At 43.8% G+C, this 258,266-nt stretch overlaps 25 protein-coding genes and 1 long non-coding RNA gene across 45 annotated transcripts; 16 read left to right on the forward strand and 10 right to left on the reverse strand.

The window, feature by feature from the left end:
- Positions 1-10,318: 10,318 nt before the first annotated feature.
- On the forward strand, positions 10,319-11,950 carry LOC131670518 (tetra-peptide repeat homeobox protein 1). The gene is made up of 3 exons (XM_058946179.1): positions 10,319-10,363; positions 10,709-11,434; positions 11,465-11,950. The coding sequence occupies exons 1-3, from the start codon at positions 10,352-10,354 to the stop codon at positions 11,681-11,683; spliced, it is 957 nt and encodes a 318-aa protein (XP_058802162.1). The 5' UTR covers positions 10,319-10,351; the 3' UTR covers positions 11,684-11,950.
- Positions 11,951-20,292: 8,342 nt separating this feature from the next.
- On the reverse strand, positions 20,293-22,349 carry LOC131670536 (proteasome subunit alpha type-5). The gene is made up of 4 exons (XM_058946209.1): positions 22,197-22,349; positions 21,276-21,836; positions 20,977-21,123; positions 20,293-20,567 (listed from the first exon to the last, which is right to left on the reverse strand). The coding sequence occupies exons 2-4, from the start codon at positions 21,834-21,836 to the stop codon at positions 20,472-20,474; spliced, it is 804 nt and encodes a 267-aa protein (XP_058802192.1). The 5' UTR covers positions 22,197-22,349; the 3' UTR covers positions 20,293-20,471.
- Positions 22,350-23,547: 1,198 nt separating this feature from the next.
- On the forward strand, positions 23,548-26,361 carry LOC131670546 (uncharacterized). Its single transcript, XM_058946223.1, has 7 exons — positions 23,548-23,731; positions 23,801-23,942; positions 24,004-24,459; positions 24,531-25,054; positions 25,129-25,364; positions 25,439-25,502; positions 25,592-26,361. Exons 2-7 carry the CDS (start codon positions 23,842-23,844, stop codon positions 25,780-25,782), a joined length of 1,572 nt encoding a protein of 523 aa, XP_058802206.1. The 5' UTR covers positions 23,548-23,731; positions 23,801-23,841; the 3' UTR covers positions 25,783-26,361.
- Positions 26,362-30,497: 4,136 nt separating this feature from the next.
- LOC131670537 (protein Wnt-7b) lies at positions 30,498-58,681 on the forward strand. 4 transcript variants are annotated; one of them, XM_058946213.1, is made up of 8 exons: positions 30,498-30,518; positions 46,381-46,601; positions 55,069-55,183; positions 55,582-55,653; positions 55,805-55,892; positions 57,356-57,535; positions 57,602-57,998; positions 58,294-58,681. In XM_058946213.1, exons 2-8 carry the CDS (start codon positions 46,382-46,384, stop codon positions 58,443-58,445), a joined length of 1,224 nt encoding a protein of 407 aa, XP_058802196.1. In that variant the 5' UTR covers positions 30,498-30,518; position 46,381; the 3' UTR covers positions 58,446-58,681. The 4 variants fall into 4 exon arrangements, with proteins under 4 accessions (XP_058802196.1, XP_058802194.1, XP_058802193.1 ...); XM_058946211.1 differs by lacking the exon at positions 30,498-30,518 and adding an exon at positions 35,386-35,663 and having other exon boundaries at positions 55,817-55,892; XM_058946210.1 differs by lacking the exon at positions 30,498-30,518 and adding an exon at positions 35,388-35,663.
- Positions 46,902-48,789, reverse strand: LOC131670538 (trypsin II-P29-like). 2 transcript variants are annotated; one of them, XM_058946214.1, is made up of 7 exons: positions 48,233-48,789; positions 48,077-48,153; positions 47,916-48,010; positions 47,655-47,805; positions 47,428-47,544; positions 47,185-47,340; positions 46,902-47,112 (listed from the first exon to the last, which is right to left on the reverse strand). In XM_058946214.1, exons 1-7 carry the CDS (start codon positions 48,282-48,284, stop codon positions 46,960-46,962), a joined length of 801 nt encoding a protein of 266 aa, XP_058802197.1. In that variant the 5' UTR covers positions 48,285-48,789; the 3' UTR covers positions 46,902-46,959. The 2 variants fall into 2 exon arrangements, with proteins under 2 accessions (XP_058802197.1, XP_058802198.1); XM_058946215.1 differs by lacking the exons at positions 47,916-48,010; positions 48,077-48,153; positions 48,233-48,789 and adding an exon at positions 48,011-48,026 and having other exon boundaries at positions 47,655-47,915.
- Positions 55,906-57,465, reverse strand: LOC131670539 (uncharacterized). Its single transcript, XR_009302461.1, has 3 exons — positions 56,523-57,465; positions 56,375-56,450; positions 55,906-56,292 (listed from the first exon to the last, which is right to left on the reverse strand). It is a non-coding gene; the product is annotated as an uncharacterized LOC131670539 (long non-coding RNA).
- A 283-nt stretch (positions 58,682-58,964) lies between the features above and the next one.
- Positions 58,965-60,884, reverse strand: LOC131670548 (regulator of microtubule dynamics protein 1-like). The gene is made up of 5 exons (XM_058946226.1): positions 60,544-60,884; positions 60,274-60,465; positions 59,916-60,167; positions 59,501-59,849; positions 58,965-59,432 (listed from the first exon to the last, which is right to left on the reverse strand). Exons 1-4 carry the CDS (start codon positions 60,625-60,627, stop codon positions 59,502-59,504), a joined length of 876 nt encoding a protein of 291 aa, XP_058802209.1. The 5' UTR covers positions 60,628-60,884; the 3' UTR covers positions 58,965-59,432; position 59,501.
- Positions 60,885-61,179: 295 nt separating this feature from the next.
- On the forward strand, positions 61,180-63,664 carry LOC131670520 (retinol dehydrogenase 12-like). Its single transcript, XM_058946180.1, has 6 exons — positions 61,180-61,354; positions 61,516-61,681; positions 61,741-61,849; positions 61,961-62,275; positions 62,355-62,562; positions 62,652-63,664. The coding sequence occupies exons 1-6, from the start codon at positions 61,281-61,283 to the stop codon at positions 62,755-62,757; spliced, it is 978 nt and encodes a 325-aa protein (XP_058802163.1). The 5' UTR covers positions 61,180-61,280; the 3' UTR covers positions 62,758-63,664.
- A 14,975-nt stretch (positions 63,665-78,639) lies between these two features.
- Positions 78,640-81,067, forward strand: LOC131670535 (poly [ADP-ribose] polymerase tankyrase-2-like). The gene is made up of 2 exons (XM_058946208.1): positions 78,640-79,742; positions 80,031-81,067. Exons 1-2 carry the CDS (start codon positions 78,763-78,765, stop codon positions 80,944-80,946), a joined length of 1,896 nt encoding a protein of 631 aa, XP_058802191.1. The 5' UTR covers positions 78,640-78,762; the 3' UTR covers positions 80,947-81,067.
- An 8,009-nt stretch (positions 81,068-89,076) lies between these two features.
- LOC131670514 (glutamine synthetase, mitochondrial-like) lies at positions 89,077-90,768 on the reverse strand. The gene is made up of 4 exons (XM_058946174.1): positions 90,536-90,768; positions 90,177-90,374; positions 89,725-90,104; positions 89,077-89,655 (listed from the first exon to the last, which is right to left on the reverse strand). The coding sequence occupies exons 2-4, from the start codon at positions 90,343-90,345 to the stop codon at positions 89,248-89,250; spliced, it is 957 nt and encodes a 318-aa protein (XP_058802157.1). The 5' UTR covers positions 90,346-90,374; positions 90,536-90,768; the 3' UTR covers positions 89,077-89,247.
- Positions 90,769-91,083: 315 nt separating this feature from the next.
- LOC131670513 (uncharacterized) lies at positions 91,084-92,851 on the forward strand. The gene is made up of 4 exons (XM_058946173.1): positions 91,084-91,329; positions 91,471-91,659; positions 91,756-92,135; positions 92,220-92,851. The coding sequence occupies exons 2-4, from the start codon at positions 91,494-91,496 to the stop codon at positions 92,634-92,636; spliced, it is 963 nt and encodes a 320-aa protein (XP_058802156.1). The 5' UTR covers positions 91,084-91,329; positions 91,471-91,493; the 3' UTR covers positions 92,637-92,851.
- A 6,526-nt stretch (positions 92,852-99,377) lies between these two features.
- Positions 99,378-165,124, forward strand: LOC131670549 (uncharacterized). Of its 4 annotated transcripts, none has more exons than XM_058946227.1 (6): positions 99,378-99,733; positions 155,689-155,985; positions 157,153-157,503; positions 159,051-159,592; positions 159,660-160,050; positions 160,191-165,124. In XM_058946227.1, the coding sequence occupies exons 2-6, from the start codon at positions 155,818-155,820 to the stop codon at positions 160,296-160,298; spliced, it is 1,560 nt and encodes a 519-aa protein (XP_058802210.1). In that variant the 5' UTR covers positions 99,378-99,733; positions 155,689-155,817; the 3' UTR covers positions 160,299-165,124. The 4 variants fall into 4 exon arrangements, with proteins under 4 accessions (XP_058802210.1, XP_058802212.1, XP_058802211.1 ...); XM_058946229.1 differs by having other exon boundaries at positions 157,153-157,461; XM_058946228.1 differs by having other exon boundaries at positions 157,192-157,503.
- LOC131670551 (outer dynein arm-docking complex subunit 4-like) lies at positions 147,314-151,726 on the reverse strand. Its single transcript, XM_058946232.1, has 7 exons — positions 151,527-151,726; positions 150,464-150,730; positions 149,573-150,005; positions 149,075-149,510; positions 148,469-148,816; positions 147,985-148,031; positions 147,314-147,457 (listed from the first exon to the last, which is right to left on the reverse strand). The coding sequence occupies exons 1-7, from the start codon at positions 151,724-151,726 to the stop codon at positions 147,314-147,316; spliced, it is 1,875 nt and encodes a 624-aa protein (XP_058802215.1).
- LOC131670552 (outer dynein arm-docking complex subunit 4) lies at positions 151,955-155,269 on the reverse strand. Its single transcript, XM_058946233.1, has 5 exons — positions 155,041-155,269; positions 153,672-153,944; positions 153,003-153,429; positions 152,569-152,931; positions 151,955-152,483 (listed from the first exon to the last, which is right to left on the reverse strand). The coding sequence occupies exons 1-5, from the start codon at positions 155,267-155,269 to the stop codon at positions 151,955-151,957; spliced, it is 1,821 nt and encodes a 606-aa protein (XP_058802216.1).
- Positions 165,125-169,105: 3,981 nt separating the features above from the next.
- On the forward strand, positions 169,106-171,065 carry LOC131670485 (solute carrier family 52, riboflavin transporter, member 3-like). 2 transcript variants are annotated; one of them, XM_058946114.1, is made up of 3 exons: positions 169,106-169,458; positions 169,551-169,858; positions 169,976-171,065. In XM_058946114.1, the coding sequence occupies exons 2-3, from the start codon at positions 169,638-169,640 to the stop codon at positions 171,054-171,056; spliced, it is 1,302 nt and encodes a 433-aa protein (XP_058802097.1). In that variant the 5' UTR covers positions 169,106-169,458; positions 169,551-169,637; the 3' UTR covers positions 171,057-171,065. The 2 variants fall into 2 exon arrangements, with proteins under 2 accessions (XP_058802097.1, XP_058802098.1); XM_058946115.1 differs by having other exon boundaries at positions 169,629-169,858.
- Positions 171,066-172,002: 937 nt separating this feature from the next.
- LOC131670484 (solute carrier family 52, riboflavin transporter, member 3-A-like) lies at positions 172,003-174,753 on the forward strand. The gene is made up of 2 exons (XM_058946113.1): positions 172,003-172,141; positions 172,312-174,753. Exons 1-2 carry the CDS (start codon positions 172,053-172,055, stop codon positions 173,768-173,770), a joined length of 1,548 nt encoding a protein of 515 aa, XP_058802096.1. The 5' UTR covers positions 172,003-172,052; the 3' UTR covers positions 173,771-174,753.
- A 2,057-nt stretch (positions 174,754-176,810) lies between these two features.
- On the forward strand, positions 176,811-180,025 carry LOC131670523 (F-box/WD repeat-containing protein 9-like). 3 transcript variants are annotated; one of them, XM_058946185.1, is made up of 8 exons: positions 176,811-177,411; positions 177,488-177,722; positions 178,138-178,297; positions 178,380-178,522; positions 178,599-178,828; positions 178,978-179,227; positions 179,296-179,571; positions 179,630-180,025. In XM_058946185.1, exons 2-8 carry the CDS (start codon positions 177,648-177,650, stop codon positions 179,711-179,713), a joined length of 1,218 nt encoding a protein of 405 aa, XP_058802168.1. In that variant the 5' UTR covers positions 176,811-177,411; positions 177,488-177,647; the 3' UTR covers positions 179,714-180,025. The 3 variants fall into 3 exon arrangements, with proteins under 3 accessions (XP_058802168.1, XP_058802170.1, XP_058802169.1); XM_058946187.1 differs by having other exon boundaries at positions 176,811-177,384; XM_058946186.1 differs by having other exon boundaries at positions 176,811-177,722.
- Positions 180,026-181,870: 1,845 nt separating this feature from the next.
- On the forward strand, positions 181,871-188,719 carry LOC131670562 (transportin-1). 3 transcript variants are annotated; one of them, XM_058946255.1, is made up of 14 exons: positions 181,873-182,177; positions 183,007-183,082; positions 183,176-183,355; positions 183,424-183,772; positions 183,855-184,447; positions 184,532-184,843; positions 184,924-185,161; positions 185,254-185,543; positions 185,634-185,732; positions 185,799-185,894; positions 187,025-187,100; positions 187,848-188,022; positions 188,094-188,220; positions 188,308-188,719. In XM_058946255.1, the coding sequence occupies exons 1-13, from the start codon at positions 181,911-181,913 to the stop codon at positions 188,199-188,201; spliced, it is 2,859 nt and encodes a 952-aa protein (XP_058802238.1). In that variant the 5' UTR covers positions 181,873-181,910; the 3' UTR covers positions 188,202-188,220; positions 188,308-188,719. The 3 variants fall into 3 exon arrangements, with proteins under 3 accessions (XP_058802239.1, XP_058802238.1, XP_058802237.1); XM_058946254.1 differs by having other exon boundaries at positions 181,874-182,177; positions 188,305-188,719; XM_058946256.1 differs by lacking the exons at positions 187,025-187,100; positions 188,094-188,220; positions 188,308-188,719 and having other exon boundaries at positions 181,871-182,177; positions 187,848-187,989.
- Positions 188,720-202,545: 13,826 nt separating this feature from the next.
- LOC131670517 (retinal homeobox protein Rx-like) lies at positions 202,546-208,672 on the reverse strand. Of its 2 annotated transcripts, none has more exons than XM_058946178.1 (5): positions 208,383-208,672; positions 207,922-208,317; positions 203,846-204,172; positions 203,433-203,772; positions 202,546-203,094 (listed from the first exon to the last, which is right to left on the reverse strand). In XM_058946178.1, exons 1-5 carry the CDS (start codon positions 208,657-208,659, stop codon positions 203,046-203,048), a joined length of 1,389 nt encoding a protein of 462 aa, XP_058802161.1. In that variant the 5' UTR covers positions 208,660-208,672; the 3' UTR covers positions 202,546-203,045. The 2 variants fall into 2 exon arrangements, with proteins under 2 accessions (XP_058802161.1, XP_058802160.1); XM_058946177.1 differs by having other exon boundaries at positions 203,846-204,178.
- A 4,245-nt stretch (positions 208,673-212,917) lies between these two features.
- Positions 212,918-214,725, forward strand: LOC131670553 (uncharacterized). Its single transcript, XM_058946234.1, has 6 exons — positions 212,918-212,923; positions 213,086-213,320; positions 213,385-213,583; positions 213,648-213,896; positions 213,959-214,363; positions 214,590-214,725. Exons 1-5 carry the CDS (start codon positions 212,918-212,920, stop codon positions 214,356-214,358), a joined length of 1,089 nt encoding a protein of 362 aa, XP_058802217.1. The 3' UTR covers positions 214,359-214,363; positions 214,590-214,725.
- On the forward strand, positions 214,628-219,202 carry LOC131670492 (zinc finger protein 845-like). The gene is made up of 3 exons (XM_058946136.1): positions 214,628-214,965; positions 215,465-216,604; positions 216,677-219,202. The coding sequence occupies exons 1-3, from the start codon at positions 214,783-214,785 to the stop codon at positions 217,907-217,909; spliced, it is 2,556 nt and encodes an 851-aa protein (XP_058802119.1). The 5' UTR covers positions 214,628-214,782; the 3' UTR covers positions 217,910-219,202.
- Positions 219,203-219,318: 116 nt separating this feature from the next.
- Positions 219,319-225,778, reverse strand: LOC131670493 (protein rolling stone-like). Its single transcript, XM_058946137.1, has 2 exons — positions 225,493-225,778; positions 219,319-220,787 (listed from the first exon to the last, which is right to left on the reverse strand). Exons 1-2 carry the CDS (start codon positions 225,626-225,628, stop codon positions 219,943-219,945), a joined length of 981 nt encoding a protein of 326 aa, XP_058802120.1. The 5' UTR covers positions 225,629-225,778; the 3' UTR covers positions 219,319-219,942.
- LOC131670491 (voltage-dependent calcium channel subunit alpha-2/delta-3) lies at positions 221,757-234,867 on the forward strand. 3 transcript variants are annotated; one of them, XM_058946135.1, is made up of 14 exons: positions 221,757-222,379; positions 228,081-228,162; positions 228,234-228,511; positions 228,772-229,160; positions 229,381-229,700; positions 229,799-230,056; positions 230,580-230,654; positions 231,717-232,072; positions 232,143-232,347; positions 232,422-232,667; positions 232,743-233,244; positions 233,303-233,670; positions 233,736-234,026; positions 234,103-234,867. In XM_058946135.1, coding segments are annotated over exons 1-14 (3,645 nt in total). In that variant the 5' UTR covers positions 221,757-222,377; the 3' UTR covers positions 234,376-234,867. The 3 variants fall into 3 exon arrangements, with proteins under 3 accessions (XP_058802118.1, XP_058802115.1, XP_058802117.1); XM_058946132.1 differs by lacking the exon at positions 221,757-222,379 and adding an exon at positions 227,583-227,779; XM_058946134.1 differs by lacking the exons at positions 221,757-222,379; positions 230,580-230,654 and adding an exon at positions 227,583-227,779.
- Positions 234,868-237,490: 2,623 nt separating this feature from the next.
- On the forward strand, positions 237,491-248,047 carry LOC131670511 (voltage-dependent calcium channel subunit alpha-2/delta-3). 3 transcript variants are annotated; one of them, XM_058946168.1, is made up of 19 exons: positions 237,491-237,739; positions 238,268-238,454; positions 238,561-239,133; positions 239,231-239,638; positions 239,704-240,018; positions 240,283-240,339; positions 241,632-241,712; positions 241,790-241,864; positions 241,930-242,034; positions 242,092-242,166; positions 242,242-242,392; positions 242,464-242,533; positions 242,797-242,877; positions 243,163-243,281; positions 243,356-243,488; positions 245,741-246,021; positions 246,096-246,442; positions 246,505-246,786; positions 246,857-248,047. In XM_058946168.1, the coding sequence occupies exons 1-19, from the start codon at positions 237,651-237,653 to the stop codon at positions 247,256-247,258; spliced, it is 3,831 nt and encodes a 1,276-aa protein (XP_058802151.1). In that variant the 5' UTR covers positions 237,491-237,650; the 3' UTR covers positions 247,259-248,047. The 3 variants fall into 3 exon arrangements, with proteins under 3 accessions (XP_058802151.1, XP_058802153.1, XP_058802152.1); XM_058946170.1 differs by lacking the exon at positions 242,797-242,877; XM_058946169.1 differs by lacking the exon at positions 240,283-240,339.
- Positions 248,048-248,173: 126 nt separating this feature from the next.
- On the reverse strand, positions 248,174-249,635 carry LOC131670512 (peptide chain release factor 1-like, mitochondrial). Its single transcript, XM_058946172.1, has 3 exons — positions 249,407-249,635; positions 249,145-249,332; positions 248,174-249,075 (listed from the first exon to the last, which is right to left on the reverse strand). The coding sequence occupies exons 1-3, from the start codon at positions 249,556-249,558 to the stop codon at positions 248,186-248,188; spliced, it is 1,230 nt and encodes a 409-aa protein (XP_058802155.1). The 5' UTR covers positions 249,559-249,635; the 3' UTR covers positions 248,174-248,185.
- An 86-nt stretch (positions 249,636-249,721) lies between these two features.
- On the forward strand, positions 249,722-256,178 carry LOC131670561 (scm-like with four MBT domains protein 1). 3 transcript variants are annotated; one of them, XM_058946251.1, is made up of 8 exons: positions 249,722-249,806; positions 251,819-251,920; positions 252,716-253,125; positions 253,203-253,292; positions 253,365-253,885; positions 253,959-254,809; positions 254,886-255,535; positions 255,625-256,178. In XM_058946251.1, exons 2-8 carry the CDS (start codon positions 251,878-251,880, stop codon positions 255,793-255,795), a joined length of 2,736 nt encoding a protein of 911 aa, XP_058802234.1. In that variant the 5' UTR covers positions 249,722-249,806; positions 251,819-251,877; the 3' UTR covers positions 255,796-256,178. The 3 variants fall into 3 exon arrangements, with proteins under 3 accessions (XP_058802234.1, XP_058802236.1, XP_058802235.1); XM_058946253.1 differs by lacking the exon at positions 249,722-249,806 and adding an exon at positions 250,428-250,588 and having other exon boundaries at positions 255,625-256,177; XM_058946252.1 differs by lacking the exon at positions 249,722-249,806 and adding an exon at positions 251,482-251,690 and having other exon boundaries at positions 255,625-256,177.
- Positions 256,179-258,266: the final 2,088 nt, after the last annotated feature.

The following is a 258,266-nucleotide window of genomic DNA, read 5'->3' on the forward strand; positions in this document are numbered from 1 at the left end:
AACTTGGCACTTGTCTACTTAACTCGCGCGAAACCAATATCGTCGCTTCGATTTATCCACAATTATCGAGCGCTGCCGCCTTGTCTGCGTGCGCTCGAAGTGAGAGGCACGTACGTGTAATACACGAGAATCTCTGACGACACTCGTAATGCACGTTTCGTGAGAAAAAGGCCGGGGCGCGCACGGCTTCTCGTTAGCCGTTCTCTCGATCGCGCGCGGCACGACAACGGCCCCCGTATGCAATTTCTCGCTTACAATGTTTATCGATGAGCTGTTATTGTCGCGCGCCGCGCGACGACATACGTCAATTTAACGGCGTCGTTAACTGGCTCGATCCTTCTCTCGGTCCTCTCCGCGCGTGGCCGCGGGCCGAACACGTGAACGCCTCGCCTCGCCTCGCCTCGCTTCGTCTCGCCTCGGCTCCGGACGTTTTTCGAGGACGCGCAGGCTCGAAAATGACAAGGGACAACGCGGCGCTGCCTGCAAATTAGTAGGTGAGTCGCCCGAGTAGCCGCTCGGCCAACTCACCTTTTTGCGTGCGTTCGCGGCACTTTTGCGCTTGACGCTTGCCTAGCGTCTCAATCGCCGACTGTGACTACTGTGAAATTTCCCAGTTGGCGTGTCATTTTTTTTTCCTTTTCCTCGTCGACAACTGCGCGAGTATTGGAAAAACATCAATAATACGCCAAATCATTTTCCACGAGGCAATTGGATAGCTGTTAGCGCTGACTTACATTAATGCATACTTACTTGTAGCGAACAAAACTGAATTTGTTCCATGACGTAAACAGCACGAAGGATATCTGGCGAGAGCACAGGCAAAGAAATGCTACTTCGGCCAATTGCATTTGATCCATTGCGGTAATAGGACATTTCAAATTGACACGTACGTACATTCGTTTTTTTCTTTCTTTCCAGCAAAATCAAGCTATGAGGACACGCGCGTCGCAGTCTAAGCAGCGCGACGAAGCAACAAAGGAAAGGAATGCGTCGGGACGATCTAATCTTCTTTTTCTGGGCGAAGATAATGGCGAAGCCGTCACGCACGCACCTGAAGCTTCTCGGCCTAGCCCGAATTTTTTTTCGCGTGCAGACTCGGGCCTAATTTACGAGCGATCGTTGCTAATCGCTTTTTCTGCGCCGAAACTAAATTGATTTTTTTATTTATCAAGCGCACGGCTCCGCGATTTCTATTTGATCCGTTGAAAATGCCGGACGGCGCCCCGTCTAGAATACAGACAAACGAAAAAGACGAGAGGGCGTAGCGCACCTGCTAAAACGGAAAACTCGCGAAATCGCGATATATCTCGGTTGACGTTGCGAGTCGCGGAAAACCTGCCGAGCGCCACTGTCGCCTCTCTCAATTTTTCACGGGCAGAGCGACGCCGTTACCTGCCCCAGCGGCTGCAGTCGGCTGGCCCTCGAGATAATCTGTCCTTTAGCGCGTCGCCCTTGCAAAAATCCATTAATAACGGTCGCGCACGGAAACGTCTAATTTTCGGGCGACGAACGCCCCGTGAGCCGCCGCCCGCCCTTCGCGCGCGCACGCGCGCGCGCGACCAAGAGCGCAGCCGCTGTGTGGTTAGGCAGATGCAGTGCCAAATGAGTGTCAATCCTCCTGCTTCTATCTCTCCGGCTGCATCCGTCGACGAAACCACACAGGCAGTGGCGGCGGCGGCTAATTCTCCGCTTTCTTTTGCCCAGTGGCTCAGTGGACCTTGCGTGGTTCACTCCAACTGTGGCAGCGTCTATCAACAACGTTCTTCGCAACTTTTATAATTTATCGACTACTTGTCAGTTTTCTCAGTAGCTGTAACCAAATGTATCCGAGTATAAATCACTGCTAAAAGAGAATTTACTTTTAGAATTTACTTTTTTTTAAATGTATGTTTTTTAAATGTGTAGAATCCTTTGATATTGATTAGTAGAGTCATGTTCTACATACACCGTATGCTATATTATGCTATGGAAGCAGATAATGGAGACTACCTATGAAATCGTAGAAAATAGGATTGCAATGGGTGCATATGGGTCCATATTAGAAAAATAAAATCAAACTCGGACACCCAAGGATCCTTGCCAATGTTTCGGGAATGTAATAAATTGGTCTTATCAAGGTTTAAATAATTGCCAATTGTAACTGAAGAAGAAGTGGCGGTTTATTTGAGTGTTTAATTGGTAATTGTTTAAGCCTTGATTAGAGGAATTTACCACAATCGCGAAACGTCGCTAATATAATTATTGCTAAATATTTTATGCTCAAAAAGTTTTTTGGACGTATGCGAGTCTGATTTCTACTCTATAAATCTATAGTTACAATGAAATAAGCTCGGAAGAGCAAGGAATTGTTAAATAAAATAGAGTAACATTTGTAAACAGTATAAGCTAATGACTTTTATGGCAACGGGTTGGAAAATGCGAGTGTTGATAATTTAGCAAAGGCACAAGTTTCAGCTGATCGTACACGATAAGTCTTATAAATGATCTTTTCAATTTTCAAGAAGCAAAAACGATATTACTCAGCTCGAGCAATAACTCTGTCAAATTAAAGTCCGTCTCCCCGAAAAATCCTCGCGTCCATATCGACCGAATGAATTCGCGTGCGCACTTAACGAAACAAGATGAATGCACTGGGCCGGTTATTACCGCCATACCCGTACGAACAAGACGTAATACCGCTCGTGAATAAATGCATGCAAATCGTCATGGGAAATTCGTCATTATGCGGTCTGCCGAAGAGCGCAAACGGCGTTCCCATCTCGTTAACTCGCAACTTCTTTTCCACTCTTTCGCTCCGCTACGGAATCCAATCGAATGGTAATCGCGAATTATTTCTCTATCGGCAACAAATCATCGTGCATTCTGGACGCTCTCCCTCGAAAGATTGATTAGCCCTTGTACGGCGACTCCGTCGACCAATTAGAATTTCATATTATACGCTTCTTTCTCGTCAAAGTTGCCCGCAATTCTTGTCCTTTGTCCGCTAAACTAATTGCTATATTTCTTTCACGGCTGCGCGCGCGTCAGCTATTCGCCGGGACGATTTTTGCCGGGATTAATGTTCCTTTTCTTATTTTTTCCCCCTCAATGCTCAAGCTGCACACGAGCGAAGCGATTCGAGTTTTAGAGCGAATGCTCGACTCGAGTGATCATGCAGTCGAGCGCAGGCGTCGTTAGGCAATGCGCCGAGATTTTATCTACTTTTCGCTTAATAAACGCCACATAACAATGCTCATAAAACTTAACGACCCGGGCTAATCAGAAATCTTACGCAACGGCGAACGATTATTAAATTTTTTCGACATCGCAAAAACGCACGGGCGCACGCGATTGACATTGTCGAAATAATTGTTTTCTCAAGGGGCGAGAGGGAGGCGAGGAGAGCACGATCTCACCGTACATTCGAGAATCGCGGTGCACATTTTCGGATTACGGAGCGGCACGGCGCTTACGTAAATCCGGCAGTTACGTTTGGAGAGCAGCCCGGCGCTCCGTCGACTCGATCGTCCGGTAAATGGAAGGTCACGCGTCGATCGATGGCGCACGCGCTAAATTTTCGGCCGACAGGTTGTCGTTACACGCGCAAACAAATAGCGCGCATCCTACGCGCCGCGTACGCCTTGGCTGGCTCTGTTTGCCGCTGCTCCGCGCGCGCGTGCGAGTGAAAGTCGAACTATTAAACGCGCCGGTCGATGCTTTTATTTCAGAGCTTATCGGGAGAGAGTTCGTTGGACTACTACTTTCCATCGGTGGACGCCGATGATCAATTTCATCGCTGCGTTTCTCATTATCGCGAGGGGACAATACGAACGAACACCTGCTCTTCGCCAATCATCTTTTGCGAATGACATCTTTTTCTTCGCACTTCCAAATTTCTCGGTTATCCAATAGACAAATTGCGATAGACTGATTTCCTTGTGGAGCTTCGAACTTGTCTGGATTTTCGAGAGGTTGACCAAATCGTTTGGAATTGCTTGTCGAGGTTTTGGAAACGAACAAAGGTTTGCTACAGAATCCAGTGCGTAAAATTGAAGGTCGGCCATGAGGCAACAGTCAATGTCGTTTTGTATTAATTTCCTGACAAAAGTTACACACTTAAGCCAATGGAATCGGAAAGTGTTTAGCTTGGTATTACTGACAAAAATCTACCAATTTACATAAGACACTTGGAATATTAAAAAAAGAAAAAAAGGTACAGATCCATTGATAAAAGTACATTATCCATTTAGGAATAGCTATCTCGCAGCTTTAAAGCGATAGTCATCGCGCGCGCAAACTTTGCCGAGCATTTCCCCGCTGTCGAAAAAGTCCCAAGTCATTCGTAAATTGCAATCGGTCAATGGATAAGAGTAAGACAACAAAAGTTTTGCATAATACGGAAATCGCGCCGTATTTATCTGAAAATTGCACGTTTGCGACGGAATGGCGTTGCTGGAAAAGTCTAAGTGCGGCGGGAGGCAGAGGAAAAATATAAAAGGCAAAGTAGACGGGAAAAAGGAGAGCAGCATTATACGATCTTGGATAACAGGAGCGACGACCTGTGCGGATGCAGCGCGAGCGCGCGAGATAGGCGAAAGAACCGTTGCATGAATGATGGCGCGGCACGTGCTATCATACGAAAGTGAACGCGATCGAGATTCACTTTCCTCCGACCATCATCTCTCTCTCTCTCTCTTTCTCTTTTATACGACGTGGAATTAAAGCCGCCTCTGCGCCGACTACTGCATCTACTTGTTTGGTGAAATCTCCTCGATTCACTCGTCGATACATATTTGATTATCTCTTCTCTTTTATTTCTCTCGCTCGTTCGAATCAATTGTTTGGCTCGCGATCTTATCGCGTTAGGTAAAGTGTCGGTTTCTAGGTAAATAGTTCTATCAAAAGCTTTGCTATACATAGCTTTATTTTCTTACAATGTCACGGCGTTTTGTCATTCATTTGCATACGAAAATTTTCGATAGTTGTAATTTATAATGCAACCGTTTTGCCAGAAAAATCGCACGTCAATCGTGCATACGAAGGAAGCGTTGCGATGTATAAGCTTGGAACGATTAGCATTCAATTTTGTAATATACAGGTTTTACTCGAAAAAGTCAAGTAAAGAGAGAAAAGAAAAAATTAAATTTGCTTCACGCTCAAACGTATTTTGCAAATGTCTCACTTGGCGCATAAAATTTTTCCACTCTAGAAAGTAAATAGTTGCGAGCGCGACGCAATTTTCCAAGTCCCCGCTGCGACGTGCAAAACGGCCAACGCGCCAACTACGGAACTATAAATTAACGTTGATTCGTCAAATCGGTACTTTGTACATTATTTTGAAAGGACGCTTTAATAATATATTTTAGTTAAAATGTAACTTCGATAATTAAAATGTTGCTATAACCAATAGAAGAAAAAAAAAGACAATCTTGAAAAGCAAAAGAAAATACAAACGCACGACATTCCATCATAGCTTTCCCTCGTGCGGCGGTGCAAAATTATGTCATCGAGCAATTTCCTGTGCGCACTCGATGTCCATTAAACACACGGCGCGCTCATTTAGACACTTGGTAATTACGGGGAAGCATTGCAAAGCGCGCACGCGCGGCCGAAATCGCGCGCCTCTGCGATAATAAGTAGCGACGTCAGCGACGAATCAACCTCGCGACGCGACAAACTTTTGTGCAACTTCTTTTTCCCCTCTTTAACGACTCGCAGTTAAAGTGCAATCAGCATTAGCCAGGTGCATCCCCGAAAATCCGCTTCCGCAGCTGCGTATTAGCCACGCCACTCCCACTCTCCGCCGTGCGACGCGCACACGAGCGCGCAGTAGCGACTCTTTTTCTTTTTTTTCTACGCGCGAAAAATGAACGGCGCCGCTGGAGATTGATCGACTTTGACGCCGAAGCGCAGCTCTCTAGCAATAAATTTTGCACAATTCGTGAAATCTCTTTCGCAGCACGACTTTTTTTATGTATGCACTTTGCGGCTAATTAAATCGAGACTGCGCGTTCAACGTAGAAAGTTCTGCGTGTGTGCATTTAATTCCACTTATCCACAATGTTTAAATTAATACATTAGAGGCTGCTTGAGCATTCATTAGATTCAATATTGTCAAAGATGCGCGCGCTCGTAAGCGTGGAAAATCTGGTGCAAACGTGAAATCCACATGGCTGCTAGAGACGATTGCGAGAAATTCTAATTACCGACCACTCTCATAACTCCATATCTGATCCAGACAATGCAACGTGCACGCTCACACACACACACAAACGCGAAGTCCGTTTCGCCACGTCCTCTCCCACATTGACGCAACGATTGTCCAGCCGAGCGATATTAATGGAAAACGCGATGGTGACGCGCGCCTGTCTTTCTGCTTTTTATCTCGCGTCGACACTCTGCACTTGGCTGAACTACAAACGCCTGATTGGCTGAGATAACGCGTTGCTTTTTCTCGCGGTTCGCAAGCGCTGCGGATGACATTTTTTTTTCTTCGACGAGCGATATGTTTGGACCGACTGTGTTTTATTTATTTTATTTTTTTTTTTTTCGAGGGAGAGAAAACTTGACTGCACTTGAATTCTACTCGTTACGAAACGGATTGCGTTCGAGAATTCACGAACAAACGGCCACAGTTGCACTTTCTCTACGCAGGAAAGCTGGTCTTTCGGTGATGCTGCGCTGGATTTCAGCGTATTCTTTTCATTTGCGCGAGGCAGCTTGGATCGTCGATAACGTTCCAATTTTCAATAACACGTTAACAGAGGAAAGATTATTGCGTGTAGTCGTGTCACAACTCATACTTTGCGTTAACGATAATTCTGCTTTCGTTCGCAGGGACCAAGAATGTACCATTCGGATAATTCGGGAGGATGAAAAAAGCAAGAGCCACGTAACTTTAAGAAGGAAAGTATATAATTCAGGTGTGCAGTCGAATACCTGGACTCGTGTTTGTACTGAACTGACTCGAAACTTTTTCACTGTGGAATCGATAAAGCTCTCGCGATAATCTAATTGAGATTTCATTTAATTAACCGCGCAAACGATAAACGAGCAATAGATCTCCTTAATTAGATCTGGACGCGGTATTTTTGCAACATTTACAAACGATTTCGGTTCCCAGCTCAGCGCACACGAGCGCGGCACTGTAAAACATGTAAGGAATACGATATAGCTAATTCCATTCGTAACTTTTACTTTCGGTGAATGTCTCTTTCGCGGAGGTTTCTTAGGTGAAGTTCACGTGGCTCAGGGAATTCCACGTAGTAATTTGACGATTTACATAACACGTTGACAGTCAGATCGTCGGATCAAGTTCAAGCTTTGTGAGATGAAATCTCGCGAATCATTTGCTACGTTTCACCGCGAAAGAGTTGAGAAACAAAGGGGTTCAATCGATGCGGTATGCGCTTATCGAGCACATAATAGCCGTAAATCAGGAAAGGGAGAGTCATGCATGAGAATCTCGTTGATCGATAAGCACACGTATACGTGGCAGTGCTGAAAATGGTTTCCCAGCATGCGACCTAAACAACTCGACACGCGTTCCTTCTTTTTTTTTTCCTCCTTCGCATGCAAACCATATAGCGCTCCCATTCGCATCGCCGCGGCTGAAAACGTAATGGCAAGCTTCGCGGAGTTCACGCGACAATTGAGTTCGCATTTCCGTTCGCCATATCGGCTGAAGAGAACAAAACGCCGACTGCGGAAGGCATTTCGAACTCGAAAGATGGATAAATTGTAGGTACGCCAAAGCGGCAAACAAGTGGGTTTTGCACGTCGCGTCGGCTCGATTTTTCCCGTTCACGTGGAGTTTGTCGATCGTCGCCGAGGACTCGCGCGAGACGGAGCGAAACCGCGAGAGCTGACCGTCCGAGGGCCGAAAGCGCGCCACCGCTGGCTTATTCAATGTGGTAGAGCGACTCGTTACGGGCACAGACGCGCCTGCATTACGGTATAAATTGAAAGTTAGAGAGCACGTACCTTGCGCGAATTGAATGGCTCGCGCGATCGGCGCATAAGGTTAGGGGCGATGATGTAATTCCGTCGGATTACAAGCCTTTCGATTCGTTTGTTGCAAGAAGCGAGGTGCATGTGCGCGCGTGCCTAGTTCATTTTTTTTTTTTTTTCGTTTCGAAAAGAAAAACCAATGTGACTTTATTTCTCGAACGACCCATTGTCGCATTCAGGAAGCATTATCTTGTACGGGGGAATTAGGCACTCTATTTTCGCATTTCTTTTTGCTTTTACGTACATTATTTTATTTTATTTTTTGTTCCTTTCGTCAAACTTTGGAAAGACTCGCGATTTCGTGAATTGCGAAATCAGCTGCGACGTAATTCGACAGAAGAAAGGAAGCACTCGATCGCTTACGTAATTTAATAAATCAATCTGGTCTCGCGATGTTCCGCTAAGAAAGAAAGAAGAGAAAGAAAAAAAAAAGGATAAATCCACGACGCCGAGCGGCGCGTCTTCGCATTTCATAACGCCACGCCGGCGCTGGTTTTCTAGATTATACACCGATTCCCGTCGGCGCGCGTTTTTCCTGGTTCACGCCTGGGCGCTCGCGGATTCGCCTGCGGCGCTGCACACACGCCTCCCCCATTTGTTTTCAGCCGTTCCTCGACAGCCACCGTGGCGGCGGAAGGCTCGCGGAGAGACGAAACGATACGCACTTTTACTTTCGCCCGTGAGCTCAACACCTTTCGTTGCAAACATCTCTCTTCTCTCTCTCCCTGTTCTTTTTTTTTTTTTTTCTTCTTTTGCCCCTTTTGTCTCGAGTTTCGTTTCGTCTTTGTATCGCTCTTTTTCGACTTTTCAAGCTCGATCCGGATGTGCGGATGACTTTGCCGCGTTCAAACTTCTCGCGCATTCACAAGCCACGAGGCGGATCTCGACGAGTCGGTCGTGTCAAATGAAAGGGTATATAAATAAATACGGCTACAAAATGAGTGGTCCAATGTTGACACGCGCGACGGACTGTCCGGTCGCTCGTACATGTATTTTATGAGTTGGGCGCCCTGGCATTACAAAATTACGCCAAACTATAGCAACTAATCATGCAGGCTTTTAATTATGTAAGCGAACGAATCGGGGTCAGATATCGACTGCGGGGTCCATCGCAGTGGCCGCTGCGTTACTCGAACGGTCGTTTATATCGACAAAGGATGACGACGCAAAGTTTCTGACCTGGATACCAAAATAAAGTAACCGGTCGCGAAAAAAATCATTCGCTGCTGCGCGCTTCTGATTAAAGTTGGATCTTGCGTAGACGTATTATGCACAACGTGGCTATCGAAATGAGAAACTTCGATGTTAATAAAACGGGTTTTCTTGACGTGCAGCGTTCAAATTTTTAAATGATCGCGATAAGCGCACGTCGCTTTCGAATTTTTGTTCGAGATGGAAAGGTATCTCCAAGAATTAATCGATTAGCTATTTTGCAGGCAATTCGATTGCTGTGTCAATAAATTGACGGTCAGTAGGCGAAGTCGAGTAAAAGAAAGACTATTATCAGCGACACGAGTCCTCCTCACCTGTCCTCTTCGCTGTTGAGTACTTTTCGAAAGCTCTCTCTCTCTCTCTCTCTCTCTCTCTCTCTTATTCGCGATGAACTTGCGGCTGAGTCGTCTGCATCTGAAGCCGACGCGACTGGCAGCCGCTGGAATCCCGTTGGGACTGTTTACGAAAGCCCACGCGCGAAAGCACCGATTGGCAAAGGAGAAGTAAGGATAAGAAAGAAGAAGGCAGGAACCGGTCTCGCGTACAGCTGTGCTCGGCGAACAAAGCTCTCGGACGTGCGAAAAGGTGTTCACCTTCGCCGAGGAAGGTTCGCGCGGAACGCCTCGATTAATTAGCCGGCACGTAACTGGCTCCTTTGTATCGCGGCAGGCCGCGAGCCGATGGCGCGTCTAACGTCGCGAGGGCACGGACGCTCGATCCGGCATTGTCGTTTCGCAACCGGCCGTTTCGCAAGGCGCGTCGCGCGCGCTCGCGTCTCGGACCGCTCTGAATTCGGATCGGCGCTCGCGGTTTGCGTCAGCCTCGGCGCCGGCCCTTTCCGACGGCGGCCGAGACGCGGGCCCGGACCGAGCAAGGCCGCGGCCGGGACGAGGAGCTCGAGGCGGCTCGGCAAAGGCTGCCAGCCGGAACGCGGGCGGCGGCTGCGGCGGCTGCGGCGGCTACGGCGGCGCGCGAGAGCGAGAGAGCAGCGTATCGCGCTCCGCCGAGGTGAGGGAAAGTGCCTTCGGTGCCTTATTATGTCGGCTGGCTCGCGGTGCTCCCGGTATATAAGCCGAGCCGCGGGAAAACTCGAGCCAGTCAAGTGGTCCCACAGCACCACACTTGCGAGCGCGCGCGCGAATCTCGAACGATGAAGTTTAAGGTAAGTGGCATCGGCCCTCGTCCTCGGCCCGTTCTCGAGTGTGACGGCGGAGTGAAACTGACTGCCGCCGCGCGCCGGCAGATGTGTCGATTTCACGTCGAGAGCACTCGCGACGCTGGGGCGCGCCAAGTCCGAACGGAACGGTATCGGATCGCGTGCGCGCGGACGTTAAGCGGCTCGCGATCGCTCGCGATTGCCCGCGGTTTTCTCGCCGGTAATTGACGCGAGCTCGGAGATAGCAGTGCTCCTCGGCGGCGGCAATCTCGCCAGCCGCTTCGCTCGTTTCGCCGCTCGCTCCTCGTCGGCCGACGTCGACTAACGAATTGCTCTCCATTCAAATTGCAGACTTGTCTGGCCCTGGTGGTGGTGGTGGCGCTGGCTGCGCTTGCGCGCGCCGACCAAGAGCCGGCGAAGAAGGTGAAGCGCGGCTACGGCCACGAGTACATCGGCGACGTGCACGAGCACCACGAGCACGTCAAGACCGTGGAAGTCATCAAGAAGGTGCCGGTGCCGGTGGAGCACGTGAAGCACGTCCCGTACACGGTGGAGAAGCACGTCCCGGTGGAGGTCAAAGTGCCGGTCCCGCAGCCCTACACCGTGGAGAAGCACGTGCCCTACCCAGTGAAGGTTTTCGTGAAGGTGCCAGTTCCCGTGCCGCAACCCTACACCGTGGAGAAGAAGATACCGTACGAAGTGAAGGTCCCGGTGGACAAGCCCTACGAAGTGAAGGTCCTCGTGCCGCAGCCCTACACCGTCGAGAAGCACGTCCCGTACGAAGTGAAGGTTCCCGTGCCGCAACCCTACACCGTCGAGAAGCATGTGCCCTACCCGGTGAAGGTGAAGGTGCCGGTGCCCCAGCCCTACACCGTCGAGAAGCACGTGCCCTACGAAGTGAAGGTCCCGGTCGACAAGCCGTACCCGGTCCCAGTGCCCAAACCCTACCCCGTGACGGTCGAGAAGCCTTACCCGGTGACCGTCGAGAAGCACGTGCCCTACGAGGTCAAGGTACCGGTCGACAGGCCCTACCCAGTTCCAGTGGAGAAACCGTACCCCGTGCCCGTCAAGGTCCCGGTGCCCAAGCCCTACTACGTCCACAAAGAGGTGCCCTACGCGGTTGAGAAGCCAGTGCCGTACCCAGTCAAGGTACCAGTCGACAGGCCATACATCGTCGAGAAGGCCGTGCACGTTCCAGTCGAGAAGGAAATCCCAGTGCCCGTCAAGGTGCCCTACCCAGTCCCGGTCCACGTCAAGGAGGAGCACCACCACCTCCACGAGCCCGTCAGCCACGGCTGGCAACCGTCCCACGGTGACTGGGAATAGATCGATCGACTTCGTTTCCGCTAGCCTCCAGTCTCTCGCTAGCTGGTAGGTCAATTATAAGCGAGACGCGAGAACGGTTGGGATCCACCACCACGCGACGCTTCACGGTTCGCGCGCCCGTTGCGACACAGTGCAGCCCCGAAGGATTGCCGGCTGCTTTTGCCCAACCCCGGCAACGATGCCCAAGACTCGTTGTACAGCTCTGCCCCGTCGGCGCTCCGTTGCTAAATCGTCTCTCGGGCTCGCAATTATCAAGCTAAAGTCTGGCGTGCGTTCCTTTACAATCCACAGCTTTTCTAGAGTAGCCGAACCGGTGCACCGTGCAAACGGCGATACGCGATGGTGTGGCGCCAATCGATACGCGAACCCTTCCGCGCGACGTGTAAATAAACAAAGAGGTATGCTCGCTGATGAGTCAACTTTTTTTCTATTATCTCTTTAGTATTGTATTCTTTTTTTTTATATATTTTGCGCGTATCCTTGAGACCTGGGCCTCCAAAGCGAAATAAGCGACGCAACAGCGACTCTCTACCTTGTGCTCTACCTATTGCTTCTCTTTTCCATTCTATTTTCTCTTTCTCGATACACATATACATGTACGGAAATTCGATTTCTTTTTTCTTTGGATACTTGTAAAACTCGCTTGCCACGAGGTCGACATCGCAAACTATAGCCTTCTATTTCGACGAATGTAATCGAGGCGTATAACGTGTAAGCGAACCGAAATTCGCATTCGACGTTATATCATTTTTTTGTACTGTGCAGATTGAATAAAAGAAACCTCACACGAAAACCAAAAGACGAGTGACCGAAAGGTATATGTCTGTGCGATTTCACCCTGCCACCATGCTCTTTAGCAAGTGAAAATTCACGATACATGAGATAGCGATCGAACGCCGCTGCCACAACCCAACCCAACCCAACCTTTCCAGATTCCCGGCAATTAAGAGGCACGCGCCGTGGTTACGCCTCATAAACGGGCCGATAACCTATGCAAGTTTCCAATTTCGTTTGTTTTATTGTTTTACGTCGATCGCGTCTATCGAAGCGGTAAATTGCGTTTGTTTTTCTCGCGCTCAAAGTCATGGCTTCGTCCGACGTCCTTGAGCTTTGGATAAAAAAATGAACGCGATACATCGCGGAAGTAGCGAGGGAAACGAGAAAGAAAAAGGACTGGAATTTCCGCGCCTTTCGCGAATCTTAATCGTTACGAGAGCGCAATTAAGGAGCAGCGCCCCTCCCCGGGCGCCTTTTATCTCGCAGTCGCGATATACGTACGCGCGCTCCCAAGAAAGTCGCGCGCTTTCTCTCGCGCCGCGGCGAGTTTCTAGACTCCGCGGCTTCCACGTTTTGTTCTCATTGGCACTTGTGTGCGTGCGTGTACGCGCGCAACGAACGATCTCGAAGCCGCTCGCCGGCGGGAGCTTTCGCGACGCATACACCACCCGCCGCGGTTACTTAAGCGCTCCGAGCTTTCTAAGGCGACGGAAATGCTACGCGCGCGCGCGTAACCGCGTCTTCCCGTGTTTATCGGGTCAAAATCATTTTCTCCCTTCGCCACGCGCAAATTGAACATTACGATGCCAGCCGGACTTTTGTCAATTTGCTCCGATGATACGTTATTACGCGTTTCTCCGCGACGCGTACGCGCCACGTAACGCGAAAGTGCCATTACTTTTATTTTCGTTTGCCAACCTTATCGTCATGCTGAATTTTTCGATAAAACTGCTTCTTCTCGTAATTAAGGCTCGTGATTTTCATTTGAATCCAGTATTTTTACATAACTCTGGCGATCAGTGCTCGATGTGGTTTTATTTTTTACTCGGCGCATTCCGCGCGTAAACCGAAAATATAAAGTTATAATTTACGAGCTTGTCGGGTCGTTGCCGCGAGTGCGATAAATTCATCTCTTCATATTTTTCCAACTTGTATTTTCTTTGCTCGTTTATTCATTTTCCTCGAATAATTAATCAGTTGCGAATATACGTTACTCTACGTTATTGATACCTTTTGTGAAAGGCTCCAAGACCAATTTCATTCTTTACTTCCTTACTCCTTTACGAATAAAGATAATTGCAGTATATACCACTAACGAGCTTTTATTTTGATAATTGAATAAAAAAAAGAGAAGGGTTTCCAGACTCAATTAATAAATTTGAAAACGCAATTGAAAGTTATTTTTAATGAGTACCGCTGTACAGCGTGCGCCTGTACTTTAATGGATTTTTAATTACGGATTAATTGATAGATTTCTATGGTTTTACAAAATTCAGCTACGATTTCCAACGGAAGGCAAACTACTCATTATGAATCTTTTGAAACTAAATGTAAGTTTTTTTCTGGTCCTTTATGAATTAGCTCCTACTAAGCTTGCTACATCCCAGATCGCCACTAAACAACAAGCACTTTCGAAACTTGGACATTCAACTGCGAAAACAAGTCGGACTTCAACTGTCCAATCGCCATTACGAATTTGTTGTCGGCTACGAGCGCGCGATTTTCGAACCCGCCGGCGAACAAGTCTCGCGTACGTTAATTACGTTAGAATTTCCTCGTAAAGGTGTATGCAATATAGCGGTTATCTAGCGTGAAAGCGAAGGGGGAGGGGGGGGGGGGCGACGAATCCGCCATGCGTGAATTACGACGAGCGCACGGTCTTCCTTCCGTTACCCATCGAGGATACTCCATAACTTCCGCTTTTCGCGCCCGTTGCTTTATGATTTATCGGCGCCCATTATCCACCGCAGCGATCCATTGATTTTCGTGCGGCGAAGCGGAGCTCGGTCCTGACCGAGGGAAGGCAGGAACAGCCAAGAAAAGAAGAAAACGAAATGAAAAGGAGGTGCGTTCGATCGAAAGCGGAACGACGTCGAGAACGGAAGCGCCGACAGGTACAGCGGCCGTGTATAACAAGTAAAAGCGCGTTTCGTCATCGCAATCATCATCGGCCGCGTCTAGCGCGTCATCCGCGCCCGAGCTGGCCGGCGCTGAAATGCGCGTACGTTCGCGCGATCGGCGCGCTTCCGCAAACAAAAGTGCTCTCGCAGCCGTTGCGCAAGCTCGTCAACGCCGTCGGCAGTCGGCCGGAGCGAACGCAAGAATGATTGACTGCCTTCTGCCGCTGCTCAGGAATTTTCTCATGAGCTGCGTATTATGCATTGTTGCTGTGAGCCGCGTGCGCGCACACATGCGCACACACCACTTGCGGAAATCGATCGGCTTGTTTGTTAAGGCTCCACTCTACGGTTCGCTTTGAATGCACTGTTGCTCGCAAGGGAATTATGATGCTTGAGAAGCGCGCTTACTTCGCGAGTATTGCACGTAAGCTCTGTATGCGTGATTTTTCGCAATTTCTTTTCTACTGCACTCTTTATTTCGGTCGGATGTTGGTAATTGTTTTACCGCCGGCAATTGTAGATTCGAAATTCTAACCAATTTCCAAGAGTTTTTTTCTTTGTTGGGCTAATTGCTGGTTCAACCGTGATAACCAGCTTCAATCAAACATCTAACGTTAATCTCTGACCGCGTAGGAAAGTTAAAAATGACAGACCTCAAAGTGTAACAAATCGAAAATACGTACGTACATGGGTACACTTGAATGATAGGTAAATAAGAAATGGCCAATTTGTACGCTGTACGTTTCAAACTAGTGACACTGTCGATAATATCAACGTCATGTCGGCGCAGACAATTTCGAAACTCACAAAGAGAACGGGGGTTGGGTTGGAATTCCGTGACTTTGGTACGCGTTCTGTACACGGTAATGTACGCATTGCGGCTTGGTAATAACTAACTACTATTCAATCTCAAAAATACACATGTCTTCGGCCAATGTCATGCCAATATTTTCCAGTTTGACTAGTAGTTATTACCATAGCGTGCTATATACAGTATAGTCATAGAATCCTAGCGGAGCTGTAAACAAATATTCCGCAAGTGCATTTATACTCGTTCTTCGTAATTGTCAACTAGTTCTGTCGCGATGAATATATATGGAGATCTGAGAAACCGCAAAAAGTTCGCATGGGACGTCCAAATGCACGACCTCGCATTCAAACAAGTCGGTGAGTTTCTAACCTTGTCGGCGTTTACAGCATTCGGTGCAAAGTGGCAGTTAAAAGTATACGCGAGAGGACTGGACCAGAAAGATCGCGATTCCGTGTCGTTGGTTTTACATATGTTGGATTGTGGAAAAACAATCGAAAGGGAATTGGAGACTACTATATTATTCGACTGTAATACGGGTTTGGCACTGGCACCGAGGAACTTCCAAACGAACGATCATCGTCCAGATAGCAACACGTGGGAGTTCAGAAATCTCTGTCGCACTGAAATTTTTATGTCGACTTTCATGCATTACCAGCAGAGCGAGATGTTGAGTATTGAGTGTAATTTCGTAGCGATTGCTCCCATGGCCATTTTAAATCCAATAAACCTCGAGGGCGACGTCGTCTTTTCTATCGGAAACAAGTATATATGCGCTCACAAAATGGTGCTGGCCAATAAGAGCCGGATTTTTGCCACGATATTTCAGTACCAGATGAGAGAAAACGTCAAGAATGTAATAAAGGTTTGCGACGTCGAATACGACATCATGTTGGCAATGATCCATTTTATTTACTCAGGAACTGTCCACAACATTCAAAAAACGATCGCACCTTTGTTGGCTGTCGCTAACAAGTATGAAATAAATGATCTGAAAACCCATTGTGGCGAGTATCTCGCACAAAATCTGTCCGTGGAGAACCTTGACTTGTATCTATCTATGGCGAAATATTACAATATTGAATCGCTCAAAATGAAGGCTGTGGAATTCATAATACGTAATGGAAGTAAAATCATATTTACTTCCAGAATACTATCAATTGTTCAGTCGAATTCCGATGTAATCCTTAACCTTATTCGGAATTTGTCAGAGAGGTATTTACCGTGAAAATCATCCTAATAATTTTCCGCAAAATGCTCTCCGGTTATCTTTTTAAACATATTATTTGACTTTGTTATTTACTTATTTAAATAACTCTTATATCCGTAACATTAAACATTACTCGAAAGAGTATGAATTATCTATTAATAACAAATTTCATTTTCAAAAACAATTGAATTATATTTTCAACGAGTTTTGGCGTTGTCGATGTAACCAGAACCCCGTAATATATCGAATTTAATGGTGATTATATTGTCCAAGTTCTATTTTTCGCAATATACATCTAATTAGTTGTTTGTATGAATATACATGTATTAAATTATATTGACAGATGAATTGTTTCGTTTTATTGTATTTTTCATTATTTGCAATTCCTGGGAAAATCAATACAAAACCAATAAAATTTGAGACGAGTCGTGCTTTCGTTATTGTTTATGTTTGTACGTCATGATCCAGTGTTGATTTCCTGAAATTATTTAAAACGAAGAGAAGCGTTCAAACCGAAATTACGTGTATTCTGACGGATGCAATAGCGGTAGATGCATAATAGCTCTCTCTACAGATATGTACGTTTCAAGTTTTTTCCGCTCTAGTTCGCGGCATGACGTTAATTATATGCAGATTTATCTATGATTCGGCGATTAGGAGAGTTCGCGAATAGTATTGTATTAACAATTACGCTCAAGTGACTCGACCGTCGTAAAATCGACGACCAAGGCAATATTAAAAATGTCAAATATAGAATTGAACATTATAGCTTGGCTTTGTGCGCGCTGGCAAACAATCATCGAGCGAATGAAAGCTCGCCGAAATCTATATATATTAAGCCGGGGGTCACAATAGCTAGACGCCTGCAGGCGAAGTTGCTCTCTGGGTATTAGCGCGACTGCGGATAGCGCGAGCGAGCGAGAGAGTGAGGCGAAGGCAATTATCGCGGAAGCGAAACTTGAACGCGGCGGTAGAGAGCGAGTGTCGGCTGTCTGATACGGGACGAGAGAGAGAGAGAGACGGGTCAGGTCCCTGGGGATTCTCAGCTATACTCGAACGGGATCCCCGAAGCTCTCTCTCTCTCTCCCAGTTAATTACAAAGTCCTTATACCCATTGGCTCCGCCGTAGACGGTCCCTCTCGCTCCCTGCCCTTTGTCACCACTCGCTCGCAATTCACGCTTCTTCGCGCCTTATGCACTTTCGTCCGCGATCCCTTATCGCTTCGATCGCGCGTCGACTCTTTTACGCTCGGACGGCTCGAGCGGGTCTCGGCTCCGAGGCGGACGGGTGTTGCGCGCCGAGGATTGCCAAAGCGCACGCCTGAAAAGCAAAACAAGTTATCAAGTGCTCGCGTTTGATCGCTTTTTCGACCGAGAGCGTGTTTATACCTTCGGCAGGACGATCTCCGCAGCTCTCGTTACGTAAAATCGCACAGTCCCTCTTTGCAAGCCACAACAGGTTCTCGACTTATTATTCAACGGAGGGCTCGCGTGCACTTCGGACTACATGTTGCGTCACGATATCTTGCGCACATAATGCATCGGAGGCTAAAGTGCTCCATGTGAGTAAAAGGACTTGGCGCGCGTTGCCTAATATTGTAAAACTTCCCTGTCTTTCGCTTTCACACCTTAATACGCCTCTCTCTCTCTCTCGCACGTTTGAATTTCAATATACCTACCGCTTTTTTTTGTTTTGTTCTTCTACGTATATATGTAACGCGCACCACGGGGAACGCGGTAGCTTTCTCTTTTTATTTTTTTTTTTTTTTTTTTTTTAAGAAGTCGCAATTATCGCAAAAGTTCGTTTTATTTGTCCTCCGAGAATCATTTAAATGCACAAAGTCTGTTGACCGTGCAATTACAGATACAAGTTTGTTCCTGTAATTGCTAGCGGAGCACCGAGCGCGAGCGCAGTGAGCTGTTTGCAAAACTAGCATTCGAAAGTTTTCTATAATTCACGCGCGTATGCATTTCGGTATCGAGGGAGCAATGGGCTATTAAACATTTAGTTTTCCTCTGTTGAAACGACTCGATCGTCGATTTTCGGCACATGGCTTTCTAATTGATGCGAGCAGAGCGAGAAGGGAGGGGAAGGGGCACAGAATGCAACTTGTCGATAAACTTCAAGGCCTTGGCATGTGTCCTTCGCGATGATATACGAGCCCATGCTTGTCCGTCATTAACGACTCGTAAGATCGTAAAGAAAAACAAGTTTTGGACTCTGGTGATGCGATCGATATTAATTAATGACAAACCGTTGAGGCGATGAAACAAGGAGTTGCACTGCGATAACAATAAGCAGCCGTAATATCCGTTATTAACCTATCAATCAAGCATCAGCCGCGCGCGAAATTTCCCATAATGTCTCTTCTGCGCAGCGAAGCCCTGCAGAAATCCTTTTCCGGGCGATAAAAGCGTCTCCTCCTTCTCTCGCGCGTTTTATCTATTTTAAGCGTCGTCTCCCAATCATCGGGTGTCAGTCCTCTCACTCCCTCGAGAGGGGGAGCTTGCGCGAGGCGACGCTCGTGAAAATGGAATAATCTCGGCAGAGCTGAAAGGCAAGCGGCGAAAATTAATTATTGATTTCGGATACGCCGCGGCTTTTAATCGAATGTGCGGCTGCAACGTCGCGCCCGCACCGAATATTGCCACTCCCCGCGTGAATGCTTTGCTCGGATTCTCGCTCTTATTTTTTTTTTCTTTTTTCTTTTTTCTTTTTTTTCTCTTTTTTTCCTTTTTGTTTTGTTTGGCGAGTCTGAGCCTTTTCATATTCGAGTTTACGGATATGCGGGCGGGAGAACGTACTCGTCTAAGCAATCGATGCGGCCAGATAAGTCTTCAAGTTTAATTTTTTTGAGCTTAGTTAAAAAAATCTTAGTTCAACTATTCATCTGAAATTTTGTTTTTAATTTAAGAACATGTATCTGACCTTAAAATAGCAAAATTCTTATTTTAAGCCCTTTTTATAATTATCTATAGATCTACAGAACAATGAGTAATTTTTGCTACAAGATGTAGTCTCAAATAAATATCACCAAAGAAAAAACGATTTCATTTTTTTAGTACTGTCCAAGTACTGCTGCATATACTCGATACTGTGTTGAATATTACTGTCTTTTTCTCGTTTATCAGTGTCCGATATTTTGTGTTATATATATACACATATAATTTTGTATATACTTTTTTTCGGTTTTCCGGACACCTTAGTCATCTATTCATTAAAGATTATTAAGTTCTAAATTAGATTAACTACGCAAAGGTGAAATTTCATTATCACGAATAAAATATTTTTTGTAACATTCCATCATACATTTCAAAATAATCAAAAATTGTTCGTCCGACGGTACTTGTTATACGTCTTTTCGAACATTTTTTGCGAGTACTGGCTAAATATTAGCTCAGACAGATTTGCCAATTAAATGGGACCGTATTATAAGTGTACTTTTTCGAATGAAACCGCCCTAAGTCGATAAAACCGTTCAGGAAATACGTTGATGCAAACAGTCTTATTTTAAGTTAACAAGAAAAATAAAGTTTCTTTTCTTGAAAGAAACGAACTTACATTGTAAATGCTTTATTTTACTCGTATTTTGTTCTTCTTTTAATTTAACAAACTCTGTCACGAACGAGCAGACATGTGGACACGAGGAAGTACTAAACTTTCATAGATTTTGGCATGAATGAGTAAACTATTGAGTATAGTTTATTAAAAGTATAAATATCAATTGAAACGCGCTTTTTCATGTACGGCTATTTTTGAATTTATTAAAACGTATGTATTTTTTGATAATGATAAAAAATGATAGTTGAAAATATAAGTCATGAATGAAATAACTTATGGTTCGTAAGGTGCTGAAGGAGACTAGGAGCTGTTCAACTTTCGGCGGATACTAATGTCTTGTTAGATGAGCCCGAAATGTTTGATCTAGACCTTAAAGAATCTTCAGAACTTGGTAGACTTTCGATCACCTAAATAAAGTAAATAAAAATGAAGTGTTAGTGAATATGCGAAAATGAAAGATGACAAAGTAGTGAGCTAAAAAAAAAGTAAATGAAAAACGTTAAAATTAATATTCTCAGGCCCAACATATATTAAATAGACATTGGAGAGGATAATATATAAATTCTATATAATATGTAAATGAATATCTATTAAAATTTTATGAAACTCTACAATGATTTTATTATAGTTTTTTCGCTTCCTCTTTCAAAAACTTAATGTAAGAAAATCCTGTATAATCGTGACATTCCCTGCCCAATGGTGAGAAGTAAAATTGATTTGCTGGGTAGAGGGTGACTTGCAGCTTAAGCACATTTAACTGAACTTTTGTTAGATGCACAAATTGATTTTCGATACTTATGCAATGTCCTTAATCACCTCCTGTAATTCTTCTTTTGTAAACATGTGGAATTTTGTCTCCGGAGTCATTGACATCACTTCAATATTTGTGTCATTGAGCTTCTCCTCCATTACTTGCTTTAGAATTTTCAATGCAGCCTTTGTTGCTTCTTTCAGTGTCATCGACTGCAAAGAGAATTGTTAATTAATAACATCATTGTGATTAACATGATCAGTAATTGTAAAAACATAAATATTCTAGACTGTATTATCAATCCACAAAAATGCGTGAAAAATTTCAATTTGTTAGTTCTTTGTCTGAATAAAAGAAAATTTACCTTGTGATAAACTTCTTGAAGTGACTGTTGCGCACCTTCACTTCCAGATCCAATAGCCTTAGCATCATACTGTACAAAAGTTCCTGAAGGATCCATGTGGAATAATTGAGGTCCTTTCTCATCAATGCCAGCAAACAAGAGAGCAACCCCAAATGGTCTGGACATCGCGCTGCCATCATCATCGCTGTCTCCAAACTGAATGGCCAAGTTTGATACAGCTTGAGTTGCAGATTCCACAGTCATTTTCTCATTATAAGTAAACCAATGATTCTGACACTCTACTCTTGCTCTATCAATCATTGTTCTTGAATCTGCCATCAGACCAGATGACACACAACCAATATGCTTATCAATTTCAACAATTTTTTCCACCATTGTCGGCTCCATCAGAAAAGATGTAGTACGTTTCTCTACTGCTAAAACTACACCTTCAGAAGTGCAGATTCCAATAGCAGTCCACCCAAGTTTAATTGCCTCAATGGCATACTCAACTTGGAACAATCTGCCTTCAGGTGAAAATGTATTCACACCACGATCGTATTCTGAGCGGGTTAGGAACATCTATAAATAAAACACCATTACTGTATTTATTAATTTAACTAGTTACATTTATAAATTAATTCAATTAATAAATCATGACTTTCAGGTTATCACAGTATCACTTTAAGATATATTGCTTTTCACAAAGTTAACCTACTTGAAATTTTAATCTACTGAGAAACTATTAAGAATAACATTTTACAAATTATAAATACAAAGATGAAGTAAAGTTTATTTACATTCGACAATGAAAAATCATGTCTCTCATAGGTTAATTTTGAATGACATTGCAGATTTACTGGCAGTTTTATGAGAAAATAGATTAAAAAATTTTGATTTAGAGACACAATTAAACGATAATGTTCAAGATTAAAATTATACCTTGACTAATCTTTGTAACAAAACAGCTACTTCGAAGAAATAAATAACAAGCCACTACTGTCTCTTTACAAACGTAGAATCACGGCTCGGCTATGACAACATGCATATAGTTTTTGTAGCGATGTCGTTCTTTCTATATTCTCTGCCGATATTCTCTTGCAGCGCCGCCGCAGAAATCCTTTCGGTTGAAGGTTGAACTGAACTGTTGAAGTTGAATCGTCGCTGACCGCTGTCATACAGTGGAGTGTTGATATAGTTTGGCAGCACTGTTGTTCATACACTATTAATTTACTGTTAATTTATTTAAATATTACATGTAATTAATTGTGCTATTAGAAACAAACTTAGTTTTTGATGTAACAATAATATACGCCTTATACATGTACAAAGAGCGTCACTTTGACAATGAAGTATATGTATAGATATGTACATTCAAAATTACTGTCACAAGTTTTGTTGGAAACATTAACAATATATAACAAAAAAAACTTTTAGACAGATCAGTTTTATCAGTTAAACTTAAATGGTTCATCATAAATATTAAATTAATAGTATAATCTCTGAAACATATTAAAATTACTATAAATTCATCTTTTCCTCTGTAATATCTATAGTTGTATTATTTTGCGAATAAAGTTTATATCTTTTTTAGAATCTACACAGAAAAAACATCTTGTAAAAAAATATGTTCATCTGAAATTTAGGAAATTTATAGTTTTATAGTTTTAGTACAAATGAAATGATCATAATATAGTATATAATTAATGAGGTGCACAGAATCAGAAAAATGTCCTTATAAAATAAAAATCTTATAAAATAATCATAATATTCGTGAAATCGCATTCTCTAATTAAGATAATCAATTGGCAGCTGCCTGCTCCTTAAACCAAACTGATTTTTTATGTCTTATTCAATTAGTTAAGATAAATAAATATCGTATTTATGCTGTATATTAAAAGTTATTTTTCGAATAGACATACGCCTGCACGAAAATTTTATACACATTCGAACAGCATAGTATATAGGAAATAGAGAATATTATCACTTATCATTTGTGTATTAATTTTTCATTTTTTATTATTTTTAATAATTATTCCAATACCACCGCCTATTATAAAATATTTTTTAAATACAGTGTTAAAATTAATTGTGTAAAACATTTTATCAGCGCAATTACTAAATCTAGCTATGCTAGACAATACATATTTCACATTAATAATCAGTTTCCAAGACGATTTCAAACTTTGGCGTTTGTCCTTGTAAATGGTTATGCGCGATCATCTATATAGATATAGTTTCCATGGTTATGCGCGAGTGTAGGTTGCGTTGCGCTTGCGTTTCGCGAATTCAGTGCCGTTCTTGTGCACCTATCAAATAAAGAAAAGAAGTATAATAACTACTCCTCGCCTTCTCTTGAATCCTCAGTTCTCACCCTTACAAAGAGCATTAAAGATCGAGTAGGCGAACGCATAATTTCCACTCACGTGAGATAAAGTAAGAAGATTTTCGACGTAGTGGAAGGTTTCTTTATTTATGTGAGTAGATGATTTTCTTTATTATAATTGAACCAACTCAAGGATCGGCATATTTTATTATTATTGCAGTGAAGACTGAAGAACACTGCTAAAAGTTAGATATTTTAAAAATGGAGTCAAATGAGAAATTAGTATTATGCATGGAAAAAAAAGACTGGGACACTTTGGTGACTATTTTGAAACCTAAAGACTTTTGTGGTGATATTCCAAGGTAAGATATTGTCTAAAAGTGGAAAAATTTACGTGCTAAACTTGAATTTTTGATTTTTCAGAACTTTTGACGATTTTTACAAACTTCTCAAAGTAGCTGAACTCTTGACTGAAACAAATATTGATCTCCCAGAAAAAATAAAAGCTATACTTCTCAAGTGTGTGGCTAATTCATGTGTCAATGGATTTACAGAAAAAGCATATACTCTGAGTGATGTTGCAGAACAAAGTAACTTTTACAGACAGATATTAAGTAAAGTTTCTGAATGGACTAGCGATGGACCATATCCATTCCACATAAATTTTCCGTATGAAGGTGTTGTAAGATGGGCAATACAAACTATTGTCGATTATTCAGAAGATAATAGAAAATTGAATGAAGAACAGATAGAAGTGTTGCGTTTGAGCTTGCAATTGCTGTGCAATTTTTTCACGTTTGCATTTAATATTGAAAAATCAGCTAATGCAGATCTCTTTATGACATACATTAAAGATAAAAAATTCAAAGATACAATCATGTAAGTACTAAAAAATTTATATTACTTTTTAATTTATGATAACAATTCTTAGAATTTCAACGTATTTTTAGAAAACTTGTTGGTCACGATCGAGCACCAATTGCTAGAGCAGCTTGTGCCTATGTTCACAACATGGTGAGACAAGTATTCAAAGAATTTTATGGATCCATTGACAAGAAGGAGCTGACCTCAGAATTAATAAAATCCATTATATCAGATATTCAAGCAGCATTAGATACAGTTACTTTGTTATTGAAAGAGCCTAGTTACTTAAAAGAAATTTATGAAGAATTGAGTATTGATGACAAGTTATACTTAATTGATATTATTCATCAAGAGGTTCGTGCAGTTGTTTATAATGAAGAGAAAACAAAGGATGTTTATGGATTGCCTATTGAAGCTATAGAATTTTTAGCTGATAAATTCAAAAAGAAAAGTGATTTAATTTTAAAGACAGTGGATACATACTTAAATGGTTTAGAGCCTACAGAAATAACTATTCTGATAGACATTTTGGGTGTATTAACTTCTAATCCAAAACTGGAAGAATCAAAAAAGCTTCAAGAGGATAAAAGTCTTCTTATAAATTGTCTTTGTAAGTTGATTTTTCAATATACTTTTATAATTGAATTTATAATTCTACAATTTACACAATTTATTTATTTACAGATCTCTTGAAAGCAGTTCATATAATTGGAAAAAATTCAAACAATTGTTTTACTCCTCTGCAAAAGCTGAGTGAGCTCACTGTTAGTAACGAAAAAAATTGCTATGATGATGCTGATAACAAAAGTAATCATGTGTGTACTAAAACCATTCAATCCCATCCTGCATTTGGATTTAAAGCAAGTCTTATTCGACTAATTGGCAATTTAGTACATAAGAATGAGAAAAATCAAAACTTTGTATGTATCTCAATCTTCTTTGACATAGAAGATACATTTTCATTAATTTGTAATATTACTTTTTGGTTTTTCAGGTTCGAGAAAACGATGGCATTCCATTGCTTCTTGATTGTTGCAACCTCGATGCGAGAAATCCACGTATCCTTTAAAAAATTCTGTAACAATTCAACTAGCATTTAAAAATTATTAACATCATATATTTTCTTTACATCAAACGTATTTTATAGTGATTATTCAGTGGACAACATTAGCCATCCGCAACTTACTCGAAAACAATCAAGAGAATCAAGACGTCGTTCGTGAGAGTACGAAGCTAGGAGTAGTGGACAGCTCGATTGCACGTGAATTCGGCCTAACCCTTCATGACGAAGGAGATGGGAAAGCAATCGGTATAATGCCTTTGCCTAAAAAGGATTGATGTGACGAAACAGTCAGTCCTCGAATCAATTATGATATCGACATAATTTTAATCCTTAATCAAAAATTGAATGTAAAAATTTGATTACAATACTCATAACGTAAACTGCCAAATTTTAACATCTCTATATTTAGTAATAAGTAGTCACGTACGAATCAATTTTTTAAGGTCTTTTATAAAAGAAGCGCTCTTTCAGTTAGTATGCACGATCACGTAGTCACCTGCCTTACCTTCCGTCTCAGCCTAGAAATCTTCCTCGTTCGGCCGCAGGTAGATGTCTTGTGAGCCGCGAAAAAACTGTCCAAGATATAATGTATTGCATTTTTGTACATTTTGTACGTGCGGTGAAAAAACGAAAATCGTCCAATCATTATGTATTACCGCTATGTTAATCCCGTAAATAAACGTGAAATAATAATGTATTCAAGCAAAAAAAAAAAAAAACAACAAAAAAATACTTTGATTGTAATCACAAAAGATCGACAATCGTCCTTTTATGAAGATCGATCAGCGTAAGATGTGTTTTGATCAGACGTACAGTAGTCGTCTTTTGTATAACAAAGGCGAAAATAAAGTAGCTTGTCTCAATCGCGATGCGGCACAATTTACTTGCAATCCGATATGCCATTAAGGCATCAACGAGATCTTTCTTCGACGCTGCCTTATTTTACAGAGCTGCTGCTGCTTGCTGTCCAAAGGGACGAGTTCGCGTATAGATCATCCGATCGAAGGCAATCGTGTTCTCAAGTTTCGCTCGATCGACAAACGTGTTTTACGCACTCTCTTTCTGTCTCTGTCCGCTGCACGAGACGAATCGTTTTTGCATTATCCTTTTGTTTTTCTTCCAAAAGCCAAATACAGAATTACGCGACAACCCTACTCGGTCGCTTATAATCACATTGGGTTTATTTCATTTTACTTATAGGTGTGTATGCGTGTGTCTGAGGAAAAAGTGTATTCAATTAAAACGTCGGCTTATAGCTGTTCTACAATGTTTGTTGCTCGATTTTCCATCTCTCTCTCTCTCTCCGCGTATATAATCCAAATCACTTTTTGTTTTTACGTCTGCGCGTCATTCGGCATTGCCAGCATTTATTTTTCTCCACGGCGATTGCTACCTGGTGCCCGTAATTTTTTATGATTTATTTTTAGACGAGCAATATATTATGTACCTCGTAATCGGCTGTACGGACACTCTCTACGGTTATTATTTCCTTTTTGTTAGCGCTTGTTTGCGTCAAGATACATCATTGGATACATAACTTATTCCAATTTAGCGGTACAGCGCGTATATCTTTCATTCCCGTTGCTTTTTTTCTCGAATAACTTTAAAATTCACGATTACTATACCGCGGAAAGCTTTTAAAAAACGTATCGCTCAAGTGCCGTGAAATCATTTTTCAGACACATTAACGGTCGAAAAGAAAATTAGGCATAATCATTCTGAATGGAGGCAGGTTTTTATTGAAATTACACGTGTATATCCGCTAGTAGGCCTCGGCTGTTTTTCCAGATCAATTCAAGAATTTGTCAATTCCAGTAGTAGAGCTGAACGTCAACTCAGCCGCGAAAAATGTCACGGCTGATCAAAGTCAACGTAGTGGAACACATGATTTATCGTGTCGCGTGCGTCGCGTGCACTTTTCCCGAAAAGGCGCTAGAGCCCATACGCCCCTTTTGTCATTACAGATCGGTGGCAGCGATCACGGCATAGAATACGATTTCAAAATTCAGCTGATAAGTAGTAATGTCTCGTCGGCGTCGATAAGCTTGCGCTGCGGTTATGATCGGTTAATGGCTTTCGGGCGATACTCTCGCGCGGCGCTTTAAATAAGGTCCAGGCGCGTGCATAAAGTGCTTGTCTACACGGCATCGCGCGATAATGCCTTAATCGAAAGTCTAATTTACTCCGCTACGTCGGTAAACCACATCGCGCCTTTTTTCGGCTTCCGCGCGAGCCGCGATCAATTAAATTCTTCCTCTTCCAATCGCTCGGAAATTTCCATCCGATTATCATAATCAAACACATTTAGTCACGGTATTCGTCGTTAAATGCATTTTAACGTGAAACGATAAAGCGCTCGGAGATGATTCTCCATCTTGGAAAGAATGCAAAATGAAAATCAGTTAATTCTATAAACTTCAATACTAGACAGGTAGGCAATGATGAGCAGTATAGGACAGACGATGGACAAAAGACTAAACTAAATATCGATATGAGCCGTGAAACTCAACTGACGAAGATGGAAGTCATCTGTCGAGTAAAAAATGAAGAAAAAAAAACGAGCGTTAGCGCCACGTGGTGAGCAAGTAAATGTGATGCGAGTCACTCGATGCCAACGCTTTGCCAACCAATTCGAACGAGACGATTGTGCGTACGAAGCGTAAAGCTAGTGCAGCGCTCGGCGGCGTCACGGGCATGTAACTCACGATCTCCAATCGAGCGTGTCCGAAGTAGTAGTCGCGCGGCCTATCTCGATAATGTACTCCGCCGAGCGGCGATTTTTGCGCGTGCTCCTTTTTCCTTTTCCTTCCACGACGGCCACTTATTTATTCATTGTGAACGGCTGTCTTGTAGACAGCGATAATTACGATTATTACACGGCTCTCCTTTCCCGACTGGAAAATCCAGCGGCTCTGAGTTACCGATATTAACACGTTCTGACTGAGTTACCAATTGGCCGATATCGGATGAGAGTGTAAAGTGTGATATTAACGCGTATTATTTGGCGCGCAGCGGAGGGGCAGGGACGACGGTGTGAACCGGCCGGTTGATTAACGCGAAATTTATCTGCTAATTACGATTGCTGATTAATCGCGACCCGCATGATGGGCGTGCACAAGATCGCGCAAGATCGCTAAATGCTCGCGGAGTATCATCATCGCGCTCTCTGGGAAATTTCGAGAGATGAATGATAATGCGCCTCCAAACCGGATTTTTCATTGGCTGCGCGCTCGATCATCGATATATGATTTCTCAGATTTTTCAGAAAATTCAAATCGGTCAATCTTTTCTTTTTTCAAACGAAATATTAGCACTTGAAAGAATATATGACAGGTATTTCGATTATATAAATCAAAAATTACATAGAAGATACCATGCCATCAATAACGATGTGAATGTAAAAAAACATTTCATTCGCACTTCGATGTCAATTGAAGATATCACTTCGATAGTTCTCAACACATGGAAAATGACAACATTTTTTTCAGCACAATCATTAAAAATAATGTAAATACTGGGATTGTATCGTCCAGTGCTATTTGTAGTACAAATTTTTTTAACGATTTTGTTGAATTCGGTTATTGCGGTTGCTTACCCATAATTGACAGGGGAAGTTATTTTCGTTGTATTATACGATTAGAATAGAGTTCAATGATATATTTTTCCCAATAACTCGTTGTCATGGTAATGTTTAATTATTATTTTAATTATTCGGATTTCACTGTTGCTAATTGTGAGAATCGATTTACCTTCTAAATAACATCTTAATTATGAATTAAATCTAGTTTGCTTATTTATCAATTAAGCGAAACCCTTGCGTTTTTACGATTGAATAATTATAGTTGCAATTTATTTCAATGTTTCAAGTTATTTTAATAGAAAACAATTTTACGTATGCATAAATCACAAAACTTATGCAGATATTTCACTACTTTACATAATTGTAGGTCTATCTCATGCGTGTAATATCGCGTTATTTCTCATAAATTTGAAATTCACTTATCACCGTCAAATTCCATTAGGCATACAGGCATTTAAATGTTTCTCTCTTTCTTCCTCGACAACGCGCAACGGATGATATTTTCATCGACTTGCTTATGCAACGGCACTGAAAAATAAGCAACATCGAAGGTGAATCCCAAATGTATACGTCTACACTCGATGGTGCACCGGTATGAAGTTATGAATGAAATTCCGAAAGTTTCGTTCAGCGCAGGGTCTCTTTCGTAAAAAAAATTGATTAAAAAGCCAATTAAGCTGTCACAAGGTTGTGACCCCCCGCCGACGAAGTTTCCACTGATAAATCCATAAATCCCGAACGTCGCTCGCTGGCGCTCGTTAAGAATGCCCACCAATAAGAAAAAAAAAATAAAGATACAGACTCGGAGCAACGTCGCTTTGGAAAAATCACTGTTTCGAGCGGCGCGTATCCACGATTAATAGCGCGGCTGCTCTCGCGCGCTCTCTCGCCGTTAAAATTTCGCTCTCGTAATTACATAGCCACGAATATATCGTCTCGCGGGCGGGAGGGAAACGCGGTGATTGCACCGATGGCATCGCGTGAACTTGGCCGCGCGAGTGCCAATTACATAATCGTTTAGCCGAAAAATCGGCCTCCGCCCGTAGTTGCGATCGCACGCAAAGCGCGCCGTATAAATATATCCACCTGCTTCAACCGCGCATTGTTAAAAAAAGAAACCTGCTCCCTCTCTCTCTCTCTCTCTCTCTCCGAAGATTAGATTGGCCGTGCGCGGCGACATTATGCACGCGCCACGCGGAAAGAATCTAGATTTACCTACGCGAGGAATGCCAGATAAGCGCGTTATACTACGAGACGAGATTTTTCGTTATCTCGTTATACCATCCGGTCTCTCTCTCTCTCTCTCTCTCTCTCTCTCTCCGCGCGCGTGTCTGTGTATTTTGCTACTACGCAAGCTACGTCGCGGACATGCTCCTGATGGCAGTTGGGCCGGCGACATGTCATGAAGAGCAACCGCCTCCTGCTTTACTGGTGAGTGTATCTCTTTCGCGTACTCGTGCTCGCTCCATTTAGTTTTTTTTTTTAAAGACCGCGTCTGCTCTCTTTTTTCGCGAGACGCGAGAGCCCTTCGTAGCGCTGTGTAATAACTTACTCGGTGCGTCCGTAATTGCAGGGCAATTAAAATCCGTCTCGCGCGCGCGCGCGCGCGCGCCCAGTGGATGTGGGCCAAAATCGTAATTAATGCCGCGCGTATCGGAGAGTAATAAAGCCCAGCTTTCGACGTTTATATCGCGCGGTTTTGTGATTTAAATTCTATAAGCCGCGCAGGCTCGACTTTTTCCTTTTCGGCAGGATCCCGGCCCAACCAATTTACAGCCTTAGGCCAATCAGACACTGCACTCGTTATACACACATGCACGCCGCGCGGCGCGTTGTTTAACAATCGCCTCTGCCTCGCGCTCGCCTATACGCTTTATTGTCCCCCATGATTTATGAAATATTAAGCGACGACACGCTCTAACGAGGATCTCTCGCGACGCCGAGAGAATAGACACTCGCATACAAAAGCTGCGCACTGCGCGCGCCCGTGATTGATGCTTCTCCACGCGAAATTGAAATTAATTCGACGCGTCCGACATCGCCCCGAAAAAGAAGTGCCTGCGCGCGCGGAGCCCTTTAATTATCCTCCGAGAGACCGCGACGCTCGCGAGAAAAAAAAAAAAAAAAAAAAAGAGAGATTCCAACGTGATGTTACGTGGGGAGGGCTTTTGCGAAAATTACAGCCGAAACTTCTCTGCGTGCCTTGAAAGCACGACCACCGATTGACTCTTTACTCGCGGCGACGGCCAAATTTTAACTTCGCGCGCTCGCCCCAGAACCAGAGAGGTTGCGTTTTAACGTGCGTGTGGTCCATTTATTTGCCAAATTCATCGCTCAACCTTTTCTTTTTCAGTTTCGAGTTAAAGCGATTTATATTAAATTACACGGGGGTAATACGATCGCTTTCCTCTTTCTTTTAGACGATTCACCTGTGCTGCGTAATAAGCTATCTTATCGTTGCGAAGATATCGTCTTATTTTTAGGATCTTGCTGCGTTATTTATTTTTTTTTCGGGTCACGAGCGTTGCGCGAAATTTCTTCTTTTTTTCTCTTTTTGTTTTCAACGGAATCGAGACGCGACAAAAATATTCCACGAAGCAGGCCCGAAATCCTTCCGCAAGGAACGATCGAACGCGAAGAAAATTGGAGTAAACGTCCGAGCAAAAAGGGAATTGTTCATTCGGCCGCTCCACATTCTCGCGTGCAGAAAGCGTGCACGTGCACTCGGAGCGAAAAGAAGTGATACACAAGTCACACGCGTGAGCTACGAGAGAGAGAGAGAGAGCAGTTAAAAAGTTTCTCCGTGATCGTGGCAGCAGCGTCGCGCACTCGCGAATTGCGCTCGCGCGGCGGGCGAAAACGGTTCCGCCCATTTCGCTCGCGTGTTTCTCTCGCGCGCTCGGTGTGCGCGTATCCCCCTACGGTCGAGAAAAACGTTTTTAAAGGCGGGTCTTTATTCTCTGTCTCTTTTGCATACCTTTGCTTTGCGAGCTCGAAAAAAAAAAAAAAAAAAAAAAAACAAATTCTTTTTCGGAAGGCTAATAAACCTGTGAGAGGGAAAAAATCGAATCCACGCAGGCTTCGTAGAAGATTCAATTCACCCTCCGCGCGCTCGAGTCTCATCCTCAACACGGCTATTAGAGCGAAACTTTCTTTCTCTCACTCTCACTGGCGACACATATGTTTTTATTAGCAGTTTGTATTTCGAGCAGATGTTATGCCACACAATACCCCGGCGACATCTCATTGTCGAGGACTTTTTCTCCTCGAGGGTAGCAACACGCGTGCGCGCGCGCGCGTCGCTCTCGATTTTCGTCCCAAAAGGGAAAAAAAGCAGCGGGACGAAGTATCCTGTTTTTCCTTGTGAATGGATATCAACGATGGCCTCGTGAATGAATGGATGCCTAACGTAGTGGGAGGATACATATGCGTATTCATTTATGTAGCCGCAGACGCGTTTACGCGCGGCGCGCGCGTGTCCATTATCGAGCAGCAGCCTCCCCGTCGATGCGCCTTTGATGGTTCTATTAGCTTTTGAAAAGGACGCGTAATTCATGTTTAGGTGGTTTGCAGTAGCTCGTATCCACCACCACCGGCTAATCTGCTATGCGTCCGAACAAGCAAATGTAATTTTGGAGCTGCGACGACGAGAAATATCCACTGGTTTGGTTTTTTTTTCATTCTGCGTGCGGGCAAATGACGTCGTCGGTCTCGTAAAAATTCAACGTTACGTTGTTTGTGGTTCACCGAATGGGCCATCGCATCATCCCCATTCAAAATAAATGTCATCATTTTATTTGTTCTGGTTTTACAAGGTGCCTGTACATTGTGAGGGAAAGGGGCACATAAAACTTACCCCCCTTGTTTTGCAGCCCTCGACAAGGGCATAAAAACAGGTCATAAAAAAGTGAAATATGCTTCCCTTACTATGTACTCGATCCACTCGTGACCTTGATCCTAATCGAAAAAACGTTAACCGCGCGGTTCATCAAGTCGTACGAGTTAACGTATTTATTTGGCAGTAAAAGTGGCACTCGACATGGAGAGAGTGACCATGCGCGTATTCGGAGGTCCTCGTGTTGAAGGGCTACTTTGTGACAATGGGCGCACAATAGATGGCGCGCGTCGAGGGCCTTTTTACGTCGTGTTACCTGCTGCCGCGACAACGAGGCATACACATGAAAGAGAGCGGTTACGCAACATCCTCCGATTTTCATTGTCCGGCGTCGTCACGAATTATACATTCGTTTCAATTTATGACGCCGTATGATTTACATTCCTCTCGCGCACTCTCCGGTTTCGAGATCCTATACGTCGACAAAAGGTCGACCTCTCTCTCTCTCTCTCTCTCCCTCTATTCTGTTTTATGAGAGAGTCTGCGCGTGTACACGCTACGTACGTGAGAGACTGCAAAAATTGCCGAATATAAATTTATACTGATGGATGGGCTATTTGATTATGGCAGCGGCTCGCGAACAAAGACGCCTCCTTTTATTTACGAGCTTTATTCAAAAATGCACAGTTAGGTCGCTGCTACCTGCAAGGAGATTTCCGTTTTTTCTTCACGGCGGCACAAGCAAGTGCCAACGTTTTATGGTAACGACGGTCACGTTACCGCAAAATATTTTCATTGTACGCGTTGATTATTCCAGATTAATTGATTCGATTTTCCTCGGCTGTCATTACAACGGAAGCGAGCACAATCCAATGACATTTGCTCTCATTTTGCAATTAACGGCGTTGTTTTGTAACGTTCAGTAGTAACATTCGTGCAGCCGTACGTCGCTCCGAAGTATTTATGTCCTAACAATGCCGAGTCTCGCTACATTCTTTTATCAGCATATACTCGTTATTTTCTCGCGCATATGCACGCTAACGGAAAGCTTTTAACAAACGCGTGCAGGCAGCGGTTCCCAACAATCTTATCTCCGGCACTTCGAAAAAGAAGGAAAAATTGAAAAGAAGCATGTACGCGCATAAAAAATCAGCGTATACAGGGGGAGGGGGCAGCAGCGTCGGCGGCGCGCGCCCGTCTCTCACTGCACTCGCGCGGTCAGCGAGACATGATTCCTGTCGTTTGTCTCCAGTTCGTTCCGACTCGTCGAAAGCGAAGCGCTGCCTATTGTCCTCCCCAATGTTCCTTTCTCTCTCGGTCCGGCTGCGCTCTCTTTTTTCCCTCCCTTCGTACGTATCGCACGTACGTGCATAACGAACCTCAAATCTATATAACGATACGCCAACGTTTCACGCGATTGCTCTACTCGCCGTCATTTTGCTTTGTTTCATTTTATTTTATTTTACATGTTTTCCGGATAATTGGGTCGCGAAAGTTGAACTTCCGGGATGCGTGGGAAAATTTCGTTGAGACGCGTCGCCTCGACGATAAACGATACACTCGTTGCGCTCCGAGGAGAAGAGAAAATCGCCGGCCAGTTCGCGTCGGCGAAACGAATCTCGAGGATGCGCCGATCAATCTGCGCGTGCAAACAATACGCCCCGAAAGCCTCTCTATCGCGCAAGCACAACAAATCGGCGCTGACATTTCGGTCGATAAGCAAAACGACGCGCAGGAAGTAGAGACGCGATGGATCGGTATCTACGGTGAGTGGCCAGGTTTTAGCGGCGCTCGTTTGACGGCGGACAAAAGCTCGGCTTTCATTCCGGCCACAATGGCGCGCACGGCGAATCGATTAATTAACCAGCGAGTAAAGTGGCCGTGACGCTTCGAAGGAAAACGAGGGAAAAAAAGCACGGACTGCCCTCTTCGATGTCAGCGCGCAACGAGTTGAGTCGCTGCAGGTGCTGACGAAAAGCCGCGAACGTGCATGCGTTTGGTTGCAGCTACGCGTATACGCGTTCGCAGTGAGAAGCAGCGGAAAAGAGAGAGAGAAAAAAAGTCGAGCGAAAGAATGAAAAGAGAGCGTGAGAGAGAGAGAGAGAGAGAGAGAGAGAGAGAGAGAGAGAGAGGAGTAGGGTAAAAAAAAAGAAAGGCAGGAGCAGAGAGCGCGAGAAGAGAAGGAGAGAGAGAGAGAGAGAGAGAGAGAGAGAGAGAGGATCGTAGAGGTAACATCGTAGAGAGGCTGTGGGACCCGATCCCAAAGCAAAAGGTATAGCCGCGGCGAGGCGAGCGAGCAGGAGAGCGCACGCAGCGGCAGCGGCGGTGGCGAGCTAGCAGTCCATCGCGGGCCTTCGTCTCGCGCGCACGCACGCACACACGCACGCACGCACGCACGCACGCACGCACGCAGGCGCGTATCGGGGTGCAGGCACGGCGAGCACTGGTGCGTGGTCCTGGCAGTGGCGATCAGGTGCGCGGGTGCAGAGTGCGCGACAGAGTGCTATGCGGACGTCGGGCGACAAGGCCGACGCGGGAGCACAGCGATAGAGCGAGACGAGGCCGCGGCGACGGCGGCGATGATCACCTAGGGACGCCGGCAGCCAGGCTCACCGACATGCGAAAGCAGGAGGAGGCCGCGGCGGGCGAGCGACTGTGATATGCAAAAGAGAGATGCGTCGCGGCGACATCGCGCTTGCCGCGATTGCTGCCCTCCTCGTACTCGGCCAGTTGCAACCAAGGTACGTCGCGCGACACGCGCAAGCCTCTCGACGCGCGCACGTGCCGTCCTAACGATGCCGGCTGTTAGCTGCTTGATTGACGCCTCGTGCGTGATCTCGCCGTGATCGCGGAAATTTGGCCGAACGACAGTCGGGGACCCTCGACTCGTGCCTGCCGTTCGCCAGGCGCCGCCGGCAGCGAGACGCACCTGTGCTGCGGGCGCGCGCCCCAAAGCCCAGCTCGTAAATCCTTTCTGTCTGTCTGTCTGTCTCTCTCTCTTTCTCTCTCTCTCTCTCTCTCTCTTTCTCTCTGATCGATCCTCGATCTCCTTTTTCCTCGGGCCGACAGTCTGTCGCATTACGAGCCGAGCGTCCATTAAAGTCGCGTAAATTAAAAGGATGCGCGCTCTGCAACAATCAATTGCGCAGATACGGGGGCATTACACGAAGCATCGGCGCGGTTAAATTGCCGGGACTGTGCGCGCGCGTGAGCGGCCTCCCGCAGTGGCTCGGCTGGCCAGGTAGCGTCTTCATCGCCAAGTAGGGGGTAATGACGATGATTACAATGATAATTTAAGAAAATCCTCCTCTCCTATATACCCGCGCCAGCGTACTTGCCTTTATAGTGATGCATTGTGGCGCGTATTTATGATTATTGAACGGAACGCGTATGCCTCTTTTTTTTTTTCTTTTCGTCGATGCTTGTTTTTAATTGAAGGCCTTTTCAGAGAGAAAGAGAGAGAGAGAGCGACAGACCTTCGATGCGTAAATCAGCAAGGATGGCTTTCTCAAAGCCGCGCGCAGTACGAGATTACTTTTTCCTAATTGAATGTCTCGCTCCTGGCCTTTCAAGCGCTAATCGAAATTTCAACCCGGTTTTTCCACGCGACGATCTTTCCCGCTCTCCAGTCAGATTGCGCAAGAGAACGCATCGGTTCGTTCGTCGGAGAAAAAAGGGGGTGGCGATGCCCTCTCGGAGTCTTTAAAATAAGGAATGTATCTTGTTCGACGATAGTCATCAGGCGCCTATGCAGAGAGAGAGAGAGAGAGAGAGAGAGAGAGAGAGGGAGAAAGCAAAATATCTGAAAGAGAAAAGAAGAAAAGAAGAATAATCGCGGCACGCACAGTGGGAATGCGCGCGGCTTCTACTCGCGTCGTTACATATGTAAAAGTGATCGCGGAATCGGCGACGTACAGATTCGACGAAAATCCAATTAAAATAACCCCGCGGAACTTTCTCCCCGCTTTTGTCTCTCACTCTCTCTCTCTCTCTCTCTCCCTCGGTTTTTACGCGAGCGAGCGCGCGAAAAAAAAGCGCGCGCGCACATTGGGGGAGTTGGCTCTCCCGGGCAACAAAGCGCCATTAAAGTATCCCTGGATTCCAACCAGTTTGACGCGCTGCTGACGAGCTGCAGCGGCGAAACTTATACGACAAAAGATTACATTTGCCGAGGAAGAGAGAGAGAGAGAGAGAGAAAGGGGGTAAGATCCGTGGAAATTTATCGCCTGTCCGAGTTGCTCGCAGTTTCCGAATCGTTATTTACTGCGCTGCCACTTGTTTTTTCGCCGAGAAACCATTGTCTCTTCTCCTCTGAGCATTTGCATATAGACTTATCTCTCGATTGAATATGAAGCGAAAAATTCCTCAGGAAGCGTCTTCATTAACGGTGCGTCGTAAAAAAAACGAAGGAAGAAAAAGGCCGCGGAAAGGTGGTAATTCGAGAGCTCGTATAGATGGTCTCTCGGGTTTCGGACGCTGCTGCCGCTTCGAATTTATGCCGTCTATTAAAGCCGCGCATTAGCTTTGACGAATCTATCGGGCGTAAATCTTTGAAAAGAAACTGACGGCGGCGGCTCGCGCACCTGATTTAACGTTGGCGTAACAACTTATTCGACCCGTTTTGCCGGCCGAACGGCGGCTAATCTGTCGTATATCCATTCGGCGAGCCGTAAAGTTTTCCGACGAAAGCGCGTATCGGCGCGGCAACATTTTCCTGCGCTTTATACGCGGACGCGGGAAAACTCCTCGGCGTGCTAAATTAAATCGTTCCCCGCGCGGGCTGCCACTCGTTTACTCTAATTATTATTGCCCACGCGGGCGGCTCGCCGCTGAATCACCATAATTCGCGCGTTTTAATGCAATTATCACGTCGCGCGCCCGTTTCCCCGTCGTCCCGATATACTCTAAATTCAATTAGCTCGAATTTGTCGAGAGATCGGTATCGCGCGCGGATGGATCTTTCGCAACGCGGCCTCGCCTATTATCAGCCGGCAGTCGCCGCGCGGCTTACAGTTACGTCCGCGCCGCGCGCTTTTATCGTTATGTCAATGAGTTATAATGAGCTGTAATTATCCGTCGCGCGGCGCGCTTGTCGACGGCCGACTCGTTTTCCTTTCTTTCGGATTGCCGTTCGATACGGAACTGTTGATCAATTTCCAGCTCTAGCTTTCAATTGCCGTGCGCTTCCCTTTGGAGTGGCTCTCGACTTGCGCACCTAATCCTGTGCCCGTGAAAAGGCTATAAGTCAGATCGGACCTCTCATTAAATTAGCCAGCTCGGCCGAAAAAATACACGCGTTCCCTCGAGACGTCGAACGCGAGCCTGCCAATCGAGGCTGACCAGTCGGCCGCTCAAAGTATAAATCAGGAGGCGAAGCCCGTGGCGTTGCGGCGGTGCGGCAGTCACACCTATGCGCGTGCGTCGCTCTGTCGGTCCGTCCGTCCGTCCGTCCGTCCGTTTGCGCGGAGGAAGGATAAAAGAAAAGAACGAGGCTGTCAGTAGCGTTCCCGAGCGCAGGCATATTACGCGTGCCCCGTATAATTAGCCCGGGGAGCTCGAGCTTGGTCGGGCCAATAATTCTCCTTCGAAAGAGGCGCCAGCCAAGAGGCCGCTTTTCGCCACCTTGTATACCTGCGCCGCCACTCGCATCTCCCGTGGGATCAGATCCCAAAGATAGGAGCGCGAATCGCGATCGGAGAGGCCCCCTTAAAAGCCTCTGCGTGTCGAACAATAACTCTTCGGGCTTTTCCAGCGTGGCCTTTCTCACGCGCGCCGCGACCGCGAGACAAATTCGAGAAACCTCGCGAGAGGCCGAGCTTCGCGCACGCGCGTAGGCAGAGAACAAGGATCGTACGGTTGCCTCGTGGCTTTCCAGGGGGTTCGCCCCCACCGACGCCAATTATCGCTCGATGAACGCCGGCGACAATGATTGCACGAGAAACAAATAAAAGCGACGCCCGCAACAATGTACACGACTGTACTAGAAGATTACACGGCGAGATAAGCGACGAAGCTTTAAAAGCAAGTCCGAATCGCTATGGGAACAGACGTGTCCTTTTTTCGTTTCCTTTTTGCATTAAACCACATTCTCTCCTTGTTGCGATGCACGTCCTCTCGAGCGTTGGGTATATGGATTTAAGAGGTCCGGGGTACGTATGCGCGCAATCTTCACCTCGATCGCCGCACGTCCAAAATGTAGCCTGGACTGTATACGAGTTTTTAGCCACTCGTGCTTTCTCGCGTACGATTGCGACGAGCGCCGCTAGTCACGAGCCAACGAAATGCTCCTCGTTTGTTCCTTAACAGCCGGCTTATAAGGCTGATCCCGCGCGCCTTGCTCTCGTTTTTCATTGGCGAGATCGCCGTCGAACTAGAGTCCTGCGCACGCGCAAAGTGCCTGTTATAGATTGGTCGATTAGCCGCTTATTATAACACACGTTTGCTCGACGAGCAGTGCCTTCCGAAAGCAGGGTAGACGAGTATGCAAAAACACGCCGAGTCCTAACGAGCTGATGCCTATCGGCAGCAACAGCAGCAGCGGCAGCAGCACCAGCAGCAGCACCAGCAGCAGCACCAACAGCAGCAGCAGCACCAGCAGCAGCACCAGCAGCAGAAGCAGCAGAGAGAGCCGTGAGTCAGATTTGAAGGACCGCTCCGCTCGTTCGCGGTCAGGTGCGCCGCCTCGTCCGCGCGCGGATACCGTGGCGCGAGCCACGGCCGCGCGGGACGATCCTCGCGGAAGCGGTAATTCAGAGATACCGATCGCGAGCGCATATGAGAGCGCGATGAAAGGTCGTGGAAGCGTTCTCTCGTTTCATTGTGCGAGGCGAAAAAGCCCACCTGCGACTCGTAAATTCACGCTGCTTCGACAAAGCTCTCTCGCCGCGCGCGCGACGATTTACGGGCATATTCGCGTGTATTTATACAGGCGGAGAGACCACACGTACTCCGAGCGAATCGTGTAACGCAGTCCAGGTGAGTAACGTAATACGACGTGCTCTCTCTTTCTCTCGGCGCGGCGTTCGCGAGCCAACTCGCCCTTTTTTCTCTCCCGGGCGTTCGGCGCACCGGGCTCGCGTCTCCAGCGGGGATTTATCGCGCGCACGCGCGTCGCGGATCGGAAAATTCGAGAGGCCTCGCGCGTTTATGAGCATTGAGCAACGCTGCCTCGCGCGCGCCTAGATTCGCATAAATCTGCGCGGCGAGCGCACCGTGCAACCTCCCACGCGGCCCGAGCCGGGAAAAAGAAAGCTGCCGAGAGGAAGAAACGAGCTCCGGTAATTACTCAATACGCAAGACGGAGAAACACGCGAAGGGGGTAATCGGGAAGCTTGTTTCTGCTTCGCCTTTTTTCATCGACTCACGCGATGCAATATTCGATCTGTCGTGAAAGACACGGCGAGAGAGAGAGAGAGAGAGAGAGAGAGAGAGCGAGCGTGAGAAATATCAGCGATCGGACGATTCCAACTTGCCGTGCCCGAGGCACACTGGACACACGCACACGTTGTTATTATACGTATAACCCGGAGATATACTCTTTCTTTCTTTGACAGCCTTCTCACCGAAGACGTAGCGATGAGCTGTTTAACGCATCTTTTATTTCATGCGCGCGAGTGAATTTTTATTTTATTTTATTCTTCTTTTTTTCGTGTTTTTTTTTTTTTTTTCACGATCTAGTTCCCCGAAGCTATATAAAGGATAATGGCGCGTTGAAGGAACGGATGAGTCAAAATACCGACAGGCTCTCGGATTCCGAATGCTTTACGTTCGAATTCGACGGCAAAATTGATCGAAAGCGGGAATAGAAACGCGAGGCGGCGTAACCTCTATATTTACGTTGCGAGGTGATAGCTGACCATGTGGTTGCAGCGAAGGCCCCGACACCATGCTCAATTGAATTACCCGGTTAATTGATAAAGCATCGGCGACTCAGCGACAGTGTGGTCGCTTACTTATATAAAAGAAACCATAGAAATAAATTCGCTTATCGTCTCTGCCGGGCGATGGCTCTTCGGCGAGCGGTCGAGATCGATGATCTCGCATACTTACACGCATCGCCTATCGAAATCTCTCACGCGACGATTTATCGTCGTTCCCTCCTTTCGCAACTCCTCTTGTTGCCGCGCTCGGTTTGGCAGTCCTCAGGCGCGTTTATCGCGTCATTATCCAGCGCTGATTGTTTCACGTTCGACCTGCTCCTCCTCCTCCTCCTCCTCCTCCTGCTCCTCCTAAGCGCCGCGCGCATATGATAATCGTTCGTGCGCGCGCCACGAGGACAAAGCCCGCCATTGTAAATCCCGCGATGCAAACTCGATCTGTCCGCCCGCCCACTATCGATATCGCGCGAGTGCGGCTCTCATTGTCTGCGCCGCTGTTATCGGTCCGTTCTTACACTCGCGAGATCGACGCCGCACGTCCGCGCAAAAAACCAGAGCGAAAACTCGCGCGCGCTGATACGTCCTTCTGCTCCTTTTTTTTCCCTCTCTCTCTTCCAACGCTGGGTGGCCTGTATAAAGTGTGTCTCTCGTTCTTTCTAGCCTTTTTTTTTCTCTTTTTCTAGAGAAATCGGCTTTCCGGTTTTTGTGTGTAACGTCGATTTTCTTAATCCGCGCGAAGAGACGCTCGGGGGAATAACTTTATTAAAGCAGCCAAGGTAATAATGAATTTATAGCCAATCAAGCGCTGCAGCTGGAATTTTCGTATTACAAAATCCCATTCGGCAGATATAAGTGATTGTCGGTAATAGCCGGTTAATATAAACGCCGGGGTTTATTTCGCGGACGCGCGCGCGGCCAATTTTTCTCGGGGAACGGCTGTATTTCCATAAAATTATACCTACGCTCGCTCCGTTTCTGGCCGGCGCGCGTGTGTCTCGCGTAACAATATGATTGACTCTCGCGGATTAGCATAATTTCTGTGTTAACATTTCGCGTGCGACGCGCGCTCACTGCGTATTTCAGGACCGTATTTCAGGACCCTGCGCCACGATCTTCGTTTTCGCGCACCCGGGAATCCATTTCGTGAATGATAATCTTCTCGTCTAGCCTCGTTCAGGTTTTCTTTCCTTCTTTCTATCCTCGGACGAATTCATTAAAAACTAGTCCATTCTTGGCGCCGTCGCTTCTCTCGAGGACCTTTTGTCTCCCGCGCGGCCCGACCTGCTTTTTCACGAACGGCAGTCGCGCCATTCGAAAACATCCAGGTTTAGAAAGCGAGCGAAGGCTCGGTCGAAAAGCTTGCCTCCCGTGCAACTCGATTGTGATGCTCATTGGAAATGCTTAGCACGCCTGTTTACACCTGCAGCCGGCATTAAAGCGCTCATTACAAGATTGATTTCGCAAAACGTTCTCGGCGTCGCGCATGGCCAGTACTAAAAAAGAAAGAAGAAAAAAAGGAGACGTAAAAAGTTCATTCCTCGCTGCTCGAGAAAGATTCATCGCGGTCGTTGCGAGTCGGCCGAGCTGTCATCGCCGTGGCGGCCACGGATTGCGCGCGGCGTGGCGGCGCAAGTCTCGATGGCGAAGTGATAAAGCGATGGCGGACGACGCGTATCAGCGCTCGGTGGCTTTCGGGCGAGCGCGCGCGGATGCAACCTTGTCAGTCGGAGCCTCTCGTTTAATTCGGTGACGCGACCGATACGATACATTCCCGCGTAATTGGCTCGACCAATCGACGCATTAAAACGGTATACATACTCGTTTGTCAGCCCAACTCCTCGTCCGCGTACTCTCTCTCTCTCTCTCTCTCTCTCTCTCTCTCCTTTCTTTTCTTTTCATCTCCAGATATCGATCTAGATGAGCTTAGAGAGGCAGGGGCCTTTAAAAGCATTTCCCACTTGATCTCGCGACGATCTAATCCTCCGCATCCGTCGATCGTAAAAACAAAGCAGGCAGTGCGCGTGAAAATTTCTCACCTGCCAGCGCGGCCAACAGAGAGGCCGATTATTGCGCCGCGTGGCTTTTCTTGCGCGCGACCGGCCGCGCACGTCGATATCGATCTTATCTCCGGCTTTGCTTGGCCGAGCCTTGCGGGCCAAGATCCCTTTTAATTAGCCCAGAGGCGAAACTTATCTGAACGCCGACAGAGAGGAAAACAAGACTTTGTGCGGGCCGACCAACGATCCGGACACACCTTGCAGCCGGAAAATCGGTAGACCCCGACGATGCGTTCTCGTGCGTGCTGTTCCGGGAAAAGCCGTAAAAGAAAAGCCGTCGACAAGGGCCAAGCGGCAACGAGCGAGCGCGCTACGTCGCCTTCCTCCGGCCAGCCGGGCAGCCGTGTATTTTACGGTCGCGCGCTGACTGACGGCACTTCTGATTCATTTGGCAGTGATAGTTCACTGTGCGACCCATCGGTTGCCAGCGGCAAATGATTTGTGTCGGAAATAAATCGGCTGGACGTGATTGAAATGAAATCGAGAGAGAGAGAGAGAGAGAGAGAGAGAGAGAGCTTCCTTTTTGCTTCCGCGCGCTCGCGATGAATAGTTTATTGCCGTGGAAGTGAATGGCGAAACGTCTCGAAAGTAAGAGAGACCAGCAAACGGGCTTATAGAAAAAGCGCATTATCCGATGGCGATCAGCAATTTGAATTGAAAGAGACGTAGGTACTGGGAACCAGATGCAATTGGCGAGTAAACGATAAAAACTCGCGTCTCGGCAGTCGCAACGAGCGTTTACATTGAATGGCCGCGGAGTATATAGCCAATTTATTGAGTCGAGGAATCGTTCTCGAATAAAGGGGAGTCCCCCTTCCCCCCTCCCGTCCTCCCTGGACAAATGCGAAGCGCCTCGACGAAAAAAAGACAGTTCGAACGCGAGAGCATGCTCCGCCGCTAAATAATGCTTGTGGCCCTAGTAGGCCCTTAATCCTTATCAGAACGTATCGCGTAAAATATGCAATGCGGAGAGAGAGAGAGAGAGAGAGAGAGAGAAGGGCTGCTACTTGTTGGTTCGCTGCGCTGCCGATCGAATCGCGACTTGTAAGAGAGCAGCGGGCAGCGATTTATTGCGCTGGCTATTATTAGGGCAACGGGTATTAGATGCATATCCGGCGCCAGGCCGCGTGCAAAGAAAGCGCATATGTTAATCGAAACCGAAGTGACGATTATTAATTACCGTTAAATGGCTCTGCACTTTTTTGGCCGAGGCTAATAAGCGCTGTGTCGCGACGTATTAGTGGGTGTACCGGTCTCCGTCTCTCTCTCTCTCTCTCCGCAGCATTTTTCCAGTCGCGGACAAGATAAAATTAACGAGTTATTGGTTTGGCGTTTATTTTTTTCGCGTATACAGCAGGCTGGCTCGGAGATCGCGCGCGGCTCACTGAATATTTTCTGCTTTTATGCTGGCGATGACTGCTTTGCCTTGTATACACGCGGTCCGAGACTCGAATTTCGAGACTTACCTTTAAAGTGTTGCTTGAAATGCTCGCTCGCGCCGAAGGCTTCCTGAGCCGACGTTGTTATAGTTTGAATAACTGCAATTTCGTGCAAGTCCAAACGATACACTTTCTTTTTTCTGCTTTTCGCCAGCGGTTGTAAAATGAAAGTTTGATGAAGCGTAAAAATTCTCATACGCGATTCCTTTCAAAACTCGAACGTGTAAATGACCCTTCATCGCATTTGGTTAGTTTACTGCTCATCGCTCGCACACATTGAAACTGTTTTCATCGTAAATAAAACGGGCGTGCGAGGAGCAAAAAGCAATTCAGCGTCGGGAATTTATCGTCGATCATCGCCGTTGTCGTCGTCGTCGTCGTCGTCGTCACCGTCGCGATGAAAAAAAAATCATCGTTCTCTGAAAAACTTCTTTCGCGGGACGCACGACACACCGAGTCTCTTACAACTAGCAGCATTTTTATCGCGAGATAATTCATTTTATTATCCACGCGCGCCAAATTTGATCGTCGATCAAAAAACGAAGAAAACGAGGCATTATTTTTTCCTATGATATAGTCTGCCGTTCAAGGAAGAGAAAAAAAAGATGGTTCGACGCTACACATAACTTTGCGCGCTGCGGACAGGCGCATTTCCAATTCGACACGAAAAGGAGAAGAAGTAGCGCATCGGCGCTCCGAACAATCCACGGAGCGAGCGATGTTGAAAGTGGATAAGGCCGTTGCGCGCGCGGCGACCCTCGTCGTTGTATCGGATCGGCGTGAAACGTGCCCCGACAGCTCGACACTTGTCGAAGCGCGGGCGGGCCTTGCCTCTCAATTATTCGTTTGGCGAGCAAGAGAAACGGGCATTTTTCTCTCCCCCTGCCCCTTCGTTTTTATGATGATCGACGAGACGAGCCGCTAAGAGACTTGTCGTGTTTCCGACTGATAAAAAGCAGCGCGCGCTCCGGGACGCAACGAGGCCCGCCGTAAAAAGAAAAAGGAGCGTAGATTAGCCGCGGCCGAGCGTCGAAAAGAGTACATTGCACGCGTCGCCAATAATTCGCGAGCGCTAGCCGGGAGAATTCTGGCGCTCGCGACTGTCCCTACGGCCGGCATTGCGATCTGGAAGCCTCCGCCGCGGGAATTGGATTCCTTTTCCTTTTCACTCTCGATGAGTTACCGATATATGCGCGCGCTCCTAAGCGGCCCCATACATAAATTATTCGGGACGCACAGATGCGCCTTGGCGATAAAGGATTTTCCAAGCGGCAGAGCTATTACGGGGATTGATTACAATTCCACTAACGGCTAATCGATTGCGCGACGACGACCACGACGGATCAACTGGGCCGCGACCACTGGCGCGATTAGTTTCCGCTGCACGCGCCTATCTCCGAGTGGAATTTTCGAGTCGATAAAATCGCCGGTTATAAATGCCGCCGTACTTTCTCCGCGCCGTGGCTATTTTGTCGCCGCTTTTCGCGATCGCGTTGAAAAATCACGCCGTACAATCAATTAGCCGTGTGCTCGCGCGTAATTACCCAGCGCGTATAACCCTAAATCAAAAATACCTGGCGCTCCTCTCTCACTCTCTCGTAAAATAAATCAATTGCGAAAGATGTGCCGCCCGAGGCGGCAGAACTAAAAATGGGTTATCGTCTTTGTTTAGCGAGATTTACGATCGATTCGCGCTCACCCCGGCGCGCGATGCGCCGCTTTGCGCGCCGATCGTCGACGCGCTTGCTTCGATTTCTCGGTTCCCATGCGTCGATCGGTTTCTCGAAGAACCTCTCTCCCGAGCACGGCGCTCGAGGATTGAAATACGCGCGGAGAGGCCGCGGGGAGGAGGATAGCGCGCGTGCAGATCGGACTGACAGGGGAGCAAACGCGCCGTGAAATTGATTATTCGCCAGTCGGTCTGTCCTGGGTACGCGAGTGCCGGTAGCACTGTTGTGATGCGTTTCGGCGAGCGAGTCGAATTACATCGAGGCTCGAACGGAGCCTTTCGCGTTTTACATTTTACAATGAACACGCGCGTTGTCGCCTATTTCTAACGCAAACATCAACTTGAAATTGCGACAGGATGGTCGGCGCCGTGGTGGTAGGAGCAGCGCTGTGCGCTCGCATTCCAGGCCTGGGCAAGAATCAACGAGAGCTGTGTAGAAAAGCGCCACACGCCATGCCAGCGGTGGGCGAAGGAGCGGAACTGGGCCTCAAAGAGTGTCGCCATCAGTTCCGGCATCACCGATGGAACTGTTCGCACGTGGTCGACAATCAAATCTTCGGCCACGTCGTCGTTGTCGGTAAGAAATGAAAGGCCTCGTCATCTTTTTACATCGCGAGAAGAAATCGCGAGCAGCAACGGCAGCAGTAGCAGCAGCAGCTTTCGCTAACTCAATTAACGGAGTTAACGGGCGTACTCCTCTCTCTCTCTCTCTCTCTCTCTCCCGTTTAATGTCTCACTACGGCTGCTGCTGCTGCGGCCGCGAACACAAATTAAGAGCTTGATTATCGGCGCACAGAACACTTTGGACTTTTTAACTCGCGCCAACTTCGTAAGTGTTCTTTATCAGCGCTTTCGCCAAGGTTTTTTTCTGCTATTATTAGATCACTCGTGTATTGACGCTCCTGATAAGGACGTTTATTGGCCGATTTTCCTTCTTATTCGAACACAGTTTCCAAGATCCAATCGATGAATTCGGAGACTCTCGTGTAGACGTTCGGATGACTGCCGCACCTGCCCTTTTTACGTGACCACGAGACAATTCCAACGAGAACATCATTGTTGACGGTCAATGGACTGCCCGAATCACCCTGAAAAGAGAAGGCTCCGCCGTTTGAATGCATTGCCGGGCAGTAATAAAAGCTTACGATCGATTGACCTACCGTACAACTGCCCGCCCAAACGTCGGTAGTCTCGAAGGTGCACAGATGCACGGTATAAATGTTCCGGAGCAGCATCATGTAGGCCTCCTTGCAGAAGTTCTCGCTGGTGATCGTCACGTCGAGCTTCTGCAGCCGCGACGGCATATTCAGCTTCGGCTGCATCATACGTCACGACGAGCTCGTGCGGTCGCTCAAATGGTGAATCGAGAAGCAATCGAGGACGAGCAAGAGTTGTCAACTTACGTACGACGTAGAGCCCCAGCCAGCCACGACGCCGCTCGTACCCGCGGGAATGAACAAGTGAGGATAGGGCAGCCTGATGGGCGCGACGAACTCGTTGTAGACGAACGGCGGCGTGATCTGCGCGAGAAAAGACGAAAAGAAGAAAAAACAATATGGGAAGAGGCGCCGGCGAGTGCGTTACGCACGCGCAACGGACGCAATCGATCGATAAGTGGCGGCGCGCCAACCTTCAGAAGGGCGATGTCGTTTATGGCTGAATCGTTTCTCGCGTACTCCTCGTGATGGCGTATCCTCGATACTCGGTGGACACTCCTCGGCGCGGTATTTATGATGCCGGTGGTCACCTGAATTTGATGAGGGTACACATCGACCCGGTCCCTTCTCGGCGCAGACAAGGAAAATCCCGTGTTATTTGAATTGATCGCGCAGCGGTCTCGTGCGCGGACGAGGCGCCTGCCGCCCGGTAAATCAATCGATCGCGTGCGTACCTTAGGACACAGTGCGCCGCGGTGAGAACCCAATTCGTCAAGAGGATCGAGCCGCCGCAGAAGTGCTCCGACTTTTTCACGCTCTGGATAGATACCTGTCGAGATAACATGGCTCACGGTCATTACTGGCACTCGGCGCACGGTCGACATCTCAACCTCACCACATATGGTATCTCCCTCTCGTTGGCGTCCTGTCCATTTTGGATCCTCCAATACAGGTCGTCCTCGAAGTTGTCGGCTAAATGCCCCGGGCGAAAGATCCAAGTTGAGCTATGAAAGTAAGCGTGAAAAATGAAGCAGTCAACGCGTTGAATTACCACGCACGGCGACGACGCTGCACAGTGTCCAGATGAAGAGGCTCGCGAGCATCGTTCCGTTATAGTTTGCGCGTGTCAACGTGGAAACAGTTTCTCCAAATTATTAATCCGCGCTAAGATATATGAAGAAATCGATATTGACACTGTCGCCATTCACAGACTTTAATGGGCACGAACCACATTATTCAACAGCGAAGCCGAAAGCTGTCGAGCTATTAGCATTGAAGAATTATTATTGGCTTAATAGCGTCAATGGATTACTCAATTGCGAACGACAGTTGGAACTTTTTGCTGGGCTTGTGTGTGCACTGTCAACTCGTCAACTATTTAATAACAGAAGAAAGTCTTGCCTGGGCTACTCGCCATTCCAAGCGCGAAATGTTGCTTGGAATGAGTTTTCTGCAAAACAGCGTCGGAATGACAATACTCGATAAAACGATGAAATCAAGCTCTCGCGTCTACAAGTCAAAAGACTCGCCGCGTTTGGTCTAACGCTATTATTCGCGTTTCGCGTGCGCCGAACGTAATTAATTCCGCCGGCATGATCAAGTTGTTATTCGACATTGAATTACTGTAATCAGGCGAATTTCGCGTGCAGCAATCAGCGAGCAATCAAGCCTGGCTGATTATCCAGAACCAACCCAAAAAGCCAGATCCCGTTAGAAGCTCGCGAGCAGCGAATCTCGGACATTATAATAATAGAGCCGCGCAGCCATCGAGCAAAGTGGAAAGAAAGCTGGCTTATCTCTCTCTCTCTCTCTCTCTCTCTCTCTCTCTCTCTCTCTCTCGCATCTGTGTCTCTCGGCGCGGACGATTCTATTAAACCTCGGCTCCTCGCTTGAGCCGCTCGTTTTTCTCTCATTTTTTTCCTCTTGCTTCTCTCGTCGCGTATATACCGATCGTGCCGCCTAGATCCCCGCGCGCCGACTAAATTAGCTCTCTCTCGCTCGCCGCGCATCCCGAGCGCCGGCGGTCGCGTGGACGTCGTCGACTCTAATTAAGCGAGCCAGCGGCTAAGCCTACAAAGTTTCTCGCTAAAAATCACGACCTTGTCAATTGAGTCATCACGCCGAGCGATAACGTTAGCATAGCTTTCGCATTAGCGACTTCTTTTGCAGCGTCGCACGATACGCCCGGCCACGGACGCACGTGTCTCGGCCGTCTCTCGGAGCGCGCAGCGTCGACTCCTCCTCGCGCACTCTCCGCAGGCGCGCGTGCTTTCGCCAGCTCCCGAGCGGTCAGCGATTCGATTAGCGACAAATACACTTAGCGCCAGCGGAAAAGCCGCACGAGCCCCGATATCTCAATCAGCGAGGAAGCCTCTCGCGCGAGCGAAATCGTCGGCCGCGATCGTTACGCGAAGCCGTCGGCGAAGGGAGCTAATTGTATCGCATACGCGGCGATCCGTCTCTGTCGGCTTTATCGCCGCGCTAATTTGTTCGATTTATGCGCGTACAGACAGAGGCGGAGCGTCGCCGCTCCGCTCGCTTTGTCAGTTAATGGCGCGTGTAACGCGACGACGATTGCCGTGCGCGGCGACGGGGGCATGCGCGCGAAAGGCTGAACAGTCGCTTCGCGCGCGGGCTGCTTCTTTTTTCAGCAGCACGCGCGCGGAGCGATTTGCATATATAAATCATTGCTCGAGCTGTCGATAATGAGGCGTGTATTACGGGCGGAGAGATACGATCGAGCGAGAGCCTCGAGTCCGACGCTCGCGATCCTCGCCGCGGAGCCTGACCGAGCGGAGGGCGCGAGACATCGTTGAGAGCGGACGCGGGGCGCGAGTAACGCTTGGCTTCGGTAGTCAGCCTTGCAGCCTTGGGAAATGAATAAGCCAGCCAATAAATTAATATATCACTGCATACGCGCGAGAGCGCTCGTGGCCGCTCGGCCGCCGGCGAGTCGGGCAAACCGATCCGAGCGCGAGGCTGAGGGATCGATATACTCCGGCCGCTCTCTCTCTCTCTCTCTCTCTCTCTCTCTCGGCTCGAATTACGCGATGCAGCTCGGCGCTGCGTGACGAAGGCGCGCGGAAGGTGCATAACGCATAGATTATTCCTCCGAGCTGACCAATTGCCGTGTGTTTATCGGCTCGAGAGGTTGTTCGTCATACGTGAGATACCTGGACGAACAGCCGCGTTCTCGCTGTTTTCCGCTGTCTTCTCGTGCTCGCGTGCAGACGGGGATTATCGACGTTCCCGGGTTTGTCGCCGGCGGCTCCATTCGGCAGCCTCGGTTGTGGCTGCGGAGTCGACGGTATACGACGTGCCAATGTCGGCGTTGAGTTTCGCTAAATTAGATGACTCGATGCGATCGGCGCTTTTTCATTTAAATAATCGTACGGGAGAGCGGCAATGAATTGCGCCGATTCAGAAATTCCGAATGGCATTGCGTTTTTTTCATTTCGAGCGCTGTCGGAGAAATAATTAAATGCACTAGTTTATCGTGCAACTATACCGAGCAAGTTACGACAAATACAAAACAGACAAGAAAAAAGATCGATACGCCCACGGACAATCGAAAAAATAGAGTTATATTATATTTACAAAAGCTGGCAAATTGGAAGTTTCTCAACTTCCTAAATTAACCAATAACTTACTCAGCGCAAGCAAAACGGAGAGTCAGTGGTCAAAAATGTCGGATCCTCGTAAAAGAAGCAGAACGAGTGCGAGCATATTAAAGTGGAGCGATCTAAACGACTGAATCAGCGCGAAAGCAGTGGAAAAAGAACGGGGAGAGCGCGTACCTCCCAGATCGTTAAGGACACGCGGCGCGGATTGGTGTTCGCCGAATGCAAATTCGTCGCGCGCTCGGTTCACGTACGCTAAGTGGTCGCGGCGTCTTCATTATGGCCGATTGGTTAATCGTCGTCTTGGTGGTCTCTTTCAGGTATATTTTAGTTTAGAGGATGGGCTTGACTCCAAAAGCATCGGCATTCCACTGATAAATTAATACACGCGTATAACGACAGGTCAGCAAAGGTAAAGCAGAGAGAGAGAGAGAGAGAGAGAGAGAGAGAGAGAGACAAAGACAGGCCAGTCGCTGCGTTCGTCAAGTTTTTTATGGGTAACGCGTCGAGCGTCGAGTCGCGGAACTCAACGTCTCTCGTGGGCTCTCTACCTCTCTGGTGATGCCTGCTGCGGGTGCAAGACCGTCAGAAAAAAGGTACCAGGCGAGAGAGTAGTCGATAAGCGGGCAATTTCGCGAAATCGAATCGACAAAATGATGTATGGGAGGAGGCAAGGCTTATCGTGGCCGAGCGACGAGCCTTAACGAGGCTTTATCGCGGCAGCGCGCAAAACTCGGCCTCGCGTCGTCTAATGAATTCAATAAAAAGAACTTTCACATAAATTAATCCGGCTCGGCTGCCCGAGCGCCTCCTCTTATCGGCCGGCTTTTCCCGTGAAATTTCGCTTGCAGGGCTGCCTCTTAACAAATTGCTGGGGACGACGGCGGATCCGATCGCGTTGCCGCGGCCTCCTAATTAAAGGCGCCAAAGCTCGCGCGTTACACGCCATTCTCATCGACAATTGACGAGGATTTACGGGTTGGGGAAAGAACTCCGCTTCTAGGCTTTGGGATTGGGCGAACGACGAATGTCGCTTCACCGACGGCGACGCCAAGTAACGAGCACACGTGTGTGGTAGTACAATAGAAGCCGCAGTTGGGGAGCCAGGCTGAAAAGAAAAAGAAACGTCGCTCGCCCCATCGGGTGGCAAAAAAAAACTAACCGAGACAGCCCCTTTCCGATGGTTGCGTAACCGGACGAATCCGAAAGCTCCGGCTCGCACCAGGCACACACCTACGTCCAGAGCAATACAGCCACCCGCGAAAGGATGCAGTCAGTTAGACTCCCGCGGCGCGGCGCGAAATAAAGATCTTGTCGTACACAACGGCGCACAAGGAGTAGCGGCAGCAGCGACAAGATGGAAACGACTACTTCTCTCTCACGACAAGAGCGACACGCGCGAGATATCCGTAGCTCGCGGCGAGCAACTTCTTCTTCTTCTTCTTCTTCTTCTTCCTCCTCCTCCTCCTCGCCGTCTTCTTGTTCTTTCCGCGCGTTTCGCTTGTCTGTTGTTCGTCTGACGGCACCCACGCGCGCGAGAACGCTTTGCTACCGGCGCGAGAGGCCGGAGCCTAGGCTGCAGTCGTCGGTGATTGAATTTCGCTGCCGGCAAGCGCCAGTCCGTCCTTCGCGTCGCCGGTTTCGTAACCGGAGCGAGTGGCCGCGCGCGGCTCGATATCTCGGTGCCATAACGAAACGCCCGCATCGGGAGAAAAAATAAAAGGCAATCGCGCCGGCATCGCGCGTCGGCGAATAAAGAGCGAGACCGGTGCGGAGCAGCGCAACGCGCTCGCCGAAGGGAAATTACATAAAAAGAGCCGAGTTTCGCCTGCCGGTATACGTATGCGCGAGCGCGTCGAGCTCGAACGAACGTCACGCGAGTCGGGAACCTACCCATGCATCGATATGTCGGCCGCCTTCTCCCGCGAACGCGCGTCGCGCTAATTACTCAAGGCGAAAGTGCACGCTGGCGCGCAGCCGTCGCGAGCAAAGAACGAGTATTATGTACGCGCTGCGCTGGCCGCCTCGCCGGAGAAATCGATCGGTTTATCGAGCGAGCGCGAGTTTCGGCGAATCGCGAGGGCGAGTGCGCAGCTCCGCCGCGCGAGATTAATGGGCCGCTTAGCGCGGCCCTCTCCCGCCGGCAGCCGATTGAAATCGGCCTCCGATAATTAACCGCTCGACGCGGCGCGTCGCGACCGATCGCGAAGCCGGGAAAAGCCGGGGCTCTTGCACCTGCGCACTCTGCCAGCGGCCGCCGACGAAAGCGCGCTCCCAGGCCGACTTTCGCGCGCGCGCCGTCCTGCCGTCGACGATCGGGGCTCGCGTCGCGCCTCTTTATTTTTGCTCGCCAACTCGAGCTCGAGCGCATCGCTCTCGCGCGTCAGAGATCGCAGATAGCCCGATCGATACAAAGGGCTTAGCTCATTACCGCGCGCTCGCCTCGCGCGATACGCGATCTCGGCCTTATAAAGCGTCAGAATGCCAGGCGCTCGCTGTCGAAACGCGAATTAATTGTCCGCGGCGTCGTAAATAACCGGCGCGGCGCGCCCACGCGCGAGATGCGCCGCGAGCGTATGCATGAATCGAGGAGAGGAGAAGAAAAAGAAGAGAGATGGGGGGGGGGGGGGGGACCAAGAGGAAGAGGCTGTTTCGCGGGCGATCGACGACCGCGATAAATCATTATTTCGCAGGCCGCGCGTGCAAACGACTAACGTATCGAGCGTTTAACGCCCAATTATAAATCGTTGAATTGATTATTGAACGAGTTTATCCGGCTCGATGTCGAGCCGCGTGCTCTTTCCTTTTTGCCTTGCTGACAGTTCGCCGAATAATGAGGACTTCTTTTCTTCGAAAGTGTTGCGCAAACAACGCTTCGGCTTTCAATTAGCACCTACGGCGGAGCAGTTGGTTTATCGAGCGAACGCGATTCGCGCAGTCGTCCATTATGTTTTCCATTCGGCGACGATCAATCATCCGATTGTACTTGCCAGGCTCGCCGTGAAAAGTAAACAAAGTCGGCCGACACTTGCGCACGCGCGCGCGCGCGATCGCGCAAGGCTGCGCCAGGTGCGCGAAGACATCGGACGAGCGCGGTCGCGCCGCTCGACTCGCCTTTTATGACTTACTTTCGCGTTGGAATGCGGCCCGGGGGGGAACTATACGAGCGCCGAAGATTTAGCGCATCGCGGAGCGTACCGATGGCGATTTACGCAGTGCGCGCGCGCGACAATCGAAGCGTCGATTAACGAGTGGCCGTTGCGAAAGCCCGACGCCGCCGCCGCCGCCGCCGCCGCCGCGCGACGCGATAAATCGCTAAATAGTCGCTTGCGCTCGCGCGGCCTTTGGCACGAGCGCGCGGGCAATAAATTCGCGTGCTCGACGTGTGTGCGCCGCGCGCAACGCAAAGCAGCGCCGCCGTCAGAGCTGACGTCTCTTTTCCCGATCCCCGCAAGGATTCTTTTGTTCTCGGCACATCGAGGGCGCGCGGGTTCGGTCGCGCGGCGCTAACGCGACCCGGCGGGAACGAGCGTCGAGATCCATCGTCATCGTCGCCATTATCAGGAGGAATGCGTCGAATCTGCGCGCGAATCTTGCTCGCGAAAAATTCTCACATCTCCTCTCGGGCGCGCCGCAGCACGCGATGCTTTTAAAACTCCTATCTCTCTCTCTCTCTCTCTCTCTCTCTCTCTCCCCGCGTGTTTTAAACTTCGACTTAACTGCTGACCTTCGCATTAATCGCTCGCTCGCCGTAGTTAGCCGTGGCTTTTAGCTTTCGTAGAAATTGCAGGTTGCGCGGCAGCGAAAGAAGCTACGCTCGGTCTCGCTCCGCGCCTTATCCTTCGAGTGCGCCCGTAATGCACGCTCATCTTCCAAGATTAGCCGCGTATTAAAGCGCGCACGCCTTGGCGCCGTTTTTGCATCCGAGAGCAAATCAATCTGCGCGCGTAGGCTGGCTTTTCTCTCGATCGCGGAAAGCTTGCCGTGCAAGAAAGAGAGAGAAAGAGAGAGAGAGAGAGAGAGGCGCGCGTGGGACGACTCGGCATAAGACGAAAAATTTTCGCCTCCCGAGTGAGATACTACCGCGAGAACGCACGGCCGCGCGAGAGTCAGATAGAATCTGGATTGTATCGCGAGACGGAGAGTTCGTTAGCGCGGATGCCCGTTGTCGTTGCGGCTGGCGAGGAAACTCGATTGTCTCCCGAGCGATATCGTAATTCCGCGTTTTATCGATCGCAATTCTAATTGTTGTCCCTTCTCCCTCCAGGAAGCAGAGAGGCGGCCTTCACTTACGCGATAAGTTCAGCTGGGATCACGTATGCGGTGACGGCGGCCTGCAGTCGGGGCAACATCACGGCCTGCGGCTGCGAGCCAACAATACGGTGAGAGAGCCAGACGGACTTGCACAATGTCGCGATTCTTTTTGCGCGAGCGCCTGCGTACGGCCGACACGCAAATTGCAGTAAATTCAACATCAACAATGAGAGCGAGAGAGACGCCAAAAGTAAATCACCGGTGAAATCGTTCATCTTTTTCCTTTTGATATTGTTTGCGGTCTGACGGCTGGCGCTCGGCTCGTTTAATGCCGTCTTGACGAATCGCCAAGCCGCTTTTTTTCTCGTTTCCTCGGGGTTTCAACGGAAACGAAGCTTAGAATACGGTTGAATGAGTTTTATTGTGAAAAGAACGCGGACAAAGTAAAAAACGAGAGGCGCACGCAGCGCACGTGTCGGCGAGGATCGGACAGGCTGGAATTAATCTGAAAATATTTGATTGGAAGAACGCGGAAGGAGACACCGCCGAACGGCTGGGAATGGGGAGGCTGCAGCGCCGACGTCACTTACGGAATGAGGTAAGGAAAATAAGACTCGTCCAGTCCTCTTCATCATCGCGTCGCAGGCGCAGCACTGCGTCTCTCGCCTGGCGAGACATTCGGTGGCTTGCGAAAAGTGGTTTGCTCCTCCTCCGGATCTAATCTTGGGAATATTGTTAATGAAATGTAGGTTCGCGCGTAGGTTTCTGGACGTGAGGGAGATCGAAGGCGACGAGCGCAGTCTCATGAACCTCCACAACAATAAGGCCGGCAGAAAGGTCAGTATTGCAGGCGATCGTTGCGAGTGTGCCCTCCGACGTGGGTCGATGCTTCGGCCCTGTCTCGTCGGTCGACTGGCAGCCACTCGATCGCGCATGATCCACGCGAGAGAGGCGCCCGATGCGATCGTTACCCAGCCTCCTACCCCCCGCGAGTGCTTAATCGATCGTGGAAACGCGAAAGTGTTATTGGACACGCTAATAAAATTCCGACTTATCACTTAATGTGCGCGTATATATTAGCTTCATAATGCCAGACGGAGAAAACATTTTACAACATAGTCGTGTAGAAGTGTACAAGTGCGCCCGTGTCCGTGTGCGCATGAGTTAGAAACTGGATCGCTTTTTCTCCGAGCTCCACTCATTGCAGTAGTCGACCATGTCGCATTCCTTGGCAGTCCTGCAAACAGTTTGTTTTCTCGTGCGCTTACTCGGCCACTCTCTTACTCCTCGGCAAAGCTGCGCATTAAGTGCTCTCTTACGTGGCGGATTTGCACCAGTACGCCGGTCCTCTCGTGCACGGGTCGACGCCAACCATCGGATCGTCGGCTGCCGCAACTGAGAACAGACCGAGACCGATAAATCGCAGCGCGCGCAAAGCGTCCAAGTAGCTTCCGGGCGATACCGCACCTGACAACACGACGAGACACAGCCACGCGAAAGCCAAAGCCTTCATCGTCGTCGCAATTCTGACTGGAATGCACGCGCGCCGATCGGCTGCCGCTCGCGGGAAGAGGAGCTGCCGATTGCGACAATGGGAGCGCGGCGCGAGGCAAGACAGACAGACAGACAAACAAAAACCTGCCGGCGACCTCGAGTCGAACGTGCGATAAGCTTCGAAATTTCGCTCGACTCAGCGTGAATTCGCGCGCGCGCACGTCGAGTGCCATTCCGGGGACATTCTGGAAACAAAACCATTTTTCGCCGTTTCGCAACGCAGATATCCTCGAGGCTGTGCGCGCCGAGCGATAATCTGGAAAGGCGTATCTTCCTTTCTCCTGAATCCTCTCTTTCCTTCTTAGCGCGCGCTCGTCTCTTATTCCTCTCGGTTAGCGTCGCGCGCGCGCGCGCGCGCACGCGCTTTTGTCCTCTCGCGCGCCGGCAAAAGACCTCGGCCCACGGAAGCCGCATCTCCGCTCTTTTCTCCGGCGCGCGCCAATTAATTTGCCCGCGCCGTGTTCAATTAGCGCGTGCCCGTCGCCCCGAACTCCGTGGCAAGTTCTAGCGAGGAGAGGATGCACGGTAACGGTGTCGCCAGCGCGAAGCCGGCTTGGTGCGCTCGCCTATCAATTAGGCGACTTTAGGAGTCCCGCGGGCAGCGAGCCAGCGCGGACGCGTAAATTCGTTGGCGCGGAGCCAGATGGAAGGCGTATTAACGCGAAGGCGCGTGCTCGCGGTCCGCGTACGATAAAAGAACGAAGGAGCGTTTGTAAAGCCAGGCTTTTGTTGCTCGTCCGTGGCAGATAGTGAAATCGCTGCTGCAGACGGAGTGCAAATGCCACGGGGTATCCGGCTCCTGCACCGTGAGAACCTGCTGGCGAACTCTGCCGAGCTTTCGACAGATCGGCGACGCGCTCATGAAGAAGTATTACAGGGCGAGGCCGGTCATCGCCATCACGCCACCGCCACCACCTACGATACAGGTACGAGTTGCCGTTTCCGCTCGGAACCGCCGACGGAACGCCAAACGAGCGAGCTTCGTTTTGCAGAGCACGGAGGCGCTGATACGTTCCTCGGAGGTGTCTCCGATCCTCGGCAACGACGCCAAAACGCAGGGTCTGCCGACCGAGTATCCAAAAGGACCATCCTCGCGACTGGTGGAAAGTCGAAGTTGGGCGCTGAAGAGGTCAGGCGCTGGCAGTGGCAGTGCGACGACGACGTGGCAGCAGCAGCAGCAACAGCAGCAGCAGCAGCCGCAGCCGCGAAGGCCACATCTCGTGCTCAAAAGAGCAAAGCTTGGCTCCGGACCCGGTGGCATCAGTCAGAAACGGATACCCAAGCGAAGCGAACTCGTATTCCTTCAGCCGTCGCCCAACTACTGCGAGCCCGACCTCGCACAAGGCAGTCTCGGTACTCAGGGTCGATACTGCAATCGCACCAGTAGAGGTACGCTCATCGTCTTCATCTTTTTGTCGTTGGAAAACTCGCTAATTAATATTACGCTGGTTTTTTCGAAAAATACGCGCGTTCCGATTCGGACGACAATTGGACGGTTCTCGAACGCAGCGCGTTCGCGGATGAAGTCGTCGGGCTCTAAGGTAATCCTTGCGAGCGAGCATAGAACTTGGGTGTACGCACACACGCAAGCATTTTGAAACTTAACGCTAATCTCTCGCGCGTCGAATTCGAAAAATTTCGCTATCGGATGTTCGACGATGAAATTTTACTTTTATCGTTGCAGGTACAGACGGTTGTGATTTGATGTGCTGCGGACGTGGCTACAATACTCATCAGTTCACCAAGACTTGGCAGTGCGGGTGCAAGTTCCACTGGTGTTGCAAGGTTCACTGCGAGACGTGCACCGAGCGCACCGAAGAATACACCTGCAAGTGATGTGTGTGTTTTGGTTTTTCAGTGGGTGCGAAAAACTGCATACTAACCAATTGATAAACAAAGACTATCCAAGTAGAATTATTTCATAGAGTGTATTTTTACGATCATGCATTTAAATTATTTATTTTTCAATAGTTTTAAGTGCGTATCGATGTAAAACTGTATCCCTTCTTCTCCATGAGAGAATATGACATTTCTAAGAATCCTGTAATTATATCGAAAATAGATTAATCATAATGACATTTGTAAGAAATTCTTTTACCTCCTTATTTCTCGATTTCCATCTAAAATCAATCATTTCAAAATCTTTTTATTTTATCAATTGGATAACACTTTCTAATAGACTTTAAATGCATAATTGCTACAGTGATTTTAAGATAAACAGATTAATAGTCACTCTGGTTACTGAGCTACAGAAATAAAATATTTATTGTATAAAATAATTTATCGATTCTTTTCTATAAATACTAGTTTTTATTATATTATTGTGGCTTGAAATGAATTCCATCAATGTGATAGTGTAAATATTTTTATTATCTTTTCATAGTTAACATTATCTACTAAATTCACACCTTTGTTAACCCATGTAAAAATTGTATAAAAACAAATTGCTACCTTTAATTACACATTCCATATATCTCTTACACATAGAACATTCATAATTTCAGAAGTTACTGATTACATTGTATGTGTGGTAAAACAGTCGGCGATTAATATATTAATTGACATTAACTGTAAAGCAGGTAGAAAATACAATTGACTTAATTATAATTATTATCATTCTAAGTAATTGAAACAACTTTTGCCAAACATATTTCATATATCACATCGTATGGAAGAGAAAAATGAAAATACTATGATGAAACTTTGCTGTACAATTTTCATAATCTTTTTAGTAACAAGTTTTCCAGACTGCACAAATTCAAGTCTAACCCAACCCTTAGTCCATTGACCAAATAAGCGTCAATCAAGACTGCAAAGCATATCCTATAAATAAAATTTATTAGTGAAATTTCCTAAAAATGAAATATTTCTAGACGTTTTTTAATATTTACGTCAGATATGGTTGAGGATTGTCACTGCTTCTTGTTTAGCTTCTTGATCATCATCATTTTTTGCTTGATATTCGCTGGTCATTTTTAAATATTTTATTGCTTCATTTTTTTTATCCAACTTTAGATATGTTTTACCAAGCATCAGTAAATTGTGACTATAAAAATTAGGATCAACGTTTTCAGCTTGTTCGAAAAACTGAAGTGCCTCCTCAAAAGAAGAAGTTGGTGGTTCACCAAAAATTGCTGAAGCTATTTTCCTTTGATACCATGCTAAATCTGCTACTTGATAACACCAATTACCAAGCATGTAAAGAGTTGTAGCATCTTTTGGATTTAATTCAATGGCTTTCTATTGAAATAATCATTCAAATTAAATATTTAAAATTTTTTAAGAAATCAAATTTGTTTAACTTACCAACATGTGATTTTTTATATTATGCAACTCTCTAATTTTCACTTTAGTTCCTTCATAAGATGTTTTTGTATTTAATAAGATGGCAACCCATTTATGAACAGCCCAGTGATCATCTTTTAAGCTTAAGGCATGAATTATTAAATCATATGCTTCATAGATCATCTTTTTTGCTTCAGCATCTTTTGATTCCAACTTTGACATTTTGTAGAGTGCTCGACTCAATCTCCATAATATTTCAACATCTTTACTATCCTGGCATAAAAATATTATGCATGTGACAAGTTGATAAGATCAATTCATTTAAATTTTTTATATTAATACAATAGCTTTTAATGTTTATTGTACTTAGACAAGTTACCTTGTAGCTACTAAGTAATCTGTAGATTTCTTTGTACTCCTCTTGTTCAAACAAAGCATCAGCCTTTGCTATAACTACTTCTTTTGCTGTAAATGATTTGTCATCATCCTTTTTCTTTGTGATTCCCCATAAAGCAGCAAAATAAAATGGAACAGGAGTATAAACATTGAAATTATTTGAACTGACATATTCCTGAAAATAAAAGATTCATCAATAATGGAGTTCGAAATAATGAAAGCAATTAGTATTATTGAAAAAGATAAAACATACCTTTTTTAGACCGTATACGACATAACCTAATGATCTCTGTTGAAATCGGTTTAACCTTACAAGTCTGAGAAATCTTGAAAACATTGTGCAAAAAAATTTATATAGCAAACGTCGGCACAACGAAATCAATTATCTCGAATCAATTGAATCTATTCCATAAAACTGAGCTACGCTTAGAAAAGTTGATTTACTATCCCATCATGTATTTCAATGTGAATTTAGAATATTACGAATGTCATGATTGCAGATTCACCATTTTTTACTTTCACTATACCTTAATTTATATGTATGGTTTTAATTATTACACTGCATTTCTTTGACTTGTTGATATCCGTCAATAAACTGACTCGTCATGAGACAGTGGCACAGAATATATTATTGTCAGATTACAAAACTTGTCATTGTTAGAATCTTAGAATTACACTGACGTGCCATCTAGAGTCGGCAATGTAACTATGCAGTTGTGATCATTCGATCCACATTATATATTATGGAGTTCTATTTTCCATGTATATATATATGTACATACACACATATGAGCAAGGTATGTCGGTTCATATCCGTGTTTCAACCGGTTAAAAATTTTTGAAAGATACAAAGAAATCCTAACCTATTCTTTGGACTCTATTCTTTAGTTATAGCAGACGAGTTGATTCAGTGATCAATGATGTTTAATCAATTTTTCATTTGTTAACTCTTATTGATTAATTAAAAAAGTTATTTATATATTTACAAAAATGGCTTCTCTGCCTAAACCTATTATTTGGGCAAGCACTGCAGCTTCTTTCACTGGAGTTATTTACTTGATTAAGTATGTGTTCTATAATTTTTTTTTAAATTTACATTAAAAATATTTACACTACAAAGATAGTAGATTATTTATACAAGAAGAAATTTATCTTGTGATTAATAGTAGCATTTTTTATCAGATATTTCAGTTATAGTACTGACAATTTCAAAATTGAATTTCAGAGACTGGTGTCAAGGAACTAAGTATGAAGGAAATGAAAAGTTAGAAGGTAAAATAGTCATTGTTACTGGGGCTAATACAGGTATTGGGAAAGAAGTAGCACATGATTTAGCCAGAAGAGATGCTAGAGTTGTTATGGCATGTCGAGACATGTTTAAATGTGAAAATGTAAGTAATGTGATATGTTATTGCTTGATATTGTATTAACAAGATTTTATATTGCTCAGGCTCGAACAGAGATAGTATTTGATACTAAAAATAAGTATGTTTACTGTAGAAAATGTGATTTGTCTTCTCAACAGAGTATCAGAGAGTTTGTAGAACTATTTAAAAAAGGTGAATAGATAATATAAATATGTAATGTTTAATCCTTTATGTGAATAGAGAATAGAAATATGTAATTTTTTTTTCTTTATAATGTGACATACATATTTTATGATTTTATAGAATTCTCAAAACTACATATACTTATAAATAATGCTGGTGTTATGAGAACTCCAAAGAGTTACACAAAAGAAGGAATTGAATTGCAATTGGGTGTAAACCACATGGGTCATTTTCTATTGACCAATTTATTGTTAGATACCCTTATAGCTTCTGCACCTTCTAGAATTGTGAATGTTTCTAGTTTAGCTCACAAAAGAGGAGTAATTAACACGTTTGATTTAAATAGCGAAGAAAAATATGACGAAGGAAAGGCTTATGCACAGAGTAAATTGGCCAATGTAATGTTTACCATAGAATTGGCAAAAAAATTGAAAGGTTTATATAGCATTTACATAAAATTCTTGATATCCAAGTTATGAAAAATTGATAAGATTATTCATGCAAAAAATTGTAGGAACTGGAGTTACTGCAAATGCTGTTCACCCAGGTGTTGTATCTACAGAGATTGCTAGACACTTAAAACACTTCAATGGCATCCTGGGTACTATTTTTATGAAACCTATAATTTGGCCATTTGTCAAAACTCCAAAAAATGGAGCTCAAACAGTTTTATACGCTGCCTTAAGTCCTGAATTAAAAGATGTATCTGGATATTACTTCAGGTGAGATTGATTATGATTGTCTTTATATGTACATTGAATATTAATTAATCAAATACATGAAGTTTACTAATAAAAAATTCTTAATACAGTGAATGCAAATATGACGATATGAATCCTCTTGCACATAAACCACAATTAACAGAGTGGTTGTGGAGAACAAGTGAAAAATGGACACATTTAAACGAAAATAGCTAACTGTTATAATATGAATTGTAGACTATTGTTTGTATAATAAAAATTTGTTAATACTCAGTTAACTTATGCTTAGAAATTCAAAAGAAAAATTGGAATAATTTGTTTATGGTTTAAAAAGATCGAGATATTTATGCACATGACTAGCTGAATACTCAAGGAGAACATTTGATTTACGTGTAAGTTTTCACGGGTCATTGTTCTTTAAAATGACTAGTGAGGGAGATCATTACTCAAAGCTATTTTTAATAATATTGTGATTTCGTACACAAAAAATTAGATCGGAATTGGTGTCATTTTGCCAGATTTTTAAATTAATAAGTTAGACATTTTCATAAAATTATTTTATGTTTTCCATTTAAAGAAAAACGTTTTATATTATTTATATTTTTGAGTTTTGTCTTTCAGTTTACTTGAAAACGTAGCATAAATAAATGATTGCATTCCTTGGTTAGGATTTTATGTTTAATAGTAACAACGTCCATAATTGCATGAATATGGAAACGTAGAATTAAATCACAACTTACTTATAGAATGTTATACCTCTAACTAAAACAGAGTATGATATTGATAGTAAATTTGCTATATAATAAAATTTTCATGACCGTTTAATTCCTTATAATAAAAGATATACTCTGAAATACAAAATTTTACCTTGCAATAATTTACTAATATGACGAGCCATAGTAATAAGTGCAAGTTTGCTAAGTTTTTTAGATGAATAATTTGTTCTAAATTCATATCATACGAATGAAAATCGCTTTGTTCATATGTTTGAACAGGTATATTAATTATTCTTTTCTGTTCCTACGTATTTCAAGTTATGTAATAATAAATTATGTAATAATAAAACAAATAACAGCTCAATTATAAAGATATAATAAATTCTTAATAAATTTTAATAATACAATCGTTAAGAATCATTGAAAATGAAAATCATTTTTTTACTTTGTCGACTTCCAATGCCATCTTTTTTAAATAATGGTAAAAAATATCTTTTAAACGCAATAAATCTCATTTTTTTTATTCCCTCCGTGCACGATTAATCGTACGTATATCATCGGTAAATTTTTACTAGTTTCAATATTTTTAACTACCAAGATCAAGTAACTACCGTGTCGTTTTTTTTTCTTTACCACTTGAAACGCTGATAATAATAACAACATTTTTCTATTGATCTTTTCATCGTTCGGACTACTCTCATCTATATAAATTTACAAATGATAAATTTCTTATCAATCAATATTTTAGGCAACGTTGAAAATTATTTCGGAAGAATGCTATAAAAGAATGGCACTATCTTGATCAAATTATTTCAAAACCATTATACTTTATTTACATTAAAACTATATTTTTAATGAAAATGTTTCATAATAATTAATTATCTACGAATAGTGCTGATTTCTATTGTAAAAACAAGAACGTAAAGTTGATATGAACCGTTTAAATCGAGTATCAAAACTCAACTTCGTTTTCAAATTTCGCGAATTAAAGGGCATCCAGTGTCAGAATTATGTATTTCATTGCAGTGGCAGTAGATGGGGCCACAATCTTGTTCGATATAAATCCATCCATCTCTATGTATCATGGCGATGTATAAATCTATGAAGCCAATAAAAACACCATTCAATTCAATTCAAATTCATCCATCCTTTCGTTTGGTCGCAGAGGTATTGTAGGGAATGAGTTGAATATACATGTATTTTCACAAGATATTAATTCCAGATTATGAATTGATGTCTTTGGCTTGTCAAATGGTACAGAATAATTTAATTAACTGAATATTTTTAGATTTTAGTGTAATACGAAAATATGTTTCGATTTTTGTGGCTCTTATTGAAAGCAAAACAAAAATTTAATGTTCAACGATCGATTACCATCATAATTATTGTGAATTAAAAATTAAACAATCATTTAACAATCCATAAACAAGATATTGAAAGAGGATCAGTGGAAATCGAATTGACAGTTAAAGGCCCGCCATTGCGATAGAGCTTGCGGGGATTTCGCCTCATTGGATACAAGAGCCTACGTTAAGGGAGCGAGCGAACGTCACGTCGCCGATAAATAATTACTCGTGTACATGGTGGCCCTCCTCGCGCGTAGTATTTGTAGTGTGGTCTTTTATACACCTCCAGCCGCTCGTGGGCATTCGTTCTGCGACTTTTATGCGCTTAGTAAGGGGCTAAGATTTCCCCAAGCTACAACTTTCATTTACAGACCTCGAAAAAATTGGATTCGCAAAGAGTTGGGAAAGTTTGAGACCACGTTCGCGTAACTTCCGGATCGTTGACCTCGCGGAGTAGCATCTTAAAAGCAACGGACTCCGCGGTCGGTCGCACCTTCCAATTATGACTCAGCATCCGCTTCACTCCAAGCGGATGACGCGAGCCAAGTACAGAATCATGTTTGATGCTGACTACGAGTCCTGCTTTACGATGCGCCGTGCCGAGATGTGTACGCGTGCCCTCGGCCTTTCTCGTACTCGCGCCGCGAGTGCAGTCTGCAGGCGGAGAGCTTTGCAATCTACCTCTCGCCGCGAAGCTTGCGTACGCGTGCGTCCGTCGATGCATGTAAAGCCAAGCGCGACCGTCTCGTTCGTGATTGCAGCGCTTTGTCCGTCCTGGCGAGCCTGTAGTTCGCGATTATGGTTAGGCCGGTAGAACAGCTTCGTTCGCACATGATCCAGCCACACGTTCGGCTGCGCTACACTCGACCGAGTGGAAATTACTATCGAAAAGAGAAAAACAAAGCGATAAAGAGGGACGTGTTTGCGCGTTAAACAATGCGAGGCTTTGCGCGTTGAATGGTAAATACCGGTGACCGAGTTTGAACCTTTACGAGCGCGCGCAAGCACGTAAAGTCAGTGCTACGCGGCAGACAAGAGAGTGCGCTCGCGCGCGCGCGCGCGTAGAGAGAGAGAGAGAGAGAGAGAGAGAGAGAGAGAGAGAGAGAGAGAGAGAGAGAGAGAAGATAGTAGCGAGTGGCCGACTGCCTCCGCAATCTCCGCAACCTGTCCTTTTATCGCAGGTGGTACTTTGCCCGATGATGTTCGGATGACCTATTTTTTCGGCCGCGATTTTATGCGCGCGACGCTCGCCGCTTTTCCTCCTCCTTATCTTGTGCCTGAGAATCTATCGGCGAGCGCGAGGCAACGACCTCGCAAGGGTCTCGTACGAGAAGCAACGTGCGCGGCCGAGCAAAGCGAGTTTGGGTTCGGGTTGCCTCGATTGCGCGCAATCGGCGGGATTTCGGAATTTGAACGACGGCGACGCGACATCGCCTGCGCGCTAGTCCTCGTCGTGCACGAATCGAGCTCGGGCGCTCGTCACTTTACGTTGCGGATTATCCCAAGACTTTACGGAGATGATTAGCGCGGAGGTCGGCCGCGAGATGCTTATATTAATCATATCGGCATCAGCCCTGATCGTGCAATTTTCCCGCGCTTCATCCTTCATTTCCCGCGCAAACGCGCGTATAAATCCCGGAGCTCCCCGCGCGGAACCTTACTCCCGCTAATACGCCACTGCGCGGCTATTATGCATATTCGTAGTCATGTATATTAATGAACTTAACACCGCCTCGCTGCAGCCGGTGGAATTTATACGTGGATCGCAGGTCGTTTTGCGGGCTGCGCGTATCGCTGTGATTAATCTCACCTCGGGGAGACAGCAATGCGCGAAAGACGAGCAAGACTAACTGCAGTATTATATAATTGGTTGTAAAGTGACATTTCTTAGTGACGAACTTGGAATTGAGTTATTTGCCTGCCTCGGTTGGTTAGCCAGCTCCGTTGCTCGCCAACCAAAGTACGCGCGCGCTGCGTTCGACATCACCAACCGACGCGGAACAACTTTCCGAAAGTTTCAGTCAGTGCGGTAAAACGCTATCGGCGACTATCGTCGCGCGCGCGTTATATACGTACTTTTTCGCTCGACAGAGCGGAGCGAGAGATAACCACCGACGCGTCGTGCGCCCTGCAGAGTCATAAAGCCGAGCGAGCTTTCAGAAAGATCTTCCTTGTACGGAAACTGATGTTCGCGCTTCGTAAAGGCTCCGATTCGTCGATGTCCCTCGGCGACTGAAAAAAAGACGAGCAAAGGAAAAAAAAACATTCGCGAGAAAAGGGCGGCACTTCCGCCATTGTTTTCTCTTGAGAGACAATGAGGAAGGCGAGCAGGGGGAAGACGACGACGTTATACCAAATGGACTTGAATCGCAATTTGCCTGACGGAAACTCGTTAACTCTCAGATTCACTTGTCCGTTATAATAATGGCTCCTATCGAGCGAGCGTTTTTTTTTCTCAATCATGACTTGAGAGCTAGCAAAAAATTTATGACTTATTTTTCGCTGCACCTTGGTGTAATTTTTGCTCTAATTATTTCTCGATTGAGCAGACCGCCGCACGAAGAAAAATGAACGCCAAATTAGTTAGTGAAATTTGATTTAGTACTGGTAAACGAAAGAACATTTTTACAAAATCTATCATTTCATAAATTTTTATTGTCGGTCGTAAGTTGCTTGCTAAAAACATTGTATTATCTGAAATTAATATGGGGTCTTATATTTTCAAGTTATAAACGTAGTCTTCTCCACAAAATTTTTATGACAATAAATATTAAGATCTACTTTTATATAAAATTATTAATTGATTGAAATTTCAATTTAAATAAAACTTTTCATTTCGTGTACATGTTAAAAATACACAGACATAATCGATATTTCAACTGTTAAATAGACACGATATTAAATATACACAAATGAGATAAAACCTATAATAATCTTATTAATACAAAAAAGATAACTATAGTATTTATATATTTGAAAAAATATTAATTAATAAATCCAGGTCAGAGATTCATTGTCTTATTATCATTCAACTAGAATTTAAATTCAATAGGTCTCAACAATAGAAATGCGATAATAGCATTATTATTAAGGAAGAGATATCCAAGCTCGCAGATAATATCTTATTTAAGTGAATGTTCTCTCTTAGGGAAACTCTAAAGGGATAAGTTAATCCGGCAAGACAATAACTCGGTATTCGCATTACATAACTCGATAAACAAAAGTTTTCATGCCAACACAATGCTTATTAGCATCATTGAATAATAATATCCTAGGATATGGCCTTTTATCGTTACGTTCATTAAAAGCGCAATATTCAACGTACCATAGACTTAATTTAACATAGTAACCTTTCACAGGGAGAGCTAAGCTTTTGTATTCGTTGCGCGCAGCGCGGAAAAAAGCAAAAGAGGGGATAAAAGGGCTTTTTCAATTCGATGCCATTTTAGCGCAGCACGCAAAGCACAACCCGAGCTCCAAACTGATTAAGACGCTTTTTGCTTTACAAATGAATTCAACATGACACGCGGCTTCGCGAATGCATTCGACCTCGCTAAGGCGAGACTCTTCCTGCTCGCTCGTGGTTCCCTCACTTGCCGTAATTTTATTTTATTTATTTTTTTTTTATCATTTTCCGCCCCCTGTCAAAAGCACCGGTTACGCGCGCTTTTCCCGTTGCTTGGCAACAACAAAAAATGGAACGGTTCATCTCGATCCAATTATTTCCAACAAAGACCGCGGCTGCACTCGGCTCACTAGGCTTTTGTTTTAATTAAGCTTCGAGACATAATCTTGAGCTAGTACGCGCTATCAGCCGTCTTGCGTAATGAAATTTCAATCGTAGCTTCGGTTTAATTAAACTTGTACATTGTCGCGCGACCGCTTTTCAAAACGCGTGGATCCTTCTCTTTTTTCGAATTCGTACACAGGCTTTTGCCCTCTGTAACAACGCGAATAGAGCGCGCGCGAAATGAGGATAGGGTAACGAGGTTGCGATGCGATGCGAGCGCTACTCGTGTAGCGTCAATTTATCGAAATCTTACGCTGATTAACACCGAGAAAGGCACTTTGTTTGCGTTAAGACCTAGAGAGAGAGAGAGAGAGAGAGAGAGTTCATTTCCTCAGCGACTTTCAAATCATTATTTAAGCATCAAAGGTGCAATTGGGATTTGATTTCATTCATTTTGCGTTGCAAATTAAAACTATGACAATGTGTGAATTTAATTGAACCTGGTTAAAAAAGAGCGAACGCTCGTGATGGAATTTTCATCGATTTTAAATGATTTCAATTTGAATTTAATAGCGAGTAGCCATAGAACCGGTGTACTTTCTTTTGTTATCGAAGACATATTAGACATTTATTTTAAGTATGTAGACATATGAATAAAAAATATAAAATGCAAAATCATCAGGGAAATATATATACAAGGCTGCCCACTGGAAAATTGTTTCTTTGAAGATCTAATAGTTATTTATGTGCTTTTGTAGTAAAGTAGTATGTTTGTAGTGCAGAATCAGTGAGTGGAGCGTCAACTTACGCCAACGGTTTTGAAAGCTTCTTATTAATTCAATATAATTCGTCTATAGATAAATGCAGAATTTTTAGATATTATGGTTGAAAAAATTGATCTTTCTTAAAAGTAAAACGAGGAAGTACGAAAAGAAGATTATATGCTCAATCTCCATTTCAGAGCTTCCTCTTTAGAAAAAGCAAGAGTAATGTGATTTTTACACGTGAATTTTGCATACCCCTATGATAATGCTGAATATTTTATTTTTCACACTGCTTTCAGTTCACTTTCAAAACTCAAAATTATTTTTTAATTAGTAGAATAAGGATACATTTTGATTGAGTAAAATTTTTCTCGCAATGCTGTAATTTCATGTAAATTTACGTTCGAAATTTGAGATTGTCGGATTGGATTCGTCAATGACGTAATCTTCAGTTATAATTGTTCTCCTTATTATTGCGAACAAAATTCAGTATTGAATAGAAGCGCAATCTCACGTTTGAGCGTTAATGGCATATCGAACGAAAAATTTCCGCAATCGTGCCTTAAACTGCAATCTGTTCAGGTTGCAATTATTCACACTCAATACCACTGTGCCGCAAACTCTATAATCGCGCTGCAACGGCTCTACTCGAGCCTCTCTCTTGGCCATCCCTGATAATTGGCGTTCGCTTTAGCCGCGCGGCTCCTCTTTACAGAGGCGGCAGCGAGATATGAACATTGAATTTCGCGCCTGTGCTCCAGCTAATCCTTTGGAATGCGCGGCCGTTTATTCTCGGCGCATGTCGCTCGAAGGACTAATTCGCCTCAAAGTTCGCTTTTTCGTTGGAACTGGCGCATCTCACTTTCCAATGAGATTATTTGTACTTTGCTCGTAGTCGTTTGCCTTGATTTACGAAGATTAACTCGCCTGAAAAATTAACGATAATACTCGAATTTGCTCGTGAAATTGCTGGCGCGCTGTGGTGCCTCCTTTCAAACAGCACGAGTTCGCTAAATTTATTAAGAGCACATAGCGATACTTTCCCCTTGGCGCGGAGTGGTCCTTCGAAAGGGATGTACATGTCGAGGCCGAGCCCAGCTGTAAATGTCCATGATACTATTCCCGGAGTAACCTTCGTCGGCGAAACGAGGAAAGCTTGCTGTTTGCAGAAATGAAGCGCATCGAGAGAGCCGTAAAATCTTCAACGCGCCACAAAACGCAGGCTCGCGCGCGTGTCCTGCGTGTAGGGGGGGGGGGGCGTATTATGCTAATGTGGGTTGCAGCTTGCGCCTCGATGGAGTATCGAAGGGGACGCGGGGCGTGAAACCGTCGGGCGTACACAACTGCGAATTACGGGCTGACGAGCTTTATCGGCGCGTGAAACGCATCGCTGCGCTATGTGCGTGTGCACGCGTGCTCCGCTCGATTTTCCCTCGCGCTCCGTCGATCGGAACACGCGACGCGCCTCGATGAGCCCAAGGCGGCCAATTTTATTCAGCGATTATCGTCGCCGACCGAGGTTTGCGCGCGTGTTCGCGTCGTCGCGGCTAAATAAAAACTGCTCGCTCTCTCTTTCGTTGTTCTTGCAAACCAAACTATTTTGTAGATATTGCTATCTTGGTCGCACGAGTGCAAACTCCGTTCAATCAAGTATTTCCTTAGCGATTCTAGATGAACGTTAATTGTAAAAAAACAAGTAGTTAATTTTCGGTATCGGTGAGTTTCCTACTTTTGATAACCGATGCGCCCGTTACGTATACATTAAAATAAAGTTCGAAACCGTTATTGTCCAACACTGTATCCCAAGCTCACTCCCAGTTCTCCAGTTACCATTCAGAAATACTCGCGCTGTGAAAAAAAAGTGCGTCCGTTTTTACCAACTTCGTTTTGTTTCACAACAGCGAAAGCTTCGCGAGGATGATGAGAAAAATTGTTGACCCGCCCTAGGCTTTTTTTTTCACGGAACACGCAGAGTTCGCCACACGCGCGTATACACACAATTGCTCACGTTCAAATTAACTTTTCGCCAGCATCGATATGAATCTCGCCACGAGTTCGTTTGTTCTTTTATTTTTTTTTCCCTTCTCGATCGAATGATAGACGAGCTTTCGGCCTATTCAGCGATTTTTTTTCGTTGCGACTTGGCTTATTGTTTTACTATTGTTTCAAGCGAACGTGAAATTTTTCCAATGGATGCGATGATTGGCTTAACGAGGCGAACTCTTGCTTTTTTACTGCGCAACTTTACGAGGCTTAATGGATACGAATGTCGGCTGCCCGGTTGGTAAGCTTTTTAATGACTATCAGCCTACGCGTTCACACTCAAGCTTATGAGTCATGCGCAAACTCATTAGTGCGTGTAAAATGTCGACTTTCGTAAAAAATCTATGCCCGTTGATTTATAATTCTATACGATTCCGATGTACGTAAAAAAGTGAAGCTGTTGAAGGCGAGCTACGAAAAAATAGACTCGTAAATGCTTTCGGATTGACAAGAGTGCAACTGGCGTTCGCGACTCTAGGCGTGCTCAATCATAAATAAATAAATAAATGTATAAATTATTAATAAGTATATAAATTAATAAATTGCTATATGTACATCTTCTTATATATAGGGATAAGCGTTTTTTCATTTCTCATATCCATACCCCTTATTGTTCCTTTTTGGCCCTTTTTGGCCCTGGATTCGCATATGAATAGACCTCGCTTCATCACTCGGTGAATCTGGTTAGAGCGGAATGGAGTCTTCAACGAATACGCGTTACAATAAAAAATTAATCGCGACTTCGATCTGTAAATGGCTCTTTGTAAGAGCTTGAGCGGAAAAAGTTGCGTACCTTTCAGACTAAATGAATTAGCAGATATGTTCACTCATGGAAAAGGTATTTCTTCTGCCTTTTTTTTGAAGGTTTCCAAATTCGTTTCCGATTGTAGTTTCCGTGGAAAAAAAATCAGTATCGCTCTATCCATCGAAGCGCAATTCGAGTATGAAAGGACTGGATTGTACAAAGGTATTTTTTTTTATCAGCAAAACGACCGAAGCGAATGCGTCGATTTTTAGGAAAGGAAAGAGTTGCAGAAGAGAGAGAATTAGCTCTGTATGAAACGCTTCACTTGAAAATACCATTGAAACGTTATTCGTTCAGTCACTTTCAATTTTTTTCGCAAGAGAGTTTCCAACAAACGCGTACATTTAACCCGAATGATTCAGCGCATCAAAAATTTCCAACACGACCCACAATGCCTTACGTAGCCTTGAAGAAGGTAAAGAGGAATTTCTCATTGTGCACACAGTGGCACAACTTGGTTTACCATCTGATTTGGCGCTGTTCGTAATCGGCTCATCAAAGCCTGACCTTCTCCGCCGCAGCATCCATCTTTCTCCGCGTTGGTATCAGGCGGTAAACTAGTTACGAGTCTGAGAACGCTCTGGTACGTTGCGCGCGCTCTTAGTTGATATTAATACCCGCTCGTTTACACGGCGCGCCAGCTTAGACTCTAAGAAAGATTTGCAGCAGGTAAAATTGCTATCTTGCTAAACGACTAATGGCGCTTGTTGATTCTACATCAACATTCTCGTTTATTCGGCACTTCCTTGCTCATTTGATTAATTTGAAATTCCAAGCGCAACATACGCGTGTAACGATCGCCTTTCGGAAAAATTGACCCTGATGTTCATTCGCCTTTTTCTTTTCAATTTACCCATCCTCGCGCGAAACAAAAACTTCTTTTGTCTTGCTTCTCGGCTTCATATCTTATGGTAGACAGGTGCACTCTTATTCTCCCAGCCAGATTGCACTTTTTTTCATGTGGCTTATCTCCCGTTGTTACTCAACTCTGCGTAAAACTATTCATCCGAATGTGCATACTATCTTATGTACGCATCTCGTGAAAGATATAGGAAAGTTTTCTCTGGCCTCTCTCGTTTCTCTTTATCCTCATTGATTGCAATGTAACGAACAATAGTTAGTTCTTTCTCTCACCTAATGCGTTGAAGTATACACATCATTGAATGAACATACGGGATGAAAAGGAGCTGTGTGCATCGAGTTCCCGGAGGATACCGAGCCAGCGGTTTATTACCTGAGAGTCACGCGCAAAAATTGCGCGCGATCTCGTGCGCGCAGCACATACGCAGTAGGAGGCACTATCCGAGAGAGGAAACGTTAATTGGATGAGGTCTCGACGGACAGCGACTCTAGTTGTATGCGTGTATGTGTATTTTGAGCGTATGAGCTCTCTCTCTCTCTCTATTTCTCTCTTGCAATCTGCAGTCCATGTCAAAGGAACTCCCTCGGGCAGTAGTTACATTTCGCGAGGCTTGATATACTTATTATAAATATATTACAATTCTTTCAACCGTATTAATTAATTTATTGTAACTGTTTAACCTCGTTGATTAACCATTTATTGTTAATTTTCTGGGGTTGAGTTGGGTTTCCAATGAAGTTTATTTCGAAAGTATGACTATATTGCAGCGTACTTGAGGATTGATTTGCATAAAATTTTAAATTAAAAAAAATAAATAAAACGTGTATAATTATCGTAAATAAAAATGTATGGTATTCAATCGAATTCTGAAACCTTACTAAAAGTGATCATTCACGTATGCACACGCAAAACTATTATTGACAATGGTAATATTCGTCCGTAATCGATTTCTATATTTCCATACGAATATACCAAAAGTCTGTCGAGAATCATAGCTATATCGAGCACTCCATCACATGAAAAAGATCTTCAGAGATTCACAGAATCCGAGTTCTACAGAAGAGCTACGCCAACACTTTCAAAACTATCCTATCTTATTTCAAAAAAGGATGCAAGCTTCGCGTGGAAAATCATCCTTTCGAAAGGTACACAGACTGAAGATATAAAGTTTTGTGCTAAAAAAAGTCAATTAAATCGATATAAAGAACCAAATACAAAGCTTGATGAGTAGTACAAATCAATGTATAATCAGTCGCTCTTTCCACCGAGAAGAAAGAAAAATTATGGCACAGAGAAAAATTATTCATTTGGCGAAAGTTACAGTGCACACCGGCTGAAAAAACGAGAGAGAGAGAGAGAGAGAAGAGAGAGAGAGAGAGAGAGAGAGAGAGAGAGAGAGAGAGAAAGCCGTCAAGTAGTCCGAGTAACAACGTGGAATGAGCGCGCAAAAGCGTTCGAGCGCATATTTTTGGCCTCTGAAGTACACGGCCTCTACACTTACTCCTCTCACCGGCGGTCGGAATGTTTCCCTTTGTGCTGATCTGGCCTAGGGCTTTGCAACTGCAAGTCTCTATCTCTCGGAGCTTTTTTTCACCGCTGCAGTAGCGCGCTTCTCTTTTCAGCTTTAGCCTTATTTATATGTGATATACCGAGGGAGGCGGAGAGCTGCTGGCATTTTCAATGGAAATACCGTAGAATCTAGCATTTATCTGAAAATCACGATGTTTTTGAGAACCTCGTTAGCTCTTTTATATATACATATACATATGATCTCGGTATTTTCATACTACGTGTTGCTGACACGACAAAGCCGAACAGAGGCACAAAGAGAGAACAAAAAAATACATACGAGCGAAGGCTCTTTGATGTAAGCAGAGGAGGACACAACAAAAAAAGCCTCTTAATAAAGGTTGTAGCTGCGTAATACACGCGCACAGAAGCCAAGAGTGATTGCGTAATCCGGGCCACGCGAAGGACACGACAAAGGGCTGCTCGCTACCCTCTCGATACGGTCAATCAGCGACTTCATGATTGCACGCAATTCACTCGTTCACCCTAGAGTCCTACTCTTTTATTTTTCTTTCCTTCGTCGTGGTCGTCGGACGACGGAGGGTGCGTGTGAACAGAGTGCCGCGACATTTATCGGCATCGCTTTACCTCGTTCGTACAATCCGTTCCACGAGTGGAAGCTTGTTCAGTGCGGTTGTTTTTACTTACTATACCGCTTCCTCGATGTTTCTTCGCCTCTTCTCTACTGCATCGCGTGTTTGCTCGATTTGATTCGCCTGACGAATGGCAAAAATTTACACCGTTATGGATAACAACGTCTCGACAGGATTCTCTTTAATCTACTGGTACAGGTAGTAATCCGACATCTATCCCTACGAGTCAACGCCACTTGGTATATACACTTGGTATATTGATCTTTTGATACTTTTCGGTAGTATTGAGTTTGATCATAAAGTCATTGACCTATCACTCGGTACTTCTAATTTATTATATAATCCAGACCATAGGTCGTCTATCAATTTTTAATAGTCTACTTAGATCAGTCGGAAAAATGATCATAAAATATATATATTAAAAATTCCGAGCCCCGAATCCAGCATTGTGAAAATTTAAATCTTATTATGTTTGAAATATATTCATGCTATATATATAGAAGTAGGATTCCAGTAGTAAATATCTAGCTTATGAAAAATTGACAAGATAGACGGAACCAACGCGAGACTGTACCCAATAGGAGATTATGCTGGGATTTCAAATTTACGCATGTTACATGTTGTACGACGCTACTGCATCATGTTCGTGCTATCAATCAGTGTCAGCTCCATAGATTTAAATCATCTCCGAAGACGAAATCCATCTTGCAGGAGCCGTTTGTACTCGGACTATCGAATTTTTCAGCTCTTTGAATTTCCGTTTAACGCATACATGTTATTTAAGCTAGTCTATACCGCGATTCAATTTGTCTTCTATTACTCTTACGACAGTACTCATCGCAAATTTTCTAGCACTTAAGCCAAATGCCACTTCGATTACTTTCGTCGTTCGTGTGCTCCTATATGAGACCATATCGAGAATTAATAATGAATTATAATAAATATAAAACATTACATTATGTTTTATATGTTATAGTTTTGAATTTACGTGTATAATCAATAAGAAAACTTAATTAATAGTTAAAATAAATAGAGTTTTTCCAGTTACCAAAGTCCAAATGTCGATTGTTATTTTTCAAGATCAATGTTTCTACGTAACGACGGCACTGCTATTTGGTACAAATTTAGAAATGTACTAATATCGTAACTTTTTTTATGTGTCACGTATGATTCATAAACATAAAAACGCCCTTTTCTGCAGTCTCGCGTTGGGTCTACTGCTTTTGCATACTCCTCCTTTCTAAAAAGAAAAAAAGGAGGTCGATTTAAAGTACGATAGCTCGAGCCAGACATCATAAAAATATCGCGCGATGACGCGTCTTGAGGTTTTCAACTGTACTATCATATGTAAAAAAATCGATTGTTAATCAAAAGTTACAGTCATTGGCGCATATACCAGTCCAATATCGGTTCCACTCGAAATATAACAATTTCCATGACTGATCAAGAAAAGAACTGTGTAGTATGTCGGATTGAGGATACAAGAGGTTTTGGAATCATGCTGATAATTTAGCAAATCATAGTAATATTGAGAAAGAGTATTTTTCGCAATTTAACTTTCAAACTGTACCTTCGCCATTTGTTTCCGGCACTCATGCGGAAAAATGCCGTCCTTAACTGATGTAAAGAGGTTTTTTGACGAAACTCGTTACAGCATTTGCCTCCGGCTCGTGCCGTAATCCGTAAACCTCTCGTTTCATCAAAAAGCTTCTCCTCACCCGTTAAGAGATGTATTCATTTATTAACTGTAGATTCTACTGGAATTGTTGAATAATTTTTAATGCGTACCTGTGATATTTTCAAATGTATTTTTTTGGCACCAATTTTTGCACATCAATAGAACAGTGGTATCACTCTATTTTGACCTGCGCGCTTAATTTTTTGTCTTTTTCACGAATGTCATGTGTCAAAACTTTACTTCGTTTCAAAAGTGTCAGATATCGATCTCTGAACAGCCAATTGGTCCAATCTCTCGCGATTTCATAATACTAGACACGTCGCATTTTTTTGTGTTAACTTACGGGTTGTTCACAAATCAACAGTTTTGCAAACGAACTTAAATACTCTAATACACAATGAAATACATATATGATTATATGTAATACATATATTTACGCCATTAGTCAGTTACAGTTTGCAATCGGAAAGTTGTTTATTTACAAAACATTTATATTTCATATATTTGAACTTTTCAATTTATCACATTGAAAACTGCTATTTCAACGATCTTTCCAACTACAATTATCCAGGATAATTCTTTTGCATTATTGTTTATTACTATTACTGGACCGACAATGATTTTGAGATTTTGACAAATGACAAAATGAAATTATTGGTTAGTAATAATGAATAATTAACATAATCCTAAAACGTAATATCTTATTTTTTCAAAAAGACTTATTTCGCACACCTAATGAAATCAGCGACATTAGTCTCGTATGCCTGTATGTGATACATACCACGTGACCATCTCTCAGCCAGTTACATCACGAATAAAGTCCAGCTCCTTTTTTAGATAGGATTTTAGGTTTCTCTATAGAACTATAGCGCTGTACTCAACTCTGCGATCGCGGAGAGTGTTTCGGGCATGACTTTAAATATATCCGGTTGCGCAGAGGCTGTATACCGTAACTGCGCAATGTGCAGTTGCTACTGCGCGACCGGACTTATGCATCTCAATAAGACCCCTGGGTTATAAAATATGGTATGATTTTTCCTCTGTAAACTCAAGCGAGAGTAGGAGCGCGGAGCGATACGATTGGTTAGAAAGTGATAAACTTAAGTGAGCAGAACATGGGTAAAAGAGAGATACGAAACTATGTTTACCCAGTAAAATAAGTACCCGAAATTTAAAAATAATGTAATTTAATTCATCCCCATTAGGTAAATGTGCAAACAACAAGTAAATAATCAATTATAAAAGTGCTTTATTTTCAGTGCTATCTATTTATAAGTTGATTAAATAAAACTTATCTTCATTTTAGAAAATAAAAATTTTTTCGATACTCTGTGCGCAAGGTGCGTCTCTTTCCCGCACGCTCGGCAAAAAACGTGGGTTGAAAATCGCACTTTCCATACTCGTTTCGCTCAGGCGTAATCGCCACACGACACAAGAATCTACTTTCCCGCACTTGTATCGTAATGTACTAAAATCTAATTCGTATTTAAGTTATGCTTACCGACTTGTGTTATAGTTTGCTTATAGATTAAGTTAACTCGCCGGATACTTTTATAATTGATTATTTACTTGTTGTATGTATATTTATCTAATGGAGGTGAATTAAATTACATTTTTATTTCATTTTGAGTACTTATTTTGGTAAAGACTTTACTTTTTAGTTTCGCGTCTCTTTCTTGTCCATGCTCTGCATAAGTTTGTCTCTGTCTATCGATAGTCGCCACATTGAGCGCTGTAACCAGTATCGCGTACCGCTCCGCCTCCGGTGATGAGAATCCGATGAGGCTACAAAAAATTTCATTTTCGTGAAGTCGTATCGCATCTATATCGTTTATACAACAATGCCCAAGATTCATAGTCGGCAGTGCCGAGCATCTTGGACATAGTTGTATAAATGATGTAGATGCGATATGACTTCATGAAAATCGGTGGAAAATCATCCCAAGTTCTTAAATATATCACATTGGAGTTGGATCTCCTTATAATACTTCATGGTTTCAGGTAGAGAGTATTAGGGAACCCAAGGGGAATAGTGAAAGACGAGTGTCAGTAAAAGTGCGTCCAGTGTCAGTGATTTCCTTCATTCTTGGTACATTATTCGTTGTCTGTATCATAATGCATTGCGCGAAGGACTTTGAGCATTTCGATCCTATTTCGAAAAGCATTAAGGAGATCAATACTCTCTTGCAGCAGAGTGTGATTGATAATCAGTTGGAAGAATTGAAGAAACTGTTGAAACGAGGCATCGATCCGTTTTTCAAGAACAATTATGGAGATTCTGTTTTACACATAGCCGCCAAGAGTAAGAATCCTCAAACTGTCGAAGTCATTTTAAAGTTTTACGATAGCTCAAATCGAAAGATATTGATGGACACCCAAACAATCGATAAACAAGACACGGCATTACACATCGCTTCGCGTAATGGATGCTACGAGAGCGTCATTTGTTTACTGTCATACGGTGCGAATTTTGCTATTGAGAACGAGGATGGCAAGCGACCGATCCACCTTGCCACAAACGACAAAATCATAAAAATTTTCACCGACATCGAAAACGATTTTAAATTAGCTATTGCAGGCCAATTTAAGGAGCTTCAGAATAAATTGGCAATGTATTCGCAAGAAGAATTGTCGGCCGCGGCTTACGCGCGCAATGGCGATCACATGACGTCGTTGCAAATGGCAGTGATCAATTGTCATTGTAACACTGTGCGCGTAATCGTTCATGCAAGAGTGACACGGCTTCGAAGTTATCACTATGATATTGATACTGACGAGATGATTATTGAAATAAAAGAGCTCATCGATCAAGGATATTGGTGCATTAAGTATGCATCAGTACTTATACTGGATCTGGAGGAGATACAGGTGTTAGGTGCTAACATGTTGCTTCAGGAAGTTGTTAAAATTCTTTCGAAAGCCTTCAATATAGCTAGGATCGCTGAGCGCGTTTTCAAACCTGACAACGGTGATCTCTATGAACCGTCAGGATTACTTGCTGTTGTCGATGAGATGATTCAAGTATTAGAGTTCCAAAATTTTTTCATGGTTGATGGTGATGGTATGCATATTCGTCGAGTAGCAGGTAAAGCCAGGTAAAATATGAATTTAATTATGTTAATAACTCAACGTACTAAATTAATTGACTCTCAGCGCTTCACGATTATAAATTTTATTTAAGATATTATATGTTATTCTTAGCAACTTCCAATATTTTTGTTAATTTATTGTTAATTTATATATTATTCGAAATTAAAAAGAAAGTTTTATGAACAGCTGTTTGTTATTGCTCTGGTTTTGTGCAGAACATTTTTTAACGAATACCTCGAAAATGCCATTACAAAATATGCGTATGTCTCTGATCAATTCGGTTTGTCTTACAGATTCTGCCAAATGCTATGCATTCGCGACAAAGATGATTTGAATAGCGATGAGTTCGAAGACGACGAAAAGGTACTATCATTCATTGCAATTCTTCAAATAGCAATAACCAGAAACATTGCTCGTTTTATGGGTAGGATCTTCACCGTTAAGTTAATTGAAGCAGCAAGAAAAAATGATTTAGAAACGTTCGATAAATACATTGACGAGCAATTCATCGATGTAAACTTTGGCTCGAAACGTGATGATAATCGGACATGTTTGCATTACGCTGCCGAAAATGGCAACGTACAAATGGCCCTTAAGTTGCTGAAGAGAAGAGCGCATGTCTATCTTTATACCAAATTGAATGCCGAGACAGCGTTATATCAGGCCGCCAAGCATGGTCATGTAAAAATCGTGAACATGCTGTTGCAGAAAGAGTGCGATATAAATATAAGCCACTTAAAAACCAACAAGGAGGAATGGACTCCCGTGCACATTGCTGCGAAACTCGGCCGATTGGAAGTACTGAGGTGTCTTCTAGAGCATGGGGCAATATACGACTCGAAAGACGCATCCGGTCAAACACCGTTAGACTTATCTTCCAATGTGCAGATCATTAATTTTCTCAAAACTCTTGATGAATTATTTTACATGGCTGAAAGAGTCGATCGTCACATACCGACGAAATTGAAAAGTCTAAGACACATCGATTTGGTGGCCGTTGGCAAAGCGCGCAACAGTAACGGACATACACTTGCTCAAGTTGCCAGAGCTGCTGGTAATGATTGGATCGCTAGCAATATTTTGCAACTAACTAAGAAAGAAAATAATCCAGAATACGTAAACCTTGATGAGAATCTTGAGCTCGAGTCCAATTCCAATGGGATGATGATGTATTATCTGTGGAAAGTAATGTCGGCATCACAGACGTAGATAATTGTTTGACTTCTCACTTTACGCACAATATTTATCGATAAATGTGCTGAATGGTTCTTCTTTTTTTATCTAGCGCTGTTCCTACGGCATTTCTTTTAAATAAATTATTCCTACTCAAGATAAATCATGTTGTTTATTTCAAGTAAAACTGCTCTGTACCTTGAATTTTTTATAAAAATAATACAGTAAACATGAAATTAGTCGGCTTTCAAAGTAAATCAAATTTCACGCTTGATTGTGTTACTTTCAACAACGGGTACCGTATGCATTATTGCGTTGTCACACCTGCGCTAAGAGTTTAGTGCACGTAGCAGATTTATTATTAAACACAGATATCTCAAAGTACAAATGTCAACTGTAAACGAAGAAAAAGGAAATTATCTGTTGCGGTAATGCCTTAATATATACATTACCGTAGTGTATTATGGTACGTGTGACTGAAGTAGTCCATTGTCACGTCGTAATATTAGGACCTGAGCATAGCCCGAGCAGCGATGGGACACTTGAGTCGTAAATATCGTACAACATTTTATGATCAGCAAGATTACTGATTTTGAATCGTCACTTACGGTTCGTCTATCTCAGACTTAGGATGGCTCAGTTCTGCACCGTAGCGCTCGTACTTCTAAGCACGCTGCAAACGTGAACTACTTAAGTCACGGATAGGCAGATTTAAGCCACGTGGTCCGATAAAGGTCGACACACTTCGGCAGGGTTCTTTCTATGGAGTAAAAGTTTGAATAATATCCTCTGAAACTTAACCTGCACATGTACATCGTTGCGAGAAATTATGTGCGATCTCTTTTAGCCTTGCCGAGCATTCATTTATTATAAAAGAAATACAATCATAGTTATTGAGGAATATTTTCGGGGTAATTTCTTTCATGTAATTGACGTATATTATTTCTAGATTAGCATGATCACATTTGACAGTTGAATTCCTTAATTAGTGAATTGCGCGTTCGCTGCGTCCGCAGACTTGTTAAACTAATTTCTTTGAAAAACGGCTGTGGCCTAAAAGATGAGCTTCAAGATCACTGTACGGCCTTACGTTGCACGGTTTGCTGCATAGGCCATAGCCATTATTGCGTTTGCCACTGTTAATTTTGAGAAATATCGCTACGTAATCAATTCAATTGATTCCCATATTATAGCCGAGCTCGTTCACGACAGATATAGATTATTCACGGCCAAACGAAGCACGTCCGCTGGAAAATCCATATCCCGAATCGTTCGTAACACGCGAAAGGAAAGAATGAAAAGCGGGCCAGTTCTCGATTCGCTCGAATGGCATTACAAACGGGCAGCTGTCGTGAAACGAAAATGAGACGGAAGCGGCACATTTCGTGAGGGCGAGCGTTGGCATTATGAATGATTATATACAAACTGGAAATGCGTGCGTGCGTTGCGAGGTAAGTCCTGCAAAAGCGTATTTCTAGTCCTGAGTGTGTGCTCGAAGCAGCCCGGCCGATAATCATGTTTGAGTTTTTGAAAAAAAATGTGCTATTCGCAATGAATGTACGCGTTTACTGATTTTCTTGGACGTAACATACGTGCGCCGCCCGTGCTCCTCGATTTGTTCGCAAGAAAGAGGGCGAAGGAGGGGGGAGGGGGAATCAAGTAGTCCAGTAAGTGTCCGTTGAAACCGAGAAGCAGAAGTTCATTGCACGCGCAAAACGAGACGAGCTTCCTCCCCCTTATCGCGGCGGGAGAGAGGAAAGGAGAGAGCGACCAATAATAGTACATTTCGATAATAGTGCGAGAAAGTGAATTGAGCCTCGTGTGAACGTTTACCAGACGAAAGTGAAATCACTTTCTCACTCATGCATCGAACTTCATTTTTCGACATAGGTGTGCGTGACGTGGGGACTTGACTTTACGCACGCTCGAGTAGCCGATCAGTCAAGCGTGCATATGAAGTTGAATCCTCAGGCACAGATGTGATCAGAAAGTACAGTACGACGAGGGCATTGCGAGGATCGTAACGATCACGCGGAGTGACACTCGACGACGTTGTCGCTTTGTCTATGCATTAGCTCGCCCAACGAAAGCGATGATGAAAAGGAGCAGGGAGGCGAATCGGAATCGTCTGCCTCACAATCAATTCGACTGTGCGATTGGCTTTTGCGGTCGATGCCCATCCGTACAGCTGGGCGCGAATCGTTTACGAGGCAAACTTCCCGCGCTGCAGTTGATTGCGCAACAATTGGAGTTAGTCTATTCGCGCAAGTTCGCGCCGCGCGTTAAGTGTCTGCCCGAGATTGGCTCATCGATCCGCTCCCTTAACTATTCGCTCAGCGTGATTATCACTGAGCATCCCGGATTGTTTATGGCGAGCCACTTCTTCTCCCGTAGCTAAAGTTTTCATGGCGCCGGAGAGGAGGCCTCATTGTCGGCATTGAGACTCGAGCAAGAGGCGTGGTTTCGGCCAACTATTGTCGATAAAATTATACGAGTCACATGATAATAATACCGAAGAGATGAGAAACGTTGCGAAATGAAATAATAACTTTAAATGGCTTTTTCACGTTTTACAGGGGAGATGAGCTATAGTAGCACCAGATAATTGTTAAATTTTTTTGTTTGCACTTACTTTGATAAGTGCCTTTCAGTTTTTCTTTCGATCAGTCGTGTGATTTTAACGATGAGTAACGACGACAGTTTGATTGATGTTGTTATGAGGTCTTACCATAAGATTCGAGGTAAACAAGGCGAAAAGATGAATGCCGATAAAATGTAATACCTTCCAATTTTTGAGACGTCCCTCGAGACTGTAAAGGCACTTAGTACATCTTGATTTCCATTAAATATCCAGCTAATTATCAAAACTTTAAAGGAGTTGAAAGACTACGCTAAGCAAAGTAAAATGTGCTCTTGGATAGTGCAAGTTTTCTACTTTAATTTGTTTCACTTTTTCTTAGTGTGAATTTGAAGTCGTCTGTAGTTCATGAGCTTCTCTCAGCGTTACTATAGCACTAATAAAGAACTTACGACCGAGTGTGTAATTAAATCAAAAATATAATTGTATTTTATGTAAACAATATTGATTTGGAAAAAAAGAGATGTAGAAATGAGACTTCACCCAACAAAGCAGTAGCCGTCTACGCAAGTAAATGATAAAAAACAAAAACATTGATTTAATATTTCGTAGCCCTGTTTATTGGCTGCTTCAATTACAAACAGCTCGGAAACGAGTTATTCTCCACTTACTGCACAAACGTGCTTTTTCTCTTGTGGTATTTGAAATAATGTAAACACGCTGGTATCTCTATTCAGATGTCTTACGAGACGGATTCTTCGAAACATCTTTCATTTCAATGCAAAAGAACGGACACTGACGCCCAATCCAAACAAAGTCCGTGACCTAGGGGGCTGTGTTTATCCCCTTGTATGTAATAAGCAGACAGCACAAAGTAGCATGAAAAACTTGGATACGACGTTCGTGGAAAATCCTGCATCGGAATGACGAGAACGCCGACTTTCTATCTCCGCCACTGTAAAGCCGAACAAAGGGAAGAACCGATGAGGGCGGAGAAAGGAGGCTATTGTGGCCACTTATTGTCGTTGCGCAGCAGCTTGAGCTCAAGAGCGTTGTTATCAGGACATAATTATCACATTCGCAACCAGCCGAGCGCGAAGCGCAGCCTCTCTTTCCCTCTGTTCTCTCTCTCTCTCTCTCTCTCTCTCTCTCTCTCTCTCTCTCTCTCTCTCTCTCTCTATACTTTTCCAGTATGCCACGCTGTGTGAGTAAGTAGGTGGTAAATGGAGGTAGGCGCTACAATGGAGTAAGAGCACCTTTATCTGTAAGTTTTTGGCTTTCAATATTATTGATAAAGTAATGATTTTTGTCCACTCAAAACAAACGCAAGGTAAACAATTTCGCAACTGGTGTGTATTTAATGAAGCAAGAAGCGGGGCTTCGAAGTTTGGTGCAAGGTTATCGATTTAGTCGAATTAAAACGAGCGGCATTAATGTTTTAGCAGGTCGAATTTAGTTTTCACGAGAAAAACAAGGTTATAAATGGACCGAACGCTCAATGATTAATCCCGGCCTGGAATAGCTTTCAACTTTCGGATGAACTCTCCGCAAGAAGAAATCGTAATTTTCTTTCTGGTAGCGAAAACATTCACGAAAGTAACTCCAGAAGTATAAAAAAGAGAAGATAGAGGGTGGACCGATGAATTAAAAATGACCTCGGTGCCTGCTGCTTCCAGAGCTATACTATCGTCTGAATAACTAACAAGATTTCCGAGGAGCCGACGGCAGCAACAAGAAGACATCAATCGCGTCGCTCTTGCTCTCAAACTAAATTTAAAATTGCCGTCGAGCGCGCGAGCTGAAGGCGTTCGCGTCAACGGATAACGCCCCGAAATACTCTACGGGCGAAAGTTGCCGACGATTTATTCGTCGCTACGCGGCGCGGCCAGTTTCGTCCGGCAATCGAGTTCCTCTGATTCCCATCCGAAGGGTAACGTCTCGCGCCACGTCGGTACGCCGCGTGGTAGGTAATACCACACTCGCGATGCTCATTGCGCCCGTGTTTTGTCGTTTAATTTACTCGCCAGCACGTGCCGCCATTGAATAACGAAGGAGCTGGTTGGCCGCCCGAAAGAGCAAGCAGAAAACGGGAAAAGAGAGGACGGCATAATCGGATACAAAGTGACCCACGCCAGTTCAAGCTGCTCCCCTCGGTCACGCTTACTGTTTTCGGAATACACGGAGATGAATAATTAAAATGCACTTTCTACTTGTGGATTCTGGCTGGGGCCGCTTAACGGAGTGCGCGGCGCGCGCGGCGCATTCAGCGGATGTTTCCCGTTTCAGATCGAACGTAGACTTCGGCTAAACTTCTTCCGAGTCGATACGCGGGTCTTTCCGAATCGACCACGTTAGCGATGGAAAGAAAGCCCAAAGAAAGTTGACGACGATCGAATGACTTCGCGCGAAGACGATCGGGGACGAAGAACTCTCGGCGAGCTACACGCGATGACACAACGGCCAAGTCCAACCACGTATAAGAGCTGTCTCTTAGCGCGTTCGGCTCGAGTGCTCGAGCGGACGAGTAGCTCGGGCAACGTTCTCGCGACTCTATGCTGTACCGCTACTTTCGTATTCGCACTGCTGCTCGAGACTGGCCAGTCTAACTTACATATTCTATCTCGTTCCGCGTGCAAAGAGCAGCCTTATCGAAGCGCTCGACTGTTCAACGACGCGCATTTTTGCTTTTACGCCGGAGCAGGCATCCACGAGATAGCGAGTCATTGCCCGTCCGTCGGATTCCGAAATAGCGGGCGGCACTGATGGAATGCGATGGCGCAGCATAATCCCTTCGGCATACCGGGCACGTTCCGGGCGATTTCGGTCTCGACGAGCCAGAGGCCCTTCGACGCTTTGCAGATATGTCGAAGCTCCAATTGCGCAGGAAGCCACGAGGCTGCAAGCCAGTGCTACTCGAGAGAATCGCTCGTGGTTATTGTTTGCCGATTACAGTTGCAGCTTCCAACTCTGGAATCGATCGATGGGGTCAGTCCGCGAAGCCGTTGGGTAACGCGACAAGTGAATTGAAAGTGAAAAGCACGTCGCGAAAGAGTGTTACTTGGACGTCGAACCCAAAGTAAATGCGCCGTGCGTGGCCCTATCTTTTCACCGAAAATCCGAAAATCATTTGAGCTCGCTAGAGTTAGTGAGCTTTCTGTACAATCCACTGCGATATTACTTTCTCGAAGAACAAAGCCACAGATATTTCCATTTCGGGATTGAGCAACGCTGCTTCGCGATTTTTACAAAGTCTATACATGTCGATAGAGTCAATGACGCTACGCGCGACAGATCATCGCGATCAATCTGGTCAATGTCTCTGACAACTCCGACGTGCAGCTTTTTGTCGACTGAGTATAGGAATGGGACAGCCCTTTTTGTGGTATTTCCGCTATCCACAGCTGTCCGGGTATGTTTATTTTTGTCCGTCGCTCGAAAATCCACGGTACAAACGAGAAAACTCCAATACGAGGCCGCGCTTATGAAACCGCTACAAGTAGTGCAACTACAAATAAGCTGTTTTCTGGAAGAGAAATTTCAACTCACAATACGAACAATCGATCCCAATGATAATCAACTGTTTTAATAATGACTAAAAATAATGTAAACAAGTAAATAATGTAAAATAATATGCAACTAGTCCTGAATTTTACAGCAGGGAAATTTATCTTACTTCTTTTTAGAAATCTAAGAAATTGAAGAGGAGAGACTGGCAAAGGAAGAAAGTAAGCACCTTGTGGATAAATTAATTCAGAAAAGCTCGATAATAAACGGAGGTCCGTAATTCCGTTGGAGCAAGGCAGCTTTCTCGAGTGCTGTAAGCATCTTACGAAGAGATCAGGCGACTTCAGATTGGATGGTCGCTCGCTCCACTCTCGATGTATAACGCATGCATCGGTCCGACACGACTCTGCCTACAGAGAGAGCGAGCTTGCTGCGGTGCCGCTGTGTCGCTCTCGCGAGCACGCGGCCAATCAGCCAAATGGACCGGATGACGATACAGGGTGACCTACGCCACTCCATACAGCTGGTCAAAAACGTGGAAATCTAATTTTTTTTTTCCTTCTGCATTCCTTTCTTCTTCCTCTGCCCGTCTCGAGGATTATGGTACTCGAGCTGAAAGCAACTCAACGGCCTTTAATTTGAATCGCCGATCGAACAGTTGAATTCGACCAGACAAGGACTTTATACAGTTGGACGGTATCGTTTCGGGCTATATTTCCACCTGTGGTTCATCTCAATTTGGAAGATTGATCGAAGATTGATTGAAACTTACGTATGTCTAGTTATTGGGAAGTCTATGTCGAAAGTGGTTTGATCGTCTTGAAAATTGAATAGTCGTGTTCGATTTACAGCTCGCAAATCATTCTTACGTTCTCTAAATTCCTTCCTTTCGCTTGCAAATTCGACGAATATTTTTTAAGATTTGACATGTTCAATTGTATTTGTTATTTTGCTTTGATATATGAACAACTAAAAGGTATCAGTTGTAAAATTATTTGGAGATCACATTGATGGTTTGTTACAACAAATGACTTTGAGTGACGTTCGAACGAGTGAATTGAGCAAATCGAACGCCGAGCACGGTATTCCAAGCCATAAATCGAACGCGACCAGTTTGATGTTCAATTTTAAGAACTTCGTAAGCGTAGCATATTCTGCGAATAACCAACTTCGTAATATTATATAATAAGAACTCGTATTTGCATAATCTGGAAGTTTTTGTTTTAAGACGCATTAGATTATGAGCAAAATAATGTTCGGTATGTTGCTTCCGCTCATTTTATTTCCGATTATCATTTTAGACGTTGTTTGTTTTTCAAATCCGGCCCAAAGTAGAGACTTTTCAAGACTTATTTCCACTTGATACCAACGAAGATTTTCTTTAAACACGGCTCTGAATATTTCTAACCATTATTATTGATAAGACAGTATCATGTGTCTGGTTAAAAACGGTAATCGTAGATTAAACGATTGAAACGGACAGATCCTTCCGAGGAAAAACTCTTCCACCCCTTCAGATCAAGCGGCAACTCGCTTCTCACGCGCGAAAAGGTGAAGTCTTACCAAACGTAATTCGAAATTCTCAGGAGGTGATCATCGGATTATTAAGCGAATGCGCCCAGACGACAGATATTCGAGACGGAACAAGAACACTGTGGCTCTATATACGTTGATCGGGCGCTGCGGCTGACGGGGCGCCTCGGCTATTTATATTTATATAAGTCACGCAATTAGACGCAGAGGCGGTACTGCGACTAGCGCGCGAGTGCAATCCAAAGACAAGAAGCGGAATAATGTTTGCGATGGCGCTTACGCGCTAATTCAACGGCTTCTGTTGGCTGCCTCAAGTTTCGGCCTTCCAAGCCGGAATGGATGCTCTCGCGGTAACGAACGTGACACTGATTACTTTCTCGGTCGCGGATCGGAAAAGCCACCGGTGACAAATCTTGAATACTTTGTTGTCAGTTTATCCGGAGATACGCGTACTTTATAAGCCAAGTACTTACAGTTTGCCGACCGATGACGCAGGCGCTTTGTCCTTGGAGCAAAGGTTTGAATGTTTGTAAACGAGACCTCAAGGTGAATCGCTTTCTTAATATTTATTACGATGTATAGTATTTATTGTATTGGTAGATTGAGCGGCTAATTTATAAGGACACGTATCAATGTCTTAATTATATGTTCCCGTAGTAAATCTATCGCGTGGCAAACTAATATTAGCCAATATATAAATAAACGAAGCAATTAATGTAATTTTATCCAGCAAAATCAATTGAAGAAGCTGCTCCAAGAATTGTTTTACAGACGACATACGGATCAATGTCTGTTCTGATATGGACAACGCAATTCATTGTCTTTCCTTGATCAATCAACGAGAACGTAGGGATTGGCCCTTCCACGTGGTCGTACGTGACAGCATTTCTTAACATTGGGATAAATCTATTCTCCAATCTATTCATCCAGAAATTAGCAGTCGTCGTTGCTTCTTCATCGGTTCCTTCGCGCATGTTATACGTTGAAAAAAAGTATCTAGTATTTGCAAAACCACTTGGTATTCGTGGACCAAAATTCACCGTAAGGTGAAATTCTTCTGCGACGCGTTGCATAATGAAACGGGACATCCACAACTCGTCGCTGACACGTACTGCGTTGTTTGGTCCACACTAAAAGTACAACATTGAATATGTGTGTTAATGAATAGAGTATTTTCAGTGAAATATGCGAACACTCACCATGTAATAAAAACAGCTATGGTTATTTAAATCGAAGTAGCCGATACATAAGCCTGCGTAATTACAAGCTTTATAAAAGCATTCTAATATTTTTCTAACTGTATCCTTGCGTGCAGCAGTTATCTCTACGTCCATGTACTCGTGAAAATGGAACTCCTGCTCGATGTGGAAATAATGACCATCCAAACGAGTCGCGTGTGTTTTACTGTCGCACTCTCTGCGATTCTTCGTATGTATTGTTGGCTCGCGATTCATCGATAAGGTTTCGCACAAAATAACATATCCATGCTTAGGTCGAAACGGATCTTTATAATTTACCTTTGGCTTCAAAATTCCCGAGCTATCTTCATCTTCGTAAGTCCATTTTGGAATCTTCGCACCTATATACATAGCAATAATGTTGAAATTGGCAAATTTTCCAAATGCAAAATAATAATATTCTTGTATATTACATATGGACGCTAGGGGACAAGGATGATTAGTCTCATCAACATTTCGTACTTTACTGATGAACCGCCAAAAATTATTAAAAAAATTGATCCATACGTATTCTACCCTGGTCGTGTCATCCTTCAATTTCATATACCTTTCCGTTACTGATGTCAATTCAGGGTCACACATTCTTAGGTCTTGAGATGACGATTAAATTCCTAGAACCAACATTTTTCGACAACAATCATTGGCGTTTTGCTAACTTTTTATTTACAAATAATTTATGTAAGATTTATTTTGTGAACGTCTGATACGTAAACTTAAACAAATAGAAAGAGCTTTCTTTGAAATAATTTATACGGATAACCGTTAAAATTACCTTCTAAATTTCTTCTTGATGAATCAATTCAATCAATAATTAATTCTCGGAAAATCCAATTAACACACTATGGTATTTATTCTCGTAACTATTTACGATTAAATTACAATTCCTTATTTTCGATGATATGCAAGATTTATTAAGATACTGTTTTCTTGAAAAAGCAAGGACGCCTTCTGTCGTAACGCGGGCACAGTTGACTGAAAGCGGAAAACGGTAGTCGTCGATGAAACTTCCTATCCATCTGTTCTAACGTACGAACCGGAAGTTTCATTCTAAGATTACCGTTCCAATGGAGGGATCGGAAGTTTCCTCGACGATTATTACTGTAGACTATACGTGTGATAATGTTTTATTAATAATAATAATTAGCAATATTGGGAGCCCGTGTTTAAAGCAAATTAACGTTGGTATCAAATGCAAATAAGCCTTAAACGGTCTCTATTTGAGCTGATATTTGACATGAGAACACGATCGAAAATAAGTAACCGAAAATGAAACGCTCGGAACTGACGAACCGGAATCTTTTTGCTTGGGCACGTTCGATTACAATACGAACCGTTGGAACAGCCAGCTACCGTTTTTCACTGTTAATCGAACGTACCCGTCATAACATAACGTACCTTGCTCTTTCAAGAAAATAGTATCTTGATCAACCTTGCCAATCGTCGAGAACAAGGAACGTTTTCGTTCAACGTAAAAAGTAAAGAGGACAAATACTATTGTACCTGAAGTGTATTTTCCAAGACTTGATTATTATTCATCAAGAAGAAATTCTGAGGACAATTTCGAAGGTTAGCAAAATAAATTCTTTCAAAGAAAGCTCTTTCTATTTTTTACGCATCAGCAATCCGCAAAAGAAATCTCACGTAAACTACTTGTAATAATAATAATAATGTTTGCGAAATGCTAATGATTGTTGTCGAGAAATGTAGGTTCTAGAGAAGACGGCCTAAGAATGAGTGCGCCTCAATTAACAACATCAACAAAGAAGTATTGGGATTTGAAGGACAAGACGGTGAGGGCAGAATATGTATGGGTGAACTTTTCTAATCATTTTTGGAAGATATTCAGTAAAACAAGAAACCTTGATTCAATGGAATGGTCCGCTCCGATTTTCAAATGTAATAACTGATATTATTGGGTTATTATGAAACGTTATTGATCAATTCTCATGCGAAAAATTGCTAATTTCGATACTATTGTTTGAACGCATGTAGCTGCGAAAATCCCCAGATGGAATTTCGAAGACCTGTACAACTCGGGATCTTTACAGCCAGCGGTAAATTTTGATGATCCCTTCCGACCTAAACATAGCTACATCACCTTGTGTGAAACCTTCCTGGAGGAGGAGGTGCCCATGCCGTTTACGCGGTATCGTAAGGACTGCCGCACTAAAGCTACCGTGGCTCGTTTGGACGGCCATTATTTCCACATCGAGCAAGAATTTCATTTCGAAGAGTATGCCAACATAGAGTTAACTATTGCACACAAGGACGTCATTAGAAAGGTGTTAGACTGCTTTTATAAGGCTGCTAATTACGCCGGCTTATGCATATGCTCTTTCAACTTGCGCAATAATCGCCTTTTTAAATACGTGGTGAGTGCACGCTTATTTTGCCAAAAGCACTAACGAACTCTTGATTAACACATTCATTCAATGTTACGAATGTTACGTTCTTAGACTGGACCAAGCAATGCCCTGCGCGTATGCGACGAGTTGTGGATGTCTCGTTTCATTTTCCAACGCGTCGCAGAAGAATTCCACTTGACGCCTTGTTTCGGTCCACTAATATCGGGCGACGTAGCACACAATACTTACATTTTTTCATCATTTAATATGCGCGAAGGAAGCGATCAAGAAGCAATGGGCGAGGCTCAGATTTGGTTAGAAGGATTGCAAACTAAATTTACCCGGATGATGCGATCTAGCATCATCTTCGATGAGAGGATAAGGCCGTCACCTACCTACGCTTTATTTGATAATAAAGGTCGTACGCATCTCGAATTAAAAATAGCATGTGACATTGATCCGTACGTAGTCACAAAATCAATTATTATGGCAGCTTCTTCAATTGAGTTTAATGTACAAAATACTTAATTACTTGCTTCATTCGTTTATACTTATCTTTATAGGCTAACTAGTATTAGTCTGTCACACTTTAGTTACTATGTTGAAATATTATTACGACGTCTATACATGTCCTTATAATTTTATTGCCTAGCTTGTTACTTAATGCTCCGTTCGCATTCGATGCGCTCGCTTGCCTCAATCTACCAATCATACAAATTTCAATCCTAATAAATATTAAGAAAGAAATTTACCTTAAGGTCTCGTTTACAAACATTCAAACCTTTGCTCCAAGGACAAAACGTCTGCGTCATCAAACTGTAAACGGTCGGCAAACTGTAAGTACTTGGCTTATAAAGTACGCGTATCTCCGGATAAGCTGACAGCAAAGTATTCAAGATTTGTCATCGGTGGCGTTTCCGATCCGCGACCGAGAATCGATTAAACGCCGAGAAGGTAATCAGTGTCACGTTCGTTACCGCGAGAGCATCCATTCCGGCTTGGAAGGCCGAAACTTGAGGCAGCCAACAGAAGCCGTTGAGTTAGCGCGTAAGCGCCATCGCAAACATTATTCCGCTTCTTATCTTTGGGTTGCACTCGCGCGCTAGTCGCAGTACCGCCTCTGCGTCTAATTGCGTGACTTATAAATATAAATAGCCGAGGCGCCCCGTCAGCTGCAGCGCCCGATCAAATACATAGAGCCACAGTGGGCTGCAGCGGACTTTTTTTCCTTCTGTTTCCCTTCTTGTTCCGTCTCGAATATCTGTCGTCCGGGCGCATTCGCTTAATAATCCGATGATCGCCTCCTGAGAATTTCGAGTTACGTTTGGTAAGACTACTTTTTTGCGCGTGAGAAACGAGTTGGCGCTCCAACTGAAAGGGTAGAATATTCGTTTTTCCACAAAAGGAAAGAGAGAGTTTGATCGATGTGCTTTCAAACCTATTGACGTCGCGGCGATTGACAATTTCGTAAAAACGTTAGTGCGGATACTTTTGGCGAGAGGTCGGCAGTCAAAATGGATTTTTCATTGTTGCCTCCGCGCGTGAATGGAGTGAAGTTGGCAGAGCCCATTTTGAAAAATAAAGAACCAAGGGAACGATTTAATTCCGCATTGATGCTTTCAATCTCGCGCGCGGGACAAGCAGCAGCACTGATAAACTTCCAATTCGATATTTCCCAGCTTTCTTTCTCTCGTGTGATCTGCGAGCAAATCAATGTAGCCCCATCTGCTGGAAATCGATTCTAAGCTAATCGACGGAGAAAGAAACGACGGCGATTCGTCTCGCTTTCTTCGCGTGAACAATCCGAGGAAAAAAAAATATCAATCCGTGCAATGCCAACGCGAAGAAAAGCCAGTTCTATGGCGCCTTCGTGTCCAGCACGTCGTCGCAGCCAATCATCTCTTTAGCCTGTCTTCAGAATATAAACGGTGACTGAATAAAAAGTGACACACGTGATCGATTGTGCCACGAGAATTCGAATTTAAAACGTTACACATGGGAAAACGAACAACGAGCACCGATCTTCAGTCGTAGTTAAATTGGATTTTCTCGTGGACTTTACCAATAGAGGACGAATTCGCAACAACGAGTATCGTATCGCGACCGCTTATCACTTGCATACACGCTCGTACTACCTGCACGAAAACTTGTACACAGAAAAATTGTTGGAAAGGGGGAGGGGGGGGGGGGATTTCGGCCGGAGGCTAGTAGTTCGTGTAGTAGCCAAGCGAGCCGATATTAAAACCGCCGCGGCGAGCTTTTCTCATACTTTTTCGCGTGCTCCCATCAGGATTTTCGTATTGGCCTTTTAAAATTGGTTGAATTGCTTGCAAAGTCGCAACAAAGTTACGCGCCGCGCCGATTAAACCCGTCTGAATTTCAGCGCTCTCGCGATAGGAGTGAGGCCGTAACCCCGGCCCTTGTGATTTGCCACGAGGAAATTTTCTATTGAATTTCATGAGTTCGGAAAGGGCTGAGGACGGCCAACTCGTAAAAGATGTATCCAATTTGAAGGCAGCTGCTTAAAGATCAGAGAGCTCCGGTGCTGATGGTCTCGGCCCAATGAAAGTAAATGAAAGGGGCGTGCCACTCTATATTAAAAAACTTGAAAATTAAAGTGGCTCGGCGGCTCATGCCCAACCGACTTTCCCTCTCCGTCACGGCTACTTCATCGTTCCATCGACGCGAAATACTGCAGCTTTCTCCTGCATAATCCCCTTGAAACGAAGCTCGCGACGAAACAAATGATTTCCGAGCTTTGAAGGTTTTTCCTAACGAGCAAAGAAGGGCAAAGAAAACTTGACGGATTCTTTCGATGGATTCCAATGCTTTTAACTTTGGTGAAACTTTATTCGGGAATCCATTCGGATCGAGGAAAACGAAGTTAACGACACGCACGCGCGCGCACAAGGCAATGCATCACTCTAGCGCTGGCCCCGAAGGCGAAACAATCATGCAAAAGTGAGCAGCCACCAGTGGCACCCACAAAAAGATTATCAAATTTATCACTCGTATAGCCCGCCTGCGATAAATCCTCGACATCGGGGCTGCGACAGTTATAGCGGCTCGCGGGCGCAATGGAGATTTATTATAATGTTCAATTTCCCATGCGCGCGTCATTGTGTGGGAGGGATGGAGGGAGGGAGCTATTTATCGAGCATTCGAGCAATGCGCAAACAACGAGCTTCGGCTATTATTTGTACGTACGCGTGTTTCCGGTAAGCAGCGCCACAGTGTGCGTTCTCAATTGACTGACCGCATCCCGGAATGGCTATACGCTCCATTAGATCACTGGCCTTTCGAGGATCGAGGAAAGGCATATTTGGTAGGCTCGAAGCTTGATACCGGCACGGAATGCACTTGAATGATTCGCGGATACGACAATTGAACGATTTGCTTGGGCACGAAAGCTCGGGCTTTCCGTTTCCATTTTGACGCTTCTTTGTCGAGACTTGACGCGAACGCAAACTTGGCAGGCTTTTCCCGCTGCGCGCGAGAGTAATTCAAAAAGCTCTCGAGGCACGTTCAATGTAATAACAACTTTTGGTGTCGTGCGTTTTACGCGTTTTTGTACATCCTCGAAGCAGCAGTTATTAAAATTCCGCTTCGTACATGATTGTGGTCGTACAATCACTAAACTAAAGGAAATATCAAGAATTAAGTTAAAAAAAACGGGCAGTTCGCCATCTGCACGACAGTAGAGTGACTTTTATTGGGTGTATTTTATCCGGCCACCTTTGTCGTAACAGTGTCCGCGCGATAAATAAAGAAACGAGGACATTACCAATGGACTTTGGTAACTAGAATTAGGCAATGGGCGTTGGTAAACTACAACTAACACGTAAATACGTCATAAATTTTGCTCTGTCAATGAGGATGTTAGACATTGACCGATGGGGGCTTGTCTCGCGCGCACACGATCCATTAACATGTTTGTCCATCGCGCAGCAAAGATAATCTCCAACAATCGCGCCAGTGCGTCTCGCATCATGCATATTCCATTCGGATAGTTGATGCGTTGTCTATAGGTGTCGCGAGCTCGCAGCCTTTGTTACAAGGATAAGCTTCCATCCCGTAAAAAGAAAGCAACGATCGCGCGATGACATTGCGAGCTCGTACTTCATATCTTGAGAACTTCACGGTAAGCAAGCTAGTAGTAAAAGAGGCCAAGTAGTGCGTTAAAATGAAACGTACAGCGAGGAGGCTAAGAGCTATAGAAAAGCGCAACAAGGAAGAACTTAACAAGGACTAAGGCAATGAGAGTAGAAGGTGAAGTGGCGAAGGCAAGGTAGAGAAAGAATGTCCGAAGAGAGAGGCAAGTTTAGTGTAGGTATATAAGTGCGCGCTAAGAAAGAATCCAATTCCGTTCGCGCGCGCGCGAGAGAGAGAGAGAGAGTATAATGCAATTGACTTCGCATAAGAAATCGTGTCTCCATTTCCCTGAAATACACACTTATCCTTATTACGAATTGACTTTGATCGCCAGACTCTCTCTCTCTCTCTCTCTCCGAAAGCTCCACTTTGATCGGAACGTACATTGAGATCACCCCCTCTGGATTCCCCTATAATGCACTCTTGTAATACTACTCGAACTCTGAAATATACTTTTTTCTTATCTCTATCGGGATTGTACGCTGCTTTATAAATTGGAGACATCTTTATAGTTTTCCAATTTCCAGCAAGCTTGTACTCTTTTTTTCCGAACGATCCTTTGTTGCTGATGTTCAATAGGCTATTCACAACATATAATCTGATAGGAGGGACCTTTGGAATATCAAGCATCATTTGTTAATCGAAAAAAAAGTCTGTCACGCAATGAAACGCGCAAGAAAGAATCATCAAAAGTTGGTGATAACGTAGAGCATGTTGATCTGACCTCTTGATAATTCACCCCATGTAAGTCTTCTGACTTTTTTGACCTGACAGTCAGTTCATAGTCCCGTTTACGTGTAATTACGCGGGGCAGAGACAAAACAGTAAAAGAAGTATTAACTACACGATCGCATTAACTGCTACGTGTTTGAAAGCATGTATGTCTCTTGATAGGTATGATCTCGTTACATCGTTATATGTCATAAAATATAATAGTGATGGTAAGTATGTTAACGTACTTTTTCCTAATAATATTATGTTTTATGAGCAGAATATAGTCAATGGGATAAATATTCTATTTTCAATCTACGCCTTGGAAACAATCTTTCTTAGCCTTTCCTATAGGTATACCAGGGATTGCTCCAACACTCAGGTCATATCGATGGATAAATTAGCATTAGATGGATAAAAACCTTCAGCAAGGGGTAATAAATGAATTTTTTTCCGATAGCTCCAAATTGTTCCAATATCCGTCTGTCAAAGTTCACCGGCTCTTTTCGATATTCGACCCCTAATAGATTAATGTCAATCCACGATCATCAACTCCGATACAGCGTGTATTACTTACCATCACCTTAGTCGCGCACAATTCGTGATCCATCGTACTAATTGCATCGTAGCCGCGGCGCAGTTAACATGTAAATAGGTCGTCGTACCGCCTTTGTCAGTCTAATCGAATCTCTTAGATATACGTATAACGCGCTTTCACCTCGTGTTCGTCCTTTTCTGCATATCAAATTAGCAATCGGGGTCCACGCAGATTTTTCCCAACGAAAGCTAGTTTCGCGCGCACGAGGTCGTCGCGACCGCTTCGATATCAATAGAATTGACGCTGTTGGCTAATTATACACGGGACGATAATTAGTCGCCCGATCCCTCGCGGCTGAAATTTTTATCGACGTTGCTCGAGGTCACGATTTCCGCCAGTTGAACATTTCACTCGTTCGAGTGCAAGCGAACTTGGAACAAGGTGCCGGCGGTGCCTGCGTGTCCGCTGAAACTGGCAAGGAAAGCAAGAGCAAGAAAGTGATCGGTAATGGGCTGCTTGCCGTATAACCATGTCCCTCGCGAGCTCGCGAACGGCGTCTTTTCCGAAGAGACGCCATTTTGCCCAACATAGACCTTCTTCGCTCTCGCGCTCATCCCGGTAGTCGCCAGAGAAAGAAAATCGGCCCTATTGTCGGACGTCCGAGGCCCCGGCGTATGGCTCACTGCTCACTTCGTATTCAGTTCGCTTGCCTTAGCTTCTCTTCTCAGCTGCTACGGCGACGAGCCTTTTTTCTTCTTTGTTTTCCATCCAGCTTTTTATTCATGTTAGTCCACGGTTCGGCTCTTTTGTTCGTCGGAAAATCCTTCGCGAAGAGCAGGTGTATAGATCCGCGTTCGACTTTTCTTCGATCTATTCGCGCGAGAATTATTTCCCCGTTAGTCTGCGTCTCATCGCAATTTCGAGACTTATCGGGGAAGGCGGATAAATCAAACGCGAAATTTTCAATTCAGATGTGCATAGACTGGCTTACCCTGCACTACGACGCGATGCCTCGTTGTGTCCCACGTAGAAACTTGCCACCAGTCCTTATCTGATTTTTAATCGCTCGTAATAAACCTCCGCGCGAGAGAGGGAGCAACGAAAGCTTACTATTTCGGGGGAAGAGGAGCGAGACGAGAGAGAGCAATTCCAACACGTTAATTTTGTTTTCAATTTGCCGTAGGGCTTCCAAGTACTTACTCAGTAAAGACGGCTGTAGTTGCATTATTTCAATTGCTATTCATTTTACTCGTGGCACTATTAAATTGCTCGATAATTGAACTCGGTCCGATTGTTCGATAATTGAAGTGATCCAATAATACCATCCAATTTTCGCGCCGTTCAACATCAAATTCTTTTTCGTTGTCGCCGAGTCAACTTGTTTAATATTCGACGCTAATGAAAGAGAAATAATTGTGCACTTTTTGAAATTCTTCTTTAGCGTCCGCTCTTTTTAACAATCATCCGATCTAATATTAAACGCGCAATCGGCCTTGAAATTCCGCGTGGATAATGCGCAGTCGGGCGATTATGCTGCGTGTGTTTGATAGGCAGAGAGTAATCACGTTGGATTTAATCGTACAAAATGATATATTCGAACGGGACGTATGCGCCCTTCCTTGTTGCCCATTGTTATTAAAAAGGGGAATGCGCGCGCGCGCTGGTCGGCCGCTCGTCGAGATTGCAAATCAATCTCAGCTTCCGAAAGACGAGCACCGAGAAAAGGAACGAGTGTCGCTCCGCCCTCGGTCAGCTGATCTTGGCGTTTTCGGCGAGGAGCGAGAGGTACGCGTGCGCGGGATGAAAGCTCGGGTTGAAAGTGGGGTAGTAGTTGGTCGCGGCAGTGTCGACGTTGGCCGCGGGCGGCCGGGTCGTCAGTCGAGCGCGCCGAGCCGAGCTGCACGTTGCACGTACACATAAACACACCAAACGGACAGACAGACGGACAGACACAGACGGACAGAGAAAAAGCGAGGGAGAGAGAGAGAGAGTGAGAAAGCCACTCGCTTCGGCTTCCTTCTCTCTCGCAGTCGTGATCTTCTTTCGTGATGAACCTACCAATCGTGGCCATGGATTGACGATAACCGTTGCTTGTTTTTTTTTGTTTGGGGGTGTGTGCGCGAGAGAGAAAGAGAGTGCGGTCGGAGCTTGGCTGTTGGTACAGAGACGTTTGCGCTCGACCGCCAACGAGAAGACTCGCGCGAGGACAAACGAGAAGTAACAGGTAAGCAGCGCTTGATTACTTTCTTTTTCGGCGTCTACGCGCGAAGGACGCGTGAATAATTTCTCGAGGGTGTCAATGTTTGATGAGCGCGCGAGGTGAGTCGCTGCTCATGCGTTATTGGAATACATTATACTTGGGCGGGCATACACATACAGCCGTCGATTTTGTTGTTGAATAATTAATGCTAGCCGCCGTTGAGTTGTGCAAACTATTCGATAACATTCATCGAGCGAATAATTGGCGCCTGAACCTCAAGCGCGACAGAAAACAAAATGCAGATCTCGACGACGCGTTGATATCGCTCGAGTAATTAAAGCTGGCTGTCGAAACGAAGCACGTGCACTTGCGAATAGAGTGGCAAAGAGAGAGAAAGCGAACTCGGGTGTGATACACGTATACATATTTCTTTGAAGCGCTTGCTTTTGCGGCTAGACGCACAATGCGACAAGGCTCACAGCTGAGCTAACGCAAATGTCGTGCTAGGACGACGAATCGAGCTTCAACGCGTGAGCGACGCTTCTTTCGCGCCTCGCGATCGTATAGACGACTCATCTCTCTCTCTCTCTCTCTCTCTCTCTCTCTCTCTCTCTCTCTACGAGCCGAGTGCATTTTGAACTTTCAAGCGTACGACTTTAATTACGCGATGAAGTTTCTCTTTTAGAACCTTCCTGCCATGCTCGCACGTAATTGAAAAATTCATCTGATTAAATGCGCGAGTGAATTTCGTGCACTCGTCGACTTCCCCGACTAAAAGTTTTTCTATTATTCATTTTGATTATTTTTTTTTTCGTTTGCGAGGGGATTTGCGCGAGTGTATTTTGCTTGAAACGCGAGCACTTTTCGCTGAGTTAGCAAGGGGGCATTTTGCGCGCGGCGCTAATACACTGCTTTGCCGTGGCATGCGCGAGAGTCTTGCATGCGCGCTCGTATACTTTGCCGAACTGTCCAGCGCAAAAACAACATTTTCCCGGAGCTTTGCTTAGCTTTCGGCGAGACGCGCGCGCGCGACTTTTTCAAAGCACCGAGACTAGGGCTGTCTTCCGAAAACGCCTTTTTCTTCCGACGATGAATTAATGAGTTTAATCTATCGGCGCCTGAGGGAACTTTGTTGAACTTCAATGACGCAGCGTCTATAGATTCTCGTCATTACGAATGAAAGGCGAGCGGAGCGGGGTGCCCTATACTTCAAACTGTGCCCCGCAACTTTCCTCGGCGCTGCACAAAAGTTGATGCACCGCACAGCGCGAAAGACGCCGAGCTGCGAGGCAGGAATGGATCGAAAGGTAAATGCTCGTTATTTGCTTGGCGCAACTACCACTACGACGATTTTCGTAGTTAGTTGGCTCGTCCATTAGATGCCCTCAATCAAATTTTAGTCACTCGTAACGATTGCGATGAGGTCGAATTTCTCGCACGAGGTGATGAAACGCACTTGGCATATTTATCACGTTTATTCCATTGCCGATGGATCTGACTCTATGCCGATCAATCTCAGCAGTTGAGAGATAAATATTCATTCGCTTTCTCTCTCTCTCTCTCTCTATTTATCCTTCCAAGTACAATGAACAATTGCACCGCCGCACTGCCAAGAAGAAGCACCGAAAATACGTTCCCCGCGGACGACAGCTTGGTATCTCGTTCGACTGTCTACGCGACACGCGTGCGGGGACAGCACTTTGAAATCTTTGTTACCTCGGTGACACGCACGCGCGAGCTCCCTGTATCGCGGGTGGAACGCGTGGACGCGACTGCGCGCGCTAATTTGTGACAACAGAAAAGTGAAACTTAAGGTCAACGTAAGTACAGAGAGCTAACTATCGAAATTATGCGTTTATCCGTTCATTCAAGAGAAAAAGAAGGGGGGGGGGGCGACCAGTTCGCAACGACAGCTATCCGCCGCGCTCGACCTCCCTCGTTCAGCGTCTAACTTAAAACTCACAGCGAGGGGTGCACGGGAAGAGGCGTCTTCGCATTCCAGAGCTCATCAGGCGAAGGAGTTGATTCGCGTCGTAACGCTAATGAAAGAGCTCTTGGAGAGCAGAGAACGCAGGGAAAAAGCGTGTTTTTTTCCTGCTCCCAGAGCCTTCACCCGTGCAGTGAGCGTCAATTGCAAAACTTCCTAATTTTCCACGCGGGGCGTGGAATTACGTTTACACGATGCTGTTGACTCTCTCTCTCTCTCTCTCTCTCTCAGGTGGGAAATTGAATATCTAACGAGAAACGAACTTGTCACACTATTTACGCGTGCGTATATTCCTAGCAGGGACCGAGGGGAGCGCAAGAGTGATATGCTGCGGCTCGTTTCAAGGGGACGGCGGTGCTGGAAAAAGAGTTTAACGATCGCGCGTCGAACTGATCCACGATTCTTTACCCCTGGTACGCTCGGACTAATATAATTGCTTTTGAGTTGAGCTCGCTAGCGAGGAAAATTGATCGTATCCATTACACAAATGGCTAGACTGTTGATGTATCGAGTGCGTTCTCATGTCGATTACTACACTCGTATTTGTGGCTAGTCGTTCTAGTGAAAAAGAAAACAAGCGAAAAGTCATGTCGACGGAGCGAAACTGCCTCGCTGCAGCTGGAAAAGAAAAGCTTTGTTGTTCGCCTTTCTCGCGTCGGTCAATTGAAACGTCAAATAACGATACGCAAGCAGAGAAACATCCATATTCGATGCAGCGATCGCGCCTTGAGCAAATCGTCAGTCGAACTTATAAATAACTTTATTAAAAACGCGAACACAGCCGATACGCCATTCAAATAAAATGCACTATTGGTGACTTTACTTAGCCGAGTAAAGTATCGATCGGTTTTTTCGTCGGAGCAAAAGAGTAGTAGTGCTGAAATAGAGAGAGAGAGAGAGAGAGAGAGAGAGAGAGAGAGAGAGAGAGAGAGAGAGAGAAGGAGATGTCGTGAAAGAGCGGGTGACTAGCAATGATCGATCGTGTATATTCGCCTTGAGGGTCAGGATTTTGGTCACTTGTTGCTGTATTCTTTGCGACGCGATTGCACAGCAAGAATTCGAGGAGCGTCGCTGCTTTATTTCCGCGCCTGCAACTACGCTGGCGATGATGGCGCGCGAGACACGTTAGTTTATTGTTCTTGTGGCGGCCGCTCTTGAGTTAAGCGATAGGCTGCTTGTTGTTCGGTTTAATTACAACGCTACTCTAATTAAAATTATTCATACAGCTCGCCGTTACGCTCGTGTAATGGAAATCTGGTTTGCTCTTGCGAAAATGTACGCGCGCACGAGAAGACCAGGTGCACGCCGTTTCGTGAATTATTTCAATAAATAGGGGCATATATTTATTTTGTACACAAAACCGACGTTTTTCGACATTGCTTGGAGTATTTAAAATTCAATGCGAGTCATAAAATATGCAAAAGTAATTCTTAGTCTGTAATATACTTTGTGCAAAGAAAAATTTTCATTAATCGAGTTTCTAGCTTTCGGAATCGAAGTACTAACAATGATGTCTATGTTTTTCATTAGATTTCTATGCGAATTATGAGAATCAAAGCATGCAAACGCGAAGAAAAAATCAGATAATAATTGTTGAGAAATTTAAACAGGAACGATAATAGACGAGTCCAAATTAGCCAATAAACGACACTTTCAATTCAAGAAGATACGAAAATGTAGCTGTTTTTCGTTACCACGCAATTGTCATCGGCAAGCCAAGTAAATGATAAACTCGCGCGAGTCTATTACTGATCATACTCGTATTCGTCATTTGGCTGTTCGTTAAATTACACCACCAGTGCGATGACTGTTTTCATTGATTTTGTGTATATTGAAGGCATTTAAAGGGGGATAGTGCGGTTAATGTTTTTTTCTGGAGTGCACGTCTCTGCGACAGGTAGATTTATACCTCGATAGAGCCGTCGGCCGGAATAAATCTTCGGTGAGACTGCGTGGCAAATCAAGCCCACTATGGATATTTATGTGGTTGCTTGGACGTCGCTGTATTTTTTTTGTCTGCATGGTCGAGCGATGGGCGGTGTTTTCTTGAGTAGGGCCGTCGGCTTCCTTTTGATTTACTTTCCGAGAGAAATCGCTGCTTGGCTTTTTTTTTGACTCCTCCACGACTGCAAAGGGAATTCCGATTGTGTTTGGCAAAGCCCTTGTTTTTCCTTGCAAAATTCAATAAACTCGCGCACATCGAATTTTGCAGGAAAAGAAGTATTTGTTTTTCAAATTTTTTATCTCCAACTTTGTTCGAACATTCCAACGCCTGCATTGTTATAGAATAGATAGAGAAAAACTTTTCATAAACTCCTCTCTCTCCGTCACTCGTGAGTTATCGAAACATACTTCTCGAACCACTCAAATATTTTTACAATTTACATTTTTTTAATCTGCAAAAATCAGCGCGGGTGACGGTACGCATTTGAATTGGAGCACAAGAAAAGAGACGAGCGTGTTATTCCCTCGTTGGAAATTGAAAATCATATTGCGTGAACGAATCGCAAAGGCAAATGGATATTCTGGAGAAGACATTCTGCGAGCACGCGCGCCTCGCAGCTGTGCCTAGTAATCTATACGCGAGACACGCGGCAACGTCGTTACATACCATAAATATTTACACAGCTGTTGATGTCGCTTTGATATCTGGAAAAACAAACGAATCCAACGTCAAATTTGATACTAAAGGAACGCTCTCTAACAGGAAATGTCTGTGTGTCTGACTAAACTCGAACGTCTACTACTTACGTATAATACTTTTGTCTTTTTTTCTCTTTTCTTTTGAAGGTGAAATACGCGAACTGAATACGTCAATCAACGTGGTACACAGTTGCAACTGGTGACTGTCGAACAATAATCGCGCTGAGTTCGTCGCTCTAATTCCATCCGTACGGCTTGTATCGCTCGAATAATTTACAACAATAATTATCCCATTCCATCAAAGTTGATCGATATATGCGCTCGGCGTACTGTTAAATCTCTCTCATTGATGGGTCCAATGTTCGGAGTTGACAATTAATTAGGCGCCAGGGCGCAAAATTTTAGTTTCCTAAAAATGATCAATGCTTTTTATATTCGCACTTTGAACTTAATTGCATCGTCGTTAGTCCGGATTCCGATGCACACGTACACACACGCGTGCGGGAGGGGAGGGAAGAGCGAGCGGGCAATGGCACTCGATAAATTCCTCCCTCTCGGACCTTTTTCTTCTCTGCAAAAAGAAAAAAGGCATCGTTTGGCTGTGACGGGGAAAAAGTGGGCGCGACGCGGAGTCTTGCGAGCAATTTCGCTGCTCGCAAACTGAGCAAAGATAATGCGAGTTGCGCGAACAATGCGTCATCGGTTGTCGACGCATTTATTTTTTCCTTTTCGTCAAACAGATTGCCGAGAGCGAATGTCGGACCCGGGGAAACGTAGAAACGTATGCGTGTACATAAATCACGACATAAATTCAACTGGCAACAAGTTATTTTTCGTCGTAAATTTATAACTCCGAGCGAGCGAATATCTGGAATGTATCATTCAAAACTCGCAATATCGATGTACGTGTACGACATAAAAACACTGCATTCTTTCCGATGTACCTCCCTGTAATTTGTCCGATATATTGGTCTTTCGATACGCGATGTCCTCGTTATTATTAAGCTCTTAACACTCGCCTCTTGTAGCCTAGAAATTCGTGGGTATTTTCGTTTTCCCTCGATATTTAAAACAGTTGATAGGAGATACTCCGATCGCGGACAGCTTCGGCAATCTGAATTTCATAGCCGTACGTGGAAGTGAATATTGATGCTTTCAAGTGCACAGAAAGAATCCGTTTGAATATAAAGATCAAAGCGCCCGGATGAAAATGCTTGCTTTGAAACCTATTGCAACACTTGAAAAATTGGTCGAGCCGTGCTTATTTCGTCGGAAGAGTTAATGCAAATAACGCAGGGTGCTGCTGCTCTTTGTTGCGCCCGCCAATCGCGATCACAGTGGGCTCTGTCAGTGAATCGAAGCTCACAGAGGCAATTCGCTTCAAACGCGCGCTTAATCCCCTTAATTACGCCTGGCGTCCGAACGGCGTCTCTCCGCACGCCCGACGCCAAGTTAGTGCGCGGCGGTGAACAACCGCGCCGCTGAATTTACCTACTCTCGCTTAATTGCGAGCGCACGCAAAGTTCACGATAAATTGTAACGTAAAACGATTTATCAGCGAACGCGCGGCTGCTGCTGCTGTTGCTGGCCGACTCTCCGAGGGGTTTTCTCGCATTGTTGGCCTACATCAGCTCGCGATCAAAGGTCGAGCTCCCGGGAGAAAACGAAAAAGCCACGCTCGAATGTTATTCTTCAAAGGAAAGCTAATCCAGCAGGTGGTAGAGAGACTCTCTAATTAGGCTTCAATCCGATTACCCTCGATAGTAGTCGTTCCCGTAACGAGAGCAGTTAAACAGAATTAACTCCAGCTCTCGTTTCACGTGTCGCCGTACGTACCAGGGCGCAGTTCGCCCTCCTCTTATTTTACTTCGCATGCGAACAATTTCCTTCTCTCCTCGCCTTTCATTTTCTCCTGCGAAAGCCTCGCATATCCCATCCTCAATCCACACGCAAAAGTGCACAGGTCCATCGCGAGTTATTAAGCTCCAGTCGGCTACGAATAAATATTTATGCCGAGAGACCTGGCCAAACGTTCCATTTTGTAGATTTTATTCAAAGCCCTGATAGTAACAGGGACGTGTTGTATACGGTTTCGATATCGCGGCACAGCTAAAGCCATCAAAATATACCTATGTGCAACTATAAACTCGGCTAGATGCCGGGAATTTCGACTCTTTCCCGAGGCGCGCGCGCGCGCGTAACGGCCAAATGAAATTCCGCCAGGTCGCTCAGGTATACGCGCGCAACTTCTGGCCCGTCAAACTTTCTGAATTACAGCGCGCGCTTCAGCGAGCATAAGTACGCCTACCTCGCGCTTCGCGAGTTTGTTTGCGCCGCGCACAGTGCAAACTTATCGCGGCGTGTGGCGCGCGCGATTTTTCCGCGGCAAATCAGACTCCAAGTATGGCCTGCGTGTCCGACTGAGCCGAATACAACAACAACAACAACAACAACAACAAATTTCTAGCTACTTTGTCGCCAACTAAGCTGCGGCTCTCCAAGATCATGACAATACACAGCTGCATTTTAATGACACTTGTCAATTGTTGCAGATTCGTAGGCCTGCAAGAGTCATTCGTGTCAACGCCATGCGTCCGAGTTAGCAACGTCTTTGAAGTAGTTTCGTGTTGAAATGTGCTTCTTAGGGGCGATTGCACCGTCAACTTCGCTAATTTATGTTACATATTATAGAAATATTTTATCATGATAAATCGCGGAATTGTTTAATCGATAAACTGCATAAAACGAACAATTCATTTTCCTATCCAATTTTCAAATTTTACGTCATTTATCTATTTTTCGTAATGTTAATTTTGCTTGAAAATTTCTAAAAAGTTATTTAAAACGACATACTTTGTTAAAATCTGCTTTTTCCACCAAGAATGTACGAATCGTGAAAATTTGCATGACATAAATTGGTCACGTAAATCTCATCTCTCTTCGTTCAGAAAAAAGTAGAAAAAGAGATTTTCAAGAAAAATTCTCATTACCAACCACTTATCTCAGGTATATAAACGCTCCACAATAGCAACTCGTAATGATGAATCCTCGTGCAACCACGTAATGGCTCCTACCCTTCCCTTTTTCCTTTTTTTCTCCTAATGAATCAAATGCAAACAATTTCTCTCTCTCTCTCTCTTGCTCTCAACCCTTTTTTTTGTTATCCTTGCTCAAACGTTAAAATTACGAAGTTTCTTTGAATCCTCGAAAAGATCCAATTGCGCGACTGAAATTCGGGGGAGCGCAATCATTTCGAAGAGACGGAAAAGCAAATACGTTCGCGCTGCAATCGCTCGTGCGCTTACCACGTGTCCCCCCCCCCCCCTTACCGCCAATTTTTTGTTCTTTCGTCCGGCATGCAGGCGAAGGTCGAAAATTTTCCGCGAGATTTAAAATGTTAATTGCGCTTTTCGAAACTTTTTGCGCGTTCTCACTCTCCCTCTCTCGCGTGCACACCAATTACGAAGCCGCCACTTAAATTGACACTATCCCCCCGAGTTTTCGCACTTGGCGATGGTACGCTGCATATCGAGAAAATTAATCGTACGCACTGCCGCGCCCTCTCGAGCTCCGTTTTGGGCTGCAAACATTTGCGCATTTAATCCGATTGGAACAGCTGAACGAGTTAACGATAGCTTGTGAAAATATTGACTTTGATAAATACTATTTATTGCGAGTGAGGTTTGTTTCGCAAGCCGAGGCTATTAGAAAAAACATTCGTGAGAAATGCACGCAGTTCTCGCGCTAATCTCCCGGGCAGAAATGTCAATTTCTTAGCCGCTCTAGATGCAAAAATAGGTTAAATATTGATTTTCTCTTTAGCATACTGCGAATTACTCAAATGCCTTTTCAACATACTATTTAATAATGTCATAAAACATTGCCCCACTCTTAGAATAACCACAAGAATTTTGACATCAAGTTTTTTTAGCAGTTTTACAAGCAAAAATAGGTATCGTATGAAAATTTTTGAAAAATGATATCTAAAGTTTTAGCAGCTTTAGACATCAAAATATGTTAAATATGAATATTTATCATGGAATACTAGGTATCAGACTAAAGTTCTTGAAAAATGATATTTAAATATCGAGTGTTTGAAATTATTTCGCCGTTTTACACGCAAAAACAGGTTAAATATTTCTTTTTACCATGACATACTTTGTAACATTCGAATGCTCCTCAAAGTGCTATTTAATATTAACAATATGTTGAGCTACTCTCACAAAATATTGATATATTGCTACAAAAACTTAGATAAAAAAAGTTTTTTGCAATTTTATCCACGAAAATATGTTAAATATTAATTTCTATCTCGGCATACGGTGTATTTTTTCAAGTTCTTAAAAAATACTTTAATCAATTGACCCAACGTTGCGCTACTGCTATAAAATAAGTTAATATTGCTACAAGAATATTTACATTTCATGCTTTTTAGCCGTTTCTTACGTAAAAATAGATTAAATTTTATTGTATCTAAGAAAACTAGGTATAGGGCTAAAGCTCTTGGAAAATGCTAACTAGTAATTTAATGAAACGTTGGGTTTTTTAGTTCTATAAAATACTGTAATACCGAGTTCTCCGGCGCCCTCTCCATTCTTTATTTTTTAGGAGGAGGGTGTAGCGCGCCAATCGCGCGTACGGACATGCATTTCTGCGCCGGTTAGCTTGGGTGCCGATAACGCAGCCAATGATGATTGCGACGATGAATTTCGCTGTTACTTACTACGCAGTCGCTATAGCGACTATCGAGCAAATCTGTTTTTTCATTTTTTCCTTTCTTCGCTGCTCGTGCATTCCCTCGATCGATCGCCATCGCCGACGACTCAAGACCAACCGTTTCGCTGCACGAAAGTCACTGGATCGCTCCCGCAGATAATGTGCGATGATACGTCATAAGGCAATGGGCGCGAAAAGCGGAAGTTATGGAGTATACTATCGTCAATGGATAACGGAAGGAAGATCGCGCGCTCGTTGTAATTCACGCACGGTGGATTCGTTGCGATTGTTCCGTCTCTCCGCTTTCACGCCAGATAACCTTTATATTACATATACTTTTACGAGGAAATTCTAACGTAATTAAACATACATGAGCCTTGTTCGCCGGTGGGTTAGAAAATCGTGCGCTCGCGACCGACGACAAATTCGTAGTGGCGATTGGACATTTGAAGTCCAACTTGTTTTCGAAGTTGAATGTCCAAGTTTCGAGAGCGCTTGTTGTTTAGTGGCGATCTGGGAGCTATAGCAAGTTTAGTAGAGTCTAATTCATAGAGGATCAGGAAAAGGTTTACATTTAGTTTCAAAACATTCATAATGAGTAGTTTGATTTCAATTGGAGATCGTAGCTGAATTTTATAAAACCATAGAAATCTATTAATTAATCCATAAGTAAAAATCCATTAAAGTACATAAGTTGTAACATACACAAGTTGTAAAGCGGTACTCATTAAAAATAACTTTCAATTACGTTTTCAAATTTATTAATTGAGTCTGTAAACCCTTCTATTTTTTTATTCAATTATGAAAGTAAATGCTCAAAAGTGATACATACTGCTGTTATTTTTATTTGTAAAGAAGTAAGGGAGTAAGGATTGCAATTTATCTTCTAGCCTTTCACAAAAAACATCTTTCAATGAACATCGCAACGAAGATTATGAATAAAAGTTAAGAACTTACATTCGCAACTGATTAATTATTCGAGCAAAATCAATGAAACTGCAAAGTACATACAACTTGGAAAAATATCAAGAGACGAAGTTGTCGCATTCGTTACACCGACCTGACATCTTCGACAATTGTACCTTTATATTTTCGGTTTACGCACGGAATGCTCCGAGTAAAAAATAAAATCACATCGAGCACTTATCACCAGAATTATGTAAAAATACTGAATTTAAATGAAAATCATGAGCCTTCATTACGAGAAGAAACAGTTTTATCGAAAAATTCAGCATGGCGATAAATTTGGCAAATGAAAATAAAAGTAATGTCACTTTCGCGTTACGTTGCGTGTACGTGTCGTGGATAAACGTGTAATGACGTATTATCGAAACAAACTGAGCCGCTTAAAAATTGACAAAAGTCCAGCTGGCATGGTAACGCTCAATTTGCGCGTGGCCTAGGGAGAAAATGATTTGGACCCGATAGTCGCGGGACGACGCGGTCACGTCGAGAGTGCCGCGCGCGCGTAGCATTTCGATCGATAAACGTTGGAAGAAAAGCTCGCCGGCCTGGCAAACGAAGGATTAGCAAGCGCCCTCGAGCGCGATAACGTCGTGGCGGGCCATGATTATCTCCCTCGGCTCTTTGCGTGTGTTGCATGCTCGTGAAGCTCGCGCCGCCGAATTAATGAACTTACACGAGCTGCCAGAGTAAACATAGCTTGCACGTGTACACGAAAAGAACAATTTCTCGTTGATGGCGCATATAGGAGGGAGAAGCTCGAAGAGTTAAGAGGAATTTCGCCCCCGCTGCCGCAGCTTTTGAGTATTTATTAATGAATTACGCCATGGTAGGATGTAGCGTTGCATTGACAGCCAGCAGAAATATTAGATGAGTGAGCCGAAGCTCAATCCGGACATGAATTTTCATGCATTGAACGCTCATACATACGAGTCGCTGAAATTGTTGTTCTGCTGAGGAGCATTGCTGGCCAGACGTTTATTTTAGTTCGCGAACGAAACTGCTGCTTTGAATTCTACTGGGAGTTTCTCTCTTGTTGCAACGCTTAATCCTCGTTAACTCTCTCCAGCAGCTGCGTATTAGCAACGAAGAGAGACGCCCAAGCGTCTATCTTCATTGCTATTATAGGAATTAGCATTCACTGCTCGCGCGCACATTTGTGAGTATTAGGCGTATCGCTGCAATCAGAAGAGAATCTGGGGAGCCCAGCTACGTTAAGAAACGAGAGGAAAAGGGGGAGAGGGGATATAACCAAAGCGTCTCATTTTCGGAGCGATCGCTTACTTTATTAATTCCGCGGCAAGTTATAAACGTTCAATTTGCAGATTTCGTTATGGAGTTGAAAACCAGTGCGATTGAAATTCCGTTAGTTGTTTCTCTTTTGGAAAACAAAGAGCCAGAATTCACGTAAGATAATTAGAGGAATAAAAAGCGAAACAAGGGAAATGAAAACTTACCGTCGACGTCGCGCATCAAAATATAACAGAGTTAGCTACGCATTTCATTTAATAGTCTAATAACGTAATGAGAGAAGGGAGAGGACAGGAAACGTTTAAACACATTCAACTCTTCAGTAAAATGCACTCTGGCGGATTAAGGAAATTCATTAGCGTGCTACTGCGTTTTTTTACGCGAGCTCTTTAACTAATTATATTAGCGTCGATTCTTGTATTACAAATGCACGCAAGCAATTTTGTAAATGGCCCAATGCAAAACCAGTCGTCGGCATAAATTCTAAACTAGTATGACTTAGCTTTGCTAGTATATGCAACTGAAAATACAGGTAATGTAGGTCGATTTTGTCAGTTTGCTTCGGTGTAAACAATCTGCTTTATTGACTATTCGCCAAGGAATTTTTCTTTTTTTTTTTGTAAAGAGATATGATAAAAACATAGATGTTGATTTACCCCCGAGCATTGCATTGTTACTCCACCACTGGTGTTTGTTTTTCATTTTTTTAAGGTGAGTTTTCCACTTAACTATATATTTGACTCGTCTACTCTGTTGCGACGTCGGAAGAAACATTCGTAAGTTTTGATTTGAAACTTTGTTAGCTTTATAAGAAAATGTAATTAAAGACAAGATTGAGGTTTGCGTAATGCGCGATTGAAAATTAATTTCGTTCAACTCAATCTATCATATGATATATTTTGGTTGATAAGCCAAAAAAATTTTAGAGGTGATATTCCGTCGCTAATTTATAACAATGTAAAACGACAGCTTTATCTCTGGCTCCATGATTGATTAGTGTAAAATAAGAGAAATCTATAGATAGTTAAAACCGAATACCATTCCGAGACTCGACTTCTCGATATCTATCGTTCACGCATTACTATGGCTAGTCCTCCCGCAAGATGAATTACTTTTTGATACAAAAAGGAAAATTGTCAAATAAAGGAACGAACTACCGAGGCCATTTAATACTCGATATATCCTCCAGAGAATCGCTAAACAATTTTTCATGTGCCATTAGATCTCGAATTTACGAATAAAAAAGCGGGGGGAGGAGGTGGGGACAGGCTCCTTCTCGTCATGTCGAAAATTGCACATATCGGTCGATGATCGTACGTTACACCACATATATCGGCGTATAAAATTTTCCGCTCGGGAGCACGAGGAGGCGGCTAAGCTTGTACGCCGAATTTGAAAAACGAGCTCGTGAAAGTAAATTAGAAGGGCGCTCAGCCGTGCTTATCGTCGTGCTGAAATATCATCGCTATTTTCTACTTTGCACGCGTACGAGTATATATTCGCACAAAATAGAAGAACAGTATCGACACGGCGACTGCATTTGAATAAGGCCCGAGAGGCTGACATAAATAAAAATAGAAACGAATATTGGTATAATGTGCTTAATAAAATTCGTCGACGAAATGCCGCGTGCATCGTAGCAGGCGGGAGGAAGGTTGGGAATTTTGGCTTTATCCGCTGCTATACTACTAGTGCACGATCTTTTGGGCCGTGGTGTCGCGCGCTTTTTGTCGTCGCGCTTGATCGCGGACTTCCGGCAAGGCTGTTACGACGGAACTTTTGTTTACATTTCACCTATGCATTATTGATAACGTCGCTGTACGCGATTTCCAGCGAGGGGAATATCGATCTCGTTATAAAAAGTCGGCGCGTGAATAACAATGATTCTTCGCCTAGACGAAAGAGGCCAGATTTAACCGATACGAATTATTCATCATCCAAAGATATCGCCTCCGTGGAATGTGCTGGATCACGAGCAGCTGGCATGCACGCGAACAATTATCGTCGGTAAATAGCCCTTAAATGCACAATGAATATTTGAGCTTTCCGAATGGTCGACTTGCAATAAGAATATTACGTGCCGTGAAGTCATATCGAGATTGTATTCTGTTGGCTATGGCGATAGAGCTTTTACTGACACTCGAAATGAGCATATTCAAACGCAACATACTCGACAGTCCAAAAACCACTTTACGAAGGATACTTGCTCGCACAAATGTCGTCCCTGGGTACAATTATTTGTGCGCCCTCGTAACAATTAATCAGCTTGCATTATGCGACTCGCAATTTTTTCTCGCGGCTTTGTTTACGAGTAGAAATATTAACCACTCGAACTGAATAGAGGGCCAGCTTACAGAGAGAAGTGCTCAAAAACTGCTTTCTCTCTTCAACACTCGTTAGACACGGTCGTCGCGGGAATAGAATGACCGAGAGAACCAGTTCTTATGGCTGTACTTTGCCGGGCAACTCGGAGGCGCAGCGCTGCCGCACCGAGCAGTCGTTATTTTTAACGAAGGTAAAAGAATACGCAAATGTCCTTTAAAAGCCCAAGCCGTCGACGTTAATTGCTCGGATAGCAATAAAAAAAAAAAAAAAAAAAAAGAAAAAAAAGAAAACAGAAAGAATACGCGAGAAACGAGAGACGTCTTGCTATTTTTGTGAGATCTGAATCGACCACCGGCACGTGAATCAAATTGATAAGTCCAACTTTTTATTCGAACCTAACGCGCAACAAGAAATCCAGGGGGCGAGATCATCCGGAAGGCGCTCGGCATTCCCGGAAGATCGAGAGGCTGCAATTTGACGGAAAGCCAACGATTCTGAATAGGATGCCTCGGGAACGAGCGAGCAGGACTCGAGGACGATCGCGAGGCGTCGTGAAAACTTGCTTCGTCGCGAAGATTCGAAGATTATCCGCCGCGCGCGACGTCTTTGTCGTCGAGCGCGATAATCGCATTACAAGTAAATGTGGCCTGCCGCCTCAAAGCGATTACGCTCGATAAGTCTGATCTCATCTGCTCCTGCTGACGCTATTTTGCACAAGCATCTTCCTGGTCGCGATGGCTTTTTTTTCAGCTTCCAATAGCCTCACTGGATTTCACCTACAATGGTATTACCAGCGATACTTTATCGCGCGTTCAAATTGCGAATGGGCGTTGCACGCGCTGATTTGCGTCAATTTTCATCAGCGTGCAAACGGTTTTAGCGAAAATGTTGCGCGCGCGCCTTGTTCTCATGCCTGGCGCCGTGACCGCGGTAAGCTGCGAGAAATCGCCAGAGTGACGAAGCCTGCCAGTACTCGGCCATGGTATTACATTCGCCTCGAAGCGTTCCGTCAGGTCGCATTGAGAGCACCAGAGACGCTTATACCTGTACGTCGTCCAAGACCAGATGAATTCCCTCGCTCGCGCTCAAAGACGCTCTCAACCTAGTAGTCTCTTGGCTTCGCCTCTCGCAGACCGCGCGGCTCGCTTTTCAATTTTCGCCCGAACAAAAGGATGCGCACCCGTCGAAAATGAAGTCGAACGGGCTGTTAGCAACGATTAGAGCTGGTCGTCTCACGTAATGCCAGCCACGATCTCCAAGCGTCAATGCAGCTCGTAGAGGCACTCCGAGCAGGGTTCGCCCATGAATAGCTTCGCAGATTGATAATCCCAGCGTGAACTCGAACTCCCGTTCTTTTTCGTTTCTTTTGCCCACTAGAAGGACAAACTTTAAATTAAACGTTCGCTCGGCGTGTGGCTTCTTCTCTTTTATGGCGTCGCGCATGAAAAGCTCTCAAGTTCGAGCTTCACGCGCGGAATAACGTCAATGATGATAACCGATCGATTTATTCGCTACTGTATTTTAATGGACAGGTGCCTTTTCATCGCTCTCTCTCTCCCTCTCTTTGCCACCTGTCGCGACCAACGCTTTTTTCTTCTATTTTATTTTATTTTATTTTTTGAAATATACACGAGGCTTTGGTTCATTGAGCATCGTACAGGTTTCAAACGGAAAGTTTAATTAGCGATATCAATCTCTCGAAGGTGTGCGTGAGAAGGCCATAGCCATTTTTGGAAAATGTTCTCAGCAACTTTTGAGAATCGAAGTTTCTCAACCTTTGCGGCTTTACACCGCAATACACACACACATACACACGCACATATACGTAGTAAGATACAAAGTCTTGAAAGTTCGCTCGAGAATACTACTTACATTTTAGAGGATTCCTTTTAAGGGAATTTTATCTTTATCCTACACTGTGCAGCGCGCTACGAGCATTTTTCCGCGCAACCACGGCGCTTTTCCTTCCTCTTCGCGACCTTGGCGAAGCTCTAAGATTCGTCGTGAGTGTTTTCCGAGTCGTAAATACAAATCGTTCGCTTACACGCGCATTTCGAGTTATCGCAAAATTCGCAAAGGCTGCTCGTCACTTTGGTAATTCGCGCAACTGGTCGAAACTAGCTTTCTCTTTTTCTTATCAACGACGTACCACTGCCTCGGAACAAAAACAGCGACGTACCTCTCTTTCTCTTTCTCTCTCTCTCTCTCGCTGCCTCGTAGCCATGTCTTAATTGGCAAGGTCGGAAGAAAACTAAAGCTGCGTGAATAATACATCGGCCGCGGAGATGCACACGAAAGCCGAGAAACGCATAGGACGGCACTACTGAAATTCTGTCTGCCGTTGACCGATATAGGCCAAGGCCGATTTGAAATATTTATTTAGCGCCGGTCAGCCGAGCGTCCTCCGCTGCTTTCCCTCGCTCCGTTTCGCGCTTCTCTCCCCGCAAAAGGAATATTTTACGAATCGACGCTCGCACAGCTTGCGCATGTCATTTCGGAGTGACGTCGAGTGTGTGTACTTTGCGCGAGCGCGTCGCGAACAAAAGGAGACGCGGGAACGTCCGGTTACAGGTTTTTGCGCCATCGACCGATCCGCCAGCAGCGAATGTGAGAGTAAACGATTCCCGCCGAGTTTCCTCGTAAACTCTTCCGATGAAACGACAACAAAACAGGAACAATGTATTTTTCTCGCGGATCCAATTCGAGAGACGTAAAAGCACAACGATGTATTTCGCACCACAGCTCGGAGCGCCGTCGCGCAACGAATCGCCCAACTTTGAGTCGACTTGCACGACGATTCGACGCCAGGCGACGATCGTTTCGCGCGACAGCTGATCTCCCTCCTATCGGTCGTGCGCCCTCGGCGGATGACCAGCAGTCGACTCGCCGGCGCATATTATCGCCGCAGGCAATTCGCGAGTTGTCCCGCGAAGAAAGCCGCCCGACGAGAGTGTGCGCGCCCCGAGCGGTTTTCGCGTTAGAACGCCAGCCTCGTCATTATTTGCACGAGATTTCCATTATGTCCGCCGGTGCCACGCGCCGACACTGTCCGCGTGCCAGTCAACGCCGTGAACTCGCGCTTCCGAACGAACGTATTCGCCGGGACGACATCGTAATCCTCCTCGCATCGAATGAACCACCTTGTAATTAACGAGCGTGCACGCTTTTGCTCGAGAGGCAATTTCATAAAATTTACAATTACATTGCGATTGATTTGTCCCAATGAGGATCAAGTTGATGATCGAGTGGACACGTGCGGAATGGATTTTCGTACGTACCAATTACCGGGTGCAAAATGTAATGACGTAACCAAATCGATTGGGACACCGTGCGTTTGCGCAAATATAATTCGTCGGATGCGCCCATCGGGATAACGAAAATCGCTACTTATTTGCTCGTTTGCGTTGAAATTTGCACATTTTCAAAATCAAACGTTACTCCGCTTGCTCATTTCCATTTAGAAGTGCTTCCGCCAGAAATGTCATGCTTTCTTTAGTCGAGTGCGGTATTCAAGGGCTGTGCGAAGGCGGTTGCCAGTGCAATGAAAATCGGCTTTCAATAAATGAAAGCGAAGACACCAAACCAGCAATTCGTCGAAATGAAATCGCAAGGTTGACAATATTTACCTGGGTATATCTCCGAGACGTCTTATCGCTCAGCGTTCCCTCGACACACAGCCTTGGGCGCGTTCATTGTCTTCCTCGTCGTCGGCGGCATTATTACTCCGAGATACAATCGATTCCCCGGAGCGAGTAGACTTATGCCACTTCTCTTCCTCGCCCCTCTCCGCACATTCACACGGTCGTCCGCGTGTGCGCTGAGCGATGCGCTTGCAACCGCAAATTTCCACGGGGAATCGTCTGTGGCCATTCACTCGCTCGCCCCGTTTTTCAAATCTATCACCCGTTAGCCAGAACATTTAATTGATTATGTGCTAAAAGTGGCATTTTTATAGGGTGTACTTTCGCTTGTGATGCCACGAAAGGATTTGCTATTTTCATTAGGTTTACGCAGGAAATTGATTTGATTGAATCTCGAGGACCATGAATTGTTAAGCAAAGGACGGGCCTTAATTTAATAGCATTGGATGGCATGCTTTTTCTCGTGCGTTTACACGAGAAACCGAATCAATGTCATTATTCTTGGCAGCGTCGGCGAGACGTGACACCCGCATTGACGAGCTCCTTGTGCTCCTTAGTTTTGTCTGGAAAGGGAATCTGACTGATTCCCAGTGACAAGGATGAACCTCGGATGAGCGAAGATAGCACCGAAATATTATTACGCTCCATGGCAGGCGCAGTCATGGCCATAACGCCGCGCGAGGTACGAATGAGCGTCCGCAAATGATTACGAAACGAGCGAGCGAAAGGGCAAATTAAATTAGCGCTCGGTAGCATGCACAGGTGAGGAAGGTGACCAACTTTTTTAAGAACGTTTATGTACAGCTGCGCGAGCTGACAATCATCGTTTAATTAAAATGCAAATTTCGCGTGGCCGGGCGCGATCATTTCCGATTGCCGCGTCTGTTATTCAAGCGATCGCGACGCGCGGACAAAAGAAGGCGGGGTCGCGGGAAAAACGCGCTCCGGCAGAGTGTATTGTTCTAATCGAATTCCGTGCGCTCGCTCTCGTTCTTTTGCCCGGAGCGCACGGTTTTCCCAGTGAAATCCCAAGTTTTCTCGCTCACAAATGAGGGAGAGAGACAAAGCTCGGCTCTCTTGCTAACGAACTTTCTCGCTCGCTCATGGGGCATGGAAGAGAAAAAGGAATCGAAGCGAGCCGGAAGAATCTTGTTTGTTCTATCGGTCGATTATTCTTTGCTCGCATTGGAGCGAAACTTGGTCTTTCTGCCTGTGGACTCGACGGATTCTTTCTCTCTCTCTCGTCTTTATTCGCGCTCTTCACTGCTGCCGAGCGATGTCTTCCGTTTTAATTGGCAGTGGCAACGCACGCGCTCTCCGTCGACTAGGCTTGCGTTGTTGCGCGTTTGATATGCCGAATGAACGATACGGAGCTACAGTCCGATTGTTGTGTGCATCGAAGCCCGCAAAGATATAACACGTAAATATTTTATTTTGCAATTTTAATCGTAATTTCTCATGGGAGAGGGCGAGCGCGAAGGCGCTGCAGGAGACGGAGATTTCGCGTCGCCCAGAAGAATCGCAGCCGCGTAACGAAGACGAATGTAACGGCGTGCTGCCTATTTTCGCGCGCGCGCGCGAATGACAACTCGGAGCTTGGCGCGGTTCGTCAACGAGCGAGCGTCGCTGTCTCGCCGCGTCGTGATCGATGCGCGGTCTCGTTTGTCCGACGCATGCAAAAGTCCCCGAAGGAAAAATTAACGAGCTCGCTGGCACGTAAAGACGCGTTGAGCGAGCAGCGCGACTTACAGGACGAGATTGATGTCGCTACCGAACGCTGGCAAGCGTGAATTTCACACGCGAGCTCAACAATGATGCATAGGAGTCGCTCGACGCGCGCGATCAACTTTGCTCTGTATTACGGAGCATTTTTAATCGATACGCCTGCAACGGAAATCTCTCGCTGTCCTTTATATTTCTACCTGGTGACACACCGTGAAAAACGCTTGGCTGCGAAGTTATCTTGGAGAAGCGAGAGAGAAAGGAGAGAGCTCCGTAAAAGCTTATCACCTACGGCGAATTAGAAGTGTCCTGCTCGCGGTAGCCGACGGGACTCGCGACCAGAAATAAATACGCGCTTTTCTCGTTGACGCGAAGCATATAATGCTTTCCATTTTTCTGCGTTACATATTCCCTTGCGCCTGTAATGCTGTCCACTGGGTCCAGTGGGCTCACTGTGGAAGCTTTGATCGTTTGCGTGCGGAGTCATGCGGAAATTCGATTTTGCTATCGCTTTGCCTCATGTAAGGGATATTCCGAATCGCAGAGACAAGTTGCGATATCGTGCCTCCTCGGAATTCCTACCGAAGTAATTTGTCCTTTACGTGTCTAAATCAGCATCCCTTTCGTTACCCCTTGCAATCTTCAAAATTGTTTTTCAATCGAGTTCCGATTAATCGTAATATCATATTTGCGTAATGTTCACAAGCAATAAATACACTTCCCAATAATTCGACGTACGCGCTATTCGAAAGCCCGACGCATCACTAGTGCTGTGCAAAGCTGAAACACGCGCGGAAACAGTTAATTAGACCGAAGTAAACGAACAGCCGTCTCTATCTCTCGACCCCCTCCCCTTTGTTGCGAGCCACTAGATAGTAATCGTACCGCTGCCTACAAGTAAAGTCCACCAATAGTGTAGCAGAGTTTGTCCATTGAATGGCAGCCCTTCTCTCTCTCTCTCTCTCTCTCTCTCTCTCTCTCTCTCTCTATCTCTCTCTCGCGTGCGAGTGAAAAGACTCGAGGCTATTCGAGCCTCGCTCGCGTATCAATCACCAAATTGGCCCCTCATCTCGCGCGAAATTACGCGAAGAGTGTAACCGCGATTAGTAGGTCGGAGTTCAAGGTGCAGCTAGTCGCGCATGCGGCGAGTACACACGTCTTAGGGTCGTTAGCACTTTTGTTTATAGACGAGAAAAAGAGCCGACGACTTGACCTTTACACCGGGCTTTTTCGTCGGCTTTGCGTTAAGCCTTTATGAATTGTATACGTTGTTCTTTTTTTTTCCTCAAAGGCCAAGGACGACGTGACTTTTCTTTTAATCAAAACTTTACGAAAGAGAGAGAAACTGCATCTGAAATATGAGTGTCCGCGCGCTTGACTATTTTTTTTATTTGTCATTTGCATTCACGGCGTAGTTTTCATCTTGAGATGCGTATCGTTTGGCTTTAAAAGTGGCCTGACCTTTGAGTAAAAAACGAATCAAGACGGCAGCAATTACTTTTTTTGATCGCACGTATTGCCAGAATATTTTTCAATTGACAGCAGCTCTCGACAAATAAAACTTTGTTTAGAAAATTGCTCGGCGATAAAGAACTTTTCATTGAACGTTTTAATTCGAGCTATCATACGGTCGAAACAATTTTCCACGCTGCAAACTGAATTCTTCGTAAAGAAAGAAAGAAAAAAAAATAATTAAGAAAGTTTGCCTCGCCAACGATTTCTGAACTGAGATCACCACTTGCCTTGCGTTGAAAGTTGGTTAAAACGCACAATCCAATTTACTCCGCAAACGCTTCCAGAATCCCCTCGCCAGGAAATCTTTGTATTCTACATCCATTCGCAAGGCGTAAAGAATCGTCAAAGCGAGAAGGCCAATTCACTGGCTCTCTCGCGCTGTCGACGCAAGCATATTTCAAAGCTAAATGCGGATCAGCATGAGCAGCAGTAGCGATCCTTTGAGCGCGATCCTTAGCGCGCGGCGGCAGCGTGTTGGATGATTGGATCGTCGAAGCGGGGTGCACGTAATAAGCCATGCGGGGCACGTCGCAAAAGCACCGGACGTGCTTTTTCGACACAAAGTAGGATCTTTGTTAGCTGCTGTTTCTCCTCGTCGAAGATAGAAAGAGAGAGAATGGCGAGGAGGGGGAGACGGTAGAAATTTCCCTCTGCAAAGTATGGAAATTCCTTGCGGAAAGAAGCTTTTGTGGCTTACGCAGAGACAGCTGAGTGTGGAATGAGGTTCGAAGCATCATCAAAGATCGATCGCGTGATACATCCTACACGCGGGATTGTTCATTTGCGCGAGCTTGAGCAAAACAGGAATTCTCTTTTTCTTTTCTTCGCTCGTTTCGAAGATCCGGATCGCAGTGCATCGCCGAGCTTTACGACGAGCCGTTCACTAAACTTTACTTATCTGGCGACTCGAGCTTCTCCTTCGAATACGACTTCTTCATAGCCTTTGGCTGCATAAACAAAAAAAAAGCAGAAACACTCCAGCCGTCTTATCCGCAACGATCAGCCTTCGCATAAATAAAGCTACCAACTTTCGCTTCACTTTGCCTTTAAATGTTAACGTTACGCTCGGTATGCAAGGCTTACAGATTGATTTTGCATTGTTGCGGTGACGTTCGCCGTCCGTTACTTTGAAGTTTGCGAAATAACGCGAAGGGAGAACGGTTGATACGAGCGACGAAAGCCGCTGCACCATTTACGGCCAGGTCATGTTTCTAAACAATTTTGGCTTGTCAATGCTCTTATATAATGCTGTAAACTGTAAAAGGATAAGCTTGTATTCATACATTTACAACTTTTTACAGAAATTTTCTTTTGACGTTCTGTACCAAAGATTTCAAATTAAGCGTTATCATCTACTTACTTACTCGCTATCTGTAATCGAAGATGCCAAAATGTTCACGCTCATCGAATTCCACGTTTCCGCAATGAGTGATGTGATTCTCGGTAAAAATTATACGCATCCCTCGAAAATAACTTCGAATCGAAATTTTTCCTTTCATGTTTAAACCAAACTACTTTATAAAGCCGAATATAAAGCACGAACGAGCTAGTCTCTGTCTTTTGCTACTTGGCATTTGCCCAACATTTCGCCGTTTTGAAGTTCAAGTTTCTGCTAAAAATGATAGAGAGAGAGAGAGAGAGAGAGAGAGAGAGATGCGCAATTATTCACTACCAGCGCCAGTTCTCTATTAACAGCACCGTTACCCATAAATACGCGATTTCAAACGCTTCTTCGAGAGACATGTTTGCGTGTAGCTTCAATTTTTAACGGCGCACTTAATCTACCTCCAAACGACTGTCATTCGTCTCACGAAATAATCCATTGCAAGCATTAAAAATATATACGTGCATAGATAATGAGAGCGCGCGTTCCGCTTGCCACGAGTAGGAAAAGGACAGAGCAGGATACAGCCGTGTCTCATTGAAGAAAGCAGCCTCGAATAATAACGATACGAAGGTCAGCAGGAGCGCATTAGTTTTACGAGGGCGAGGAATGCAAATGTCCCGAGGCGTTTTTTACGAGCTCGAGAAAAGGTCGGCGATACATCATATTAACCCCGTTTTTTTTTTCTTCTTCTTCTTCTCTTTTCGCTTTCACACCCGCTCCCACGGGATTCCGCGATTCGCGCACGCGTCCTTAATCTCTCGCGAGATGCGCGCTACGTCGTTGGCGCAGCCCTCCTCCGAGCCAACGCGCAAAGGAACAATAAGACACGCGCGCGCGTACGCGCGACATTTGCATTTCACCCGCGTGCTCGCGCGCGGATCTGAATAAGAAAACTTTTGCCGGCGACCAAGTCCCTCTCGCGGTTCGCGAGCACGAATTCGAGCTCAGGCTGCGCGAGTAAGCTTAATTTAAATGTCACACTTATGATTACTTAACGCGATTATCAAACTGTAAGCTTTGGCCCTGTTTAAGGAACTTACAGTTATCAGTAATGTCTCGCGCTCGCGAGCTACGTGTGCGCGGACCGAGGAGGCGCGTTCAACAAGGCTCCCGGCTACGACAGTGGAATCGCCCGCGCTAACGAAATTCGACGCCTATAACGCGCGCGTAACATCGTCAATTGGCACGCGGCGCGCGCTGGACTTGTTGAGCGAGACAGTAGCTTGCGCGCGCGCCGCTTTGCAATTCGATAAACAGCGCGCGGCAAAGCGCTTGACGGTCGACTGCGGCAGGCGGAAGATCGCCGATCGGATATGCCGCCGCGACGCGCAGACACAAAGCTGACGCTCGACCCCCTCCTTCCCTCCTCGAAAAATCGAATCTGCGCAGCGCTGCTCGGCCAATTTAAAATTTCCGCCTGGCTGAGAATCCAGCACGCGCTTTTTCCCCGGCTCGCCGCGGGAAAAGCGAGCTTGAGTGTCTCTCTCTCTTTCTCTTTCTCTCTCTCTCTCTCTCTCTCTCTCTCTCTTTGCCTCTCTTCGTCCTCTTCTTCGCTTTCTGTGAAAACGTATTTCTTCGCGGAGGCTAAATTCTTGAGTGTGCTAAATTACGCGACGTGGAAAAGAAGGTTTTCTCGTTCCCCCCGTCCTCTTCATTCCTGCGAGTCAGGGATCGTGCGCTTGGTCGAGATTTTAACATCCGCGTTCGCGGCGGAACTTCAGGGTCGTTCTTCAATCCGCGAAAGCACACTCGCTTGGCATTCGCAGTCAGGTCACTGGATCCATGCGTCGAGCACGTTTTTACTTCCAGACGCGCAGCGGTATCTTCCAGCAGCCATCGGCATAAGCTCACGGAACGAATCGGCCGACAAAGTGCTCTCGGCAGACGCGCAACGCGAACACAACCACGCAGGTGTAGTAAACGAGGCGTAATCGAAATTCCCGCTGGGCATTAGGCCAACCTGGCGCCTACGCGCGTCTCATTATTAGGTGGACATCGGCGAGCGGCTCTATTCAGCGCGGCGGCTGAATCGCGCAGCTGCTGCGAGCCCTTGCAAGATGCCAGGGAATATCGGCACGAGGCAGCGCCCGTACAAAGCCCTGATTATACAACGCAAGTGGATTTACGAGGCACGGGCTCACGACTAATGCTCCGAGCTCCGAGTTCGCTCGACGTCCGAAAGCTTTCTAATTAACTAATAGTGGTCTATTGTGCGCGAGGCTGAGTGCTGAGCTAAGGGCTCGAGTGGTGCGGTCAAGGGTTACGGATAAAGCGAATAAAAATTCTTTCTCGAGCCAACATTACATTCTCATTTTATCCGCGAACATTCTGTTATTGGTAACTTAGTTTTTCTAAATGCATATGAATAGCAAGGCTGAATTCACGGAATCATCCAAAAAATGCTATGCTCTAACCCAATACCGTGTGATTGAACACTTGTCATCTTGAAAAATACGTTAAATGTAATCCCGACGCGATAACGATTACAGTTTTCAAATATATGCACATTTCACAAAGTAAACGCTAACGTAATCTTCCGCAATACGCAACGTGAGTAATTTATCGTTTGCATTATCGTATCATAAATAACAGCGCAGTTCGTTAAAGCACGACACTGGCAAAGTTAATATTTACCAAAAAAGATATTCCCTACTTGCTGGAAATACAAGAGACAAAAAACCATAATATACGCATGGCATTCTCGCGACGAACGCGTACATAAGCGTACTGAACAGGAGAGAAAAAGTTGTGTAAAATGTAGTGAATGGAAGGGAATAAAAAAAAAGTGCATATAAAAGCCTAGATTCGCGATAAAAGAAGCAAAAAAAATGTGAAAAAGTGCATACGGCTATACAATTTAGATCAACGTATAATCGAGTCTCTGTCGGTGTGTATACGGGTTGAAAAAGAAGAGTTTTATTTTTGCGCCCGTAGCACTCGCTTGGACGAGGAGGATACGAGGGTCGTGGAAGGAAATTAAAGCGACGCGTTGGGTTTGATCGGATTCTTGATACTGTTTCTGATTCACACGCAGGTGTTCGGCTCGCGTTTGCGCGCGCGAGTATCGACTTTGCGCGGTGTATCTCTCCAACTCGAATAAACCTTGAAGGATCTTTTCAACGTTTATAAAGATCTAGATTTCCAAAGCTTGCCAACGCAATAACGGTCTCCACAAATAACGTGACATCAGACAACGTAAGAACTCTGAGCCAACAACGTCTACCAAGACCACGCAAGCGTATCGTGGCACACATCGCGTTGTACTTGTTGCACAGAAAGCATCAGCAGTATCTCCTCGTCTTAGAAGGAAACTCTGTTGTCCCCCTACTTCGACAATAAGTAGAGTCCCCTTTGACCCCATTTGACTGTTCGACATGACGGAATCGGTCTTATGTGTGTACGGCACAGAACAAAGCATCTAACAAATGACTTAAGCAACATATAATGGGCAAGCAATCTAAAACACGGACAGACAGTGACAAAATATGTATTATTAAGGGAATGAGCACATTTATTTTTTTCTTCTTACCAATGCTAGAGACAACGCGACGCCCTCGTTTCGTGATATCAAGAAGATAAAAACTAAGCTCGCAGAAAAAGACAGCAGGAATGTGCGAGTTTAGTCGGACACCGGCAATATTTTCGAAAACAACAAGACGTTCGATAAAAAGTAATATCCGCTCGTTCTTCCTTTCCTCCGTTAATCTTGAAAAAACTCAATGCATTTTTCCTCCGCAGCGCTAGCTTCTCGGATAAATTCCACCTTTCCCACGTATTTCCCTTTCGACGTACATTTACATAGTTTTTGCATTCGTAGGTAAACCGTTATTCTTGTGCCGCCGGCTCCTCTAGATATTTACGCCTTTGCATGTTCCTTTCGTATGCTTATGGTTTTTTTTACACATACAGACACACACTGCACACACTGCACACACATACACACGAGAGACAGTGAGAGAGATTGAGAGAGAGAAAGAGTGAGACAGAGTGAGAAAGATTGAGAGAGAGCGAGAGAGAGCGAGAGAGAGCGAGAGAGAGCGAGAAAGAGAGTGAGGCAGACAGAAGCCAAGTACATTTTGGAAATACACTCGGCTACTATTATGTTTTACTACCATTCTCTGTACATGTATATTTATGTCATTTGCCGAAGATCCACAAGAGCGCTGTACGAAAGGACTTCGTATAGCGTAGCTTTAAGGGTCGCTTTGTATTGAAATTCCAATTAAGTTGACGAACGTTTTATTTTTGTTTTTTCATTTTATTACGACTTTCATTTTATTATCATTGGAATTCATCGTTGGCTACTCAAATTACGCAAATTTATTGTTTCGCCGGCGTCGGATTACGATTCCGTCAATGAAACAATTCCAATCCATCAGTGCAGTAATGTCTTTTGCTTGCTCCTAATCCATTAAAAAGCGATAAACAATATTGGCGAAACACTTTAACATGGTTTTCCACTCCCTTTTCACGCGTTAAAAAAAAAAGTTCGGCTTCAGCATGAACGAGGGTATAACGCTGAAGGATCACACCTACATGTTTATCCGTTGAGGGCTCTTTTCTCTTCTCTTGTCGATTCTAAGAATAGCAATGACAAGTGTGCGATCGCGAGAAAGAGGATGGTATTCATCGTTTGTTCCTCTTTTGTAGGGTCATTAATTGCATCGACGATGGGATCGGGCGATCGCCTAGTTCAATGGCTTCTGTACCTTTTTCTACTTAACGTTGTCTTTTCGCACTCACGGATAAAACGCCTATCTGATTTATAACTCCTATCATTTGATGCTGATTTACGCATATTTACAGTTCCTCTTGATTTATCGTTATGCTTTCGGTTACGATATTAAACATTGATTGATGTATCATAATTTGGCAATGCGGTTGCCGTTAATAAATTTAACGTGCATCGATCTTTTTTTATTGATCTCGACAAGAATTCGATGTATTTTCAACCAAAGACCCACAATGAAAATATCGACTTTCATGCGTTCCTTGACTATCGATAAAATATCGAACTCTGTGGTCTATCTCTTATCAAAAAAAAATATTTTTATTTTCCCAATAGCAACGCAGTAGCTACTCAATAACTCCATCTCGCTTAAGCATCTTTCGACCCCCCCCCCCCAGCCCCTTAAAAAAAGAGCTTTTATTGCGAAAAAAAATCATCAGGTAACATATATTTCGTATGAGACATGTTATTTGAGCAGCATCTTCTTGAAGATCAAGTTGTGCATCTCTCTATTAATAAGGACATTACGCCCTTATTTTCTGAAAAATCATCGCAAGCATCGAATCACTCTGTAATACACTCTAACGGATGACTACTAATGAAGCTTTTCCTCTCTGTTTTTGTCGCTCGTTAATTCCAAATTTTTGTTAGTCCGTTTCCTTGAAATTGATTTCACTTTAAGGAATCTATTATTCACGTACGTCGTCGATATTTGCCGTGTCGGCTGATGTGTGCTCGCGTTGACCCGCTGTTACGATTCTTCCATGAACATTAATTAATTTAGTCCGATGACGGAAATATCAATAGCATCGAAATTTAGCTATGTATTGTTATAAATAGCCATGGCGAGAGTGACGGCTTTGAATTTTCCTGCTTCAGTAATATCACAACCAGACCTGTTCAAAACTGACTGAAGGTTCGCGCGCGTCACTTATTATCTTTATGTGCAGTCCTCGATATTCCCATAAAAAACATCATATTCGACTTTAGTGGCAAACATTACACGTGCAAATATCTTTTCGTGCGACGGATAGTACACTTCAATTTGATCGGCTGACTATTCGTGAGTTTCGTTCACTTGCAACGCTCCACGCGCGAGCTCGTATTTCGTATTCTATCGTTGACCTACGATACGCGGGAAATAAAATTTCATATTCCCGCGTCGGTGAAAACAATGTCCCGCGTATATTATTTTATCACGTGGCGAGCGATGGCCGCACATTTGCATAACGTATTCAAACGTGTTCGCACTCCTCGTGTGTCCTCCGTACATAAGTTTTGCCAGACACGGTTATATTGTTTATTCGAAAGACTTGACGTGTGAATCACGACGGCGGAGAGAGAGAGAGAGAGAGAGAGAGAGAGAAGAGAAATCTGACTTTTAACGTACGACGGCTAAGGTATTATTTATAGCTGGCGTGACCCGACTATAAGCGTCGTTCGATGAACCTCAAGTTATATACAGTTAGCTCGCTCGGGGACTGCGAACACGAGAGAAAGTAAACTTTTACTCACGACGATGACGAACTTGTGTGATATAACTGGAACAAGCAGTACAATATGTGTGACGAAGTGCGTGTACATACGTATAACTCCACAACTGCACCATAGTTGCCTCACTCTGCCTTCGCATGTTTATCGATGATTGGTTGTCTTTCGGTGCGGGGCGCGTATGTATGTATGTATGTATTGATTTGAGTTAATACTCACAAGCGCGCAGCAATCGTTTATGCTTCTTGTTAGGGTGAAATTTGCAGACTTTCAGAAGGAACGCTTTGCCATTGCTGCCGCTCGCTTAGTTGCGCGATGTTACGCATTCGTGTGATTTATGAAATTACAACCAACTTGCCGCTGCTCAAGCACTTCACGGGAATAGTAACATTGTTTCTCGAAAAGAATACCGTGTGGCTAGAAAAGTAGAAATATCGCGTCGGTTATTTTGCGAAACATCTTTGCTTCGGTTTGAATCCCGCCCAGTTGCTGTAAGTACGCTAATGATATATATATATAACGTAAAGTTTAGATCTCCATTTTATGCGAGTGTTTCATTCGGGCTTTTGAAAATCCAATGCGCATCCAAAGACAACCGTCGAGCTGGTTTTGTTTTCTGCTCGCGAAACGATTGGCCGATACAAAATTAGCTACTCTGTCAAATTAAATCAAATTCAATCAATTTATCAAATTATTTACATCGTTGTATACGCGCGCAAAACAAACGAAGCATCGTGACTTTTCGTCGCCCCGATGCATCATGAGCTCAGACCCCACTCGATCTAGATCCCTAAATCCGATTCTGTCCTTTGGTTCTTTATATTCGTTTTCTCCTTTACTACGTCATACTATGTCTCGTAAACATTCCGTATTAATCGGATGGAAATCCTCCTGCAAATCCCGAAGTAATTGTTTTCCACTGCCTCCTCTCCTTCCGATTAGTCATGCATCTTCGTCCCTAGGCTGTCTTTTTTGAAACTTTAACGCACAACCTGTAAAGAAAATTTCTCTCTCCATTCAAGTACTAAGATTGAGCCTCAGAGCCACCGTTCTTTTTTTCTTCGAGTCTCGCCCTTTAGTCTAGAGCACTACCCTCGCTCTTATCGTCGAGCTTTTATATTATTAAACAGCGCACTTTATCTCTCAGCGAGCGAGCGTATGCTAAGCGCTCTTATCGTTTACGCCGGCTAGACGCTATTTACTATTTTTTCTCTGCGGCGGGCTTTCTTTTTTCTTTATCGTCGGCCAGATGTACTCTTCAGTACGACCTCGTGCGTCCAATTTTGCTTTATATAGGCTCAGAAGTTTCCCGAGAACTTAACGACACGTTGAGTTCTGATACTTTCGTAAGGTGAACCGAGCAAGTTGAAGAAAATTACACGGATCTATTTCCCTCGCGACATGCCGTACACTTGCGAAGCGTGCGGACGATAAACTACGACATTTCCATCCTTGACTAGACTTTTCCAAGAGATTAGCGAGCAAGCCGTAATGAGGCGTAATTAAATAAGCACTGGCTCGTTAAACTACTTTGCGGTCGCGTAAACTGCCCATTAATTGCCGCTGTGTACTCCAGTTGAAGAAGCAAACGCGTTGAGCGCTCCGTTATCCTTCGATTTGGCCCGGCCAAAGCACACGCGCGTGCCTCGGAAACTTTTCGGAAAAAAAAATAAAAAATCAAATAAAAAAAATTTTGATAGGAAAGACGAAGAGGCTGTGGTTACGCTGAATGAACTTACACACGGGCGAGAAATGAGAAAAGTTCTTTTTCCGCGTCAGAGTCAGGTCTGCAATCAGTCGACTTTCCTAAGCTCCGATTATATGACCGCTTCGACAGTCATATACCCTCTTCCCCCGAGACTTTCCATTTCCTCGTACGTACACATGCACATACACACACATACGCAGTAGACAATTATACATGTAGATTTTTTCAAAAGCCTTTGCATAGACATGTACATCGTCGATTGGTGATTAAGTCTTGGCTCACTCGAGAGCACGCGGCGCACGATATCATGATATACGCGTGTGGCACGGCAGGAAATTGAAATTGATTTTGAGGGAAAAGCGAGGAGGAGAGAGAGAGAGAGAAACAGAGAACAGAGACGAGTATGTAATGCGCCTTGTTGAGCGACAGATTTACTCTACTTTTTCATCTCCTTCCGGCACAGGCAGTCAAATGAAATTAAGCTTGTTGCTAAAATATTTTCCCTTTGTTATGCTCGTCGATTGCATGCTATTTCTGATTGTCGGACATGCCTTGAATGCGTTACAAACAACGAGCACTACGTGGCCATCGCGATCGAACTTGGAACATTAGTTTAGTTTGGCCACGGTTTCTATTTAGATAGAATACATGGGTTTGGCATTCACAACGATACCTTTGCTTTTGAACTGCAGTACTTTGGCAAAATGATAAAATTATACGCGTATACAATGAACAGGAGTTTCAGTTGAAACTCACGAAAAATCCCTGCCCGCAGTCGCGAACATTCAGCTAGGGGTAATAACAGATATTTGTCATTTGAAAACCTACATTTGAAAAAACAAGCGAAGCGAAATCCTCGACACGCCCACACGTACACACTGCTGTAACGGAGAGGTATGTCTATATTACAAAATAATAAATTCACCAATAGCAAGCGTTTTTGCTCGAAATTAAAAAATTGTCAACCGCGCTGGCGAGCAGACAGCCAACGGATAAACTCCCGGACGTAAAAAGCTTTTCGATACGTTTGCCTAGTAAATAGAGCGCGAATCAGCCTTTCGTTTCCTGCTCGTTATCAATATTTTTACGAACTCATTCGTGTGTAGCTTTTAACTTTTCGCATATAAATTACGCTGTTTTCGAGGTCTCTCGTATATGAAACGAGAGAGAGAGAGAGAGAGAGAGAGAGAGAGAGAAAGAGAGAACGCATGTACACATGGTCTAAATTGAGAATAAAGGTCGTAACGTGTTTTGAAAAGAAAGCAAACATACATACACGTTAATACACGTTCGAAAATTGCCGGTTTCTCCAGTTTGCCAGGGTCAAAAAGCTCCGACACGCACACGCGCCTTTAATGTCGAGGTCGAATTTAGCGACGTACTACAATACGATAACGGGGGGAGGAAGGAAGAAAGGTTTCGATTCTTTGTCTTTGTTTGCCGAATGGCGCCCAGCCGAAAAATTACTAAGCCTATTATCGTGAAAAGGAGGCTTACAGCTATTATTTGGAAGTCGGCTAACTGAATAGAAGGCTGCGTCAATTATTATAGAAATGATACTGTAAAGCCTTTTGTTGTACAGTCTTGGAAACGTCACTATGAACACGTCTATTGTTTCGGATGTATTGTTTCTTTAAAAGCTTACGAATCTTTCCTTCCTATCGTTTAATTGTGTTTGAATCTATTGTTTCGCAAATCCTGTCTTTCATTATAGAATACGTAGGTATCACCGTCGCAATTAAGTTCATTTTCCTTAAATTTCCCGAAAGTTTTTCGTAAATTCTCTTTGTCAACACAATCTAAGCTGTACAGTGAGTATTTTACCAAAACCTGATTTCCATCAGTCTAATTGTTAGAAGTACTCTTTATCTTGTCTCTTTCATTTGCACAATAGAGCATAGAGTACGTTAGCTCTGGAATCGAGCTTGGAAAACAAACGACAATTCAACTGATACTTAATCGGCATTTAAACTCTGAAGCTGCACAAAGCAGCAGATTCGGGGTCGACATAAAATCGAAGGCTTGCGGTCGTGTAAGTTTAGTCAGGAGCGCTGTGGCACCTAGGGGCGTCCCGTCATTGGAGCAGTAGTAGTGGTGTACACGCGCGCGGCGCGTGCTCGACTGCGCGATCCCGGGAATCAAGACTCGATTGTCCGTCCATTTGGCAACGTTAGTGTCACCGGTGCGCGCGCGCGCGCGCGCCTGACTTAATTAGAGAGCCGTTCGCGTCGATTTTGCGCGATTCAACGGCGTCCCTCTCTCGCGCGTTTTATTCGCCCACGAACTCATCTTATTGATTGATGGCAACGCTCGTTATCTTTTGTCTTGCGGACAAGCTGCGCCACATTGTCCATATTTTGTCTGCTTCGATCTCGCGAAAAACGGTAATCCGCTCATCGAAGATTGGCCATGCGTTACACGCGCTGGCCCAACAACCGTCCATATCATATATCTCCTTTATCTAAAATAGAGCGTCGTCGAATAATGTCGATTACTCTCTATCAGGGCAAACATGCAGAGTCCGTAAGCTCGACGCGGCGAAAAGAACACGCACCCAAAGTAAGCCGTAAAAGCCTTCGGCCATCCGCAGCGAGCTTCATCATCAGCGATAATGGGCTGCTAGCGCCAGTAATAAAGACGCGCGCTCGGTTATAAAATCGCGACAATCGCCTTGACTCGCCCTCTCCACCTTCGTGTCTATAAGCCTGTTGCATCGCGCGCGCGCTCGCACACACGGACACACGCGTAATGGCATGTGCGTGAGGAATAATTACCAAGAGACCGCGACGACCGAATAGGTAGTTTGCGTTTGTCCTTACTCCGACGCTGATTCGCCTGCTTTTGCAGCTCGCGGAAAGAATAATTACAATTAGATGCGGTTATTTCGCTCGCTGAGTTTCGGAATTGCAGTTGTTACGGTCCCTAAGATTCTCGTTGATGTGATTGCTATCGGAAAGAACTTTGGTTTCGGCATTCTCGCTACGAGATCACCCAAGTTTTCGAGCAGAGAACAGATCAATTTTAATCAACTTTTCGAAATTTACTTGGTATCGACGTTCAGCTCTCCCTGAAATCGCTTTAGTATTTCAAATGGCACATGTTCGACATGTTCGACTTTACTTTTTTTTTGTCTTTTTTCTTTCTATTTACGAAATTCAATCATCGAGAAAGGTATTTCACAAAAGAAAAATCGATCCCGCGAAAACTGCTTACAGCGAAATAGAATCGGATAAATTGCGCATGAACGTTCTCGCTGCGACAGTTCCTCATCGATGCGGCAAAATCCGCGTGCGCAACACGGGCATTTCGGCGCGATTGTCCACGAAATCTGGCGCCCGAACGAGCGACACAGGGAAATTCGCGACGTCGCGACAGGGCTTCAGCGTCCGTCCGCGAGGAGGGAACATCTAGAGCAGGAGAGTCCGCATGATAACGGCATGCCTCGCGAACGTACGGAAATAGAGGTGTCAGTCGTCGTCGGATGGCTGCGTTCGTGCCCCGAGCACACGCAGCCACGCGCCAAACAAGCCAATGTCTCGAGGAGCGAAAACGAGTTTCCCGGGTGGGCGCGCGTTGACCCCGGAGTGTCGCCGATGAAAAATTCAATTATCGGCGTACCTCTCGCACAGCTTCAGCTTCGGCACGTGCCGAGACACCAGCTCTCCAGCGGAGCAGCGGCTAACTCGTTAGAGTTGCGAACGGAGAAGCGGTTTGTCGCTCGCTCGCCTCCGCGTAAAAAGGCTGAGCAACAGTTGTGGAGAAGGGAAAGGGGAGCGATAACGATTTGTCCGCGGGCGCGCTGCGCCTCCTCTCGGAACGAAGGCGACGGCGCTGGCGGTCACCTCGTCCACGCGAAAATGTGCGCCGCGGGAAAGGTGTGTATTATACGTGTACGTGTACGCGCGACTCCTCTTGCCGCCCTCGCGATCAATACTCACCTGGCCGATGCACACGCGCGCACGCCGTTACCTCCCCCTACCTCTCGCGCGTTTGGCTTACTTTTCACCGGAGCCATCATGCTTTTTCGTCATTTTCTCTCTCTCTACCTTCGTCCACCAATAGACGAAAATGATTGAGTATTATGAAATATCGATGAGGGGCTCGCTTACCAAAGTGAATCTTTCTTTTTCCCCTTATTTGTGTTCCCAGGTCACTTTTATGCGATATCCAAGTATTCATTCGCGAGTTGTATTTTTGACGAGGGAGAAATGCTTGGGTCTACGGCGAAATTCATTTAATTTTTCTTCCTCTTTTTGCAATGCGTAAGGTGGAATATATAGAAAGAGCGCTCATACTTGTGAGGCTATATTCCTCGATAAATTCAAATTTAATTTTTTTTACTGCAAAGGAACATTTTGGAGAGCCTGCAATATCGTAGTATTTAACTTATTTGCTGTTGTGACATCCGCGGGCGTAGAAGTATAAACAGTCAATTAAGTATTAAAAATAAAAGGATCGGCAATTACAGACCTGGGAAAAAAGCTCGTTCTGATAAATAATCTGACGCATTGGCAAATGAAAATGAATAAAAGTTTTGGGAGAGTCGATTGAAAAGCAATGAAATCAATTTGGCATAACGTTCAACTCAAGTGAGCGGAGAATATGAAGGAAACATTGATAAAGCTTGCGATTGCCCATATCGACAAAGGAAAAATATGAATTGCGGCAAAATTGATTGCGAAAGATTTGCTCCAGTCGAGCAGAAGCAGCGCGCGAGCTTTCAGTTGCAACGCGTCTGTGCTTATACAAGTTGCCCCCTGGGAGAGAAATCATTGGAATACAAAGCGCGAAACGAAGGTCAGGCGGAAAGAGCGACGAGGATCGCGACCGAGAGAAATAGAGAGCAGCGCGCGCCATTGACAGAGCAAATTATACGAGGCAAAGGTTAACGACGACTGGGGCCGAGCATCGGGCTCTAGCCTACTTTCAGTCGGCGGTCTCTTGTGTTTGCCCTTTGGTCGGCGCGAGAGAACGGTAATTACGAGGCACGCGCATCTCATTGTTTGCCTCTTGGAAAGTCTATCGACGAGCACGCGCGACTAATCGATTGCTTAGGCTCGTTAATCGCGTGTTTGCGCATTCGCGCCTAACACCCTACCGAACAAATTGGACGCGGCCGTTTTTTCACTGCCGCGGGTGCTCAACGACGCGACTTTGGCACGGCGCGCGCGCACGAGAAGCAAAAACTACCGCAACTATTAAAACAGACGTGGGTCTCCCCGCCTCGCACAATAAGCGCGAGTTCCTCTCTCTCTCTCTCTCTCTCTCTCTCTCTCTCTCTCGGCCGCTTTGTCCTTTTCAATTTACATTCAACTTTCTTATCTCGCGTTCGTGAAGTATGATCAGCCTGAAAGCTCCACGCGCATCACGCGCAATGCTCCATTCTATTTCGAGACAGCTCTGCGACGACGAGGAACAAAGAATGGTTATCCTGGTTTTAGCTTTTGTTCGCGCGCGAAATCTTGATGCGCTCGCTTGCGCTATCGCCTTCATTAATAAAAGCCGCCGCGAATAATAAGGCTCCGCGCGCCCCTAAGCCTAGATTATCGTGCGCGTTAATTATACACCGGCTGGATAGAATCAATACGCGTCGTATCCTATTTTTAATAACAATCTATAGGCAGGAGAATCGCGCCGAGGAAATAGTTAGCACTCGCGCGCTCTTCCCCGTAAAATTAGACGGAGCCAAAGGCAGACGCCGCGAAGAAAACTCCAATCGTCTTAATTACGAATCGCAATATCCAATTGCGTTGCGGCAGATGATATGCAAGTGTAAGGTCTCAAGCTCTTTTTCAGCCGCGAGAGCGAGTGTATTTTTGCTCATGGGCGCGCGCGTGTGCAAGTGGGGGAGAGCGAGAGAGAGCGAGAGAAGCTCGCGCCGTGTCTGCGTGTGCGATGTGCAAGGATCAGGTCAAGGCCGCGGCAACGGCTGCAGAGAGTTAAGAGAAAGCCTCTGTAATCGAGTAATAAAGAATAAGAGCTCACAGGGATGACGATATTCTCTCTCTTTCTCTTTTTACGAACGAGATAGACTCAAGACCATTCGACTCTTGTCGTCCGAGACGGACGTCTTCTTTCGCTCTTTTTCGGGTTTGATTGAAATGGCTTTGTGGTCGAGTGTCCGAGATGCGGATCGAACGGTTCCTCTTCCTTACGGCGACTAGAGTAGATTGTTCGTTTGAGAGACGAGCGTTTGTCATACTCGGTGTTAATCGTAAAAGCGTTCGCGCGATTCTGATGAGCAGAGGACGTTAAACGTCGAAGCGCAATCGAACACACAGCAATAAACCGCATCATTGCCCGAGCAGTTGAAATTGAAAATCTTCTGGCTGATAAAAGCGCGCGCTCGCCAAGCAATATCCGTCCGCTAAATCGAGAGAAGGGAAAAAAAATGTTATTACACTCCTGCGAAGCTGCGTAGCGGGTTGAAAAATGGGACGGTATAATCAGTATGTCAGCAGCAGCTCGCGGCAGCTTTGCATATAATCACTTTCGCGCGTCTAACGATAACGAACGACTCGTCCCCCCGCCACGGGGAGCATTAAAAGCGCAGAGGAAAAAAATAAACGAGTAAAGCCACTCGAGCAACGAGTCGGTCTCGCGCTCGTTGCCGTAGCGCGCGCTGCCAACGATTTGCCAAAACGATCGCTGGAAGCTAATCGGCCGGCACGTACGGCGCGGCTTGGCGAATAGATTAGATGCCGAGCGTGTAATTGCCGTTAATCAAGGTTAAACGGCCCACAATGAAAGCTAAACCAAGCGTGCTACGAGGCGGAGCGAACTCGCGCTCCCAAGTTTTACTCTATCTCGTCGCGCGTGTGTACGTGTTCGCGGCAGCTGTTGCTTATTGTCTATTAATGCTTTGTTGCGAGCCGCGCTCGCTTACTTGAGCGTTTGTGTTCATTAAGTTGGCTTTGCGCGTCTGCTACTTTTCGATTTTCGACCAAATACGCTGCGGGCATTGCATCGTTCGGCTCCAAAGAGCCGAGTATTATTCGTTACGTTCAATTGCGCCGGCTGGTAAAGTACGTCTCGTGCTCCTCGATGCACGGATTATGAAAGCTTTGAAAGGCCAAAGCTGCCTAAAGAACTGCTCTGCCTGCAAATGAGACGCTCCATTTGTCTCCATCAAAACAAGCAGCGATAACGTTCCTTAGGGATAACCAATTAATGAATCAGACAAGCGAACCTATCCGCAGAGTATTCAGTATCCAATATCGATTCGAAACTGGCTCTTATCTACGAACAATCAATTGTCCGCTGCGAGCGAGGGGGAAATTGGATAGCGCCTTCGATTCATTTCTTGCACGGGACTGGGACGTCAAAGAAAATTATGAGGGCGCATCTCATACGGAACGACGCCGAGAGGCTCTTGTAATTCCGACCATGCGTTGAAAAGAAATCGCGAGCCCGATCGAAGAGGGAAGGCGCCGGCTAACGAAACAACGTACATCTGCTGCGGTCGACGAGAGAAACCACCTCTCGCGTATATCCTTCTCAGTCTAGCCCCTAGTTCTGTCGCGTACGAAATATGTAATATTTAGGGCTTTTCTTTTTGGCAAGTAATCGTTAACCACGACATCGGCGTTGAATAAGAAATGTCGCGGATCGATAGCCTTAACAATTCAGCAGCGGCAAGAAAATTATACAGCAAGGCGAGGCGACGCGCTGGTTTAGGAAATGACGTTCGATTTTTCAAAATACACGCGTCACGCTGATTCCGCGGGCATTGATGTATACGCCGCTACTTGTTTTATTCCCGGGGAATTCTTTCCTCTTTTCCGGTAGTAATTTATATGGCACGAAATGAGTAAAGTAGTTTTGCATGCGGGGGAAAGAGCTTTCGTTGCCTTCTTCGTTGCTCTGTTTCACGATTGCTTTCCACCGTTGACAGGCAGATCGTTAGGAGAAAAATTAACGACGACTTTTTCCGGGAAAGAAACAAAAACTTTCCCTCCGTTGCGTGTTTTTTGTCATCGAAAACTAGCCGCAGCTTTGTTTCTCCGGTTCGCGCAAAGGTGAACAATTATTCGATTGTCTCGAGTAGCTCGGAACTTAATTCTACCTCGCATCCGTGGGTTCGCGCGATCGATGCAGTTCTCGCGAAGAAAAGTATTAATATTCAGCGCACCCGCAACAATTGCGCGCGGCGCTATCGATTTCCCCGGAGAGCTCGTCTGTCTTTCGCAATAATTAAAATAGCGCGGGAGCATCCATCAGAAAAATTGAATTCCCCATTATCGATCAGACAAACGCCATCGAGCGTTGGAGAGAGCGAGATAGAGAACTGGCTCTTGCTCGTGCAGCGGCACCCTCCTACTTATATTACGTGCCTCGATTCCCATTATCGATTTCTGCTTGGCCTCTCTCGCGCGTTGCACGTCGGTTTCTATTTTTTTTTTCGCGCGCGAGGAAAATAAACACTCCCACGCGGTCGAAGCCAACGGGTCGCGCGACGATACGGGAAACGTCAACTTCTGTTTACCGGACGAAATCGCAGTCCCGCGAAACGTTTTGGCAAACGACGTCCCGTGGGAGCGTTGTCATCTCGCTCGCGAAACGAATTGAATATTCCGACTGATGTATATGGGCGTCGACTGCGCGCACCGCATCATCGCGCACGAAGCAACAGACAAGCGAAAGTTAGACGTGGCGACGCGCACGTCTGACCATATCCAATTCGTTCTACTCGAGAGCCTCGCGCACACGCCATCCGTTATTCGGTTTCGCTTAATAGACTCGATGCTCGAAGACAACCGCGGTGCGAAGCCCAAACCGATCGTTCGCACGAATGACCGCGTGGCTCGGCTATACGCTATATTAGCGGCGCAGGTGGGCGCTGGTCGCGCGATCACACTGCACGCGCGGCGGCACCGAAAAGAAGTCCTCGCGTACGAGAGCCGAAACGTCGGTGCTCGAGACCGCAGAGGTTCCTTAAAACATTTACGAGCTCGAAATATCGGGCTCGGGCGGCCGTTCGTCTAGCTTGGCGCGCCACTCCGCGCGTGCACGATCGATAGCGCAACGGAGGCACGCGTACGGCGAGCGTCTACGAGCGAGATGCTCGTTATCCGGCGAGGGGCTGGCATTGGTGCGCTGGTTTCCGAGGCATCATTTGTTAGGGACAGTGCATAACCCGAGCCTAGCCCTTCGTCCCTTCGTGTCGACGGAAAGCTGCCTCCGATCCGAACCTACGTCTCTCGCTTTGTCGCTTTAACAATGCGCTTGCCTAGCGCGGCCTAACGCATGTCCAGATTATTTCGCCGCAACGCGCAGCAACGAGCCAGTCCGATGGACAGTCGAAGCGCAGCAAACGAGCATCGTTAACGCGTGACTTCGGGTAGTGAGACTTTTCCGTCGCGGCTTCCCAACTGCGGCTCCAGCCTCGTTTTCATTTCTCGCAAATTGCACGTGGCCGTAAATAACCGGTGCGCGGGCCCATAAACAAAATAATCGAGCGTGCGTGTGTCGTAACGATAAATTACTAGCAGTGATTACGCGCGAGTTATAAAGGACCGCGGCGTAGGGGCGCGATTCGCAGCGATTAGCATTGCAGGGCCCGTCGTCAAACTCATTTGGCGCGCGCCAAAGCAGCCATCCTCCTCGTTGATCCCGCGCTTTTAAAGATTAGCGCCGGTTATAACGAGCCGCGCTCGCTCGAGGCCTTCCGATCGTTAATCCGGCTTTGCAAATTAATTAAGGCAACCAACGGGAAATCCATTATTCTCGCGGGCACTCGAAGATACGCACGTGTACGAACTTGATTTAATTAGCAGCCAAAGCAGGAAATGCACGTTCTTGCTTCGTTTTCTCGGGGTTACACTAAACGGGCTGCGCGCCCTCGGCTATTATTGCATATCGCGGTCGCTCGCAGAACTAATTTCGCGGCGCTCGGGAGCGCGACCTATCGAGAATCCCAATTATCGCGATAACCGCGCCCTGGCTCGCTCTCCGTCGTCGGTATATCGATCAAAACGCGAATTAATATGTACACGCGCTCGAGTGCCAATTTCTTTCTTGCCGTTGCTTACTCGTTTCTCGTTCTCCCTTCGACCTGGCTCTACCCCCCAGCCGCAACAGGGCCAATTCGCGTCTCGGCAGATCCATTTTTTCCTTTTCGCGCGTCGCCGTCGGTTTTCCATTCCGCGCGAACAACTACTTCCAGCATTCGATCCCTTCGGATTGATACGTCGACTCGACAATATAGACATTGAATTATAAAAGGCAGCGATGACGAATAAAGCAGCAGACAATGGCGAATGATTATCCAAACGAAACAAGAGTCGCAGCACCGGCAGTAGTAGCAGCGGCCCGTATCCGTCAAGTATCAAGTATCACTTGTCAGCGCAAATAGAAATTCTCGGCGTGTAATTAACGGGAAATTAAATGCACCTCCGGCCTCCCTCTGGCCGGGCGCGGAATAATTAACGGCTTGGGCATTTATTTATTTCGAGAATTCGGCCGCGCGAGCACGCTAACGGCTCAACATTAAGACCGCACCGCACTAGCTGATTAAACTAATTTCTCATCCGCCTCCGACCATACGTGCCCTCGCAATAATCAATCTTATATTTTTCTCCAAAATTGATGTCCTGTCACTTTTAGCCCCTCTGCTTTCTTTATTAAAGTTTTAATGAATTTCCGCTTGCCATCCATACTTTCATGGCCATAAATAGGTCGAAGAATAATAACAAAAATTCATAGCTCGAGCAATTTTTTCAAGTGACCATGATCCGTACAAGTTTATGATAAAATGCGCATCTATTTTTTGTTATTAATCGCGTTGAAGAATAAAAAAACGAGATTTCATTCTAATATCAATGCTCAAGCTAAAATATTAAATAAACTAATACAAGTGCAAATCTATGAAACTTTCACCTCGAGCGACCCTGCAAGATATAGTCTCCCATCGCGAAATCAATTTGGCCTCTAATAAATCTTCCAATAAACGGTATAGTAAGAAAGCAGAAACAAATAAAGAAAATTTGCTTTATCTCTCTCTCGCTCTTACTCTCAGCTTGTCCGATTCTTTGGGGGAGATCGATCGTAGCACAGGAAGAGGAAAGGCAGACAGGTGGATTGAGAGGGATATTTGGGTAAAAAAGGATACCGAAGCAGCGGCGGCGTATAAAGCTAAGATTAATGTCGCGTAATCGGTTTTCCATTCTCTGTCGCTGCTTCACTGCGCGTGTCCTGCGATCCGTGTGTTCTCGCTGAAAAATAACGCGCCGGCAAGATTTATAACTCGCGCTATATTTACCTGCCTCCGGCGCGCGAGGATTGATCGACGATGGCGCCTCGCCGTTGCCGTTCGATGTCAAGTCTCCTCGCCGCCTGCTGGCGAAATTCACACCCCGGCACCACTGACGTGTGGAGTTAGTCGCTCGACATCGATCGCTCTCAAACATATAATTGACTCGTATACTGTAACCCAGACGACATGTCGCTAATAATGCAATGGAAAAAAAAAGTCACTTAACGCTCGACGAATCGCACACGCAAGCCAGTCGCGGAGAGCAGTATCCATAAAAGAGAAAAGGAGCTACCGAGAGCTCAAACATATGTGGCGTTAACTTATCGCTATCATCGACAAGAGTATTTCCCACTGGAAATACCGTAAAATAAAATTAAAAACTCTCCTCGTACGTAAAAGATTCAAAACGTGAGACACCTTCTCCTTGGCGAGGTCACCCTTAGCGCGCCGGCAACGAGAGTTTGAATAATGCAGCCGTGAACCGTGAAACTTTTTGAACGCGAAATCGCGTTGACTTTCTCGCTCTCTCTCTCTCTCCTTCTCGAGCGGCTGTATGGCTTGGTTTACAGCACCACGTTCTCTCATAGGCGTTGATCGAGAACTTATGCGCCTACTCTATCTTAAAGAATTTATGTACGTGTTAGTGTTACGACGATATTAGCTTTTGGTATTAGAGTGCACCGCCTGCGTGGACGGATAAAAACGCGCATGTAGGAGCGCATATAGGAGCGTGATACAGCCGCAGGTTTTGCTCGGGCACTCGTCTATCAGGTTATGGGCTTTTGCTTTCTCTCTCTCTCTCTCTCTCTCTCTCTCTCTCTTTCATCTATACGCGCAGCGCTTTGATTTTTGATTTGAGTATTGGATTTTCGAGTCGTCGAGAGTGGTTTTTTCGTTTGCCTCGAGAACAGCTGCGTTCGTATTAGATTTGTGTAATTGTAAAAATGGAGAGAAAAGAAAAATCCGAGTTGTGAAAATGTAACGATGCTGCGGTTCGTTGGTTTCTACGTGGCTGCACGATGTTACAGGTTTATTCGTATAACGACGTCCCATACGGTTTCTAATTATCGCGGACGAAATATTCGGAAAAAACCACCATTTGTTGTTAGCTCTGCGCGAAAATAGCGACACGTGCATCTGTAGCGAGTTGAAAAGTATCACAAAATATCCTTATCATTGATTATGCGAATTTGGAACTCACATCTGCAGTTATGTCATTCCTGTTCAAATATCCATTGAAAAAATATACAATTCCAGACGAAATATAACGAACCATTGTCGTAAACAAAAGACAAAAAGTGAAAATAGTTTTGCCATACGAAAAACGAGTCATCTCGTAAATTATTTTTGACGCAAACAGTGACACGCGCCGATCAATGCTTTGCATTTTCCAACAGACTTTAAATAACTTCTGTCCAACTTTTACCTTTGCAGGTCATCGCAAATTATCACAAACTAAAAGTTATCAAGGTGATTTACTTTCAAACTCTTGCAAAGACAAGTTCTGTCATGCATTCGGATGGATTCATCCAATAACAATGTGAGCACAACTTTGGAATATTTCTTGGCCATCGTAAGCTAACATTCCTAATGCTGTATTTTCCGGATCACTTTTAGCGCCCAAAGTATAGCACGCATCTTTCACACTTCAAGATCTTAGGTGGAGAAAGCCTTACCTTACATCGCGCCAGTACGATATTTACTCGCCGACTCTCTTCTTTGTTGCCGATCAGAGTCAGTGGATATTCATTTAAACACACAGATTGCGAATTAACAATAACCCCTGTGATTGACTATCAAAGAGATTTTGAGATTAACTTTTTACCCTTTCTTGTATCTTGTATTTGTAACAAAATATAATCACTTTTTTGTTGTTAAATCGCTCGGAGAAATATTATTGCAAAGCAAACTATATGGATTACAAGAAATCATGCTATCTCCAATCTCATTTTTGCCGAAGTACTTTGTCCACGTCATTCTATCCGTACACGCTACATTTACCAGCAATCTGTTTATTGTATTGCGTCTAATAATATCAGTACCAGATAATTCGTTAATAATTTTTAAAATCTGTTAGATTTTCAAGTTTCACTTTTGGACTACCTCGAAACGACCACAAAACTTTTCGTTGTCTTGGTTATTAGTTGATACTATGTATACATTTTTTAACTATTTTAATATCCACAAATACGATTGGAAAGATCTGTCACGTTTCCGTGTCCATGAATTAAGCTCAATCCCGCAAATAAAGGCGAAAAAAATGTAATTAATTTCACTGCCACAATCGTGCAACACCATATAATGTAACTGACATTTTTTCATTTTGTTTATGACACATGAATACAGAAAGGAGTCATAAACCTTGACAGCTATATTAATTCTGTTTATAATTCCAACTATAGTTTAATTTGAAAAATGTTTACTTTTTGCTCATTGCACATGTAAATATAGAGATTTATTAAAATTGGATTCTGAAATTTTCGTTTCACATTTTTTACGTGAAAAATATTCTGCTAAATAGATAATATGATATGCGAAATTTCTGAAATATTGGGACGGAATTCATTTTGAGCGTGAAATAAATGGGAAAAATGATAAATAAAGCTCCAAGTTGATCGTGCTATTGACTTCAGAGTCACATTGTTACAGTTATTGCGTTTGGATGCTATTGAAACGGTATATTTTCGCAAAAGCATTTATCGAAAAAGAACGTGCTTTGAACAATTGGGTGTCAGAACAATTGCGTTGGTGGCTGTTTTCCGAAAAGAAATAGTGAATGTCCGCACGAAAACTCAGAGAAAGTTTGCCGTCCGTCGACCGTCCAAGCACTTGGTCAATAGCGCCAACTAGATCTACCGTTGCAATTTAAAATTTCACCAACCATCTGTTATCCCGTAAGGTCGTGGCGCATTGCATGGCGTGCATCTTACTCATTCTCGCGATAAGAGGTCGACAGCGAGTAGTTATCCTTTATCGGCGTTGCTCATCTCGAGGCTTGTTGCTGTAAATCACCGCGGAGCTTCCGTCGCTTTCACTTGTAACACGACAAATTGTCGCCCCGCGATCGCCGTCCACGACGAAGCCATCGCGAGCGGACAGGCGCGCTGCCGATCAGCCCGAAGCACGGCGAGCATGTCGAGTTGTTTCTCGTCGAGCGTGCTCTATTGCGTCGCGAGTGGAGAATGCATAGCGCGAGTCAGGCCGCAAATTGGGAAAATCGTTACAGTCGATGGTGCCGCTGCGCGAGCTGCATCCTGCTCCGCGCCCGCGCTATTTCGCGTCACGCCTCCGGTTTTTCATTTTTCGTCGTTGCGAAAGCCCACGCTGACGTGACGCCTCGCGAGAGAACAGTCAAAGGCGAAAGCTCGCCGTTAGCGCGTGCAGGACGAGGAAAAATAGCTATAAGAGCGAACTGGTCGGAAAGTAACGCAAGCGAGGGGAAGGAAAAGGAGCGCCGAAAGAGGAAATAATTGCCCAGTAAACCGAGCTAACTATCTGCTTTGATGTAGGGTGTCGAACAAGGCGAGAGACACAAAGACCGCGCAGGCCGCAAGGCGACGAGTCGCGTCGTTAGAGAAACAAGGCCAAGTGCGTTGATAAGCAGATGCTCGAGTGCGAAGTCAAGTGAAAACAGAACTCCGAGAGTTAGACAAATGTTGTCGACGCCTCGAGATACCGTACACGGGAGCTAATAGAGTCGCGCGCGCAGACAGACAAAAGGGAATTTCAACGGCGAATCGATATCGCGGAAGTGTGACAGAAGAAAGAGAGGCAAATTCTCGCAACTAATACGGCCCACGGGATATAAAAGTGAGGCGTTGCATTTAAAAGAGACGTTCGGCTCGGTCGCGAACCTTCATGAATAGTGAATGAGAATGAGCGAGAGTAGAAATGGAGTCGCTAATCGTAAGTTTAAACGACGAGAGAGAGCGCGCACGCGTCTCGCCGAATAGAAGCGACTTTACCTAATGGCTTAAAAATCGTGACGTGGAAAATCATAATCCAGAAATGTTCTTGAATTAGATCGTGGCCGACAAGAATTTCGATTTGGTAACGAAAAATCTGTTTCGCTTATTTTTTTTTATTTCACGGTAATTTATACAACTGATCGTAAAGTACGCATTGAATTTATCACCGAAATTGGATTTTTATAGATGGCTTCCAGCTGCAGATATAATTTCATTTTCAAAGCGATAGCTAGTTCAAGAGATTTATATTGTTCGGGAAAATTACACTCAACTTCAGCAAAATGAAATTTAATTGTCTTGCAGTGCTATTAATTCCAAATTCAAAAGCATACGTCTTAATTCCGCAATCTCATTTACTCTTGTCCCTTTGCACACGTCTTTGAACAAAAACGGTTTCTCGCTGTGACTAACTTTGATCGTTGGATGGTGCACTCCGCAAACGACGTGTAATCTTCATCAAAAGCCAATACCAGTGGTTACATGGAGTGCGTACTTAATGTTTTCCCTCGTAGTGAGGCAGAGACGACAAGAAAATCTTCCGTCCTACAAAGTTTCTCAACCGACCGCAGTCTCGGATGGTAGCTCATCCCCTCCCCTCCTTCTCCCACGTGCGTCACAGTTAGGCCTATCGCTTTTGGCCCTCGAAGTCGCCTCAAAACCACTCTGACATTTACATTTACACACACACGCGCGCGCGCACGCGCACACACATACACACGCACACACATACATACGCGCGCGCGCACACGCACACGCACACACACATGCACGAAGCTAAAGCTCAACAGGTAGCTCTTTTCAGACAGACAGCGAAGACCGGCGCCCACTCGCTCTTCACCCCTTTTTCTCGGAGCGAGCATGTCGTTAGGTCGCTTTATCTTCCACCTTTGACATCGCTTTAGCACAACAGCTGAATCTTACTCAAACGAACGACAGCCAATTTTTATCGCGAGCGTGAGCCATAAATCCACGAATTGCGCGCCCAACTTTTTGTAAAATTCGCCGTAACCGCATGTTCGTGCCCCCCTCCCCCCTACCGCCCCATGTTAATTGACGAGGCAAGCGCGCAGCTGAAATTTACAATTCCGTGCTCGCGGCAATTACAGCGTCGGTCCCCCTGATTCGTAAACTACGAAAATTCCAGCACGCTCGTCTTTTATCTGTCCAACGCGCAGAAATGGAAATCTCGTTGCGCTGGGGCGAGTACGAGGAAAAATGATCCAACGACGCGCGCTGTAATTAATGCGGTCGTGCTTTAGGGGTAGCGCGGCGGCTAATTAAAACTTGGAGCGATTTATCTCGCGACGCGAGACCTGCACTGCAAGCTCTCTTGCGAGATCCGTCCGTCTGCCTGTCTGTCTCTCTGTCTGTCTATTTCTCTGTCTCTCTGTCTCTATCTCCCCCCCCCCCCCCCCATTCTTTCTGTGCACGGAGACGAGGTTAATGAAGATTTATAAACTGCTGAGTGCGCAGCGGCGTACAGTGCACTGAGAAAATACTATATCCTACCTTGTTTCGAGGTTATTATTTTTCATTTAAATCCAGGGAAGAAATTCCGAGATATGCTTCGCTTGTTTACGATGCTTGCAGTCAGCGCGTATAAATACTCGAGGGTTAAGTCGTTGCGAGCGCCGAGCGCGCGAATTTTCTGCTGCGCGGAGAAACGAGGGTGACTAAGCATCGTTGAAATCCCGCTTGAACTACGATCATTGCGCCTTTGCGGAAATTGAGTCGGCACAGAGTGTATTTCTCTTATTACTGGCATAAGAAGAGAACTTTCAAAAAATCTTGTGCCTGGACTCAAACAGCTTATCACGGGAAACGCACGGAGTTACGCTCTTGCTTACGATCTGAAAAGAAGGCGAAGCTTGCTTTCGAGATTTCTGCAATCCTTCCGTTCGCTTATTAAGCATTTTTAAAGCTGGACAAGATGCTCCGGGAAATGAAGCTTTTCGAGCTCTCGGCGGATTTCTCGAAATTGTCCGCGCCTTCGTACAAAGCTCATCACAAAGCAGGCAGATCGGGCGTGTATCGCAAAGAATTTGCAGAATTAGAATCCAAGACAGAATGCGCGTCGCAATTTATATTAGCCGTCGAAATGTCAACGCAATTAAACTGAAAATTGCAGTCCTGGCGCGCGAGATGCCGACGAGAATCGGGGTAATAAATAACGCAGGGCAAGAGCGAGCGCAAGCGCCTGTAGCAAGCCTAATGAGGAAATTTGCTTTGCCCGAATTGCTTCTCGCGACGGCTTCGTCGGCTGCGCCGGCTGCGCCGGCAAGGCGAATCCAATTGTGCGGCTTGTCACTCGCTTGATTTTATGCCCGCGATGTACTGGTGCTCTCGCTCTAAGAACTCTTGCGACTCCATGCTACGTAGGTAGTCCGAAAGCACGCCCGTGTGGATCGATGGCTTGCGAGGCTCTGCTGCGGGTTCTCGCGAGCTGTCCTGTTCACAATCGTTTCGGATGCTCGATTTTTATCTCGATAGCGATACTTTGCCACTGCGCGAAATCCAAATCGAAGGAGAAAACTTAAAATATACGAACTCTGAAGACGCGACAACTCCAAAGCTGTATATTCTCCGACGACGTTATTGAAAGTATACTTCGAGTAAACTCCAAAGTTAGTAGACTTTTCTTTTTTTAAATCACCTTTCAACGCGCCTTCGCATGAAAGTCACTAATACGATCCAATTTGCGAAGATATTACACACAGCCCTCTACCAACGTTACACAATCCTTTGAAACATTAAACTTTCTTTTTCCAATAAACTTGGAATATCATACGATCCCGCTTTCAAACTATTCTTTCATCAAAAAATATATATCTATAATAATCTCGTAAAAGGATTTCGAGTCTAAGAACTTTTCAAATATACGGAAATGTTTGCTCTACTGAATAATGCATCGCGAGTACTCTATGCATCGCGAGAAAAATAAACTGGTGGAAATACGAAGTGCAAAGCATACTTACCAAACTGGAAGCCAAGCTGCGGGAGGTTAGTTCGAAGTCTGGCTTTCCTGCAAGTGGACACACACGGACAAAAATACGTATGTTGAAACAAGCGTTTACAGGTCGCTAAATTCTACCCTCGTTCTCGAATATTTGTCGCACGCTCGCAAGCGTTCACACGGTGAAGAAGATGCAACAGAGAGAGAGAGGGAGAGAGAGAGAGAGAGAGAGGGGAAAAAAATTATGACAAGCAATCTGGTCCCCTTGCTGTCGTGCGTGGCAATGAGAAAAAAAAGAGTATCTAACCATTCTCTCAACGTCCGCCCCGCGACAAGATATCTTGTCCTGAAGCAATCTGATCTCAGCGGGTACCTGTCAGCTCCCTGACGTTCTATTCTATCTTTCGCGAGAAGACTCTTTGCTCGAACATTTTCAACTGTCATTTTTCAAGATCTTCTTATTCTTCTTTTCACGCCAAATGTAATATTTAAGCTGTCGCACTAACCATCCGTGATAAAATTTTCTTCGTCGTCGCTCGGGATATCGTCATCCACGGAAAAGTCGGCAAGAGGTGCGAGCTCGTCGTTGGTCAATGTCTGTTCGTCGTCGAAATTGGGTGCCGTGCGTATAACGCGAGTCCTGGAAGTGTCCATTGCGTCCTCGGCGACGTCCGATAAGTCGACGGGTGGCACTTCGGGATGACCGTTATCTCTGGGTGCAGTAGCGCGAAGTTCACGAGCCCTTGCCAACAGTTTTGCCACCTCCCCTTGAGACTGGCTTTGTGAAGAAGCTGCTGCTGCTGCTGCTGCTGCTGCTGGTGCTACTGCTATTGCCGGCTGCTCAATTTGATGCTCTTGCGAGATCGGAAGAGATGAGCTCAAGTTAGACTTTTGGAATGGTTATCGCTTTCGAAAGAAGAAAAAGTACGAGAGTTTTGGCTTATTAACTTTTTAAAGAGATAAACGAACGGGAGAAAGAGAGACTTATGTTTATGCCTCGCAAGTATTATTTAGAGTCGAGTATTGTAGGGACAGTAACGAAACGGTTTTTGTTAAAAAGTCAATAGAGCGTGCGGAGGTAAGAAACCATCGATAAAACGAAAAACCCTCACCTTCTCCTCGCGTCAATTTCACTTTGGCCCGTATCTCGGGCAATTCAGGCGCGTCACTGTCTTCGTCCGTCCGGAGGATCTTGTTCTTGTCTCTCTGCTGGTTGAGGCGTCTTAGGAGACAGGTCAGCTGGTCAATCAGGCCGTGCACGTAAAGCAAAATCGATTGGTTTCCGTCGCCTGCTGCCTGTCCGCTTTCCTTCTGCTCGGCCGCCATTCTCGCGGTGACTTTGAGAGCGTCCACGGCATCGGCCAATCGAGCCAACTTCAGCAGACTTTGCCCGCTTAGCAAGTGTCCGCGAAGCATCCACTTTTTACAGTCGACTGACTCAGCTCGCTCGATACACAAAGCCGCCGACTCGCGAGCTTTCGCGTACTCGCCCAGCTCGAATTGGCATCTACCGATGTCGTGGTGGAGCCATGCTTGGGCCACGGCTTCCTTCGGAGTCGGACGATCAACGGTTTGACGGGATCGACTGGCAGTCTTCTCTCGCGTCTTACTTTGGAGAGGTCTCCGACGAGTCGTTGCCAGACCCGCACGAGCGCACTCAAGTGTCCAAAGCTCAAGTGCACCTTGCCGATGAACTCCAGTGCCTTCACCATTGCCGTGATGTCGTTGTCGGTCCTCGCGCGGAATAACATTTTGGCGGCCAAATCGATCGCTCGGTCGTGCCTGCCCAGCGCCAACTGCTTCGTGCCGAGGTAAGCCAGCGCATCCACTTGATTTCGATTCGGCTCGTCCGTCAGCGACACCAAGCTCAACAGCCCCTCGCTGAGCTTGCGAACGGCTTCCGAATCGTGAGCTGCCTCGACGGCTTTCACCGTTGATCTCACGCGTCTGTTCAGCTGACGACGCATCGGCCGCGAGCGCAGCGCCCGCGGTGTAGTTACCGGGCTACTGATTCGCCAAAAATCTTCCCGAGCGTCGAGATACCTGTCGCGAGGACGACTCTCGTTTATCTCGGGTGACTAATGCGACCGACTATCGGTCGGCCGCAATCACGAACGTTATTGCGAAATTACGCTGCGCGTACGAGCAGTTTGTTTCGTTGGCGCGCGCAAGAGTCGGGAGGATTTATCGGCTCCAAGTTTTTACGCTTACGCGCCGCGGGGATTAATGACACAACGGATTCCGTGGACTCGGGAGTTCCTTTCTCAGCTGCGACCCAACGGTCTCGGAGTTTATTTGAAGGGGGGCGCGCACGTGCGGCGCGTGTTTCTCCCGACAGCGAGAACTCGTTGCTGTTCCCTATCGAACCTGCGACATCTCGAACCTATCGCGAATCACTTTCACAAACGACGTATTTATGCAAACCGCTCTCGCCTCGCGATTGTATCTGCGCGCGGAGGGCGGGAAATTGCCGCGGCAGCGCGCCACCGAAAAATCAATACCTCAAAATCCGCGGGATCTCCTGCACGGGATCCTGCGCCTCGGCGACAATCTCGCGAGCTCGCCTCGCCGCGGCCTCGGCGTCCAACACGGCGGCCTCCTGTCCGGGCACTCGCGCCTCCCTCAGCATTCTGCCGAGTCTTCTGCTGGGATTCGCCGCGCGCTGTATCGCCGCCTCGGCTCGTCTCGTGCCGACCGCGTGCATAGCTTGCCTCGGATATAATTTCGCCGCGCGGTGATACAGCACCAACGCCGACTCGTACTCGCCCCTGGGAAAATCATCCCCGCTGACTTTTCCCTTTCTCTATCTCGCGGCTGTTTCGCGATAACGAGAGCCCTCGTTCGGCCCGATATCGCGCGCGCTCGACCGAAATTACAAGGCTTCCTTCGATGCTCGTGTTAACTTTGCTAGAGAGAGAGAGAGAGAAGTTTCGCGAGTATAATCTTGTTACGCCTAAAGCTCGTGCAGTTTGCAGGCGGAAAACAAAGAACTTTTTTCCGAGCGGGGATGGCTTTATTATTAACTAAGGCTCAACCGGCTAGAAAAACGGAAAGTTTTATATCCCGAAGCTTTGTGGGAAGTTCGTTATAGCGTTAAACATTCTAGGGCTTCGTATTTATAAAAGTCTCGAGGACGAAGGCAGGAAGGCATTGGAAAGGTTTCGCCTTTCGACTTTTGCGCCCGTTTGAGTGCGTCAAGAGCTCTGTTGCTCCGAGAAAATGCCATTGTGTGCGGGCTTTTTTTTCTTCCCCGTCGAGTTGTTTTGCCGCACAGCTCGGGCATTTTTGAAACGAGACGCGAACAAAAGTCATTTTCACATTACAACGTGCGACGTGTTGACTTTACGACCAAGTGTCTCGTATAAAGCTTTCATACGAGGCGTCGCTAGACTAAATATCCGCGTAAACGAAACAGCAAGTCCCATTTATGTATCCTAACCTCAGCCACGTCCTTGAACGCTTAAAATTGTCGTTAGGCTGGGAGCCTGCAGAGCCTGCTTCCGTAAGATAAAAGGAAGAGAATCCTTGGCGAACGATTGCTCGAAAGTGAAAGCGAGCACTCACTTGAAGCACAATTGATCGGCCTCTTTGTGCAATTCGGCAGCTTCAGTCTTGAAGCGATTCGCGCGATTAGCGGGCAAGCTCCCGCCGCTGAAAACTCGCGCCTCGACCTCGCTGACGACTCGCCTGGGCGAGCCGAGTTCGCCACGCCATTCGTCGCGCAACACGGCGTCCGGGAGTCGGGCTATCTTGCTTGCCAGCATCGCAGCGGCCACGAGTCTATCGGCTGGCCCTCTGAAGTTGGATGCGAAACACTCGCAGCGCAGCGCGACGCGCTGTTCCGAGATCCGTCCTTGCGTCGAGATGAAAGCAGAGCAACGCTGTGACTCGCCGTTACAATGTTACAGTTTTTATTGGCGCTTTTCTTTTCGCGCTAACAATCGGCGTGGTCTTCGCAACGTGTAGACGCTTTACAAGTACGATCGGTGCAATCAGTCGTACACGGTAAAGTCGACGAGGCCGGGTATCCGCTTGCTGGGCGCGTACTTTTCGAGCAACGCGACCTCGGCGTCCCTTTCGACATTCGGCGGTCCCTTGGACTGCACGGTAGCCTTGAAAGCCACTCTTGGCTTGCTGTCCCTCGGTTTACATCCAGGCATCACGGACAGTCGTCTTTTGGCCGGCACGGCTTCCATTCCGCGCAGTAAGAGATCCATCTTGGGTTTCATCTCCACGCTCATCAGCGCGGATATGAGATTACGACGCGTCGCAATGGAATCCTCGTCGGTCACGTGGCTAAAGTCCATTTTCTCGATGAAAACTGCCGCGCGCTCGTAGAACTCCACCAGATGGTCAACTTGTAGCTTCGTGGCCAACTCCAACGCCTCCGCCGCTGCCTCCTGCGCTTCGGTCCGGTTGCCCTGTGCTACCTCGATGCGTAGCATGATGTGCTGAGCGTTCAAAGCGTAGTCCTCTTGATTCACCTCCAGGCTCAGGTCGCGTAGCTTCTTCGAGTAGAATCTTGGGATTGATAGCAACGTTTTCTTTCTGAATTGGCGCTTGAGTTCGAGCCGGAGACCATCGTTTCCGTCGAGAGATATCTCACCTGGCCATTTCATAGCGTCGAACCTGCAGGTAAAGTCGGCAAAGCTCGTGAAAAATCCAGAGAATCTCCAGCGGCCTCCTGGCGAGAGCCAGCCTCGTTCTGTAGATGTCGAAGGCACGCGGCCCATCTTGAAATCTCAGCCAGCAGATCTGCGAGTCGCGCGGCAGCTTGAGCTTGCCGCGCAGGCCCAGAATGACGCGGAAGTAGACGTTCTCCTGCGACGGATGCCTGATGCAGCGCAAGTCGCGTGGATCCAGATAAGCACGCGCCACCATGCGGTACAGCGCGTCGAGATATCGTCCTCGGTCGGGCAGGAGCTGCAGGGAGTACGCCTCGAATTTCTCTCTGGCTCGTTCGACTACCCTGTGGCGAAGGTCACTGCTGAGCGGCTGCTAACGCGTAGACGTACGCCCGGATAACGCGGAGCGGCCTACTGAAAGAAGAGGAAGTAGTTCCTTCTCTTCCTCGCGCTGTGTAGCTTTCTGAGGATGAACGTGGCCTCGTTCTTGGCGAGGCAGGCGCGGAACTGGAGCTCCTGTTGCAGCTTGAGCTTGTGGCCCTCGGACAGGCCCATCCGAGCGATCGCGCGAACGGCGTAGAGCGGTTTGCGGCTCCTCAGCGCCTCCTGCTGGCTATGCACGCGCCTCGTGCAGTCCTTGGCGGCGGCGCTCAGCAGGGCGCTGCCTCTCTTGTTGGCCGAGCGGAGCGCGCGGTGCTTCGGCAGCTCCTCGAGGAAGCTCTTGTCCGCCGCCGTCGCGCCCAAGTAGAACGACGCCATCGCCTGGTCGTGGCGCCTCAGCTGGCGGCGGACGTACGCCTCCGGCACGCTCGCCTTGAAGCGCGCCTGCTCCTCCTCCAAACCTTGCGCGCGCTCCTCGCTCATCGTTAGGTTGCGCCGCGCTGTACGTTTGCCCCCCCCCCCCCACCGAGTCGCGCGCGCACCACTTTTCGCGAGGCGTTCGTGGCCGACATTAAACTTTTGCAGTCCGCCTTGCGAAACGTGGAGCGTCGCGACGGGGATCCGCGCGCGTGAGCCGACGATCCACGTCGATCCGTCAGTCGCGAGCTCACCGCAAAAGAGAACCATTTTACGCTGGCAGTACCTTCGAATTCGTTCTCCTCCTCCTTTAATTTCTCCCTCATGTTCTTCCTGTGCTCGGTCAATTTGGCGATCCAGGGATGCAGCTGTACGAACATATCGCGCGGCAAGTTATCACCCAGGCAATCCTCGATCGTCTCGTTGGCCAATAACACGGCTGCCTGATAAGAGCGCCGGCGACGAGCACCCTGGTGCGCGTAAACGAGGCTCATGCAGAACTCGCCTATGTCGAACAGCGCCTCCATGCGCGTCCAGTTGGCGCCCAAGTGCTTCGAATCTAAATTCACGCGCTCGTTTAATTGCAAAACTTGCAGCGAGCTTGCAAGTTTCGAGTGTGCATTTCACTCGCAAAGTAAAATTTCTGGATGGTAGACAGCCAATCAATTAATCTTACTGACTAAACTATCGACCAACTGATTTAGTCTTGAGATTAATTTTTTAACGTTGCGCCTTTGCTCGCTACCGGAAAAACCAGAAAGATCGAAAAGCCGCGCTTCATGTTTGCAGATGAAGATGAATGGTATCCTCGCTCCAGATTAAAATCTTAATAGCAAAAGTCTTCGCACGGTTTAATCTTGTTCTTTCAATGCTCGCGCTTATCGGTAATGTTCAACTGCTAGATTTTTCGAAAATGCACGGACGAAAAGCCTTTCACTGGCGAATTATAGGCTTTAATTTTGAACGCGCGGAGAAAGGTATTCCCTTCAACATTTTTACGCTTCCTATTGATTCGTTTCATATTGGGAATGCGTGATTACATTGGAAATCAATAGTTACAGTATTTGCACATTGGCTGGATAATAGACTGATACCGTAAGCCGCTTGAAAAAAAATTCAATGGCACTTTGGAAAAAAGGAAGCGAGAGCAAGTGATAATGGATCTTTCGTAAGTGATGAAAACAAATGAATAGTGATTAAACGCGAGTTTGAATCTTATTCGACAAAACACTTTGTAATTGAAGTACATCGAACTGAATGTAGAGCAAAGACAGCGATAGCTCGAAGGACGAATCAATTGATAGGGAAGAGACAGCAAGAAAAGCAAGAAACACGAGGTTTTCTCGACGAGAATGCAGCAACCGCGAATAAAAAATGAGCTTCGAAACCATTAGTCGGGCTATAAAAGCCGAGAACTCGCCGCAGCTTTTTGCTCGAAACTGGCGTCGTCTCAAAAGCTTAGTCGATACTTTGACGCTCGATAGATGCCACGGAACCGATCGCTTCCGTTCGGTTAATTGCACTTGGCGCGCGCGTAGATAAATCTCCTTTTTCTTCGTGAAAAATTCATCAATGATTCGCGATGAAGCGGAAACTCAGCCATAACGACGGACGAGGTTAAGTAAATTCCTGCGCTACAGCATCCGCAGGCTTACCTAATTTCATGCATTTTTCAGCGATCTCGGCCGCTCGAGCGAACTGGCCGCTCCGCTTGAGGGCGACGCTGAGTCCGAGCAGGGTCCACAGATAATTCTCGTCGCCGAATGTGCTCGACTTCTCGTAGTAATGAATGCCCTTCAGATACTGACCGCACGTGGTGAATCGACGACCCCACTCGCGATAAAGCACTTGCGCGAGAAATAATTCCGGCTCCTGCGACGACATTTTTATCCACTTTTTTTCCTTTTTTTTATTATTCTTTTGCGTTGAGGTTACACGGGAATTTTTAAATATCGACTACGAAGCGGCGTGAAAATAGTTTCGAATCGCTTATCTCGACGACAGATAAGGACTGACATTACGTGTCAGAGAAATCGCGGGATAGCGAGGTTCGAGTTTCACGGGAAAATAGGGGAAAAACCACCGCCGGCGACGACAACGACGAGCTGGGCGATTTCCTCTTTCCGTTCCGCCTGTCCGCTCTCGAGGAAATCCACGCGATCTCTTTTGCGAACATATGTTCACTGAATTAGAATAAAAAGATCGCCTTTCCGTGCACGCGAGGCAGAATCAGGATCGTCGAGATATTCAAGAGATCACATAGCGCAAAGAAGCTGAACGCGCGGTATCCATTCTGTTTGCAGAATCTGCGAGGCACGCGAAGGAAGCGTCGGCAGCACGAAGAAGCGGCAACGACGATCAGGGAAGGAGGAAAGCATCGGGCAGCGGCGAAATCGCACCTATGAGCGGCGTCGTCATCGGGATGCGGTGATATGGCGCTTCTGTACAGGTTCGCGCAGCTGCCCGACCGCAGTGGCACTCGTGTGTTCTCGTTCGTCGTCACCCGTAGCGTGGTGCGCGACCCCGAGCGCGACGTCACCAGCAAGGAGCTCGTCTGCGGCTTCCAGCGATGGGCCGTCGCTTTCTCGCGCGGCGACAAGGTAAAAGCGCTCGCATATCCTCTTTTCACAGCCCGAGTCTTCTTATGATATACCACACGTCAATGAGATTCTAATCTTCTGCACCGAGGCAATCATTTCTTACACATATGTGTCATAGTTTTTTTATTGAACAAGGGTACTGACGGATGTATATGTAACGAAGTAAGGACATACTTTTCTTTATAATCCAGTACCTGTAAGCTTCTCTTTGCGATGTAAATACAGTAGATCAACACTCGAAATCTGTTTTACCTATTTTACTCTCAATCTGTGCCTCATACCTAGCTCTCTGCTGCCTCTTGACTTGCATTTTACCAAACGTAACTCTTGAACGAACCTGCCGTTTGACATCGTTTGCCTTTTGCTCTCCTTAGACTATATCACCTAGTAATGCAAATGACTTCTCACCTCTCGAGGATCAAGTATGCACACCAATGAGAAAAGAGATGTGATCGTTCTTATGGAAGCATACTTATTACTCGGCAAATATAATATTTCTAAACGTTACTTCAATCACTTTAACGGAATATTGCATTCCAAACGAGAGTAAGTTATTGAAGTACTGACTGAATGAAACTTGGGTTTTTCACGAAACTTTTCCCCTCTTCCATTGGTTCAATCAGCACTTCTATACTATACTTGACTATGAAACTACTGCACAAAACTTTCTCATGTTCTCCATAGTTTAGCTGCAACTTAATTCGCCTTCGACTTATATATAGCATCATGATGTCCTATATTTATACTCCCTCTACTCTCTGCGAACTTCTCTTTTTTCAAATTTTACGCTACTACCCGAAATGAAAAAAAAATCTACTTCATACTTGCATGAGCATTAAATCTCTCGCACTCGTATGAAAGTCTCTCTTCTCTTGCAAAGTAGACATTGGAATGTACTAGAAAACCAAAATTTTCTTATACTCGATCTTATCGAAATCAAAAAGAATAACAGAATAACCAACAGTGTGCAGTACGATTGGCAAAAGAAAAAAAAACAAAACAAAAACAAAAAAGAAACAAAAAACGAATGCAGTGGCCCAATGGAAAGCCTAATGGTTCTGAAAAGCCCAGCTAAAAAGATAAACCGTTAAGATATAAGGCAATAATAAAAAGTTTGTTCGTCGAAGGAAACATATCATACTGACACTGTGTTACTTCTGGTGGCAGAAGCGCGCCAGAAACAAACGTTCTGATTTTGACCGACAGATGCTGGGAGTCTATCTGGTGTGGCGCGGCGCGGCGCCAGGACTCAAGGTCTACGTGGACTTCACGTTCACTCTGTTGAATCGCGAACACTTCAGTGTCAACGAGGGGTTCAGCGGCAAGAGGGTCAAGTTCACTTACGAGGCGCCGGCCCAAGGCAACAGGAATTACATATCGATCTCAGATCTTTACACGAGGAATTTCGCCGATCCGAATGGCGAGTTTCAGCTTGAGCTTTCGATGGCCAACGTGCGCACCATCTTCAGCTGCGAGGTCGGCATTCCGGACGAGTCGTCTAACGCTGACGATGTTGATGTGCGCTTTTAATTTATGTGTTTTTCTCACTCTCTTCTATCCTTCCTTCTCGCTCTCTCTCTCTCTCTCTCTCTCTCTCTCTCGCTATCTATCTCTCACTCTTTCTTTCTCTGTCAACGCTTTGATTAGAATCAACGTCGACTGCATGCCTCGATTCGACTAGTTCACGCTGTTAAATTTACTATCTCTCACTCGAAGTTCGTTATTTGGTGAACTTTTTATGAAATTGAGAGTCTCTTTTCTCAATGTGATTTACTTGAAAGTGTTTTTTTTTTCTCGTCTGGATACCGAATTTGTTTTGTCCTGCATTGGAAGAATGTATTATACATCATTTATACGCTCTTAAATATTTTACATCGTATATTAAACCAAACTGTTTACAGTTAATGTCCGAATCGACAAAATGAAAATAACGTACTAACTCATACTTTGGAAAGATATTTTAAAAATTGATATGTAAATACAACCCTTTGAAATCAATGAGTTATTTCTGTGATCGACTGTTTGGATTTGGAATCACTCGTTTTAACTACTCAAAAGCATGGAACTGAAAACCGAATTAAATAAAAAAAGTAAAATGGCTGAATTAAAAGTTCGAGACTGTCATTCGTCAAAGTAATTAAAATGCATTACTCTATGTAATTCCAAATGATATATTTCGTTGTTTAATGTTCTTTATCTGTCCATTCTCTGATTTTTAACTGATTCTCTTTTTTGCTGTCGAATATCTGCCTCTCATTCTGTCTCCCTCGGGCGACTTTATTGAGCGTGCACCAAGAAAAAAGAAAAAAAAAAAGAAAAAACAAAGTAACGAGAAGGAAAATAAATTTCATAACTCCATCAAGTGCAGACTCGGTCCCGCGTACGCTTTCTCTTGCAACAATGACGGGCTCTCGCGTTCGGGCAGAGAATAATTAACGTGTATAATTTAGTTTCCCCTACATTACGCTTTTTCACACAATGAAATTCGCCAACGCGCGCACGCGACGCGCTGCGCAAATATTCAAGTGGACTCGCGAGTTCCGCGCGCTCATATAGATATACATATGTATATATATAGAGAGAGAGAGACTCGGTTCGACAATGGCCTCCTCGTGTATTTGCTCTCCGATAAACTCGTTGACCCCGGGGCGCGCAACTGTTTCTTTCGAGCGCGCAAGTCATTGTCTCGCGCGCGGAAAATTAATTAATTTGCCCGCGCGATCTCGCCTCGAGTGCGCTCTCGCTCGGGGAAACAGTTCGCCGAGCAGGTAATTGTCGGCATCGCGAGACTCGCGCGCGGTCCTACGTAGTCGCTCTTCCTCCTCCTCGGCCTCCTCCTGCCGCCCCCATCCAAGCGAGAGTCATCGATCCGCGGCAATTTCGGCGAGTCGAGCAGCGAACGACGGCGCGGGTCGCGTTCAAACTTGGCTCGCCGCCACACCGCCGCGACTACCCTTACGTTGACGAAAGATCCTCCCCTCAGAAACTACCCTCATATCCACTGGTAAAGGCGAGAAGAAGGGATCGCGAGCACTAAAGCCGGCTTTTTCTTTTGTTGCGCACAGTTACGACCTAAAGGTGGCTCGACGATGTTTCCCTCGGGTGGCCCGAAGGTCGACAAGATCGAGACGGAGTACTTTGCCTTCGGGGGATTCGACTGGAATCTGGTTGTGTATCCGCACGGCAACAAGGAGGATCGAGGCTCGATCGAGGGTGGCATGAGCTTCTATCTAGTTCGGATGACCGGCTTCGACCATCGCTGCCGAGTACGCTACATCGTCAGCTTAGGCGACGGCACGAAGCGCTTCGACTCCGGAGCTCTGGAGGACATCAACGACGCCGAGGGCCGCGGCTACGGCTGGCATCCGAAGATACGCTGGGCCGAGGTGGCGCACAAGAACGTGCTGAAGGTGAGCATCGAGATGCTGGAGGCCCGAACCATATCCGAGGTGCTGGTCCAAGCCTTGGGACCTGGCAGTCTACCCGCGACGCCCTGCTACGACAAGGAGAAGCAGGCCTGGGCGATCCGAGCCGACATGCACTCGACCACCGTGAGGCTGGGGCTCGTCTACAAGGACATACACAATGTGCCCAGGAACCATCTCAGGTGGGCTTTCCAGTTGACCAAATTAATGGCAGGACAAACGCGCGATTGACCTGTCGATCCGACACAGATACGTCAGTTGGACGGCATACCTGATACGCGCTGGGGAGTCCGCCACGGAGATAGTGAGCTTGCCGGGCGCGCCGTTCAGCCGCTACTATGCCCAGGAGAACGCGGACGAGGGCATCATCATGGAGACGTCGATCGGCGTGAACGACGTCAAGGGCGACGACTGCCCTTTCGTCACGGAGAAGGGCCAGATCCGCGTGCGCATCGAGTGGCTGGAGTCGCATCTGCTGTTCCAAGCCACTTATCACAAGTACGACGACGTCTGTCGGGTGCACAATCAGCAGATGCGACGCGAGATCGCTGCCCTTCAAGCCGAGAACTACAGCCTCGAGAGGCAGCTCTTCAGCTACCAGAAGAGCCTCGCCTACGCCCAGGCGCAGCAGCAGCAATCGGTTCGTTCGCACTTCTCTTTGTTGCGCCTTGTCCTCCTCGCTAGGCGTGCGTTTGCGGCGAGCGGTCGAGGCCGCGAACGCACTCGTGGCGAGGTCCGCGATTCGCGCCCCCGAACAAAAGCGCCAAACTTGCGTTGCAGGGCGACGAGGCCGAGGCGCCGTCGCATCCCGGCAGTCACCACCAGTCGAACCAGCACCAGAGCGCCCACCTGGAACGATCGGCGTCCACGGACACCGAATACGCCTGACGCGTAGATCGTCTCCTCGGTCATTTTCAGGCGTCGACCATCACGGTGCGACGCCAGCTACCAACCAGTCCGCAGCGACTGCAGCAGACGTACATACCGCGCAACATACCGCTCAACGATCCGCGCGTGCACGAGAACCTCGTCAACATGATGGATCGCCGTCTCAGTAACGTGCAGCTGATACTACAGCAGCGCTCGTCGCGCTCTAACTCCGCGCACAGTCAGACCTACGCGACCGACGACGACCACCAGCAACAGCAGCAGCAGCAGCAGCAGCAGCCTCGCGGTCGATCCGCATCCAATTACAACAGCAACGCCAGCGCCAGTCACAACAACTACTACTACCGCCAGGCGCAGATGGAGTTCAATAAGAGGAGACGGCCGACCTTCTGGGAGACGCTCACCGGTTTGGTCTGCTCTCTGGGAGCGTTGGCCACGAGGGCGGCCAAGATGGCTGCGGCGAGGCGTCAGGCCGCTGAGGTCCTATGATGTTGTCCGCGCGCTTTACACTGCGCGTCTACAAAGAAACGACGAGTTTGTATGAGATTACCAAGAAAGGGCGATTTTACCCCGCGCGCTTCATTACACCTCTCTCTCTCTCTCTCTCTCTCTCTCTCTCTCTCTCTCTCTCTCTCTCTCTCTCTCTTTCTCTTTCTCCCTCCCTCTCTCCCTCCCTCCCTCTCTCCAAATCTCTCTTATTGCGCACCGTCTTTCTCTTTCTGTATATCACTTATACATACACACATACACGGATATGCGTCCTTACATACCGACAACTGTGGAATGTATACATAATGAATTTGTTCGATAAACGCTGCGAGGCGATAACGATGAAGAGGAATGAGAAGCACACTTATACTGCAATGGCAAAACATTCAAATCAGGAATTGATTTCCAACACGATATTGGCTTGTTATGCAACTCTTATCCCCGTCAGTGTTTCTGTAATTTTAGGACAAATTATATGTAAATATAATGGTACGTATAAACAGTCGAACGATCTACTTGTCAATTCGCCGATCGACAGACATATCTTCGACTTTCTTTTTTCTTTTACCTTCTCGCCCGAATATAGTTGATTGATCATTCGTAGTTGCGTCGATGTAACTTTTTTAGAAAAACGAAATAATAAAAAAAAAAAAACAAAAGAAAAAAATAAGTCCGAATAACTTAATATGGGGGAAACTTGGTACGCTCAATTTAGGTTGTCATGTCATAGACGGAATATACAAATCTCAAAATGTAGCACCGATTTGGGCTAGACACCTCGAACTCGAATCGTTCTTGTTGCAAAACCCCTTTGGTTAGTCGATATTTTATCATGTATTTTTTCCTCGCGCTGTCTGTTTTTATATATATACACACGCATCTAGTTTTCTCTGCGACTTGAAAAGAAACGGTCGCTATAAATGCATATCCAATCATGAAAATTAAATAGAGAGATTATTATTATTATACTATATAATGTCTGCTCGACATTTTTTCAAAAAGTCTTAAAAAAACAACAACTAGGACAAACAAAAAATTTGAGATGAAAAAAAAAACTAAACTTGTATCTCACGAACATATATATATTATAAAATTCTTATATATGCATTTTTCTACGATTTCCTGCACTTGTTTCGATGAATGCATGTACGTCATTCTATAAAATCAATTAATATGCAAGGAGAACAATATTAAACTAATGGGACGAAGAAAGTAAACATATGTTTGAAAGGAGAAGAGTGAGAATATATTATTTATAGAAGAACGGGTACATCGATTATATTTTTATCAAGTAAGAAAAAGAAAAAGAAAGCAAAGATGAAGTAAACTACGTTTCTTGTTGTTAATAATTACAATAACTAAGCTGAAATCTTCCAAGTTTTATTGTGAATGAAAATAGAGAGAGGCGCGCAAAATCAATGCGGGCATTGTTTGAAGAGTAAAGCACAGAGAGAGAGAGAGAGAGAGAGAGAGAAAGTTAATTAACGACATTTGAAAAATCAGCGAGGGGAGGTCAATCGATTGACGAGACGGGTGCTGGAATGAAAACCACAATGGCGTTTGATTCTCGTTTGATTAAGTAGGTATGTGTACCGACATGCGCAAGGATTCAACATGTGCCACACACGCATACGCATATATATACTATATCTTCGCTGATGTCCGAGAACAAGATTTCTTTTCCTTTTCACAGAGAATAAAATCGTTTAGAGAAGTCTCTCGCGCTACTTTGGCTCTGTATACATACTTTGTATATAAAAAATATATGAAAGGATACAAAAAGAACAAAAAGAAATTGTAGATTGACTCGTCGTCCTAGCACATTCGTCTCTCATTGTTTTAATCTCGACGAATCGCCATGTTTGTATTATAATAAATATATGAATCATTCTTTTGGTTCGCAGTCTCTGAATGAAATAAGCGAGGACGAAAGAAAATAATTTTTCTCCAATTTATTAATGTTTATTATATATACAATATATAATTTATATCCCGATGAGATTGTCGATTTCATTGGACAGATTTTAAAAGAAAAAAAAATGATTCAAATAGTTGAAAATACCGTTAACTAAAGAATATAGAGTTGGTGTTATTATATAGTAGATTTAAATAGCGAGCAAGAGAACTATATCTTGGAAAAAAACGATCATATTTCTTTTTTGTCAATCTGAGTCTGATTACTTCTAATCTATGTGCTACTTTTATTGCGCTAAAACACTCGAAGAAGAGAAAAGCAACCGATATACAAAGATTCACTTCACAGATGTATACACGATCTGTTTATATTTTTTAACTAATTTTTCATATAATATTGATTGTACAATTTTTTCTATGTAACAACGTTTCTGCAAATGTACGCACACTCGATAATATCAGTAACTGTAAGCCGACATGTCTCAAAATACAATTATTCCAGCGACGATTCACGCCGACGCATATCTCCACACAGCAACGAACTCTCCGAGGCGAATGCATATACGCGCACCACTCGCTAGGCTAAATACGTAGAGAGTGTTTAACCTGTGCATCAGTAGAACTCTTATGGATGAGCTTCCGGCAGCGCGGACTCATCGGAACAAACCATCTCGCAGGAATCGCACCTGCACGATTCATTTTCGCACTCGAGCCAACATAAGACACAAACCCAAACGCTGTTCGATCTATAAGTAAGGGGGATATAGCCACGTCCACTCCAATCAATGATAGAAAGTTACAAAGCAAAAAACTATACAACCGATTTCGTCGACTGTTTTCCTTTTCTTTTTTCCTCGTCTTTCGCGACTATATACGGTGCATCCGCGCAGGCGCGTCCCGAATATACAATCACGGCGCCGAAGCAAATAACCAAATCATCGTCGCCGGCGGGCAAATGCAATTATTTATCCTCTCTACGTGCGGCGGCGCGCGAAAGGAACACACTGTTGCAGCACTGACAATCGCATTATTCGCCCGGCCGTTATGCACACTTTGTCGCGATTATCACAAGGAGTCTCGGCACGCGAACAACAACCAAGTGTCGTCGGGTCCTTCTTCAGCGACGCGATCTTCTTGCTTCGCGCGAGCCTACAAGCGACGGGCTTGCCATTTCATTGCTGATCTTCGCATCGCGCGTTCAACTTTAAGCTTTGGCTTCGGAATTCATTCTTCGGTGTACCGCCGCTCGATTCGATTCCACATTCTTCACTGTCGATCTTTGAATTAACCAATTCGGAGAGGAATCGGCCGGGGCGGTACAGAACAAACGGTCGCGGCTCCGTATCGCTATCTAAACCTCGACGCGGGTCGTTCTCCGAGACTCATCAGCTCCGAGCGAGTCCGTTACGAATTGCAAATCGCGAGAATCTCAAGAAAGAAATTCGTTGTGGAATCGGGAAAGATTCGAATAATCCGAATCGCCCACTGTGGGCAAGTCCGATGAGAGGGGAAACAGAGTAGGACGGAAGGAAGCGATATTTAGCATAAACAGCTCGCAAGGAGGTCGAATTGCAAATGAAAATTAGCCATTCTCCGTACACTCCAAACAATCGAGTTCGGTTATTGTGCGCGGGACCACGTTCTTCCTTTTGCCGGGTCCAATGTGAAATCTTTCAAAATTGATCGCGACGACGTTGATCTCGAGGCTGTTCAATGAAAATACACACAGAGACTTACGCAACAGGGTAAACAAAAAACATTAGGGAGAGAAAAAACAATTTCGAGCAACTTATAATCGCATATCTTTAGATAACGTAACTAGGAAAAAGTACGCGTAAGAAAAGAAATTCATCATTATAGAGAATATGTCTTCTATATTTGTGAAATTAACAGAGAACGCAATTGAAAATTGTCTAAATTTTATCGATTTCACGCTTCCGTTCTCAATTTCATTCTCGAAACTTGTACGATTTTCAAAGTCAAATGTCAACGGAACGCGGAGTGCGCGCAAACACGCATCGATTATTTTCGTAATATTCTTGGCCTCATCGACGAATCGTATATTAAAGAAAGGAAAGACACGGAAAGGCGCACCTCTAGGCGTTGGTAATTATTCGACGGAATGATTTTTCATCTGCATTCATCGCTAGCCCGAATCGTAGAGGTTGAAAAGGCAGTATTCTTTTGTTCTTGATGCACAAGCGCACACGAAAATAATCGACACAATTTGATTGCGCGTAAGAGCATTAAAGCGTCGCGCGCTCGTATGTAACACACTAATCACATGTACGGACACATTAGTAGTTTAAACAAACAAGCGTAATGCGTCTCCCTCGTGAGTTTTGAGACATTGTGTACTAATTACATTATTATACTTGTAAATCATCTGTGAGTCTGCCTCGTCTTTTATAAAGTTCTTGCTATATTCAACAAGACGGACTTTTCATTGTCTTCTACCCTCGCAAAACCCATTCATTTTGATATCTGCGCGGAGACTCGAACTAACACGACGGATACCTTGCCAAACGAAACGGAAGACTATACGAGGCAGCAGCAGTAGCAGCCACGTGAAAGCAGCGAAAGTAACATTGTTGCAATTTCCCGTTTTTTATCTCCTCCGAGGGATGGTCTAGGCAGCAGTGAAGGAAGGCAGCATTTCAAGTAGAATGTAAATAAGGCGCGCACAGCAGAGTGAAAGAGCGAGAGTAGTGCGCCGATGAAAATAACTTAGCGAAAAGACGTTTCCTGGCAGCCAACTTTTCGATGGACTGCGTCGTTGCTGCTCGAGGAGAAAGTTTGCGCATAGCGCGGTGACGCAGGCGGCGCACGTCCGAGACGCGTCAAAGCTAACGATCTTCAAACGCAGTCGGGAATGAGACGCGAAACGTGGGATTCGGCGAAACGACCCTCTCGCGGATATTCATCGGAAATCCGAGGCGGCACTCCTCCTCCCGGTTAATTTCCAATTCATCGCGCCTTTTTGAAATGCGATCCTACGAGGATTTCGCCTCGTGGGCTTCCCCCTTACGAGTACATACCTTTCGCTTCGTTTTCGAGCGCACGCTTTTACCTTCGCGAGTGCAATTTCGATGCAAATCATCGAGGGCTGATTTCGCTTTCAAGACGAGTACGCTCGATTCACTTGCGGAATCTAATGGCGACGATCAATTTTTTGCTCCGCGACGATAGGCGACTCGTTATTTTAACGAAGATTCATCTTTCGAGGTATTTTAACTTTTTAAATTCGAGTGAACTCTCCTTACCAGTATAGTTAATAGTTATTTATATCAGATATAAATTAACAAAGTTCAGAGAGTTATCTTCAAAACAATATCTCGCAATATCTTCGTTTCAGATAACGTTTCACCAGTCCGATGTTCACTCACTTCAAATCGTAACAAGAATGATAATCGATTACACGTTAATACTGATTAGTCTGAGAATATCAATTCTCAAGGCCAATTTAAATAACAGTGAATATATAATGATCAAACTTGTGCATATTGCGAGATCTGAAATATCATGGAATAGTGTTGTTATTGTTATGATCTAAAGTAGCTGGACCAAAATGTTATCCGAAATGAAGATGTAAGATTATTTTTTGAAAAGAGATACCTCTCTTAATTTTGTTAATTTGGTTTTCTTTTTATTTTATGATTTTGTGGAAAAAACAATTTCCTTCTGAATTCCACACCTCGGATGAATGCAATTTCTTTTTTGTGAACTTTATCCTGTGGTGTTACAATTTGTTGTCGAACATCTCCGCTGGCATATTATTGACGTATTATATATTTTCCGTGAATTAGAGCTAATGTCAATTAAATATTCACATTTATTTTACAAATACATTTACGTATTTATATTTTATATTTGTCAATTACGAGAATCGAAACTGATCAAATAAAAATCGTTTCAGTGATTATTATTATTATCCACAGATATGGATCTCACGTGGACGGCGAAAGAAAGAAACATTTGTGCGTAAAAAAGTGGATGGCTGGGGGGGAGGGTGACGATATCAAACGGAGTAAACTTCCAATAATCTATATCGCCATCGAGAGCCCTACAGCGAAATTTGCGTGATTGAAACGTCCGACTCGACGTGTACAGAATGCGTACGGTCGATTGATCTAGCACATCTCCTGTAATCGGGATGCGCTGCCTCGAGTATAACGGCGTGGAAGAGACTCTGCGGGATTTGACTCTCGGTCGAACTGTTGATATTCTCCGTCTCGATGTGCGCGCGCGTGTGTGTAGGCTTGATTGGCTCGGAGTCGGCACAAACAAACCAATTAATTTGACCAAAGCGGGGGGGATCGGCTCTAATCGGCGGTCGGTGCGGGATATTCATAACGCGCTCGTGATGAGGCTATTTTGAAACGAAGTCTTTTTCGAAGTACTATACTGCTTTTCGGATCCACTCACCGAGCGACAATCACGATTTAAACTGAAACGCGATAAGCGATATGTAGATATTTATCAGCTCGCTTTTTATTTCTTTATCGACGTGGAAACATTATCTTTGTGAGTTAATTTTTAAAAAATTAACCAAGTTTAATTTCAATTGATAGAGAACGTGCTTTATGGCGATTGAGGCCAATTAGAGGTAGATGCACAGTGGTCATGCACGTACATTATTAATGACTGCTGGCACAACAATCGAGTTCAAATGACTCAGATTTCGATTATTATATTTGATGTGATACCATAGCAGAGATAGAAAATGTTATGCAAGGCCGTAATATTTTGCAAAAATAATGTAATAAAATGTGATATTAAAGTGTTTACAGTCAACAAAATTGATAGCATTGTTCTGGCTTGCTACGCTACAGCGCGCGATGTGATATATCGAAATTAAAAGCACGAGACCTCACAAAGAGACGCTTTCTGAGAGTTCATCAATGACTATATATTCATTTTGAAGCCTTGAACTACGCAAACGGAATTCCAAAGAAAACTTGCGCACGTAATTTTTTTTTCTATCGGGTCAAGCGATGCGTAGTAATGTGCTTGCTTTCCATTTTCGTTTGGCGAGGAGAAAAATTTGCAATTCGTGCTTTTCGTAAAGTTGTAGAATTCGTTGGACACGTCTTCTCGATGAGATTATGGTTTTTAATTTCCTACATACTTTTACATCGAATTAAACTGCTGTCAAAATTTTTAGAAATTGAATGACCATTAGGATCAGTCACGAACGTCTAAACTTCAAAGTAATGCAAATAATTCTTATTCTTACGAGCCATCTATATGTTTTCATTCCTTTATATAATCGCATTAAAAATAATAGGTCTGAAATAAATGCTTGATGAAAGTGGATGTATTTTCGATATTAGGTAAGTGGGGCTCGAAAAAACCGAAATTTGCAGCACTCCATGTCCACGAGTTTCATGCGAAAATAGCGGCAATAACGTTTGGAAGAACGCTCCTACCGACCGTAGAGTCGCATTACAATTTTGCTACTATACTGCATTACAATATAACTTTCTATTGACATAGGTCAATTTACTGTCGGTTACGGATGTTCAATCGAAAGTTAACAGATCTATTTTGTTTTTCAATATGTTGAATGTTTAACTCAACGGCACGACATACTTATATGAATTTTTCAATATTTATTACCAAGTAAATTTCGATCAAAATTAATAAGTTTCAACGGTGAGCTTTGCTCATACATAATATTTACTATGAAAATCATACATAAGAAATTAATATGTGCACAAAAACTTGAGTTAGTAGATTATGCGAGGTGGTGTGCGTGGTGAGCGTGAGAGCCCTCCATGGAGAAGTTTCCATGGAACTCCCCCTGCCTTCCTCTTCCCACGTGGCAGCATTGAACATCCTTAAGCCGTTTATCGGTTATTAGCAAAGATAACTTTTAAACGGTATTTTTGCATAAAACCCACGAACATAGAGTGCAAATTTCAGAATCAGTTTTTTCAATCTCCATTTAGCCAATATCAAAAATGCATTCTGCATGCATGACTATTGTTCTAATTGTATTCAATTGTATGCAGGCAATGAAAATAGATGCACATCGATGCTATTAGTTTTATATCTGTACTTTAACTATTTTTAATTGCCTCCATTTTAATAAAAAAAATAGATCAGCTATACGATATGTGCAGTTATTTTGTCAATTTAATTGCATCTAAATGTGTAATACATACTAAAGAGAACGTTATAGCGTTATATTATTCATATAACAATTTTAATTAAACTTTTATCTTCGTACAATTAAGCGAGTATTCAAAATTTGAGACTCACGCGCGTCTTGTCGGTAAGGACAGCGCGTGCGCGCACGTGCGAAACGTAATATGACATGCAAGCACTTGCGAGTGTATAGGTGAAGTAACGTACATATATAAATATTTCGTCTGCCCCACCGCGAAATCGTCCGAGGTTACGTCCAACCGTACGCTCGATCCTTGTAGTCGATGCGAGAAAAAGCAACAGCCAAGTTGAAGGAAAAATTTAATCAAACGTCGGCCGAGATCTTTTGAAAAAAAAAAGTTATTTCACTTCTTTTTCCCTTGTTTCGGCTTTCATCTGGTGCTAGTGTGCTTTAACTCTAATCTTCGCGTTAAAGTGTCGTTGTACCTAACGTTACAACACACCTGTGTATGATTGAAGGACTTTATTTATTAAGCAAGAATTTCATCGTATCTTTCTCATACAACTTGCCTACGTCTAAATCGTTCTTCGCTGGTTGACTACGTGACACAGCATACGAAGACGTGATGCGGCAAAAAGAAAAGTTGTAAGGTCATTTGTACTCATATAAATGTAGTAGATATACTAAAGTGGCTAATTATGGCGATAATTGACTCTTGACGATAAATGAATGGCTAGAACAAGAGACAATAAAATTTTAAATTAACCAGTAGATCATTCAAGAACATTTTTGATTGAAGAATTGATACCAAACAGGCCTTAGCAATGAGTACAAAGCTTTCGCATAAACTAAGCAACAGGAAAATCCTAGTGGATATTTTAGCTCTTTTATTTGGGCTTGGAACATGGGTTGGAGTTAATGGAATTTATGTGCAACTACCACTACTGGTCAACAGTGCAATAGAAAAATGGAATCTGCCAGCTTACATGGTTTTGATAGTGCAATTTGCAAATTTAGGACCTATCCTGTACACTCTTTACGTTAAGTAAGTGATTTTGTTGTAAAATTTTGTTCAACAGTTTAATATAAATAACTATCCAGTAATATTGATTATCACATAATTATCATGTAATTTGTCTGACTCACTATTTTGGTATTTTAGGTACTTTGCACGTACAAAAGATCATTACATAATATATGGTCTGCTTGCTGTCGGATCATTATCACTTTTCCTTTTGGCATTTGTATATAACCAAACATCAGTAATTTTTGGGAACAAACATTCGTCAGCGCTACTATTTTTGATGTTCATTTTATCATTTGTGGGTTGTACCAGTTCTGTACTTTTTACACCTTACATGAGAAATTATAGAGAAATTTATTTGGTGTCTTACATTATTGGAGAAGGGTTGAGTGGATTTATTCCAAGTATAATAGCTTTGATTCAAGGTGTTGGAGGCAATCCACAGTGTCATAATGTTACCAAGCCAGGAGGGCCTCTGGAATTTACGACTCGATATCCAGATCCTAGATTTTCACCAACCATATTTTTCATTTTGTTAGGCATCTTGTTATTTGTATGTTTCTTAGCATTCATAGGATTAATGAAATTAAAAGTTGCTAGAGGAGAAAGAGTAAAATTACCAGCTAGTACGGAAACTCTTCCAACAGATTTGAATGCACCTCCTAGTTATAAAACTAATTCTGGTTGGAAAATGTCTAATCAAGTTTATGTTTACTTACTTGGTATGATGGCTGTCATTTGCTTACTCAACAATGGAATATTGCCAAGTATTCAATCCTACTCATGTCTACCATATGGTAATGTAGCTTATCATTTGACAGTCACTCTCTCTTCTATGGCTGGACCACTGGCTATGTGCTTAGGTTTTATAGTCCAAAATCCCAAAGTGAATTTATTATCAGAACTGATGGTAATCGTCTTGGGACTCGGTGCCCTTGTTTTCTACATTGCAGTGCAGTCTCCTTCACCGCCATGGCAATATTCATGGGTAGGCATATTCCTTGTTGTAACTGCATGGATATTAGTATTTGGGATCAGTGGTTTTGTAAAATTGGGAATCATCACTTTATTCCGGCCAGATCCAGGTAGAGGATTATATTATACAGGAGTTGCCACTCAGCTTGGCTCTTTGGTGGGAGCTATTACATCATTTATATTAGTCAATCATACAAAAATATTTCAATCATACTCTCCTTGCGATTCTTTAATGGGGAAATAATGTTTTGTGAATTTTGGTCATTTGGGTTGGATATATTATTTTTAGTTACTTAATATATTATCTAATTCTTTCAAATTACCTTTTTAAGATAAAAAATAAAAAATATTAATAGTTCAAACTTTCAATGGACAATAATTATGATTTATAGTTAAAAAATATTTACTTAATTAAGATGTAGCATCTTTCTATTTCATCTTAAAAAATCATTTCTAATTACATTTTTTCAGTTTTATACAGTTACCAGTAATTATTACTTACTATATGAAATTGTAAAGACATTTTATTTTGAATAATATTCTTAAGCCCTTCAATTTTTTAAAGCTGGAGCTGAATACATTTTTTCGTTTTACATATATCTTTTGTGATGTATATATATATATAATTCTTTACAAATTGTAGAGAAAAACGTTCCTAAGTCTTTGGATATGTTATGATTAACTAATATTAAATCATAATTACCAGTCTTAAATTGTATCATTACTACTTGCAATTATCAATACTAATATTTTATATAATTATTTTGCTGATGTACTACGCATACATGTACTGCGCTTATTCTTAATGATAACGAATTCTTTACGTAATAGCTCTCCAACTTCCTATTAGGATCGATATAAAAAACGTACTTAATTTAGTCAACAATGGACTCGCTTATTGTTAACATACTGGATATCACGATAAAGTTGAACAGTTTCAAATTGGCTATCATAAAATGCAAAATCAATCGAAAATATACAAGTTTTCATTTTGAAGCAATAACGTTTATTAAGATACTACTTACGAAAAATAAACGAAAAAAATGAAAGCAATTATTGCGCTTTCCGCTGAATAGTCTCGGCTCGTCAATCACGCACTCACTACAAAAGTCAGCCTGACGTATGTATTTTCAAAATACTCTTATCTCACCATGGGACGTCATTCTTTATTCACGAATTTGCACTTCGAGTGTTGTTACTTTACACCTGATTATCTGTAGTCAACTGTTCAAACAGCACAATGTCACAAGCGAAAGAGAAGCGTCTAGAAAGACCTGTTGGCGGATTCAGTGAAACAAATACCAGCATAGATAGTACTGAATTATCTAAGTAAGTAACTTAATGTAAAGAAAAATTCTTTTTATTTTCACATTACGGATACTAGATACATAATACCTTTATAATTCTTTCAATAAAATTTTCCATTCAATTTTATCTCAATTTATCGTGCAGTATCTTTAAAACTATATATGATTAATTTATTACTTTGTTAATTACAGTAACCAATACGAAAAACAAAGATTGATGCATGAATCTAGAGACATGCCTGTAACAGATAAGCCTATTCTTTTACAAAATCTTAGAAAATGCCAACCTAAATATTATTTATTAGTGCACATATTAATTATGATATTTGGAACATCTGCTTGGATTGGAGTTAATGGTATCTTTATTCAATTACCACTGCTAGTCAATACTGCACCAGAAAGTTGGAAATTAGCAACATACTTAGTAATAGCAGTTCAAGCAGCAAATATAGCACCTATAATTTATAGTTTATTTAGAAAATCTTCATGTAAATCTAATGAATTTTGTTGTATTTTGAGTAGTCTTGGTTTTGCTTCTGTGGTCATGGGTCTATTAGCCTTTTTCTATGATAAGACATCGAACATTAGTGGACAAGATCACAGTATAGTATTGATATTGTTGACATTCTTTACAGCTACTGTGAGTTGCACCAGTTCAGTTTTGTTTATGCCTTATCTCAGAAATTTTAAAGAGTGTTATCTGTTTTCTTATTTTATTGGAGAAGGGTTAAGTGGAGTTATGCCAAGTGTTATTGCTCTAATACAAGGTATCAATGAAACTTCCATATGCAATAATTCCACAAATAGTTTACAAGTTACAGTTGCTTCTCTTGCCAGATTTTCACCTCAAGATTATTTTTTATTTTTATTCTCTTGTTTGATTTTATCTACAATTGCCTTTGCTCTATTAGAAAATCTGTCCTTTATAAAAACAGAAAAAATGTCTTTTGAAATATCAGACCATAATTCTTCTAATGGTGAGACTGAAAATTGTCACTGTCGAAAACAAGTATCAGTATTATCCAAAAGCTCAATGGCTGACAATGATATATCAGAAAAGTACATTTGTGTAGATAATTATAAAACGACTGATGAAAGATCTTCAACAGTTTTTTATACAAAAAACATTAATGGAATTATTTTGACTGACTCATATTTGTATGCACTTCTCAGCATGATATGTTTGTTTGCAAATGGTTTTCTTCCCAGCTTGCAACCTTACTCATGCTTGTCATATGGTAACATGACTTACCATCTAAGTGCAACATTCTCACAAATATCAAACCCCAGTGTATGTCTTCTGGCAATGTGGTTTGTTACTTATAGCAGAAAAATTATCAACTGGCTATCGTTTTTTATATTTATCTTAAGCAGCTATGTCATGTATCTTGCTATATCATCACCAAATCCACCTTTAAAAAACTCAGATTTTGGTAAAGCTCTAGTAATTATGTTGTGGATATTATTAGTTGGCCTGATTTCTTATGTTAAGTTAATTATTACATCAGTATTCAGGAAAAAGTCTGAGAAGACACTTTTTCAAGTTGGTGTGGCAATGCAAGTAGGATCTGCTTGTGGTGCGGTTCTGTCATTTGTTATAATAAATTATACTGGCTGGCTTAGAGAATATAAATCGTGTAGTAGTTCATAAGTTTTATTTTTATTTATAGTGAAAATTGATATATTTTCAATGATTTCACAATTGATATTGTAAATAGACACTTTTGAGATACAAAAAATGTTGATTGAAATGTATTTCAGTTGTAAGTATCTTTTATTTATGTTAAGACTAGCTCAAAAAATTTATTTAAAAAATTTATTCAAAAACGAAAAATTAGCATTTTTTTGCCAGAATGTTACATAAAAATTTATTTTTCCAAATTCGTCGCGCAATAAGAAAATCAATTATAGAAACAATATGTTATTTGTAAACAAATATACTAAAATATTCATTCTGATATTATTTTACAAAAAATTGTACATAAAATAATTTATCAATGATTATCGGATTATATCAATGAAAAGTGGAAATCCAGACATTACATAAGAAAATATATGTAAATAATTGCGATGCATTGTATAGAAAAGTATTTGTACAGATTCAAGTTAAATATCTAAAAGCAAATGATTCCAAGTATAAAGCCTATATGAACTGTTATATGAGTGCATGGACTTGATGCATCAATTTATAAGCTGTTGAAAATGTTGATTTTTAAAATAAATTTCTTATGTTACATAAATAGAGTGATTGATTTACCAACATCTTGCTATAATTTATTTGATATAACTAGTATTATTTAGCGTATTTTGCGTTCTCTTTATTTTATGTTTTTCTGTTATTTATTACATTAATTGAACCTTTTACATGTCAACTTCGAGATTCTAATGGACATGAATAAGTCATGTTGTTTAAAATACATTAAGTTCATCAATATTCATTAATTGGGTCATTGATTATAATTGGATTATTATTAATGAATAAAAATAGACATTGCACCTATTTTTTCACAAAAACCGATGAACTTTTATTCATTTCAAGATAAATTGGAAACATTATCCAAAAGATTAATTCAACTTACGATTGATACAATGTACTAAGCTTTTATACGATATTAAACATTATATACTTAATAGTAGTGCTTACGGCTCGTCTTATATTAGATGAGTAATAAAATTTAACAACGTGTGCTTTTTATTACCTCGTTGAAAACACCCGTGAACATTCTTCAAATTTAATAGGTTGAATATTCTGATGATTAGTTTTTATTGCTCGCGTACCTCTTAATTTACAATGTACAAAAGATAAAAATGTATTTTCCTTTATTTTATTTTATTCACTTTCTCTTTCTACCAAATTTAAGACAATATTAATTTCAGGATTTCAGATGGTTATAACATCGATTCGTACTAATAATTTTAAAACATAACGTCTTATGTTCTCAAAACGATTTATTAACAGCATATTTTCATTCTTACAAATTACTATCCATGTTAGTTATTCATAAATTGAATTTACTGCTTAAACAAATCTCTCTCTTAAATATATAATAACAATATTTTAAAGCATACGTCAATTCAAAATTTCGCGCAATTTTTTCGCACCAACCATTCACAATAACGAGCAATGCGAAGTTGCGCCCTCCCCCCTATTTCCACGGGAAATTAGTAGCAAAAAAAGGAAAACGGAATTAATTGCCTTTGTTCTTGACATTGGTGCTAATTTCCTTTTTTCGATTACTTATTGGGAAACACGTGAAAATTCTAATGTTCTAATCTCCTATTATCTCGATGATTTATTGTTGAAGTTTTTCGGGCGTATCAAAATAAAAATTATTATTTCCCTCGCCATCCTTCCATTCACTATTTCAATAAATTGCATGGATTTTAAATAAAATAAATAACATTGTTCGACCTCTCGAATGGCGGGAAAACGAGCAATGAAAACAACGTCATTTCGCCAGCGCTACATAGGAAAGCAAAAACAAAGTGATATGCATTAAATATTATTGATAGAATAAATGTTAAATACATGTGAAACCATCATTTTTACGGTACGTTAATGTATATGATGAATAACGGAGTTGCAGACCAGTATAGAGGTTCTGTTCGTGAGTATTATTTTTTATCAAATGAAATATATTTTTCAACTCAGATTATTTTGTTACCAATATTAATTATAAATTCAGAATGGTCATCATTAAATTGTTACCAGAAATGTTATCTATAGAAAACATCTATACTGGTCTGCAACTCCGTTATTGAATGCACGTACATTTAACAATTATCGTATCAATAATATATTTAATAAAACTCACTTTGTTTTTGCTTTCCAATGTAGCGCTGACGAAATGACGTTTTCATTTAAAAGCAAGCAACTACGCGCCGTTGATCAAGAACTTTGTTGGAATCAAATGGTAAAATATAGACAGCTCGTTTTCCCGCCATTCGAGACATCAAAAGTTAATATTAATTTTATTTAAAATCCATGCAATTTATTGAAAAAGCGAATGAAAAAATGACGAGGGAAATAATAATTTTTATTTAGAGACCTTCCCCACAAAAATTCAATAACAATTCATCGAGATAATAGCCATTCACTAGGTGATTGGAAAATTGGAATTTTTATGTATTTTCCAGTAAGTAATCGAAAAAGGGAAATTAGCCCCAATATCAAGGACAAAGGCAATTAATTCCGTTTTCCCTTTTTTGCTAATTTCTAATTTCCCTTAAAGATGGGGGGTAGCAGGCAATTTCGCAATCCTCCAGCTCATTCTTAAGGAACTGTCTTTTTTCTACATAAAGTGATTCCGGATGTCAGACAACGGACATTGAACGTATATCGAGATTATCAATTCATAAAACAAATTGTTTATTTAACATGAAAAATATAAATTTACTATATTAACATTTTTAGCACAATTGACTATTTGTTGCAAATTCCTTGAGATAGGAAAATATTTGTTAACATTAAAAAAAATTGGAAATATGCTGTATCTAAATAAATATTATATTGTTGGGGGTGTATTATGTGAAGGGGTATTAGGGGTATTAGTATTATATTAAACATTTTTCAACCAGAATATTATTGATAGATATTTTAATGTAAAAGCAATTACACTGCACATTTGTAATAAATAAATAATATAAATAAATATAAAAAAATTGGAAGAAAAATTATTAAAGTAATTTAATTTTTTACAAAGTTACAATGAAACAAACAGTTCATAAAAACAAATTTTGAACTTTAATATGAAATTAAATTGTAATTTTGGAGCAGAACATTTTTTATTTTCATAATAAAACGTACACATCCTTAACTTTGAATTCTCGATGTCCAAAGTAAGAACCATAGTATTTCATGAGGGACTGTCCACATGCTACCCCATACCCCTACCTCGTACCACGAGGTCTATACTCTAGCCCGTCTAAATTTTCTATAGGTATGCCATCTTTACAATTCTGTGGTCACGGGAGAGTTCATTAACCAATGCGAGATGAATGCGAGTAACGCGGAAGTTACTGAACTCTCCCATGACCACACAGTTGTAAAGATGGCGTACGCATAGAAAATTTAGACGGGGTAGACCTGGAGGTACGGAATAGGAGTACGGGCTAGCATGTGGAGTGTGGACAGTCCGAACAATCCCTTGCATAGTTTGACAGTTTTATCATAAAAACTTTTCTTTTGGAAAATAAGAAAAAAAATTGAATTCACTCGAAATAAAAGAAGTCATTGGCCTTGATAGCACGGGGTCCTGAGCGCAAGTATGTAGCAGCTGCAGTAGTCCAGTAGTAAGCAGTCGTATCGATAATATAGCATTTTACAAACTTACGCAGTGCGAGAAATAAATAATGTTGCGATATACAGGTAAGGTGTCCTCGTCAAAACACGCGAGGAAAAGTTGAAAAACTTGTACTGACAATAAAGAGAGAAAGAAAGAAAAAGCAAAAAACGACGCTACACGCTCGAATGATAGCCAACTCGTTGAAGCGTAAGCGATCCAGGTTTCAGCACCATAACACTCACGATGCCCGACGACGTCGATACCTGCAGCAATTGTCTCGACGACGATACTCTTAATCTCGCCGATCTACCTGTTGAAGTGAGTATGTGCTTGTTTTGAGTGGATCTGATTGAGATTATGATTTTTATCGCGATATAAACGGTGTAATAAAGATGCGTGAAAGTACGTTTGAGGAAGCGATCTGTTCGTACATCAAAAATGATAATAATAATTGCAAAATGACTAAAACTAGGACATTGCTGCTTTTTGTCTGTTTTCTTTCTCTGACATTTGATCAGCTGTTAAACGCCATTTTTAAAGTCCGTAGACTATACGTTTCTCTGCAATTGTTATTGTTTACATTGCTCAACAGCTTAACAAATCACAAAGCGCTATTATAATTTTTTTTTAAGGATTTGATTGTAAAACTGTTAAGTAATCGGTGTTAATATTTTATTATTGTTATTGTTAAACAACCATGACCTTGTTTTAACATTTTTTCATTTTTTAATAGATATTCTTGCATATTTGTTCATTCCTCGATGCTTCAACTTTAGTTCATTGTTTGAGCCTCACTTGTAAACAATTTCACACCATTCTTAATGATAATTCTATTTGGAAAGTGCGAATCAGCCAAGTATGGCCTAATGTTAAGTATCCAATCTTGCCTTATGGTGAGTACAATAAATATACTTTTTGCTTCTAGTTTAATATTTTTATTTTCAAACAATTATTTTTTACTATAAACTGTTACAGTCAGCGATGATGAGTTATTTTGGAAATTGTCTTGTGTTACTATCGAAAGACAAGCAAATTTATGGAGAAATACAGATTTATTGGAAAAAGTATGGTTAAATAATGTTCATTATAGCACCATTGATGGGCTTTTATTAATGCATGTAAGTGGACTCAAAACTCAGTATTACTGTGAATACAAAAAATCAGAATTCATAAATGAATCAAATTTATTTATAGAATGGAAATATATGTGTCTCTGGAGGAAGAGATAGAACGTTAGTATTATACCGTTTGTCATCTCAAGAAGATAGTCAGCATGATACTGTTTCCATAGGTAATGCACATGATGGGTGGATCTGGGATCTTACCGCTATTGAAAATACCATCTACAGTTGTAGTTGGGATAGATCAGTAAAAGCTTGGGCTTTAACTGAAGCTGGCTTAGAGCATGTAACAACTTATGAAATGTAATTAAAATCATAAAGATATTTTTTTATTGTAGTGAATTTAAATAAGTTATATGTACAATTATAAATTTTCTTTGAGATTTTTATTATAAATTTTAACTTGATATTGAATGATGTATTGTTGGCTGAATAGATTTGTCATCTTCTAGGATTGTTCAAAATGCTTTACTATGTGTAACTTCATGTCCAGAATTATCTCTGTTTGCAACTGGTTCTTACTGCAAAACTGTATTGGTTTTTGATCCCAGAAGTGGCCATAGTCCAATTATCAAATATCAACCACACCATAGAGCTGTCATAAGTTTAGCAATGAGCACAAACTACATACTTTCTGCTAGTGAAGATAAAACTGTGAATGTATGGGACCAAAGAGCAGGACGAACAATGAAATCAGTCACAGTGATTATCTATATTTCTGAAACATATTTAATAGATTAATATTTTTAAGTATTGATTATAATTTTTAGATTTCAAAAGAGTCGTTTCCAATGAGTATGTACATGCAGAAAGATGTTGTATACGTTGGTGATAGCGGCGCAAATCTTCATATTTTAGACATAAAGCAGGACTTTGACCCTGTGAAAAGTTACAAGACTGGACACGAAAAGAAAATTACAGGTGTTTATGCTGGTACTGGATGCTTAATCACGAGTTCCTTAGATAGGACTGTCAAAATAACAAGCCCTACTGATCCACCTCATATGTTAGCAACTCTACAGTACCGGAACGGTGAAATAGCTGGTGTAAGTGGAAATCAATTTCTGTGTGGCTTCAGTATTTTATGAAATGTTTTTATTTCAGATCGATTATCTGAACGAGGTATTGGCTGTTTCGGGTAGAGACGCTATCGAAATTTGGCGGCCAAAGACTCGAGCGAAATGTTAGTGAGTTGCAAGCGAGCCTAATATTTTAAAATATCAGACAACAAGAAACAATATAGAAACATTACTGCTTAAGATTTGTCGATTAATTGATGTATTTTACATTTGTATTGATTATAAGATCTCATATTTACTTTAACTAATTTGTGGTGTACAAATATTTATATGTCCATTACTTGAATTTATTGAAGATCTATTATATATCGTTTATAAAATATGCCTATTTTTATTTATTACTAATCCCATCTTATTTGATCAAATAAGCTGTAACTAAAACCAATCAATATATTTCTTGTACAGAATCCAGACTTTCGATGTAAATATGTTTTTATTTAATATTTGAATGTATAGAAATTGTAGTTCAATATGTAAAAAATATCTTGAAAATGCTATAAAAAATTAAACATTATAAAATAAAAATTCAGTTTCAAGCATATCGTATCTCCATTATCAAATTCTTTTTTATTATTCTTTTATTATTTTTTATATTAGTTATTATTTATTAGTTATTAGTTATTATTCTTTTTTATATTTCGTTTTTCTCTTTTTCTTTTCTTTTATTGTGTTACTTTTTTATTTTTTATTTTACTGTTTTTCTATTATATTGTTTTGTCGACTTTTGGATATAGTTTATAGCTATTCCGTTTATTTCTTTCTTCTCACTATTGTCGTTTTATTAATTATTTATACTTCTTTTTGTTTATATTATATATTTTATTATTATATTTATATGTATCTTGATATGGGTTTATGCCCGTTTAATAAATTGAAAAAAAAAAAAAAAAAAAAAAAAAAAATTTTTTAATGGATGTTTTGATCCATTAATCCAAAAAGCGAGTGAAACTACTAATTAGTAAACATTTTCACTTTCTATAACTCAGTATGAATATTATTTTTTATAAAAATAAATATCAATATTTTCCGGAACATAGATATTGAATAAAATTAGCTAGTTCATAGAGGATAGTGCGTAATAAGTAGTATATAGTTATGAATATCAATTTATAATACTTCAATCGTGTTTGTTCCGAATCGCATAAAATATTTTTTCGTTATACATCTATGAAATTGAGTACTTTTATTATTAAATATGAAAGAGACATTAAATAATTCAAACGTGTTGGCAAAACGTAATATTATTTGATTTTTCTAGAATTATAAAATGTTTAATGTTTAGTTGTAAAAGTGCCGTAATTCCATTGACCCTGAGTTAAGTGATATTAAAAATCGAACTCGGTCAGATATATAAAAGTAACTCATGTAACCTTTTCGACTTCGTTAAATGACAGACATGAGTAATGCGAACACTAACCCACCTAGATATTTTTTTCTTAGAGAACGCACTTTTCAGTAATAAGTTCAGTATTTATTGCATTATATTCTTCGAATAAAATCTGAATAATTTTTATAGTTTTACATAATGTCTTTATTTATTTTCATTTCAAAATGTAGAATACTTATTTTATATGACGTTTCCAATACTAAAGTGTACAGGTACCTTATAGTGTACCTCTGCATCGTTTCATAGGGACGTAACAATAACAATATATCGTTTTTATATATGCAAGCTATTGACTCGTCTCTGAGTTTCCAATAAATGTAAAATATGTTTTGCAGATGGGTTTCAATTAAATGAGATATCAGATGGCATATGTATTTTACTAATTTATAAGCTGTCTTTTTCTACTTTATGGTACTTTCGGATCAAATGTGAATAATCTTTTCCTATTTCAAAAATTTATTCTTTTATAACTTGTCTTTGGATAATATATTAGACAACGGAATTACTTTTTTTCAACTATCAATTACGATTGCATTAATATTTTTGTATTGAATTATGTTGTAATGTTTTACAGTATCGATCATCCTAAATTTATATAAAATCGCAACTGACACATTATAATATGTAATGAATATTATTTGTTATTTAAAAAATGAAAGAATTACATAAACAAAATTCCAAATCCAAGTGTATAAAGTTATTATGATTACTTTCATATTAACTAAAAAATAAATTTTCTTTACATTTCGGTATAGAGGAATTCAAATGTCTCAAATTCGATATAAACTACATTCAGCTCTTAACATTTTATTTACTCGGCATTATTATTGTAAAATAACAACATATATTGCGGAGCGCGTGCAACAATTTTAACAATTATCCATCAATTCCAATAAATATTCTAGAGTAGAGAGAAGCAATGATGTTTGAAAAACTGAAACGCCCGAAAGCAATAAACGCGCATGTGCAAGCGAGTGGGGGGCTTCCTGTCTCTCGGATCGACGGGGTCAGACGAGCAGGAGGCCAGCGAGGAGAGCAGTACGGCTGGCTGCGCTCGGTGCTGCTCTTGAAGAGTACTACGATGAAAATGGCGTGGCAACCGCAAGAGGAAGGACTTCGGCAGATTCTGCAACTACTACAGGAGTCGCAAAGCCCCAACACCGAGACTCAGCGTGCCGTCCAGCAAGTATCCTTTTATAAACGGCAACGGCCAACTTGTAACAACAGAATTCTCAGAAACTTGCCGTGTATGCAGACCCGCGTGCGCCATTTTTTCCAATTGATAACCCGTTTACTAAACCTCGTTTCACCCGGGTTCACGCTGTTCCTTTCCGTACGTGTGTCTGTGCGTGTATGTATGAATGAGGTAATAAGATAGACCGAGGAAAAGAAAGACAAAAGTGCAAGGCCAAAGATCTGTTTACTTGAACTTGCAACAACGATTTTTTTCCCGGTGCATGCAACTGTAAATGCACGCGCGTGTATGTCTACGTATGAATGTTTATAATGTGTATCCTCTCTTTACATTTTGGCGTGCTTATCGTATACGCTTCGAAAACGGCTTGTAGCTTCTCTTTCCCTCTCACTCTCGCTCTCTCTTTCTCTCCCCCTCCTTTTCCCTCCCTCCCTCCCTCTCTCTTTCTCTCTCTCTCTTTCGCTATCTCTCTCTCGCTCTCTCTCTCTCTCGCTCTCTCTCTGTCTCTCTCTCTCTCTGTCTCTCTCTGTCTCTCTCTCTGTCTCTCTCTCTGTCTCTCTCTCTGTCTCTCTCTCTCTCTCTCTCTCTCTCTCTCTCTCTCTCTCTCTCTCTCTCTCTCTCTCTCTCTCTCTCTCTCTCTCTCTCTCTCTCTCTCAGCTAGCGATGTCATAATCTTACCTCTTCGCCAAAATGGAAAACTGCAAGTTTTCACCATTTAGTCACGCGACGTGTTTAGCGTCTCTCTCTTTCTCGATTTCTCTTGTGTTTATTTATAAAAACACGTACACATGCGTTTTTTCCTTAATGCACTCGCCCAAAGAGATTGGAAGAGCTGAACAAATTTCCAGACTTCAACAACTATCTAATTTTTGTTCTAACAAAACTCACCTCAGAAGGTAATATTATATTATACTACTACTTGTTATATAAATATTCCTATTACTTGTTCAATTTTATAGTGGCATTATCAACATTGATTTGTATTGCAGATGACGCAACAAGGTCCCTAAGTGGCTTAATATTGAAAAACAACGTCAAGAGCCATTTCCACAAATTCCATCCCGAGGTTACAGAATTCATCAAGCAGGAATGTCTGTCTGCTGTGGGAGATCCATCACCATTAATCAGAGCAACTGTAGGAATCCTGATAACAACTATTACATCAAAAGGTAATTATATGAAGTTGAAGTGAATACTTTATTGAAAGTATTTTTATTAATAGTAGTTGTTTTTGAAGGTGATTTGTCTACTTGGCCAGAATTGCTTCCAGCACTCTGCCAAATGTTAGATTCGCAAGACTACAATGTTTGCGAAGGAGCTTTTGGCGCCTTGCAAAAGATTTGCGAAGACTCTGCAGAGCAACTTGAATCTGATACTGTTAGTCGTCCACTCAATGTTTTGATTCCAAAATTCCTGCAGTTCTTCAGACATACATCTGCTAAAATCAGATCTCATGCTATTGCATGTGTCAATCAGTTTATAATCAATCGTGCAGAGGCTCTTATGTTGCATATGGATGCATTTCTGGAAAATCTTTTCTACTTGACGTCTGATGACAATCCAGAAGTCAGAAAAAATGTTTGCAGGTTTGTACAACTCTAGAAAAATATTTATTTCTGAAATTTTATAACAATCTGAATTATTCATTATACTGTTTTTATCTTACAGAGCTTTAGTTATGCTGCTAGAAGTTAGAATGGATAGATTAATTTGTCACATGCATGATATAATTGAATACATGTTGATAAGAACTCAAGATCCAGATGATGCAGTAGCTCTTGAAGCTTGTGAATTCTGGTTGTCTTTGGCTGAGCAGCCATTATGCAGAGAAGTGTTGGCTCCTCATTTACCTAGATTAGTTCCCGTGCTTGTAAAAGGCATGAAGCATTCAGAACTTGACATAATACTTCTCAAAGGAGATGTTGAGGAAGATGAAATGATACCTGACAGAGAAGAAGATATCAGACCTAGATTCCACAAATCTAAAACACATCATCAAAATCACGCAGGGATGAAACAGCATATGGATGAGAACGGCAGCTATGATGACAAAGACTGCGATGAAGATGGGGGCGATGATGATTCTTCTCTCAGTGATTGGAATTTAAGAAAATGCTCTGCAGCTGCGCTGGATGTTTTGGCTGGAGTATTCAAAGAAGATATTCTACCTGTCTTGGTACCTATTCTTAAGGAAACTCTTTTCCACGAAAATTGGGAAATCAAAGAATCTGGTATTCTTGCTCTCGGTGCCATTGCTGAAGGTATGGATTATTTTACAATGAAACTCGCAAATCATTATATTATTGTTTAGTGAAAAAACTGTAATTGTATTTATTTATTTGCAGGTTGCATGTCTGGTATGATTCCACATTTACCAGAGCTGATTCCATATCTGATCAGTTGTCTGAGCGATAAAAAAGCACTGGTACGCTCTATAACTTGTTGGACACTAAGTCGTTACGCTCATTGGGTTTGTGCTCAGCCACATGACACTTATCTGAAGCCATTAATGACTGAACTTCTAAAACGTATACTTGATGGCAATAAACGTGTTCAAGAAGCTGCGTGTTCTGCATTTGCAACTTTAGAGGAAGAGGCATGTACAGAGTTAGTTCCTTATTTAGGTTTCATATTAGAAACTCTAGTATTTGCTTTTGGTAAGTATTATTTTCTATTTGATTTATAATCAACTAATTATAAATTTCATATCACTAATAATTTTTCGGTCACGTTACAGGTAAATATCAGCATAAAAATTTGCTCATTTTGTACGATGCAATTGGTACATTAGCTGATTCAGTTGGACGTCATTTAAATAAGCCTGATTATATTAACTTATTGATGCCTCCTCTAATTAGTAAATGGAATATACTGAAAGACGAGGATAAAGATCTGTTTCCACTTTTAGAATGCTTATCATCGGTAGCTACTGCCCTTCAGTCTGGATTTTTGCCATATTGTGAACCAGTTTACAGGTAAGAATAACTTGAAAAAGTCATGAATTTTAGTTTTGACAGTGATTTATTATGATTGATAACTCTTATTAATATTAAACTATTATTTACAGGAGATGTGTATCTTTAGTAGAACAAACTTTGAACAGGCACATGGCCTATACACAAAATCCAGAGCAGTTTGAAGCTCCAGATAAAGACTTTATGATTGTAGCTTTAGATCTTCTTAGTGGATTAGCAGAAGGTTTGAATGGGCATATGGAAAGCTTGGTAGTTAATAGTAACGTTATGCAGCTGCTGTATCAGTGTATGCAGGATCATATGCCAGAAGTTAGACAGAGCAGCTTTGCGCTCTTGGGAGACTTAACAAAAGCTTGCTTCCAACACGTACTTCCCTGCATACGTAAGTAATAGAAATTTTACTATCATTTACTATCGTTTACTAAGGTATTTAATTGACCATAATTTATCTCATACAAATTATTTGCTTCAGCGGAATTTATGCCAATTCTCAGTCAAAATTTGAATCCAGAGTATATTTCAGTTTGTAACAATGCAACTTGGGCTATAGGAGAGATTTCTATCAAACTTGGTAGGTTTCATTCGCAAGTTTAAAACCTAAAAGTTTTTTAATTTTTAACTTTTATATTTTTTGCAGGACCTGAAACAAGTACATACATCCCATTAATCTTGAACCAACTAATCGACATCATAAATAGACCAAATACACCAAAGACATTGCTGGAAAACACGGGTGAGTAATGTTTAACGTTATTGGTACAATAATTTTAATTTTGTTTAGTTAGTATTGGTTTCATTTCCAACAAATATAATTTTATTATACTTAAAACTATTTATTTTATTTCAACTTCAAGGTTTGAGATAAATTTTAATGATTTTTAAACGATTCAAATGACATTCCATTCTAGGTTTTAAAAATTACCTTCAGGACAATTAATTTAAAATTATATTTTGCTTGATTTCTATTTAATTTCATTATACGAAACCAAAAATAATAACAAAAAATCATTAGCAGACCACAAGTCGGCGTTTGTCGTTAGTAAAATTGTCTGCACGATATGAACGTAAAACGTCACCTCTATATTTAAACGTACTTAGTGGTGTGCGACCGCCTGATGGCAAAACATGTTTCTTAGCCTACCAACATCGAAATACAGAGTTGAACAGATGTACCAATGTAATAACACTTAACTTTGATTTCCGTAAGAACGATTTAGTTCAAATATTATTATTATTATTATTATTATTATTATTATTATTATTATTATATTATATTATTATTATTATTATTATTATTATTATTATATTATATTATTATTATTATTATTATTATTATTATTATTATTATTATTATTATTATTACTATGATTTATGAATCATCCCAAGCGAGCACATTTGAGCAATTTCTGCGAATATAAAAGAGAAGAAAAAAGAGAAGAAACGCCTGCGTAGCTGCTCAAATGTACTCCAAGCTCATTTGTCATAATCGTTTTTGTAAACCATGGGCTCGCACGCTGCTACAGCAAATTTTACTTATTGTTTTTCAGCAGCTACAGTAAACCGCACGGTATTGCCTATGTTCTAACTGTTGGTATTATTATCTCTCATATGTTCTCTCTCTCTCTTCCTCACACCTGTGTTTTAACATTGTGTAATTTTACTGTTGATATTAATTAATTATGGTTAATTGATTACATTGCGTATATTTTAATTCAAAGTTTTATTCAATTTTGTAAACAGCATAATTATATTCGCCTGAGTTCACTGTTGATTCGCTATCAGTTTGTCTTTATTGTTTGTGTTTCCGGTCACTTCACTACACTTCACTTGCCTACTATACCGAAAAATGAAACGATACCGTAGCCATTACGATCGGTCGTCTAGGTTATGTGTGTCCCCACGACGTCGCTCCTATGTTACAGCAGTTTGTCCGACAGTGGTGTGTAACATTTTTTTATTATTATTATTATCTTCTATTATTCTATTAATTATAATTCGTTTAATTTACATTATCAGCACCATTTATCAATTCAAATTACTATTAAGTTTATTATCTACACTTCTTTCATTCGGGGATCTTTGGAAATTCATTTAAGTTCTTTGTATACTTTATTTAGTTCACTACTGTCATTTGAATTTTCAAAGTTCCGCAAACTTGATTTCTTTAAATGTTTATTTGACATCAACATATCTGTCGCAACGTAAGTATGTTAGGGTTTTAATAACTTAAATGTCAAATTGTCAGTAAATCGTGTTAGGTAGGTTTACATTTGTTGTTTTTTCAAACAAGGCAAGCATATTCAAAGAATGTTCTATTTTTTTTGAAAAATGATTTCATTTCTGTTGAATGTCGTAGTGATCATATTATTATTATTATTATTATTATTATTATTATTATTATTATTATTATTATTATTATTATTATTATTATTATTATTATTACAGTTTTTTAGCTATTGTAATCTTGTTGTTTGACACTTGAGCGCGAAAATAACTAAATGTAAACCCGACCTTTAAGTACAAAAGAGCATAAATATGTCGAATTAAACATTTTTTATTTACCTCAAGCACTTTTTGATAGTTTCATAATAAAAATTACGTCTTTTTAAATAAGCGAACTGTAAAATACATCATCCTGTTACAATTTTGGCTCATCAAATTGTAATGTCCAATTGTGTATTAACAGGTGTAGTTCTTTGAGAAACATTCGTGACAACGAAGAGAAAGACTCAGCGTTTCGCGGTATGTGTCAGATGATTGCTGTAAATCCAGGTGGAGTAGTACAAGATTTCATCTTTTTCTGTGATGCTGTTGCATCCTGGGTGACACCTAGAGATGACTTAAAAGACATGTTTCAGAAGGTAAATTTTCAAATAAATATCTAGAGTTATGCATAATGTTATGGAGAGACTAAATTCTGTTTGAATTTCAGATCTTACATGGCTTCAAAAATCAAGTCGGAGCAGAGAACTGGAGGCGCTTTTCTGATCAATTCCCGCCACAGCTCAGTGAACGACTCCAACATATGTACGGCGTCTGAACGACCCCGCCTACAAATGGTACACTCATAGTCAACTTAACAAATGGCTATTTTTTAGTTCTTAAAGTATATTTATAAGTAACGCTAAGCAAATTACTTTCAGAAGGCCAATCCAAGGCCAAACGGGGTTGGGCGGGGATTACAAAAATAGGTGATCAGGGTGGGTGGGTGAAACCACGGCCTCTTCTCATCAAACATCGTCGTCGTTATCGAGTCATGGTCACCATGCCGGCGTCTTCACTTGTCGTCGGGCCCTCACCTGGGGACTAAGGAACAAATAATAAATCAAGAAAACTTCAAATCAGCGCGTACGCCGTACAAACGCCTGTACAGAGCGGTAATTAGGCAATCGACAAGATAGAGTAACGTGAAGCCAAGGGGTATAAAAAAATATATAAATCAATTTTAAGGAGAAAGTGTGGAGCTCTAAAATAACGCGCCCAGAGCTTACAATAGAGATGAATAATAAACAGAAACGACACAAGTATCAATTATTTCAAATTGTAAAACGCGTAATGGCCGAGAAGAATATTGGGCGGGTAGGGAGGGAGGGTGGGAAGGGTGGGCTTTTTCTTTATTACTTATGATCGTAAAAAATGATAACTAAGGTATCTTTATTGACACAATTTGGGTGAGAACAACCATTTTTTTATTGATACCTTCAGTGCGGATGTGCAACTGGATTTAAATATACGTTTTTTTAATTACTTAAATTTTTTTATGGCTTTATGTTTGTAGTAGTAACATTTTAACCAGTCTCTTCGAGGCTGTTTAATTAGTTTTGTTTTTATTTTAAACAAACTAAAACCACTCTATTCCTGAGTTACAAAAATTATCAAGAACAGACTGTAAATTCTACTTTATTTTTATTGCTACAAGCAATAAAGTAATTTTCCATTACTACGTTGTATAATCTAAAAGTTATTTTTCGTAAACTATACCAAAATACTTTTCTAATTAAAAAAACGTATATTTTAATTAACGGTTCATAAGTATTCCTACAATTATTATAATAGCTATCAAAACCACTCGAATTAGAACTGAAACACTGTCAAGTGTTTAACCCTCATTGTAATGGACAAAAAAGAAAAAAAAAATTTTTAAAAGTAAAAGTTTAAGAATCGTGAAGAAAAGCGACGGAAAGTATTGCTGGCACCCAAAATATTAGCCTAGCTGCGGTACCCCGAAGTAAGCTTCGTTAGCTCGCTAGTACGCATAGATCTCACGTTATGGAGCTCACCCAATGCTACATCAAGATCACTATTAAATTTGCTAAATTACAGATTAGCCAAGAGATTGTTATTTTTTTTCGCGATGAAACTTGTTTATTACGCTAGGGATTGCCATAGTGTCTCCGAGATTAAGGAAATATATCATTATTGCATTTGGTTTAATTGAAAGGAAGTTACAAATTTTTTAGTTAGTCATAGAATATATACTTTTTATACGTTTAAATTCAAGATATAACGTAAACGCATTAAGTGCCATTCCATTCATTTAACGTCGAAAATTTCTATCACCTAACTTCTTGTGATACTAGATTACGTGTGTTTATTATGAACTTACATTGAAATTTATTTGTAATAATGTCCGGAGGTAATGTTTTACAGGAAGACCACTATGCGATTGTTAGTCTTTTCCTTCTATACTCATGTACATTATATTATTTTATTTTTTTTAAATTATTTTCTTTATGTCAAAGCAAATTGTATTATTGTAAATATAATTAAAGTTTTAGAACAAATTTGTTTGAGTAATGAATTTTCCGCAGTTTATATTTTTGTTCAAATGGTTAGCTCTGATCAGATAGGATGTCAATTTGAGCTATGACGTGAAATCTATGAAACTCGCTAATTTCTTTTTTTAACTGTATAACAAACAATCTATACTTTATTTGAGACTCTAGTAGTATAAACATCAAGTCAAACATTCGTTGATTTCAACATCATTAAAGAGTCTTAAAACAGCAGCACATATACGTATGATGTCGTCGACATTTCAAATTATTGTTGAACTCAACAAAAACATACAATTTAATACAAGTTGTTCGCGACAAAATGCTGGTTTCACCGTCTGATATGAAAATATTTCGGAAAAACATTTATTTACAAAGTTCTATGAACGGAATGAATGCGTTTAATTTTATTCCTCTATCTTACCATTGAATATAAGTGTAATAAAAAGTCACTTTTGAGCGTAACGGTTTTTTGCGCAAATCACTGGCTGTCGATAAGTCATTGTTGTGAATAAAACTAAAAAGTTAAATTATAAATTTACTGACTGGCAGAGATATTTTAAGCTAAAGCGGGCGAGATGCATTGGTTAAACGGCATTAGTCGATTGCATAAGAAACGTAGTTTGTGTTATTATGTAGAGTACTTAAAATCAGTTAACTCATTTATAAAATGAATTTTATTTGCCTACGCATGTAGTGTCTTAATATAGAAGTCAATGCTAATTTTGTTAGAATTGAGATAAAAATACTATTGTTTTCTAGTAATTAGAACTACGAACGCACATCTAGTGTAATCAATCATTTTGAAGTTTTTATACAGTATGCTCATTTTTCGTTGCTCGCGTACAATACTGAAGACAAAGCATCGTGTGATGATACGAATGACTCCACGACGATCCCATCCACATTGTTCAAATCTTTGGCACATTCTTATTGCCAAAAATATTCAATGATTGTTCCGTATTTTTTATCGCCGGCTCATTCCCAATTCTGCCTGCACCAAATTTTTGTGATATTACTACTTTTTATATTACTTAAGAGCCAGTAAACGTCGTATTAGTAAAGCCACATGTTTTTTATAAATGAAAAAAAACTCGTCGATAAAGAAACTTACCCTCAATATCTTTGTACGCACGGTGTTAACGGTAACTTGTTTATTTTGTTTATCTTTTTAAAAGACGACGGATTTTAATTATTGAATGTAAATACGTAAATGTATTTTATAACATTTCGCACAGATAATGTCAAATCAAAGCTGTTGTAATCGCGATTCTGCCATATGTATTGGGCGATATTTAGAATCGTAAATAGTGTTACCGAATTGTTCTCTTTTGCATTTCATTTTTTCTCTCAATTAAACAAGCGCGCGCGGATCAGTGACAATCGATTTTTGCATCGATTTTTCTATGAAATACTTTACATATAGTTCCTAAGCCCGACTTGTAAGAAAAACTTAAAAGCTCTTGATGTTTCTTCGTTTACTCGTTGTTTATGCTATTGATAAATGTAATATTTCACTTGGAGACTCTTCTCAGGTTGCCATTAAATTTTTTACTGCAAGATGTTTAGAAAAGTGAAATCTCGATATTTTTTAATAATTGTCGAGTGTAAATACATATGATAAACAAATTTAATTGCATTTCCATCGAGGAAAATAACTTGTTCATTCCACCGGGGAATCATTATATATTGCAAAAGTCAAACATGTGGCTTTCTGTCGATGCGAGACAGGCTCGTATGTAAAACTCAGTCAAAGGAAAATGCAAAGATTGTGAGGTGATTGTAAAATTCTCTACTTATACATAAATGAATATTAAATATTGAGAATATTATGGTTCGGAATATATATTCGCGTAGATGAGATTGATTAATTTGAGGACGTATGATAAATAAAATTTTTTCGAAAGTTATTATTTTTTTGTAATATTCCATAAGCGCGAGAGTAAATGTTCGATTAAAGGGAAGACGTGTGTTCATTGCAATATTATATGAAATTTCATTCATGGGGAATTTCGCATATAGTAAAAGAGAATTTAAAAATAAAAAACGTACCGATAAAGTACATAAACGATTAAAACGACCGGCACATGAGTAAATATATTGTTGTATTTTTATTATTATTGTTGTTGTTGCATGAAACTAGTGTAATAGACTGAGCCATTCAAGTGGTTAAATAACTATTAACATAATATTTCTTAATGTTATATTATTGTAATTATTATATATGGTGTGTATTATCTTAATGGTAACTTTCGTGCTGGCAGCTTTGGGACGCGAGAATTTTCGCTCTTTAAAATGAAAAAAAAACAAATCGTATTTCTGTGATTTAAGTTAAAGTAATTTTTTTTCTAAATATTTTTTACTTCTTATTTATCATGACATAGCATAGATTAAGAAGTTAGTAGAAAAGTACACGAGTTTTTGTTTTTCTTTTATATATATATATATATATATATATAAATATATTATATACGTATAATCTATCGCATAAACTATGAAAGGATTTTTTGAAGAGCGAGTATTGACGGGCCGTTCCTTGTACCTGACGTCTCCCATCCCAAGGTCTTGAGAGCATCGTTTCCACGGTGTTGTTATTGTCTTTTACTTTTATTTTGCGAACTTTAGCTGCGATTATCTCTGTCCAGTTCAAGCAGTCGATCTTAGGTCAAGGTTATTGAATTCTTTCTTTACTTTTCTTCAATCACCTCTTCGAGTTGTTAGTTAAAATGCAATCGCGATCTCGATATCAGTTTTGTGGAAGAAGGAAAAAACGCACGCGACGATTGATCGAAGTGTCGAGAGGAAAAGCGAAGTATGGAGTTTTTATTGTCAAAACCTTTAGGTAATTGGTAAATTTAATTGATCGTTCATTATATCTGACTATTTTACTTTGTGTCCACTGATGAGACGCGAACTTCGTCAAGTTTTTGACATTAACGTTAGTTCTTTATTTTTAAGTGCATAGGATTTGTAAAGTCGTAGTTGAAATTATAAAAAATAAATTAAAAGTCATAAAACGTTCATTTTTTAGAAAAACGTACGATATTAATGATACAAAAAAAGATTCTTTTGCGTCTACAGGTATTGTTTACGCGAATGGAATGAATATTATGGATACAAGGTACATGCATAAGTTTTCAAATGAAACCGGTATTTGTAATTGTGCCAGTTTTAAATTAAAAAAATATTTTTCAGAAGAATACTTTTTAAAAACTAGAAAATATTTTTGTCAGGAGCAAATTATTTGAAATTTCATATCGTTTATTTAATGCAACGAAATTTTCATTTCTAAAAAATAAAAAAATACATTCTTGACAGTACATGGCCTATTTTTTTCATAGATCAGAACCTTTCATTCATCCCACTCCTGTACAAAATCCTACGAAGTCGAGAAAATAATGTTTCTATATTACATGTACTTTGAATTACCCACATTAGCATATGCAAAGAAGATAAATAAAAATTTTGAATACTCTCGGTATAGATTTGATTAATAGTACATTACGACACAAGTGCGGAAAAATAGATTCTTGTTTCGTGTGTCATTTACGAGAAGCATACATTTACGAGCGAAGCGAGAAACACATGACGAGAAACTCTTTCTCGAATATGTGTCGTACGTAATTTTTTGATAAGCCGTATGGAAAGTGCGATTTTCGACGCACGTTTTCTGCTAAGCGTGCGGGAAAGACGTACTTTGCGCACATAGTGTTGATACATTATTAATGTATCTTTAGTCAAGATTTCTTCAATAAATTATTTTTCTATCTTAAATTATGATGATCCCACTATTACATTTTGACGTTATTACTCTTCAGTAATTTCAGTGAATTCTGTACAAATATAACGATTGGATGCAATACTTGCTGATCAACAGTTAGAAAGTTTTATTAAATTGGAAAGTCGAATTCAAAAGTTAGAATGGTAGTGAAAAGCTCGCGTTGCAACTTGCAAATGCGTACCGAACCTAACCACTGAACCATTCTCCCTAGAGCCACGCCGAGTTACAATTTTGCAGGCACTTAGTAGTAATTGTCTTCGTAATAATAAATTGTATAGAAATTTAAACAACTTCTACAAAAATAGTCAAAATAGTAAATCGAAAATTGTCGTTTTGGCTGACTGAAAGATGGTTAATCAATACTTATGATATAATTACATGATGATATTATTGTAAATTTAATCTACACTTCATGAATGCTATTTTCATAAAAGAAATCCAAGAGAACGAAGTCCACCAGTAAATGATGAATCTGTAGAATATTCATAATTAATAGACATTCTTATCGCCGTGTTTCGTTAAATATCTATTTGAGACGTAGAAAAGCTTGTAAGCTATTATTAAGCCACTTCCGTCATTGATGTGCTTTCTGTCGAAATAGCTATTGTGGCCGCTACATTGAATTCATTTCGATTTCAACATTTATAAATATTCGTAATTATTTTGCCCATGCGTAGGCTCCTTTTTAGTGTTTGGTATATATGATTTAATGTTTCAAATAATTCAACATTTATTTAGTTTTCGCGATGTTTTTACAGCCAGGCACCGTGCGCTAGAGGCTTCTCAAATACAATTTGTCATTGGATTCAATTTTTAAGAACGAAAAAATTTTGTGCTGTCGAATTGATTTCGAGCTATTTCATAGTGCGTTGAAGAATGTGGATTAGTTAGCGTTAAGTTCTCGATAAATCAAATTATCTTCATTTTGAAATCCAATGAAAGTCTATGCTATCAGTTCAAACTTTTCAGTGTAATCATCTGAGCGAGTTTGGGGAATAATAAATATTAAACCAATATAAAATACGGCTTCCCAAGATAGACGACAGTATTGAGAGGCGCCGTTACCGCTATACATGCAACTAGCTGTTTTCATTGTCTGCGACCTACTAACAGTTATGTAGAGTAAAATTAATTCTACTTATACCCTCATCTACTTTGCGACTTTACGATATTCTCATAAAAAGAATAAGAACTACGTTACAATTAATATTTATTGTTAGGCTGAACTATTGACAGCAACGCTGTTTATAAGTTAGAGTGGTCAACGGCGAAGATGCTAAACTGGGCAAAAGACCTTATCAGGTATTTACAGAAATTATTTGAGGCATCCTTCCAATGCAGCATCATGAGCTCTCAGATGTTTCTACAGCTTTGGAATAGTCGCTTTTGCGGCGGTTCAATCCTAAACGAAAATTGGATTGTTACTGCAGCTCACTGTGTAAAAGATCAAAAAATGTGATACTTCAGCCGTTAAAATATTTTATTTTATAGTATTAGAGCAAAAGATCAATTAACGCTCATATAATTTTCCTCGGGCTTCCAGTATTTTTCTTTAGTGTTATCGCTGGTACAATCAGCCTCAAAGATAATTTACATTACAGCTATCACCGTGTTGCACAAATAATTATGCACGAAAACTATGACGTGAATGATCCATTTAGGAAAGACATTGCCGTAATAAAGGCGAGAAGTAGAGAAGTTATAAAATTATTAAGAATAACCTATTAAATGGAATATAAATTAATTCAAACATGTCTTCATCTTCAGGTTGACATACCATTCGAATTTTTGTGGAAAATACAGCCAGTAGCTGCGTCTCAATCAAGACAAACAGTTCTGTTATTGTTTCCGGATGGGGTACCCTTAGTCATCTTGTAAATGATAAGCATATAAATTAAATCAATACAAAATTGAGCCATAATCAATCGACATTTACCTCACATGTGACCAAACAAATTATTGCAAGATGACTTGCCCGATACACTGCAGGAAGCTATTCTCTTTATTCTTGACGAAAAAGTGTGTCATGCTGCCACAACTTCATACGACATTTACCCAACCCATATTTAGGCTAACGATTCGTCTACTCCAAGAGGAAATTGCAATGCGAGTCACGGTATAAACCATAACTACCATTTCGACAACATAAAAATGTAAGATTTAATGGTGTTATTCAGGGTGACTCCGGTCGTCCTTTAATTCATAATCGGATACTCACGGGTATCGTATCGTGGTCTATCAAAATTGAAGGCTACGGAAGTTCACGCTATCCTAACGTTTATACTCGTGTATCCGAATATGTTGACTGGATCGCCGAACACATTCAATGAATGAACGGCTATATATATATTGATACTACATTGTTTAAAGACATTCCAAGAATGTATATATCAATTTTTAAGTTTTAATATTTATTAGAAAAAATGATAGGAGTTATTTAGAGAATCGGCGTTGCGCAGCGGCACCGATTTTTATTAGCACTTTCATTAATAACGCTTGAACAACGTACCTACCTATTCTTTTTAACATATTTTTTCTGAATTCTATAAGTTTCATTTTTCAAAAGTTCTGTGATATTCTGGATCTATCATAGTTAGTAATTAGAAAATAAGGAAATATTATTTCCAATGTATTTTCCCATAATAAGCAAAATTTTCATGTTGTTTACGTAAAATTAAAATATAGGTCCAGCGATCTGAATTTCATGAAACTTTGACAAAATGAAGCCTCTGAATTTCTGAAGCGATTACCGTATTAAAAATAATAGTTAGGTACATGGTTCAAGCGTTATTAACGAAAATGTTAATAAAAATCGGTACCGCGATGCAACGTCGATTCACGAAATCAATCCTATAATTTTTTCTAATAAATATTGAAATTTCAAAATTGATGTACAGATTCTAGGGATGTTTATGTAACATCAATATATATTCGATTTTTGAAAATTCGTAACACAGCTTTGTCGTTTGAATTTACGCATTTTTGAACTTTTGAAGATATAATTTTTTCCGGATAAACAAAATTACACATTGATTTTCAACAAAGACTATAAGAAAGTAGATCATTTAAGGAATGTCTCCAAATTTTTTTGCTTCAATATATCAACAATTCTCCTCGTACGAGAGTCATCTAACGTATTATCACATATCAAATAGATAAGTATGCTAAGGTAAATATTACTATTTGACCTATTTCTGCAATAAAACGTTGGGTTCCTCCTATAATTTACGTGGATACTGTTACATAAAAATTGACATTAAAATTTTTTTTGCTATTTTATGCATAAAAATACGTTAAATATCAATTTTTACCATGGAATACTAGCCGTCTGGCTAAAGCTCTTGAGAAATGCAATTGAAATATCCAGATGGTCAAATTTGACGTGCGAAAATATGTTAATTATTATTTTGACCTTGCCATACTAGGCATCGAAACACCTTTAAAAATGCTATCTAATATGTAATAAAACGTTGAACCACTCATATGAAATACGGACATGTTGCTACAAGAATATTAACATTTCAAATTTTTTAGTCATTTTATCCGCATTTGGGTATTTAGATAGCAATTTTCAAGAGCTTTAGTCTGACATAAAAAAATGTTGAAATGTCAATTTTTATGTAGTAATATCTACGAAATTTATAGGAGTTACTCAATATTTTGTTACATGATTAGATAGCATTTTTAAAGAACTTACCTAGTATGCCAAACACGGCGCGCCTAGTAAACAATAATGAAATGTTATATTACCTCCAATTTTATTGTTGCTCTTGGGTTCTTACGGCATCAAATCGATAACTTATAACTTTTGCATTTTTTCAAAGTTTTAAATATTCTTTCCGACATTTCATTACACGAGCACTGAAAAATAACTGCAGTAGAGTTAGAGAATTTGAAACTGTCAACACGAGCTCTATTACTGTTTATTATCAATGACCTCCTGGCCCGCTTTTATTCGCTTCGGATTCATTGCTTTGTTTTTCAGTGAGGTGATGTCAGTTATTCAATGAGCATGTCTAATCAAGCGATTAACGTTTCTACTCCTTAGTTGTAAAAATTTTGTGATTGAAACCAAATAAAGCTCAATTGCAGAATTATTGTGGAATCAGAATTTTATTTGGATTGAATCGATATTTCTGTATGCAAGCAGCTCAATCTTTTCTTCAAAACAATCAATTGATTTTTCTTGAAACAGAGGATTTAAATAAATGTAACAATTAAATTAAATGCTCGAAGCAGTTTAATTTTTGATATCAGTGTTATTACGACGATAATCTATTAGCTTGGTGATATTTTTATCAAAATAATTACTAATATGAATCACAATCGATAAGAATATAAATGAATTCCATATCTTATAAGGGAGTGCGAAGTCAAATTATTTATCATTAACTTTATTTGGATACATTTCTGTATTAAAAATGGAATAAATGCTTCAAATTTTATTCAATAAAGTTTGAATGAAAAAAAGTTCACATTTCTTTTCGAACTCATTCGTTCAAGCATGTCTTTTAAAATGATAAGGTTCTCCAGACCGATACTTACCGTAATTTTTCAGGTTCATTTGAATACAGCTCATTCGACCGTGAACCGAAAGAAACGTATTAAAGAGATATAACTTTTAAACGATGATGAAAAATTACTCCTTTATAAAATTCAATACGTGACCTTCCCGGATTTTACAAAAAAACTAAATTTCAATGCACCTTATTTTTATATTTGATAAGAATTTATTCGAGATGTAGAATACTTCAACGAAACATGTAATTTTAGGTATGACCGAAACGACCGAAACTGAAACTGATCGACGCATTCAAAAATCGTAAACGGTGACAATGCGACACTGGGCGAAAGATCTTATCGGATACTTATAAAAATTATTCAAAGGATCACTCCAATGCTGTAGTATGATTTCGTTCTCATGATTAATATGAAGGTGTGCGATTGTTACGGTGGTTAGATTACAATGAAATATTAGGTCGTTACTGCTGCTCACTGCGTTGGAAGCTAAAACGCATCGAATGTGATATTTCCAATGTTTCTAGTATAACTGCAATTGTTCTTTTTCTTTCGAAAACCCGCTTTTTAATAAACAATTGATCCGAATTCAACCTTAGGTTTTAATTTCCTTTGATTTTTCATCGAAATCAACTTGTCGTAGTTCATACTACCCCGGCGTTTTTACTCGTGCGTATATCCTTCTACCATTTATCAGCGCGTATTTTCATCGGCGATTGGGCAAAAGTTCTTTGATGGTGCCCAGAAACGATTGCACTTTGTGAAGTGAAGTAATTTCTAGGGTCCCGGCGGCGACGCTATACTAAGCATGCGACGAGAGCAGCAAGTTTGTCAGGTTGGCATTCGATAATAAACTACAGCAATTATTAGGATATGAACGGTAGCGAGGTAATAGTGGAATTTTAAGTTTATTCCGCAAGTTAAACATGACAGCAAATCCAGCAGATTATGGAAACGTCGTGGGAACCAATACCCCCTCAGAAAAACTATTCGACAAAGTTCGAACGACGGATCGTGAACGGCGCTCGAAAGACGGCGTAATCGCTCGCATCGCAATCTCATGGAAACGACGACAGTCGTTAACGTCAGGCAGAAAAACAGGACGTTCGCAGGCGAGCGCATAAGAGGCCGGGCAGCCGGGCAGCCGGGCAAGGAAAACGATCATTGAATAATTCGCGAAATCGAGTCTCGCTGTGCGCGCGAACGTCGGCGCGGAGCTCTCTAAGTGATTGCTTCTCTTCATTAGTGTTTCTCGCTCTCGGCGGGCCTGAGGGACAGGTGCGGTAATGGCCCGTAACCCCCGCGAGCGACTTATACGAGTTTTCTCCGCTGCGAGGGGAGTAGCGCAGCCGGCCGACACTATTACGCGAATTGATTCGACATTGGGATCCAAACCCATCTCTGCCCTGCCCCTTTTTTCCTGGCGGAAACGCCGTTTAGATGCTCGTTTGCCTCGCGCCAAGAGACGCGGGAGGCCCGACGGCGTCTTACGTGCCCGGGGAATGCTTTGTCGGTTCGGTTTGTCCAGCTTAGCGTCTTGCTTGCGGTCGCTGTTCGCTTGGCTTTATTTCGAAACGGACGGAAGCCGAGTAGACCCGATAAGTGCAGGGGTGCATCGCATCCCGAATCGAGCGGAGCGCGGTTTACAGGCCATGTGATTAGTTTGCACCTGCCTCGCGTTGGCTCGCGCGAAGGAGCCCCGGACCGAGCGAGAAGACAAGGCAAACCCTCGTCAAACCTTTAACTCGCCGATCGATCAGAGCCAATGAAGGCGCAATCGATAAGGAACGACGGAGGAGAAAAGCTGCTCCGAATCGCAATCAAAAGCTTGGGCCGCGCTCCGCTCATCATTCCCGTCTGCCTGCAGTTTGCACGAGGTAGGTCGGCGCGCGCAACTGATTTACAGCGATATCCGCATTCTCGCTCTCCTGACTGATTTCGAGTCCAAGAGAGAGAGAAAGAGAGGGGTCGAGCGCATATACACTCCGCCCCTTAATCTAATCCGAGGATAATCCAAAATTCATGACACACATAACTGCCAGGCGATGATATATCTGGCTGGGGTGTAAAGGCCTGCGCGCGATCCCCGCCCCTCCGCCGCCTCGTGTTTTTATCGCCGCTAGTCTCGGACCTGGCAACGATCCTTTAGCCCGGCTTGATGAGGTTCAAGCGCAGCTTGCCGTGCGCTTTCGTTTGCCCAGGAGCGTGTCCTTTCAATTCGCATGTCGCGCTTGCTGGACAACGCCTGGCTGAGCTAGCTTTCGTCCAGCGACGATCCCTGGCCAAATATCATTATAAAACAGAGGAATACTCCCGCGTCGACAGCTCGCATTATGCTATAATGCTGTGAGCACAGCAGAGGCGAATGCCTTCGTGGACGTAATTGTCCGCAGACCGCGAGAACAAGTGACGCATCGCCGCATCGGTGTCCGCCATGGAAGTTCCGTCGCTGTCGACGTTTCGAGCGAGGAGAGAAAGAGTGCGTCGATCACGCGTGTCATAAATATCGCTTAATGGCCGCGAGCCAAGTCGACCGCTTAGAGGGTGCAAAACCGCCGACAATTATATCGTCGGGGTGTCTCTATACAGCGTTTTGTAATTGATGATGCTCCGCGCGCGACTATTATTTCGCAATTGTACGCCCGAGACAAAGCAGTGCCGTGAGTCACGGGCAGACTTCTCGCGCGATTCCATCGACACTGGCTTCATCAGAGCTTTGCTTTTATGCTCGGCCGCCGGTGAGCCGCGCGTGACCGGCGGCATCTTTCATTACCGCGACTTTTATTTCCCGGCAATAATGTCCGTCGACGACAAAGAAATCGCTCCTCCGCGCGCATAAAATCGCCATCTCTGTCTCTCTCGCGGCAAGTGGGCAAACGTCTCCTTGCTCCCTCGGACAATTTGTCTGAGAAAAACGCGGCAGTCGGACAAACGACAGCCAATTTGGTATGAAGAAGGGCCGAGGAAAGGGAGGAGCGAGGAAAGAAAAAATAGAGAGGCGCCTCCTTAAAGAGAAGCCTCGGATTAAAGCGCCTCGCGAATTATCCCGGTTGGAAGGTGAGGGCGGCTTCTGCTTTATTTTATTCAAGCGTCCCGCAAGGATTGCCCCGAACTCAGAAGCCTGAAAATAAAACGTGGGGGGGGGTCCGAAGGCTATATTCTCTTTCTCTCGTCGCCTTCGCCGACTCTTTTCTGCTCTTTTACGATCTTCACACTCTCTCTCTCCCTCTCTTTCCCACTCCGGATTGTATCGCTATCACCAGACTTTCACGGTTATGCGTTTTAGATTGAACATTATTGTTTTGGCGCTGTTTGCTTCATGCTCGTTTACTTGATTACCAATGCTTCCGCTCGTGATTTTAATGCGGCGTTAAGGCTCTCATTCGGCAAATCAAGCAAGAAGGGCTCAACGATATTTCCAACGAACCTTGCGTCGGCGCGCAATCAACAAGTTTCAAATCTTTAATTTGTCCATCGCGGCCACGCGCCAATAGCTCGGGTGTCCCTCCTGCTCGAATGACCACCAAGTCCATCCGCCAAGTAAGAGCCGAGGCAGCGAGTGAGACACTGATTTGCAAAAGGCGACAGCCAGCATCGTTCTGTTACTTGGATCCGAAGGACTCCGTTCTCGATCCCCCCGCTGGCCGCACTCAATCGATCGAGGGAGAGCAGTGGAACGCGCTCATCGCCAGCGCAATCGCGCAAAAATTGTATAATCTTCGCGCAGCTCTCTCTCTCTCTCTCTCTCTCTCTCTCTCTCTCTCTCGAGCAACGCCCACGAATCCCAATGAAAAGTGCAGGCGCGGCCCGAGCACGCATCGTCGCGCGCTCCGCGCAACGGCGCGAGAAAGCCACACCCAGGCGCGCGCGGCACACGGCAATCTGGCCGATCGTTAGCAATTCGTGCTCGCCGCCCGGGCTACGGCGCTTAGGATTAATGTCGCTTTTGCGCGCGCGAGCAGTTAACGGCACCCCCGGGACAAAACGGCCGCGTAACGCGATTACGCGACGCTTGATTTATCCGGCGCGCTTCGCTCGTGCGTTATTGCGTTAGCTCGCGCTGCCGGCTGCAGCGTCGCGGCTACATCTCACGGAATCGTTCGCGCCTGTTTTTTTTTTTTCTTTTTCTTTCTCTCTTCTTTTTTCTGTTCTTCCAGGCTAGAGGCACAGCGTCCAAGAATGAAAAATGACTTATCCTCGCGCGAGGAGTCGTTGCCGCCTGACGAGGCCGCATCGCCAAGGCAAACGTGGCCACTCGACAGAGAAGAAGCGCCGCGGTATATAGGTAATGGAATCAAAAGATCTTGTCGATTTTCTTTTTTCAGCTACTATGTGTTCTTTTTTTCTTTTTTTTTGTAGTTTTATTGAATTTTTGTTTCTTTCATACGGACAATTTTCCGATATGATTCGGCTGTCTTTTCTCATCCAAGCTACATACAATCGCTTCCATGTACAAGGTAATACGGATACTTTTAGCGACTGACATCTTCGCTCGTCTCTCCGTCCCAGGCGCGTGGAATATTGCTTGTTCTCGCAAACCAAAAGAAAAAAATTACAACTGTATACGCAGCCATTCGTTGTTCGATCATCGCTGCTTGCACACACACGCTCACGCGCACACACACGCACGCTGGCACGCACACGCACTCATGAAATACAAGCCACGATTAATTATTGTTCTCTACAATTAAAGGAACCGAAACATTATACATAGACATTATACATGAGTAAAACGGGAGCGTTTCGTGTATTTCCTAATCACAGTAACACACGCGCGCGCGCGCGCGCGCCAGAATTTTTCCATATTTGACTAGTAGTATACCCATCGTACCTCTTTTTCGTTCGGGGCATCGAAGCGCCTGAAAAATGTTTATACACACGTAGCACAGCGTCACTATGATATATCTTATCGTTTTGTTTGACACGTACATTCTCGAATAGTGTTCTCGTATCCGAACCGAGCCGCGAGTGTGGAAGTGTAACGAGTGATAATTGTGTTCTTTCACGCAACGAAATTGACGCTCTAAACAGCCGTAAAATTTGCGAGCCCCCACAACAACGAAACGACAACGCGAAACGCGAAACGCGAAACGCAAAACGCAAAACGCAAAACGCAATACGCAATGGGCAACAGGCCAAATGCAAAGAAGCCGAACGAGAGGGAAACACTATTCGAGGCACGCGCACGCACACTTACGCGGGTCTTTCCAGCCCGAGGGCTTCTTGGTGTCTGCGAGCTTTCAGCCTCAAGTCAGCGATGCTGCTACTCTTGGATCGACTGCTGGCGGCAGCGGCGGCGGCGGCGAGCGAGGCGGCGAGGCTGGAGCTCGGCTGCGGCAGGCAGAAGAGTCCGCCGGCTGCCGCGTAGTGCAACACGGCCGGGTCGAAGGCCGAGCTGGTGGTCACGCTGGCGGCGGCGCCGCCGGCCGGTTGCATCGGCGGATGGAGCCGCAGCGCCGGCAGGTAGGGCGCCACTCGGCACGGCTCCAGGCTCGTTGGCGGACTCCGCGGCGCCAGCACCATTCCAGCCGACACGCCTGCACGCAAAGCAACACGCTCATGGCGCGCTCCACGCTTGCCCGCGCGTACGCGCGTCGCCTGTCTATTCACCTTTGTGCAGCTGGCTCTCGTGCTTGCGACACTTGGCGCGCCGGTTCTGAAACCAGACCTGGACGCGAGCCTCGCTCAGACCCAGTCGCTGGCTCAGCTCCTCGCGCATGAACGCGTCCGGATAGTGCGTCTCGTCGAACAGCCGCTCCAGCTCGGCCAACTGCTCCAGCGTGAAATTCGTCCTGGACCGACGCTGTTTGCCGTTGCTGCTGCTGCTACTGCTACCGCCGCCGCCGCCGCCGCCACCGCCGCCGCCGCCGCCGCCGCCGCCGCTGCCACCGCCGTTCGAGCTCGGTGCCGTGCCTCTCGGCTGATTCGTCGTCGTCCCTGCAACTTTGACGGTTGACTTTTACGAGGTGCCGGGCCCGTACCTCGAGGCGTTCGCCTGTGCTCGCGGCGAGTTTTCCAGCACGCTTTTCCGCGGCAAACTCACTCGCTTTAACGAACTGCCGACTCGCCCGCGGTGGCTAATTGAATGGCAAACTCATTAAGCCGCGTGGCACGTCTCGCCAAGTAGCTCGTCGCAGCACACCTGCGTCCCCCGGCCGACTCGAAGAAACACTACGGTTAATTAATCGAGGCCGTCGGCGCTAATGGCCCCTTAATGCCGAAACTTGGAAGCACTCGCGCGATTTATATAATTTGGCAAAGTGACTCTCTCTCGCTCTCTTTCCCGCGCGCGTGCAGCGATTACGCCCACGTCGCCGAAGGGCTTGCAGTTTCTCGCGGGCTCGGTCAAGTGGAACAGACTACTGCCACCCTGACGACAGTGGTAATGAGATGGCCTCTCTCCTCGAGAGGGGGGTGGGGCAGCGAGAGCGCGCGCTCGGATTGAAAACGAGACTGAGATTCGATCGAGTGAGCTGGCACGTACGCGCGAGTGAATAAAACGATCGTATACGCGCTTCGAGGCAACGTGCCAGAAACGCCATCCTCGTTCGCTTCTTGCCGCTCCGTGCAAGTATACGCGAACGCGCTTATCAACGCGGTAATCGCTCGCTAACCGTGCCGACGTTCCTTTCTTTTTGGCGATTCGCTCCTGAGGCGCCCACCGGGTATGGGACGTCATTGCTTCCAGCCTTGGTTGCGTTCGGTTGCGAGCGCGTAGTGCTCGAATCAGCGGGTCGCAGCGACGACCGAACGACCATCGACTGTTTCTCATGCTTCTCGTGGCTTGCGTGCGACAACTCAAAAACAAACAAACGAGTAAATGAATCATTTCATAAAGCAGGCAGTAAGAAAATTCGGACAGTCTCCAAATCCAACCTCGTGCTATCGCGGCGCAACCGAATAATATCATATAGCCATAAAAGTATATTAAATTGCAGCTGGAGCGCCAAACGAGCCCGCAAAAGTGCGCAATCAAAACAAGACGTTACTCGGCACCCCTGCGCGTCTGGAAAACACTTCATCCGCTTGGTGTCGGGGACCGACGCTCCAGTTTTAATCAATTAGCGCGGCCGGGCAGGGGGACACCTAGCGGTAATCCAATCTCGCGCATATGCGTGCGTGGTTTTAGAACGCCACCCTTCCCTCGCGCACGCGTGTTTGGATAATTTCTCGCTCGCTTTTATTTCGCGCGCGCTGCGTAATCTAATGAAGAGAAATTTTAAGAGAGCGGCACGAGAGGAGGGGGCTAGCTGGTGCAAACCTCGTTGACGCGATTTGATTTACCGACGGCAAGTGAGTCACCTATCGATGAACTGGCGGGACACGATTTTGTGCGAGCTCTTCGTGCGTGTGCCTGCATGCTCTGAAACTCATCTGGACGTACCCCAGAACCCCAGAACAGGCAAGCCGGTAGATTACGTCGGAGATCGTATTTCCGAGATGCCGACACTGAGATCGCGGCCTCCACCGACAATGTCATTGTCGGCTTGATCAGCTGTGTCGTAGAAAGCAGTCGACAATCGACTGTTACGGGAATGCCAAACTACGCGCCGTCGTCAGAAATTCAGGCTGCACTCTCCACAACGCAATCCCGGCCGCGTTCCCGGCACAAACGCGTCAGCAATTCGCTCGCGGGCCGGCGGCGGCGGCGGGGCACACGCGCGCGTAAATACGTAATAAAAACGCAAACGCACACACAGGCGGACGAACGCGAGCGGAAAGCGGAAGCAGAGAGAGAGAGAGAGAGAGAGAGAGAGAAAAGCCCGTTCGCTCGCGCAATCACACTCGCCTCTAAGGGGTCGGTAATTCGATTACCCAACAGCTTCTCCCCCTTCCTAATACACTTGACTCCATCCATCTCCTCGCGCGTTGCTGCCCGCGCTGCTGCAGCGTCACACTCTGCGACGCGGATTCCCTCCTGCTATCTCCGCTCAGGATTAGTCGACGACGGCGCGCTGCGATACACGCCAAGAGTTGGCCCGATTATGGTGATCGTTTCTTACTAGCCGTTGAGTGCGCGAGCCTCGGAGATTGATGAACTGACCGATCTAATCGTATGGACGAAGCTAATGGATTGTAATCGTGCGTAATGGCGCTGGATTAAGAATAGACTTTTTTGCCGTGCCTAGATAGCCGCGCGGTATGATTTGTCCGGCGTAAAATCAGCTCCAACTCAGTGTCAACGGCAATTTCAAGCTCGTAATCGTCTAACCGGTCGAACCCACTGCCGCTTCGATATGACCTTGCTTATCGAATTCAATCTAATTGAAAACGAAATTATGTAATATCGAGAAAAAGAAACGGATAAAGCTAAACGGGATTCGCTTTACGACGCAAAGCCATGGATTTATGGTTTAATATGCATCGGCGACAGCCTTGAAAAGGCAACCGCCTCCCGTAAGTCTTGGCGATTAAGCGCAACTCGAAAAGCAATTCGCGCGAGCCGCCGGCCAAGTAAAATAATAAATAACCGAGAAAAGTGCCGTAGATCAGAGCACTTTGCCTCTCTCTCTCTCTCGCTCGAGTTTCACTGCTGATCTTACAAATTTATGGCCCCTCGGGCGGTAGAGAGACTGACCCTCGGTCAAGTGGCTCCGCGCTGACTTTGCCCTTGCAAGCCACCGTCATGCTTACATTCTCGTATGGGAAAGTAAGTATTTATGATGCTTTTTGCAGATTTTTTTACAGTGCCGGAGGTAGAAGCTACGGAGGAGGGGGTGGAATTTCATTTTATACAGCGCGTACTTGAGTTAGATGGGTAAATTTGCTATGGATAAGTAATCAATGTAATATCTCATTTCGCTTGATTTTACGGTGACGCAAGTACTACATATAGAAAGCCAAATTGGTAGGCGAACGAATGAACGTTGAGTTGGGATAACACAAGAGAAACAAGTTGGCTTGCGGTGAAGCGAATGTTTCACTTGTTTTGTATTTATAAGGAAAACGTTGATTGGCATTGTCAATTATCTTCAATTTGCAGTACCAATCTCTGCTAATTCCTAATGCTAATGTGCGTAAAGAACAGAATGTATACGATTAACATAGTAGGAATAATAGATTCTTAAAAACTAACTGTTCAAGCGACTGTTCAACCTTCATCTACACGTTTACGCGAAAATGGGAACGCAGGCGCTTAAAAAATTGGGAATTTATGAACAATAGAATCTCATTTACGTAAGAATCGGCCGTATAATTAGCGGTCTACATTGATATAGGTATGGAAAGAATCGTTATCCGTGTAGTGTCCAGCGGCTATATACGAAAGTGTGGCGAGCGACCTAGTGGGAGCCGCGCGCTTCAGCACCCGGTACATCGATTCCTCCGCCGTCTAAAAATACAATCCACAGGCTGATGCACTTGCCGCCAATCTCGGGAAATCGAAAACGAAGCAGTGCCGGCACTTGGCGTCGGATCCATTCCGCGCGTCACCGCGCGCGGCCGAATCGAAGATGACGTCCCGAGCGCGCTCGCGTACGCGTGTGCCGGCTCGATCGCCTCGCGAGGCTTATTGACGTCTGAATAATAGACGAGCCGAGGGGGCGAGCGGCAGCAGCTGACCGAGAGAAGGCGGCCAGTCGATTGGCAAATATTATGGGCCGATCGCGCGAATAATCGATCGACCGGGAGGAACGCCCGGGCGCGGTGGGCCCACGGGCCCGAACGGTCGCAGCCGGCTGGCTCACCTTTGCCCGCGTCCTCGTGGATGAGCGTGGTGGTCGGCCTGACGAGCACGCTCGCGTGTCTGGTCTCGGGGCTGGGGCCCCTGGCCGGCGGCTCGTCGCCGGGACTCGCCGATCGCTCCCTCGCCGGCGCCGGCGGCGGCGACGGCGTGGCGCAGCCCAGGAGCTTGCGCACCGAGAGCTTCAGCTCCGGCTGCCTGGACGCCGCTGTCGACTGCGGCGAGCGCTTCTCCGGTTCGCCGCCGTCCTTCTGCCGCTGCGAGGACACCGACAGGTCCTCCGGCTGCAGGCGTGGCTCCGGCGACGGCACCGGCTCCTTTATCGGCGACGCTTTGCCCGAGGAGTCGCGCTGCTGCTGCTGCCGCTGCTGCTCCGACTCGACCATCTCGGGTGGCGCATCTGTGGAAGTGAAAGTGGCTCGTTAGCAGTGCGGCTGGTCCGCGGCGAGTCGGGTGCCGACGTACCGTCGCGCGCACTCAGTGCCAGCTGTCGGCCGCGCTCGGCGTCATCGTCGCCCGGCGGTTCGGCGCCGCGCGGGGAGGCGGCGGCGGCCTGCACGGCGCCGACGAGCTGCGCGACGCTCAAGGTTATCGCGGCCAGGCCCTGGGGCCGACGCTGCTGCTGCTGCTGCTGCTGTTGCTGCTGCGTGCGGCGCTGACAGCGGCCCTCGGGCTCGAGCTCGCAGGGTCGCGCGCGGCGAGCCTCGAAACTCTGCGTGACGAACTGCGCGAGCTGCTCCATGCTGTCGCGCGGCCGCCTGGCGCGGGCGCTCACGACTATCTCTCTGTCTCGGTCGGGCGCCGCGGGCTCTCTTTCTCGCCGCAAAGCTCGCCGCTGCTCGGGCTCGAATGGCCGTTGGCCCGGCCAATGGCGCGCCCGCGGAGGCGGGGCCGGCCGATCGCGAGGGAGGGTTTGCCGCCCGGCCGAGGGATGGTGCGCCCGCGAGGAGGTGTATCGCCCGCCGCCGCGCTCGCGCCGCCGGGAGGAGGGATTATTGATAACGGCGAGGAGAGAGCCGGGCGCTGCGCGATGCCGCGCTTCTTCGGGGTCGCGCAGCGACTGCTGGCCTTTGATGTGGTCCGCGCTGCCGGCAAGTGCTGATGTAAGGCGAATGGCTGCGAGAGCGTGTTTGATTTGGCTGTTTGGCACGACTCGATGAATCTGTTTGAAGACCTAACTGGTTAATGAACGCCACCGGCTGCCGCGACTCTCTCGACGGGATATATCTCTCCCGTAATCCGATGTGTATCTTTTCTTGCCGATTCGCCGACTCCTCGCCTCTACTGTGTACCTTCGCCGATCATCTCGCCATTCGCTTTTGCAATTTTTCCGTGTGCTCGCTTGACCGACAGCCCGATGGTTTGCCAATCAACTCAAGCAAACGGACTTCTTTTGACTTTCTGCACTTTTACATACCGTTTTGCCGCTGTTCTTTTCGACTCTCCCAGCAGCTTTCCACTAGCGCTAATTCGATAATATCGGACGAAATGGACCGATAGCTCTTGTATTCGTTTTGCGACTCGATGCAATCATTTGTCTCGGATCGACAAGAGACGCCGCAATAAACTTACCATGCATGTTGATAATCATATAATGACGGATGTATCAGTGCTATAACTACAATATTTCAAAGAAATATTTAAACGAGTAAAGTAAAAAGTATCAGTCGACGCCAATGATGATAGTAATAACGATTAATGAGTCGAAAAGATTTCGAAGAAATACTGGAAACATCGGTAAGAAGTAACCATCGACGTTAAACGTCAATGATTGTAATGATAATAATAGACGTATCGGACGTTAAATGAAAATATTTGGAAGAAATATCCGAAACGATAGCGAGCAAGCTCCTAGCAACAAATATCTGATTAAATTTTTCTAATAAAAATATGACGAAAAGCTAGATAACACGGAACTTTGTAATAAATCATTTCTCGTGCAAGTTTTTAGGACTACAGTCGACTGGGATGATATGCCCTGTTGAAAGTGGATGTAAATCCATGAGAAGTTCGATCTTTACTAATAATAAAAGTACGATAATACGCGTGCCTTTCCATATATGATTTCTCATTGCAAGTGCACGAGACAAGGGCTAGCCCCTGGTCAGAATTTTCCCGTCGTAGCCGCGAACGGCTAATGCCCATTTTGCATAATAGATTGGTAAACATTCCAGCCAGCCGATCGTCTTCGAGGGCAAGACGAGCGCCAGGGCCCGAAATCGCCTCTGCGTGTGCGCACGTGCGAGTCGCCGCGCGCCGCGTATGCGCAGCGTGCAGCGCGCGAATTGCCATCTCGCGTTACGCACGCACGAGCTTTCTCCCTCGTCTGCGCACACGCTCGGCATAATACGCATACGTACCTACGTGTGTGCGCTCTCGCGAGCGCTCGCAGCTTTCGTGCTTTTATGCACACCTTGCGACAAAGACGAGCGAGGATCGCCTGACTGCGTACTCTTGACGCTCCACGCTGGACAGTCATAACAACGGAGTAAGAGGATTTACGAGCCAATGGTAATCGTCCGGGGACTGTCGTCAATGGCGGCGATGAATCATTGCTAATTGGAAATCATCGCGTGGCAAATCTCACGTGTACAGGCATTGTTTACGTAAATTATCTACTCTGTGAGGTCGCTCTCTCTCTCTTTCTCTCTCTCACACTCTCTCTCTCTCTAGTCATTATATCATATCTGTCGGCAAACTGGACGTTTGTTTGCCAAATGTATCTCGATATCGTCGGGCATTGTTATTTTACTATCGATCGATGTGTGGCGTTACTTCACTGTTTACCTTGACGTAATTTCAATTGGTCTAGTCGATCGGAACGGAAAATAGCGAATAATCTTGCCAATATTTTTGTATTTCCAGTCAATTCATAATTAAGGTTCTAACATTCACAGTTGGCTATTCAAAATTACCGAATGGTGTTGTAAAGGATGTATTTTACACTTCTCTTTCAAACAAATACATTCTGTATAAATTTCCGAGCTTGCAAGCTTCCAGATACACCTGTTTACGTTTATTGCTACGAAATAACCTGATCTTTGTTTTCTCGGCGCTTGGAACAAACGTCGATGCATGCATAGCAATATCGCGTAAACATATACACGCGAGAAATTGGAAATTTAAAAGAAAAAGGAGAATCTTTCGAATTAATATTCATTTGTGAAGTTGCCGCATGTATTTCGTAAATTTTTCAACTCTTTTGTCCACATTGGTATGACTATCAATCATCTTTTAACAATTATTCCGATCATATCGACTTTTGTATATTTACATAAATGTTACGTTACTAATCAACTTTCTACTGTCAAACTACTTATTCCTTAATGTAACGCAACAACAAATTCACGCGCACGGCTCAGAATCGCGAACAACGGAAACATACTTTTCCGCTGTGCTTTTCATCCGCGCTATTTTTCCCTCTCTCAATGACAAACGGGGAGGAAAGTAAAACTTCACCTCGAAGGCAAAGAACTTTCCCTCCAGACGCAAGTAGCGTCGCGGAGTCGAAAAGAGCAATTAAATATCGTCGCTTCCCCGGCTACAGCCATAAAAACGCATCGGTTCGATCATCCGTGTAACGGCGCCTCGAGATAATTCACGGGGCGTCTCGGCCCCGCGACTCGTAAAAAAGAACCGCGGACGCGCTACAATGTCATAATCGCGCGTTGCATCATCACTTTTAAAAACGAAGAGAAAAGTTTTGGTCGTATTAAGAGGGAGAGAGAGAGAGAGAGAGGGAGAGAAAGGGAAGATTCGGGGAGAGAGCGAGAGAGAATTCGTGCGTCGGTGGGTGGATATTTAAATGGGATTGCGTTCGGGAATGTAATTGCCGCGGCAAACAGGCGGCGGCGCGGAGCGAAAGAGGAGGCAGGCAGGCAGACGGAGCCAATCAGGGGGCAATGCGATTAGCTTAACGAGAAATCCGATTACTTATTCATTCGCCTAACTGGAAATCAGTTTAACTAATCGTTTAATTCGCTCTCTCTCTCTCTCTCTCTCTCTCTCTCTTCGCTCCGAGAGCTCTGCGGCCAGCTTGCGATAGTCGCCGCGAGAAAAGAGCCAAGAGGGAGGCTGTTATATACCGCGCCCCGAAAAGGAGGGATACGTATGCGCGCCGCGGACAAAGAGTGTGTACGAACGGGGAGGTGACGACACGCGCGCTGACTGCGCGTACAAAGCCGCGGCTACGTCCTTTCCGTTCTCACTCGTTGCTGCTCGGCACGAGCTCGCGCGAAAGTCATTTTGCCCGCGACGAGCGAACGCCGCTTGCAGCTGTATACATAAAGATTCGTTGGCGCGCATCGAGCGCTCCTGTACGATTGTGATTAGCCCCGTGGCCGGTTCAACGCCCGAAAGGTCAGGCGCGCCGACAATGCCCCAAGCATTAAGCGAAAAATGTCCGGAGGTTCGCTGATAAGGATAGCTGGAGCAGTGGAGCGGTGGCACAGAGAGAAAGAGGAAATCACGGTAGCTCGGTATATACCCAGCAGAGCCGAGTAAGGGGAGAGGATTGCGGAGGCCTTATTCAATTCAATTACGTAATGAATTGTCGTGTCTTGAGTAAACAGCCTTCCTCCCTCTCTCTCTCTCTCGGTGGATTCGCTGGGGCGCAGCGAGGCACACCGTGCAGACATACCCACCGCGCCCCTTCTCTCCCCGCCGCTCTTTCTTTACCAACTCGGCGCCTCGTTACGCTAATAAAACGCGCCCAAGTCTGATACGGCCTAATCAGCCCGATCGAGAGTCTCGCGGATTAGCATGATGATCAGCGTATCACCGTGGTCGCACCTGCGAGCGAGCGCGCTCGGTGTTTGCGCGCGAGCCCGGCTGGATATGTATGCCCAGCGCCAATCGCCGATCATTGATCCGCGCGCGCCTGTACGCACACACGGCCGTATGATTGGCGCGGGCCGCCGCGACAAAAAACAATCGCGCGCGAGCGATGGCGTGAGTGCGACTTCTTTCGGTCTTTCGCGATCCTGCATTTGGCCCCGGCCATGGCGGTCAGCCTTCAAATTTCCAGTTTCAGATTTGCTTGCCTAGTGGGTTCTCGCGTCGCGCGTCGCTGGCCTTGCCGTCGTGCTGTCATGGATTTGCCATGACGCGCTGGACGTCGCGGCCGTAGCCCGGCACCGAAGATTAATGAGGTTCGTTGGCGCTTGCAGCCTCGGCTACTCAGCACCGTCGGCTCGTGGCGAAGCGACGAAAGGCTACTCTGGTCGTGGTGCGGCAAAAAGCGCGACAAATCAACGGCTGCGACGACGACGACGACAGCAGCTACGGCTGCAAGTTGCAAATCTGATAATGTCTTCCGAGAGAGTAACTGCAGGAGACGATTACCGCAGTGTCCCGAACACATCGACACGGGAGATCCTTCCAAGTGCTGCGAACAGGGTTACGGTAAACTTGATAACCAAGTCGTTCGCGGAGTACGAGCAAGATCAATGATTGTTGCATCCCAAAGGTAAACCTGTGAAGGTAAAGAAGACGTGGTGGACCAACGTCAGAGCGTCTCCTCCGATGGTCAAACAAAAGCCCTCGAATTGCGATCCACCGCCGTGCCCGAAGGAAGAGACGTTCATGGAATATATATTCGGTCCGGAAAAGCCACTTCCTGAGCCGAACAGCTGTCGAAGAGCATGGAAAATCAAGCAATCGTGCAAGTAGGCGTCGGCGAAAGGATACGGAAAACACGACAACCCTGAAATGCAATTGATGTTGGAGCAGTTACGAGGATCCTCGTCTCGAAGATCCACGTTACCAGGCCACGGCGGGTGACGTACTGCTGTACACCGAGCCAGACAAGCGAAAATCGCGGCTTCCAACGGAGCCGCAGCCGAAAGCTCCGTCGCCTTACAAAGCTCCAGCCGGCGTCATTTGCAAGAAGCTTCGCGACTCCGTGGCCGCTACCGCGCTCGAGTGCTACTGCGCCTGCGCCGATCCTTGTCTCTTCCAGGACTGGCCGCAGACCAACCTGTAACTCTTACACCGTGACTCGCCTTGATTCTTGCTACGAGTGGCTGTACGCTTTCGTCCAGGTGTCCCGTGCATTCGAAGCCGTTCAAATTCCCGTATGAGGAGATGAAACCGGTGAATCGCCGCAAGAAATTCTTCACTGGCAGTCAAGGCGTCGCCGCCGAGGACATCGTGCTGCCGCCGAGACGCGAATCCTGCAGCTGCGTGCACTCGGCTTTCGTGGAGAAATCCAGAGGTCTGTTACCCGATCGCGAGATCTGCGACTTGCACGATGATCTACAGAGAAGGGGACAACTACTGAGGCGAAATGAGTTCGAGGGCCCCGACAGGAAGATGTCCAAATGCGAGAGACTAAGGCAAATCACTAGAGCCAAGGAGAAGCAGACGAGCGAGCTCGCGGTACCCCGCAGGAGACCTTTGCCATGCGAGTCCAAATGCAAAGGCCTCGCTGATCAAAACTAAACAAAGTGAGCGAATTGTCGAGTCGTATTTGTGCAGCGTCGCAGTGAAATATACGTCACGCATCCCACCCAAAGCAACGTTATTCCTTTGCACACCGAATCTTACGATAAAACGGACACAAAACCGCTCGATTTTCAAAAAGGACGATTAGCGCCACCTATGCCAGATACCCGGTATCGTTTGACAGCTGTCGTCGCGCGGGATAACAACAACTACGCTGTTTGCTTCCAGGTTATGTTCGGCCTTACGTCAGAAATATCTGCCAAAGTCGGAGAGCACGCGCCGTTCGGAGCGCCGCTCTCACTCGCCTTCGCTAGCGCGCACGTCAATTACGTGACACTTCGAGCCGCGGTTTAAATTTGCGCTATACAATACAACGTGCCTGTCTAGTTGAAACAAGTGCCAAATTTCGCTGCGTCCAATAATGTCACAGCGCTTGGCGACGTTTAATCGTGTTTACACCACAAGATCTTGCCGGCAGCAGTGTTATTACGGCAACGGCGTAACGACAACGGAAAACGTGCTCGCTGTCAGTGCTGATGGCCACGAGGTAGCCCCAGATTTTACTTTCAGCCACAAGAATCATGCCAAGCTGCACAATTACAAGGTGAGATTTTCTTGAACGTGGAAAATCGAGCGTTATTTTTTATTCTCCATCTAGCTCGTTAAAGGATGCCGGTAATTTAGCAGGTTATGCGGGCTTTGTTTATTTTTTGCCTTGTCACAAATATAGCACGTAGTAGTCGGTTCTCTTTGTTTACGTAACACTTGTCACTTGCTGCGCGCGGCGCGGATCGCGGCTTTTTCGTTTACTCTCGTACGCGCAGCGGAGATATATTTATAGACCGAGTTCACGGGTTTGAATTCGTCTCTATTAGTTCTAGTTTATAGGTGGAAAAGGTTGAAATATGATATTTAAAAAAAAAAATAATTTTTTTTAATTTGCAATATGCTGCTTTGTGCTAAATTTTTTTTTTTTTCGTGGCGTTCAAGCAACTGTCAAATATATTTTGAAGCGTTTTTATTTTCATCGCAAAATTTTATGATTTTACCTCTGCACTGTATAAAAATTTATTGATGACAAATTATGAATTTAAATTTTACAGCAACAAATAATTGGTCACACTATTCAATCTGTAGAGGATATTGAGAAGTGGTTGAGGTTTACAAGTGAGCATATTTCAATTCCAGAGTTAAATACCAAAAATACTTCACAAGATGGCTCTGAGAGAGGCCTGACCGAACAGTTATCAGAAATTTCTGATAAGGAACTCTCGACAGATATTGAACTAACAGCTAGGAAATTAAATATTGGCTACGATGCTATCTTGGCTAAGCTACAGAATGAAAAGATTCTACCAGCAAATGTAAAAGATGCATTTATATTACCTAATTTACATTTGGATGATTTGATTATTGCCCAAAAATTAGTATCTTCATATTCTCAATCCTGTTGTTCAAATACAGATATCAATTTTGAAAATTTATCAGATAAATCACAGGAAAATGCATCTAATGATGTAAAAGACATTGTTAAAATTGCTGAACCAAAAAATGAAATTAAAAGCAAGAAACAAAATCAAGAATTAAAAATTAATAAGACTGAGATGATGAATCATTTGAAAACAGATTCATTTGATAGTTCTATTACAATGAGCATACAAGATTTATCAATTGAAAATGATTCCAGTGATGGATCATCCCATTCGAATCATTGTACCAATCTTGAAAATGAGTTTATCTCATGTGAGTCTGAAAACTTGAATCTACCAGTGGTTGCTCAAAAGAAATCTACAGAGTACAATACAAGAAAAAAAAGTACAAATTCTCCTAATGTTAAGTCTAAATTTCAGCCTAGTATAGTAAAACGTAAAAGAAAAGTAAATAATCAAGAGAGTACTCTTAATACAGTGTCAACTGAGTATCTACTAAAAGAAGAACCTTTAAATGAAACTGATAAAACATTTGCAAAAAAATCTCCGAAATCGTCAACGTACGATTCTTCAGGAAGCGAATCAGACGATTTATACAAGGGTAGACCTCCACCGTTCGTTACTGACCAAGAATTAATTATTTCAAAAGCACTGGAAGAAGTTGGGATAACTGAAGATTCTTTAGAATTTTTTTACAACTCAATGAATATGAAAACGTGGAAATGTCATTTAGGAAATTGCGGTCGAACTTTCGCTAAATTATGTTATCTAAAGGTTCATTTAATGGCACATATGAACATAAAACCATTTAAGGTAAAATTAATTTTCTTCTTTTATACCATAAATATAAATAAAGCTTTCACTAAATTATTTTTTTTTATTCAGTGTGATTATTCTAGCTGTTCTTGGGCATTTTACTCGGAATTCAAGCTTAAACGCCATAAGAAAACTCATCTAAATAAGAAAGACTACGTTTGTCCTGTACCTGGCTGCCAGCGAAGATTCACGACGATCTACAACCTCGCCAGTCACGAGAAACTTCACACGCGTCCTAACAAGATTGCATGTCAAGTAACTGAGTGTACCGCCAAATTTCAAACGAAACGTGCCCTCGAGAATCACATGAAATGTCACAACCAAATTCTCGCTCCATACGCTTGTAATTATGATGGTTGCAATAAACGATTTTACAGCAGTAATGCTTTGATGACTCACCAACGATGCCACAACTACACGGAGGAAGACCTTACGTGCTCATGGCCTGGTTGCGGTAAAATTTTTGATCAGCCTTGTAGGAAGAGGGCTCATATGCGTTCGCACACAGGGCAAAAGCCTTACGTGTGTACTTTCGAAGACTGTGACTGGGCATTTTCTACGTCGAGCAAGTTGAAGAGACACCAGAAGAAACACACTAATGATCGCAAGTTCATATGTGATGAAGACGGTTGCACTAAAACTTTCATGCGATCTCAGCATTTGAAAGAGCACAAACTCACGCATACCAAAAAAATATCATTTCGGTGCTATCATTGTGATACCAGTTTCGCTGCTAAAAGTAGTCTATACGTTCACATGAAGATTCACATGAGCACTGATTACATACTCAAATTACAGGAAAAAGATGACATCGATAAATATACGCGCTTGCTGAGTATTCCCAAGGAAAAAAGTTCTAATGAAAGTTCTGGATCTGAAAGCATACTACGTGAAGAGACTGAAAATATTTCTGTTGCTCCGGAATGCACAGAGATGCCTACTGCAAATGTAGTGTTACACAAAATGTACAAATGTCCAAACGAGTCCTGTTCGAAATGGTATTCACACAGGTCGAGTTTGCGGGTACATATGAATAAGCATACTTTGCCACTTTCAGAAATCCAAAATGACAATGAAGTTAATCTTGAAGAAAATGCCATTTCAAATTTGTCAATACCGAAACCGAACGAAGGTGCAGCGAGAACTGCATTCACCTGCGAATACGTTTTGAGCTTGAAACCCGACCGACAAATCACTGGCTTAAATGAAGTAGGCACTGTTGAATTGTCGGAAGGTTTACTATTTAACAAATCTGTGCCTTCGATTTACTTCCAAGACGATGTCACTTTGTCGACATATTAAATATTACTCGATACCAATCCTGCCGACGGTGAGCAGGTGTTAGCTAAACAGTCAGTTCCTACAATACCTACCATTGGATGGATCTTCAAACGTTCTTACTTCTTTGTGTCTGCTTTATGCTCATGATTTTTATTTCCTTGACATTCAAAACAAAAATAACATTTATATATTTTTTTTTCCATGTCGATATAAATTATTGTTAATTATTGATTAACATGGTCGAATTTACTTTTTATATTGAAAATCTTTTGATTTTAATTATTTAGCATAGCTATGTACAATTAAAATCGAGTTAAAAAAGATATTGCCTATAAATATCTTTTTTATAATGAAAAAAATAGCAGCTGTAGACGTATAATTATTTTTTTTAATAACTTCGATTCGTTAATAAGTTTCTACGATATTTGAAATGAAGAGTTATGATTTTTTGTGCCTTATAAATGGATAAATCGTTAAAACGTAATATCATGGTATGAAACTCAACAAAACGATCTATCCAATGTTTAAAACACTAGAATTAACAACAAAAAATACATTTTTACAAAATCTATTTTTTTGAAAAATTTGTTCGATTATTGCAATCATTATTTCATCACCGAGTTGTTAATCTAAAGATGCAAGTGTTCAATTTGACATTTACAGATTCAATTAGTAATTTATCTATTTCCTTACTTTTTGCCACGTAGATTTTTTTACTTAAAACTCTTGAAATGTACTTCATAGAATATAAGCTTTTTTTACATACGCGTAGCTTTTGTCTTGTTTATACAGAGATAATGTAAGTTTAAAAATTATCTTTATATAAGACATTTTATCTCGAAATAATTGATTCGATCATAATTTTGTTTTCTTTTTGTTAGTAATAACTTATAAAATTGCCCAGTGAGTTATATGTTGATGTAACTTTTTGTAAACTTATACTATAGTTTAAGTTACCTTTGTAGTTGACCCAGTCTATACGACTTTAAACCAGTTCAAAAAATGTTCAATTAGTAGGATTAAGACGTTGAATACATACATAGTGCTTTAAAGAGACCAAATTTACTAATAACTACTACACCCTTTAAACAAAGGATATTTAAATTGCCATATAATCTTATTGATTTTTATGTGGAGCTGCAATCATATTTTTGAATATAGCTATTATAGATTATAAAAATGCTTTCGATTGCAAATACGAAAAACCATGTATCGATTAAAATGTACTATTGACAATGTTGAAATTTAAAAAACAATTTAATACTCCACGTTAAATTAAAAAGCCTGTGATGGAATATATACATATGTTAGTTCTAGCCCTGCATGCCCAGCTTGTTATTTTACAAACATGAATAAAATAATAACGTTTGTATTTTTCAAAAAAAAGACAAAACAACGGTTTTACTTTATTTCATAACCGTAACTTATTGCAAATACAAAAACATCTTACTTCCTAGATGATATCTTTGGAATCGTACATAGGCAAGGAATGTGTACACGTACACGTTCGAGCGTAGTGAAAACAGACGTAAAGATATTACATAACTTACGTAAAAGTCTCGTTACAAAGAGGAAATCTCTAAAAATTTCTGAACGAGATCATTAATCGACCCAAAGATTGTTCTCTTACATACAATGTTTCGCGTATAAAAAAGGACCATGACAATGTATTATATCACGCACATTCGCTGTATTAACATACACGCAGTTTACAATACTCGATTAATTAGTCATAGACCACATTGCAACGAAGTCGTCAAATGTAACATACATTATACATATATATATATATATAATACTGGACACTAAACAAATTACGATGCTCCAGGAAGACGTCACCTACATGCCTCTCGTTTCCTTACAATGTTCTGCCCATGGCATTAACGTCTGTAAGCCGAAATTTCCAAACCACAAACATCTGTCCGGAGAGAGGAATCGAAGGGTTTGGGCGGCGAAAGAGAACAAAGACAGTGTTCGCCGGTACGTACGACGGCTGTTCCCCGCCGCGGCTGCATAACGAGACGCGTGTACGCAAACGCATCGCGGCACAGGAATCACACGCACGAGTCGCTCTTCCGCCGATCGAAGTCCGCCTTGTCACTGACGACGACGCGGCCCTTCTGTCGGCGATCGCGGAATCGCGCGAGAAAGTACAGCAGACAGTGCGTGACGACAAGGAAGCTCAGCCCACCGAAGCACACGAGGAGTGTCCTGGCGGGCTTCTGCCAGTCCAACACGTTGTAGATCTTGTGCGTGCCTCTCTTGTCCAGTCCACCGGCGACGTAGTAGACGACAGTGAAGGCAAGGTAGAAGCTGGCGACGAGCGGCGACCACCAGAAGCAGCGCAGCTCGAACGGCACGCCGGCCACGCAGAAGTCGAGCAGCATGAACACGCTGTTGCTCACGTGGATGAGAATGTTGAGCGTGTCCACGTGGTGGATCTTGGCGTCGTGCACGAGGCCCCAGTAGGTGACCGTTACGCCGATGGCTAGGCTCGAGGTGACCACGTACAGGAACCAGTACACCTTCTCCAGCTTGCCATAGGCCATGCCGCTGGCATCGAAGTCCGGCTTGCGCTGCAGCACCCAGCGCTTGCTCGCCAGCGCGGCACCCAGGAGCGCCTGCGTCAGTCCCAGCGCCAGGTCCCAGTTGGTCAGGTAGATCGGCCACTTCTCCCAGGCGCCAAGCGGATTCACGCTGCCCACCTCCAGCACCGAGCACAGCACCACCGACAGCCAGAGCAGACAGATCAACCAGCGGTAGGCCAGATACCAGGGCTGAAGCCTGTCCTGGCAGCGCGCCTCCGAGAAGCAGCGCGCGTGCGGCGGCTCGAACTTCCTGGAGAACCACTTGCGCGCCAGCTCGCGGTACCACAGCTTGTTCACCATAGCTCTTCGTCCTGCAAGCCAACGTTTCTCTGGTCAGTCGCGTCGCGCCTCATCCCGCCGTCCGCCGCCACTCGCCACCTCTCCACCGGAGACTTCTGCGCTTGTCGCCGCGCGTTACGTTTGCCGCGAGGCGCACTGGTATTGCCGCGTGCCGAACAGCCCCCTGTACGTCTACGAATTCAGTGATCGTCTGTACCGTGCTCTGAATCGGCTGGCCTACAAAAATACGCTGAAAACGCGTTCACCCATTCTCACGGACTTCGCCATCAGCCTAATTTATGCGCTCTGCCTTTTCCTAATCGTTTCGTAAGCTATTTCAAGGATGTCCTATCGGTTGAATTCAGCAAGGAATGTTGATCAACACGAATGCTTGCGCGTCTTGACGTTCGCCGGACATAATACATATGGACTTTTAAATTTGCGGCAGTCAGTCGTCAAATGTCTATTCGATATTACATTTTTTCGTCGAGTGTATGCCTCGAATCTTAGATCGAGGATAATGTCATTATTACGCAGTGGATAATCAAATTTGGAGGAAAAGTAACTTTTGTACTCACTAAGGAAAAATTGCATTGTCTAAAATTATTATCGTACTTTTCGAACACAAAAAAATCTGGCAGTTGAAAAATTGAGTGAGTAACTGTAGGATAAGCCGGTTAGATAATCGACAGCCGTGCGTCTCTGACGTTATAGCGAGTAAAGCAAATATTCGAAATCAGGCGATACTCGTGTACGTCAATTAATTTCATGCATCGTAACGAGTAAGCAAAAAAAAAATCACGATGCTGTACGTCAAAGAATGTTTGCACGTCAGCGTTGGGTCTCGCACGTACACATGCCAGGAAAATTTTGAAAAGCTACTTGGTTTCTACCGCACGATAACCTACGCGTTGACGACAGCTCGAACAAAAAAGAGTAGATTTAGCGTTGAAAGAGGAGAAAAATCACCTTAAACGCACTTAAACACGAGAGGACAAACGCGCACTGGAGGATGCCAGATCCAAGGCACCGGGACAAGGACGAGATTGGCGCGCGCGCGCGATCGACACGCGCATTCGCTTCGGAGAGTCAGAGACTGAGTCGTTACTCGATTACGACGAATCCAGTCTCACGAGCGAGGCATCGGCTCGTCCCCCTCCACTTCTTCCAACCCACTAGTTCGCGGTATTCGGGGGAAAGAGAAAGAGAGAGTGGCGTGCTGGACGATTCCGAAAAGTGCAATTGGCGAGGAGCACGACTTCTATCCGTGGTGGTTACGCACGAGTCTTCCTGTCTCCTGTTTCGCGCTTTGCGTACTTTTTTACGACACACGCGGCCAACGCATATTACTGGATCATTGTATAATACTTTTGTTTGTGTGTGTGTATGCGTGTTGTCAAGTGTTACCGCGGAGGGAAAAGTTTAAAAAAAAACGTAGATTGCAAAGCCTGCTTCTAATTTTTTCCGTATATTTCGGGAGAATTAAGGAAGATTTGAGAAAGAGTACAAGAATTTTTGCATGGCGGAGATGGAAATTGAAACGACAATATTAACAATCCTTTCAACGTAGATCCGGAGAAGATCGAGCAGACTGTTAAATATGAACGAATTCATTTTTGTTAATGTATTATTTTTATTATTTTTATTATAATCATTACTATCATTATTATTTTAATGTATATTCAATCAATTTTTTGTTGAGATTAGTTGTTTTGCTTACACTATCCCGTTAAAAGAAATTAAAAATAGAAATTGCAATTTTTATAAAAAACATGACATTTTTCGAATTCCTCTCGAGTTTGAAACAAATTTTTACACGACTGACAATTAAATACTAATCATCAATAGAGGACCGAGGGAAAATGTTTTTCATTATTCAATACTTTTCGTAATTTTCTCGACACATTCAATAAATGGACTTGAATATGAACGACTGAACTTTAATCAACAGAAATCTATTCAATAAGAGTATTAAAGTAGGCGTTGATTACTTATCTAATTTCCGCGTTAGCCGTTAGGTCAAAGACTTTTTGGGGACACGTTTATCGACGACTGATATTCGTAGTGAGTCACAGTAGGGCGAATTAAGCTGACAAATCATTTTCGCAGACAGGGCACCAACAGGTCACACCCATTAGTTCGTCACGTAGGCTTAATGCGAAAAAAATGTAACGTGTACAAATGATTTCAATTGTATCATCAACATCGATTAGACTTGCTAATAGAATTCTCATTGATGAAACTTTCATTCGCGTCGAGCCGTCAAATTTATCGATCAATCGTATAAGTATAACTATTACATTGATCACCGGCGTTTCATTGAAAACGAACGCGCGATTATGAATGAAAATTACTTCAAGTTGGTGTGATAAAATCACTACGGTCGTTGCGATTTAATTGACGAGCGATGGATAAACACATTTTGAAACTCAGTGTATTTTTTTTCGAGCTACGTAAATTCAATTCGTCGACTATATTTCGGTAGTTAGTTCAACAACTATAGTTAGTCATTATTTTTTCTTGCAGATCGTAAACGCTATTGAGATAACAAATCGCACACACCTGTAATATTACGTGATTTATAAAATAAAAAAAATGTTCGCGTTGTCTTCATATTCTCGGTATATACTTGTTATTGCATTGTTGACTTTTTGCTTTGCGCTCTTTACATTCCTACTTGCACTTTACTGAATATATACCCAAACGCTATTTTTTGTAGATAATGCAATGAGGAACGACAAGTTTCTTCGTTGTGCTTTTAATTTTTTTTATTTTTCATCGAAAGATTCCATTTATCCATAATCTAATTAAACACCTTTTATTTGTTTTACTTTGAAAGTTAGGTTATGTTCATTAGATACCTGATATATCAATCAAATTGCCACACAATCCACATCAACATCGATTCCACTCAAATAATCGCCCTAGAAGACCACTCGAATAACAAAAACTCCAACCATAACGTCGCCGGCGAGTAGCATTCTTTTTAAAACTGCCGTAAACGTAAATGTGATGCATGTAAACTTACTTGAGCAAACGTATCCAAAGAATAGAAGGAACAAATTGAGCGAAGGGCATTTTTGAACCGTTAGAATAGCCATCGCACCCTAGCTCGTAAAAAGAGAACTCGCACACACGCGACTGAAAAGACGGCAATTTGCTCACGTACACAAAGCCCGCCTGTTCTGCTCCACCACCTATACTCGTCATCGCGGTGCTGTCGAGGCGTCAGCTGATCGACGCCGCTATACAGACGACGCGGGCGCGCGGTAATTTCGAAGCGCGGGTGGAGTCGAAGGCACGAGACGAATGCGTTGCGTGCGCGCTCATTGCAAAACTACTTTAACGCTGACGCCACGATTAATTAAGCTTTATCTCTACTCCGAGATTTTCTCCTTGTGGGTAGCTCGTCGGCCGATTTCGAGACGTCGAATGCTTGTACGTTCGATGAGGATTCGATATTTGCTGAAATTTTATCGATAATAGCAATAGCTTGTAAGACACTATAATTTTTTCAATTAGATTAGCCGAGATAAGCTATTGACAAGCTCAATTGCTGCCAAATTTTTTAACTGGCGCTATCTCGGTAAGCTCGCGACACGTCTGTTTTTTTCTTCAAAGTTTCAAAATTACTTCCTACACGGCAGGTGGATAAACAAAGCTGTGCACGCAAATAAATCCAAGCATTCAAATCCCTGGCGCTCGCCTGGTGCGTGCACTAATTGAGTGTAAAAAAACGGAACGACGATCAATCGAACGTTCGCTCGGCATAACTGCTGCAGAAGGATAAGAGAAATAAAGAAAAGTGAAGCATCAAAGAATCGGTCCGACGAATCAAGCCAACCTTACGCGGTCGCGTCTCCTTGCGACATTGCATGCATCGGGACAAACGTCACGACCAATACTAATTCAACGCTAATTTATTCTAATCGCGGCCCGTTATTATTGACGGACAACGAGCTTAATACAAGTAGGCGTCCTTTCGGACGTCTCGCTTTTAATTGCGAGTGAGCCCAGATACAGGCGTCGCGCACCTGACACGCCACGAGGAAATCTGCTGCCTGTTTATCGTTACGTTAGAGGAGGCGTTCACGAAAAAACGAAGCTCGTCGTCGCGGATGACGTGTCTCGCGCTGCGCGCAGTCGAGCGTCCCGCGTCGCTCAAATTGTACCATTCGTCCGGGATTTCATTTTTAATCTCGAGCCGGCTCGAGCTGTTCCTCAATTTCAAATTTATCGATCGGCGGGGCTGCTTTTGCCCTACGATTATTCAATTATTCATCCGCGAACCCCTTCCCGTCCCGGCAGCCTAGTAATGCCCACTGACTGTCCTAGTAATACCGGAAACACGCGAATCGGTTGGTAACCATAAGAATTGAAGACAACGGCTCTTCGCGTCGCGGCATCGCTTCTTCCTCTTCGCAACCTGTCGTGCACGAGTGGTCGTCGCGCAGCGAACGACTGCAGATTTTTCGCCTACACCTCACGTTTCTCCGCGACGACACAGCGCGCGTGCAACTGTCCTCGCACCAGTGCGCTTCAATGACATTTCACCGTGCACACACACACACACACACACACACACACACACACACGCACACACACACACACACACACACACACACACACACACACACACACACACACACACACACACACACACACACACACGCACGCACGCACGCACGCACGCACGCACGCACGCACGCACGCACATGTACACGGGGGAAAACGCACCGCAAAAAGGCGAAGAAGAGTGTGAATCCTCGATCGCAGTTGCGGCGTGAGCGGCGGCATCCAAACTGCTCGACTCGGATGACGAGTAAGACTGACGACGAGTAGTGTTACGGTGTGGCACCTGTGTGGTATCCATCGGCTCCGTGCGTACGCGCGGTGGGTGTGTGTGTGTGCTTGTGTATCGGAAGACTAAAAGAACGTGGAGGCGGAGGTTCCCGCTGCTCCGCACTGTCGCAACATCAGGCGACGACGACGACGAACGAATGTCGTCGACACCGTCGGAGCGACAGCGAGCAAGCTCCTCGCTTTATTATATCGATCCGCGCGCGATTGCTAACGCACTGCAAAGGGGGACAACCGTACGTGTGCCGCGCTGCCTCCGCTGCCCGGCGTTACTCGCTTGTCTTTCGTTCTTTTTATTTCTCCTTTTTTTCCTCGTTCTGCGCGTCGTTTGTCGAATAGAGTGCTGCCCCGTCGAGTGGAGAGGGGATCGCCTCGGACACAGCGCGCACGGACTAAACGATTTGTTTTCGTCCAAGGGGGAGGTTGCCGATGCGCGCCCGCCTGCCCTCCGCGCAAATGAGGATGCGTTCAGTTAAGGTCTGAGAGGATGATTGTTTTCCGAGTTATGTGCTCGCGAAGTGATTCATGACGTTTTCATTGTTTAATGCCGTGCATTGCCATCGTCATTTTTTGCTTTCCCTTCGCTGTTCTCCGCGACAGTTGCAGTAGGCGACTTGTGCCGATCGAGGCCAGGTGCCAAGTTCAGAAACTCATTTACGCGAATGACTTGGAAATCTTGGGATTCTAGCCGCGGCGGTGCTGCAGGTTCTCGCGAGCTTTTATCCGGCAGAGGTGATCAATTGGGAAACGGGACTTGGTCGCCGACGAGCGCGTTGCCTTATTTCGCTTGTTGAACCCCTTCTGCTCGACGGAGATCGGCACGGTCAAAGATCTCGTATGCGCAAACGATCATATGCAATCATATACTTTGTTCAATGCGCACATGGCACAGACGCGTGCTGGGTGCGGGGCGACGCGGGGCTTCCGCGACTCCTCGCGTTGCTCTCAAATTTGATCTTCGCGCATTCGCGCGCACTCTCGCCAGACAATTCGAATCAATCACTCAAGACGTAATCTTTCGCTTGTCTTCTCTGCGCTTGACGCGCGAGACAGGCCGAGAATTCTCGAAATTGCGTTACTTGATCCACGTGCGAGCGAATCAAATGCTCGCACGATCTAATTAATCAATTTTGGCTGCCCATTTGTGCCTTCGGAGTTTTCATGGTGTGTATGCCTCTACCCGTCTGCAACTTTATCCTTATTGATTTATCGCAGTCAACAGTTCATCTGCAACGATGTAATAATCATAAAAAGTTTACTTCAACGATGCATGTTAGTTACCGTCAATACGATAATTACGGATCGTTTGAATTGTTCGAGTCGTATATTTTCAAACAATAGAACTAAATTATATCTGATTTGATTACAAAGCCACCCATTAAATTATTCACATTAATGAAATAATGATGAATACATAAATCTCACGAGTATGGGAATGACTTAAAATGCCTGTCGAGAGACAATAAAAAGTAATTTATCTAGCTATCCAAACCGTCAAAGGCTTTATCATCAAAATAAAAAAAAAAAAAAAAACAGCCAAAAAATTAAAATTTACGTAACCTAATTAACCACGCGTCTAATCAAGAATCAAGCGTATCAAAAATCCAGCTGCACTCTTTGGCAGCCATAGAGGGTCTAGCTTATACCGGCGAAACCGAAAAAGAGTAAAAGTAAGCCCCAAACAAGTAGGCCAACGTCGGCTGCATTCGCACCCACACTCGCGAGCCGAGCTTGCAAGAGAGTGAAAGTGAAAAAAGCTAACCGCGAGCAGTAGACGACCCGAGAGAGAGGGAGAGTAAGTTAACGGCCCACGTCACTAGTGTGGAACTATGCACGGTATATTTATAAACTCAAAGCGCCGCCGTCCAAAAATACACCTTCCAAGACAGAAAGAAAGGGGGAGAGAGAGAGAGAGAGAGAGAGAGAGAGAGAGACGCGGAAGCTCTCACAGTTGCCGGGGCACCGGCCGTCCGCTCGGACCTACTACCCACGAATAGTTGATACGGAGCGCTTCGACCGTGCATCGTTCGTGGCTGCATATTCTCGTAGAATCAATGAGCAGGTGAACAATGAAGATGAGGGCTGTCGGTGTCGGCTGTCTTGTCATTGTGGCGCTATGCACGTGGTCCGTTGGCACCTCGGCTCGCCTGCCCGAGACCACAGTGTGAGTCTATTTCTGAGATCTTCGATTTTCGACGCAACTCGTTCCTTTTGCTCTCTCTCTCTCTCTCTCTCTCCACTGCCTCGCCGCGGCGGCGAAAATATTGCCGCGATAAGCATCGTCAATTCGACGAAGAAGGCGTCTTGCGAGCTAGGTCGCAGCGCAAAAGCGAGGCGCATGGTCGTCACGCGACGGCAAGTGCGTGCGATTAACGTGGAAGGCCGCGGGATGCGTGCACTTCTGTGCGAGCGTATACCTTGTGCACGCGCCCGTCGTAAACGATCAATTAATTGCTTTTTATCAGGGTAAGCAACTGGGCTGATGCAATTGGCCTGGACCTGCGGAAACTCGCCGACAGACTTATACAGCCAGAATTACTGGTGAACGTGAGTGTAACGCGCGCGAATTGGCATCGCGAGCGCGCTCGTCCAGCTGATTTCAATTTGCTCTTTCGCAGGAGTACAAGAAGAAGGGCGTGCGAGTGATCAAGAAGAAAGGCGAAGACATTATCAAGCGCATAAGCATCAATGTTGCCAGGATGCTCAGCAAGAAGATGGACGCCGTCAAGTGTTTGTACAAGGAAGCCGAGAGGATTTCCGAGGAATGGGAATATCTCAGTACGGATCAATTGAATCTCACGTACTACTCGACCAAGTACAGCAATTCGACCAATGGAACTGATTTCTATGAGTCCAAAGTGCCCTCAAATATGTTTAAGCACAATGACAGCTACATGTGAGTTGAATTTGGCTTTACTGGAGGTATTGCTGATCGAAAATAACGGTGAGACTCGATATTCGTGATAAATCGTGCCAAAATACATGCCGTTGTCTCGCGAGACTTTACGAGGTCCGAGTTTCGAAGATAGATTACGGATATACAGTGCGAATATTTTCGCCGACTTTTGATAATACGGCGACCGCGCGGGCGGTCTTTTTATAACTCACTTTATAAATCTCCGTCAATGGCAATGCAATTGATCTCAACAATTCTAGGATGATGTACTTAGAGCCAAACACGCACTTCAACAACGTATCGGTGAACGTCACTCATTCAGCAGTGCACACACCGACGAACGTATACGATCAACTGGAAACACTGAAAAACACGATAACGTGGTCGGAACGAATGGACCGAATATTCAAGCATAACTACAAATCGGATCCAGCGCTGTTGTGGCAGTACTTCTGCTCGATGACGGGAATGCTACGACAATTCCCAGCCATGCGTTGGCCATTCGGTCAAGACCAATTGGGAAACGACTTTGCTGACGTCTACGACTGCCGCGTAAGAAGTTGGTTCATCGAGGCTGCTACCTGCACCAAGGACGTGGTCATTCTTGTTGACAATAGCGGTAGCATGTATGGCATGAGTAATACCATCGGTGAGTGTTTTTACTGTCGGCTGTTCCTTGGCGGTTTTTTTAATGTTTTTATAAACTCTGTTCTCTACGGGGTAGAGAACGTCATTTAAAACGAACTGTGGTTGGCTACAGGCTAAAGCGCTCGCTCCGTTGCATTTTCGAAGCGAGTTAAGTTTATTCATCGGTTATTTCTTTCGGATTTTCGGGAGCAATCAAACGATCGCATTCTTCAAACTTCCAGCGAAATCAACGATATCGGTAATCCTGTCCACGCTGTCGAACAACGATTACGTCGCGGTATTGAACTACACGAACGTGACGTCAGAGGTGGTGCCGTGCTTTCACGACATGCTCGTGCAGGCGACGCCGGACAATCTGCGAAAGATCAACGACGAGGTGACGCACATGAAGCAAGAGAATATGGCCAACGTCACCACCGCCTTCATCGCGGCGTTCGACTTGCTCGCGAAGTACAGAACCGTTGAACGCTGCGGTCCTAACTTGAGCTGCAATCAGCTCATCATGCTCATTACGGACGGCATTGCCTCCAATATTACCGAGGTAAAGCGCTACCTCACCATCATTACATTTCACTCCAAGAAGATTCTCATTCGCTTCGTTTTTTTTCAATTGTCAACAATTCATATACGTTTGTCTAGATATTCGAGCAGTACAATTGGCTGAATAACGGGACAATGCCGATCAGAGTGTTCACCTACTTGCTCGGCAAAGAAGTGACGAACGTGCGAGAGATTCAATGGATGGCGTGTCTGAATCGCGGCTACTACACACACATTCATACGCAGGCCGAGGTGCCAGAGCAAGTGCTGAAGTACATCGCAGTGGTCGCAAGGCCACTCGTGCTGCACGGCAAAGTGCATCCCGTGGTCTGGACGCACGCCTACGTCGATATCTCGGTGAGGATGTTCGACGCGAGAATCATCGGCTCCGATAATTTTTCACGATCGACTCATTCATGCAGCGCACGATCTTTCGTGGATAATCGAAAATATTGGCATCAATCGGCAAAAACAATTCAAATGAGAGAGAGAGAGAGAGAGAGAGAGGTGGGGGAGGGAGGAGAGAGAAGAATACAGATAGAAAAGAATTAACGAAAATCAAAATTGGGTTTGGGGAACGCGCGAGCGCTTGGAAAGAGACGCGAGGACGTTGAACGGCCAACGCGTCGCGCGTCCAATTACCACGACGGTATGTCGCGCGATGTAGACACGCGCACTCGCGAGGCATTGCACTTACGCATCGTCGTTCACGCCCCGGTAGAGTGAGGAAAAAAAGAAGAAGAAGAAAAAGCGATTTCGCGGTCGGGTTTCCACGATGAAATCGTACGATTCGCAACGCGCGCGTATTCCGAACGAGCCGTGTCTCTTCGTTTGCATGTCCTTCCACAGCCGAGTAACGAGAGTCTTTCTCTTTTCCAAGCGCGAGGAAAACACGCCACCCATCACGAAAGACCCGACGTTCGTTGACGAGGGCGTGGATATTACCGATCAGGAGGTAATGCCTGGTTTTAATTGCCCACGATATTCCCGTTTTTGGCTTTTTTTACATTTTTTGGTTCGCAACACTGCCAAGACTTTCCGCCTCCGATACATTTGCATTACAGTGCCACTGTCAGGCGACGCACACATATTTGCCATACACGTGCACTTTCAACAGATATATATTACCGTCTCCAACACCTGTTGCGTTTTGAGTTTTCTATTACGTAGGTAGTGTATGCGTGTGTGTGCGTGTGTTGTATATTAGACACATTAGCATCCAAAAAAAGCAACAACCTCTTCCTCCAATTTTTAGTTGCGTATTTACGAAGTGTTTTAACTTTTGGTTTCTTAGTCAAGCAAAAATATTTTGTTCACGGCTTGCGCACAATTTTATTTGCAGATGTTGCAAAAAATTACGAGTGATTTATTGCCCAAGCATGTACCCTACTTTTTGTACTTTGACGTGTAAGATCTCTGCCATAGAAATTTAAATTTCAATGATCAAAATTCGCGAGTGTTTGCTGTACGAGGAAACCTGGAGTATGGAGATTTATTCATACAGCTCGCTCGTCGAAATTCATGAATTTTGAGGCGGTCAATTTGACGGCGCAGTAAAGGTTGACGCGGGTGCGCTAAAATTTTCGCAAGGATCAGCAAAGTGCGCCGCAGTCGCTCTAAATATTCACGAGGCAGACTCGCTCGTAGTGCCCACTTCCAATTTATCAGGAAGGAAAAACGTACATCGCGAGTAGCGTTTACAACGAATATTTTGTATCTCACAACAAAAGTTCGCACAGGACTTTGTGATGGTTATAACGAGCACAGTCCGCGTTCCTCGTAACATGATACACTGCTGCATATAGTTAAAAAGGAAAAGAACAAAGACGTCGCACGGCTTACCGAAAGCCTTCGATCGACGTGTGCTTGGCATAAATCGTGATCATTCGAGACAAGTCACGCTGGATACGCTTTGATTGCCACGCTAGACGTAGTACCAAAATGCCACTCACAATTCACCCACCCTCGCAAAGCAGTGCAACTCGATGCTAATTCTCTGATAATTGACGATCATCAGGACGAGATAGCCAACACGAGCGGCGCGACAGGTATAAACTGGCGCGATCGTCTGTTAACCTCGGTGAGCATTCCAGTGTTCGATCGCAAAGGTAACGAGGAGAGCAAGGCCGAGGGTAAGAAGCGCGAGGCGAACCTACTCGGCGTGGTGGGCACCGACGTGCCGCTCAAGGACATACGCAAGCTCACGCTGCCGTACAAGCTGGGCGTGAACGGTTACGCCTTCATCGTCTCCAATCTCGGCTACGTGGTTTACCACCCGGCCCTGAAGCCCGACTACCAGGGCGAATTGAAGCTCAACTTCAACAGCATCGATCTCACGGAAGTGGAGATCCTCGACGACGACAGCGAGCCGAGGTAAGGACAGCTACCCGTTACCTCTGGGCCGAGAGCGAGCGCGCCACGACGATTCGCCTGACGATTGCAGGGTGGCCAGCGACGTCATCAAGAAGATACGCGAGAGCCTGGTCAATCACACGTGCGGCTCGGAGAAGAACGTGAAGGTGAAGCTGCATTACGACGATTGGCGCAGGGTCACGCTGGAGAGCCGCGACTACTTTTACGCCGCGCTACCGCTCACGCCGTTTGGCATAGCAGTCGTGCTGCCGCAATACGGCCGCTACCACATCAAGGTCGGTAGCTCTCGGCTTTATCGGACCCCGAACGCGCCTCGCTCCGTGATTACCCCGAGAGATCTCGTCGGCAGGTGTCCAAGGAAATCGACCTCTTCCACAATCCGCGCAACATCTCCGACTTGTTCGCCGGCGACCACTGGGGAATCCATCCGGACTGGGTGTACTGTCGCTACCATTACCTGGAGGGCCACGAGTTCGATACACCCGAGGACGAGCTGCGTCACTTCCTCACCATAGTTGGTAATTTTTCCAAGAGCGAGGCCGAACGTTTTCCCAAGCAGTACAACAAGTACGAGAATGCCAGGAATGTAGCGCCGGTGAGTTGGCGCGTGGCGTGGAATTTTTTTTTTTTTTTTTTCATGTTCTTGCGTCAAATTGCACATTCTCTTCAGAATGATTCCAGCGACGACCACAACGACAACCACGACGATGACGACGACGACGATGAGCACCTCGCAGACGATTGCGAGTTCGAAGATTTGGCTCAGTTGCAGTCGGAAGATTACGAACCTGACTGCGGCAGCGTCGATGATACGGTGGATGACGTCGATTACCAACGCCACTACAACGACCACTACTGCGATAAAGAGCTGATGGAGCTGCTGATCCTGGATGCTCAGGCGACGTTCGAGAGCTTCGACGGCGAACTGGAGCCGGAAAAGTGTCAAGACTCCATGCAGGTGTATAATTACAGCCGGGATTACGGCGTGTTCGTGCGGTTCATGGCTACGCAGAGTGGCCTCACGAGGTGGCAGACCGTGAAGAATTACAACCGCACCATGTCCGAGAAGCATGTCAGAGAGTTTGCCAAGCACAAGCGAGCCCTCGACGAGGCTTGGTACAAAGGAGCTATACTGCAGAACGAGATCGACTCCGAAAGCATTTCCGTGACAGGTGGGCAATCCACTCCTTGCGCTATCGATCGGAAATGAGAGCAACCGTTTGTCGGCAGTGCCGGTGATAAGGAGCGACGAAAGAGCCGACGACACCGTGGCTACCATTTCCGTGGGCATTTTCCCGATGGACAACGGTCTGAAAGCGCCGGCGGGTGTCGCGGGCATTCAAGTGCCGGTTATCAAATTTTACGAGCAATTCATGTCGCTGACGTCGAGGGACTCGTTCAATTGTAACTTGACCGCGGTCGACTGCTACCTGATCGATCAGAACGGCTACATCGTCATCTCGGAGGCGAAGCACGCGGACGCCGGCAAGTTCTTCGGCTCGATCGACATCAATGCTCCCGTCATGAAGTCGCTCATTCGCCAGGGACTCTTCAACGAAGTCACCGTTTACGATTACCTGTCGGTGTGCCACGACACGGTGAGTATGCTCGATTCTTCTTTTCGCTCAGCTGCGCGCTTCATCTGATCGTCCATGATTTTTAGAGGGAGGAGAGCGCCGCGACTTTGTTCGAAAATCCATTCGCCTACACGTGGAACTTGGTCACGTGGCTGCTCGCCAAACTAATCATGTACGCCTCGCAATTCCACAACCTGCCGTACGTCCTCGCCCAAGACGAGGAGGCCGACTTCTCCAAACCGCCCAAGATGCACATATTCCGGACGGCTCGTCCGTGCGACATGCAATCCACTCTGTACATCGTCAACAAGGCTGCCTTCAACAGAAGCTTCACCAACGAGCAGGACAGCTGCGCATTGCCGTTTTACGCGCACAGAGTTAGCTTCGACCGCGCGCTCGTCCCTCTTGCTCTGCGGGATCAAAGCTGATGAGTTCTTTTTTCTTTTGCGACAGGTGCGCTACACGAACCTTATCCTCGTGGTGGTGATAACCGACCGACAAAGCTGCTACGATCACGTGGATGTGACTCCAGTCGAGATTGCAACGGAAGAGCCACCCTGTCACAAACTCAAACTGAACGAACTTTACAAACGACGTCTCAAGCATTGCTTCACTCAACACGACGAGGAGGATGAAATTGAGTCGTGTGGCCGCGCCAGCGGTCTTCAATTGTCGCTATGCCTTGTCGCTGCCCTAACTATCAAGTGCTTACTTAATTTTTTGTAACGAGAATGACATGTGTTCAACAAAAAGAAAAAAGATGCTACTAGTCTAGTCATTGTGTGTTGTTGCACTACTCTGCCTGGATATTGATTCGCGACCCGCAAAGTTCAAAGTCCGAATTACTGTCGACAACTGAGCATCGATGACACCATCATAGGACTTATTTCGGCAAGTCGTACTCGCGCAACTTGTTAGAAAAAATCCATTGGATCACATCAATGCTCTATCCTTGACAATAATTCGAATTGTGAATTTTGCGGATCGCGAATTGATGTCTGAGCAGAGTACGATACTGCAAAAATGCCTGATTCCTTTTTTATTTATCGTATGTTGCTCATGCAAAGTTCTTTATTACCGAGGTTCTTATGAAGCCTCAGTGGCATTTGTTTCTTTTTTAATTGTGTATCAATACATACGTTTATTATACTCTACTCGTACCAATTAGATTTATTACACGTGAATTTGTTATATAAAATTAAGACAATAAATGATTTATGGCTGTTGATCGTTTTCGAGCGTACGGAATTCTTGAGTTACTGTGATGATCGATTACAACCTTTATACACCACTGATTAGACACTTTAAAGTACGGTGATATCTTGTACCGACATAAAACCAAAATTTATACCATACCTCAAGCAGGTACGAGTAAATTTTGTGACAGTGATTAATTTGTTAATTTTTTAATTTTTTTTTCATTTTCAAACGATAAAGCTTGCCTCGCTCTCGCGTAAGACGCCGAAATTAGAGGAGGAATTGATCTATCCAAAAAACCTACAACACGCACTTGGCTCAAATGTGTCAAAGATTAAACGGGTCGATATTACCTATTTTGTTTCAATGATTATCAGCATCAAGGAATCCATTCGCAACGCTTTGCTCCACGTTATCAACCGCGGAATTACACCAGCGACGAATGAAACTGACGCTGAATTAAATCACCGATTGTAAGGTACAATCTATTGCAAGCGAGATATACGTTGAAAATGAATAGCAATGATGTCAGTGATGCGCGTCAAAGAAAGTTTGCAATAAGAGAAATAGGAGAAACAATGTGAAATTGTTTCTAGATATTTAAAATAGAACCTGCGATGGTTTATCACCTGATATATTATTTATCCTTTTTGTTTGCTACGTGGCAAATTTCATCTGTTACAATTTTCATTTTATTCCAAGTAAACGCTAGGAAGGGCAATTTTCAACATCCGATGTCAGCGAAAGACTTAAGCATGGTTCTCAATTTCATTGGAAAATAAAGTTTTTCATTCTCTTGAAAACATTCGATAGACCGTTGGTGGAATTCAATAATGGATATTCTGTACCGCCTCGGAATGCGTGAACAGCATTAAACGCGTCCTAAACATTCCGTATATGGATAATTCTTGGCTATTTCGATTGACTTGTAACCCTTAGGTTACGGATTTTTTTTTAATTTGACACAATTGTTGTACACATAAAAGTGAGATTTTTCCCAAATTTTGAAGACGATACATTAATTATATCAAAAGTTATTAACATTTAAAGAAAAATGATAACAAATTTTCAAACGGCTGTATTTTAAAAACTAATAAAGATATCGAAGTCGGATTTTTTGAAAATACTTATAATGCCTTAAAATTTCGAAATAATTACAACAATAAACAATAAAAATTTTTTTTCGAAAGTTATTAACTTTTTGTTTAAAAAATTGCTAATATCTCAAAAAGTATATATATTTTTTAAATTCTTGCTCCTGCGTGTTCCTGAGGATTTTTACTATCGAAATCAATCATAAAATTCAAGGGCCCGACATATCGGAAAGCGTAGCCTTAATCAAAAGAAGACGCCTCAGCGTAAGACTACGAAGACGTCCCGCTGCCGTTCCGACGTACACCGAGGAGGCATCTTCTTTTGATTAGAGCTACGCCTTCCGATATATCGGGCCCTTAAATTTTATGATTGATTTCGATAGCAAAAATCCTCAGGAACACGCAGGAGCAAGAATTTTAAAAATATATATACTTTTTGAGATATTAGTAATTTTTTAAACAAAAAGTTAATAACTTTCGAAAAAAAATTTTTATTGTTTATTGTTGTAATTATTTCGAAATTTTAAGGCATTATAAGTATTTTCAAAAAATCCGACTTCGATATCTTTATTAGTTTTTAAAATACAGCCGTTTGAAAATTTGTTATCATTTTTCTTTAATTGTTAATAACTTTTGATATAATTAATGTATCGTCTTCAAAATTTGAGAAAAATCTCACTTTTATGTGTACAACAATTGTGCCAAATTAAAAAAAAATCCGTAACCTAAGGGTTACAAGTCAATCGAAATAGCCAAGAATTACCCATATAGTCTTCATGTCGCACACTGACCCAGCCATGCAAAAGCCAACACGTGGAACTTGTCAACAGTGTCGGGCGAAATTAGCATTTTAATTAGAAATGAGGAGTGATGTGTATGATATTCCCAAGAGGCCGATATGTCGTCAGCAGACATTCAAGCGACACGTAGTTTCCGGTTCTGTTTGCTCTAGAATCGACTATTTTTTTTCTTGCTATCGTCGCTTCTTCCTGCGAATGATTATTACTATTTTTTTCGTTGATGATGAGCATGTTGTCAATATATCTCATCCTGCTGAGTTATTCGATTGGTAACGTGTCGATTTTTATTAAGCCGCACGAGTCAAACGAAATCGCGTGAGCCGCGGTAGCACAGCTTTACCTAGACATACATATACGAATTTCAATCGAAAACTCTCCAAAGCCACCCAACCCAACCCACCTAAAATACAATTTGGTCGGTTCCGAAGCTCCCAGAAGCACTAGGCAATAAATAATTCAATGAACAATCCCCCAGCAGTAGCGCCATTCGAATTATCCCGCGCGCGCCAAGGACCTTTGCTTTGGACTCTAAGTCTGAAGCTATGCCCTTGCAGGGCCCTTTAAATAACGAAAAAGAAGAAGAACGAGAAGATGCAGCGAACCTGCGGTTTTCCACGTGGAGCAAGTGTTCAAGCGAGGCTCGTCAGCAGCAAGCGCAGCGGCGGAATTGCGCAAGCTCGAGAGGTTCGTCCGCGGAGGGCTGTTGGTGGGGATCGGCTAGATCAATAGCGGGCGGGCGGGCAGGCCGCAGGCAGACAGGCAGGCAGAGAGCAGTGCGCGGCGCTCGTGTGCGAGTCTCGTCGCGTCGGGGTCGCGCTGCGCCGTTCTCGACGCTGGAGTTTGACTGCACGAGGACGTGGTGGTGGTGGTGGTGGTGGTGTTGTTGTCGCCGCCCCGGGGACACTCGACGATGCTCTCGTCGCGCTTGGCGCTACTGCCGATCCTGCTCGCTCTCGGCAGCGCGCTCGGCAGGGCCGAGGACAGCATCGACCTCAACACGTAAGCTATCGATTTGTCCGCCTTTGCGATAGCGCCGACATTCCCTAGGCGACGTTCGCGCGTCCGCGAGGGACTTGCGCGCCTCGCATATGGGGCACGGCTACCATCGATCGCGTCTGCGTCCTCCGCATATGGGGTGAGCCACAGAGTGTGGGTCTGCGTGTTACCGGGACTCCTGCGACGTATCGAGGATTCGCCCCCCCCCCCCTCCTCTCCCGCCTCCGATGCGCCGACTCACGCTTTTGCACTCACAGCACGTTCTCGATCGTGTACCAGCAGCCAGAGCGAGCGTTGTTTTGATCCGGATACCTTAGGCGCGAACGCGCGCGCTCTTTGATGCTAACAGAACAACATTGTACACTCGTAAACTGGCGTCGTGCGAGGTGAAAAGCGCGCGTTTTTCCTTTCTCTCGTCCGCCGGTGGAAAATTTGGGTCGAGGAAGTGCGAGCTTACGAGTGATCAGACGTTCGTCGAGGAGAGAGCGACGACTTTGGAATGTGACTCGTACCGCTCGCTTACGTTTGCAGAGTGCAAGCATGGTCGTCCAAGATAGGCTTCGAGCTGAACGAGGTAGGCAGGTATCTGATCAACATCGAGAGGTTCCAAAAGTCCTACAAGGATGCCACGATCAAGGTGGTCGAGGGTAAAACTATCGTGCAGTCCATCGCCGCCGAGATCGAGAAAATGCTCGACTCCAAAGTGGAAGCTATTAAGGTTAGTAGTGCGCGGGCGAGCGCCTCTTCGGAGTTTGGCGAGTCGAGCAATGCCAAGCGTGGCTTCGGCAGCAGCTGATCGATCGACACGCCGATTCGTGTTGCAGCGGATAATGGATGTGGCCCAGGCCAAAGCAAAGTCAGCTTACGACTCGGAGGTGGTGCGCGAGCCGCCCGACGCCGAGTACGAGTACAAGGACGTAAAGAACTACACGACCATAACGACCACTTACAACGAGCACTTCGACGAGACAGTCAACCTCAACTACTCGGCGATCCACGTGCCGACGACGGTTTACGGTCGCGATAAGAACGTCCTGCCGGCGATACGCTGGTCGGAGGAGCTCGACGAGACCTTCAAGAACAATTACCGACAGGACCCGTCGCTGTCGTGGCAGTACTTCGGCAGCTCCACGGGCTTCATGAGACTGTACCCAGCCACACAGTGGACGCCCAACGGCAGCGATTGTCACGACCCCGACCTGTACGATTGCCGCACGAGGAGCTGGTACATCGAGGCGGCTACCAGCCCCAAGGACGTTCTCATACTCGTCGACATCTCCGGCAGCATGACCGGCATGAGGAAGGAGATTGCCAGACACGTGGTCAATAACATTCTCGACACACTTGGCAACAACGACTACGTCAATATCATCAAGTTCTCCAACATCACGGAATACGTGAGTCACGTGTCGTGTTCACTTTCTTTCATTCGTCGTAATGCATCGCCCAACTACGATGGACTGTCGATACCAACGTAAACGCTCCAATGTTTAGGCGGTGCCGTGCTTCGGCGAGGGTCTCGTGCAGGCGAATCTGGCCAACATCCGCGAGCTGAAGAACGGCATCTCGGAGATGACGACCGAACGCATCGCCAATTTCACGATGATCCTGTCTTACGCCTTCGAATTGCTAGCAGCCGCGCGCAACGAACGTCTGGGCTCGAGTTGCAACCAAGCGATCATGCTGATCACCGACGGTGTGCCCGACAACTACAAGGAGATCTTCCAGCGCTACAACTGGGCCGACAGTCCCGACAATCCAGAAATGGCCGACATGCCCGTTAGAATGTTCACGTACATAATCGGGAGAGAAGTCGCCGATATCAGGGATTCCAGATGGATGGCTTGTGCCAATCGCGGTTACTTCGTCCATCTCTCCACGTTAGCAGAAGTTCGAGATCAGGTACTTTGTCCGAAGTTTATTCTAGCGATAGCGTCGGAAAGCTAATTTCTATGCCGTATCAATAGGTCTTAAACTACATATCAGTAATGGCACGTCCGCTGGTGCTCAATAGCACCACACATCCAACCATATGGACTCAAGTCTACGCGGACATTGCCGATCCGAAGATCACCGACTGGCTGTGGGATAAGAAAGAGCGGAACGAGCAAAAGGAGCGCTACTGGATCTATCGCAAAAATACCAAATTTATGAACCTCGATGATGAAATGAAGGCCTTTGAGAAAAGAATGAGGAAACATCCGAACCTCGCCGGTGATCTTTACAAGTACAGACTGATGACTTCTGTCAGTAAGCCGGTGTATGATGAGCGCGATACCGCGGTAAGTTGTCATTAGTTTATCAACTTATTCGGTGTTTTTTTTTATTTATATTTTTACCAAATACGACTAAAACAAATGAATTCGGATTTTTCCTCGACCAAGCGATGCGAATCCTACGTGTTAATTAATTCATACAGTCCTCCTTGATTTTTCAAGTGCAGAGCAAAAATAAAACTTATTTTATATACCAGTACAACTAGAAAGTATAGAAAAATTATAAGCAAGTTGTCGTAGGATTGTCTCAAGTGCGTAATTTGTCCGCAGAACATCACAGAGTCGGTGCTGATCAAAAACGCCTACTGGGTTGAACAGACGAGAGAGGTTGGCAGTTAGAATAATGAAAAAACCAAACGAAAGCAAAAAAATGCAACAAGTTGATTTCAGTGCATAATAGTATCCCCTGTATCATCTTTTGCCCTTTCTATATTTAAGATGCTCGTACATACACGTATTAGCTACTCCTCTTCGCAGTTTTTCGTATGTACCATAGGTATATAATCCGAAATTCTCTCACGATATTTACATACATGCGACGTTCTCTCTCTCTCTCTCTCTCTCTCTCTCTCTCTTTCTCTCTCTCTCTCACTCTCACTCTTACTTACGGTCTTTCGTTATTTCTATATTTTTGTTATGTTTTCTTTTAATCTACGATGAAAAAATGCGAAAAGGAGAATGGCGTAGAAATACTCTAGGCTCAAGTTTCGTCTTGCTCTATTTGATTTTTTATAAATAAATATATACATATATCTTTAGTACATTTTGAAGTAAAGCATTTAAACGATATACATAGATAGGGTATATATACATTAGGAGAAATTTTCTAGCTAGTCAGAACCCCAAAACCAGTAGAAATTATTAAAAGGTTTTATCTTCCTAATTATATACGATAATATATATCAATATCATCTTGTAACAACTAATAGTATAGATGATGTTGCAGTGATTTTATCAAGTCTCACGTCAATCACCACAACATTGATCGCATAAAGTTGAATATTTTTGTATGCTGATTTTTTTTAGACATAACGTAGTATATACGATTGATCGAATGTAGCGTCGATCCATAAATCATTTGACCTGCCTAAAGACCGCGACTCAAGTTTTTTTTTGATAATTTTTTTCAAGGTTAAATTACATCACTTACGTTGTCATTTAATGACTTATGGATTGAAAATATCAATTATATTGTGTTATAGAATAAATATTTTTTTAGGCTAGTCATCGTATATTTGTGATTAAAAACTTTTAATACTATAATATATTTATATTTTCTATAACTATAGTTCTACATTATATTACGTATAATAAGATCGTAGTTTTTATAGTCGTCGTTTACATATTATAAGGTAGCATCGGAGTGAACGTCGTTAATACAAAAAGTGCATTTAATTATCATAGACTACTACACCATAGAAAAGTCTAATTTCTTAGAATAATTCATTATTAATTCATATAGCGTTGAATTTTATTTTTACAATTGTTTGAATATACCAAACAACATGGTAGTTAAAAGAGAAGCTCTAGGAAGTATGTGACTTCGAGCGTTGCTGCGACTCGAAGTCACCATTACTTCCGTTGTCAGTTGACTCAGCAATGCATTTTCGCAATTACAGATGAGGGTTGCAAATTTGCTTGGCGTTGCGGGAACCGACGTTCCGATCGACGATATTAAACAACTGATGGCTCCCCATATGGTACTGTGAATCTATTGTTTGTCGTTGAGAATTACTCGTCGAAATACTGTCGAAAATAAATTTGTGGTCGTTTTCAGTTGGGTGTTCACGGTTATGCGTTCATTATCACCAACAACGGCTACATTTTAACTCATCCGGATCTGAGGCCGGTTGTAAGTATCTAATAACAATTGAGAAAATCTATTCAATGTTAATTCTTGGCATTTGCCTCTTTTAGTTTCAAGGTATTTTAAGGCCAGCTTACAATAGCGTAGATATGGCGGAAGTCGAGCTGGTGGACGGTGACGACGTGTCCAGACAATTCAACGAAGGATTGCTGCAGGTAGGTGTTTTCATTGGAAATCAGTCGACAACAGCTCGATTGACCGTTCGATTGTAGTTTCGAGCGGATGTGGTGAATCAGAAGGAACACAGCGACATCATGCTCACCACGAAGTATCATTACGATCACAGGGTGAGTTGGCTATCGCTTATGCACAAAAATTCATGATGGTAAGAGTCGGCTCGATATTTTGCTTTTCGATCGCAGAAGCGCGTCGGGAAGCTGAAAAGAAAATACGATTCGACGCCAATCAAAGGTACTCCATTCACGTTGGTCGTCAGTTTGCCCTACTTCAAGAACAATGCCAATACTTACGTAGTGCAGGCAACCAAAGACATTCGACGCGAGGACTTTGACAGTGAGTATAACGGACATAAAACTCGTTGCCGAGAATTCCCATGATGATCATTATGTAAACTTGGCTTCTAGAAAATATTCGCGCAGCCAAATACTTCGCGGGCAAAAACTGGCGGATCCATCCGGAATGGCTGTACTGCAAGTGAGTATATCCTCGTGGAGCGGGCGCAAAAATGAAAAGTTTAATTGACAAAGACGAAAGAGCCGATTTCAGTATTCATCTTTGTATCACAATTTCAATGTCAATGTTTTCTGCACTAATCGGTTCAATATTTGTTAGTTTAGCTTCGATAGGTAGTCACGAAAGATTTTATTTTCTGAATTTTTTTTTGTCTGCGTCACTCTTGTGGAAAACAAAATTGGCACACGAACGACCAAAGAAAAAAGATGAACATGTTTTTGCAGATCTTACTTCAAGGGCACTATTACATGGAAGAAAACGAAATACATCTCTAACACACAGTACAAAATAACACCGAGACACCCGTAAAGACACTTGCACTAATTTTTTCGTATTTCTTAATTGCTTGCATTCGATTGTACATATTGTAATTTGTATCTGTAAAAGGAAAGCAATTTAGTCTCTTTTAGTTTTTGGTAATTGCTTCGTAATTGTCATTATACCAAAGAGTATAAATTAGTTGAGAGTACTTCGCTTGCGATATCGTATTCATTATGTCATAGCTACCCTTGATTGTCGAACATTGTGTGATTTGAATGGCGTCTGGCGAGGAAACGGAAGGAGGAGGCTACAGGAGAAATACTTTTCAGGTACTACTTCGAGAACGTGTACAATTTCTCCAGTCCCGAGGAGGAGCTGCGTCACTTTTTGAAGAAAGCCACGGAACCCTCGTGGAAGTGGGGTACCAAGCCTTCCGAACAATCTGCTCGTAAGTGTCGTTCTTCTATCGCTTCGTTACGTCCGACCGATCAGTACTCGATGATCGTCTGTTCGTCGCTGCAGAGGGCGCGAAGAAGGCTGGCGAAGAGAGCTCCGAGTCGCACTACTGCAACAGGGATCTGATCTCGAGTCTAGTGTACGACGCGAGCGCGACCGAATGGTTCGCCGATCCCAACGGCAGTCGCAACGACAAAGGGTATGAACACTTGATCATTATTCCCCCGCGTTGTTCGTCTCAAAACAAACACTTAGTAATATACGACAATGAGAAACATTGACGAATTTGAAAATCATTAAGCAAACAAGTTGTCAGCGCGGAGTGTCAGCGAGGATTGACAGTGGCCCAGATAACGTTCAGCTTCAACGCTAAAGCGAACTCGTGCAACTTGAACAATAACATTCATTCGCGAGTCACGCATTTTTCTTGTTTCTATCAACTCATATACGTATTCTTCAAGATGCAACGAGCGCAACAGAGTCTCTGTCCGTTTAATGCAATATTAATCACTCGAGTGTGTGTGTTGTGTCTTTCAAAGTAATATACAATTCATATATCTTTATACTTACACGCACCAATAAGAGTTTTGCACGCTCGCACCATTTCAGTTCTTATGCAATTCTTATATGCACCTGTGTAATCACGCGTCGACACTCTATTTCATTTGTTCTATCACACGTTGTTTTTGACTCTTTAGTTTGTTGATGTATGCATTTACAAATAGATTTGCAAACGTTAGACATCAGAGAACGGAAAAAGAGCGTTCGGTTCTTGTTTTCTCTCATATTCGATCGGCTTGTAGATCTCGCCGGCGCGCACAAAAATTATAATGACGCATCCTGATCCTCCTTTACTAACTAATTCTTGTCGACTTTCAACGCCACGCAGACCTATAGCTAGGCTGATGACGCGTCTCACCAGGTAAAGTCTCATCAAAATCAAGCACCTTACATTATCTTTATATAGTTCTGTTGGTAATATATCAATCTTCCGCGTACCCTTTCTCTCTCTCTCTCTCTCTCTCTCTCTCTCTCTCTCTCTCTCTCTCTCTCTCTCTCTCTCTCTCTCTCTTTCTTTCTCTATCTCTATCTCTCTATCTCTCTCTCTATCTCTCTATCTCTCTCTCTATCTCTCTATCTCTCTATTTATCTCTCTATCTCTCTCTCTCTATCTCTCTCCCTCTATCTCTCTCTCTCTCTATCTCTCTCTCTCTCTCTCTCTCTCTCTATCTCTCTCTCTCTTTCTCTATCTCTCGTCTTTCTCATTTTGACTGTCATTTGATATAAATATTTATCTGTACTGTATATACTATCTTTTATCTTTTCTTTTTCTTTTCTGTAAAAGAATAAAACGTCGCTCTATACTGTCTTGCAAGGATCGTGCTTTGTTTCTCTTTTCTTTTATTAGTTCAATTTTTGTGTCATGCGAGCATTACTTTTTTGATTTTGTCATGCATTACTCTACGGCACGTTTTTGCATAGCACCTATTTTTGCGAGTTTTTTTTCAGATTTTTGGTATCCAGAGCCGGAAAATGTTGTGAATAACAATAATAAAGTATTGTATCTCTGTGAAGCTGAACACTTCTTTGTGTTATATATATAGTCCAAGAGCGATCATGTTTTTTATATATACCTTAATCCTCTCATTATTTTAGTTTTATTATCTCAAAAAATGTTTTTCAGATATTCCTTGGATTAACGATACTTTTTTCGACGTTCGTTTATATATTATATACATATACGTCCGTATACTTTTATAATTATTTGAATATATAGTGTTTGTCGAAATTACAACATTTTTTCGTACAGTAAAATTTGACAATTGGCATAGTATATGTGACTTATCAATTATTTTGGTGAATGAAATTTGTTCGTGAATTTTTTCTTGTATTGGTACATAAATGTATAAATAAAGGTATGTGGATTGACGATAAACAATGGCTTTTGACAGCAAAATTGAAAGATCTGAGAAACCGATTTGCAAAAAAAAAACGTTACCTCCGATCAGACATGCTTGACTTAAACAACTATATAACTGAAGTGTAGATTGTAGAGTTTAAATAATCGCTAGTTTCTCAGAACTTCCGCAGTAACGCCACATAAAAAGGACAAACAATTTGAGAATTGCTTACTATATGTGTAATTTGCCTTTAAATATAATGCATCCTATGTGAGGCAATGGAAAGGCGTTGAAAAGCACATAAGCATATGGTAATGCAAGTCTCCATAGATAAATATTAGCACTGCGAAGCTTGGAAATAAAATCTCTGTATTATCCAGTATAAAAAAAACATTTGTCTTGGATTAATGCAAAGCAAACAAAAACTATAATAATCCGTAACAAGCCAACGAGCGGCTAAAACCTTGGCAAAGTCAAGGATGTATCGCAGCATCGAGGTATGCAGCGAACCCGAGGTTAATTCAAACGTGCCTGTCTGGAACGTACGTAGGAAAGAGCAAATGCAGCGCTTCGGCTTCGTGCTGGCATTCGTGGCGACTAGAAGCGGCCTGACGAGGTGGCAGGACCTGCCGGTCGAAGGCTTGGAATGGAGCGACTTGCCGGCGGACCACTTCAGCCGGCTGTACCCGCGTGCCATCGACGAGGTCTGGTACAAGCGAGCCGTCGAACAACACTACGTGCAGCCCGAGAGCTTCGTGTTCTCGGTGCCGATCGACGAGGACGGCGCCAGCAACTCGACCCTCGTCACCGTCAGCCAGGCCGTCTTTGTCGGTGAGTGCTGGCCGCGAGAAAGTCGAGAGAGAAAGAGAGACTGAGCGCAGCGTCACGCACCCTTTTCGACGCAGAGAGCCCAACGATGAAGGCGCCGGCGGCGGTGGCCGGCTTCCAGATGACCCACGCCTCGCTGCAGGCCTGGTTTCACAACATCACCACGTGCCAGGACAAGCACTGCGAGCGCCACTGCGGCCACGACGAGGTGGACTGCTTCCTGGTCGACAACCATGGCTACATCGTGGCCGCGGCCAAACCCGCGGACGCCTCGCTGGCCGGGCGCTTCCTGGGCGCGGTGCATTCCATCGTCATGGACCGGCTGATCCGCTCGGGCGTCTACGAGAAGGTCACCGTGTTCGACTACCAGGCCGTCTGCCAGAGGCCCACCGCGGAGACCAACCACGGCAGCGTTCTGCTCACCGTGAGTCTCGCCGTGAGGACCGCGTCGACCGCGCTCTAACGACGCCCCGCTCCGCTCCGCAGCCGTTCAAGGCCATCGCGCTGCTGGCCTCGTGGATGTACGGTCAGCTGGCCCTGACGCTCGCTCGCGCCGGCCTCTGGAGCCTCGAATACGCGGAAGCCCTGGCCTACCCCAACGACGAGATCGAGCTCGAGAGGCCCAGCGACGCGGACGAGCCGTCGGCCGAGGCCGAGGCCATGGCGGCCGACAACGGCAACAAGCCCGCCGCCGAGATCAAGGAGGACGCCATCTACGATCACTTCGTCAGGATCCAAAGATCCAAACTCGAGCCCTGCGACCAATACGTGAGCAAGCGAGCGAGTCCCGAGCGAGCTCGCCGTACCTGTCACGTCAACGGCCACTTGCCTGTTGCAGGTGGACCTGTATCTGCTGTCTGAGATACGAGCCAACAACTCGGTCTACGACAACCCGGAGGAGAACATCCAGGGCTGCGACTATCTCAAGTACATAGTGCAGCCGGTCAACGCGACCAATATGATTCTGCTGGTGATCGACAATGCGCAGTGCAAGGCGACGCTCCAGTTCGACACGCTGCCGCAGGAGGTCACCTATTCGATCAACTCCAGCACGCTGGCTTGTCAGAAGAGCCGAGCCAACTTGGAACGCGTGCGGCCTCAATCTTGCATTCGCTATCATCCCAAAGAGAGCGAGATCAAGGATCTCTGCGGTCGCGGCTCATCCAATTCGCGACTCGACTTTAGGCTGCTACTCGCCCTCGGTCTACTCGTGCATTTTGCCGGATCGAGCCAGCGTTGAAAACTCCCCCCCCCCCCCCCCCATCTCTCTCTATGATAGGGTGCGACGGATGCCGGCGTCCGAATATTATTACCGATCACTCCTGTACTTTCGCGTCTCTCTCTCTCTCTCTCTCTCTCTCTCTCTCTCTCTTTCTCTCTTTCTCTCTTACTCATTCTGTCTAAGTGTAAGTGTGCGAGCCAAAGTCAAACTCGACGACGACACTGACGGACATGCGAGAAAAATTAATGACTGTGTTGCGTTCGTACCGCGCTTCAGGCGTCAACCTCTCGAAGCACACACGCCACTCGTCGGCCCTGACCTTTTGCCAGCTCTTCATTTTTTTCATCGACCGAGTATCTTTCTTATCATGAATCTGTCACGCACACACATACACACACATACACACGCGCGCGCACACACAGACACACACACACAATGGCAAACGAATTTATCAGTAGCGAGTAAGTCGTAAATACGTACGTGTAAGGGCCGACGACGTGCGAACTGTTGGAGGCAAGCGCGACCAAAAGAGAATAGAGGAAAAACAACCACTGCTAATATTGCTAATTGACTACTACTGTTACATTCGTACATTCGCGTTTTGTACATTAAAAGAGAAAAAAACAAACAAAACAAACTATGAGATATGTAATTTACTATTTATAGAGACTATTAACTTATAATTGATTTTTGTAAATTACTGTAATGTATATATATTATATAAAGGTAATATAAGATAACAATTACCAAAGAGTGTAAGATTGTGTGCCTTTGGTCACGCGGTTAAAACCAGATCTTGTATGTTTTTCAAATAAATCATTGAACTCTTCTTCTATTACTTTCGTTATTCATGAATTTTTTACATTTCTAGCTATAACTCTATCTTATATGGTACAAAAGTTATTTACAATCTTAATTACAATTTTCAACATGTGGATGTGGCTCTTATTCAAGATCTTTTATAGCTTCCAATAACATCTTATGCTGTACAATTTGTTGAAGCTTTACATGCAGTTTTTCCAATGTCCCACCACCTTTCAGAAATCCTTCTAAATTGTGCATGGTGCAATTTGAAAGTCTGTGGTCTGTTATTCTGTCTTGAGGATAGTTGTAAGTTCTAATTTTTTCATGTCTCTCCCCGCTTCCCATTTGCTGTTTACGCATGCCTTTAGTACTTTTCAACTGTTTATCTAGCTTCTCCTGATATATTTTGGCCCTTAATTTTGCCATAGCCAATTCCTTGTTTTTCATTTGTGATCTATTTGTTTGACACTCTGCGACTGTTCCACTGGGTATATGAACTATTCTCACAGCAGAATTTGTAGTGTTTACGTGTTGTCCTCCAGCTCCACTTGCTCTCATAGTATCTATTCTCAAGTCTTTAGGATCTATTTGTATATCGATTTCACTGGGTTGAGGTAGAATTGCTACTGAAACAACACTTGTGTGGATTCTTCCAGATTTTTCGGTTGCAGGAACTCGTTGAACTCTGTGAACTCCACCTTCGTGTTTGAATTGATGAAAAGCATTTCTACCGGATATCATCAAACTGGCATGCCTAACTCCACCCTTTTCAGAGTCGTCTAAGTCAATAATATCATAACTGAAACCCAAGTGCCCAATATGTTTTATGTACATTTCCAAAAGATCTTTGACAAAAAGCATTGCTTCCTGTCCTCCAACACCTGCGGTAATTTCTAGAATAATATCATCATAATGTTCTTTTCCTAAATTTTCAAGTATTAATCTAGATAGCTCGTCATCAACTTTTTTTAACTGTAATTCGTAAGTTTCTCTTTCCTCTCTAGCAAGCGTTGCAAGCTCAGAATTTTGTGCTGCCAATGTGTATTGTTATTACTAAATATTTTTATACTCTTTCACATATTAAAGTATAATTTACTCACCTAGTTCTATTACACTTTTAATACTGTCTAGAAGGTTCATCCTTTCATTCAATAACTTCTTAATCGGATGATATTCTAGTAGTTTATCAAAATCAGTGCTATTTCCATTTTTGTAAGCTTTAATTAGATATTCGAAAAATTTTTTCACATCATTTTCTGGTAATATAGAGTAAGCAACTGACATACATCTGTAAATTTTTTTATTCATAAATGCAAATATTGATAAAAGAAATTTGTCACAACAGTGATGAAATCTGCATACCTGCTGACATTTTGAAAGAATATTCGAGGCCGCAATGTTAGGTTAGTAGTCCAATCAGTGTAACTGTTATTGCTTCGTTCGAGAATTCTCCAGTACTTGTAAAATCTCCGACTATGTAAAAAAACTGCTATAGTACCATTCCCTATTGTCATTATCACTTGAATCAACTTTCATTCATAAGGAAGAATAGTTTTTCACGCCGTTTGTGTGTGGTGTGTTGTGTGTGATACTGTCGTCTGCTACAATTTCCCACTGTGGAGGTGCTGCCAACTCATTAGCGTGGGACACTTCTAAAACAGAGTAACAGACAGTATACTCACATTGTGTCACACGCGCAACTGGCAGAGCAACACGAGCGGTCGCACGGACGTTTGCAAGAGCTTCATCTGTGAATATTCAAGTAAGTTTAAATATTCATTGCAAATAATAAAGGCAAAATCGTGGAAACGCTGTACGTGCACTGCAAACTATTTTCAGATTAGTCAGTTTCGCATGGTGATAATCGAAAGAAAGTACGCGTCGATAAAAAAATACGAGAGCGAACGGATCTCCGGCGTCTTTGTTTACTCCTTTCTGCTTTTATATTGCAAATATACTGATATAGCGCTCTCTGCTAACGTGTTTTTTTTGTTCATAAAAAAGAATGCGCGCAGGCGTCAGTTGCAATCTTCGCGTAAGGAATGCCTCATGGCTATATAACAAACAGGTGCATCGCCACGACGTATATTTTCATTCTCGAAATCTTTTAAGAAAGATATTGCAATAACGGCGCCAACTGTCGGTGCGTCTCTGTGCAGCAACGCTTCAAAGGTAACGCACACTTTCTCCCGTGAATTACATTGCATTTTCAATTGTGCACGCTTTTAACGCGCGCCAGTTTTTCGTCATAGTCACAGAGAGTCGTCGTCTCACACAAGCGCGCAAGCGTGTATAGTTGTAGTAGCAGCTCTCCACACAAAATTTCTTGGAGAGAGAGAGAGAAGGAGACTTGAGCATCGCATTCACAGAGTCGCACTGACCTTTTTAGAGTTGCGCGGTTATCGATTTTGCTCGCGAATTGTTATCGAGTCGATAGGTTTTTCATTAAACTATATTATTAAATATAAGAGAGTTGTGAGGGAATAGAGTATTGTTATCTCTGGCCTTTGAAAACTTCACGCAGGCGTTCCTTTATTGTGCGTGGTAAGTAAGTCGGTGTCTTGAAAAGAAAAGAAAACGATAGATTAGTATCGATGACATTTTGGCTTGAAAAGATAGCGTCTGTATCATTTTATTTTTGTTATTCCGTGGTGAATCAGCTTGTTGCATTTATTACCGTAATTCAATACTTATGGGAACTTGAAGACGTTGGTGTCGTAAATCGTAAACGGCAATTAAAAAATAATTTCATTCATATTAGAATTATAGGTTGTGTATCTACAAATAGATAGTTATTTATGGTAATTAATATGCCATTGTGTTTTGTTTTAATATCAAAACATCTGACAGGTATTCCGATAACGCAATTATCGATAAAAGCAACCAAATATTTATTAATATAATTATACGTAAATTATTTGTCTTCTTGTTTGCATAGCGTCGCCCAGCAAAGGCTTCCCAATCGTGGTGACGCACTTAGGGAAAGAGGGGAAAACGAAACTTCAAATTGAATGCGAAAGGATCGAATAAGGGATCAAAGTACAATGTTTCACGTGTTACATGAAGTACACGTATCTGGTCGCCTCTCGTACATGATGTATGCTACACACCGCGCGATGCGATGATTCACTATTATAAATTCTTTGCTCGTAACACTAAAAAAGCGTGCAAAAATCGCTTAAGCAAAAATTGGCAGGAAAAAGTTAGTGATATCTCGATCTGCGAATCGATCAGTGTCCGAAGTGCATCGGTCGAAGATACGGAATACGGAATAATTATGATCAAAACCGAAAGTACATCAAGTATATAATCGCGCAACGAAAAGTATAAGTATATATATCGTTAAAGAGAGACGGAGCGAGGTGGATGCTAAAGAGAGGGGCAAAGTGAGCTATGCGTATTGTATGTAGGTAAGCCAGCAGTAGGGATTGTCGGCTGCTAGACAGAGACGCCACCAGGCAGCGTGCGAGAGATCCGAAGAGTATAGGTGTATAGGCGAGCGTGCAGATGTAGCTTTTGAGGATCGTTAAAAATTCGGAAAAGAAAGCAAGTCGTCGCTGCATTTCGACTCGCTTCTTGCCTTGCCTCGCTAATGAACTGGCGCGCGTACGTGCGTAGCAGCGATATTTCATTCGAGCGCAACGAGGTAAAGCCTGCGTTCTATATTTTACCGCGCATCAAACGAAATGTATAATGTTTTACGCGTGTCATTTCCATTGAATTTTCGACGAGTCGCTGCTCTCTCCAGTGCAATGTTTGTGTTTGGTGTTTCAGGTCATTGCGAGCAGTCGATAGCTAAAAGCTTCGCCGAGAGTAAGAGCAAGACAAGCAGGATGGACGAAGAGAGCAGGACGCAGGAGAAGCCGCCTGTCGACGGTACGATTGTTTTATTGCTTTTTTTATTGCAAATGCGCTTCGAACGATTTGTCATTGCGCAATGCCGTTTAGCGTTCCGCGTGTCGATTATTGTTCGTTGCCAGCCGTTTGCCGTATAATGTTTTATATGACACGCGGTGCTCGAGCTCCAATAAAACGGGCCCGATGAACAAGTCTCACGTTGCGCGCTGTCATTTCTCTTCAGTAACCTCGTGTATTTGCACGTTCTATTGTGGGTCCTACAATTATTATTATTATTATTGTTCGTAGCTTTGTCGTTTATAGGAATGACGCTTACGCAGAACTTCGATTATCTAACGTCTATGTCGTCGAGATACGACGTGATTTTTCTTTTGAATTTGATTGTGTTTGTCCGAGATAAGAATTATCGATTTTTTTAATATTCGTTTCGATTTCCAATATAAGCATAAACAAATTTGAAAAATATAAGTATTCAAATACATAAAATCTTTCAAGTTTTCCTTTCATTGAGAATAATTTTCAAATATACATTGATGATTTGCACAAATTATATTTAAATAAATAATACCAAATAACAATTACATCTTGATAAATTGAATATTATTACTGAAAACATTTCTCTCCCATACTGCCTATACTTTATTGATTTACATATGGACTCAGTATATCTGATTTATGCAAATGAACACATTGATTGTTCCATTTTCACTTACGTAATGTGTAGAAATGTCTTGACATCTAATAAATTTCTATGCAAATAATGACAGTTGCCATCTATGACAGTGAAGCATACTAAGTAATTATTAATTTTAGATGGCTTCTTCTGGCAAGACTATCTTGATGCATCAAACACAATGGAAGTACCACAGATAATGTTTCAACACGTAGAAGAAACTTTGCAGAGTGGCATTGAGATTGGAATGTCTTTGGAAGTTCCAGTTAAAAAAGGCAAGGATGAAGAAGAACCTATATATTGGGTCGCTACCATTGCTATGGCTTGCGGTCCCCTGTTAAGATTACGTTATTTTGGTGGGGATGATAGAGCATTGGAATTTTGGTTCAATTTGACAAAAGAAGCTGCTCATGAATTGGGCTGGTCTGTTAAAAATGACAAAAGACTGGAACCACCAGATGTTGTGCTTGTGAGATCCCCAGACTGTTCAGAAAAGTTACAAGAGTTTCTAACTACATCAAAATCCATTCCTATTGAAATGTTGACTGGGGTAAATAAAAGACATTGTTCTTAAGTTTCTCAAATGATTTATATTCATTGGTAATAAATAAGTTTGTTTAATTTTAGGATGGTCTTAGCATAATAGATAGAATTAAAACAGGGATGAAAGTGGAAGTTAGTGATGTTCGACACCCTTACAAATTATGGGTAGCTACAGTAAGTCAAATGTTAACTCAAGTAGTTGCAAAATAAAATTCAACAACTATGGTAACATATTTTTAATTTTAGATTAAAGAAAATGTAGGAGGCAGACTTTTACTACGATATGACACTCCAGGTTCATCGTCTAAAGAATTTTGGATGTTTTGTACTTCTGAACATTTACACCAGTATGGCTTTGCATCAAAGGCTGGAGAATCTGACTCCAATTGGTTTTTAGAACCACCTAGTTCAATTGTAGATATACATACTTACGAAGAATGGAAGGAATTAACAGAGAATGGTCCAAAGGATCTTCAAGTACCTGAGAATTTATTCAATAATAGCATTGATCATGGACCACATGATTTCAAACTAGGAATGAAATTAGAAGCAATTTCTCCTTTCGACAGGACAAAGTTCTGTCCAGCAACTGTAGTTAAAGTATTTGATAGTTCTTACTTTTTAATTCAAATTGATGTATATAACAAAGATTCCGTAGAAAATCTTGAAGAATATACATATACTGGTAGCGAGAAAAACACATGGCTCTGCACTGCAGAACATCCCTATATTTTTCCTATTGGTTGGGCTAAGAAAAACAATATTAGGTATTTATATAATTATAAAACACCACTGGTATACATTAATACCAAAATATAAATAACGCTTATCTTTTCACAGCTTGACACCTCCTCAGAACTGGACATCTGATTCAAAAGAATTTCATTGGGAAGAGTACTTAAAGGCTACTAATGCAGTAGCTGCAGAGGAAAATTTGTTCAATCCTAGAGAAAGTGCTAGTGATGCAGGATTTGAATGTGGAACAAGACTGGAAGCCGTAGATCCTCAAAATGAAAATAACATTTGTGCAGCTAGTATAACAAAAATTATTGAAGATCTACTATGGATAAAATTAGATAACTACAGTAATAGGACTGAACACATAGTACATATGCATTCCTTACAAATTTTCCCAGTGGGATGGTGTGAATCCAATCATTACCCACTGCAACCACCTACAGATTACGTCGAAATGTGCAAAAAAATACAAGTCAATGAAGTGATGGCAAAGAAGAGTAATGTGATAGATATTCCACTATCAGGGCCTCGTTCATCTATGTGGTGTCCAAAGATTTACTTTAACTATCGGTGCTTCACGGGGCCAATGATTTCAAAAGGCAAACTAGCAACACTTCCCAAAGCTGTTGGTCCTGGACCTGTAATTTTAGTTATGAAGGAAGTCTTATCAATGATTGTGTCAGTTGGATACAGAAGTGCAAGAATCCTAAAAGTGTTACAGTGCGATACCAAACCAGAACCTGGCTATAATTTAGAAGTATTAAAAGCAAAGCACAAAAACAATACTTACAGAGCAAATGTAGCAATTATCACGTCAGGTGATATGGTAACTGAATTTTGCAAGAGCATCTGCAAGAAACTGATGGTTTGCCCCAATTTATTTGGTCCTCTTCAGGTGCCGGAAAGTGAATGTCCAGATAAATGTCATAAAACATCAAAAAATAAATTTATTAGTAAGTATTTCAGGATTAATCAAAGTATAATTTATTTTCAATAGATACAGTATTAATTTGTTAATTCTTTTCGTAGCAACGACAGTTGGAACTGGCAAAAGAGGTAAACCCAAGGGCTACACAAGCATAATGGTCCAGAAACCTAGGCCTTGGGGAAAGCGTAAAAGAAGGAGAGGTAGATGGGCCAACAGAGACAAAGAACAAACAGAAGGGTTAGAGCAGGAAGAAGAAATGTCTTATTTATCTATGGATCTTGCAAAACACGTGTCTAACGCTTTGAATGATATATGCATTGAAGATCAACAACAACTTTCCGAAATCGACGTAATGATTCAAAAAGGATTGGAGAAAACTGATAAATACGATGATATTAAGCAGGAATTTCCATCAAGCAATGCATCGGAAGACTCTAGAAGTAGTTTTAATGACAAAAAAAGCAAAGATAGCAATATGGATAGCCCAGGAAGCTCGTCGGGCAGCAAATTGAAGTGCAGTCAAAACAGCACCTCAACGAGATCTAATAAGCGAGAACGAGACTGGGAAACGAGCATTGAGTCTGACGGGTCGGACGCTGAAGCCGAATACGTTGAGTTGCAAAAGAAACAACGACGGCCTAAAACACGAAAACTAGTATCAAATCCATTGTTTTGGACGGTCGACGATGTTTTCGAGTATCTGCGAAAGACGCCTGATTGTAAAGAGCTGGCCTACCGAGTTCGTCAAGAGGTACGATTTTTCAAAAATAAATTAAGCTCGCGCTAGTATTCTTTCATATGTGATGAATTTACATTTTGTTTTTTTGTTTATTTTTATAGGAAATCGATGGCTTGGCATTTTTACTGTTGAATCTTCCATCTCTCACGGACCACATGAAATTACGAATGAGTTCCGCGATGAAATTGTGTCGTCATGTAGAACAAGTCAAAGTAACGTTCTTCCTGAAGCATATAAACGAGACCGAACCAGAGCAATATCAAGTAATGTAAACCGTGTATCATATCCCGACGAAAGAGAAATCGAGAACAAATTATGCGTTGTATGATATTAAATAATAGTGTTTACGATAGTTTTTGTTTAGTTTGTAAGCAACGAAAAATCGTCTGTACAAATTCTCATACATATTTACATTGCGTATAATGTAATTATCATGTTATATAAGAAATCAAATTGATTATTACCACGATATATTTACTCTTTTAGTTCAATTTCATCGTCACTGAATCATATAATTATGCACTTGACGCACGATGTAGTAGTTATGAGTTTAGCAAAGTATTACTCTTTATTTTTATCTTCTTTTTTTTAAAATAAGTATTGTACAAAGTTATTTATACGAGAATATTATTTAAAAAAAAAAACACTGTTAAACTTTATCCGCAACATCAATCAGTTCTTTTACCCGCTTACGTCAAAACTGAAAATATTAAACGGTAAGGGAGCTAGCTCATTTGTAAGCCACAGTTGTTTTGCTTATCTCGTTGCAGTTAGCTTCTTGACAGTCCCGTTAGCAGTTGAAACTATTGCACATTATTTTTCCAATGCATCGATTACCATTCCTCGTCGAATCGCCGATCCACGGTTGAAAAAGCGCATGCAAAAGTTAATTTAAAAGTAATCCAACCCGAGAAAAAACAAAAAAATCCATCGTAATTGTATATCTCTCTGTCTCCCAATCAAGACTTCCCTCTTGATTTCGCAAATAAATAGCCATAGTTTATTCAGACTCCGCGTAGCTCGTTACTTTTAATTGAAATTTCAGTCCTCCCTCAGACTAACAAGCTAATGTCCACGGAATGCCTATGAAATTGTAACGGTTTATATATCCATGTGTTTATAATGAAAATCCGCACGCTAAAATATATAAAATCATGCAGATCGATGATCCCGCAATAGTTCTCAACGCTTGCCTGCGCATTTATCAAAGAAGAGCCGAAGTCGGCTGTGATTTCCTGAAAGCTTGCCAAATCGTTCGAAGGGTATATAGAGCTTTCGCTATCTGCGGTGCAAAATCAGTTGCAGACTACGTTTTAGGTAAGTAGGATGTCGTCTCTCAGACCGAAATAAGACGCGTCTACGGCGCGAGAAATCCGATCTCTCTTTCTCTCTTTCTCTCTTTCTCTCTCTCTCTCTCTCTCTTTCTCTTTCTCTCCGCCGTGCTTTCCCGTTTGTTAATATCAGTAAAGGAAAAGAGGTGATGTAAACGAAACGGTATGCTCGAGCTTCAATTTGGCGAGGATAGACACTCGAGCAAGAGATAATAACGAGCGCAACACCTGAACCCGAGATAACTGTCGCGTCAATTTCAAAGCAATTCAGACTTGTCCTAGTCTCATATTTTTCCTCGGCGTTAAACGATCGCACGACTGTCAAACGTGCGCGCACGCGCTGTCACACACACACACACACACACACACACACACACACACACAGCTGAGCTTACGTGTGCGTATGGCGAATGCACGCGAGAGTGGGGTAGGTCGGCTGGCAATGCTTGCATACTTGAACCGAACGTGCCACTCCATCCGATAAGCGGTACTTGCACGCGCGCGCGCTCTCACTCTCTCTCTTTCTCTCTCTCGCTCTCTCCTGCTAACGGTTACCCGCTCGAACTTTGACTCGGCCTTTAATTAAATTCCCTCTGCCTTATGTAATCTAGCTCGTATGAAAATCCAAAGTGATTGTAGTACACGCGAGGCGATGTCGTTGGCCTCCCGCGCGCTCAACTAAGCGTTTCATCGTCGCCCGGTCAATCCAGTTGTCTCGCTCTACCGCGTGGCTAGTCGACAGCGAGCGAGAGAGACACAATCGATCGGTTGCATATTGCATTGCCCTGCTGACTTCCAACGGTCTTTCCCGAACACAGGCCCGAACAACAGGCCAAGCTTTGCGTTCATGACTATGACTTGTCGATGCTGCGCGTTAGATAAAACCAACTCGATGCGGGATTTACAAAAGCGCGCGGCCCCTAGTTATGCTGCGCGATCGCATTGTATATGCGTCTCGAAGGGAAACTGATCGTAGCTGCATTATATACCAACGGCGAGAATATATTGCGCGAGCGCGCAACAATCGACGCTGCAAATTATCTCATGGCTGCGCGTGCATAATATTTGCAGAGTTGCCGCATGACGTGTTTACCAAGTGTAACTCGAACGCCGCTACTTCTCATTCAAGAGCCGAGGGCGATGCACGCACTCGAGCCAATTACGATTGTCGGGACGAAGGAACGTGTTGGTTTATTGTTTTGTTCGCAAGCTCGCGCATTCGCCGAAATAGCGTTGCGCGCAGCTACGTCGCAAGCTTCGCACGTCGAATCGATACACGAGAGAGAAGGATCGCTCGGCGGAAAAGTTATCGCGCGGCGCGGATCGAAGCAGAGCGTGAATCAGCGAACGACAGCCGTTGGACGAAGGCAAGAGAAAAGTCAGCCTGTCGCTCGGCGAAAGCTCTCCTGAGG

This window comes from Phymastichus coffea, unplaced genomic scaffold, assembly GCF_024137745.1.
Source record: "Phymastichus coffea isolate CEN01 unplaced genomic scaffold, Cenicafe_Pcof_1.1 PCOF00111, whole genome shotgun sequence".
Classification (NCBI taxonomy): domain Eukaryota; kingdom Metazoa; phylum Arthropoda; class Insecta; order Hymenoptera; family Eulophidae; genus Phymastichus; species Phymastichus coffea.

Excerpts from the sequence above, each read along its gene's own strand:
- LOC131670538 (XM_058946214.1), bottom strand. The coding sequence starts at position 48,284 with ATGCTCGCGAGCCTCTTCATCTGGACACTGTGCAGCGTCGTCGCCGTG. Across the intron at positions 48,011-48,076 it reads AGAGGGAGATACCATATGTG|GTATCTATCCAGAGCGTGAA; the intron begins GTGAGGTTGAGA and ends TTATCTCGACAG. Across the intron at positions 47,806-47,915 it reads GCGGCGCACTGTGTCCTAAG|GGACCGGGTCGATGTGTACC; the intron begins GTACGCACGCGA and ends TGCGCCGAGAAG.
- LOC131670537 (XM_058946210.1), top strand. The coding sequence starts at position 35,596 with ATGCGTCGCGGCGACATCGCGCTTGCCGCGATTGCTGCCCTCCTCGTA. Across the intron at positions 35,664-46,380 it reads CTCGGCCAGTTGCAACCAAG|GATGGTCGGCGCCGTGGTGG; the intron begins GTACGTCGCGCG and ends AAATTGCGACAG. Across the intron at positions 55,893-57,355 it reads ACAATAAGGCCGGCAGAAAG|ATAGTGAAATCGCTGCTGCA; the intron begins GTCAGTATTGCA and ends CGTCCGTGGCAG.
- LOC131670536 (XM_058946209.1), bottom strand. The coding sequence starts at position 21,836 with ATGTTCCTAACCCGCTCAGAATACGATCGTGGTGTGAATACATTTTCA. Across the intron at positions 21,124-21,275 it reads TTCAAGAAGTTTATCACAAG|TCGATGACACTGAAAGAAGC; the intron begins GTAAATTTTCTT and ends TTCTCTTTGCAG. Across the intron at positions 20,568-20,976 it reads CAAAAGAAGAATTACAGGAG|GTGATCGAAAGTCTACCAAG; the intron begins GTGATTAAGGAC and ends TACTTTATTTAG.
- LOC131670484 (XM_058946113.1), top strand. The coding sequence starts at position 172,053 with ATGTCACAAGCGAAAGAGAAGCGTCTAGAAAGACCTGTTGGCGGATTC. Across the intron at positions 172,142-172,311 it reads GATAGTACTGAATTATCTAA|TAACCAATACGAAAAACAAA; the intron begins GTAAGTAACTTA and ends TGTTAATTACAG.
- LOC131670491 (XM_058946132.1), top strand. The coding sequence starts at position 227,685 with ATGAAGATGAGGGCTGTCGGTGTCGGCTGTCTTGTCATTGTGGCGCTA. Across the intron at positions 228,512-228,771 it reads AAGCACAATGACAGCTACAT|GATGATGTACTTAGAGCCAA; the intron begins GTGAGTTGAATT and ends CAACAATTCTAG. Across the intron at positions 232,073-232,142 it reads GACGACGACAGCGAGCCGAG|GGTGGCCAGCGACGTCATCA; the intron begins GTAAGGACAGCT and ends TGACGATTGCAG.
- LOC131670561 (XM_058946251.1), top strand. The coding sequence starts at position 251,878 with ATGGACGAAGAGAGCAGGACGCAGGAGAAGCCGCCTGTCGACG. Across the intron at positions 251,921-252,715 it reads GGAGAAGCCGCCTGTCGACG|ATGGCTTCTTCTGGCAAGAC; the intron begins GTACGATTGTTT and ends TATTAATTTTAG. Across the intron at positions 253,293-253,364 it reads ACAAATTATGGGTAGCTACA|ATTAAAGAAAATGTAGGAGG; the intron begins GTAAGTCAAATG and ends TTTTAATTTTAG.
- LOC131670517 (XM_058946177.1), bottom strand. The coding sequence starts at position 208,659 with ATGGAGCAGCTCGCGCAGTTCGTCACGCAGAGTTTCGAGGCTCGCCGC. Across the intron at positions 208,318-208,382 it reads GGCACTGAGTGCGCGCGACG|ATGCGCCACCCGAGATGGTC; the intron begins GTACGTCGGCAC and ends TCACTTCCACAG. Across the intron at positions 204,179-207,921 it reads CCACGAGGACGCGGGCAAAG|TTGCAGGGACGACGACGAAT; the intron begins GTGAGCCAGCCG and ends CAACCGTCAAAG.
- LOC131670492 (XM_058946136.1), top strand. The coding sequence starts at position 214,783 with ATGTCACAGCGCTTGGCGACGTTTAATCGTGTTTACACCACAAGATCT. Across the intron at positions 214,966-215,464 it reads CCAAGCTGCACAATTACAAG|CAACAAATAATTGGTCACAC; the intron begins GTGAGATTTTCT and ends TAAATTTTACAG. Across the intron at positions 216,605-216,676 it reads TGAACATAAAACCATTTAAG|TGTGATTATTCTAGCTGTTC; the intron begins GTAAAATTAATT and ends TTTTTTATTCAG.
- LOC131670548 (XM_058946226.1), bottom strand. The coding sequence starts at position 60,627 with ATGTTTTCAAGATTTCTCAGACTTGTAAGGTTAAACCGATTTCAACAG. Across the intron at positions 60,466-60,543 it reads TCGTATACGGTCTAAAAAAG|GAATATGTCAGTTCAAATAA; the intron begins GTATGTTTTATC and ends TTTTATTTTCAG. Across the intron at positions 59,850-59,915 it reads ATATAAAAAATCACATGTTG|AAAGCCATTGAATTAAATCC; the intron begins GTAAGTTAAACA and ends TTATTTCAATAG.
- LOC131670511 (XM_058946168.1), top strand. The coding sequence starts at position 237,651 with ATGCTCTCGTCGCGCTTGGCGCTACTGCCGATCCTGCTCGCTCTCGGC. Across the intron at positions 237,740-238,267 it reads GACAGCATCGACCTCAACAC|AGTGCAAGCATGGTCGTCCA; the intron begins GTAAGCTATCGA and ends TTACGTTTGCAG. Across the intron at positions 242,167-242,241 it reads AGTATCATTACGATCACAGG|AAGCGCGTCGGGAAGCTGAA; the intron begins GTGAGTTGGCTA and ends TTTCGATCGCAG.
- LOC131670513 (XM_058946173.1), top strand. The coding sequence starts at position 91,494 with ATGAGTGCGCCTCAATTAACAACATCAACAAAGAAGTATTGGGATTTG. Across the intron at positions 91,660-91,755 it reads GTCCGCTCCGATTTTCAAAT|CTGCGAAAATCCCCAGATGG; the intron begins GTAATAACTGAT and ends GAACGCATGTAG. Across the intron at positions 92,136-92,219 it reads ATCGCCTTTTTAAATACGTG|ACTGGACCAAGCAATGCCCT; the intron begins GTGAGTGCACGC and ends TTACGTTCTTAG.
- LOC131670552 (XM_058946233.1), bottom strand. The coding sequence starts at position 155,269 with ATGTCGTCGCAGGAGCCGGAATTATTTCTCGCGCAAGTGCTTTATCGC. Across the intron at positions 153,945-155,040 it reads TGAAAAATGCATGAAATTAG|ATTCGAAGCACTTGGGCGCC; the intron begins GTAAGCCTGCGG and ends GCGTGAATTTAG. Across the intron at positions 152,932-153,002 it reads AACTACTTCCTCTTCTTTCA|GGTAGTCGAACGAGCCAGAG; the intron begins GTAGGCCGCTCC and ends CCTTCGCCACAG.
- LOC131670546 (XM_058946223.1), top strand. The coding sequence starts at position 23,842 with ATGGAGTCAAATGAGAAATTAGTATTATGCATGGAAAAAAAAGACTGG. Across the intron at positions 23,943-24,003 it reads TTTTGTGGTGATATTCCAAG|AACTTTTGACGATTTTTACA; the intron begins GTAAGATATTGT and ends TTGATTTTTCAG. Across the intron at positions 25,503-25,591 it reads CCTCGATGCGAGAAATCCAC|TGATTATTCAGTGGACAACA; the intron begins GTATCCTTTAAA and ends CGTATTTTATAG.
- LOC131670549 (XM_058946227.1), top strand. The coding sequence starts at position 155,818 with ATGGCGCTTCTGTACAGGTTCGCGCAGCTGCCCGACCGCAGTGGCACT. Across the intron at positions 155,986-157,152 it reads CTTTCTCGCGCGGCGACAAG|AAGCGCGCCAGAAACAAACG; the intron begins GTAAAAGCGCTC and ends TTCTGGTGGCAG. Across the intron at positions 160,051-160,190 it reads AGGCGCAGCAGCAGCAATCG|GGCGACGAGGCCGAGGCGCC; the intron begins GTTCGTTCGCAC and ends CTTGCGTTGCAG.
- LOC131670562 (XM_058946255.1), top strand. The coding sequence starts at position 181,911 with ATGATGTTTGAAAAACTGAAACGCCCGAAAGCAATAAACGCGCATGTG. Across the intron at positions 182,178-183,006 it reads CTCAGCGTGCCGTCCAGCAA|AGATTGGAAGAGCTGAACAA; the intron begins GTATCCTTTTAT and ends ACTCGCCCAAAG. Across the intron at positions 187,101-187,847 it reads CAGCAGTTTGTCCGACAGTG|GTGTAGTTCTTTGAGAAACA; the intron begins GTGTGTAACATT and ends GTGTATTAACAG.
- LOC131670514 (XM_058946174.1), bottom strand. The coding sequence starts at position 90,345 with ATGTGTGACCCTGAATTGACATCAGTAACGGAAAGGTATATGAAATTG. Across the intron at positions 90,105-90,176 it reads TTGTCCCCTAGCGTCCATAT|GTGCGAAGATTCCAAAATGG; the intron begins GTAATATACAAG and ends CTATGTATATAG. Across the intron at positions 89,656-89,724 it reads ATAGCTGTTTTTATTACATG|TGTGGACCAAACAACGCAGT; the intron begins GTGAGTGTTCGC and ends TTGTACTTTTAG.
- LOC131670520 (XM_058946180.1), top strand. The coding sequence starts at position 61,281 with ATGGCTTCTCTGCCTAAACCTATTATTTGGGCAAGCACTGCAGCTTCT. Across the intron at positions 61,850-61,960 it reads TGTAGAACTATTTAAAAAAG|AATTCTCAAAACTACATATA; the intron begins GTGAATAGATAA and ends ATGATTTTATAG. Across the intron at positions 62,563-62,651 it reads GTATCTGGATATTACTTCAG|TGAATGCAAATATGACGATA; the intron begins GTGAGATTGATT and ends TTCTTAATACAG.
- LOC131670485 (XM_058946114.1), top strand. The coding sequence starts at position 169,638 with ATGAGTACAAAGCTTTCGCATAAACTAAGCAACAGGAAAATCCTAGTG. Across the intron at positions 169,859-169,975 it reads CTGTACACTCTTTACGTTAA|GTACTTTGCACGTACAAAAG; the intron begins GTAAGTGATTTT and ends TTGGTATTTTAG.
- LOC131670518 (XM_058946179.1), top strand. Across the intron at positions 11,435-11,464 it reads CCGTGCCCGTCAAGGTCCCG|GTGCCCTACGCGGTTGAGAA; the intron begins GTGCCCAAGCCC and ends GTCCACAAAGAG.
- LOC131670512 (XM_058946172.1), bottom strand. The coding sequence starts at position 249,558 with ATGACAATAGGGAATGGTACTATAGCAGTTTTTTTACATAGTCGGAGA. Across the intron at positions 249,333-249,406 it reads TTCTTTCAAAATGTCAGCAG|ATGTATGTCAGTTGCTTACT; the intron begins GTATGCAGATTT and ends AAAAATTTACAG. Across the intron at positions 249,076-249,144 it reads TAAAAGTGTAATAGAACTAG|CACAAAATTCTGAGCTTGCA; the intron begins GTGAGTAAATTA and ends ACACATTGGCAG.
- LOC131670535 (XM_058946208.1), top strand. The coding sequence starts at position 78,763 with ATGCATTGCGCGAAGGACTTTGAGCATTTCGATCCTATTTCGAAAAGC. Across the intron at positions 79,743-80,030 it reads CGAGTAGCAGGTAAAGCCAG|ATTCTGCCAAATGCTATGCA; the intron begins GTAAAATATGAA and ends TTTGTCTTACAG.
- LOC131670553 (XM_058946234.1), top strand. Across the intron at positions 213,321-213,384 it reads GTGCTGCGAACAGGGTTACG|GTAAACCTGTGAAGGTAAAG; the intron begins GTAAACTTGATA and ends TGCATCCCAAAG. Across the intron at positions 213,584-213,647 it reads AAAATCAAGCAATCGTGCAA|TTACGAGGATCCTCGTCTCG; the intron begins GTAGGCGTCGGC and ends ATGTTGGAGCAG.
- LOC131670523 (XM_058946186.1), top strand. The coding sequence starts at position 177,648 with ATGCCCGACGACGTCGATACCTGCAGCAATTGTCTCGACGACGATACT. Across the intron at positions 178,829-178,977 it reads CATGTAACAACTTATGAAAT|GATTGTTCAAAATGCTTTAC; the intron begins GTAATTAAAATC and ends GTCATCTTCTAG. Across the intron at positions 179,572-179,629 it reads GGAACGGTGAAATAGCTGGT|ATCGATTATCTGAACGAGGT; the intron begins GTAAGTGGAAAT and ends TTTTTATTTCAG.
- LOC131670493 (XM_058946137.1), bottom strand. The coding sequence starts at position 225,628 with ATGGATACCACACAGGTGCCACACCGTAACACTACTCGTCGTCAGTCT. Across the intron at positions 220,788-225,492 it reads CTCTTCTTCGCCTTTTTGCG|GACGAAGAGCTATGGTGAAC; the intron begins GTGCGTTTTCCC and ends GTTGGCTTGCAG.
- LOC131670551 (XM_058946232.1), bottom strand. The coding sequence starts at position 151,726 with ATGCTGGCAAGCAAGATAGCCCGACTCCCGGACGCCGTGTTGCGCGAC. Across the intron at positions 150,006-150,463 it reads GAGATCCCGCGGATTTTGAG|GTATCTCGACGCTCGGGAAG; the intron begins GTATTGATTTTT and ends TCCTCGCGACAG. Across the intron at positions 149,511-149,572 it reads TCGTCGGAGACCTCTCCAAA|GAAGCCGTGGCCCAAGCATG; the intron begins GTAAGACGCGAG and ends CCGACTCCGAAG.